Source organism: Vidua chalybeata, chromosome 11 (assembly GCF_026979565.1).
Source record: "Vidua chalybeata isolate OUT-0048 chromosome 11, bVidCha1 merged haplotype, whole genome shotgun sequence".
NCBI lineage: Eukaryota > Metazoa > Chordata > Aves > Passeriformes > Viduidae > Vidua > Vidua chalybeata.
The window spans coordinates 3015668-3303429 of record NC_071540.1 but is presented as its reverse complement, the minus strand read 5'-3'; the positions used below and the strand labels follow the sequence as shown (position 1 = coordinate 3303429).

The following is a 287762-nucleotide window of genomic DNA, read 5'->3' as shown; positions in this document are numbered from 1 at the left end:
CCACTGTCACCTCCATGGTGTCACCAACGCCCAGAACTCCCATGGCCGGAAGGACAGAGAAAGGGCTGCAACACAGACACAGCAGGACTCTTGGGGGAGCTTTGGGGATGTTATCCCTTTTGCAGTCCACTTCACTTCTGCTCACTTGTGCAAGCAAAGAGCAAACCAACCACAGTCAGCACAAGACAGAACACACAGGGTCAGAAACAGCCACTGACTCTAGTGGGAGGAGATCCAGCCCTCACAGGATCCTGTGGGATGAAATGACCTCATCTCCCCCATCCTCTGCATCCAGCTCTCTGCAATGAGGCTCAAGGGTCATTTGCATCTTGCTTCCTTTCATCGAGCATCAGCTCCCCTTACTGACAGAGCTGGGCAAAAGTTATGGCCATGAGGATACCAAGGACCAAGTTCTCCTGCCATAATTTAGAAACAGAGCTGACAAGTGAGCAAAGCTGGCAATTTTGGGACCAAGGCTCTCAAAGCACCGTTCAGCTGCACTTTTGCTAAATGCTGTGTGCAAGGAGGCTGCAATCTACTTCAAGTCCCATGCTACAGTTATCTGCTCTAGCCAGACAGTCTTTTGTCCACTGGTGCCTTAACTGCCATGATTAAATGATTTGATTTTGGGAGAATTGATCTCAATAAAAGCTGCCTCCCACCCCAAGGAAGACAGAAAAATTATGGCGAATTGAGTTGCCTCATCTGCCCGCTAACACCTATTGCAGGAAGAAACCCAAATATCGTCTCATCTTAACATATATTCCTTTTAAGTGATGGTGTTACAGCTGACATCAAACAGCATTAACTATTCTAATAAATCCAGTCTCTTAGGTTAAAGCAGCTCCATCTCTGTGCTGAAAGATACAGTCAGCAGATCACAAGCTCCATCTTTCCCTCTGTCACTGCACCCAGGTTCTATTTCATCTACGTCAATATTTCATTCCTCGAGTTCAGAAACTCTTTCAATCCCTATCAAGCAGGATCCAACATGCTCTGTAGCGCTCAACAGAACAGCTGGCAAGCACATTGTCAAAGGATACCAGACCTTATTGGGTATTTCTTTTGGTGGTGACAAAACAAGCTCTGGAAATCCCAGAGAAAAACTGTGCACGGATTTACAAGTTCCTGCCTACATATTTGCAGAGTCGAAAGCAGCAGCCTGTTTGAACAGCATCCCAGGAGCCTGCTTAAATAGCTTTGGCAGGCTTTGGTGGAACATCCTCTCAGACCCTCATGTTTCACAGCAGAAAAGTCAATTTGCCTTTTGACCTCTGTTTTGCCAGGGGGAAAAAAAAAAAAATCAAAGCCACTTATCTGCCTCAGGTTAGACAGCAGGTCTGTGCTGCATTCCTGACCTCAGCTCCTACAGCAAGACCTCTGGGATCACATAACCCTCAACTCACCACCAGCCTACTGAACTGGTTTCCTTACAGACACGGTGTCAAAAATGCATTGCCCTCTCCAGTTCAGCCACCAGGAGAAACACTGATTGATTGTCTTCTGAGACTGACAGCAACAGCACAGGCTGTCCACAGCACAGCTCACATGAGGCATCTCATGAGAGGACCACTGGAAAGCCACGTGCCTGTGGCCTCCCAGAGAATGGCTCTATTTGGCTGACAGTGCTGAGTAAGCATTTCAGAAGCTGTTTGTGCTCAGGAGGGTGCAAGCCAGCTACTGAGATGTTCCAGCACCCTCCAGGAAATCTGGGACAGAGAAAGCTCAAAGGCTGCATCCTGCTTAAAACATGAGAACCAACAGCAAACCCCACAGGTCCTGCCCATTTCCAGCCAGGGCTGCAGGGCAGCAGCTGCCATGCTCCCCTTCCTTTTGCTGCTCTTTCCCAGCCCTGTTATCATCACCCAAGGGTGATATCCTTTGCCCAAGGATAGATGAGCTGCCTCACCTCTGGGTGCTCAGCTGGTAATGAGCTGCCCGGTTCCCGACATTACGGACCACCAGAGTCTTCTGGCTGCTGTACTTGACCGGACACTTGGAGAAGTCCAGCTGGTCAGGGAAGTCCAGGATGGCTCGGGCACCAATGGCCCGAATTGGCACAATGAACCCTTCCCTTTCAGTGGTGCAGAGGAGCTGGTGGAAGTAATCCTGCAGGAAAAGAAACTCTCTCAGCACAGGGCATTTACCCCATGTTCAGCATGGACAAAGAGTATCTCCCAGTTCTAGATCCCGTGCAACTCCACGGAAACCAGCACAGGTCCTCAAAACCCAGGCCAGATGCCCTGAATCCAGCCTTGCAGGTTCACTTTCCACTGAAGACACCAATCTCTCGGGACCTCCAGACTCACCTTGTTCTGCCAAGGGCTGAAGAGGACGTGGACAGTGGTGGAGAGTCCCGGCGGCACCTTGCGGCACACGTCATTGGGGCCCACCAGCTGGAAATAAGGTGAGCTCTCCAAGGTGACCTTCATCAAGTGAGGAACCTGCAGGAGAGACATGGAATGATGGTTTTGCCACTCGCAGAGACAGGTGGACATGCCCTGGTGCCATCCTTAACCAGCCTTCTCCGCTCTCCTCTTCCACCACAGCGTTAAACCTCCATGTCCCAGCACTTACCTTGTCCCTGTTCCTCAGAACCACGGGCACTTCACAGACCTCACCAGGAGTGTAGTTCTGAAACACCACCTCTGGTGGGCAAGGCTGAAATGAGCTCTTCTCTGGGTCAGCTGCTGACAACTGCAAGGAGAGCCCAGAGAGAGCAGGGAGAGGTTCAGCTGCTGGGAGGAAGATTCTGCTCTGATCCCCAGTCAAGTACAGACTCTGGCTGAGTACATCTGCCCAAGCCACACCGGGCAAACAGTGGCTCTCCCACCTCTGCCCTGGGCTGAGCAAAAGCTCCTGGAGCACACTGAGCAGCCTCAAGCCAAGCTGCTCTTTTGGCATCCTCCTCAATGATCACATCAAACAGCAAGGGCAGGGAAAGGCTACCTTCTGGTGGGAGCTCTCACGCTTGTCTTGAGGCTGGACAATCTGAGGCAGACTCAGCTTCTTAGCTCTGGCCAGCCTCTGCTTGGTGCTGAGAGACATCTCCTCCTGGAAGGCAGAGGGAGTCAGCTGAAAGGCAAAAAAACCAGCAAGAGTCTCAGAAATGCCCTTGTTCATAGAAGCTTTTCTTGTTCACTTACTACCGATGAATAATTTGTGATCACGAGGCACTAGGACAGCTCTGGAAGCCCTGGAAGTTACCTGCTGAAATACTTAGCACCAGTAAATTAATAATACAGAGTGCAATACACATACTCCAACCACATGGCTGTGTCCCATTAGTCTCTCCGTGATTTGATGTGACATGTTTGGGGATTTCTGCTCTTCGGGCATTTGTTTCCTCATTGGATTGAGGCAGTGACCTTTTCAGAGAGTAGGGAGGAGCTCTCAGAACTCCCCTAACTCCGTCCCTGCACAACACTCAAAGCTCACAGCGAGGAGATAGCACTGCTGGGTGAGTCCAAGAGAAGCAAGAAAGCAAAGTTGTACCAAGAGTGAGTTGTACCAGGAACGTAACTCTTTCAGTTTTTGTTCTCTCTGTTCATTAGCATTTGTTTTCTCTCTCTGGGCTCACAGGCCCCTCCACAGAAGAAAACAGAGGGATCTCCTGGAGAGAGCCTCAGCAGTGGGGCATCTTCAGTCAAGTGAGCTCCAGACGGCCAAGGGACCTTTGTGGCCCTGGCTCCAGTGCTGCCTGCAGGGCTGGATCTGCGCCCACACAGGAGATGAGAGAGAACAGCTGGCTGGGAAGCTCTTCCAGCTGGGACCAGCCGTGTCTCTCAAGGCTTTGGGCAGAGTTGGAGCTTCCCCCCCCACGTGCCCGGGTGCCCAAGGGCAGGTTGGTCAGAGCAGCACAGGTGAGTGCCCAGCCTGACAGAAGGAATTGCTGTGGCAAAGGGAAAGGGAAAGAAGCACATGCTCAGGGCTTCAGCTGCACATTGGTTTCACTTGGCTCCGGTGGCACAGCCAGGCAGGATGCTGGACTGTCCCTGAAACATCACACAGCGTTCCCTACTGCACCAGGACAGCCCCCACCGAGGGCCAGGAGCACGGCACAAAGAGGTGGGGAGGGGGTCTGCAGCTTCACAGGCTGCTGACAACAGGGGCGGGGAGAGGAGGGACACGAGGGGAGTTTCCAGCCTTAACACAGCCCCAGTGGCTACTCACAGTCTCAGGCTTCAGTCTTTCCCTGAGCAGAAGACGAGGGCTCGGTGTCTTTTTCGGGAATCCAGAAGCCATTTTGGAAGGAGGATGTCGCAGATGAATGACAATGCCTCAACAAAACTGGAAGGAGCAACAATGGAACTCTGAAAATCCACAACCCAATTCATGGCAGACTCCAAGGATATACTGGTGCTCAAGATTTGATATTATTGAAAAGGAGCAAGAGACAGAGTCCAACTTGCCCTGCCCCAGGGAGGTACCTGGGCAGTCCCACCTTGCCCAAATCTGCATTAATCCCCTGGAGTCTTACATTTGGTGAGACCTTACCACAGAGAAGACCAGAAGAGGATTTCGTGGGTTGGGTGGGATCCATGGAATGGTGATATTTTCTACTAAATCTGTCTCTGTCACTCTTTTTCTTCCCCTCTTCCCAGCCCCCTCCCTCCCCCCTCCTTTTTCTATTTCTTTCTCTCTCTCTCTTCCTCACATTTACTGTTCCATAAAATCCAGACTATCGACTTTGACATAATGGTCTCATTTTGCACCTTAATTCAGGGGCATCTCCCTAATCATTTTAAGAACCAGATCATAGCAACCCACCAAAACTTGAGCAGAACTCGTTCACCTTTAAGCAGCTGAAGTAAATACTATAGGGGGAAATGGATAGACTAGTATATTTAGGAAATGTTGCATTTCTTCAGTGAGAAAAAAGCACCATCAGTAGACTATATCTTGTTCATCCACTCAGCTGGACATGCCACTGAACTGAAGACTGGCATTATCCCATCCTGTATTTCCCTTTGGCATTGAATTTTAGAGCACAGATGTGACAAAACCAGAAAGTACAGCTTGAGTCAGTCTTTACCTTCCACCAGAGTTCAGGAGTCCCTCGCAGAAACCAATGTTCTGCGAATTCAGATGTCCTCGCAGAAGCCAATGTTCTGCCAGTTCAGGAGTCCTTGCAGAAACCAATGTTCTGCGAATTCAGGTGTCCTCGCAGAAACCAATGTTCTGCGAATTCAGGACTCCTTGCAGAAGCCAATGTTCTGCGAATTCAGGTGTTCTTGCAGAAGCCAATGTTCTGCGAATTCAGGACTCCTTGCAGAAGCCAATGTTCTGCGAATTCAGGACTCCTTGCAGAAGCCAATGTTCTGCGAATTCAGGACTCCTTGCAGAAGCCAATGTTCTGCCAGTTCAGGAGTCCTTGCAGAAGCCAATGTTCTGCGAATTCACAGGACTCGCTCGCAGAGGCCAATGCTCCGCGAATTCACAGGACTCGCTCGCAGAGACCAATGCTCCGCGAACAATTCGCGTGGCGAATCTCCGAGTGCGGCCGCCTGAACGCGCCGGGGCTGCGAACAACCAGCCGGGAGCGAGTTCTGGGCAGCTGAGGCCGCAGCGCCGTCACAGACGGCGGCTCGCGGTTACCCGGCAGCCGCGGCACCCGATTGTGAGGCCGGGCCGGGGCCGGGACGCTGCGGCCGGGCGGGGCCGGGGCGGGGGCGCCGGGCGGGCCTCGGTCCCCGCTCCATCCCCCCTCGGTGCCGCCTCGGTCCCTGTTGGAGCCTTCCTCTAGATTGGGGTGACTCTGGGTGGTGGTAAAGTCTCTCTTCTAACCTGTGTTTTTAAAGAAAGACTCAGTAGTCTTCAGTTGTTTGGTCTCAAGGCAGTTTATTGCATGTTATCTCAAGGCACACAGACTCTTTGACGTTGTCTCTGATTTCTTCTCCTTTTGCGTCTTTCTCTGTGTCTTTCTTTGTCTTTTTTTCTGTCTTCGTCTTTGTTCTTGTCTCCCTCTCTTGAGGGGCTGGTGCCATCTTTTATATCACACATTACGTATTAGGTGTTTATAGTTTTTCTCCAATGCTTATTACTTATGTTGAACAGTGACTTTTTACTTTAAACTAATCTGTGAGTGCCAACACTACTAAGAACATGGGGAATAGGAAGAAGAAAGAAGGAGGACAGGGTACGCCCAAATCTCTCTATCTTAGAACCTCTGACCCCTATGTACAAAACTCAGACCCCTCTGTACAAGGCTTAAAACCCCCCTGTACAGCACTCAAAAATCTTACCTTTCACTTTGTGACTACTTCTATTATAATATCTAAACTTTTGTGATTTCTTGTTCTTCCTGCAAGGTTGGTAAATTGTTCCATGGGTTAGACTCAAGACCACAGGGGTTCCTGGCCGCCTGCCAGGGTCTCAGAGGCTTCTACCCTAGGCCCGGAACATCCAAGAGTGTCTGAGGGACACCTTGGGTTCCGACAGGTCCCCGCTCCATCCCCCCTCGGTGCCGCCTCGGTCCCCGCTCCATCCCGCCTCGGTCCCCGCTCCATCCCCCCTCGGTGCCGCCTCGGTGCCCCCTCGAGCCGCCCTCGGTCTGCCCGAGTCCCCGTTCGGTCCCCGCCTGTTCCAGCCCTGGTGCCCCCGCGGTCCCCGGGCACAGCGGCAGCAATTCGCTCCCGGGCCCGGAACGGGACGGCCCCGGCGGCAGCGCTCGATATCGCCGGAGCCTCGGCCCCAGCTCCGGGCTGCTCCACATCGGGAAAAGCCCGGCTCTGAACAGATCCTGTTCAGCGCATCGCCCCATGGCAATCTGCCGGCTGCAGCTCCCGGGCGCTAACATTTAGCTTCTCGTTCTTCTTAGGGACACACAAGTAGCAGAAGTCATTTCCTGGTGTCATGGTTTATCACCTAATCTGCAGCCAGGAATTAGTGCTCCAGAAGACTCACCTTATTACATCCTGTATTTTTCTTTGGCATTCTCTTACACAATACAGATGTGCTAAAAGAAAAAAAAAATACAGTATTTATCAACCTCTATCTTCCAATGAAATGCAAGCCTGATTTTCAGTTGCATTCCCAGCACTCCCTGGCAGGGAGGCTGATTGGGCTCTAACAGGATGGGCTGTGTCAGACTGCCCGTACCAGGGCAGGGGCTCCAAGCTGGGTCTCGTGCAGAGAAGCTCAGAAGAGGCAGAAGAAAAGGCAGCAGCAATCATGTCAGCCTGTCAGAGCCCAGCCTCACACAAAACAACAGGATCCAAGATGGTCAAAGCCGAGTGACCCAAAAAACTCTGCCTGAAATTGTTGTACAGAGCCTGACAGTTATGGACAAGGCCTGCTTTAATGGAATGAAGCCACTACAGAGGGGAGAATGAAATGAAGAGAAACGTACCATGTGAAGAACTTCTATCTGATTCTGACACTTTCTTTTCCCATGTAATTATTAATGTGTTTTTTAAAGTCTATCAAAATTCCATTCAGGTGAACTATAAGAACAGGAATAAGGGTAATGCATTGAAAGATCCTGTGTTGACAATCCGTTTTAGGCAGTAACCTTAATCAAGGTTCACTTTACATTATATGGTATTCTTACTGTATAGTAGAGTATTGGGGCCACTTTCTGCAGTCCTAGGTAGATCTTCAACAGAGTAGTCATCTTATCTTTTGCTCAAGGTGGAGAGGTTTGCAGGTGCTCTGAAAGCGGTTCAAATGACCAGCCCTTTAAAAATAAAGTTGAGCAATGAACCTGCTTCATTTATTAAACTTCCCCAACAGCAGCAGCTCCGTGTGGTAGCAGCCCTCCATTTGAAGAGTCCCTGCCTGCACCTGGCCATGTCTGCACCTTGTGCTCTTACCCCTTCCCTTGGGGCAAACATCGGACTTGGAGGATTCAGAGCTAGGATGTATTATTACAAACAATACATTTCATCTGCTAACAGATAATGCATGCAACGTGACCAGGAGAAAAGCTGGATGGCTGAGGCAGGTGGGCAGGGGATGGCAGTGGCCTGTCCCTCGCGGCTTGCTGGCCCTGCTCTTTGTCTGCCTCGGACGGGACGAGCCCCCCTCGAGCTCCGTAAAGCCAAAGGCAGGTGGCGATGCCCAGTGCTGCGCTCCCGGAGCCTGCGTGCAGCGCTCCAGCAGCCGGGGCTGTGCGGGATGCCGGCGCTGTGGCTCACCGAGAGGATTCGGGGACGGGGCGGGGGTCGAGGACTTCCTGCGCGGTGCTGCCTCCATGCAGCTCCCGCTGCGCGGAGCTCGCCCGGCGCTGCCCTGGGGCTGCTCCGCGCAGCGCCCGAGGCCACCGAGGCTGCGGAGAACCTGGAACCGCCCGCAGCTGCCGGGGGCGTGTTGGCAAAAGCGTTTTTCAAGGATGCCCTCCCTGTCCCCAGGGCGCCCGCCCGCAGCGCTGTCGCACGCAGCCGAGCGGCTGCCCGCGGCCCGTCGGGGCGCTGCCGCATCCAGCCCGCATCCCTCTCCGGGCGGGCATCACCCCGAAGGACGGGGCAGGGAGGAAGAGGGGGGCTCCTCCTCGCCGACGCTCCGGGCACTTCCCAGCCCCGGCGGGCGCGTCTCCGGTGGCCCCGCTCCGGGCCCGCCCCCCCCGCCCCGGCTCCGCCCGGTGCCCACCCCCGCTCGCCCTCCCTCCCTGCCCGCATCCCTCCCTCCCTCCCTCCCTCCCTCCGTCGCTCCCGGCCGGCCGGAGGAGATGCCCCGGCGCGGAGTTGGCGGCCCGGGCGCCCGGCAGGAGCGCGGGGAGCGAGCGGCGCCGCCGGCCCTGGAAAAGTTGCGTGCCTGCCGGGGGGAAGGCGGGCAGCGGAGGGAGGGGGAAAACCACCACCCCAAAGTGCTTCCACCAATTTCCCAGCGCTAGACCTGCCTCCGAGATCAGCCCAATAAGAGCTGTCAGGGGAGGCTCCCGGCTCACTTTTCCACATCGCTTCACAGTTACGTTCGGCAGGCAGGCACGGCAGCGCGCTCAGCCCCGGAATTAGCGGGTTGATTTGGAATATGCCCGCTTTCCTGGAGACGTGCGGCTGCCGCTGGCTCGTGCGAAGGGAGAAATTAATAACTGCACGCCAGCAGGCAGGCACAGAGAGCCGGGAAGCCCAGCAACCAGCGGCTCCGCCAGCATCGGCAGCCTCGGAAAGCACGAGAGGAAAAGCTGGAGCACCCTGCCTGTTCCCAGGCACCGGCTGATGGCTTTTTACCTCACCCTTTCAATCCGCGCGTGAAGTGGCTGCGGGCGAGCGGCTCCCTTGCTCCTTGGAGGAGTGAGTATTCATTTTATTCAGACAATTTGTGGCTGGCTGCCTGGCAGAGGGCTCTCGCTCCGTGGGTTTCTGGCTGACTTGGGCTCTGCGTGCGTGCAAGGCGCGCTGGGCGAGCGCCTTCCTCGTCCGTAGGTGCGGTTAAATTGGACTGAACTGGGGTCCCTCATTAAGTCGGATGTTTCCAAATTGCCGATAATGGAAATGTGGGGTGCTTGTTAGCATTTTTTATTATCATTATTATTCTCTCGGGAGAAGAAGTGGTGGCAATTGTATTTGTCTTCCCGCTTGTTGGTCTTTTTTGGGGGGAGGTTTATTTTCCCTTCCGTTCTACAACCCTCCTTTAAAGAATCAGGAGGACTTTGGATCACAGAGGTTTCTAAGGCTGGCGAACCCGTTTCTTCTCCTTGTTTTCTTATTTAGTACAGTACGTCTCTGGGCTCTTTCACTGTGTTGTGAATAGATGCAGGGCTGCATTCATGCATTGAAATAGATCGCCGTTTTCGTGCTGAGAATAAAAATCACCCACCAGCCAGATATGTCAATGAGGGAGGAGGAGGCTGGAAGAACCTTGAGGGGGGGAAATCCCCCCGATTTATTATCACCTTCCCTCACCACAGAGCTTTGCACCCCCTAAGTAAGTAAGTAAATAAATGGCAATGGCTTCGTAGCTTCCTTTCCTACTTTGAGAGAAATACTGCTCTTGAAAGCTGCGAGGGGAATGAAATCTGTAGCCATAAGTAGCCAGGAGTCATGCCTGTCCCACAAGTTGTTTTCCTTCCCATCCTTTGGCTGACTAAACAGAGGATGCACCCAGCTGAAACTTGGGAGAGGGAGAAAGGCCCTCAGCCCCAGCCGCTGGTTTGCTGCCGAGGCTCCCAGAGCAGAAACGCGGGAGCCTGCAGCCCCCTGAAGCTGCTGTGCCGCTAAACGCTTCGTCTTCTCTTTGAGGAAGGCAGAGGAGGAACACATCCTTCTATTCTGCCTGGCTCCGGTCTCTGCTGGCTGGCAGCATCCCAGCCGGAGCCCCGAGCCGCCAGCCAGCGTCCCTGCTCGGCAGCACCAGCGCCGGGCTTGCCTGGGAGGCGCTGCAAGGCTTCAGCACAGGAGCCTGGGGCAGCTCCTGCCTGGCTGATACACGAGAGTTTCATTCAAATCCTTATTTAGGCTCTGCCTGCCGCCATGAAGGTGACACCACTTAACACAGGCAGGAATTCCTCGGCGGTTCGTTCAGTCGTGTCTTGAATTTCTCTCCATTCAAACAGTTTGCGTTTCGTAGCAGACTAAATCGAGTGGAATCAATCCAAGCTGGCATTTAAGGGCGCTGCACAGACCCGCTGGCGTTGCCAACAGGTATCAAACTGTAGGCCGGCTCTCCTCCCTTTCAGACAGGCACAAACGCTCTCCGTTTCGTGCAGACGGGTCTGGCTCTTCTCTCTGAGCGGGGAAGAAACACTCACACAGCTTTTACAAAGGCTGACACCTGGGAACGGCCAGCTTGAGCGCATCGACGGCTGGCCCGCTGTGGCGCTGGCTATCGCGGACAGGTGTTTTTTGGGAGGTGCTGATGGCAAGAACTCAAATAGCGACAACTGTTTATTGTTTCAAACGTAACGTGTCAGCGCTTAATGGCACGGGAGTTAGCTGCTGCTCACTTCAGCTTCAATTAAAGAACAGAGCTGATAACTACCAAAGCTATAGATCAAGAATCCTCTTCACTTCATTCATCCTCTTTTGGAAATTCTTCAAGAGTTTCTCTGCAACTAGGATAAGGGGAACTATGCAGCGCTCTTGTATGAGTGATATTTCCCCTCTATGTTCAATGCTAGACTGCTGTGAACAAGTAGAGACTTCACAATAGGCTTCTCAGTGCATACAAGTAAATAATAAAAAAATCAGAGGAGTGGAAAGTGACTCTCCTGTACATTTTACCTGTCTTAAACAAGATGATGAATCTTCGGGAAGAAGTTAGTATTTGGCATGCCCGTGAAATGAGCAAATTTCACACCCATAAAATCTGATACCATCAGAACCCAAAAGCTCTCTGTGGTGTCACCTCCCAGTCTGATTGTATGGATGGTTGTGACAGAAGAACCCTAGGAAGGGAAGTGATTATTACATGGTATTTTCATCCTTTAAGCCTTATTGTTCCCCCTCAGTGCTTACAGAAGGAGCACAGCTTTCTGGTAGCTTCCCCCTAAGCTATTTATTAAGTCCCTTCTTTTTCCAAACTTGCATCCTGGCTGTGGAGGACTTTGATTTCCATCCTTAGTTGTAAGCTGAGGGCCTTCAGTGTCCTTGGAGATTGAGGCATTTCATGTAAGTTGGTTCTTAAATTATCCAGGTGAACAATTTGTTAACTGGACAGGCTGCTAGCCAAGAAACTAACTTTGGATATTTTCTTCAATATGAATCAATAACACTCCGTATGTCTGCTTAACAAATGCAGTTGGTTTTAATAAGAAGTATGGCTGTATATGACAGCTACTCCTTTTATGCCTTTCCTTAAAAATAAACCAAGTTCTAACCTCTGCGAGGTGAGGTAGAATCCTCCTTAGATGAAGCCTCTCAGTGCTTTTTGAATGGTATTTAGTCATTCCCATCAGCTCCTGCTACTGGGGTCCAAAAAAGAGTTGTAAAGGGGGAAGTAGTCCCACAATCAGATTTTAATTCACTTTTTTTGCAAAATTTGTTATCTTTTAAATTTTTGTCACTTGTGAGCCAGAGTTGCTGGCCGATTTTGGTACGTTCACCTTAGCTGTAAGGAAGCTTGAGAAAGGAGGTAGTGTCTCTTCCAGAATATTGCATCCTAAGTTTATGATTAAAATTTATACGCTTGGAACAGGTTTGCAAAATGTGTTGCTACTTTTCCACATTTCTTCCTAGGGTGTAGCTGCTACTGAAGGAGGATTTTAAAGGAGGTCTGATGACAACAAAGGCAAACTTTCCTGTGACAGCGGGATCTATAGTTGTCCCTTACGGGCATGTGATTGGAAATGAGAGGTGGAGAGGGTCAGAGCTAGCCCAAAGGCTACAAGGTAAGCACAAACAAATTGGAAGAAGAAAAGCAAGTCAGGCAAAACATGCCCCTCTATTGCCCAGGAAGGTGAAACGGCTGGAATATGCTTTACTCTGGGCCTGACTGGTCCCATGTTTGTGCTATGGACTAGCTTAGCAGGCTGAAACTAAATTGTGATGATCCCTCCAGAAAAGCATGTGATATTTTTGTTCAAGTCCAGCGTTTACTGAGCAGCTCTAGTACTTTTAAATCTGTAGATTGGAACTGCTATTAATTTGCATTACTAAAGACATCACACAGTAGTTCGGATTGCTTGTAATAGATTTACTTCAAGGGAGAAAAGGCTTTTTATAAAGTTCATGATCAAGTCACTAGAATTACTGACACTTTAGGAACGCTCTGTTGTGAAATAATTGTTAGTATATTTTTAACTACTGTATGTTTTCTTCTAACAATCGCACCCTAAGGGAAAGTTAGAGTCATCTTTGAAGATGCCTTGGGACTGGTGGACTTTCATCTTTCAAACAGAACTTGCATTTTACTTATTTCCGAAGCAGATTTGGTTGCAGGGGATGAATTCAAACGAAGATTGGTTAGGTTTAGAAATGTAAGTGCTATATAAAGAGAAAAGTTTTCACTTGATACTTGTTTATTCCATGCTTCTGAAAACATTCTTCTTGTGGTTTTTTACAATTCCATCGGAGATGACCTTTTGGGATAATTTTCACCTGGAAACTATCTGAAAATTCTGCAGCTGTGTGATAATGCTGTATTAAACCTCTGTCCTGTTGCTGCAGCTTATGCTCTTCCTCTGATTTGCTATTAGGCAGCTGATACTTGAAAGAATTTCTCTCTGTTCCATTGCATTAGCTTGTCATTAACAAGGTTTTGCCTAATACCTTTTTCCTTTCAACACAGGCCAGCAGTCTTAGGGGAATTGTAATCGTAGAGAAAACCCCAATCAGTGGTCAGTACTACCTAGGAGTACAAAAACTTGTTGTACTCGAACTTGGAATGGTGTTGCTTCCTGTGGCCAATCAAGGAGAAGCTTCTCAGCTTATTATTCAACTAGTAAGTTTCTGTGTTATATTAAAATATGAGATGTACAGCAAAGCAGGGAGAATACATAGGATCTTAAAGGAGCACAGCATCACTTGCATGGAAGGAATAAATCTTCAGTAGTATAGTTCAGTGGAAAGAAGGCTCATTTGGGAACAAAGCAAAAAGGCTGAAGAATATGATCCTGGATTTTTTAAATGTAATCTTACATTAGGTAATGTATGTAGGTACATGTGAGGTACCACTAGGTAGCATTAAGCAGTTGTCACTGTCAAAATCAGCTTGAGACTTTGCTTTCTCTAAGGCTAGGGAAACTGCTTTTAAATTGTTTCTTGTTACCCTTTCTTTCTCTGACTGCATCCCAAAGATGACAAAAACCATTGTTTTCATTTGTTGTTGCTAGTAAGAAACTGTTCCTAAGTAAGGTTTCGTCGAACTGCATCCGATAAGGGATGGAGGAGGGAGCTTGTATTTCCAGCTTCCTAGCGCTTGCCCTGAGCTGTGCAGAGATGAAGCCGGGGTCAGCCCTGGCCGCGGGGCTCTGGCAGAAGCGCTGGGTGTCGCTGACAGCTCTCTTCGGCTCCAGGTGCGGGAGCAGAGCAGGGATGGCGGCGCCAACCCCTTCCTTGGCAAGCGGCGCGCTCAGCTGGCAGGAGCCGCAGTGCTCCAGGCGGTGCAGCACATCCCCGGCGTTGGCAAAGCAAAAGCTCTGCTCTTACTGCAGCGCTTTGGAAGCGTCCATCGGCTTTGTAACGCGGCCATCCACGGGCTTGAGCAAGCGCTTGGACAAGCAGTAGCACAACAAATTTATACTTTTTTGCATTCCTGACGTGCACGTGCAGTGGTATTTTGCAAAACTTGGGTTTTTTCTTCTGAATGATAAAAGTTTGGTTTTAATATTAAATCAGAAGATGCTGATTTCTGTAATCATGGCTAGCAGCAACTGGACTCTGATGCTTCTTTTTTAACATCTGCTCTGTTCATATAGAGTAAGCTGTGCAAATTGCCTTGGAAAGAAGTCTGTATTTTGCATTAAAAGGCCTGTTTGGTTGGAGCATAAGGTCTCCTAGGCCCATTTATTTCATATTTTAAATTTAAAAAGCCAAGCTTTCCTCAAGGACAAGTGAGTGTGATGATGGGAAGGGAAAGACAATTATTCAGGAGCTAAGAGGGAAAGTATTTCCAGGAAGACTGTCATGGTGGTTTAAGAGAAATGAAGAGCTGGAAGGGTGATTGCTGTGACTCTATTAAAGGTTTGCTGACTTGATCAGCAATTTCAGCACACAGACCAAGTAAATCTCATCTGTATGGAACACTGTGAGGCAGGGCTGTGCAGATCAGGGTCTGGCTGCTGCTGCTTGTGTGTGTAATAGAAGCACTACTCCCAATACACCTAAAGAGTAATTGCTAAGGATAGGCAAGTCCCAAGGAATTTACAACTTATTTTTTTATGTAGCCTTTACAGGGAAACTAGAAATATGTTTACACTCTTTGTAAGGAAGTTTGTGGCAGGCACATTCTTCTCTCTCAGGATTTTTTCATAGAGGAGTACAGAAGAAAGAAAGAGAAAACAATTTCTATTTCTGCTCCTTGTTTTTCCCATGTGGAATGTGCTTGCAGAATTTTCCCTGGGGTGATTGCTTGATTGGATTCAGGTGGGGATTGTTTGAGCCTGATGGCCAATCCAACCCACCTGTGGCTGGACTCTCGCGAGGAGGCCATGAGTTGTGAGTTAGATATGGCAGTTAGAAAAGTAGGATTGTAGTTTTAGTATCTCCTTTAAATAGTATATTAATGTATTTTAGTATAGTTATAAAAAAGAAATCATTCAGCCTTCTGAACTGGAGTCAGACATCAGCATTTCTTCCCACTGGGTTCACCTACATTTACAATAGAAGCTGGTTTTAAACTCTTAGTTGATATTGCGCAATACAGGAACTTCTCTTAAAAGTTTCTTAGATCTCTGTAAGCAACATTAGAGAAACACACAAGAGGTATGGCAACAGTAAATAGCAAAAACCTGTAAATTATGCTTTATCATCCAAGCTGCAGCAGAATTAAAAAGCTACTGCTAAATGGCAACATCTGATTTTTATTCTTAAATAATGGTCATCAAGATATTTACACCTACTACATAAGGAATTAAAAATACATGACAACTTTAAAGTTTACACCAAGATGCAGATTTTTGTGTAAATTTTAAGTATCTATCTACTCTGTAGATGGCAAAGTTAACTAACACTACAGTGTTAGCAATTTTCAGTTAATTTAAGGAAATGGAAGAATCTCAAAGAAATGCTCACCTGTTATTTTTTGTCCCCCTCCTTACTATAGATACAGTTTGCTCATTAAATTTTTCCAAGGGCAGAAGAATTTTTTTTTGCTTGATGTCATAGTAAATAAATATCCTGCCACTTAGCACAAGCACTTTTTTATCATATTTTAAAGCATCACTGCAATTTATGTGCCCCTGAATCAACATATTATGTCCATTTTGAGATCTGTTTCACAGCTATCCATTTTATCAAGACAAGTGAGATACAAGTCTTAAGGTAAGTAGGTTAAATAACATTTGGAATAAAGCTTGTTTTTAACAATTGAATCAGCAGGCATTTAAAATGTTACCTAAATCTGAAAAAGAAGAGAGTAAAAGCCTTTTGGAGTTTAAAAGACCTTTTAGATTTTAAGCTTTGTAATTCTCTTCCAGAATTAAATTGCCTGTTCAGTAGGCTACACCTAAGTACTGTGAGGAAGCACCTCTGCATAAAAACACAACTCTGTGACACTCTTGCTTGGCACAAGACTTGTTTCTCTGGATATTATGATTCCTTCTCACCTGTGGTTTGTTAAGATAATTCTTCAAAGTAGTGTTAAGTCATTTACTGGCTCTAAGAGCAAAATCATTCTTTAATGTCTCCCCTATTATTTTGCATTCAGCATCAAGTTTATAATCAATAACTCCCATCTAGCATAGTTTTGACTATTTTTATGAAAAATCAGTCATAACTGTATTTTGAAACCCAAAAGGAGTCCAGTCCTCATGTAAGCAATTCTATAATCTACATCTTGTTATTGCATACCTCCCAAATGACTTCATTCTAACCTTCAAATACTTCAGTTTTACAGTTTCTGCCAGCTTCTGACCATAAGTGGCTCAATGCACAGCAAATGAAGTCACCAGAATTTGTCTGAGTTTATACGTACGTATGTGAAGACAAAATTGATCAATATTTTTATCTACATTTTAAACAAAAGTCACATTAACAGATACTTCCGAAAGATTCAGTACAATGAACTTTCTGTATTGAAAAGTGTGAAGGGAGAAAGCTTCTTCTTAACCTGAGAACTTCCAGCCACAGCTGAAGGAAGGCAGAGTGTACTTGCAGCTTTCTGTCTGTTCTTAGCTCCCCAACTTAGAAAAGGGAGTTTTAGTGGGGCTTTCTTGGTCTCATCAATTTTATCCTCGTCCATGGCTAAACAGATTAAGGAGTATGTCTTCTGCATTCCCATCGAGTAAGTTGCACTCTTGCTATGCTGTAGGAAAAAGAGAAGCATTTTAAGAATCAGTCATCCAAAATGGGTCAGAATTTTGACAATAACAAAAGGTTACTGTGCAAACGGTTTTCCAGGGCAGACTGCAGCAAGCTTTCTGTGCTAATGGTATCACTGAGCACCAGGCCCTTCAGAGTGCTGTGACCCTGGGATTTTGCACATGTGGACTCAAAGGTATACTCTGCAAAGCATAAAGGAACTTGTCATTTTTTTCTTGGGTTGCTAAACATTTACTGGCTTCTAGAATAACTATTTAATGTACACACTAAGCCCCCTACAAAGCTCAAGTGTGTAATTCCTGCACAGATGTGAAGGGAGTACTTCTGCTGTCTTTGGACAGGTTTTATAATGATCACAACTATAGGAGCTCCTGTGTGACACTCTCCTGGGATACCTGAAAGGCACAGCCTTCTCTGTCTCCTCTTAGCTTTGCCCTGAAGCAATTTGATTATATTCTAGCCTTTTCTTTCCAGTTGCAACTTGAAATGGCAGATGCACAATTCCTTATTTTCAATAAGTAAAACCAATTTTTACAAAACAAGAAAACGTTAACAGCAGCAGGGGCACCTTAATATCTTCTCAGGCAACACTACTTGAGTGTCTAAGCTTGCCAGGGAATGTTAAAAGCATGCAGCAGTGGATTTAGCTGAGCTACAGGCTCTTTCACACAACTAGTAAGTTATTTAGAGCTTAATATTTTTTAATCTTATGATGACTTTCCCTTAGTCTAAAGCTTCTGCAGTAGTTTTGTAACTGACTAGACAGTTAAAAGTTCAGCAAAATAAAAAAAAATGCATACAATAATCCACGATCTAATACAAAAGTCACAGATCATTTAGAATAACAGTGGTTAAAATAAACGTGGTCTTGGATGTTCTATTTCATCCCATTATTGTTTCATTGTGATTTGTCCACTGATGATGAGGGTTAATGCCTTCATCCTCTGGGACAAGTTAGGGGAAATAAACTAGGTCTTCAGATTTTTCATACAATTAATCTAAGTAGCTCCACTACAAAAAAGCCCACCACCCACCCAACCATTCTTATGCAGACAGACTGCTTTAGCTTGCTAGGTCACAATGTTTAAACAGATGGTTTAAAGCTGAACATACATCTGAAGGCTTTATATATTCACAGGCTGAGTGGGATATCTGACTACCTGAAAGTAAACATTAATCAGGAACTGAAGGCAGGCAAGTGAAAAAACTCTAGCATATCAAATCTGCCAAACATATTTGCCTCATTACATACCAAAGATGCTGCTGTATCCTGGCAACTGATAACCTCAATCTCCATGGGCTGCTTTCCCCCACTTTTCAATTTTTCCAGCACTTCACTGACACCAAGCCACTTGCAATCTATGCCACCAACTGAAACAATGTAGTCACCTTCTTTTAGGCCTGCTGACTGTCAAAAAATTCGGCACAGGTTATTATCCAGAATTAAAAAGGCATGTAAAATATTTTTGTCATCACAGAGTATCTGCCCCAAAGGCATTTCCCTCTTAGATGCTACAAACCCATTCTCTAGCCACACATGTGCAACTTTCTCAAGTACACAAACTACCTCTGGAGTTACCATTGATGTGATTCTGCTATACTCAAATGTTGGCTGGTTTTATGTTCTTTTCACTTTTCTCCTTAAGTAAATGAACCCTGGGTTTTGCTATGCTATTGTCCCCAGAAGACATTTTCTGCAGTGTTTAATTCTTTTTCTTCATTATTTTTATTTGTATTTCTGTGGTTACTTCTGCCTTTTCTATAAGTAAACTGCTTTTCACTGCATGCTGCTTTATCCCTTTGGACTTTCCCTGAAAGAACATCATTACAAGCCAATAAAATGTTCTTGCCCTTCTTAGGCAAACACTACACCTTGCATTCCCTTCCTGATCCTTATTCTTGTTGCTACCTTTTAAAGTATTTATCCCTTCTAACTTCCTGAATAAGACAAGAAGTAACCTTTGCTTTTATTATTTGTGACTTTTTAACTATTAAGAATGAACAGAGAAAGAAATGAACTCTAGTTTCATGTGATGTTGGGGATATGGGTACTTTAACAACCTGCAGCATATATAGCACTTCAAATGCATTCAGATTATATGAATTTACTATCCTAATGTATAGAACTCAAGAAATACTCCACCCACTAGTATGAACTAGCTAAAGGTACATTTTAATACTAGAGTCTGCAGAGAAATTGTTCAAATCACACCAATATACTTACTGCTGCAGAACAAACTGGATCAAGACAATAAACCTGTACTGGTGAACCTCCTTTCAGACTGAATCCAAGCTCTCCTGCTTCATGGTGGAGGCAAATGGTACGTGGAGCTGTCCATCTCTGCTTGGCTGAGAACACTGTCAGTGGGCCCTGCAGGGAACACAACAGCAGGCATGTTATGGTTTACTGTCACTTGTAAGTGAGCATTTCTGCTTTTGTAAGGCATAATGCTTTAAGCTCTTCTATTGTAGATGTTCCTCAGGTTAACTCCCAGCTAATTCCCCAGAAATGCAAAGGGATTTTTTGACTGTTCAGTTGATCCTTCAAACAGAGTGGGATAAAGGCAACTGCTAAGTTGTTCCAGGATCTCTGTTAAGGTGTGCAGAATCTTTTGGCTGCATAGGCTGTAAGGTCCTGTATTACTCCATTTCAGAGGAGATAAACTGATTCATGAAACATTGCATATTCTGATCCTAACCAGAACTCCCAGCTCCTTCTGCCCACTGACACATACAGAGCCACCTGAAAGACTGGCTGTGTCACATGTAAGTCACACATTCTGCATGCCTGTCTCCACACACTAGGTATTTCTCCCTCCCCTTAAGCTGTGTGCAATTATCTGCTGAGACTTCATGGGACTTTTATGAAGGTTTTCAAGACTGAATGTTGTGCAAGCCATATAGAAATTGCACTTCTATTCTTTGCTTCTCTCAAAGTTGACTTACACCTCTAAAGCTAGGAGTGATTTCTCCAATAGCTTCTGAAAAAAGCTCAATTACTACAGGATTATCTTTTCAGGTTAAAATACTTGTGTCCCTTCTCTCACTTAAGAGTGAATTTATAGTTGCTATCAAAATGGCAGAGGTTGGTCAGTATCAGTATGTTACATACCAGCTTGTGAAAGAAGTCTTTAACTTTCACCTTGGAAAACTGAGGAGCAATTGTTTCTATTTTATGTTCTGTTTTAGCTGAAATAAAAAGAAAATAAAATTAATTTTCAGTATTAATTAAAAGACTTTTAAGTATTTTTAAGTATAAGTTAAAAGACATCAAAATTTATTTTTCTTGCATTCCAAGCTAGATAGGAATTTGTCCTAAATTCTTACTGGGATGTGGAAAAATTATTCTTTGTGGAAGCTTGTTAGATATCAGAACTACCTTAAAAATATCTTCACAGCTCACAGTATCATTATGGAAAACTAAAAAAAAAAATCCCTTAGAACAAAATTATGCTACTGTCATTTTTATTTTATTTTCCTTTGAGAAGTTTTTAAAACCAGCACTCAGTTTCCTACTGCATCCAAAGAGGAAAGAGGTATATGAGCTGGTCTAAGGTAGGAAAAAAAAAATAGCCATCAAATTGAGTTAACAGCCCAGTCTAGTACAAGAATTGGGCTCAAGAAACAGTTACTGTAGTTTTCCCCCATATGAATTTAACTTTTTCAAGTCTCCCCATTTTTTCTAGTTCACAAGATAGTCACCAAAAAAAGCTGGATTCTAACTAACCACCATTGTTATCTACCCCAAAAACCAGTGTTGCTAGAGACAGAAATACTGTAAAAGAGTTCTAGCAAAATAATATACTGATCAAAATACATTGATCTGTGACTGAGGAAACATGTAAGGAATCGAACTTGTGGAAGAGGTTTTACAGCAACTTCTGTGAGCCAGAGAGAAGTTTGATAAGAGGATCCATGTTTACCCCTGAAAAAATTTCCTACAAAGGTCATTGACATAGAAACCAAGAAAGAAAGACGGATAAATACGAGAAACCTGCAACTGCCTATTCCAATCAGCACTTTGTTTGTCTCTAGTGACCAATGAGTAAACATATGAGTTTTGCAAGAATGTATAAAAAGCATGCATGCTAGAATAAAAACAGTTTGAAGCCTTCTGAAAATGGAGTGTGTTGCTTTGCATTGTAACCATCTCAACTACGACAGGAACTCTACAAATGTGCAGTATATATTTCACATTATTTATGTTCTGTATGGAAGCATATTCTGTATGTATTGATACATATAAATTAAAGGCCTCTCTCCATGAAAGCATATTTGCCTATGGTTAGATATCCTTTATTTCTGGCTGTGTACACTTACGGAGTATATCTGGAGCCTGAATTAGACTTAGGAAGTCATCTTCTGTCTCTTGCTGAGCATATTTGAGGAGTGAACGTTTATGTGCAGCTGTCAGAACCTCCTGAAGAACCTCAATGTTGCGAAGCTTTTTGCAGAGCCCACAGACTCTGAGAGCTTCTTCGTGGTAAACAATGGCTTTGCGTAAATGCGCTTTCCCTGAAAACATTAAAAACCACTGCTTGTCATCCACAGACAATAAATACCAGGGAGTTTTCAAACTGTAGCTAGTAGCTGTGTGGAAGTGGCAGTTACCTAATTGTTTTCTCTGAACTTTGTCCTTTAAAACAGCAAGAACCATCAGCCCTTCAGGCACGTAGTCATAGAGCTGGGACAAGGCTTTCTCCTGCTGATCTTCATCATCACCAGGCTGCACTGTAATGATGGATAAAAACCATTAAGCATACACATCTCTTGGTCCCCTCTTCCTTTAGGGTACTGTGTACTTATTACTACATTCTCTCCTAATGCAGTAAAATACTTACATACGCATATATAAATATATAAATAAGAATTTCAAGTTTTTGGTTTTATCATCTACAATATGCAAGTAATACTTGCATGCCAAAACATATATATAAAATCTGAACTATTTAGTAGCATATAATGGATATATAACTTTTCTTTTGTTTCTGTGAAAGTTAGTTTACTGAATTTTCACATTTTTCTCGAAAGACAAAAAGAGCACGGCCTCATATTTGAGTGGGGAAAATGACCACAATTTAACATCTATTAAAGCACCAAAGTTCTTGGCTCCAAAACTTATTCACAGACCAAATTATAACTGTTGATGTGTGTATTTTTTTTAATACAAACATATAAAGAAATATGATTCTTACATTCATGGTCACACAGAATGGTGGCAGTGAAGTAATGTGCCAGAGCTTTGTAATGGTCTGACTTTATTTGTGCCAGCTTAGACCAGGAATAGGGAATATTCTCTTTCACTGGTTCCTGATTCATTGCAGTGTTAACCAGCATGTAAACCTCTCCCACCTAAAATAAAGCAAATAATTGAAATATTAGAACTCAATATGAGGTATTAGGAACTCAAGTAAGGGGTATCATATTCAGGCTTAAGATAATTTCATATACAATCACAACAAAGAAAGGAAAAACATGCTTAGGATAGGTTGAAATTAAGTTTAGAAAAAAATGGTAATGCCTTCTCTGGTTTTTCCCTCACAAGAAAGGTAAATCAATTTTGTACAAGAACAGATGGACTAAATCAGTCAATCTATATGACTTCATAGTTAAATAAAAACACCATATAATAATCAGGTCTTAATTTACAAATATATCTCATTAACTGAGTTGAAAAAAAAAGTGAAGCATATTCAAACAGTAGGTTTGTGCTACACTTTGAAACTGTGGGGTCATACATAGTCTTAAGTTTGTGTGGTCTAGTTAAAACTGGGATAATATCCTTTATACAGAGGAAATGAAATAGGTTTTCAAGCAGTGAATGCTGCTTTAATGGATCAAACTACTCCAACTGACAGAATCAAAAATCTTTCCCCTGCAGCTGATCAATCCCACAGATATGTCACGGTGGCTTTACAGGGTTGGTATGAAAGGCTTTGCCTTTTTCTTTTATGGAACCACTTTTTTATCTGCTACTCTGAAATAACTGAGAAAGCACAGGAATATCTTCATGGCATACTAATTTTTTGGTACATACCTCAATCAAGTATTAACACTACCTTCTGGGGCAAGCCTATCTCATTTTCTGGCAAGTCCCAAGGCAGCTCTGCAGGGCCCAATTTGACTCTGTTTGTCAAGCTCCCTCCCTCAGTTACAATTTAGCTATTCTTGATTAAGCTTTTTTTGGTTTGCAAACCCTTCAGCAGCTGGGAAACAAGTCAAGTTGTTCAATACTTAACAGGGAACCACACAAACACCCCGTGAGGTTTGTATGTAGTTCTGTGGATGAAATCTGTATGTTTCAAAGACCAACATAAACAGCTTGTTAAAAACCTTCAGCAAGTTCACTGCCTATTTCTGTTAATCTCCATGAACTATGAAAAATTTTAACAACTCTAGAATAATATTTAAATTTTGTTCACATTTTAATCCTCTGAAAAGCTGTGCTTTTAACTGGAGTTTGTGAGCTGCCTGTGTTAATTTTGGTTTCCAGTAATGGTTGTTAACATTTAAATTTAATAAATATTACTATTATATAATATTATATAATGTGTCTATATATTCATATAGGTCATAATAGTATATATAATCAATCATAATAGTATATATTTTTATATATAATAAGATATAATAATATTTAATATTACTAAAAGCTGTAGGTAATAACACAGCACTGTAAGCACTTATTTTAAAGACTAGATTTAAAGTCCCATATTTTACCTTGGCAACTTCCTGTGTCATTTTTACTAGTGTGAAAAACTCATTGCGTATTCCAGAAAGACCAATGTGCTCAAAAACACACTCTCGAGCTTGTGCAAGCATCATTTTCACTAGTACATTCAGCATAGCTGGGCTCATGTCATAACTTGGTGTGTGAGTAAAGGTCTCCTTTAAGTAGCTTAGAACTCCTGCAATTACAAATGGTTTTGTTAGTATTATGAAGATAAACAAGTGAACTTAATTCTAGTATGTACCATAATAATTAGGATTTAAAGGATATTTTCTAGTATTGCACTACAGCAATCTGAAGGAATTCTTGGTGCATAAAAAGTTAGACTGACCTACAGGTTTTGCTTTGCATTGCTATCAACCATCCCCAAGTACAGCTGTCAAAATTACACTTCTGAGCAGCCTTCATATTTGCTTGTAAAAGTTCTTGTGATTCACCATAAGGCTGTGCTGAACTGAATGTGACTTATACGTGGGAATGACAGGCTATGGCTTACAGAGGGGACAAAAAAAGAGAAAAATCTGCACAGCTTTAAGGAGATGACAGTAGTAGATCCTCTGGAGAGAAGGAAAAGACACAAACGTGTAAACTTAATTAAATATTAATCTTCTTTTCAGATGCTGCTAAGAGCATTGTGTGTCCCAATGAAAGCTCCATTCCATGCCTGTAAGCTAGAATTTTTATTTATAGATATATAAATATATTTAATAGGGTAAAAATAAGGTTGTTCTCTAGACATTTGGTTCCACCAAAACATTACTAATTTCTATCACATATCAAATCTAAAACAAACACTAACTGTAGTGCAACACTAAGTAACAGTTTCATGGATGGAAGCAGAACCCTCAGCAGGCATGTCATCAGACTGGTTTAGTGAGTTCAGCTAGTTCGGGAATGCTGACAGCCCTGCAGAAGTGGAACACTAAGGCCTCTGCCTTTTAAGCATTCCAGCTTCTGTAATCTTACTTCTTGCCACCACATTCAGTTCTGGCCACGTTGTGCAGTATTTTGCCACTGAACGGTGTCTGTGATTTTTGATTTTCCATGTTACACTCATATCTCAATTTTTAATATGCCATTAAACAAATTTGAAATGTGGCCATTTCTACTGTTTTGCACTAAAAAAATTAAACCCAAATTTACCAGGACATGCCTGGTAAAGTACTGATAGAGTGCCCTACCAAAAGGAACTGAAAGTACAGGAGGAAAAAAACGTGTTTTTTTGGTGGTTTTTTTTTTTTTTTTTTCCTCAACATATTTCTGCTTATGTTGGGGATAAATTCTGTGCAACATCTTTCATTCAGCACTGGGAAACAGTTCATACAAACTCTGTATCATGCCTCTGCCAACATAATGAAGTGTTACAGCACCATGCACAGGTACAATGAAATGCCTCCTGTTGCTTTGGGGCCCTGCAAAGGTAACTGTGGTAGCAAATAACCCATTTCCAATTTTGCATTAATGCTGTTCTGCAAACATGTTGAAGTGAAAAGCAGTGATTTTTTTTTATTTGCAAAATGGAAGAAGCAGGAGTAACATGGCGAAATTTCCTAACTACTGAAATTTCTTTCAGACAAAATACAAAGGTTGAGAAAGAATTTCCTTTTCTTTCTTTATTTTAAATATACATGAAGAAATACTAGACTTTTTTTTGATAGCTGTGTATTCAAAGGAGGGGATTAATGAAAATTCAACTCTGTGCTCCACAGCTTTTAGTTGATAAAGCTACCCATACAGTGCAAACCAGTAGTCACAGATGTTAGTGCAGAAATAAATCTTACAGTACATATTAATTACAAAGGACATGTCTTTAAATATTACATGTAGCAGAAGATGATACTTACAAAACAAATCAGAAAATCTATTTAAAAGCCCCCAATGAAAACAGAAGACTTTATAACGTGTTAGTTCAAGGGAAAGGATTCCCTTTGTTAGAATTTCTATTTCTCCTTGCTTGGGACAGAGATAGGTTATTTTGAACCTGTTTGCCTTTGGAACTTATGGAAAACAGGCAGTCAACTTCCAATGAATTGCAACTTTCACCAGAGAAAAAGGCAAGATTAATTTTTAAGACCCTCATATGGAAAACTATGCTTGCAGGGTTTTTATCCAACCTGTCAATTGTCTCTTGTACAGGTTTGACACCAAGGTGCCATCATGGAGGTAAAAGTTATGCTGGTGAAACAAGGAATGAAGCAGTTAATGCTACTGCAGTAACTCTGACCTTTGAACTGCACTTCAGTAATCATTAACCACAGTATTCACTATCTTATCTGCATGTTCAGACTGCACTTCCAGGTTTTGATTTAAAGCTTCATCTGAGCTCTTCACTGGGCTTCTTGAATGTCCCTGTTCCTCCTTTTTTGCGTAATCAGGCCAGTAGAAAATGCAGAAATCCATATGACATCAGAATGAGATTGGGAACATTTGCGTGAAGACCTTTCCAGTATTTTAAGATGTGTACCTGCAGCTTTCTGAAAAGCATCAACGGCCTTTTCAAGTCCAGCCTGGGTCTGACGATTGCATCTTGTTCCAATCTGTGTGTAGAGAGCTCCAATGTTGAATAAAACACTGGCTTTTTCAAGCAACAGGTTTTGCTGACACACTGGGACACCTGTGAAGGAATCATACCTTGGGAAACAAATATTAGAAGAGGTGTCAAGATTAGCAGAATCCATTGAAAAAACAAGTACTTTCATTCTGTTTTTCTGAATGAGAAGGGGAATTATTAACTGTTCTGCTGCAGTGAAAATGAAGGTGAACAGAAACCCATGTTCTACAAGGATAATCCACATAATTAACCAAGCCAGGGAGCAGCTTTATTTGAGTTTTCAGCAGGTTTTACAGTAGTGCCTCCATAAGCTCATTACATTTAACTCAGAAGTGCCCATAAAACATCACAGAGGTGGAGAGCATACTTGGGGAAGTATCAGTATGTGCTGCTACACTCTCCTACTTAGGTGTTGCCAAAGATCAACGGGCATGGCCAGATCCTCTACTGCTTGTGTTTAAAGTTTCTATTTGCAGGTCTGACTAGAAAATTAACAGTTCCTCTTGGCTACATGGTAGTCATCTTTTTTCATCATAAAAATTTTGAATTCAGAGTCAAATTTTGCTCACAGATATAGTAAGTACTCCCTTATAAAAAAAATAAGTTGCTTCTTTCTCTCCTCTGGCCCAAGTGGTCTTCTTAACAAATTGAAGGAGGGCAATTAAGGTCTGGCCCCGTTCCTTGTCCTCATTTTGTACACCTAGGTTCAGAATTCAGAAACATCTGTAGCTATCCAAAATGAAGATTATTTTCTCTCTTTCTCCCTTCTGCTAACCTGTAGCCAAATCATAATCTAGCCAATGGTTTCACTCTTAAGCACGTAAAGAGTGTACTGTATTCAGGTTTACTCTTAACTAAAAAAAAAAAAAATTGACAACACACTGCAGGGATTCAAGAGGAGACACACACTGACATACTACAGACTAAAAGACAGTTAATGATTAACCAGTTAATGATTAACCAGGTGAGGGGGGGAAACGGACTGAAGAGAAACATGAACTACACACTTACCATGTAAATAAAACTCCAATGTGCCTGGTGGGTGGGAAAAATCTGTTTTCTACATAACCAAGTTGCAGGAAATAGCTTATCAACATCTCAATGCCAGCTTCATCTCGGCTAGGAGTGCGGCAAGCCTTGAAATACAATAGATTAAAATTAAGTGCATTCTGTTGAGTTACAGGATGAATACTGAAACCCCAAGGATAAAGCTCTGCTTCCTTTGGACTTCTGCATATCATAGAAATGTGTGGAATCTGAGAACAGTAAGCTTAAAGCCATATGGATTCATGCCAAAAGTTTTTCAGCTGCACACAAGTAGCACACAACCTTTAAAAAAGCAAACAGAATCTGTTTGGCAAGTCTCAAAGTTAATTAAATAAAGATTGTAGGTATTTTATGAAAGCTACAGAGAAGGCTTCTGTTTCTATCATAGTACAGGAAACAAACAATAGTCAGAAATACCAACCATTCTACTACAGTATTTTGCTAGGTTAATCCACTCCAACACTCTTCCTGCTAAATTTAAAATACTTTAAAATAAAAAATAGTAGGCAAGACAAGTCTTGGATTAACAAAATTTATGAAGTTACATCACCAGCTCAATCATTTTGCATAACTTTATCTGTTTCTTCGCTTTTTCTTTACTCAGATTGTAAAGCTCTTGGACAATGGACATTCATGCACCATGTCTCAGAAATTAAGTCAACTGGAGTATAGTAAGCTCTAAGTAAAAACGTCGTATTTTGATTCCATATAAATGTTATTTACAACTGTACATTAAGAGACCTCACAATATACCATACTTGAACTTACTTGTCTCAGATCCATGAGATCTGCTATTTCATCTTCATACTCTGAACTGTCTTGACTATAATGTTCCAGAATAAAGTCCTAAAAAGAGAAAAAAAGATAAAAAATTGGAGCATCTAAAATTAGCCAAAACTATTTTTTCTGCAGTTACAAACAGTATGAAATTGATTCAGTTGTGATTTGAACGATGTCTACTCCCTTTCAGTCAACATACAACAATGAGACTACAGTAAGACAGCAGAATTATGATTTGATATCTTAGACAAATTTCACTGTGATGTAAAGGAACCAAACATGTGCTACATTAGCTACAACTGGTTTTAAAACAACAACACTTAGTGGTTTAGAAAGGGACAAACAAACCCCATTATCCAAAATTACAAGGGGATCAAGTGACCATAAAAACTTGTTAACAGAAAGAGACTGCCAACTTCCTGTGAGCTACACTTCAATTAACAAAGCTGCAATGACATCAAGTGGCACCGTGATCTGACCATGGAATTTAACCCACAGAAGTAAAAATAGAGACAAATGCTACAGTGATACAAGATGGTTGACTGTGAGATAAAAATCTACATTGCACAATACACAGAAGTTCAGAAAATAAAGAGGATGGTTCAAGTAGCCAGCAAAGTATATTAGACAACAAACAAGCAGAGTTAATGCTGCAACACTGCTTTCCAACTGAGCTATCCTGGTTAGTGTAAGTTGGTGTATCACTACATTATACTGAGTAAAACCTTCATTACTACTTCCTTTCACACTTACAGCAGTAATCAATACTATTAGAAACAAAACCATAGAAGGATTTTTTATTCTTTGGTTTAACTCTGTCTTCAAAGTGGAATTTCTTTGGAGTCCAAACATTTTTGGACTTCTTGTCCTAACTAGGTAGGAGCAATGACCCAACTCAGCGGTAGTTAATTTTTAACATGTCATGATCTTGATCTTAGGGCAAAACAAAAAATAATTTCTACCTAAATTACTTCTGTTTCTTTAAACAAATCTGAAATGGAAGTTATTACTGTTAACTATTCATTCTGAAATGTGTATGTAAAATTTACCTTGAGGGGGAGTGTAAAGTCTACATCTTTGGTTTCCTTTAGGCCAAGAGGTACCAGGGGAATACTGAAAGTCTCTCTATGGAAAAAAAGCAAAAAGAGTCACAATTTTTTTTCTGCTTCTGTTATAATTACTTTTGTTTTATTTGATGACAGGAATTTCATACATTGATGAGGTAAAGAGAAAAGTATACAGTTCCTTCCTGCACAAGAAAATCTGCCTAATGGCCTGTACTTCTGAAGAAAAGATTGAAGAAAGCTACTTTCCTCCAGGCAAAGCAAAGGAGACCCTCAAAGGCTGCCTTACTGCAATTTAGCTCCACAGCTGCTAGGAGATCTGCCACAGTAAGAGCAGATGGTATGTATTAGCAGTTATATTCAGTATTTTACATGTTAACAATGGTTTTTTATGTCGCAGTTATCTGTGCAACACAGGGAGAAGCAGAGCCAAAGTGTACCAGCTTTCACAGTGAAAGATCTAGGAGTAGAAGTCCAAGAACTACCTAGCTTCCAGGCAATGCTAGGTGTTAACCTCCAGACAAGTCAACCTCTAGAATATCAAAGGGCAATAAGGATGAGAGCTGACTTAAAAAAAGATCACAATAGCTTCCAGATACATAGCTGGTTGTGTAGATTTAACAGATCACTATCAAGCAATTATAAAGTTCATCTAATATTTTCATTTTTCCTGAAAACAACTTTTTGACTGTCTAACCATTGTTTAGAGCATTCCATTATCAACTACAAAATCCCACATTCATTTATGGTCTTGTCAGCAAAACAAACTTTCTTATTGGTGAAAATTCCATCTTGAGAGGGTGGCAGTAGGAACACAGCTTCCTAAGCAGAGCAAGAGTCCTTCATGATCCAGAAAGTGGCTCTGCTAACTTCCAGGAGTTCCAGGATACACAGCCAAAACACCATTTCAAGTGGTGCAAATTATCTGATTTCTGACGACGCTTTTATAAGAAACTTCAATACTTTTACCACAGATTATATCATTGCTTTTTCCTCAAAAGGAAGTGAGGCACATGGAAAAGAAATCCTAACTTACTGATTTAATCCATTCTACTGCCGTGCACATTCCCTGTAGATATCAGCATTAGTCATTCAAAGAAAGTGAATTTAATTTTTTCTCTACAGCTAAGGTGCCACACCCATGGAAGACTGAACAGTTAGGGAGGTGATCCTGGATTTCCAGAACTGAGTAGAAATAGCATCACCCTTCTCAATCAGGCTGACATGTGTGCAAGTACTGGGAGGGCCAACCCTTACATTGTTTTAACACAATCGAGGCTAATCCAGTAAACCATGGGTGTGACCTTATGTTAACAACTGTATACACAATAGTCAGAGAAGAACTATTAATAGCTACTTACTGGTAAAGGCTGGAGCAGTTACAGGGAAATAATTATTTTAGCTGATGAAACATAAAAAGCATTTAGAGCTTAGAATGAAAAGCATTAAGAAAGGCAAAACACCATTCAAATTAGACTGGGAAAGTAGGATCAGGAGAGAATTACAAGCATATTGCTGTCCAGCCTCAAGGCTTCTGCCTGCCTTGCGGCCTGACCTACTGCTCATCCTTCAGTAAGAATCCAAATATTTTTAATATTTAGCTAGAAGAAGAAATAGTACTTGTGGAGCCCTGCTCTCATTTCCACAGCTGTAACTGCTCTCTGTGTTCACATGCATTTATGAAGACCAGAAAAAAACTTGAACAAGAAACCCAAATCTAAAAAAAAAAAAAAAAAAAAAAAAGACCAACCAAAAAACCCCAAAATATTTTTGCATCAAACAGTTGTCAAAGTTTGCCATGGGGGTGGAGGGTAAGAAGTTTAGCACAAGTTGCTGTTTGAGAAAACTACAACATAGATATTTTGCATCAAATCAGTATTCAGTTGGAAGTTACCTCCCTGGAAATGTGCTTCATCCTTTTATATTAAGAATTCCTTGTAATCCACCTGGAAGTTTAACACCTAACTGAGAACAGTGGTAAGAGGGGCACAAAATTATACCCCCATCACATGAAGCATTTCAATTTGTACCTTGAGCTGCTGTTAATCAAATAGTAAATATTTTAGTTTTAGGGGGAACAAGACATATAACTGATACAGAAATCATTTCAGTATGCAGGCAATGAATACTCCTTAACTTTGAAGTTTTATCTTTGAGGAATCCATTGCAATTGAAAAATCAGTGTGCTCTTCAAAGTGAAGAATATCTTGGAAAAAATCCAACTTCATCTACTAAACATTCCTCTGCTTTACCCAAAGAATTTGTGTTTTTCTGTCACTGAAGAGCACACATTGAAGATTACTTAGTCTGCTTTAAACATCAGATCAGCATTGTGTCTCTGCTCTCCAGCTCCAGAGAGGACTGTTATATGCACCACATTTGAGAAGAGATACTACTTTATGGCTAAGTTTGTTCACTCCAGAATGCACTGAGCCAATTAGCCATTCCAGTACTGGAAATTGTGCTAAGTGCCAACTGCTTGCAGTATAGCTCCAAGAGCTTTCAATTCTCACAATACTCCTCTCTTCAAAGGAACTTCACATCCAAGGATTAGTGGCACATACATTTCCCAAGAGAAGGACAAATATGCAGACTAACCCTTAGTCAACAAATCTACCATCAAGTATGTTCTCTTCCTATCAAGCTCTCTGTTCTTTCACATGATTCGTGTCCAATATTCACACTCACCTAGAAACAATTTTGTTTTCAAGGGTAAACAAAAGATCTGTTAAAAATTGAATAACTTAGCTTTATACTTACTCTGCATTTTGATAAACTTCTACTGAGATATTAAGTCCTTCCAATTCTTCCTTTAAGATCTGCAGGTCAGAATTTACAAAACTGAGTTCCAGTAGAACTTGCTCTCGTACTTTGTTATTGGTGGTTGCTCTGCAGAGACATATCATTTTTTTATTGCTCAGGAAAAGGTTTTCTACAAGCTTGGCTGACCCCCTTCAACCTCCAATGCAAGCATTCTCAGCATTTTTAAGATTTCTTTTTATCTCCTTAAGAGATTATACAAGACCTCATGTTTCAGAATTTATTAGTTTTTCTGTCAAGAGAGTGCTTGGGATAGTTTCCAGACAATAATAGCATGCAGCCACAGAAGATTTCCTATATGCCCAATTTTCCGTGTATGATAAAGGGTCAAGCTTATTTTCAGATACATTCATCAACAAAACTAAAGAAGCATCTTAATCAGAAACACTATCCTATTTTCAGATTATGTGATTTTTTTTTTTTAATCAAAGAAGATAGGTTGGTGGAGGTGGGACAAGTCAGGAGACATTCTTCAACAGAGACTTCTCCACCTTATAAACTGAATAAAGATCTTTTGAGACTTCAGATCTTAAGAATAAAAGAAAATTACTTTCCCCCAAAAGTTATTACAGAAAAAAAATATCTTTCAACCAGATCTTTTTAATACAAGACAATTTTCTCTATAATTTGATTTTGTTGGATGCAAATATGATTTTGTTGGCTTGTTTCCTTTGCCATTTATGTATTTAAATGGCAACACTTTGAACTGCAAGCACAATGGATGTCAGCATTTAACGCCCCCAAGCATTTCTTTGTGATTATTTATTTGTGTATTTATGTCACAATTTCTAACCTGAGTCTCCATAATGACAATTTCATTAGAATATTACTCCTTTCAAGATACTTAAATCATCTGTATCTATAAATCCACAGTTATGAGTTTAAGATAAAAGGTATCCATGCTTAAGATACTGTACCCTTATATTAGAGTCTGAATCTGAAGACAGTAACGAACTTAAAAGTTGCAACATTTTGCATTTACCTTTATTTTAAGACAAAATTCACAGCCATAAATATTTATGAACAACCATCTCATAAATCTAGGCTCCACTTGGAGCAGTTCTCCAGTTTTATGGAGCACCTTTATGAAGAAATAATTATTCCAAAACTAAAATTCTATGTTTGTTTTTCGTATTATAAAGGAGTTATCTGTGATTTTTTCTACGCTGTACTTTATTGAATACCTTGGATTGTTTAAATTAAGCAATGTTAACATGTGTTGCCTTGATAAACCAAACTGGATACAAACATATGGTGCAGTGGACCTTACTTGATAAAGGCAGCACCACACAGGTAAATGGGCAAGTTTTGATGCTATAAGCACTTTAATTGTGATGTATTAAGGCTCCATGTTTGGTCTAGCTTACCATCCTCCACAGGAGGGATTCTGGTATCTTTTTCAGAAGCCCCACAGTTCCAGCCAGACTGACTTGTCTATTTGCTCTATGGCTATGAACATCCATGTCAATTTAATTTGATTACCTTTTCGTGTTTTTTACACTGTAGACACACCTTTTAGTAACAACCAGCGGAACACTGCTACAGGGGCAATGTGAAATTGTTGAGATAACTCTACACTGAATTTAATTTTAACTCAACTTCCAGAGCAGAAGGCAATAAAGAAGGAGAGGGTGACTTTTAGAAATTCTAAGAACAGAAGTCTTTGCACTATATGGATCATGTGCTTCAAGCCTAGCTCTTACTTTCAGCCAAAAGTAAAGAAACCTGCATTTCCAGTTTTTTCTCAAATTCTACTCCAGGAGGCTTCTTGTGGACAGCAATTGGTTTGTTTCTTTTAGAACCTGATGAAATTCAAATAGAATCTGCAAACAAAAACCTTGTTTATGTTTTTCCTTAGGAGACTGTAGATATAACTAATCATGTGAACTGTCTAGTGGTCAGGTTATTTTTTAAATTGCTTCTTTCAAAGAACTAGCTAATTTTAATAGTTCAACAGGTGTACATTCATTTTAGATTTCTAAAATCTTAAAAATAAATCTGTTCCTCTACTCTTAAGTAGATTTAGTTCCCACTCCTGTAAATAGCAATTCTAGTATTTCAGCAGTTAATGCTGGCATCAGAAACTGAACTTTAGGATATCTAGGTTAAACGTTACCAGTTTTCTCATCTCTTTAGCCCTCCCAAAACACTCCTGAATCAACAAGCGGAAACATTAACTGAATTAAGTATTCCATTTCAAAAGCAGGTATAATGCAAAACATACAAAAAGCAGTAAAATTCTAAGTCTCACTCCTTAAGTCAATTACCAGTAAACAAAGCAAATTTAAGTCAGTCACAGAGACTAAAATTACCTAAGTTTTCAACCTGTCACATCTCTTGCAAGAGTGGAGATAAAAGCAGGTAACAGACAACATGCAACCCATTGATTAATGGCAAGTTTAAAAAAAATTAATTTATCCAAGCATTTTAACTTCTTTAAGTATATTTACTAGATTTTGTTTTTGAAGACCCATTGTTGTTCCAGTTACAGAGAAACAAGACACTACAGGAAACTACTGCAGATGAGAACTGGGATAGTTTTCAGTTCTTCTGTGTAAGATTGGAAATATACAGGCTGTTTGCCAAACAGTTGATCACAGGATGTAACAGCTTTAAGGCAGGGTCAACATAAGGCTATTCCTATGGGGACAGCCACATATGAAAATATATCCTAACAGAATGTCATAGATGAAGCTACCTCAAACTGTAGGAGAATTTGGTGGCAACTGGTGGTAACCCAGCTCAAATCAGATGTGTGCTACCCTGCTACTCCTGTATCATTATTACAGGGAGTAAAGAAGGCAATGGATGGTCCTTTCTACTATGCAGCACAGAACTAAAGGATCTTGGAAAAAGCCAACAGCATAGTGGCAATACCTTTATTTGATTTGAAGAGTAAAAGGGACTCATTACAATATTCAGCAAGGTTCACTTGCCATTATCACTAGCAATAAAACTGAACACAGAGAGCAACCTAAGAAAGTCTAACATTTAGCTCATTTACTACAACATAATATGAAAGTGCACCTGAATGCAAATAATGACTCTGTAGAGCTATAGCTTGAAAAAATTTCAGGGAGATTCACAAATCATTCTACAGTAAGAGATGCAGCATGTTCGGGGAAAATGAGGAGAAAATAACAATAGCTAAGAGACTTCTACAAAATTAAAAAAATTAAACAACTGTTGCTTGGGCAAGAAAACTAAGAAACCATGACGTGTACCTTAAAAGGTTTTCAGCACCAGCTCTCATTCTCACTGCTCTTAAGATCTGTTGGTTTAGAACAGCTCTTTGATTTTGCAGTTTGCTTCGTCCAGTCTCAGCAAGAGGATTACATCCCTAGAATTAAGAAAACAAGTTTTTTGTTGCTGTTGGAAGAAACTTCAGAGGGACTAACATGGAATTTAAATGAACTTTCAAGGTTTATTTAAATTCAGTGTTAAAGGCATAGGTTCCATATGAATACAAATTAGTTACCTTGACATCAAGGATGATCTGACATCAACAACAGTATTTCTTGTCTCAAACTTGGTCATTAAAATCAAAAGGGACCATGACCATAGTACATTTCAACATCAAAATCCAGACAGAAAATATTTGTTTTAAACCTTAAGTACACGTGAGCCAGTCTCTTCTCCCCTAAAAATATTTTCAAGGTATTTTGCAAACGCAATCAAATTTGACAGAATGTTATTTGTAGGATTTTATGAAAACAGTATCTGGCAAGACATCAACTCTCATCAAAGCTTCTGCCTTGTAAATATCAGAGTTCCATACTGGGATATATGCAGCCTTGAAATACAACTCTGTCCAAAACAGACTGTGGTGCTCAAAGTTTGGGGCCCAAAAACCTGCTTCCAGTTTTAGGATCTCTGATCTTTCCTTCTGGTGGCTCAGACCTTCAGTACAATTCCTCCCCCTCCTTCCCTAGGCTCCTTTCTTTACATCTCAAACTTACCAAAATAGAGCTTAACAGGGTAAAATGATTATACCCTCAGACTCTTATCAAATTAGGCTCTTGTAAAGTGTGAAATCTAGAATTCACAAGAATGCTCCCATGTATGTGCATACCGTACACAAGTACAAGACTCAAAACTCAAACTGCTGAAATGTGTTTGAGCAGGACTGAGCCACTGTATTCTGAGCACTGATAAGCTAAAACTGCTACAGATGAATAGGACTGCATGTTTGTCCTTTTTTGATTAAGGGAAACACAATTTTAACACCTTTTAAAAATACGTTAGAAATTTCTCTTCCAAAATTTATTCTTTGCCCCTGCCACCCCTTTTTTAAAAAGTATCAAATGCCTTTGAATCTTAATACTCAGGAATCTGCCAGCACATCCCTGCAGCCTTAACTAATAATTCTGAAGCAAATAAAATCACTGTTTTAAGGCTTACACTTAAATTAAGAATGTCTTTTTGAGAGGCCTCACTGGGTATGATTACAAAGCTTATCAGTCCTACTGTATTGTCTGCTACACAAGAAGGAGGCTCAGACCTCTCTAAGTCTTCTTTCAACTACTCCAGCCACTAAATTATGCACTATTTTGGACCTCTCCCTCTTAGTTTCGACTAGAAAAAATGTTTTCTGTTATAAGAGCATTTAAAAGTCTATTAACAAGCTCTAATTATGAGTGGCCAAGCAATGACATACCAGCAAAACAAAAGGTAGTATTTAAACAGAACATGACATTCTGATCATGAAGTTCAGTTCTTGTTTTTGTTGTCAAGTGAAAGCAAATTGACTTGACAACAGAGAAATGAGCCGATCAAACCAGATTACTCTAGTTCAACTGAGAAGGCACATAGCCCAATAATATTAATTTTACATACCTAGTTTGAAAAGCTTGTAATAAATAGGTAAAATGGCAGGAAGCTTGTGCAGACATCTCCAGAAGCACCATTTGACATGTAACTTCAAAAAACACACCACATTGAATTACTGCCTTGAAATACCACTCGCAGCATGAGCTCACAGCTCTCTTCATTGACAAAGCTCTCACAGCAAGCATGACACCTTGTGTTGGTTTGGCACCGCCTCGTTTTTGAGCAGCAGGGGAGAGCCACCAAAGTAGCTTCTGTGAGAAGCTGCTAGAAGCTTCCACATGTCCGACACAGCCAATCTCTGATGGCTCGGAAGATGGACACGCTGCTGGCCCAGTCAGAGAGGCTGGCAATGCCTCTGTGATGGCACATTTAAGAAGAAAATCAAAACAGCGCACACAGTTTTTCCCAGGGGTGGGGAGGTGCCGCAGCCCAAGTCAAGCCCTGCCTGCCTGGTCGCCCCTGGCCAGCCGTGCTGAGGGAGGGAGGGCAGGGGCAGTTGTGGTTTCTCCCAGCCGTGCTGAGGGAGGGAGGGCAGGGGCAGTTGTGGTTTCTCCCAGCCGTGCTGAGGGAGGGAGGGCAGGGGCACTGGTGGCGTCTCCCAGCCGTGCTGAGGGAGGGAGGGCAGGGGCACTGGTGGCGTCTCCCAGCCGTGCTGAGGGAGGGAGGGCAGGGGCAGTTGTGGTTTCTCCCAGCCGTGCTGAGGGAGGGAGGGCAGGGGCAGTTGTGGTTTCTCCCTCCTGGCACCCAGCTTGAGGAGAGGTGCTGAATAATGCCAGCGCCATGGGATCTGCCGCTGCCCCTGCAGCGCCGGCAGGGGCGCCTGGCTGGCAGCGGAAACATGGCGAGCAATTCTCTGATATTGAAGCTAGACGAAATCAACCTCTCAGCAGTGTGGGGTCGTGCAAGAGTCTTTGAATTGGTGGAACTTTTTGGTGATGGTACCTACGAGCAGCAGTTTTTCTTCTAGTCAGAGAAGAGAAGGAAGTGAGGGCATGTGAGGGAAAACAACATGGCACCACCAAGGTCAGTGGGAAAGAAAGAGGGGAGGAGGTTTTCAAGCATCTGAGCCAAGATTTCTCTGCCAGCCATGGTGAGGACCATGGTGAAACAACTGTCCCCCTGTAATGCACAGGGGGATGTAAATCCACAGGGGATGCAGAGATCCACTGGTAAAAGCACTCACACCGGAGTGGGTGGGTGCCAGAGGAAGCTGTGATCCTGTGGGAGACCCAAACAGAGAGAGAGGGCGCTGCTGCCAGAGAGAGAGAGAGAGAGAGCCCTTGCTCCCAAACTGGAGCAGCCTATCCTTAGAGAACTGCACCCTGTGGACGAGTGACCCACACCACAGCAGTTCTGGGAAGACTGTCTGCCTGTGGGAGGGACCCCACAGCACAGCAGAGGAAAGACTTCTCTCCCTGAGTGAACAATAGAAGATCTCGGGTGATGAACTGAACAAAACCTCCATGCCTGTCTCCCTGCACTGTTGGTGGGAAGGAGGGAAGGGCTGTGGGGAAAAAAGGTGTTTTAAAGGCTTATTTTACTTTTCATTATGCTCCTCTTACTCTGTTAATAATAAATTTACTTTATACCTTTAAATTTTAATCTGTTTTGCCCTTACAGTGTTTTCTCCCAGTCCTCATCTCAACTCATGAACCCTTTGTTAATTTCTTTTTTTTTTCCCCACTCCTCTGCCCAGCTGAGAACAAGAGAGAATTTCGTGGGTGCCTGGTTGGCCAGTGTCAAACCACGACACACAGAGAAGACGAACTTTTTACTGGAGGGAATACACACATGCAGCAAACTCATTCATCTCGGATTAGAAGCAGTCCTTTAACTATCAAATACTTTATGCTCCTTTACACACAACAAAGACATAAGCAACACACAGTTTAGTGTACAACATGGTCTTGTAGCCACAAGTTTCTGTCTGCTCTTAGTCTGGTTCTTTTTCTGGGATGAAGCTGTTCTTCCGCACTTTGATTTTCCTTCATTTTGTGTTGTATAGTCTTTTTTACTACTGCTATTCGAAGTTTTATCTCCTTCCATTCTATCCATGCCATTTTTCATTTGAACCTCACAAATTATTTGCTCTTGCATTTATTTTGAGTATTTAATTCTCATCTCAGACCTGTTATCTCCATATTTATGCACAGGTACTTCCTTCCAACTTCTTTCTTGACCACTTAGTTCAAGCATCCTTCTAAAATGTATCCTTGCCTTGCCCTTCATTTTTTCTGTAAAGCTGCAGCTTCCTCCCAGAATTCCCTAGTCCTTTTGGTGTGCCAAACATGTTTGATGACATCATTCAAATACTTCTTTACAGCTTCTCTTCAGAAATTTTTCAGGAAGACCAACTGCCTGATTCCTAAGCCCATGAAGCTTGTAGATGTGATGTCTTCATTTGAATGAACTTTTGATCAAGCTCCCACTGAACAATGAGTACAAAACTGCAGTGATCTGAAACTCTCTGCAAAGAGAAAAAGCGTAAGAGATGTTTCCCTCCTTTTCAGGTCCCCAAGCACTATTGTCTATAGGAAGGAAAACCAGCCCTGGGCCCTACCAGGACAGGGCACTGACAGGCCAAGGTATCAGTTTTGATAAGAGGCTTCTTATGGGTAGAGGAGTCTGTTTTCAGGATACACCCACCTGTTCAAGCATATGGCTCCCATTAACTTCACAAAGCCTACAAGGAATTAATATTGTACTTTTTGGGAAATGTTGCTCTTTACATCTCCTGCACAAGGGATGAGGACACTCAGCTAGTTAGTGTTCATTTGCAGGCTTAAACTCTTTATTGTAATCAAGCTGCCATAAAACTGATGGATAGTGTGGGAAATGGATTTATAGAAAATTCTCAAAGCCTGACGAGGCTCACGTAGCGTGTATCTGTATGCAAACTGTGAGATAACAAATGCTGACTTAGAAATGTCATAGAATAGGACAGACGTTGTTGAGAGAGAAATGGAGCTAGAAAAGTTTCAAAAGATAACCTTAAAAATAAGACTAGATACTTTAATGAAATAGAACAATGAAAAATGCATTATAGTAAGACCCATGAGAAGTAATTTTAGATGATTGGCTTTAAAGCATTTACAGCGTAGTGTAGCAAAAACTAATAAGCTAAGAAATGCTTATAATGTATTGTCATTAAGAAATAATTAATTTCTGATTGTGATGTTGTGAATTATAACACCTGCATTGTCTCACCCTTCACATGAGACTAAGAATAGAATTAAAGTTTTTAAAACGCCTCTCAGTTACCACATCTCTAAGTCAAAAAAGAGCTTAATCTGACAAAGGTAGATGTCTGCGTAGAGAACCGTGAAAATAACCAATATCTGAAAAAAAACCTCAAGAAATACACAGTCTGGGAAAGATACCCCTTGTGTAAAGCACAAATTCTGTCTGCTAAAAAGTTTTTTAGCAAACAGGTCCAAGCAAGTGCTTAGTTTTGTCTTCCTCCGTGTACAGGATCGCTTTCCCAAACAGCATTTCTACATGGTTCACATCAAAAGTCCAGTCATGATGAATGCAAAAATCATGACTGTTTGCCAAACAATGAGTAATGGCAGTAAGTATTCCAAATTAACATAAATATGCTTTACAAAGTAGTGGTTTGAACTTTTAAGATGAGCCACACTGTCTGAAGGTGACACAGAGTTGAAACTGGGTGTGCCTCCCTGCTTAAAGGAAAACAGTCCTTTCCAGCCAGTGCAGATTGTCAAGCCCAGCAGTGTACACAAACGGCCATATCCTCCAGGTACTTAAACATGCATGTTTAAATAACAAGTATGTATGGAACTTAAGCACATAACTTCTTTGGTTCTAACAGCAATCATAGAAAACAGCATACTTCACACCAATATTTCTAGAACTGATCCCAAGTCCTGCTAAATTGTCATTTCCTTACCTTCTTGAAGTACTATAATTAATGGGTTTTTGCATGTTACCACTAGTTCAGTTTTGAAAATTTAGCTATATACTGCAGATCTTTCAGAAGCACCAGTTTTATCTGAGTGTTTTGTTGTTGTTGTTGTTTTTTGCTTTAATAAAGAGGTTGGGAAGATCTGATCTTCCAGAGCCTGGTCTACTTGTGCTATGAATGAAGTATTGTATAGTTCTAAGCGCCCAAAGATTAATATAAAGTTAAAGAAGTAATTACTGTATTAGACTCCAAATATGTATTTCCTACATGAACTCCATCTTGTCACAGCACTCACTAAGCAAAATTTAACATTCATATTTCATCACAGACATCTGTCTCTTGACTAACCAAGTTTCAGATGATTCTTAGTTTCACATGAATGCCTACTTTCTGTTTTAGGTTTTATGAATTTGTATATAATGAGTGGACTTTGGATGACAAGGGTTATGAATCATTGCAATGTTGTTTCTGTTCTGCCAGATGAGAGGAAAGAGAACAAATAGCCAAATAAATATTCCTGTGTCGATGCTAATGTTGATGGTTGCCTGGCTACTAATGACTTAAAAAGAGCCCCAGGAGCTAAACCCCAGTGGAATGACAGGTGTGGCAGGTTGGTAAACTGATACATTAACAACAGGTGGGGGGAAGCCCTGCAGAAAAAGCTCAGAAAGAGGGGGAAGGACACAGAGTTAATTAGGGAAGTGCTGATTCATGAGCTTGTTACCATACCTATCATCATCTTCAGTCTGGTACCTCACTTATGGAGCTGCTTGCTTCTGCTTTTAGCCTTCTTCCCTGACACAGGGGACTAATATACAGTCATTCTTTCTGAATCAGCTTGGTCTATATGATAAGCATCTAGCCTCACAGATGAAAGCAAAGCTTTAAGAAAGAGAAAAAAATTATGCACCTTTGTTCAACTGATCAGAATCTAAAGGTTTATTAAGCTAGCTGTCCTACTGCTCTGCCTCTGTGTAGCACAGTGGACTGCTATCCACAAGCTGGGATGTTTCATGTTGAGCCAGCCAATACCTAGAGAGCTGCAGAAATGTTAACCTTGGAAAATTAACTATGCCTTTTTCTTACCATTCATTGCAACTTTCTGACTGGTGAGAGACATTTGAAAATATGGCCAGTGTAAGGTGTTACAATGCAGCAAGCCAAGGTGGGAAAAACAGAGTAGAAAGAACTGGCTAGGTATCTCTTCCTTGCTCTGCTCCTACCCACCAAAAAAACCAAACAAGAAAAACAAAAACCACCCCCAAACAAGCAAACAAAAAATAAGGCAGACATAGCCCTACTAATAGTTCATGACACAAGCACTGGATCCCATGACTGGGTGAGTGCTGTATTATAAATATCCTGAGTTCTGTACGTTGATGTGTCTCAGGGATATTTACTTTGCAAAAGCTTACTGGTTAAGTGGGGTGGTGTGCTATTAAAAAAAAAAAAAAAAAAAAAAAAGTGAGAACAACTTGAAAAAGAAAGCTGTTTCTCTCATAAGCATTCAAAGGTAACTAAAAAAACCCAGGGAGACATTTGAGAGGCCAAGCAAGCCACAGAACCATGGCAGGTGAAAAAAATGAGCATGGTTGGGAAAAGCATCTCATGGAAACAAAGCAGCCATGATAACAGACCTGCTTTAACTACTATTGGTCTGTAGAAAAATTCTTCCTGTCTAAATGCTCTACTTTTAAAACAAATTGTTCTTTCCTCTCATCATTAGTTTTGTCATTATTTTCATAGACAAGGAAGACCAGGGGCAGAATTTGGATGGATGTGTGGGACATGCATTGCTGATTCACTGATTGCTGTCAGTAACAGCGAAAGAATGTGAAACTCCACACAGAATAGGTCAAGACATGAGGCTCATGGTCCAAGAGCACTCACACCACCTAGGAGAACAGGTACAGTGTGCCCTGGCAATGTACACTGAACTAAGCCAAGATAAACACAACAGTAGCAAAACCAGTTCCTGGTACATTATCATGCCAGAAATTAAAAAGTTCCAGGCAGAAGCTCTATCTTCTTTTTGATGGAAAGTAAGGTGCTTCTTCCATTTTGCCATACTCTCTTCAGGACCCCACAAAGGATATTTTTTGTTGTTTTCCATTTTGCTTTTAAAAGTAAAAAACCTTCTCCCAAGTTTGGTTGCAGCTCATCAAACACCTCAAGAGGGTTGTTTCAAAGGACAATATAAGAGGAAGTGAATGGGGCAACAGTGATAGAGTTAAATGTACCCTGTATGGCTGCACAGGTAATTTCCTTAAAATAAGGTGATTAAAAAAAGAAAAAACACCAACAAAAGATACACCAGCATTGAACCAGCTCAAAGCATCTTACAGGTTTAAAGAAAAATTTTGCATATATGAATGACAGGTCTTTGCTATGGGGAAAAAGGAGATAATGGAAAAAGGGTAAGGGAAAAGGTCCATCTGGAGCAGCTCTGACATCACTGCAAGGGAATGGGGAGGGTAGATCTGAGAAAGGCTGCAAGTGAACTTCAGTTCCTGGCACCCACCACATCTCAGACTCACGGCAGAGTCACTTTTTAGTGTGACAACAGAAATCAGAGCAGGAAACACGACTGTGCATCTGTGTCCCTGTTTCTGGCCAGTCATAGTTTTACAGGGCCCCCTCCCTACATAAAAAAAAAAAAAAAGGGCACTAAACAAAAATTAAGTATGTTGCTTTACATACTGCATCTTGGGGATAGTGAGGACTGCTTTCTGGTATGCTGTATTTAAAACTTCAAAAGGCGTAATACATAAAAGAACAAGAGAGACTTTGAGCACATTTCCCATAGTAATCCATTCATCGAAAGAAATCAAAAGTCTAAAACAATTGGATACTGTATGAATTGCCCAATTTTTCTCAATTATAAAATTTCACTGTGCAATAGTCTTAGAAAGTATGAGAGACAACCTCACTGTGTAAGTAGTGCTTGGAAGCCAAGTTTGAGCAGGACTGATGCAAAGCAAGTGTTTTCACCTTACTACACAGCTTACAGAATAAAAATTCAATTAAGTACTTACCTTTTGACCTAAAAACATAAAGACTATCCTTGGAAATTGATGTGATTCTGCACCAACAAAAGTGGTAAACCAACCCTCAAATCTTTTCAGGAAAACAAACAGTGTGATTTAGAAAGGAAGGAGTAAACAATACCAAGGTAACTCAGAGGGGAAGGGGGAGAAGACCCACAGACACCCATCAAAAGCTCTGTCACTAATTTCAGTCACATGAAATCACCAAGTATACCGTTCACAGGGACATGTAGATACCACATTTAAAGTATCTCCTTGGGTTCACAGATTGTACTTGTTAAAGATTCCAGGAGTGGGATTGTTTTGGTCCATTTTTTGGTGTTTTGGTTTTCCTCCCCCTTCACCTAGAACTTCTAAATCAGAATTAAAGCTCTGACTTTTGAGACCATTCAACTAACATATAACAAGGTATACTATTTTTCTTCTTATTTTTGGGGACTAAAGGCTTTGAGCATCTAGCCTAATCTGAAGTTCCTAACTTTAATAAAGACACTTATGAGCTGGCTGAACCTTTCCAAGATCTGGGGGAACAGAGGCAAGAATGTTTTACTGCAGCGTGTGGCTCATTCAGATTTTATCAGATCCCCACTTTTTCATTACTTATGTCTTAAAGCAGTAAGTAATAAGAAAGATGCTCCTGTTGATCTTAGAGTATTTTCATATATGAAAAAAATTTCATTCCTGTCCAATAGGCTTTACACTGATCTAATATGTTTCAGTGACCATAACTGCAACATACAACAACTTCATTTAAAATAAACTCAGTCGTTTAGCAAGTCTGAGTGTAGAAGATCTACTACTCATAGGACCTGAGGCACAATTTGACTACTAAACTTCAGTTAGCCCTTATCAGCAACTTAGTTCATGAAAACTCAACTTTTTTACTAACATGCCTCAAGGCAGCCTATGAGCTTCCGACAGTGTAGAAAACATAGCTATGAAAACGAAGTAATTACAACTTGGCCACATTGTATGACTGGGAAAGACTGCTAAAGACTGGAAGTCCTGCTAAAGACTACTAAGGCAGAAGTGATTTACTCGCCAAATATTACAGTAGGATTACTCAAATGAGGAAGCCAGACAAGATTTGGTCCAAGTTTTGTTTCAGCCTGTCTAGTTATTTACAAGGTGGTAGCGATTCCTTGCAGCATGGCTGGCACAGGTAAAGCTTGGCTCTTTTCAGCTAGAAACAGTTCCTCTGCTAAAGGGCAATGTTGTTTAAGTTCCTGCAGGCTTATAAATTCGATAAATACTGTAGCAAAAAAATCAAACTGCCTGTAAAGAGGGAAACAAAGCAAAACCTATGTACCTCAACACCACGTAATCCAGGTGGTTGATGAAGTGCGTAATGGGGCTATTTTTGGGCAGAGGCGAGCAGCAACAACCTGATGTATGCAGCTTTTTTTTACCCCCTCCATAGACTACACAGTTCATGGTCCTGGATCCAGAATCTACACCAAAACTCCCGTGTACCTACACCCCGACTTGAAACCTATGGACGGGAGTTACAGGTGCTGGGAACTTAAAAACAACAAGGGAAGGCCGAATCAAAGCTCTCTGAAAACGGCACTTACTGCCCTTTACCTCCAGTGAAGTTCACAGAACCCCACAGGGCTGCATTACAGGCAATACTTAACTATAATTACTGTTGTGCAAAAAGAACTCAGGTGCAGGTTACGGCATAAGCCGCCCAGTCAGTCTGAAAAGTAGTTAGGGCAGATGCTCATTAGGAACTTCCTAATGAATCTGTTAACTTCGTGCCTTACTCCAGTAAACTTTCTTACAGGTACATAAGGCAATTTACTAGAAAGCGCGCGGAGACGCGGCGAGTAGCAAACGGGGAAGAGAGCAGGGGGGGAAAATATAAATAAAGACAGCAAAAAGAAGGCCGACCGACAAGTGCAATTAGACTCATTTTGGGAAGCTACGAGGGCTCCTGTCCTTGCGGTGACGCCCAGCTCCGCAGCAGGGGAGCGCCGCCGGGGTCCCCGCGCAGCGCTCCGCCAGCTCAAGGCGGAGTGCGCGCCGGGCGCTCCGCGCTCCCTCAGCGCCAGGTCCCCGTCTCGCCTCCCTGCCCTTGGCCCCCCAAGGCTGCTCCCCACGCCCGTGGGCTGCCACAGGACGGAGCCCACGACGCTCCGCCGGGAGAAAGCAGACCGTGAGGGGACCCCAGCCCTCGGGAGGCGCTGCCCCGGGCACACAGCCCACTGTGCTCGCAAGCCACGCGCCGCGGGCTGGCCACCGAGCCTCCCACCTTCCGAAAGTAGCCGTCCCCCGCCGGCTCCGCCGCCTGCCGGGGCAGCAGGGCGTCTGTCATCTTCGGGCGGGCCGACCGACCGACCAGCCGTCCGTCCGTCCGCCACTGCTACGAGGCGAGCTCTTCTCCGTGAAAGCACGACCCTGCGGAAATGCCACCAGCGCCCCACGGCACCGCCCGGCCCCACCTCCGGCGGTGGCGGGGAGGAGCTGCCCCGCCCCATGGCGCTGCTCCTCCGCCGCCCAGTGGCTCTGTGGAGGTCCTGGCAGCGACCCCCGCGCCTCGGCCCGTAGAAGCCCCGCCGGGATGGCTGAGGCGCCCCTCGTGCGGAGACGGGCGGTGGCTGTGCCTGACTGAGAGCGGAGCCCGGTGCCCCGCTGTGCGGTGGCGGCTCAGCTCGCTCCTCCTCGGCCCTCCGGCCGTTCTCCGCTGAACCGTGCCGGAGTCTGCCCGGCCGCCTCGAAGGCGCGGCTCGCCTCCTGGCGCTTCCCCGCGGCCTCCCGCGCCGCCGAGCCTGGCCACAGCCCCTGGGGGCGGCCACCCGGAGCGGCCGCTCCCGGCCCCGTGGGGCCGCCACCAACTTTCCCTGGGGACCGCCTCGGGGAGGCGAGGTTCCCCGCGGGTGGCTGCCCCTCAGAGCGGGCTCGTTGCTCCGAGAGGGGCGCTCCCAGCCCCGCGGGTGCCGCCCGCAGCGAGGAGGATCACCGCGGTGGGGCCCAGGGCCCTCACGGCCGCTTGGCACTGACCGCGTTGCGGTGGGTATCGACTGCCGGCGCGGTTCGCAGCACCGGTCTCTCCCTGGCCCCTCTGGGGGCCCGGCCCCCGCACCCTGCTCTGGGTAAAGGCTGGAAGAGGTGCCGGAGCCCGGGCCCCTGAAAAGGGCAGCGGTGTCTCAGTGAAGGGCAGGGCTGGCTCTGCTCCGGGAAACTGCTGTGGGACCAGCCTCAACATTGCGGAGGTCTGCAGTTGTTCGTGCTGCAGAGACCACCTGTCTGAAACACTCCGTTGTGTAACTGATTTCACAAATGTTATTGGACACGCAAGTGTCCAATATTTGGACACAAATATTGGAACTTGCCAATATTGGTTCCTATTCCTAGCCATGCCTAACCTACAGAGCTTGCCAGTTCCAAATACTGGAATTTGCCAATATTGGTTCCTATTCCTAGCCGTGCCTTACCTACAGAGCCTCCTGCACATTTAGCATTCAATGATGCAGTACTTCAATCGGTATTACCTAACTTACCTTCCTCCCCACCTCTCCCGGCCTTATTTATCTTTTTTTAGCTTTCTTTGAATTATGGTGGAGTTGTGTCAGGCAAAAAAAATTGAAGAGAGAACATTTTTTTTTGTCAAAGGAAAAAAATATCCTTGGAATTATATTCTTAATGGAAACTGTTCTTTGAAAATATTGAGGTCTCCAAAGGTTTCTACAAGGCAGGCTGGTTAAACTGTGTGTCTACTGCATGTTTTTAAGGAAGAATACTAGAGTCAGCAACTCAGAAATTGGGATCCACAGATTTGCTGTCTTGAAAGCAACTGAATTTTGTTTGTTGTGATTTTGCTCACTCTCACCTCACTATTTTTTTCCCCAATAATTCTAAAGATACTGGATGAATGTATCAAAATATGTATTAAATATGAATAGGTGAAAGTAGGACTCTTGCTTCAATTTCTAATTTGAGTGTGTAAAAATGTTTTAAATTTTATCCTATTAAAAAAGGTAGTTATCTGACAAAAAGGGGTTTAAAATTCAAATCTTGCAAATCAGTATAAAACTCCAAAGCAATACATAGAAACTAGTTTAAGATAAGTGAGTAATTTGCCAGGCAGGCTGTGCTGATACAATGTGCCAATTAAAACAACATTAATGTAACCCTCTTTGGAGTTTGCACTGCTGTCACTAGCTTTATTGAAAACTGACCTCATTGAAAGGTTACAGCTATTATTCCAAGTAAGAGCCTGTAGTCAGGCCAAAGGCTCAGTTAACAAAAATTATGATTATTGTGGTTGTGTGTGTAAAACACAAATTTGCAGATTTCTGCATGATACAACACCAAAGACACTTTCAAATATATGCCGGTGACAAAATGCAGTGTTTCTTCATTGCTGGTGGATTCTTTGAATAAAGCAAAGGCAGCACATCTAGTAAGTTTCTACAGTAAAAGCAGGAGTCCAAGATAGCTGGCCTCCTCCCTGTTGTTAGTGTCTGGGGTGTATCACCCAGCAGCCTCACAACTGCCAGATCAGACCGTGCCTCCCCCTCGCTCGAATAAAGAAGGGTATTTCATCATGACTGCATTAGGACTGATAGAGTGTTTCTTCACTAAGTCACTGTAGGTTTTGTGAGTATATATTGAACGTAGGTTTTTTTGCAAAAGCACATATTGATTGTATGGTCTCAGTAGTGCTCAGCTGTATAATGACTGAGTAGGAGTGCTCTCTGACCCTGGAATGTAAATTGCAGCTTAGAACATTCCAAAACCTGATTTATGCTCAAAAAAAAAAAAAAAAATAACATGTCCCTGCTCTTCTCTCCATCTTGTCTCCAGTAGCTTTTTGGTTGCTGTTAGATTTCCTACATAGAGTTGGGTTCATACCACAAACCTTCTCATGATTACTGCCTGAGTCAGAAGGCTTGGTTGCTGCATTGTAAAGATTGAGAAATATAGGCTAGAAATACAGATTAATGCATTCAGAAAATGGGTTGTATAGATACAGATGTTTGCTCAACATTTACTTTTAATATTTGAAAAGAGTCAGTTCTGTGATCTGGTGAACTGGACATGCACTATCTGTAAGAAAGCATCAAATGCTTGAGAATTTGCATCTAAAGAATATCAATATGCTCTTCGTGTGCTGAGGCTTGAGCAGCAGGCCTAAGCCAGGGCTGACTTACAACCCTGGGCACTGTGTGACCAAACCCATCAGTATTACTTACCTAAAAATAGATGACCAAGACACTTATGCCAGCTGTTTAACACCAAACAGGCTGCTTTAGAAACTTTCCCATAATCTTGTATAGTTATCTGCAAAAAAAAAAAAATAATTTTAAGAAACTTTCCCAGCTGACATTAATAGAGGTTTGTATGATATTTTGTATGTTTGTATGATATTTTAGGGCAAACCCACCCCGCTGAAGCCTGGGCTCTGTCCCAGGGTGCCACCAGATCCAGGTGTTTCTGTGCTAAAAATATAAACAGGTCACTTTGACTGGCTGATTTGGTTCTATCAAAACTGGACTCCCTTTCAGGGCGAATGTGGAAGCCTCACCTATGGGTGGAAGCACCATGTAGAATTTTCCCAATTGACAGGAAGAGTTCTCGAGGTCCTCTCTGCGAAATGGGGCTCACCAGCAATTGCAATTGCAGACTCTGGATGATGGTAAAGTATTTAGGCACTTGGTGATCTATCTTTCTCAATCACTGTTCTCTTTCTTGTATGGTAATGATTAAGCATTACTTGCTTATTTTTGCTTGTTGTTAAAGCTGAGTGGTAAGCTTATTGTTTTATTAAATGTATCATTTTACTTTTGTGTTGCCTTACTATTCATAGGAAAATAAGACCATTCTCTCCATTGGTGTCTGTGTCCTTTAAGTTGCCCTGTCAATTGGCAAAACAGTTCTGCATGAAGTGTTGAATCTGAAAGAATTGGTTCTTATCTCTGCACCACCTCTCTGAGTTCTTTCCAGAAGAACTCATCATCTCCTGGTTCTTAGCAGAACTAGGTGCTAACTGGCTTTGTGCTTTTTCACAGATAAAACAGCCAGGTGATGGAGACAATGACCATGCTGGAAACAGGCACATAATGGCAGACCTTGAGTTGTCCCATGTTTTGTGCCACAATAGTAAAGGTAAGAGGGATGAGAACTGGGACCAGAATCTGAACACCCTTGCCGCAGACACATTTATATGATATATACCTATATATTTCTCATATGTTTGTATCACTCCACTCGTTCTGTCAATCCTCTCCTTCTTCTCCTGCTCCATCTCATGAAAAAAATATGTGAATATAAGAAAGCCCATCAATAGTCTTCTCTTTGGCCGCTAGGAATTAGTTCCAGTTTGGGAAATTAATTTCCTGCTGGGGGACTGGTTATGTATCATTCCATACCCAAGACAGGAATCTGGCTGCTCTCTGGAGAGACAACGTTTCTTATCTCCGATTTTACAGACCTTTTGGCTATATGGTGATAGCATGTCACAGACATCTTTTGTCCCGGAGAGACCCAGAGGCTTACCAGCAAAAGCACCTTAGAGTTATACTGTATGAGGGGAGAAGTATGCATCAACTCCTGCTGCTTCTCAAGGTAGGTTTTTGAATTCTGAACCTGACATAATAGGAAAATTTGTTGGTGGCTTTGAATATTAAAATTAGATTCTGATCAGAAGGAGAAAGATTTTGTCAGTAATCATGAGAGCTCGTAGCTTTTGTCAATAAATTCCACTGCAGTGATTTAGTTGAGTTAGTATCATCCTTTATTTCTGAAGTTTGCAGTTCTTAATGAGCAAATGTCTGCCTACTGTAAGCAAGTACTAGGTGAGGAATGAGGAAACATCATCATAGGTCGATTTTTTTCCCATTCTCTTTCCAAATAGTATTTGTGGGGAGCAAAAAAAAAAAAAAAAAATTGCAAATTGCAAAAATAGGGCATGAGGCACAGTAGCAGCAGTGATGTGAATCTGCTTTGAGATGGAGTAGAAGATTTCCTTACTAAGAAATTTACTGAGGAACAATAAAATGATCTGAAAATGGTACACAAACTCAGTATCAGGACTTTAGATAAGCACGAGATGCTTTGCTATAGGTGCAGTGCTCCACTGCTGCTTCTTCAGCTTAGAGTTATTAAATGCACGTATTAACTGCAGCATTATCTTCACTGAAATCCCATTTACTATTAAATATCTAATATGCTTTGCCTATTCTACTGTGAAACCACATTGGAAACAAGACATTGCAGTTTACGTGGAAACTAAGATCAAACATGGGCAAAATCATCACCATTTTTCCCAGCTAATGCCTTGCCTTTAACCGAGATCGACAGATAAATGTCTGGGTATTTAAGAACAATATGTGTTATCTCTTTTTATTTTCCAGCCCTTTAAAAAAAGAAAAGTAGCACTTTGGAGAAGCTAAGGCAATGCCTCAGGGGCTGACCTTCAGGTGACTGTTTTGTCAACTGATGCAACAGCCCTGAGCTGGCAGGATGAATATTCAGAGAAACATTCCCATTGAATGCAAAATAAGGCAGAGATGAATTTATCTCTTTTTATTGCTTGTAAAAATATGGGAATTTTATACTTCCTGTGCTTATGATTTTGGGTTTTTTTTTTCTTTAATGTGATTTTTTAAAAACTCTTTCGATTAATCAAGATTTTGCTTTTTTTCTTTTATATATCAATTATACCAATTTTAGTCTGAAGCTCCCGTGACTCACATGACTTAAAACTAATCAACAAATCTATTTAAAGAAGTGGTTTTAAATAATACAACAAAAGACATAGCAAGACACTTCTATGCCTGATCTTCCCGATGAACCAATACAGAACCAGATGTTCAAAACTTTGTATTGGAAAACAAAAGCCTGAAGCCTACCCATGGCTTTAGGAATCAATTTCAGCCTTATATCCACTGGCAAATATGTGAACTTTCATTCAAAAATGCTTTTTTTTTTAACCAAATTTCTGTAAAAAACTATTTGAAACCTAAGCTATTAAATCATAGTAATATTTTAGTTTCATTGTGATTTAAAAAGACATTGGAATTATTGTCTTATGTAACAGCTACAAATAGCAATTGTCACCTGGTTTAATAATTGTAAACGAGAAAGTTTACCATGGAAAAGGAAATACCACTGGGATACAAAAGTGATTCTAATCTGAGAAAAGACTTAACGGAAAAAAAGCTTTAGTATTTGATTACCCCAACTCTTTGAACTGATCAGACAAAACACTCAAAAGATTTTCTGTTAGCATTGTGCAAAAAAGGTTTATTTAAGCCGGTGTGTTAATTCAAAGTCACACAGTATCGACTATTCAGGAACAATTCTTTCCTAAACAAAGAGAAACAGCAAGTATGCTAACAACTCGTCTTGGCACTGTGTGTTCTAGCTAAGTGCTTAGTAATGATGAGAAAAGACAACGCACGTAGATAGTGGCTGTGGCTTCTACTATATTGGATTTGAGCGAATTAGAGACCTGAATGAAACAGTACTCCCCATTTGCATGGAACCGTGTCAAGATTTCCTATGGAAACCTGAAGTCACGTGCAACTCCGGCAGTTTCACTTTGAAAAGAAACCAGTTCCATGTAAACAAATGCAGATAAATAGTGGGATGGAGAATACACAGAAGTCGTACCTGTTAAGGGAAGGAATCTCTGAAGACTGTGTTTTGATTTATTTTCAAGGATTTCAAAGAAATTTATGATACTTTAAAAAGTTGTAGACTGATAGCATCTTCAGCACAAATCGAAGCGTTTGGTTTTTGGGTTTTTTTGGGGGGGGAGGGGGGTAACAGTGGAAATCAAATCCAAATGTTGAACACTTGGGTCCTGCTGGTGAATATTGGTCTTTGTACAAAATACATTCAGTAAACGTTTCTTTCTAGATGCAGGACTTCCTAAGGAGGCTCAGAGATTCCTGAAAGCGTTCACAGATGAAGCTCTTTGAGGGAAGATTTGAACGCTCAGACTTCTGCCCCGTTTTCTCTGCAAATTCTTCTTGAACAGCGTGTAAGACAACGTGGTTAGGCAAATTTAGCCATGTATTTGCTTAAGTGTACAGTGAAATCCGCAACACCGTTGATTTTGATTCAGGGAGGAGTTCCCTTTACACCTTGATTTAGATGAAATCTGTTTGTCAGAGCCCTTTTCCTAGCCCTGAGCCTGAGGGGGGCTGATGTGGTGCACTCGATGACTGGAGGGAGTTACCGCATGGCTGCTGGTGACCGGGAGTTTGACACTATGTGCAGTGGGTCATTTTTAAACACACCAGTCAGCGCTTCGGACCCATGATGTGGAGCCGCACACGGCAGCGCCGCAGAGCTCCCGAACCGCTGGGGCTGGGGCTCTTCCAGCCAAACACGGCTGCGCTGGAGGGGCCCGTGCGCCCGGGACAGGCTGCGGGCCCCGCCGTGCCTCCCGCAGGAGCGGGCACCGAGGGGGGCCCGCAGGACCGCGCTCTGCCCGGCGGGCAACCCCAGTGCCGCCATGAGGCCGAGAGGCGCTGAAGGGCTCCGGGGCGCTCGGCGATGCCGCCGCTCCCGGCCCGCCGGCGGGGTCCCGGCGGTGCAGGCTGCCGCTGCCGCTGCCGCTCCCGGCCCGCCGGCGGGGTCCCGGCGGTGCAGGCTGCGGCTGCCGCTGCCGCTCCCGGCCCGCCGGCGGGGTCCCGGCGGTGCAGGGCGCCGCTCCCCCTCAGAGCCGTCCGGGGCCGGGCGGGGCCGGCGGCTCCGCCTCCCTCTTGTGACGCCGCCGTGTCCCGCGCGGCCACCGTCGTGTAAGATGGCGGAGAGCAGCGACAGCGAGGGGGAGGACTTGGTGAGCTATGGAAGCGCGCTGCAGCCTCTGCAGGAGGGTAAGGGACCCCCGGGTGGTTCGTCTGCTCCTCCTCCCTCCCTCTGTCAAAGCGTTGTGGCGAGCGCTGGAGAGCGGCCCGGCGTGAGGCGCTGGGGCCGGGGTATCCCGAAGGGCCTGCGCGGTCCGGTCCGCTCCGGGTCGCGGCTGAACGCCCTGCAGCCCTCACTGTGAGGGACTGTGGCGTGTGGGCCCAGCGCAGACCTGCTGCCCCTTCCTCCTGCTGCCGCGGGGCGCGGGGCCTTTCTCGGCAGCCGTGCTGTGCTGCGAGAGGGTCTGGCCCAGCCGCCTGCGAGCCGAGCGGGCAGAGGCCTGCTCGGCACCAGCGCGGTTCGCGGCTCTGGCTGCCATACCCCGCGGCTTGTGGCGGCTGCTCTGGGTGGAGCTGGGTGCTGGTCTTTGCTTCTGTCCTCCCCACACCCCAAAAAACCCAGTACAGTTCAAGTGTACGCATTTATGCTAATCTGACTGTCCTATGCTTATATTGTTGAGATGGACAAGGCAAGGACTAATGTACAGTTGTGATTCCCAAGTCTGTGCCATTTTATTGAAGAAATATTGTTTGAAAGAAGTAAATGTTTGTGTCAAAGTCTGTGGCTTTTGTGTTTTGTTTCGGTTTATACACTTCTGATGTGTATTTTCTCAAGCAATTACTGAAGTGAAGAAATCCTGCCAGAGGTCTTGCATACTTAAAAATTAAAACTTTCCTTTCACAAGAAAAATCCAATGCTCTCAGAAGTCAGTAGAATTAAGAATTTTGATGTGAACACTTCATGCTTTTCCTTTTTCAGTGCTGTACATGAATAGTTGCAGTGGAGCGGAAATAAATAAAACGTGATGCTTTCCACACCAGGGTGACTAGTGTTTGATCCTGTTCTTACTTGCAAGGAAGAAAGAGCTTCTGGAGGAAGTGGGAAATCATTCCTTCGTGTAAAGTTGTGCCTTACTTTCTGGTTTATTTGATTGCAGGTGAACGAATTAAAAAGCCAGTCCCTCTTCAAGAGCAGACTGTTAAAGATGCAAAGGGACGATACCAGCGTTTCCATGGTGCATTTACTGGTGGCTTTTCTGCCGGCTACTTTAACACTGTTGGTACAAAGGAAGGTACGTTTTTTTCCTGCTATTCCTTACACTGTGAATAGTTGAAATAGTATTGCTGAAGTTAGTTCTCCTGGAGTTTTTGGACTGTAACTTTGTACATATTCCTTTGATGTATCCTTAAGGTGTAAGGTTGAAATGTTTGAAGTGTTTTTGAATACTATGTTGCCTTAAGTACCTTACTTAAATATTTTCCTTCTTTAAAGGATGGACGCCATCAGCTTTTGTATCATCACGGCAAAAGAGAGCAGGTAGAACCGTTCTTGGACCAGAAGACTTCATGGATGAAGAGGTAAATTTAGAAAGGAATAGAAAACTTGTGTAAATAGTTGCCATGACAGCAAAAATTGAAGTAAACTTGAAATTACTTCTTGTATACAGTGTTATTTTACTAGGTTATATAGACTATTTCATAGGTTCACTTAAGAAGCTTCTGTAATGTCAGTATTGAAAAATAAAACCAGAACTCAACCTTTTCACTTTATCAGAAAATGCAAATACTTTTGAAACTGTTTAAGATATTTCCACTAAAGTTATTATGAAAACAACTGCATAAGTGGCTTGAGAAAATTAGCAAATACAAAGGTCATATGCCATTTTCATTACATTACTATTACAGTTAAGTAAGAACTTGAGGGATGTTTAGTCTAAATGTTTTCATTTTGTGTATGTTTCCAGGACCTTAGTGAATTTGGGATAGCACCAAAAGATATTACAACTACAGATGATTTTGCGTCTAAAGCTAAAGACAGAATAAAGGAGAAAGCCAGACAGATTGCAGGAGTGGTTGCTCCCATTCCAGGAACCACTGCATTTGATGATTTAATTGGACCATCTAAGTAAGTAAATTTACCTGAAACTGTTGATTTCACTTAGAGTGTTGTATTGCTTAGAAAAGTAATGTTTGACCACCATAACTGTGAGACTGGAAGATCCTGCAGTGTTACATTTCCTAAGTGGCCTCCACCTGAATTTTTGTTTTGAATGTGCAGACTTATACCAAGTAAACATTTATAAACTGGCAGGTAGCGTGTATGCAAATAGTAACTGATTTTAAAGTGGGATATATAACTAGAAGTTCGAATATTTTATATGTACATTATTTATCAACAAATAAGAAAAGTGTGGTTTGAAGTAATTTTTGGTTTTGTTTCCTTTTGTTTTCTTTTTAGAATAACAGTTGGGGTTGAACTGTTACGAAAAATGGGCTGGAAAGAAGGACAAGGAATTGGACCACGAGTCAAAAGAAAGCCACGGAGACAGAAACCTGGTAAGTTCAGGGAAGTTCCTGAGCTAATTAACTTTCTTGTTAGTAGAAAGTTAACATTCATAGACTGATTAGAAAGTTGATTTTAAACCCTCTTTTTATTAATGTAATATGATGTTATGTTGTCTCTTACAGATCCTACAGTGAAGATATATGGTTGTGCATTACCACCTGGACTGTCTGAGGGTTCTGAGGTATTGTACAGGGAAAGTGCTCTGTTGGCTTATGTAAGAATATGTGATAACAGATGAAAAAAATAAAACTTCTTTAATGGCCTTGAACAGTATTTTAAAATGTAGTTGCAAATCTTTTTAAAAGTGTTTATAAATACTTCCTATGCTTAATGTGAATAAAGGTTTTAATATCTAAATTTCTTCTTTTGCTATGTAAGAAGTTACGGTTCATACACAATTCAGGAAATGCAAACTTGCCTAGGCTCATGCTAACTGAATGTTGTAAAAGCTCAACATACAGAACTTTTAGTCATATTTGCTCTCACAAACCTTTATTTTGTACAAGGATGAAGAGGATGAATACCAGCCAGAGAATGTGACGTTTGCACCGAAAGATGTCATGCCTGTAGACTTGACTCCGAAAGAGAATGTCCATGGACTTGGCTATAAGGGTTTGGACCCCTCACAAGCTTTGTTTGGTGTGTCTGGAAGAGAACACCTGAATCTTTTCACTGGTGGTTCTGAAGAAACAAGCAATTTACTTGGTGATCTGAGACATAGTAAAGGGAGAAAACTAGGTATTACAGGTCAGGTAAGGACATTTTAAATGCATTTTATGATTAGTGCAGTAAAACCCACATACATTTTGTTTTAAGTTAAAAGCTCCTAATCATTGTATTATTGTAAGACATGTCAAGCGTGGTTTGAGAATAGGATTTTTTTAAAACTTATTTTGAAGATGTGGAAAAACCCTTAGAACTCTCAAATGCCTTCACTTATTGAAACTGTAAAAGACAACTATAAAACTACCTGACTCTTGAGAAAAATGTTCTGTGTTATTTTGATTAGGTAAAGTTAATATTCAGTATGTTTTTAGTTTGTTTTTTGTCTATTGTACTTTCAGTAATGCTGTATCTGTCAGCTAGAGAGGTTTTGTGTTGTAGTTCTTACCTAGAAGCACTGCCAGTTTCTGTTTTCTCTGAATTCTACTTGTTTAATTTCCCTGTTAACTGACATATTTTTTACTTTTGAGAATTCAACCTGCTCTTAGTCAGATTGCACATGTTATTTTGGCAGAACTAGTCTGCTGTCCTTGTCTTGTACACACCAAACTTGCTGTTCCTCCCTGCCAAGGGAGTGGAATGTGTTTGCTTTTGTGCTTACTGAGGTGTAAAGTTTTTTTTTCACCTCAGTTTCTGTGGTGAAACTGTACATTTTTCCCATTGTACTGTAGGTTTTATATAGATGAATAGATATCTGTGTAGATGTGTTCTGATATGTGACTTAAATGTTTTTACACTTTTGAGTTCTCATTTAAAATATGTATTTTAGGCTTTTGGTGTAGGAGCTTTAGAGGAAGAAGATGATGATATTTATGCAACTGACACACTGTCAAAATATGATACAGTTCTAAAGGATGAGGAGCCTGGGGATGGCTTGTATGGCTGGACAGCACCGAAACAGTATAAATCCAAAAATAGTAAGAACTGTTATTCTCTTTAAAAAGTGAGTGTAATATGGAGGGGAATAAAAAAAAAAAAAAAGAAATGTAGTCTGTATTTGCCATATATTTTAATTTTCAGCCTTGATATCTGAAAATTCAACTAGTCCTTCTTCTATATTTAAGTGTTCAATTACAGAAATGATTTCCAAAGTCTTCCACTAATCCCAGTGTAGATTAAACCCTCAAGGCATATTTTCAAAAGGACAATATGTGCTGCTTGGTGAGATACAGGGTTCAGTTTCACTGAAGAAAACAAGTGATTATGAATCACAGTTACAAAATATGACCCAGCACTTAAAAAGAGAACTTTTTTTTTTAGCTGAATTTCTGTATTTTTAGATAATTTTTGTAAATTGTATCTTGGTACCACTTGATTTTTACAGCACTGTGTAAGTGCATGAAACACTGTTGTAATTTCTGGAGTACCTGTTCACATTAGTTGTACACATTAATGGCACTGATGGAGTGAACAGTATGGATACTGTTCACTCTAAGCCATGTTCAACCTTCAGCAGTCACTCTGGGAGCAGGTTTTAGTTGTGCAATACTAATCCAGAATCAGAACCCTTAATTTTAAATGAAAGGTGGTGAAGACTAACTACAATTATGACTCATAATAGACAGTGACATATGGAAAATATTCAGAAAAAATTGCCTAACATGCATGCTTTAAGTATTATATCTGTGATCATTTTGCAGGGCCTGAAAGAGAATTTAAATATATAGGCAAAGTCCTGGCTGGTTTTTCCTTGGCATCAAAACCATCCGCTCCAATCAAGGTAAGCAGACAGCGATATTTTATGTATTAAGAGTAACATCATTCATCATGTGAACTGTGCAGACTCTACTGCTTCTTGGTGTTTTTCTGTTCTTAGAAATAAATGCTTTGGTCAGCAGTAAAAATTGCTGAAGGAACAAAATTATAACACTGGGGGCTATTCAACAGAAACCTAAAATTTATCAGACTTCTGAAGATATTTAAGCTTTGCCTGAGTACTGGCTTTGAACAAATGCCTTCCACACTATTCACTGCTATTTGCCATAAAGTTGGAGGAATGGTTTAATTTAACTTAAAAAAGTAAAAAAAAATTACATATTTTGGTTCTAGATCTTCCATATGTAACATTCAGTTTTCTGTAAAAAGCAGGCCTCATGCTTTGTCCACTTTGCTATTTTGGTGACAATTTAATTTCTTAGTCCTGTCTTTAGGTTTACATAATTCAGGCCATATATATTTGCATAAATTAGAATGACAAACAATTGTATGACAGGATCCTCTTTCTAAGGAGGAATATGTGTGTGGTATTTAAAATCCCATCGTATAGGGAGCACAGAGATAACCCTTTAAATAACGGCTTGAATGAAGAATGTGGGGAAAAGCACTTTGAAAGACCTTAAAATATAGTAAGCATGGAAGTATTCAGTAGTCCAATTGATTAAATCATTTGACTTCAGTTTAAAAGAATGGTAAGCAATATTAAAAGGTGTTTTCTCAAATAAAAGCAGTGCATCCTAAGGCTCTTGTTAATTTTTTTGTCACTTAATGTGCATGTTTTCATATTTTTTCATAGTTGTAAATATATTGTCAATATACTTGTTCCCATAGTTTGTATTACAGTGCCACTCACTGACTAGGTCTAAAGGAATTGTTAGCTTGCACTATCTGCTTCTACTGCTGAGATGTATACTGGGAAATTCCTAGGTTGAGCTGACTTTTTCTGAAACACATTTATAAGTCTTGCATACAAAGCTCTCTCTTTCTCTCTCTCTGTCTCAGTGGGTTTTTGTTTTGTTGCCCATTTCCCCCCCAGATTTACCCACCACCTAGCCTGCCACGAAATTACAGACCAGTGCATTACTTTCGACCTGTGATAACAGCTGGGAATGAAAGCTGCCATTTACAGAAGGCATTGGAGGAGTCAACTGGGAAACTGGAGAGTGATCCAACACACCAAAGCAGGCATGCTTTAAATGCAGCTCAGAGGAGGGAACAGCTAGGAGAGACTGAGCTGAAAGGTAGTAAGATACCTGACCATATCTTAGTTTGTGTTTCAAGCATGTTTGTATGTTTATTTATAGAAAGTAAGAATTTGGTCTGGCCATGAGTGTTTATTTTCTAACATAAATATAGCAAATCTAGTTACCATAGCTAGTTACCATTTCACTGTTCAGTTTCATCTCAGCAGTTGAATTGTTTATTTAACTTAAATATTTATATATTTAAATACTTATATATTTAAGAATCTGTATATTCACTTACTTAAATATTTTAAAGACAAAAAGTATGTGTTGGATTGTATTTTGTGTGGGAGGGTTGAGGCCTTTTATGAATATAATAGGCTGTGATAATTTTTTCTGTAAAATGTTTTGCTGAAATACATTCAGACATACTAAGATAATTTGTAACTGTGGCTCACATTTGTATCCGCAATAGTAAACTTTATCAAGTTATATGTAAATAGCATAAAAGATGTAGTAGTGGCCAAATTTTTATTTGCCATGTATGCCATTTTATTGTTAATTTCTGCCTAAGAGCACTTTATATGAATTTATAAACATGTGGTAGGGATTTTTCTTCTACTGAAGCAGAAGAAATAGTCCTAGTAATTTTTCATTTCTCTTTATCTTTTACTGCTTGTTTTCTGCTTTAGGTCCGGCTCCTTCTGTTTTGGAATATCTGTCTGAGAAAGATCGAGAAAGACTCAAAGAAGTGAAGCAAGCATCTGAACAACAAATGAAAGCAAAAACAGTGTCTCAGCAGTCACCAAATAGCAGATTCCAGCTGGCCTCCCCAGAAGAAGCTGCTCACAAATGGCAGATGCTGCTGGGGGGACAGGTAGCAAATGCTGGTTCTAGTGACTTCAAACCATTTGCAAAAAATCCAGAAAAACAAAAGAGATACGAAAATTTTGTGAAAAGTCTTAAGCGAGGAGAAAAAGGTAAAATATTTATTGATTAATTTTTTTCTTCCCCTCCCCCCCACTTTTTTTTAATTCCCAGTGTGTTTTATATTCACTGTGAGTTCTCTTCCTGAATTCCACAGCATTTAGTCTTTTCAGGACCAATGTTAACAGAAATCTTACTGATATTTAGTCATGCTGATTTCAAGAGAACTGCTCAGTTATTCAGTTGTCATCAAGTCTTGATTTTAGGCATTACATTTCATAGTTCTGTGATGCAGCAGAAGTTAAGTTCTGCTTCATTTCCTGGATTTTCCCTATTTCATTTGCCAAGGTACACTTCAGCTTTGGTCAGTGGAACAAGCCTTTTAATTTAGTTTGTTTCTCTTCAAGGAGTTAAATTGACAGATCATATAAAAGCAGAAAGATGGTTAGGTAACAGTAGAATCAAAAGAAAGCCCTTAGCCTCTGCACCAGGGGAAGAAAAGAACCCTGAAGTGAATGAAGTACTCCACACTTATCAAAGCTTCTATTGTATGTCCTTCAGATACTCAAGCTTCTGCTGTCACTTATGTTCTTCTCAGAAAAATTTATGACTGTAAAAACACAGCATCCATTCAGACTCTTACTCAAAACCAAAAAACATCCAACCTGCTTCATCATCTCTTTTCATGCTGTTTCAGTCTCCTTCCATTTTGTTTAGGTTTTTGATATTAAATGATACTGTGGTTTACCTTAGATTAAATTAGGTACTTGAGATACCTTGTGGTGAGTTCTCCAGTACTGTGATTTTTCTGTAAGGCATAAAAAGCTGAAATTGATCTAGGGAGTTCGTCATCAGCCCATGACTTTAAATTGCCTTGAAATAAACTTTAAAAAAAAAAAAAAAGGGTTGGATTTTTTCCAGATTTTGAAGTACACAGGGGCTATTGGGGAAGAAGAAAATGGGCCCCAGGGAAATGACAGAGGAAAGTATATAGTGACAGGTAGAAAACCTGGGTGTGTTGATTTAGTTGTGGTTTGGGGTTTTTTGTTTTGTTGGTTTTTTTAAGTCCTTTTCATTACATAAAATAAGTATTTTCTGGTTGCCACATTGTGACAGACTACTTGAGCTTTGAGTCCATAGTTCCTCTGTTCAGGACTGGGATTTTCCCTGGGTCAAGTTGAGTATTCCCAGTTATGACAGTAAGTCTCTCTCTAACCATAATGATGAAAATGCAGAAATGTAGAAATAACTGGAACAGCTAAAGGTCTGCTTTACTGTAGGTGCATTTGCTTGGCTGGTGTTATTTCCTCTTCCCTTTGGGACAGAAACTGAACCTGTTGCTGTAAACCTGTGTGCAAACTCTGTATTTATCTGTGAGCACGTCGTAGACCAGAAAGCAAGTTACCAAAGCATAGTCAGGCTTAAATTCTTCTGTTCTATGTTTTAGGTATATGATAAAGCTTTGGGTTATACTTTTTGTTTTAATCACCTGTTAAATCCATTAAGTATTTTGAACATTCTTTAAAGGGCAATGAGTAAGGAATCAGTTTTACAAGTAAAATTACTTAAAATATCAATTTTGCATTTGGAAAATGCTGTCATTCATGCTGTCTTGAAAAACGACCTCCATTTATCAGGAATTAACACAGTTGAGATTAATACTACCCTTAAGCTAAATATTCATTAAATACTTGCAAGAACGTTATTTTTGTTTGGAAAGTGTTGACCCAAAGTAAGCTGTCATCTCTGCTAAGCATTTCTCTCCTCATCTTACAGGAGAAAGACTGGAGCGCTTTTTTGACCAGAATATGACGGAGTGGGAGCGAGGCAGAGAACAGGAGGAGTTCTTCCGTGCAGCAATGTTCTACAGATCCTCAAATTCAACACTCTCATCCAGGTTCACCCGGGCCAAATACGAAGATGATGTTGACAAAGTTGAGGTTCCTCGAGACCAAGAGGTATTTGCTGCCTACAGTCTTTTAATACATTGGAGCTGCAGTTGTTGCAGCAGAAAAGCCCTGACTTTTTTCTTTTAAACTCTCATGAAGATATGTCACTATTTTGTTGCCCTTCTGTTAGCAGCTTTTGAAAACACTTGGTGCATACAGAGCAGTGATTCGTTAAACAGCATTTAAATATTGATGGATTTGTCCTGTTGATAAATCTTACAGCAGTTCAGTATGTTTTTTTGAGTGTAAATTCTGCAATTTATTCTGTAAATTAATTCTGTAAATTAAAGAGTGCAAATTCTGCACATTGAAATTGTGTATTAAATACATTATATCTTTTAAAAAATTATTTATCAGCTGTAAATGTTTGACTTTTTCAGAATGATATTGATGATAAGGAAACAGCTGTGAAGATGAAGATGTTTGGCAAACTCACAAGAGACAATTTTGAATGGCATCCTGATAAGCTGCTGTGTAAAAGATTTAATGTTCGTGATCCATATCCTGAGTAAGATAATTGATACTTATATTTTAAAACTTTTTATAAATACGGAGTTTTTAATTTGCTTGTGGAAAATCTGTGGAAAATTTCTTGTGTCATAAGGTAATACAGAACTGCCCAAAGTTTTTATTTGTGTCACAAAATATGGTGACCTCTGATAAAATAGCATGCATTTGAAGGACTAGTCTAGGGGCTTCAACTTGTTGTACCTAATTTGAGGAATTTTCTCTGTTAAAAACAATAATCAGCAAACAATTTTATTTCTCTCTAGTTCTTCTGTAGTGGGTTTGCCAAAAGTGAAGCGAGACAAGTATTCCGTTTTTAATTTCTTAACTGTGCCTGAGCCCACCACATCTGTAACTCAAGCAACAAACGAAAAGATCCAAGAGAGTAACAGTCTCAACAGTAAGTTTGTTACTTTATTAATTTAACTGTACATGAGATAATAGTACAGAAAAGGTATCTTTTTCATTGAGAACCTAGCCACATGATTTTTTATTCATTTAAAAAGCCAAAACAAAGGAATTCATAATAAAAATTCAGTGTCATAAAAACTGAAGTTAGTGGTATAAAGCTAATTTCTTCTACCTAAATGACATTTATAGGTCAAATATTAATTAGAAAGATTTTAAAAATGTCAAACTGAAGAAGCAGAGTAATTTAAAATCAAGTAGGCCATGAAATGCAGAACAATTTGGCATGCAGGTGATTTGAATATTTTGGATGTTTTAGAACCAAAGAAATCTTCAAGGTGGGATGTATCAGATAAAGAGAAGGAGAAGAAAGATTCTATCAGTGAATTCATTAGTCTTGCTAGATCAAAAGCTGACGTTCAGCAGCAGCCCCCAGTGCCAGCAAAAGAAGAATCTGGAACAGGGACAACTGAAACTCCTCTCACTGCGGTGAGTTTACAACAAGGTTTGAACTTAAAGGAAATAGCTGTAAACCTTGACAACCCAGAAACAAGATGGGTTAATACATTAATTGTTCTAACACAGATCAGTTTGCACAAGAACCAGCTCGGATCAGCAAAGGCATGAGATGGCACGTTGAAGAATTTTGAGGTTTTAACTCTGGGATGCAAGATGTTTGCAGCTTACCGCTGATTATACTTGAAGTAGGGCTTAAGAGAAGAGAAAATGAGCTAAATTCAGTCACCACTCTGCTCACAGGCACAGAATGTATTTATTTCTCCTTTCCGTAGAAGAGAGTGCATATTTTGAGGAGAAAGGTGATGTTTTCCCTTTGCTTACATTTAGTATTATAGAATTGAAGTTTGAATTAATGAATTAGAATTTATAATATCTGGGGATCTGTTTTCACAAACTGCACTACTCTTTATAGGACACTGGCTGAGTTCCTCAGCGTTTCAGAGCTAATTACTATTTGGGACTAAGATTGTTTATTTCACAGCTATTGTGCCATCCAAATGTTTTGTAAATACCTGTCAGCATGCTTGAGGTTATTCCTTATCAGAGAGAGATTGTTCATTTCCTTAGTGCTTAAATATAGTTTGCTGTGATGCTATTTTTAGCAGGTAGTTGATGAAGATAAGAATCAGGAGGAAGAAAGCAGACGACCACCCATGGACTTATTTAAGGCCATCTTTGTGAGCTCCTCAGATGAAAAATCATCTTCCTCTGAAGAAGAGAGTGATGAAGAACAGCAACCAACTACTTCAGAAAGACAGTCAGAAACCACCAAGCAAGTTGACACAGCAGACAGTTCTTCCTCTAATTTACAAGGTAGTACTTAATGGATGTTGATTTTTATGCAACATAAAATAAGTACCTTGTAAAAGTTCCGTTTTTGAATCACACATTCTTGGATTGTTAGGACAATGCTAACCAGTGCAGGTAATCTGAGATTGGTAGAGCTGGTCGTGTAGAAAATGCAAATAATACAGCACTGAATAAAGCTTTGCATGTTACAGTGTTACTAGCATTGCCACCTACCTTTTGTACAGCACAAACTGCTGTATGGAATATGCCTGTTACAGAGTGAGGGGAAACAAAGCATCCAGTGTAAGAACATACTTAAAATGAAAATACTTTGTTCACTACTGTCACAGTTGGTTCTATTAACATTTAACTTTTAGTGTTTATTAACCTTATACATCTCATGGAGTTTTTTATTCATTCTGAGTAATGGAAAAGTAGTACTGTTACAAGAGGGAAGCAAACAAATATACTAATAGCAATTAAATTAATAATTTTATAGTTGAAAATAATATAATTTTATAGTTTTCTTGATTAAAAAAAAAAACTACAGTATGTTGACATGTTTCAGAATGTCAGCTACCCAGTTGGCCAAAGAGATAGAGGATGCTGATCAGTTTGCTTTCTTAAAGATTTTTAGAAAGCCTCCTTGAAATTTATTCAACACTTCTTAGAAAAAGTGTTTTCTTATTTTCCTTTCAAATATAGCAACTTTTGTTTTTTTTTTCATAGAGAATGTGACTGCTTCAACTGATTCTGGCATTTCTTCGTTGCCTACTTCAAAGCAGGAACTGGATGCAACAGAGGAATTTGGACCAAAGTTGCCACCAGCTTTTTCTTCTGGTAGGTTTTGTAAGCATCTAGAGTGTAAATTCTGCACATTGAAATTGTATATAAAATAAATGATATCTCTCTTTAAAAAAAGCATTTTGTGAATAGGCCATCTATCTCTTAAATGTGTATGATGTAAACAGGCATCACCAAACGTTTTGTTGCCATGCTATGACCCACCAACAGGAACATCTTTGCCTGTGTATCAGGTTTGTTTTAAGTCTGTAGAGGTAATGATAAAAAATGGATGTGAAAATATAGGACAGCCCTGCAATTTCATTTTTTAATAGATTGCAAAGGCATTTATTTACAATAGGGATGTTGCAGATAGGAGTTTTAGATACATAATTTCCTTTTTGAAGCTGGGGGTTTTATTTGTTTAACTATCATATTATGTTAAAAGTAATACAGAGTGTAATAACCAAATTACCCTATTTTTGTCAGTTTTTTTTTTTTTATTCTGTATGCATTTTGCTTTGTTCTTTAGGCACTACTTGGCAACAACAAACAGAGATGCCAGCAACTTTTCCTGGGCCTAGTAGGAAAGAAAAACATAGGAAAACCAGAGAGAGGCACAAGACTAAGAAAGAACGCAAACGAAAAAAGGAGAAGGTAATAGATTTAAATACTGATTTTTGATTTATTGATTCTTTGCTCTGCCTTTCAAAATGTTTTATTATTTATGCCTGATTTAGAAAAAATATATAGTGAGATTAGAATTTAAGCAATAGAATTTCATTGATGTTTTGAAACCAGAAAATTACCCCGCGATGATGCTGCTTTTTCCATATGCACATATGTGACTACAGGTACAGTACTGTGGGTAGTTTCATGTTCTATGTGGAAGATGCCAAACACGTTCTGGGAATTGCATTCATGGCTTATATACAAATAAATGTAATGAAATGTCTGCTTTATGAAGAGTTGAGTGCTTGGATTAAATGAATTTTGGTTGATATATTTTTTTTTTAATCTTACTCTGAGTAGTGGATAAGAGTCATTGATAGGTGTTCTGTTTCAGTTAAGCTTTGAAAAGCTTACTGAAATGACCTTTTTTCTTTTGTTGACATTCAGAAACCCAAGTCTTTCACAAGGAGATAAAGGATTATTTCTGTTCTTTTTACAGAAAAAGAAGCATAAGAAGCAGAAAAACAAAGGAAAACACAAGAATAAAAAATCAGAAAAAGACAGCAGCTCAGACACTACAGATAGCAGTGACAGCCTTAGTGATATGGATACCACAGGCTTGTCGCCTAAAGAACTTCTAAGAAGGTAAGCAGAAAGGTTACTCAAACACTTGAAAATTTTACAGTGAATAACTAAAACATCAATTTATGAGTTGTCATTCTAGTGAACCTATTTGCAGCAAATGTGAATAGGCCAGTTTCATTATAAAGATAAAATATTGCTCACTTTGGTGAGGAAAGAGTACAAATATTAGACATTTTAATCTAGAGGGTAATTAATTTTAGGACAGAAGCCTCTTAAGGTAAAGACCACTAAACACACAGGCCTAGCAGAGCTAATGGACATTATAATTAAAGATGACTGATATTTTTGGAAGGTATTTTGAATTGGAATGAAAAATTGAACTAGTGCAGGTGGAAATTAATATTTTCATTTATCTACTTCTCTTTACTTGGGAACATTGGAAGAAACATTGTCTGCTAAGATTCCATTCAGATTGATCTGTTGTGTGGCACCAATGCTTAAGCTAGTGTGTGCTTCAGCAAGGCACAGTGAAGCAAGCAGAACAATACTTGAGTCATGTACATGCCTTCTAAATTTAGACACTGCTATTACATTTTTATAAACAAGAGACTTGAAGATAGTGCTAACTAATAAATGTGAAAATCAGGACAGCACATTTCACAATATTTTGCACACACTTGAAGTAAAGTAGAAGAAGCCTAACTGTCTCTAGTGCAGATCATAGTCAGCTTTAGAAATGTCCCATGTGGAACTGCAGTGGCTTCTGTGTAGTGTCTCTGACTAGCTGAAGGAGAAGTCTCCAGGTATTTGTTGGATACCACATCCATCTGCTCTACTGGCAGAGTGACTGGGGTCAAGGTGTGGAGTGGAAGGGGCAGGTACCAACTGGCACTTGAAAGGACTCTGCCTTCCATTCCTTTGGAACTGAGTGTCAGTTATGTATTGGTGTTTTCATACTAAAAAACAAACTACTACTTGGGTTTCTGAATAGCTGAAACATGTTTCTATGCATTTTGCACGAAATAGATTTCTTTGTACAAGCAGTTGTTTTGGAATCTTCACATTTGCATGTCCCTTATAATTGAGAAAATGTTTTTAGCTGATACAACTCAGATCTCTCTCTCTGCCACTAAGGTTTAAGAAACTACTTAAGTAATGAAATATTCCTAATGTGGTGTGTGACTGTTTAGTGACTTTTTCCTTTTTGTCCTCCCTTTCAGATTAAAACAACTTCAGTATTGAAGAGCTCTCTTGTGTTCTTCAGTATTGTGTGACTTGATCTCAAATTTTTGATCTCCTCTGTGATGGTAGATCAGTGGTGTATAATGTGAAGCACTATAGCTACAGTATTCATATTGAATTTCTTTGAAAGTAAATGTACATATGTTTATGATGTTTCGTGAGTTCAAAATGTATGGATGATAGAACATTGAAAAGACCCCTTTAAGGGCATAATAGTCTGAAATACTGCAGGCTCTGTTTATTTAATAAAAAAAGCATTTTAATAAACTTTATTAATACAAGTAAGTTTTGTTTTGTGATAATTTGTTATGCCTAGGACCTCTAAAACGCTGGAGAGTCAGTTTCAGTCTGAGTTAAGTTAGGGAGTTAAAACTAAAGCAATGTAAAATTTTTATTGGGTGCAAGTATTTTATTCAATCTAATGTAGAATTTCACATTGCAGTTTTTGAGTATCTGGCTGTTACTTTTGCCTCTCCAAATTGTATAACATTTACTATAGCAGCTCTAAACCAATAACCTTTGACAGAATCACAGAATATGCTGAGTTGGAAGGGACCTCTCAGGATCATCAAGCCCAAGTCCTGGCCCTGCACAGTTCATTTCACATAAATTATCACAGCTAATCAGCTAAAAAATTATGTATGATTTATAACCTGCCTCATTTTATGTAGTTACAAAGAAAACTGTTCATGCTACTTCTTGTCCGCAGTTGTCATGTTGTAGAATAATTTAAATGTGAGCCATGAAATAATCCTGAGCTGCCTGGAGGTGGTGGGGAGCAGCTCTGGGGCAGCCCGGAGGCCTGGCAGGAGCTCTGGGTTCAGGTGCTCTGGGAAGGGCAAGAGGCCGGGGCGGCTGGGCCCTCTGCCCCCAGCTGGGGGACTGCTGGCAGCCCAGGCATGAAAAGCTCTCTGACACTTTGTGTGTGGTTAATGCAGCTGGTGTTCGGTACTTCTGTTCACACAAACGTGCCTGGCAGTCATGAGCAAACTCCCAAATGAGTGAAGAAATTACTTGTCGAAATATCTTTGCCAAAATCTGTAACAGTCTTGGCTAGAACATGTGGCCTGAGAGCTCGATGTGCTGCGTTTTGATGGGCCAGAATCAAGGAAACAAGTGTTTGAAAGACTTGAGAGACTTCATGAGATTTAAACATTATTTTGAGAGGAAGAAGAGTTTGAAAACAAATATCCAGAAAAATAAAAACACAGTCCTCTATCCATCAGCATTTTTTTATTCAACCAGATTCAGTAAATTTGCTCCAGGGTAGTGTCAAGGATGTGAACTTTGCTGTCAAGTGGAACTTTGGAATTTAGGATACGCTCTCCTGTGGTTCCTGCTTTCCTACTCCCCCTCGTGGACTAAACTGTCAGGTTATGCGAACCGTGAGTGCTGTGCAGGCAAATCTGTGCTAAGCAGATTGCAGGCATTGAGATCTGCATACATTAAGCAATCATGACTTCATCTAAGAATTGGTAATGAGTAGTAGTGCATTAATGTCATATTAATTCAGATGAAATAATTTAACAAAGTATCTAAAATGTCGATTTCCTGCTGTGCAGTGCTAGGTTTCTACCATAACCAGAAGCTTTTCCAGGCATACTGAAAAGGCCCAAGAAGCCCAAAAGCACAAAAAGTCCAGACAAGGTTCAGCTTAGCAGCATTATGTTAGCAAGGAGCTGTGGATGGCTAGCTCAAAGAAACCAGGAAATGTAGAAGGAAAAAGTCACATCTTTTAATGGTGAGTAAATAAACACGTGGCAACTGTAAGCAAATATTGTAGGTTGGAGATATAAAAATAAGTGCCTCAGTGTGTCAGTCACAACATGTACAATTGAGTAACTGTCAGATTGACAGTTCCAAACTTTCCTGCTTTGTCTGAACTCAGAACTGGAATTTTTATTTTTGTCTTCAGCAAAATGCTATTCAGCTCTCTTATGTGTAAGTAAACTGAAACCAACCCAGAACTCTAACCCAGAAAATAAGAAGATCATCCATTAATTTTTTTAAAGTATAATAGATCCTTGAATGTTCTTTTTGCTGAAAAGGCTATAATGTGCCACTTGTCTGAAGTGTCTAACTTCTGTTTAAGAAATTTTACCTCTCCAATTTTTCTCTAAGGAAGTTTTCTTTAACACTTGTTGAGCAATACTTATTTTTCAGAATCTATCTAAAAGTATTCCCCTGAGTGTTGGGAACTTTCTGACGGCAATATATAAGGCAAGATTATGTGAAATATATTAAGTGTAATTTCTTCCCCTGCAGGAACAGCTGAAGCAGTTAGAATTCAGGAGAGTGTGGTGGATTTGGATCATGGGGGACTAGGCTAGCCCTGACAATTTTCACTCTGGCATTCTCTTTTTTTCCCTTTGAAAGAGTAGATAACAAATGCTGGCTGTACTGAGAAAGCATTTGAAGTTGTTCTTGACAACAAACAGTATCTCTGTGAACTGACAGTGCACATATCTTCTGGAAAACAAAGATTAATAGTGCATGCAGCAGACAAAGACTGGGTAAGTCTAGAAGGGCACTTTTGACTGCAAGACTTTTTTGACTCGATAGAACAAGAACACACAGGAGCTTTGATCTTTTTTTTTCTTTGATCTTAGAGACATTCCCAATCATCCTGGTGTCAGTACATTGACACACACTGAGAAAATAAGTGAAAAAGTGAAAAATAAATTTACTTTCAAGTTTTGTCTGTTATCAAGGGCTGCCAAATTAGCAGGATAGCTCCTTCCAGTGAACGTCCTTGTGAGGGAGCAGCTCTAGATCTGACACTTGATGTCAAAAAGGGTAGTTACAGTCAGGTACAAGATTTTATTCTCATATTGAAGACAAATGAAAGAGCATATCAAGAAGGGAGTTTATGTTGCTTACTTTCTGACTGATTCTAAAACCTCTTTGTACTTACACAAACAAAAATCTGATTGTAGAAATTAGGTTAATCATGGAAAAGGTTCCAGTCCCGAGCTGACTGGAAAGGACCCTCAGCATCTACTCGGGTTCCTCAGGGTAAAACCTGGGGCCCTGACCCTCTCCCCTTCCCGAAGGGCGCGTCCCCTGCGTGTGGCCCAGCTGCCGCTGCCCAGCCCCTCTGCTTTCTGCCTCTGGCTCAGGCTTTTCTGCTACCCTCTGACCCAGCCGCGTGTCCAGCCGAGCCCCGCGGCTCCTGCCGAGGCTGTGGAGTTTTCTGCCCAGTTTGGTTGCTCACGTGGCTGTGCCCCTGTGCCGCTGCAGCCGCCCTCGGCGCAGCCCTGCCCAGCCGGGAGCCAGCAGCGCCCCTGCTGGCTGTGCCCGGAACGGCAGCGGGGCAGGTGCTGAAAGAGCCTCGGCTGGGTTCTCTGCTTTGGTGCGCTGTCCTGCCGAGCTTCTGCTTTGTTTGCCTTCTTATACATAAACACAGCACCAACAAACTGTTACTCCTTTTCCCGTGGCTTTGCCTGAAAGCACAGGCGTTTCAAGGTTATAACAATTTAGGGGGAAGGGGGTCATATTTTCCATTCCAAGGGAGGTTCCTGCCTTCCTTGGCAGACACCCATCTTTCAAACCAAGACACTGTGGAGGAGTGTTGCACGTGGATACAAGCACAGGAGCCTGCACTTATGAAGAAAATGATGTTGCAACAACTGGTACAGAAATGGCAGGCCTTGAGAGCCTGAGTTTTAATTATGTGAATGATAATGGAAAGCCATATAATTTATGAAGAAAGACTTGCTGGGATTTAGGTATGGGCATGGATGTGAGAGTCTAAGTAGACCTCTTTTCAAGTAATTTTTGGTTAAAACTGTGAGGGGAAGGAGGTAAATAGAAATCTGTGTGTGATAGGGGAAGACATCTATCTTAGTTGATATTAAAAAGAAAGAATAGGGCACTACAATCTTGTCAATCTCACTCCAGTGCCTGGTAATGTCATGGAAAAAAATTACTGGGAAGTATTGAAAAATACCTGGGGGACAAGACAGTCATCAGTCACAGTCAGCATGGCTCCATGAGAGGAAAGTCCTGATTATCAAACCTGATTTCCTTCTATGACAGAGTAACCCATCTGGTTGATCTAGGAAAGCCACTAGATGTAATAATTTTGGATTTCAGTAAAGTTTTGATACTGTCTCTGCCAGGATCCTTCTGGACAAAATGTCCAGACCACAGCTGGATAAACACATCATGGGACGGGTGAGCAGCTGGCTCACGGCTCGGGCACAGAGGGTGACAGTGGCTGGGTGACATCAGACTGGGGGCCTGTCACCACTGGGGTTCTGCAGGGCTCCATCCTCAGCCCTGTGCTCAACATCTCCATTCAGGAATTGGACCCAGGACTCAAAGGAGCCCTCAGGATTTGCTGATGACACTGAATTAGGAGGAGCTGTTGCCTCCTTTGAGGGCAGAGAGGCCCTGCAGAGAGACCCAGACAAATGGGAGAGAAGGGCAATGCCCAGCCGTGTGAAGTTTGGCTCAGGCAAGGGCTGGGCTCTGCCCCTGGGACGGGGCAGCCCTGGCTCTGTGCTGCACTGGGCAGTGAGAGGCTGGAGAGCAGCTGCAGGAAGGGACCTGGGGCTGCTGCTCCGTGGCCAGCTGGAGCTGAGCCAGCAGTGCCCTGGCAGCCAGGAGGGACATCCCTGTCCTGGGCCATCAGGCCCAGCACTGCCAGGCCAGGGAGGGGATTGCTCTGCTCTGCTCTGGGCTGGGGCGGCCTCGCCCTCAGTGCTGGGGGCACTTTGGGCCATCACAGCATGAGAAGGACATGAAGCCATTGGAGAGGGCCCAAAGGAGGCCGTGAGGATGGGGAAAGGGCTGGAGGGGAAGCCCTCAATGAGGAGCAGCCCAGGGCACTTGGTGTGCTCAGCCTGGAGAAGAGGAGACGCAGGGGAGACCCCACTGAGCTCTTCAACATCTTCCCAAGGGGCAGCACAGGGGCAAGCACCAACCTCTGCTCTGTGCCCAGGGACAGGACCCGAGGAGGCAGCGTGAAGCTGAATCAGGAGAGGTTTCGGTTGGTTGGTAGGAAGAAGTTATTTCCCCAGAAGGTGGTCAGGCACCCAAACAGGTTCCCCAGGGTAGAGGTCACAGCTCCAAGCCTGTTCCAGTTTTGTCTTTGCTCCTCTATGCTCCTACTTTTCCCCATCCTTGCACTTTCATTTATGCTACCCGTACTCTGCTAGCAGACTGTTTACTGCCAGCTTCCTTCATCCACATGAACAACCATAAATCTCACCTTGTTCTCATCTAAAATTTGTAGAGGATCTCTTAAAGCTTTTCTGTTTTGCCTTGAATGGCTATGGCTCTTGAATCCAAAAGTAATATTTTTGTTATTTTAAATGCATGGTGGAATAGTTTGATAGATTATGGCTCCTTTCAGGACAAAGGACTTGTCTAAATCTGCTTCTGAGTTACACAGGGCTGGAAGTGTCATTGTCTTGTGTTCTGAAAGATATATATAAATATACATCATTTGTATAGAGAACAACATTGAATTAGCCAAAGTGCAGGGATTTGTTTGTCAGTGAGATTTATACCTTCAGAGAAGTTCTCCTTCTCTGTTATGCAGCCTTTCCATTAAGCCTGTCTTCTCAATTAAAGAAGAAATGCATCCTGATCCAGTGTCAATCTGTGGACATAATAATTAAAATAACTGCAGCATATATTAATGTTTAAGTAAGTAACATAGTGTCTCCAGTGGTACTATTTCTGGATTTTTTTTCTATCACTAAATAGTACAAGTGCTATGCTGTCTATTGCAATTTTGTATATTTTTTTAAATTGCTGAGCAGAAAGTAAAATACACTGAGTAAAGATCTGTGAAACAATTTTCCCATGAAAAATGCTGCAAGTTCATAAATTTCATGTGGTCCTGTGCTTTATGTATTTCTGTTTAGGAGCAGAGATTGTGTTGGTTGTAGGAATTATACCCATGGAGAAAAAAGATTAGTAATATATTTAGTCATATTTTTAGTTGTTAGAATGTTAATGAATCAAATTCCTCAGATGAAATATATATAAGTGACAGTTTATGCACTTCATAAAAACAAACAGCCAAAATGTTGCTAAAATGCTTCTCAAAGCTAGTGACTTTCAATATAAATATTACTTTAGATATCTGGAAATATTTTAATAAAACTGTGAGATGGGGGGGGCGAATTTTGTCAGCCCATTTAATGGAAACCTGCCACTTTTAGGAAACTTTATTGAATAGCTTTGATGTCTAACACAACTTTGTGCAGAACAGATTTTGTGGTAGAGGCTTACCCAGCAACCTAACCACTGAAAACCCCAAAAAACCTTCTGATGCCAACAGTTCACACTCATTAAAAAAATATTCATAGTGGTTTTATATTTATTCTAATGTTAGAAATAATTAAATGTATTGTAATGATGAAATGAAATGAAATTGACTGCTTGCACTGAAAGTTACATACATGACATTTTTGCCCTTAGTTTCTATCTGAAATATAAATTATCCATTTTTCAACCAAGCCGTGCAATAATTTTTGCTGTAGCCCTTAAGAATCTAGTTTTAATTAGTGGGTGTGAGAAGGTGAAACAATTGTCAGAATTAAATGTTGAAAAACACTTGTATATATCCTTTTAAATGCATCTTGCAGAAGGTACAACTGCAAAATTTCTATTTATTGCTTTGTTATTGATAAATAAGAAAACAAACATTCTTTTTTAGCACAATAAAATATAATTAGGGTAAGTGGGCTTGATTTTAATCCTAGTTTTGGTGCTGCTAATTGCTCGATCTCAGGTAATTCTGAACATGAGCATTTCTTGCTTTTTTCATATACAAATGGGTAAGATAATAATAACCCATCTCAGAAGATCTGTTTAAGGTTGATTAAATTAACATTTTAAGATTTTAACAGGATGTCCTTGTCTAATTCTAAGTTTATTACTAATGAAAAAATAGAAAAATTTACTTTGAAGACTTCAATCAGCTTTTACGAAAGCAAAGTACTGAGGATTTCTTTCCTAATCTGCTTATAGGTTATAGGAAATCTGCCAAAAAACTCCCTCAGACCTTTAAGATTTTTTCTTTTCCCTTTAGTGGACAGTGGAACATGAAGACATTGTAATTTCATGTAATATTTCCTGTGACAGGAAGTATGTCTCTGGTTGAGACAAAGAAAATACCACAGATGTTTTTGATGCAATGCATCCAACAGTAATAGCACATATCCAAGGTAAAACATGACTTATGACTTTTACATCTTGTTAATGCAGCTCTTGATTTAAAAAAAAAATCTTATTAAAAAATTAATTAATTCCATTCAGTTTGAAGATTCTTACTTGAGAAAGGCAAAGAGAGTGATCTGTAAAGACATTAAACCTAGCATTCTTCATAGCATTCTTCAGCATACACTTACAAAAAGGAGATAATGGCCAAAGTTAGACCAACAATGATTATTTTTTGACCAGTAATTTTCCTTTGAAGGTAATTTTTCTACTGAGACCTCAGTTCTGTGAGGCTTCCACTCAGGTCAGTGAGTTTGACATTCCTTAAGAATTGGTTTCAGAATATATAAGCAGCCTTTACATTTACAAATGTAAAGTTAGCTCCAGTGAATCAGAGCCTGATGATAATTCATTTAGATTTAAAAATAAAACATGAAACAAATGGATTGTAACAATTAGAATTCTGTTAGGTGACACTACCAGGAGATCTTTTACCTGTGTCATTTTTCCTCATATGCTTTTGAAGATAGACATTCCCAGTGCCAGAAGCCTTGCTCAGTATGATCTCCTGAGCCTTCACTCAATAAGCTCACTTTGAAGTCAGCAACAGGAAAACCTTTATGTCAATTTCGGGCATTGTTACCATTTTAAGAAGGAAGGATGCAATAACAGAGATGTCAAATCAACTGTTAAAAATATTGATGGCATTAAATAAACTCAACCAATTTAGCTTTGCATTCTTAAAGCAATAATCACAGAGAGTCTGCCACTAGACACTGTAATAAAATTGTCTTTGAGGAATTAGGAATTACTTTGGATGGGAAATTCAATCTGAAACACCGCAAGGTTTCTTTTAAATTGCAGTGACTACAGCACTGTTTCCTGTAAGAGATGCTCATAAGCTTTTCCCCCTCTGTAGATTTCAGGAAGCACTAGAGTTCTGGAACATCCAGGTTTCTTTTCTGACTGCTTTGATTTTTTAATCAAGAATTTTTAAATCTTTTCCCTCTGAATATTTGAGTTGAAATTTATGCATAGAGATAGATGGATGCTTATTTTTAAATGAAAAATGGGTGCGCTTTTTGTTTTTTGTAATGTATTAAAATGCAGGTGGGTTGTACCTGCAGAACAATTTCTTGTTAAACTGCTTTTAACAGAGAAACCACCTGGTCATTTGTTCTTTAATAACTTGGGTTCAGTCCTACAAAATGACCTTTCAATAAGGCTTTAAGCCTGTGCTGGCTGTGAGATTGTAAGCAGCTCCAGAGAGTTCACAGAACTGCTGGTGTGATTAAAATTCAGAATATGCTTCTGCTTTGCTGGATGGAGACAGGGATCCCAAAGTTGCAGGGTGCCCTTTGAGAGATTTGTAATGGTTACAAAAGCTCACCCTTCCTGTGCTCTTCATGTCAGGGGGCAGCAGTGCAATGTCAGATTGCTGCTTTGCTGCTGGTAGTCATTACTTGTGCACAGCAACCTGGGACAGAAGCTTAAAAAGATGGGATATAAAGACAGGAGAATTTTAATGTCATGAACCTGTTTCCTTGAACCAAGCATTTGAGGCTTCTGTCAGTTCCTCTCTTTTTGGCCAAAAAAGAGAGGTATGTCAGTACTAGTGGGTGATGTATCTCAACACCTATCTGTAGGACATCTCAGATACACCAAGAGTGACCACTCTAATCATGTAAGTAATTAATTCATCATTTGCAGGAAAACATGTTTAATTATGAGACATTTATGTCCTTCTAAGTAAGTAAATTGAAGTTGATTGTTTGGGTTCTGTCTTAATGAGGCAACTTGAACATTTGCTTAATTGATATATCCATCAAGTATAATAGGAAGAACATAATGGAGTAAAAGCACAGCAGCATGTTAGAAGATTAACTCAGCACTCACAGATATTGTCCTAATATTAATTAGTTAAAAAAAACCTCCTTCAGTAAATACTGTACTGATCTGTAATAATTAGGAAAATGTGTATGTATTTGTTAGTACCCACAGCCCAGAACACACGTGGCAGTAATAACACACCTGAAAAATGTCATGGATACCCTCAGCTGCTTTGAAGGAGCACAGGAACTACCGTATTTGTAGCAGATGATACTCATGATTTCATAGCAAGACAATGCAGCACCTGTAACTAGATGTCTCTTTGATGCTTGGATGAATAAAGAGAAATAATCAGATTGCCCAGTTTACCCGTGTCTGCGTGGAAGTAGTGGGGAGCTGTTTCTTACTGCCCTAGTTTCATTGCTGGATCACAGACAACTCTTGGTCCCTCCACAACATGAAATAAGCAAACCACTGCTGCTCTGAACAGCTCTTCTCCTCACTGCCAGGGGCTCACGTGAATTTCTACATTGTGATGTAGCTGGCTGTTTTCTTTTGCAACTTCAGATCTGAATGCTGTAATGAAGATGACTCCCGTACTGCTGCCACCAGATTAATCTGGGGTCACACCCTAATGGTGCCAGCTGAGTTGGGCAACTCAAGTAACTAAACGGCAGTCCTATGGGGAAAAAGGTACCTGTGGCTCGGGGACATGGGTTTGTGAGCAGTGAACCTGAAAGCATGCTTTGCAACTGAACTCTCCTTTGTTTTTATTCATAGTTGAACTAACAATTCTGCAACTGCCTGTATTTTAATTTTTGAACAAGATATCACCTTAATTTCCTAAATCAGTAACATTCTTATGTATTTTTTTTCGTTTACTTGTGTGTTGGAGATTAGGATTTTTCCTTTTTTTTATCCCTCAGGGAATTTTCTCCCATTTGTTGCCTAAGAGATGGCAATGATGATACCTGGGAGACAGAAGATGTGGCTGGGAGGAGGAGGAGGCGTGCAGCTGACTGCAGTCTCTTGGCTGGGCTAAGAGAAGCTTTCCCTTGGGAAGTGCAGAGATCCTCGAGGTTTTGGCTGGGGCTCAGGGGCGGGGCTCAGCTCCTCCCTCTCTCAGGTCCGAGTGCACAGGGGTGGTTTTGGTGCCAGCCCTGCTGCCCAGAGGATTCGCTGCCACCGCGGCGTTTTCATCCTGCACTGATTCTACTCACTCCACTTACTCTCGCAAGAGCAGCTGTTGGATCGGGACCTTTTCCAGCACTGACCTCGCTGGGAAGGGGACCCCGACCCCAATCCCTTCGCAAAGGGAGCGTGTCCCGGCCAGCCCTGCTGTTTGTCTGCCGCTGCTTGGGGTTTTTGGCTACATTTTAACGCGACACACGGCAATTTCTGGCACGGCTCCGGAGCCTTTGCTGCCCCTCGTGCTGCCTCTGCCGCTCCGCCGCGCTCCGAGGCCCCGCCGCCATTCCGCCACCCTGAGGCACCGCCGGCCCCTGCGGCTGTGCTGAGGAAGCCCCTTGGCCGCCCCTCCGCCGGCCCGCCCGCCACAGCGCCCCCTGCAGCCGCGGGGGAGCCACGGCCCCGGCCGGGAGCCGCAGCGCCCCTGGCGGCGGTGGCCGGAAGCGCACGGGGGCGGCGCTGCAGCCCGGGCAGGCTGGGCCGGGCCTGCGGCCTTGTGTGGGTGCGGTGCGAGTGCCTTGTTTTGTGTGTGGGAAACTCCGGCACTCTCCTGCGAAAATTAAACAACCTTAATAAAGAACAATAGGCGACAAGGACCATAGGGCAAAGGTTGTTACAGCCGGTGCATCTCAGCACTCAGCCAAGAGCACACTGTTATCTTCGGGGATACCCCTTAAATACCTTTTCTCTTCTATCAGCCTGTTGCATATTCATAGCCCCTCATGCACAGTAAACTTTTCCCCAAACTAGTTTACATGTTCTAAGAATTGTTTAGCCTGGCTCCTCCTTGGGTCTGCCTTTTTAGAGCATGTGGATTCCTTGGCTGTGGTTTCAGTCCTTTTTTATCACCTCCAGTGTGGGCCTTGGTGCACAGTGCCTTCAGAGGGTGAGTGCTGATGGTTGGCAGATGTGTGCAGGTGTCCTCATGCTGTGTTCATTGGGTGTTCTCCCATCCCAGCAGGCATTTTAACACAAGCACACTTCTATCAGCTATTGCACTACTATGTCTAAACTTATTAACAGCAGAAATAAAACCAAAATCTTGATAGCAAAGTTACTTTAACACCACACATATAAAATCCATTTTAATATTTGCTAAAAGCCAATATTATAATATGTATCTACAACACCACGAACCGTGGCCAGCCGAGGCACTGCAGGATGAGGCAGGGCTGGAGCTCTGGAGGCAGTTTCACGTATAAATGTCTGAAAAGCCGACATTTATGCATTTTCCTCCGCTCCCTACGCGTGTGGAGCCAAAGCCGTGGCGGACACGTGTGCGGTTCGCAGTCCCGCACGGGGCCGGGCCGCAGTGCCAGCTCTATTAATGCTGCACTGAGGCGCTGACCAACGCGCGGCGCCGTGGCTTAGTTGGTTAAAGCGCCTGTCTAGTAAACAGGAGATCCTGGGTTCGAATCCCAGCGGTGCCTGCGCCCGAGGGTTGCTTTTTTTGTCCCCGCGCCGTTTCACCGGCCCGGATGGGGCAGAGGCTTCGCTGCGGTGAGGGGGAAACGGCCCCGTGGGTGTGAGGTGTGTGTGTAAATACAACAAACACAAAGGGGTCTGTGTCTGTGAATACAACAAACAGAGTGTGTGTGTGTGTGTAAATACAACAAACACAAAGGGGTCTGTGTGTGTGAATACAACAAACAGAGTGTGTGTGTGTGTAAATACAACAAACAGAGCGTGTGTGTGTGTGTGTGTGTGTGTGTGTGTGTAAATACAACAAACACAGCGGTGTGTGTGTGTAAATACAACAAACACAAAGGGGTCTGTGTGTGTGAATACAACAAACAGAGTGTGTGTGTGTGTGTAAATACAACAAACACAAAGGGGTCTGTGTGTGTGAATACAACAAACAGAGTGTGTGTGTGTGTAAATACAACAAACAGAGCGTGTGTGTGTGTGTGTAAATACAACAAACACAGCGGTGTGTGTGTGTAAATACAACAAACACAAAGGGGTCTGTGTCTGTGAATACAACAAACAGAGTGTGTGTGTGTCTGTAAATACAACAAACAGAGTGGGGTGTGTGTGTGAATACAACAAACACAAAGGGGTCTGTGTGTGTAAATACAACAAACAGAGCGTGTGTGTGTGTAAATACAACAAACAGAGTGGGGGGTGTGTGTGTGAATACAACAAACACAAAGGGGTTTGTGTGTGTGAATACAACAAACAGAGTGTGTGTGTGTGTGTAAATACAACAAACAGAGCGGGGTGTGTGTGTAAATACAACAAACACAAAGGGGTCTGTGTGTGTAAATACAACAAACAGAGCGGGGTGTGTGTGTGAATACAACAAACAGAGTGGGGTGTGTGTGTGTGAATACAACAAACAGAGTGGGGTGTGTGTGAATACAACAAAAACAGAGCGGAGTGTGTGTGTGTAAATACAACAAACAGAGCGGGGTGTCTGTAAATACAACAAACAGAGCGGGGGTGTGTGTGTGTGTCTAAATACAACAAACAGCCCAGTGGGTGTGTGGTTGGTGTGTGTGTAAATACAACAAACAGAGCGGGGGGTGTGTGAATACAACTGCGCACTTGATGTATGTAAATACAACAAACAGCCTGCTGTGTGTGTGTAAATACAACAGCCCTGTGTGTATGTGTGTGTGTAAATATAACAGCCTGGTGTGTGTGTGTAAATGCAACAAACAGCCTGCTGTGTGTGTGGTTGGTGTGTGTGTAAATAAAACAAACAGCTGTGTGTGTGTGTAAATACAACAAACAGCCTGCTGTGTGTGTGGTTGGTGTGTGTGTAAATAAAACAAACAGCCGTGTATGTGTGTATGTGTGTGTGTGTAAATACAGCAAACAGCCCGCTGTGTGTGTGTGTAAACACAACAGCCTGGTGTGTGTGTAAATTCAACACCCGTGGGTGTGCGGTGGGTGTGTGTGTAAATTCAACACCCGTGGGTGTGCAGTGGGTGTGTGTGTGAACACAGACACGCAGAAGCAGCTGGCAGCTGGATATTCAGGCTGTCTCCTGTTTGCTTTATGGGGAAGCTGTTTTCCAGGAGTGTTTATTCACACAGAGTCAGGAAAATGCCTCTCACAATTTTTCCTTCTAATTGCCACATCTTCAGTAGCCCCTAGGGTAAACAAAGCTGTTATTGCCTGGTTTCTTGCCCTTATAGCTGGAGTGCCTGGTGACTCAGTGGTTGCTGCTGAGGCTTTTTGTTGTCCATCAGCACTGAGACCTGCATTTTGCCTCTTACCTGCTACTGTCACATTAAGTCTGGCTTTTCCAAGTGAGAGTTGCAATAAGCACTCTGTGCTACCACGTCATTAGTGACACAGCAGAGGGACAAGGGGGTGTTCCTAGAATTCTTGAAAAATCAAAAGCCAAACCTTGCTCTGTTAGGCTTGGGAATTAGGTTCAGCAAAAATATTCCAAATTTGTGTTACTCTAAAAAAATGCAGAATCCATCCCTAAACCTAAAGATAAAAGGCTTAAAATCCATTAGTACAAGTTCCAGCCTAGCAACCATATCCTTCAGGTGGTTTTTTTGCACTCACACAGCAGTGATGGGAGTAAATGGATTGGCAGCCACATTTGGGGGTTAGAGCTTTTAGGACTCAGATCAGCACCCAAATCACAGTTGTCGGTAGCCTCAAATGTAATGTATAAGGCTTAATGTCTAGGTTTAACATTTTGGTTATAATGTTTACCTGCAGGAATCTTTCTTTGAGTAGCACTTACAGTAAAAATGTAGGCTAGATAGTATTTGATATGTCATAAATATAAGTAAACCATAATTGCAAACTGTGATATATTCTTAAAAAATTAGAAGTAGCTTCAGACTAAGCTCCCATAGATTGATATTATCCAAAAGAAAGCAAGAACTAGACAACTGGAAAGTGCAAATTAAGGACGGTTTGGGAAAAGAAGCTGCAGTGAATGCAGCCAATGAAACAGACTTGTTCTCAGCTCTTGCACAGGAGAGAGATTACTTGGGCTTTGAATATTTCTACCTGCTGTTACTCTGCTCGCTTCCAGCTAGGTTCCAATCTTTGGCTTGTAGATGAGAACCACCAATATGAAGAGTTCTAGGCATTTGTATAAAATGGTTAATGCTCTTTTGAATGCATCAGCAGGAATGGCATGATGAGCCAGCCAAGATGGCACTGGAAGGGGCTTGTCACTTCCTGCTTTAACATGGGCACCCTAAAAAAAGCCTGAAAACTCAAACTTGACTCCTTTGAGGGAAACCTCAACAAATTAGAGAAATTAGAGAGTAATCCCCAGCCGTGTGAAGTTTGGCTCAGGCAAGGGCTGGGCTCTGCCCCTGGGACGGGGCAGCCCTGGCTCTGTGCTGCACTGGGCAGTGAGAGGCTGGAGAGCAGCTGCAGGAAGGGACCTGGGGCTGCTGCTCCGTGGCCAGCTGGAGCTGAGCCAGCAGTGCCCTGGCAGCCAGGAGGGACATCCCTGTCCTGGGCCATCAGGCCCAGCACTGCCAGGCCAGGGAGGGGATTGCTCTGCTCTGCTCTGGGCTGGGGCAGCCTCGCCCTCAGTGCTGGGGGCACTTTGGGCCATCACAGCATGAGAAGGACATGAAGCCATTGGAGAGGGCCCAAAGGAGGCCGTGAGGATGGGGAAGGGGCTGGAGGGGAAGCCCTCAATGAGGAGCAGCCCAGGGCACTTGGTGTGCTCAGCCTGGAGAAGAGGAGATGCAGGGGAGACCCCACTGAGCTCTTCAACATCTTCCCAAGGGGCAGCACAGGGGCAAGCACCAACCTCTGCTCTGTGCCCAGGGACAGGACCCGAGGAGGCAGCGTGAAGCTGAATCAGGAGAGGTTTAGGATGGTTATCAGGAAAAGATTTTTCCCCTGTGTATGGTCAGGCACTGGAGCAGCCTCCCCAGGAAAGTGGTCACAACTCCAAGCCTGTCATAGCTCAAGAAGTGTTTTGACAATCCTCTCTGGCACAGGGAGGGATTGTTGGGGTGTCTGTGCAGGGACACAAGTTGGAGTCAATGATCCTGATGGATCCCTTCCAGTCCAGCATATTCTATGATTCTATGATTCTATGAAAATATTTGAAGAAGAAGGGCAAAATCAGAATCTGAATCAGACCTGATTTGTCTGGATTTTGCAAGACTCTGCTTTTATGCATTAGTCAGAAATATGTAGCTCCAGCTTCCGTAAAGCCCCACCTTCTGAAATCCCCAAATTTCAAGGTTGATCTATATACTTACATGGGAATTAATCCTATAAGACAAATTTAAGTAAATTGATTGAACCAAGGCATATTTTTTTGCCTAGATTGAAGGATATAAAAAAAACATCATACAGTTGCTTGTTTTGGCTCAACCTTGGATGTTTTAAATATGTTTTTATTAAATGCCTTCATCTGAGTACTGAGCTTTTTCTGACTGCCCAGAGTGTGTGGCTGAAGGGCCTGCTGGGCTGAGCAATTTGCTGTATTTCCTATTTAGCAATCAACACTAATAAGAAATGTGACACTCACTTCACTGTGCCTGTTCTGCTGTAACAACATCTCAGTGTGCAGTTATTTCCAAGATTTGTTACCAGTCTTTTCCTTGGAGGGGAGAAGGATCCTTTCAAACTGCAATATGTCAGCCTAAAAAGGTGTAAGTCCATCTGCTTTCTTCATTCATTTTTTCCAATGTTTTACACCACCTTTGTGCATATTGTGAGGAGGAAGGCTAAGTGCTGTCTAACGAATGGCAAAATTCCATTTTCTTCAAAAAGGTTGGGTTTTTTGAGTATCCTGAAATGGGAAATATGGGCAGATTTCAATTTGGAAATAGAAAGGGTGTCTATGCTTCTTGAACTGGGTCTTGATTTTGGCTGAGCACGACATCACTCGTTTTCTTTGCCAAAGTGGGCAACTGGATTATTCAGTCAATCCAGCCAACCTTAGTGAAACTATTCCCTGACAATTTTTTTTCTTTTTCCCCAGGATTAAGGCTTCAGGTGTCTTCCCTCTGTTACAGGTAATATTTAGTTCCTAAGATGAGAGTAGGGGGAGCAACCCAAGGAAAATACTCACCAATGGGGATTGTGTAAAGTGCTTTAATGCATTTGATTAAAAACACCTCTGTTAAAACATCTAAATACCAATCATGCCAAAAAGATTTGGTACTGTTTATCATTTGACTTTCCCCAAAGTTTTTAAAGGTAGTTTAAAACTGCTAAATAAATCACTAACTCTTAAGCTAAATGCATATGTTGAGTGTGTATGGGGATTTTTTTTTCTCTTGCATTTATATGTGGGAATAGACCAGAAGAAGTCTGCTTAACTCTAAAGTAGGATTGTAGTAACAAATTTGTGAATGTTGTTAAAATTGCATTAAAGCTTATACGTGGTGTGCCAGGTAGCAGGCAATAACAGCTCTCTTTGTATAAATATTTGCTTTTTTATTTTTAATGTGAGCTGGATAAGCTTCCTTCTCCCACCCCTCACCCAAGTGCTTTGTCATCACATCACTATCCAGAGAGGTAAAGCAGTTGTACTCTGTATATAATTATATTATCAACTGCTCTAAAATACAGCATGTTGTGCTTATAGGCCCCCTGGCCCTTATGCTACCGGTGTTTCCAAGGTTGTGTTTGAAATCCATCTATACTCAGCTGTGATCTATTTAATTTCCAGCGAGCAAGAGCACCTGGTCAGAGTAGCCCAGTGCATCATGAGCCCTGTCCTCGTCCCTCAGCTGCTCTTTGGCTCTGCACACACTGCTCTTAACTTTTCATCTCTTTTGCCATCTGCAACATTACCATAATACCTACTGCTCCCACAGAGTTGCTGGGAGAGTTAATGAATGTAGTATGAAGCACTCTGAGCTCTCAGATAAAATCGATGTTATTGAAATCATGTTTTTGTTTTTCTCCTCAGTGAGTTCAGGTCATGCTGGGACCAAGCCTTTTCAATAATGCTGGCAGCATTCACAGATGCATTTAGACTGTTTCTGAGAAAAGGGGCCTGACTCACTTCATCTCGTTGATGAGACAGAAAAACAACTTGCAAATAAAATTTTTGAAATTATTAAATAGGGGAGTTCATTGAAAAATTTAGCATGTAGGACTGTTTTAGCCTTCTTGTTGAAGGTGCTTATTAACTGTTAAGATTATTTTATGTTTATCCACAGAAATATATGTAATACATATTTTTACAGGTCTGTATTTTTCTGACAAAATACTTTAATCTCTCAAAATATTGCAACATTTTACATGAAGGTGTGTGATTTATGATATCAATATATGATTGGCATTACCTGAGAAGGGTTAAGTGTAATATGTAGGTTATGAGTATTTAAGAAACACTTTAGAATCTTTCCAGTTGTGACATTTATTGATGCCAAATGTAAACCAAACGGCCGCAGTCCGTAAGAAAGTAGGGTGAATACCCAATTTATGTTCCCATTATGACTGCCTCCTTCAAATGGAAGCTTAAAATGCTCCATTATCTATCAGTCGTGGCTCACCAGGCAGATCCTTGGGGACTGGAGGTGCCAATGTGATGCCAATCCAACAAGAATAGATGGAAGGAGGCTCTGGGAAGCTCCAGACCTGTCAGCCTGACCTTGGTGCCTGGCAAGATTATGGAACAGATCACCCTGAGTGCCATCACACAGAACCTACAGGATGGCCAGGGGATCAGAAATGGCTGGCACTAGTTTAGGAAGGGCAAGTCCTTCCTGACCAATCTGATCTTCTTTTATGACCAGGGGACCTGCCAATAGATGAAAGGCTGTGGATGTGTCTGCCTGGACTTCAGCAAAGCCTTTGATACTGTCTCTCACAGCACACTCCTGGAGAAGCTGGCAGCTCATGAAGCATCTCCACTTGGTTAAAAGCTGGCTGATGGCCTGGCTGATGGACTGCTGGTGGATGGAGTTAAATCCAGTTGGCAGCTGGTCAGTGCTCCAGTCCTCCAGCGCTCAGTATTGGGGGCAGTGCTGTTTAATATCTTTATTGATGATGTGGATGAGGGAATTGAGTGTATCCATGGATGACGCCAAGCTGGGTCAGAGGATGGATCTGCTGGAGGGCAGGAAGGCTGCAGAGGACCGTGGACAGGCTGGATCCTTGGGCTGACACCACTGGCATGAGGTTAAACAGGACCAAGTGCCTGGTTGTACACTTTGGCCACACTAACCCCCTGCAGCTCCCAGCTGTGGAAAGAGTGGCTGATTGAGAGCGGCTGAACCGGAGCCCAGGTGTGCCCAGGTGGGCAAGAGGCCAGTGGCACCTGGTCTGTATCAGCAATAGTGTAGCCATCAGGACCAGGGCAGAGATTGTCCTGTGCTGGGCACTGCTGAGGCCACACCTCGAGTGCTGTGTCCAGGTCTGGCCCCTCAATTCCAGAAGGACATTGAGGTGCTGGAGCAAGTCCAGAGAAGAGAAAGGAAGTTGATTAAGGGTCTAGAGAATAAGTCTGATGGGAAATGTGTGAGAGAACTAAGGGAGCTTGGGAGGGATCAGTCTTGAGCAAAGGAGCTCAAGGGGGAACATTGTCACTTCTACACCACCCTGAGGGAGGTTGTAGTAAGATGAGGATTGGGCTCTTCTCACAGACAACCAGTGACAGGACAAGGGGACACAGGCTTAAGCTATGTCAGGAAGGTTAAGTTGGACATCAGGAGGAATTTCTTCACAGAAAGGGTTCTTAAACATTGGCAGGCACTGCTCTGGGAGGTGGTGGGGGCACCATCTCTGAAGGTGTTCAAGGACCAGCTGGACGTGACACTCAGTGCTCTGGTCTGGTTGACAAGGTGGTGTTTGGTCCAAAGCTTGATGCAATGATCTCAGAGATCTCTTACAACCTAACTGATTCTGGGATTCTTTAAAATTAACACCTGGTAAAGACAGGGAATCTTTTCAAGTATGCTAAACGATAACATTTTGTAAAAGGATTTTACAGGAGCTCACGTATTACCCTGACCAATCAATGTGATAGACACAAATCCCTAGAATTGTTAACTATTCTCTGGTCTTTTTATCCACAAAGCACACAGTGTTCTACACTTTTAGAGCTATAATGAATCTTTGAAATCATATTAAGGTGGAACCAAATAATAATTTAATTGCCAATAGCAAGAATTCTGTTAAATTATTTGAGCAGGAAGAACAAATCCAACTGCCTTTGAAAATTTGTGATGAAGTTAATGGTATAAGTTCTTCAGCAGCAATTGTTTGGGTCATCTCTGTATGTAACACATAGGTAATTGAACCATTATTTTCTTGAATTGTTCCTAAATTGCACTGTGTTTTCTTAATAATTGTACATGTTTTCCTTAATTTTCTAGCTTCTGTGGGCAAGGACAAACTACACAAGATACAAATTCATGAAGAAGTCAGGAGGTTCTGGATTGTTCATGCATAATCTGTGACCAGAGCCTCATGTCCGCCATGCAGTGCAGTCTTAAGCTCAGCAAAAAGATTTTCAGCTTAGAAAAGCACAGTTTATATAATCAACTATGTTACCTTTATGTATTTGGTGACTATTTTTATGATGCCTGCCTTTGACTTAGTTTAAATGCAAGACACTCAAAATACATGGCAAAAGAACTGGTCAGTGAGTCCAGCCTGAAGCAGTGCTCTGGCCAGAGTCTGCTTATTGGTTTTCATGTGACTCTCTCACGTGTTATGAGTTGAAAGTGAAGCCTTGTCTTGAATTAGTCTAATAAAACATTTTCCATCTGGAACAGAAAATACTATAATTCCAATCTTTCATGAAAGCCTTACAAATTAACTTGGGAACAATAAATAAAAGATCTTTTAATGTATGTAATTTGAAGAGAATTTTGTGTTCTAGCAGGTTCTCATAATTTATCCTAATGGTGGCAAATTTATTGAGATGAGAGAGGAGCAAGGAATCTGCCTGCCTCCATGTTTCCTCTTGTTGTCTAACAGCAGCTGCATCATTGGAAAATGTGTTTTAATGAGAATATTTATTTTTTCAATAGGAGACTAAACTGCTTTATAGAGTTCTGAATTGAGCCAAATGACTTTTAAGGTCCAGAAATTAAATTTTGAAATATGTCAACTTAGATTCTAGCTTTGTTTTCAACCTGCTGCTGCTGCAGGTTTTCTCTTTTGGTGTCTAACTGACATACTGTGTGAACACAATAAATAAGTTGCACATTAGATGATGGAAAAATATTATATATTGCCATACTTTCTTTGACTTAATCACAGCCTATGCAGTATCTCTAAGGATCTGTAGGATGTAGGGAATAAATTTAAGTTATCCTGATAGGTATGTTTTTAATAAGCTTTTACCCTAGACAGTTGCCAGAATGTGATCTGTATCTGTTATTGATTAATAGTTGAATTAGAAACATGAAACTAACCTGTTCTTGAGAATCAGCTCCTGGCATTCTATCAGCTGCTATGGAAGAAGAGCATGTGAAATAATATATTAGCAGCTTAGTATTTATATAAAAATATGAAGTTGTGAATAGAAAGCCAGTATCTGGAAATTTAAAGAATTCTTAAAGTGTCAGAATTGCTGCAGAAGATCTTTAACTCCTGTGCTGTTGCGATTAATAATTTTCTTAGGCATTTCATAGCCAGCTTGCTCTGTGAAATTGTATCCAGAACTTACCACAATAATGGTTAAGTATTACTTAACATAAGAAAATATCCAGAATCAAATTGAATCAGACTGACAGTGTATCTGGCCCAGTGTCCTCTCTAATAACCATGGCCAACAGCACATGTCTAGGGCAGAACATAAGCACAGGGCAAACAGGCAGCAATATTTTGCCAGAATACCCTGCCAGCCTCTGGTCATTTCCAGCTCAGGGTTTTGAACTTTCAAACACAGACCTGATCAAATTTAATTTTTCATTCCTCCATGTCTGCGAATAGGGAAAAGTGAAGTGACTCCTGCAGGCAGATTTGCTTATTGGAGATACCTTTTATCAAAGTGGCAGTTGCCTAAAGAAGGGAAGTTAGAGGCTGCCAAATGTTTAGTGGCTGTTTATTGCAACACTGACTACAGGCTTGGGGGAAGATATCTCCAGTTTGCCTGGGAGCTGGCATTGCTGCCTGCACGTTATTCACAAAGATTTGGGTGAAAACATTTGACAAAACATCAACTGAAGCCACTCTGCCTGTTAACCCCAGTTTGTAGGACTGCTTTTTGGTCTTTCATGACGTGCTTTGCTGTGATGTGTCATTCTTCAGTAGGCATGTTCAGCTACATGGTGTCATGGCTGTATAATGTGATGTCTCTGTCGTGGAAGGATTTGCCACAGTGTCAGCTCCGAATTTTGGGGGAGAGGGAGGGGGAGAACTGTTTGGGATACTGCAATCTGTGTATTGGAAAACAAAGACATTTCCCAGTCATTCCTTTGCTGCTTGTAGAAAATATTGATATGGATGGTTTAATTTGTAAGTAATTTGCAGAACTTATACCTGTTGCTTGTAGACTTGTTTTAATGTTTTCATTGTCTGTTCTTTCAAAGTAAGCAATGACATCAGAGTGTCTTACTGAGAAAAAAGTGACTTGCCTCTATCACCCAGCAGAGAAGTCCCTGATGCATTTTGTTATTGATGTTTACAGCCTAGCTGTTTACAGAGATGAAACTGGCCTGTGAACTTGGAGATAGATATGGTAGATATCCCCTAGTGTCACTTAAAAGACAAGAATTACAACAGAGGCCAGGAGGAAAGACAGCAAGAGGACACTGAGCAGTTTAGGTTCTTTAGGACCTTTGCTGCTCCATTCTCCAGGCAGCCTAGCTCCTAAGTACACCAGATTAAAGGAAAGAGTTTTTGAATGCTTGACTGTATTTTGGTTCATAATGACACACAAGTTTGTTCAAGCAGGAAGCGTAGCTAGCTAATAAATTGCAAGTTGTGTGCCTTCCTGCAGCAAAATAGAAAATTTTTCATTCAAAAGGCTGAAATCCATAGCCACAAAACATGAGGCTCTGTGGGACTGATGGGAGAAGTAAGGCTGTTTTGGAGGTGTTCTTTGACCTCTTTGAAAAATGTTTTTTCATTAACTGTGCTTGGTTTACATGCAGAATTTTGTCTTTGTACAGGTGTTTTCACTTACTATGTTTTAAATGTCTCTTTGCCTATCTTGGCAATTTGTGTTTGTATTTTTTTAGACGGTGAAGCCATTATACTTCAGTTTATTTTCAGTAGTCTATAGGATTCAAATAACAAGCAGTCCCCTACAGATCCAGATGAAGTGTACACAACTCATGTAGCATATAGTTTCTGTACTGTGGCACACACTTTCTATAGAGTGCACCACTGCCATATGCCAACTCACCGGCAGTGATGGCGTGGACAGAAGGAGAACCAACAGTAGATAATTTGGTTGCCCACTCTGGCAAGGTGAAGAAAGTTTCTCTTCTCCTATGAGCCTGCCTCTCAGCTGTGAAAACTGTCCAAATATGTCCAGCAATTTAAAGAAGTGTCCCATGCCCTGCCAGTACAGACCAGTCTCTGGTACTGGGAGCAAGCACTCCCCTGCTCCAGAGAGAGGGGTGTCTCAGTTTAGAGACAAATTCTAGGAGAAAACACCCTGGAATGAGCGTTTCCTCTAAAGAGCAGGGCTCCAATAATCCCCTTTTGCCAACAAGAGGAATGAATACCCATGGATGAAAGTGAAAAAAAAGTGAAACCGTTTATTAACAAAGCAAGATACCCACAAAGCACAGGGGGAAAAAAAACCTGAACCTTGCAGCCCATCCCCACCTTGCTGCATGGCCGAGAGGCCAAGATGGCGGCTGCCCCTTGGTGTGAGGGGACGGGAGGAACAGGAGCTCGCAGAGCCGCGAGGGCAGAACTGAGGGAACTTTTCTGGTGTTAGTCTCTGCCTGGCAGCCAGCGAAGCTGACTGCTGGGTTTTACTGTGCTTTCTCCTGCTGGTTCAGCTTCTCTGAGATGGGTTCAGGGCGGCCCTCCACCGGCTCTCCGGACAGGCCGAGAAGAAAAAAAAAGCCCAAAACAAAAAAAATACCAAAACCAGCCAACCAAACAAAAAGCCACTGAGAGGATTCCCGGTACAGCCTCCAGGCTGGAGAAGGAAAGGAGAAAAACTTCTTACTTCAAGCCAGCAAAAACACTAATCCAAAAAAAGGAATGATGTAGTGTCCCAGTCTGCGCCGCCGGAGCACCCGGAGTGAGAGGGTTTGCACAGAGCCTGCCCGGGGTTCTCAGGCTCCAGCCCCGTACCCTGGTTCATCCTAAAGCTACAGCACAGCTCCTCTGGCAGCCCGAGTGCCAGTGCTGGGCTGGATGTTCAGAGGAGAAGTCCCTTCCACACATCCTGGCCCTGATGCCGTGTGGAGTAAGTGATGGCTCTGATCACACAGCAGCCTTGAACAGGAAACCCCAATTGCCCAGGGATCCTGGAAGGTTACCAGGAACTGGCCTGAGGGTGAAAATTTCAGGTTAGCATCATAAGAGGAGGAGAAGGTGACGTGCTGAGGAGGCCCCACCATGTACTCAGCTGCCAGAAAAGGAACAGCAATGCACTCTCTTCACTGCTGTGCCACAGAGATAACTGAGAATGGAAAGCTGCTGCATGCAGTCCTACACCATGAGCCACAAAAGCTCTTGAGGGACGAGGTGGATCCAGTCAGGCTGCAGAGCTCCAGATGGCCTTGGATATCACTGAAAGAGAGAAGTGGCCAACACTACCTCTAGACTGGCTCGTGGGTGGTGGGAAATGGCCCGTGGGGGTGGCTGGACTGGTGGGAAAAGAGCAGTTGGCAGCAGAGAGGGGAAGCCCATGAGGGCTGCTGAACTGTGGCAAAACATCAGCGCCGGGTAGAGAACGTGGCTGCCAAAGCCCTTCCTGTAGGGCTGCTGGAGGACATCACAACAGCAGACAGGTGGATTGGGCTGCCAGGTGAAAGGGTCTCAGGTGGATCTGGACTGGTAAGGCTGAGTTATTTCTGGCTTGGTGGGCCCATGACACCTCAGGTCATCAGGGAAAAGATGCAACATCCAGATGGGTTTGTGATCGAGGGGTGGCTTTAACCACAGACTCCATCTCCCAGGTTATCCATGACTGAAAGGTGCACTGCAGCCAAGCAGGGCCAAAGGGGTAAAGCCTCTGTGGTGTGAGGGACACTGGTGGGAATATAAATAAGGGGAGGCCTGGCAAATTGATGGCATCATGCTCCTGCCAGAGCCACCAAGGCAAGCTCTGCGTGCTGACAATGGTGGAAACACCACTGGATGGCTGGAGATGAATCCTGCGCCTCACACCACTGCCTGAGGCAGAGTCCTTGAAAAACAAGTCCTGTGGTGACATGGCACCCCAGAAAGAGCTGAGTCAGGCAGTGGGACTCATTTCTGAAATGTGGCCAGAGAGCCCAGGACTGGGTGGGTGTTTCATATTCCCTGTCACAGACCTGCCTCTGGCAAAGGGGAATGCTGCAATGGACTGTTCCAAACCACACTGAAGGCAGTGGGTGTGGGACCTTTGCACACTGGGGCCCACATGTAGCAGAGGCTGCCCGGTTAGTTTTCACTAGAGGCTCTGCCAGTGGAGCTGGCCCTGCTCAGTCCTTAGCTCCACGTACCTTAGCAGGGGATAAAGTCCCTGCGATGCTTATGAGAAAGGTGTCAGGGAAGGCAGCGTGGATTTGTCCTGCCTCAGGCAAAGGCAAACCCATGTGTGGGACTGCTTTTGCTCAAGGACCTGGGTGCACTTGGTGGGTGATGAGGAGGGATGGGGAAACATGATATTCACCTTGAGGGGATTTGATTTTTGGGTGAGAACAGTTTGTAATGTTGAATTGTATAATATTGATTGCTGATTGACACTGTCACTGTGTGCCATTACTACCAAGGACAGTGAGCATGGATTGCTCCCAGTTGTGAGCTCCTTGTGCAACTTGCAACCACCAGACAGCACATGTCTCTCTCTCTCTCCCCCTCCCTCTCTCTTCCCCCCCCACATATATATGCATGTAAGTATTTAACTGCACACACACACACACACACACACACAGTTGGAAGGTGTAGCATCTGAGCATGATGTACATGCTGAAGAAAATGTCCTGGTTCCAGCCAGGATGGCTTAACTTTTGCAGCAGCCAGGAGGGGCATGGCCAGGACCTTGGGGTTATCCAATACCACCTCACACCATCTGCAGTGGTGTTGTGTCTCTCTGGTTTTCTGGAGTGTGTGGTTGGGTGGCACAAGGTCCTGCATGGTAAGTGACTGCATGTGAATAGTTCATCTGTTTTGTCTGTGCTCTTATTGGTGTTCTTGTTACTGTTCATTTTCCCATTTCATTGCTCTTTCTAGTAAATAATTCTTATCCCAACACATGATTCTTCTGTGCCTGCAGTTCTCCTCTCTGTTCCACTGCATGGGGAGGGAGAAGTGAGGGAATGGCACATGGTCTGGGGTGTTTCATTGGGAACACTAAATCATTCCTAAACCATGACACAAGGCCTCCTAAATGTAGCATTCTTGTTTGACCAAAGAACCTTTCAATCCACAAATGAGTTTAAATTTAGTATATTTTGAAGGCATTTATTAATGGCTGTGGTCTCTCTGCAGTCTCTGTACAACTCTTTCATTATGATAAAGGTCAAGAGGTGCAGACGGACTTGTGGAACCTGCAGCACAACTCTTGCAGGTTCAGGGCTTTTTTCTAATCCTGGAGGTGTGACATTGCACAGATTGCATGGGCATACATGTGTGAGGGGTTGTGGGAAGCTCTGTTTCACATGCTGGAAGGCATGCATGCATGTTTCCATGCATTCTGCAACTATCGGAAAGCCAGCAGCTTCTCTCTTCTACATCATTTGAAAGATGACACCTGGGGGAGGCATCTGTCTTTTGTGGTTTTGCAACAGGAATTTTCTTTCTTTCAGAAAACTGCAGTTAAGCTATGATTAAGGTTTAAATATACAAAGTTATTTTTAATATTATTTGGAGAGGTAGTCAAGCAGTGACTTGACGTCGATGGCAAAACTCCCACTGACTGTGCCATAGTGAGGTTTTCATTCAATGAAAAGGCAATAAAGAATTTGATTCATAATGAAGGGAGGAAAAAATGAATCCATTCAAGCTGTGTGGGTAGAGCCTTTCCTGTGCTGTTAACTGTGCAATGCCATCAAAACAACAAGGTCTGTCCTTATCTCCTGTAGTATTTATGGTTATTCTTTACTTACAAATGACCAAACATAATTAGCCCCTACAATTAGCTGTTTGTTGTCTATGGAAACTGTTGAGTGATGGCTTTTTCTGAAAAAACTCTTGTTAATACTTCAACATGAGAAATACTTTGAAATTGTCTGAATTATGGCATTTAAAAAATGATGTAAGGGTTGGCCAGGTATTATTTGTAGACCTTTTTTTAAATAAATGTGGTTTTTAGTATGTATACTATATACATCAGAAATATTTCTCTCTTTTTGTCCAGTGATAAAATAATAGTTAAAAATATCATAAGAGTTATAACTATCATAAGAGCAAATAATATGACCATTTATACATATTATTTCATTTGACATATCTTGCTGAATGAAGATGCTAGCGGGTTATAGCTCAGAAGTAATTTATTATAGTGTCCCTAATTACTATGAGTATGGCTTAATATTTGAAACAATTACTGATATAAACTATTCAATTAGCTCTGCATGTTTATTTCTGATTAATTATACTACATATAGTGCTTCTCTATTAAAATAAATACTGTCAGTACCAAAAATTGTCAAATAACATGCTAACTCAGGTCTGTTTAGCCAGCCCTGAGTGGCTATTTTTTTCAGTGCTAGACTTAATTTTTTTTTAAATTAACATTTTAATTTGCATGTCATTTTCAGGCAGAACAGAATCACTCTTTTTTTTTTTTTTTCCTTCTTATGGGTTATGCTCTTTTATTATGTGCTTCTCAAGGTAGTTTGAGTTATCTTTATGTAATAAATATGTATTGATGCACTATCTTAATTGATCAGGGTACCAATATCCTGTTATTTCCCTACCCTTAAAGCAAACCAAACTCAATCCTTATTCCATATTATCTATACTGGCTGAGTTTAAAGTTTGTATATTGAATGAAAAAAACCCTCAAGACTTTTACTTCTCGACTCTAACCAGCTGAAAAGATATGCAGGTCTCTGGGCTGCAGTTCTTTGACTTCTTTGAAAACTAAAGCATTGCGTAAACAGCTGACTTGGGACACCTGGTTAAAATGAATAAACTTGGTTGCCATGGCCAGAACCTGCTGCCCTTCTAAGAGCAGGGTGAACTTCATGTGCTCCTTAATATTGTTTCCCATAATGCCAATTGTGATTTCTTTGGCATTCTCTCTGGCTGTGGTCTGTCGAAACAAAACCAGAAGATTAATGGAGAATTAATGAATTAGTAGTTGCAAACACAAATTTGGAATTATTAGAGCCCAAGGCTGTTATGAGGTGGCACATCTCTCAAAAAAGGTGCTAAAACCTAAGGCATCATTTATCTCCATAACACTGTTGTTTAGATCTTGTGGTCCAAAGTCAGTGTCACATGACTGTAAGTAAGAGAAGGATTTAGTCACTTCTTTTGATGTTGTCTTGTTGAATCTCTGACTCAATAGTTTCCAAATGTTTTCACATAAACTGATTATGCAACTGCTGCTGGTTTCTGTATTTCAGCAGCTCTAAATGTGGGGTCCTTAGGAGAGCATAAAAATAGATTTGGGGCTGCCTTGGCACTATTGGTTTTAGGCCTGCCTGGCAGTGATCACAGCTAAAATGTGGCTGCAGAGCTCTTGGTTGTACTGTACAATCTGAAATTGATCCACATATTTGCTCTGCATCTGCTCTTCCCTGTGAAGAACTTCTGGAATAGTATTAGTAATGACCACGGGAGTGAAAATTGCCCATAAGGAAGAGGAGCGTATGTTACACAGTAAATACAAATATTTCCGAAACAAAGTTACATTGTGGGAATATTAAGATGGTAAATGCTTGCACATCAAGATTTACATATCACTGATGGGTTTTGTGTTAACTTTTTGTGCCCTTGAGAGGCTTTGCAGAAATCTGAGCCCTTCTGTGCTGGGATGCATCAAGTAAATTACCAGCATAAACAGTGAGATTGGTGCCAAGCTAAATGTGGGCACTGCAACAGATATTTGTGTTTCCAGCTGGGATTAATGTACTTTTAGTAGATGTATAGACACAGGATGAAATATTTAAAATTGCTTGACATTAATTGACAGTTAAATATTTGCTAGTGTGGCTTGCTTTTGAGAAGTAGGAAGCCCTTGTGATTTTCCCTTCTGTGTCACTGTAATCAATGGACACTGCTTTGCCATTAAGTTCAGCAAATGTAGGACTGAGAACAAATTAACTCATCACTATATACCAGTTCTTTACAGTAGGGGAGGCAGGAAGAGTTGGATTTGTGATTGCTGCACCTGTGGCCGTGGAAAAGGATCAATGCCATGTTGGCTAATGAAATAATGGCATTAAATATTATCTCTTTGAATCACTGTCTTTGCTCAAGCTAGTACAATGTCATTTTTCTGGACATAACTACTCCTATTTTTTCATAGTTAGATGAGAAGAGCATGGAATAAGTAAGATTAAAAAACAACAAATGTTGTAATTACTGTCATTTCTGAAAGCAGATTACTATAGTAAAGGAATAGTTTAAAAGGAGTATGCTTTCCTAAATTACATGACAATTATATGTGGGCTGCCATATTTTTTGTAGTCAACAAAACAAATGCATACACATAGTTTTGTTCATTTGTTCCAAGAGGGTCTGTGAATAATGATAGATTCATAAAAGCTAATTACAGTTAACTCCCAAAACAACTGGTTGTGTGAGACAATAACTGAAAAATTTATAAACGTCTCAAAAGTCTGTGAGTCTGACAATGTGAATACAAATTTAAGTATAAATGTATACTTGGGTATTTTATTCAAATAAGTTTTAAAACTGGTTTAATCTTTACAGCACCTCCCCTGACATGGACAGAACAATCACTATGCTGCCATGGGAAGAAGTGCCCTAATGAAGGGTATTTGAACGCTGATTGCTGTAGATGTATACACCAATCTGGGGATCATGGGATTTTCTGTGCTATGTATACTGTGTTACCCTGGAGTCCTCTCAAATCTGTACAAGATCAAAGAACTTTTCTGTTAGCTACTTTTAATTTAGGATTTGTGAGCCCAGTAGTTCTATCAGCTTGATTGCTTCCTGTTTAAAAGAATTCATAAATGTGTAATATACAAATATAGAGCAACATGTGCAGCAACGTATGTATAAATTGATTTTATTATTGTTGCCTGCTGTAGGATTCTCCCCTATGCCCTCTGAAATATGATTGGGTCTGAGATTTCCCAGAGTGAGAACTCTGTACAGAAATTATTTATTTAGAAAAGTTGTAGTTACCTTCATGTAATTCTGATTTTAAGTAGGTACCTTTTTGCAACAGTCCTGTTCATCTCCCACTACAGGCACCTGTGGATACTATCCTAAGTGGGTTTACTGCAGTTTTCTTTGATTTTACTTCCTAATTTTTATTAAAATAATATTTTTCATTAATTTAGTTGGCTGCCCTTTCTGGCACCTTTATCTTCAACCGAGGAAGTAGCTGGAATGTTTGACAGCCACATGGATATCCTGGGAGGGGATGCCCTCCTGGGGAGTTCTGGTGCAGCCGTGCCACTGCTGCCCTCAGGGATAAATGAATGAATGTCAGCTCAGGGGAGTCCACTGATCCCGTGTGAGAGCTTGATGAGTATGAAAGGGGATCTCAGATGACTCAACCGTCACAAACATGGAAGTGCACAGGCAGAAATTTTCTCAACATTGTCTTTCAGTTTTTGACAAATATCTCACTGCCTCAGGCATCAGGTTTGCAGATGATGTTGTATCCTAACAATATGTATGGTTAAAGCTTTGTCAAAATAAGTACCAATGTGCTCTTAAAACAGTTTTGATCATCTAAATCACTGATTATCCTCATACTCATTGTCTTTTTTTTTTTCTTTCCTTCTCTCTAGGCATACTTACAGCCTATGTGTGTATGAATCCACAGGGCTGACAGTCTCGTTCACTCATTGTTCAGTTGTTGAAATGATTTTCCCTTCTCGTTCTTCAACCCATTTATCACAGGCTCTCCTTTTATTTTCATGCTTTGGTTGCAACACACAACTAGGATCCACAGCTCTGCTGCACAGACTGTGTCATAGTTAAAGGATATATTGGATTACAGGGTTTTCTTCATGCACAAGAAAATCTGACTTTTCATGGTTTTAAACTCCTTTGAATGTTGAAGTAGCTTTGATTTTTCTACAAATCTCTGACAGTAGTTTTGTTCTATGGTTTATGATTATCCTTTTTTTTTCCTCCTCTCTGTAATGTGGTCTGAATTAGCATGCTGATTTGTGAAAACATTACTGGGTTTTATATTAATCAGATTTCACTTGTATGCTTCAGATAGATATTACTTTTAGAAATTTTACACAGTGTGCAATAATAAGAACAGCCTAGGCAGCATGGTACAGATATGAAAACATTACACCTTCAGGGCAGGTGTAATTTCCTATCTCCAGCTGCAAGCCCACCATCCTTGATGACATGCTACCAGTTTTTTACCACTCTAGCTGTTACTGTCAGTAGCTGGCAGGATCACAGAGGATCCAGAAAGACAGTGCTTGTTGATCCAGTGGACAAACCAAAGAGAGCAGAGCATTTTGTGTCATGGAAATCCATCTCATGACTTAGTAGAGATGGACTTGACTTGTTCTGTGTCCTCTTCCTGGTAGGTGTTGGCTCAGCCTGTGTAAAGATCAGACATCCACACTTTAGCACGGGTTGGCATTTCTTCTTTCCTAGTGCTTTAAACTTATTTTATCTTTTAGTGAAATTAGCTAAACAGATTATTGTCCTTAAATACTAATACATAGTCTTTCCTTTTATTTACTTTTATTTCCTATTTATTTCCTTATATTTCCATTTATATCCTTTTTCACTCTCTCTGTGGAACAACTGAGGCACAGTTCCAAATTTTTGCTATGTTCTCAGTCTACTCATGTTAAGAAGAGCTTTAGGAAATAAGATGTAATTTGCCCTTTTATGAACACAAAAACCACTGTGCTATGAATATGTATTTAGAACATTGAGAAGAAAATTTAACATTGTCAGTAATAATTATTCTAGTTGATTCCAAGGATACTTTCATACTTTAAAATCATTAGGACTTTTAAAACTATGTGGGGTATTGCAGTGAATAAGAAGTGCACATTTCATGCAGAATGGGTGTAAGAGAAAAACACACCATTGGAACTTTAAAAATATAACTAGAGTAGACAAATAAAGGCAACAAAGCCATACATCAGTCTTAGTGACAATCCCTGAGACAGGTGAAACACAAATTGCATTTTCTAGGACCAAATAAAACCTTTAAGGAAGTATCTGGGCCAAATTTTAATGAAGACCAGCCAGAGATGCTAAATTTTAGTTATTGGTAACACAAGTAGTAGGAAATAAAAAAATTAAAATATATTTGTCAATGAAACAGGAGAAACCTGGTTATCCTTACCCTCTACTGTGCTTTTCCTGTTCAACTGGTAATTGGGTGCAAGTAAAATGGCAGTCTATAATAAGTATACTGTGTAGTATAGACTGCAACTATTATTCAGTTTACAGCAGAATTGCTGCAGTGCTTGTAGTCTGGTTCAGAACTGTTCTGTCAGTATTGCTGTGATTTTTAACCCCGCGCTTCTTGGTGAAATGGCAGAGCAGCAGCTCTGAGTTACTTGCTGCACCATTCCTCAGATGGCAGCTTGCTGAACAGCATGCTCTGGCTAACTTGTAAGTTTTTGCACAAGTTTCCCAGTTGTAAGAATGGATGGAAGACAGGTCTAAAAATTATTAGTGTTCCCAGCTAATGGGTAACATTACACCAGAAAGCATTTTCTGGGCTGGTAGGGGGAATGCTACAGGGTGGTGTGACAGGGGAGCTGCTCTGCAGCCTCTGCATCTGCACTGCAGTGGTTTACAACCCTTCTCCACAGTACAAAAACCAGTCACTGAACTGATCTGAAGTGTCTGTTCAGTCCTAATTATATGTTTTGCTTTTCTGTGCATGCTCCATTTTAGATAAGCCTGATTGTATGTAACACTTTAATTAATTTCTATTTTTTTTTCTTTCTTTTTAACAGAATTGGAGGCTGGGAGCACATTGCTGAGGAACCTCAGGTGGCTATTTTCATCTGCTCTGGTAACGATATTTATTCTGAGCAAAGATATTTGTTCTCTCCCTAGGAGATAGCTTTAATGTGCATTCATTGTGTGAGTTAGAGGAGCTTTCATGCTTCTAATTCCAATCTGTTTGATCTCCTACTTAAATTCTAAAATAAGTCTAGTAACTCATGCAGCTAGTGTATGTTGACTAAGAATGTATTGATAGTTTGTTCCATTTCCTTCTATAGAAAAGAAGTAAAGTAATAAAGACAACCTCAGGCCCTGCTGAGCCTGTTATTTCTGTGAATTTTTGCAGGTAAAGGGGAATCTGAAAACACATTAATTCACCTCAAATGTGATTCAGCCTTATTTTGGTACTACTCTTCTATCATTTACAAGCAGAAAGGACTTACTTCTTGAGTTATTAAGCCCTCATTTACCAAACATTTTGTATGTCAAGGAAAATAGTAAATCCTTTAAGACTTCAGCTACCAGAGAGAGTAAGCCCCTAATATAACCAAAGCACAAAAGGAATTATCATAAACTAAACTAAATCATCCAAACTCATGTCATCATATGAAGGAACTGGCAGAAGAGAGAAAACAGTTTAGCATCTTAGTAGATATGGGGTCTCACTATTGTCTTGCAGTGCTTTTCTACTGAGTAGATAATAAAAGCCAGCATCACCGCAGGTTAAATCAATCTAGATCCAGTTATTAAAAGAGAAAGTCACCAGGGAGGTAGGAGTTACGGTGTGATGTTGAAATAGCCTTTCACAAGTGAAATCAAGGTGTAGGAACTCACTGTCCTCGTGAAAATGCAGAATGCCTGTGCTGTGCAGCAGCACTGGGCAAGTGCTCAGAAGATTCCAGGGCACAGATGTGAGTGTGCTGCAGGGAATGAGTGTGTGTGTGTGTTGGCCTCTGATGGATGGCAGCCTCCTGAAACAGCTGACATAATTGCTGACATAAAGCAGCAACTTGAGATTATATTTTAAAAACCGAATCACAGTGAACATATTTAAAGCCACAAAGAAGAGAGAAATAAAACAGTGCTGGTTGTGGCCTGGCTTTTCCTTTCAGGTGTCTGGAATGACTTGTAGTCCAGTGAAGCTTATTGATAAAGTGCAGCTTAAAAAACTTGTCAAGGAACCCTGATAAACTCCCTCCAATTATTTCTGTAAGTATTTGAAACGCAGACAATTCTAATCCTCCTCTGTAATTATGCTGCATGTTTCAAAAATCTGATCTTAGTAACACAATTAAACACAAATAAGACATAATTTACTTAATGGAGAGGTTGTGTGGACTTTCAGTTTTGTTAAGAGAGCTAAGTTACAAGTATAAAAAAACCCTAATATGCAATTAAAGCTGCCTTGATAGTAGTTACAAAGACAACTGAACCCTTTCAAGAGAGAATAATTTTATTTTGTTTTTCAAGCAATTACCCTAATGTAATTGCTGCTCATAATCTGGTCTACTTGATACAAACTCAGGATTTCATAGAATGTTCAGAGTGTCATAGAGGAATATCACAGCTTTGCACTCTCTTTGGAAAAATGCCTATATATTGGTGATGTTCTTACAGTATTTCTTCATCAAACACTATTTATTTGCCTTCCTGTGATACCAAATTGCTCATATTTATTCCCATCACATTTTATAAAATGAATGTGAATTATAACAGGGTTTTTTCAGCTCTACACAGAATTCATGAATAACAAATTCCTAAAGAAGAGGAAGGAAAATAGATCACTGTGAGGTTTAGTAATGATCTATAATGGATCAAGGCAGAAATAGTGTTAAAGTTGGTACAGCAAAGTACCCTTGAGAATTTTCTTCTCTTTCAGGGAGAGTGTAGTTGTCACTAAATGTAAACCTTATTAAATGCAGTTAGATAGTGCTGTGTAGTGATACAATAAAACCAGAGATGAACAGTGTGGGGCTGAGACAAATAATGTCTTACCACACCTAATGTTTTCTACCCAACTTTAATGCCAGCTGTCAAAAGAGAACAGTGGTGATTATATGGGATCACAGTTTTGCTGATCTGCACAAATCTGTACATGCATTAAAACTGATACATGCTGAAAATGAGATAAATGCATATAAATTACTTGTGGAACTGGTAAAATTATAGTCTTAGTTTAAAGAAATCTCAACCAAATTAATCCATAGATAGAAATGCCTGTAAAAGAAGCCTAAGCTTTTATTAATTACAAAAACTAGATACAGGGGGAACTGATGTGAATAAAGTAATAAAATGACATGTAATCAGAAAAAGACAAGTATTACACACATGGACAGGCTAAGGTTCCAAGCTATTTTAATGTTTTTAGTATGGATATTGACAGAATCTATAATCTTTGTTCTATGTCTTTATTTTTTCTACTGCATATTTTAAAAAATTGTAGTATCAGTAAAACTTTATCAAAACTTTATTTTGGTGGTATTACGTGACTTTTTTGTGATCCAGTTCTGTCAAAAGCATTAAAATGAATGACTGTACCTATAGATCCAGCATACATAATGTATAATAACATCTACTCCTAGAGCCATCTCTGTATCATGTTTTGGAATGGGATATGAAGACTTGACACTTGGCTGGAGCAGTGATTCAGTTTGGTGTGACTCTTTTAAAGTGATTTTAGAATAGTCTGCAAATCACCCTGAAGTAGAACACCTAGGATGGGTTCTGCTGGTTGTGTTTTCAAGGTGGACGTTGTGATGTGATAACTAATTCCCCTAGGCCAGCAGATGCTGGAGCATACACATATGTACCTTCATATATAATTTTCTAAAATATATTTATGTGAACACAAAAGTGTGTGACTGAAAATCAGGTGTCAAAATTTTAAATTAGTCCTGTGTGAACATCAAAGTATAACTCTAAACTGAGTGGATTTTATCTTAACAAGTTAGTGGCATGGACACAATCTGTTAAAAGAGTCTGTATCCATAATTTTGCTTTCAATCCTATACAGTCCACTGTTTTGGTGAGAGGCAAGGGTGTTATTTAATGGAAATGAGAGATGCAATTTACTCATAATTATCATAAAAAGGGTTAAATCATAATGCAGAGGTGGCTATGTATGTTTTTTATATTACAGTAATAGACTCACCAAGGAAAAATTCTTTTATGAAACATTCCATTATTGCTTTTATAGACCCATAATTTGAGAATTACTGCTCAAAACCCCAGATGAAATGATTTTACAATCATAGGTCCATTAGAGGTTTAAGAATTATCTAGTTAGATTACAAAGAATTTAGTTGTGAATAATTGTTGTGTGATTTATTATGCTATTTAGAATTAAACAGACACATGTGAAGTAGGCTGTATCTGCAGAATAGGCAGCTCACCGCTGTGCTGAATGTGGGGCCTTCTCATCTACACGTAAACTTTGTACTGATCCACTTACTATTTCTGCATCTTTAGCACAGTAGATTTATTATGACATCCATTTCTCTCATTTCAGGTACACCTGACATGATACTATTGATCCTCAGGCCCATCATCCATTAGGCATTCATTAATGCCAGAGTGATGGGCAAATGGGAATTACAGTTATAATAATTCCAACAAAGGAGTTGATAAGGATAAAGGTAAGGCACAGGTGTGTAGCTCAGCGAGGGTAAGGATCTCAACCCAACGCAGTACTATAGTCACTCTTCATATTGTTGAAATAAAAAGGCCTAAAGCACTGGTACGGGTTCTCAGCGGCAGTATGTGAGCATCTGCAAATGGGAAAACAAGGAAAAGTTCAGCACACGTGAGGTAGAGCTACTTCACTGTAGCTGTTAGGGCAACCTGAGCAGGGGTACCTGTCCACTTGCACTGTTTTGCAATTCTCTTCATGAAGTTTCCAGTTAACTTCTGCCGTCTTGCTGCTTGCTAACACATTAAGCTTTATCCATTTTCCGTGGGAGAGGAGGGATTTAAGTCGTTTATAGTAATCCAAATTGGCTGCCTTGCTGTGGGTACGCTACCTGCTTGATGACCAGATGACTTGTTTCACGGTCGGCAGGGCCCGGGAGGATTCGGGCCTGGCTCCCAGCACTTGGTAGGGGTGAAGCGACTGTGCGAGCTCTAAGGACAGCCGGGCTCCTGGGGAGGCTTTTCTGCACTCGCCCATCACCGATCACAGCGTTCACTCGCGGGAGCTGCAGCGGAGCCAACTCAGCGTAGCTCCGGAGGAAACTGCCGGGAAAAGGCATCCGGGTGACCCGCTGGGCCGAGGCAGCTCCCGGCTGGGGGGCCGGCGGCGGCGCTGGGCGCGGCCTCCCGGCATGGGCCCGCGGCTCCGCGCACCCGCCCGGCACAGGGGCGGCCCCCGCGGGGCGCCGCGCCTGGCCCGGCCCGGCCCGCGGGCTGGCTGCGCCATGGCCGCGGGCGCGGGGGCGCGGCGAGAGCGGGGAGACCCGTGCCTGACAGGAAGCGCGGCGGCCGGCGCTGCGCGGGCGGGCTCGGCCCTCGCCGTCCCTTCCGCCCCCGGCCGCGCTCCGCCCGCGCCGCCCGGCCGTTGGCAGCGGCCCCCCAGGTGTGCGCGGAGCGGAGCGGGGCGGCGCTGCGCTCCCCTCGCTGTCTGGCCCGGCCGCCGCAGCTGCTCGGCGGGCCTGTCACGTGGGGCAGCGGCGGCGGCGCTGCGGTCTGTTCTCTGCCACCTGCCCCGGAGCGGGAGCGCGGGCCGGCCATGGGGCCGCCGCCGCGGCCGGCGCCCGCTCCACTCCCGGCTCCCCGGCGGGCAGGGGCACCGCGGGCCGGCGGCGCCGCCGACTCCTGCGGCTCGGCGTTAGCGGCTCGGCGGGTGCGGAGCCGCCGCGGTTCCCCCGCGCTGAAGGGCAGGCGACAGCGACCCGCCATGGAGAAGGCAGCGGCCGCGGAGCTCCGTCAGGGCGCGCTGGCGCCGCTCACTGCCATCTGCCTGGGTGAGTGCGGCCCGGCCGCTCCCTGGCGGCGGGGCACGTCCGGGCACGGCATCGGCTCTGGGGACTGCTGGGCCCCCTCCTCCCTTACGGGAAGCGACCGCGGGCGGGGGGCGCGGGATGGGACGAGGCTGCATCACACCGAACCGTGCCGGCGGAGCCCCCTCCCGTCACCCCGCTTCTGAACGAAGGGGGGCGAGGGCCGGCGCGGCCACGGCTCGCTCGGGCTCCCGCTCGGGCTGCCATGCCCGGCCGCTGCCCGGCGGTGTTGGGGTCGCGCGGAGCGCTGCCAGATCCAGCGGCACAGATCCATCGCCTTGCCCTTGGCTCTGGAAGCGCTGCCATAACCTCGCACAGCATTGAAAAAAAAAAAAAGTTTGGGAGGCGTCGCAGGTTCTTCCGTGGGCCGTGAGCTTGTGCGGAGTGCGGTGCGGGCAGCGGCGCCGGGGCTCGGCTGGGGACTGCCCGGCGCTTGGCCCCGCTGCGCGCCTGCCCGGCCCTTCTCCTGAGTGGCAGCGGGAAGAAACCTTTTCTCTCCCTCCGTGCCTCTGCCATATTCTGCTCCCTTCCCTCCCTTCTGCTTGAAGCCGTTGCTTTCCGCTCTGCTTCTCAGCAGGTGTTAATTTATGGCAACGTGATGAAGCGTATTACTGGTTTCCAGTCTGTCAGCCCGTTCAGTCAGGGGAGATGGTTTTTGTTAGAAGCGTTGGCGCCTGGCTGTGACTAGAAGGAGCGAACGACAGGCCCCGCGTCTGTTACAGGGGCACGTGAAGTTAGGAGCTGCTGGAGCTGACTGCTCCGTTCCTGCGCCCTGCCAGAGGATTCTGGTGGGGCAGCGTAGTCAGGAGCAGCTGAGCACTGCTGGGGCTGCACTGAACCCTCCAGACACTCACTTGGTAAACTGTCACAGCTCCTTGATCCAGAATGCTTTAACCCACAGCTCTTTGCTAATGAAGTGGATTAGAGTTAATTTTTAATAATCCCAAGTGACAGTTACTATTCGTTATGCAAACGATCAGAAAGGGATATCTTGTGGCCAGACTGGTGGTTCTGTAAAACAGACTGCTTGTTTTTTTAAAAGTGCTTCCTTTAACATCAGTGCTTACCTAGAAAAATCTAGGAAGTTGAACTTTAAAGGTTGCTGTGGTTATTTCAAATGTATCTATTTTAATTAACGTAAGTACAATGTAAAAAGCTAGCTAAACTACAAAACAGTTTGAACATCCAGGTCGTACAACTCTTCTTTTTTAGAGAGTCTTAACGGGATTTCAGAGATGTGCACAGCATGAGGATAATATCTGCTACACTGCTTATTTAAAGTTAGAGAAAGATACATATTTTCCCTGTATCTTTGAATTTCTTATTGTTTCTTGGGGGGTGTTTTGGGTTTTTTAAATTTTGTTTAGGCTTTTTTTTTTGTGGCCCAGTCAGACCTTTGTTAAACCTTTTATTAGTTGACATAAATAGCATGGTTATTGTTAAAATGACTAATGAGGTAATAAAAGGTTATGTAAACTCCAGAGCTGAAGTGAGAACACTTCTTGTGTTTAGGTGTGGGTGATGTCAGGCTGAAAGTTTAGTAGATTTCTGCTTTCTATGACTTCTAGAATTTCACTGTCTGGCTCTTCTTTTCAGCTGGAATGTTTTATTCCTATTCCTTGCACAACTGACAGTAGTGGAAGTTGAGAAACATGAGAGGTGGGAAGCTTGTAAGGTATTTTGCTTCAGTGAACCCATAAGAATATAATGCTGCTACTTAACTATTTTTGTATTTTACTTCCTGCTTGTCTGTCCTTTCCTTTCATCCTTGTTTTTGGTTCTTGCTTCTTGCCATTCTTTCCTTGTTTTCCCATGGCCTGTGTGTGGGTGTTTGGTGTCTGTATCAATGCACTGCCACTGACCATTGCTGTGTGACCTCATCTGTAAACTGCTGCTCCAAAGACTGGAATTGGGTTTGTTTCAACTGTTCTTTTGTGAAGCCATTTTGTTTATCATTCCTGAGAAATTCTGGAGGACATAGAAAGTTATCAAATAAGAAGGACTCAGTAAAGCTGGTGTCTCTCCTTCTGGCTGTGGGGGAAGCCTGGTAGCTGTCATTTGGTTTGGAGGTGCCAAGATGTAAATTTCCCTTTTGATCCAAATAGCCACTTTCTAAGCTGAAAACCTCTCCCTGAGAATTATTTAGCAATCCAGATGAATGGCACAGTAAGTTTCCTACATGGAGTTCAAACCAACTGAACCGCTTTAGGGATTTTTTTCTGGCTTTCCCATAACTGCTCAACAGTTAAGAAAAAGGGCATCTAGGAAACTTCCAAATACTCTTGTCTGTCACCTGTTTTTATTTTGACAAGAGATAAGAAAATCAGCAGGGAATGGCTGTTCTTTCTTATGGGCCTCTGACAGTTTTGAGAGCTAGGTGCTGGTTTAACAGTGCTCTTGTGGTTTGATTTGATGGTCTTGAGTGAGCAAAATGGGTATTGGAAACCGTAAGCTTATTCAGTTGCTTGGGAAAATATCTGCTGTGAGACATAGATTTTATTTTAAAGAACTATTTTTGCTGACTTCTTGGTATAAAAGGGTTTGAAAATGAGAGTGAAGAACTTGCAGCTGCAGCCAGTAAAAGTTTTTTTCAGAAATAAATTAGTATTTTTGGGGGTTCTTTTTTGTAGGTATCTGCCAGGTGTGGTGTGCAAGGCTGCCTATAACTGCATTTGTGGTAGTAAACTAGGGCTCTCTGTTTAAGAGTCCTCAGTAATGTGGCTCTGAGTTGGCTAATTCCACTCTATTATGCCCCTTGTCTTTATCCTACTTATTTCCATTTAAAGGGAATAGGGGCCTCTTACAAGCTGTGTGAGGGAACCTCTGCTTCAGAGCTTGTTTCTCTTAGGGCAGTTGGGAGTGTTCGGGTAGGAAACATAAAGATTACAATGGTAGTACAGACCCAGACTCATCCATACAGTGTATCCTCACAGAGTGCTTTCAGTTGTGCTGATACTAGTCATGCAGAGTATATTCATGTACTTTCTTCGGAGCAAAACCTAGTATTTTACTTCTCATGAATATAAATTTGTGACATAATCATGGATTAATTTCATCTCAGTCTTTAGGACTATATTACTATGGTTACAGATAGTGGCACTTTAATATTGGATGAGGAAATGTTGTGTTGCTGTTACTGCTGTGACCCAGAGTTTGTCACAAACGGATGTGCTGCTTTGCCAGAGTTAACAGGGCTGTGTTGTTTCCTGGTACAGGATAGTATTTTTGCTCCTAGGTACTCTTACTCACCTAACAGAACAAACTAGCACTGTGAAAGGACAAATAATTACGTGGCACATTGTTATTATCATATAAGAAATGTTACTAATGGTAGCTAATTATGTAATAAAATCAGTGCTGTTAGGGTCCTTTGAACATCATAATAATGCTTATTAATACCAATCTACGGCTCAGGTGTGTTTCTCCTCAACCTGTAGCATTACATACAGTGCCATTTAGTTGCCCTCCTGGTTTTGTGTATTCGTAAGAAGTCAGTCCCAAGACTGCCTAGAAGGAGGGGGAAGTCACTGCCCTGAGGTAGAGCCCTGAAGTCTGTGAGGAGTGACCCCAGGAGCAGTTTTCTCTCTGTTTTGCAGGGCCTGGCCTCAGCCTGAGGCCTGTAGCAGTCCTCCCAAAAGGAGAATATTCAAACTGTGGATAGCCAGATACAAGTCATGGAGGGACAGCTGTAGGCACCTGGGCTGCTGCAGTGTGGTGACTGAAAACCATGACTGGGCCTGAGCTGGAAAGCTAAGGGTCTGTTTTTTATTTCCACCCCTTTAGTACTTTTTGTACCTCTTGTGCTGGTTTAAGTTATAACAGAAGGTAGTCAGGGCAAGGGTCATTGTTTTGGGATGTGTTTAGACAGTGTAGAAGACAATGGGGGCCCACACTCTGAGCCATAAATAGTATTAATTGTCAGCTGCTTCCTACGTGACTGTTGGGAACAGGGACGGTTTCTCTTCCTCTCTTCTCCTATTGTTGATTTTTAAATGATGTTTTTAACTAAATTCGTGCCAAGAGATTACCTATTAAAAGATTTAGGATTTAACATATGCAAAATAAAGCCAAAGTGAGTGCTTGGGCTCAGATGTTGTAAATTAAGTTTTTTGTAACATTTTAAACCTTTTAAATTTTTTAAAGCATTTGTCATTCTATTAATAGGCCATCTTTGTAGATTACAGATTACTGTTGAAATGAGAGCAGTCAGTGGGACACTGTAATTTTGAAAGAATATGTGGGGAAACTAATAGGGAACTATGTGTTGATGCTGACTTCTGGAGCAACAATGACACAGGACAAATTTTCTTTGGCAATAACTACTCTTTCCAGATCACTTTAATGGTATACACTGTGAGAGAAGACTTTTGAGAAAGTGAAGAGTCTTTTGGAACTTAATTTGCAAGTCAGATATGTATTGCAAGTACTGCCTCATCCTGTTTTGATTGTATTAGTGGACCTTGTTGAAAACTTCATTGCTTTTGCTTAGTCAAGGCAATCATGTTAGCTTTAGCAGCTGATTTTCAAGGTGACATTTACCTGGGAGGAACAAACTTTGCTTTATTCAGAAAAGTATTTAAGGATAATAATCGCCTTTTAGTGTGATTGTTCTTCTGTGTTCCGCAGTTAAAATTAATTCTATGGAAGATAATTTAAAATAGATTGGCAGTTGTTTCTTTTGGTAGCATGTTTCAGAGATACTAAACTTACATTGTGTATTGACTTGTTTTAGCTACAGTGAAGGATAATAGTTGATTACATGACTTGCCTGTGCAGATAAGCAAAGTTCTTGTTGGGAAGCTGCAATGCATTTTTGCTAACACCCCAGCAAACACCTAGGAATGGTTAACTATTGACTGTACCGCTAGAATTTGCACCACCCTGTACTGCTAGAATTTGTCTGAACATTGTTTTTCTGTCTTTACACAGTGAATCTCTTCCTGACTGGGAAGATAGAAAGTGCTGTTACCTCATTAGGTAAGACATACTTTTCTAACCTGTATTTACTGTTCATTTGAGCTGTTACTGTTTCTTCCCCATACAGAGAGATGTTCTAATGAAAGAGTGACTTTTTAAATGACGTTTGTTTAAGACAGACTAACAATGACATCTTAGGAAGTTCAGTACTTTTAAGTCTTCCTGGGCTTTGTCGTGGTGCCAGCCAAGGCCAGGGATCTCTGCCTTACTGTCCCCGTGCCAGCCAAGGCCAGGGTGGCTGTCCCCAAGGCCAGGGATCACTGTCCCGCTGTCCCCAAGGCCAGGCTGCCTGTCCCCAAGGCCAGGGATCACTGTCCTGCTGTCCCCAAGGCCAGGCTGCCTGTCCCCAAGGCCAGGGATCGCGGTCCCCAAGGCCAGGGTGGCTGTCCCCAAGGTCAGGGATCACTGTCTCGCTGTCCCCAAGGCCAGGCTGCCTGTCCCCAAGGCCAGGGATCACTGTCCCGCTGTCCCCAAGGCCAGGGATCACTGTCCCGCTGTCCCCAAGGCCAGGCTGCCTGTCCCCAAGGCCAGGGATCACTGTCCTGCTGTCCCCAAGGCCAGGGTGGCTGTCCCCAAGGCCAGGGATCACTGTCCTGCTGTCCCCAAGGCCAGGGTGGCTGTCCCCAAGGCCAGGGATCACTGTCCCGCTGTCCCCAAGGCCAGGGATCACTGTCCTGCTGTCCCCAAGGCCAGGGTGGCTGTCCCCAAGGCCAGGGATCATTGTCCTGCTGTCCCCAAGGCCAGGGTGGCTGTCCCCAGGCCCGGGTGGCTGTCCCCAAGGCCCGGGTGGCTGTCCCCAAGGCTAGGGTGGCTGTCCCCAGGCCCGGGTGGCTGTCCCCAAGGCCAGGGTGGCTGTCCCCAAGGCTAGGGTGGCTGTCCCCAGGCCATGGTGGCTGTCCCCGTGCCCGGGCTGTCCCCGTGTGGGCCCGGCAGTTGGGAAAAGGCCAAGGTGGGAGCGGAGGCCGCGCCGCTGTTCTTTTTCTTTGCTTGTTTGGTTTTTTTTGTTGATGTTGTGGTTTTTTGTTGTGTTGTTGTTTTGCTGTTGTTCGGTCACTCCTGGCCCTGTGCCGGGCTCCGAGCGCGCTGGGGCATCGCCCTCTGCCACAGCCGCTGTCACTGGTGGTGCTGCTGTCACTGGTTGTTTTCTTATCCGGTTGCTGTTAAATTGTAAATTGTTCCAGTAACAGTAAATTGTTATCTCAACCCCTAATCTGCATTTCATCTCTCTCACCTGAGGGGGTTGGGGGGTGGGAGTGGCTGTGTGGGGCTTATTTTCATTTGCGCTTAAACCACAACAGGATTATAGAGTGCATCATTGTCATTGTGATAGATAAAATCGTAAGCTTGAGGCTAAGATCGTAGTGCTGGGTATGTTTAGGAGAAAACTCTGTGTTTAGGAAGTGTGCCTGGGAGCACCAAGTCAGGGAGACTGGCTCATTCCTGAAGAAGCTAAAACAAGAGTATGGAAAATGTCTCATGAATGTCAGTGTGGAAACCCAAGCAGAATCACAGCACTTAGTGTAATTTCCTTCTCTCTAGCAGTGCTGTGACTTACTGACATGGGAATATTGCAGTCAGGGTCCTCTTAGTGATAAGGACCCTCTTGTGACTGTCAATCTACCGTCATATGTGTAGATCCCAGAGAGTCTGCAACTTATATTAAAACTGAAAATGGCAAATAAGAGAGATGGGAGGAAAGGATATTGGAAAACAGAAAAATAATTCTAGGACTGTAGATCAAATAATGTTGGAGCTTGAGTGTTCAAGTTAAAATTGGGGGTTCAGAGAAGGTTTAAATCAGGAGAAAGTAGTAATTTTATGATTAGGTAACCTGCTTAAATTAAGCTTAGAGAAAGTGTGGATAAACCATGCAGGAGATGTGTTGTTTGCAGCACAGTATATTCCATTCTTTCATTGGAAAAAGTACAGAGTGTCACTTATGTCTTAGTATGTTCTGCCTGGATGGTTCTTTAGCTTTTGATGGAGTTTGGCATCTGTTTTGTGTATGATGCATGCGTTTACAGAGTGCAAATTAAGTAATTACACAATTACTTAGACTGGTGATACTGCCCCAGCCTAAAATATGTAGAAGTGCTTCCAGTTGGCTCTGCTGCTTTTTAACACTTATTTTTTTCACTAGAAATAGGAAACCTCAAAGTATTGTAGCCTTCATGTTTTCTTGTCTTCATACAGTTTTGAGTTACCTTGTCTTCTGGTGGTGTAACTGGAGCTTGGGATAAAAATGATCAACAAAGGTCATTGCTCACAGAAAGCTAGGTTGGCCTGTTGATCAAGCAGCGTGAGCTCAGATTTTGTCACATCTGTAGGTGGAACCCTTGGACTCTGCCTTCACTGGCTCTGATCAGGGGCAGAAAAAGCCAGCTGGAGACTGAGCAAAGCAAAGGGGAGCCTTGAGTCTTCTTTTTCCACAGGCACAAGGGATCTGCATTAAACCATGTGTGTAAGCCCTCCTTGAGGGAGCATTGTGAGAACTTGGGGAGAGTTTCCTGCCGACTCCGAGAGAGCTACTTGAGGAAATGTGTATTGCCAAGCACTTGGTTTTGAGAGGAAGTTCCTTGTGGCAAGTGCAAAACATCTTTTATCCTGGAGCAGATGGTGGGGATGTGTTCCTTGTGACTGGGACAGGCCCTGGTGCAGAAGAATGTGAAGCTGCAGGATTTATTTTTGTCTGGGATTGTCTGAAAATTGATTCCACCACAGCATAGTACCCTCAGTGCCATCCTTTTGTGAAGCTTAATGTCTGTTTTATTACAGTTGCTCTTGCAAAAATAAGAGTAATATTATTAATGTAAAGTTTTTGGAAACGTCATTGCACGTATTTGTGGCATACTTATCTGGCAGAGGGAATCTCCTGCTGTTTACAATAGAAAAAATCCATTTGATTCTTACAGAAAGCCTCATTAAGATTTATGTGCTCTTGACAGAAAGTCTCTGAACTCAAATCTCTTCTGGCATTTGTTTAAAGTTTGGGGTTTTCCTTCTCTTTGCTTGTTTGGTTTTTTTGTTGTTGTTGTTTAGGGTGTTTTTTTTTTAAACTATGGAAGAAATTTATTATTGTCTGTCTTTATAATTTATCTTTTCTTAAAAGCACCATCTCAGATTTTTGGTGGGTTGGTTGGCCAATCCAGAAATTGGTATTTTTGTTTCTTCAGTAATGCTAAATGTGGGAAATTTAAGCATTTTTAGTTTTTAGTGAATTCAGATTTCACTTTCATCTAGGTTTGTGCAGAAAGGCTGTAGAATTGTTGAAAAAGTGTTATATCACTGCTATTCTTTTGTGTTGTCACTGATGATAAGGTCTTCAGAATCCAGGACTGTACCTTTCTATTTAGGAACTTCCCTTTCCTTTAGATGTTTTGGCAGTTTGAACAGGCTTTTGTTTATTTTCCTTAAGGAATCACAGTGTCACACTGAAGCTGTAAGTACTTACTAACACAGTACCTAGGCATGTGTGTGATTTTGCAGACTTCATGGCCAGGAGCTGAGGAGGGAATTGGGACCCTTTTATTAATATTGAAGCCCCAACAGCATAAAATTCTGCCCTTGTGTGGTTTTACCATTTTGTTTTCAACACTGAAGGCTGTGCTTAGTAAAGGTATTTCTTTCAAAATTTGTGTGTGTGAAAAAAGAGCTGCTGAAACCTGTGCTGGGGTACTTCACCTTTTCTTCCTTGCAGCAGTCAGTGCCCAAGAAGGGGAGGGGCAGGCGACTGCTTTAAGGAGGAGGTCGATTGATGTTCGAGGCGTGTAGTGATGAGCGTTGGTGGGGAAAAAGGCATCAAAAACATGTGGCAATTAAGTGAGGTTCGGGTAAACACTACAGTAGTTTTGGGAGGTGTGTATGTGTGTGTCCCCATGTTGCTCCGACAGGTTTAGGGGACCGTGGGCATATAGTTAAAACACTGTAATTAAGTTTTGGCAATACTGTCTTGGTGTTATTTGTAATGATGGTGTACCCCATAATCATCTGTGCCCAAAAATAATTCCTGTATCTCTGAGGTTCCATGGCTGGGAGTGGTGTGTGTGTCTGTGAGTGGTGTGTGTGTCTGTGAGTGGTGTGTTGTGTGTGAGTCTGTGTGTTGTGTGTCTGAGTGCTGTGTGTGTGTGTCTGTGGGTGCTGTGTGTGCCACTCTGTGTGTCTGTGGGTGCTGTGTGTGTGTCTGTGGGTGCTGTGTGTGCCTGTCTGTGTGTCTGTGGCTGCTGTGTGTGCCACTCTGTGTGTCTGTGGGTGCTGTGTGTGCCTGTCTGTGGGTGCTGTGTGTGCCTGTCTGTGTGTCTGTGGGTGCTGTGTGTGCCACTCTGTGTGTCTGTGGGTGCTGTGTGTGCCTGTCTGTGGGTGCTGTGTGTGCCTGTCTGTGTGTCTGTGGGTGCTGTGTGTGTGTCTGTGGGTGCTGTGTGTGCCTGTCTGTGGGTGCTGTGTGTGCCACTCTGTGTGTCTGTGGGTGCTGTGTGTGTGTCTGTGGGTGCTGTGTGTGCCTGTCTGTGGGTGCTGTGTGTGCCACTCTGTGTGTCTGTGGGTGCTGTGTGTGCCTGTCTGTGGGTGCTGTGTGTGCCACTCTGTGTCTGTGGGTGCTGTCTGTGTGCCTGTCTGTGGGTGCTGTGTGCCACTCTGTGTGTCTGTGGGTGCTGTGTGTGCCACTCTGTGTGTCTGTGGCTGCTGTTTGTGCCTGTCTGTGGGTGCTGTGTGTGCCACTCTGCGTGTCTGTGGGTGCTGTGTGTGCCTGTCTGTGGGTGCTGTGTGCCTGTCTGTGGGTGCTGTGTGTGCCTGTCTGTGTGTCTGTGGCTGCTGTTTGTGCCTGTCTGTGGGTGTTGTGTGTGCTACTCTGTGTGTCTGTGGGTGCTGTGTGTGCCTGTCTGTGGGTGCTGTGTGCCTGTCTGTGTGTCTGTGGGTGCTGTGTGTGCCACTCTGTGTGTCTGTGGGTGCTGTGTGTGTGTCTGTGTGTCTGTGTGTGCCTGTCTGTGGGTGCTGTGTGTGCCACTCTGTGTGTCTGTGGGTGCTGTGTGTGCCTGTCTGTGTGTCTGTGGGTGCTGTGTGTGTGTCTGTGGGTGCTGTGTGTGCCTGTCTGTGGGTGCTGTGTGCCTGTCTGTGGGTGCTGTGTGTGCCTGTCTGTGTGTCTGTGGCTGCTGTTTGTGCCTGTCTGTGGGTGTTGTGTGTGCTACTCTGTGTGTCTGTGGGTGCTGTGTGTGTGTCTGTGGGTGCTGTGTGTGCCACTCTGTGTGTCTGTGGGTGCTGTGTGTGCCTGTCTGTGGGTGCTGTGTGTGCCTGTCTGTGTGTCTGTGGGTGCTGTGTGTGTGTCTGTGGGTGCTGTGTGTGCCTGTCTGTGGGTGCTGTGTGTGAGTTTGCTTTGGCACACGTGTAGTTCAAAAGCCGCCCGAGCAGCCTCTCTGCCCCTCGCGGTGGCGGGCTCGGAGATAACGGAGATAAGGGAAGCTCCAGCGAGGCCGTTTATAGCCCCAGGCTCGGTGTTTCCTCCTCTGGTGTTCGGGAATTCGGAGGTCCCGTGCCGAGAGGGAGCAGCAGCGAGCAGCCCTAGGCTCGGCCTGTCCCCGGTTTCGGGAGCTGCGGACGCCGCGCCGGGAGAGCAGGGTGCCAGCCGCCTGCTCCGGTGCCAGCCGCCGTCTGGCCGCACCCAGCCGCCTCTAGCAAGATAAGTTCCCTCCGTGAGCTTACAGCCCCCTGAATGCAAAGAACTTCAGTCAGGGCTCCAGCCGACAGGAGATAAGCCAAGGGAGAGATAGGAGAACGGAGTGGAGGCGGGCGAGAGAAGACTGACACCACTTCCCCCTTTGTCCTTTGACCACCATGCTTGAAATACAGGACACCACCTTGGGGGTTGTGCCTGGCAACTTTTGTTTGGGGTCTCTTTTTGTTTTGGGGAGTCCAGAGGGTTGAGCAGTTTTGTATTTAGTTGTTTTTTTGCTGTTGGTTTTTTGTCGTCGTGTGATTAGGAACAGTGAGAAGCAACGACATTGACTCTAAGACTCAGGAGGCATGAAGTGAAACTTTACTTGGAACCTCAGATATTTATAGGCAGGATTGTTCACCCAGAACCTGATTGGTTCTCAAACAACACCCCTCACACAATTGGTTTAATTAGGAACAGCACCTTCTTGTCCATAAACATGATGTACAACATTCCACATGTTCACAAACACCAAGTGTACAGGCTTGACATAAGAATTGTTTTAATTCTTTTCCCTGAGATTCCCATAACTTCCCCAGACAATGCCTGGGAAAGTTATCTGTTTTTCTCTCTCCGATTAAACTGTCACATCCACAGTCTCTGATTGTTGCTGTTATGCTTGTTAGTAAAGGGTTATTTTTCCACTTAATCTACTTACATTCATTACTTACTTGGACCGCTGAGGGAGATAGCTAGATCCAGAGGCTTCTCCTTTAAATTGTCTGATACCAAAACAGATATTAATTCAGATTTGTGGTCCATTCAAATCAGGACCCTTTGCAAGAGCTAAGCAATTGTCCTTTTGATTTTGAGTAGGACAAGTCTGAAAAGCTTGATATGTGTCAGAGGGGATAAGGCCATGGTAAAGTACTGGCAATAATAGCCATTGTCAGATGAACTACCAAAAATGACAGTATAGCATCAGTGCAGCCCATTCCTCACTATGTCCTTAGATTTGCAGAGCTACAATTCTTCTGTTGAAAGGAAGAATCTTTTCATTTGCTTGGTTTTTTCTTGCCTCACATTTATATCAGATGTTCAGTGTTAGTAAGAAAAAGCATTTCTTACTGAAGACCTGAAATGTGATGTTACAGCAGATCCTCTACATTAGGAAACTACGTTATTCCAAAAGAAAAATATGTAGTGATAATACTTCAAAAAAGCTGGGATACTTAAGTAACTATTTCTCAGAGTCTTTGTAATTACTTCCTAAAACTGAGAAATAAGTATTTGGAAGAATAATAGCTCCCCTAACTACACTGATGGATGTGTGAATGGAAGTGCTCAGGTGAAGCCATCAGCCTGTCAGTGGGACTTCCTCAGAATGGAAACTAAGTAAGTTTTGTGTAACTTTAACTCTGTTTGATTGCAAGTACTACGAATAAGGAATATTAATCTAGAACATAATATGGTACAAGGGCAGCAGAAATATTTGCACAGGTGTTACTGGAGGCCTCTGGATAGTGCTGTCTTCTGTATTTGTTCTTTCACCTTGTGAATTCTGTTTCCTTCCCATTTTGAAGTGCTATTAACCTGGCAGTTAGGAAACGCAGCCTTTCCAGCTCCTTTATGTGTTTGCTAGCTCTTGGTCCTCTTTTACTACTGTGATATGTTGGTGCAGTAACAAGTATGTGGAGGAGCACAATTCTAGACCTAAAGAAACTGAGAACTGGAGTTGAAAAGTCCTGTGGATCTTATATTTGCTTTTATAATTCTGTAATTGCAACTGCATCTCAGTGTTTCCCAGCATCTGGCATGGCGCCGCTCTGGTTTTAGAACTGTGATAACAAAAATGTTCTTGTTGTTGTAACTTCATTACTGCAAAATACTTGTTTGGAAAAAGATGTTTTCATGTATTTATGTATTCGGTATGTTTTTGTGGCCTTTGAAACTAGTAGGAATTATATACATGTATTTCAGCGGAGTGCTTACCTGGAGAGTAAAAATAATAGCATTTTTATATTTTGCCTCAGGTAAGTTACTCACCTCATGCTTTTTGTATTCCTGTGGCTCTCACTTTAAAAGTGCTTCCTGTGAACAAACAGAATAGTGCCAGGCCTAGGTTTCCAGGAGGGGATGTGCTGCAGCCCAGCCCCAATCAGGAGCTCTGCAGGCAGCCCTGCCCGCCTGACTTGACTGCAGCCAAGTAGCTGTGCTGGTACACCTTCCTTCCATCCCTCCAGTGCAGCTAAATCTGATCCCAACTGGGAGTTGAAAATGGTGTACTTGTGTGGCTGGATTTCAAGCAATACTGTACATCTCTCATTTATAATGCAGTGTGTTTGAATGCGTATGTGTATGAGGTGACAAGGTAAAGGCAACCTTTTTTTTTCCCTTGCTGTATTTTTCAGCTACAAGAATGTAAGCTTCTGTCAAAAACTGAAATGTTCAGCTGCAGTCCACAAGTCATGCTCTAGATAGTAATTTGTTATAAAAATAGTTTAAATAATATTTTTGGAGAATATTCAGAATAGCTGTTGCATTACAGAGAATTTTCCCTCTTGTAGTCTGCTTGGAGTACGTTTTCCTATCAGAACAGCTTTTCAACTTGTCCTTGGAACATTTAATTTTCATTTTTGAATTGCTTAATTACAAATTATAAGTATTTGATGTAGTCTGCTGTTTTCCATAGGAAGAACTAAACGTGCTTTGAAAATGCTGAGCTTTATTTGGCCTTGTTTGCTCCTTTCCCTGTCTTGAAAATTTTTCCCATCTGTGAGGGTTCAGAAGGAATTTAGAGTACTTCAGTAATGTTCAGTGAAAACTGAACTGCAGTTTACTTTTTTGTGGGAGAGGTGGGGGTGTGGTGTGTGGTGGTATTTTTTTAACCCTTACAAACTCTTCATGTGGTTAAGAGAATAAACAACATGTCTAGGAACATGTTCCAACAAAATGAGCTGCTAGTTACTTTACAGTTAATAGGGATCTTCTTCACTTGCTGGGCACCTACCTAGGCTTTGGGAGGCTGGTAGGAAGGATTTCTGTATTACATCCTCTTGGCAGATCCATGCAGTAATATTGATTGTAGGCTGTGGTAGATTCATACAAGGTTATCGATTGGTCCTGCATTGAAATGCAGGTTATGCTTACCTACACTTGGTGTGGGTGTCTTAATTAAAAAACAGGGCAGGGAAGAAAGGAGTAAGAGGATAGAACTGTTGACTCTGATATGTCTGCAGCCTCCAGAAACCGATGAAAGCTCTTGAAGCTAATATGAATTGTTGATTAGGCAAAGCATTAACAGTATTATTTTTCTCCCCTTATTAACAGCTGCTTGCAGTGGAGAACTGGAACAGCACACAGAGAGACGGGGAGTCATCTATAGTCCTTCTTGGCCATCCAACTATCCTCCAGCCATAAACTGCAGCTGGTACATCCAAGGAGATCATGGAGATATGATAACAATTAGGTATGGTTTGATATTTGTGGAGGTAAAGGATTGCTTTGCTGAAACAAAACAAAATGTGCATTTACCCGATAACCAATGTGAGGCTGTCTTCAGAGCCACTGGATGATCAAGGAAAGCTGAAATTGGTTAAACTGGAACATGGTTCCAGCCTGGGCACCTCTCTCTATTTAAAAATGCTTCACTGTGTCTTGTTTCTCTAGGCTACTTCTGACATCTGTGATTACAGAAGTCACTTGTGGTCTTTTAAAGTATTTATCTTCACAGTGCCTGTGTGAGATTTCATATACCCCTGACATTTGAGGGAGTGGGAAACAGCAATATATTTACTCCCATTATATAGTCCCCCTTTCCTTCTTTATATTGCTTATAAATAGGAGTAGGTGAAGGCTATAAAACCTGGAATGGCTTCAGTGGGCATGTAAAATTCTTGGAGAAGAAATGGCATTTTCACTACTGTCTTGAAATGGTGCTATGTTTAATAGAGAGTTGAAGATAATTATTGCTTATTGTTACTTGTTTACCAAAAGACACATGCTTTTCTGTTTAGTATTTATTTCCAACAAATCAAATAATAGTTAGCATTTGTGGCACAATTTCAGCTCTATTCTAGAAAAATGCTATTCAATAAAAACTAAAATGTACTGCAAATGGCTTGTTAAGAATGTTTAGGGTATAATATGAGCATACTGTGAATGTGCCTAATTTCTCTGGGCTAGTGGTAGGATCCTTCATGAACCAAGAATTTCTTACTTAAAAAATAAAACCTAGGAAAAGTTTTTTGGGGGGGTTTTAGTACTGTTACGTTTGACACCATCTGCTCATTCTTTGCTCAGCTGCTTAAAAGGACTGCAAAACCTCTTCAACTGCAGATGCTCAGAAATTGAAAACAAATCTGCCACAGATGGAATAATAGGAAGGCTCCACCATCCATAGTTCAAAATAGGAACTCTCACCAAAAGTAATGAAGTAAATACCTGCCAGCATTTGAAATTCATAAATAGAAACACGCTTTTAAACCCCATTACATTACATTGGACGTGGGGAATTTGTTTCAAAGCAGAGATTGTTGGAAACTGAGAAAGCATACAAATGAGACACAGGACTTGACTCTGGAGAATAATGCTACAGTTTATGCTGTGAAAATGTCTCAGAGCTCCAGTTGGAATTGGGACTCTCTTCTGCAAGTGTGAGTGTAACAGAGGCTAGAGAAACAAAGGAACATGAAGTGTGGCAACTGGTAATAATGTGTGTACAATTTAGATGCATGCACAGCAATATGACTTGAAAGATTTCTTAATGGGTTTGTTTTCTGTCACTGAATGCACAGCCATGTCCTGCCCTCCTCTGCACGTGCAAACAATAGAAACTACGTGTTTACATCCCAGGGACTCCTGTCCTGGTGTTATGTTTGTGACTATAAATGTACTTGGAATGACTCACTCCAGTGTATGAAATGCAAAATGTTACAGCATCTGAGGATTTCTTTACAAGGCTGTTGCCCTTGCAGTGCCAAAGATGTGAAAGAAAGAGCTGACTTGTCTAGGCTAGGAGGTTTCAAATGCAAACATGTTTTCTGCTTTCCAGTTGGATATACTTCTTATTCTAGCAATGTGCTGGCAAGGGCATAAGAGTAGCTTTTTAAATTTTCCTAGGAAAATCAAACACAGTTCTTGTGCTAACATCTGCATTTTGAAAGGTTTCAAAAAAGCCCATCTCCTTTGTGTTGTGTTACAAAGTATGTACTTCCTTTGATCTTGAATTCTTGTTGACAACAAGACAGCAGTGTTATGTAAGAGATATATATAATGAGATACAGCAGGAGTCATTAAGGGATAAAATTGCAATTGAAAATATTTTTTATTTCTAAACTGTTTGCACTTGGTAGTTATTTTTTATAAACCTTTTTTTCAGCAGCTTTCAGTAGAGCAGTGGCCAGATCTACCTGTGTATATAAGATGCTGGCTTCTGTGGCCATCCCTTTTAGAAACTGTGTCTTTATGTCTGTCTTTCGTGTATATATTAATTTTCTTCATATCCTCACATTTCCATGCCCTTTGTTTTGCTTTATAGTTTACTTTCTGTAAATCCTTGAGGGAGCTTTCCCATGAACAGGAAGTATATGTTCCTTGTGCTTATACCACTCTATATATGCATATTTCAGTACTTTCTTTCAGGTTCGTGTGTCTGATGGAATGGTTCCATTGAGACCTGTGAAACAAGTCTGTAGCCACTGTTTTTCAGGACTATGTTATGTCTCTAAATTCAGGTGTTCAGTTGCTAGTTATTGTTTTGGAAACTACTTGACTTTTCCACCCATTTTTTCTATTTTTATGCTTCTTTTCACAGAGGATTACAAAAAACATTTAAGATCATATAAAGATGTCATATGCAGTATTTGCCTTTGTACAGGCTTGATAGATTTATGCTTCCTCATATCTAAGAAAAAGATGAAAGAAATTTTTGTTTAGCAGTTGCTGTTACTTGATGGTTGTAATTAACCCTGGTGTTAATGGATGGAGTGTAAATTTATTATTTTATTACTGGAATTTAGGGGACTGCAAGTAAAATGTTCTCCATATTCAGAATTCAAGATGAGAGTTGAAAAGCTATCTACTTAGTGACCCACTCAAGCTGTCTCTTACTAATTGAGGTGAGGGGATCACCTGCATTGGCTTTCACTTCAGTGATTCATAACACTGGCTTTGAAAAAAGAAATTGTCAGATTTCATTTGAGTTTCAATTTCTGCATTAAATTGAGGTCTGTTCATATACTCGTACTGATCTGTAATTGTGTGAAGAGTTAATGGGACTGCTTTGCAGCCTATTTACCAAACTCAGAGTGTTTCAAAACTTGACAGTAATTGTAAAAAACTTATAGTAGCCATTTACTTGCTTAGCTTCTGAAGAAATAGCCCCTACTAGGCAATGTCTCTTGTCTAAGGTTATGCAGTTAGCTGGTGCTTGGGAGCTGGGAGTAGAAGAGAGCTTTCCTGACTTCAGGTCCTTGTGCTTCAGTGGTTAAGCAGAAGTTTTTAATGAGCCAATTAAGTCATCAGTTGTTCACAGTCTACGCTTTCTGTGAGAAGTTGGCAAATAGAAATAACTTTTCTTGCTTAATTGGTCGGTTGGTTTTATTTTGGGACTGTGCTTTACTGACCTATCCATAATATTTTTTCTCCAGTTTTTAAAATGAGTTTAGAGGGCCAAATTGGACATTTACTTTTTTTATTTATTTACTAATTGCTTTCATTCAGATTTTGCATCCCATGTTTGTCCTTTCCCAGTTACTGAGAAAGCTTTCTTTCTCTTTAATCTGTAGTCCCTCGTGCCTAAATTACTGAAAGGGTTGTAGAGAATTCCCTACATTATTTATAGAAGTACTTTTTTTTTTTCCTAGCTGCTACTGTTCCTTTCAGTGCAGATGGCAAAAAAACCAAGCTCTGCTAAGCATTAGTTTTGCAGGAAGCACATTTTTCTCATATATATAGATTATTAATGTGTGTTTGTGGTAGTCTGGTTTAACGAAGTACTTTCCAGCAATGTAAAAATAGATAATAGGAAGATACCATTGTAGGCTGTTACTTCGTGGGAGCACCTAGGCAAAAACTGATATATATGACTAATACTGTAATTTCCTGTAAACTCCTGGAGGTCTGCTCACTGTTGGAGGTAACCTCTATTTCAGTATGATGCACTGGAAAAAGAATCTGATGAGTTTACTGATTTCTGCAGAATTCAGTAAAAACAAGACTTAGTGCTGCATTTCTCAGTTCACATTGAGTTGGTCTGATCCTCAAATTCTGAATACTTTCAGTGTTTAATTGGCTATTGTTGTACTTCTGTATAAAAATGTGGAAGAGACATTCCAAGAGCGAGACAATAGCATCTTTCAGGAGAAACAAAACCTGCAAATTTTTGTCCCGTGATTTTGATCTTGTACACCAGTCTCCTTCTACATTCCTGTATTGTTTTGGAGGTCCACAGGTAGCAGTGAGAACAGCCTGAGGGCCAGGCCATTTTAAAGGATGTTCTGTGATGGGTGTTGTATTTTTGTTTACATTGTAGTCCTAGTGCTGGAAATACCAATGTTTCACTCCTTTTCCTCTCCCTGCCCTGTTGTGAACTAGGGCTGTGTGCTCTGGTTGTGGAGAGGAAAAAAAAACCTGGAGGAAAGCCAGGTTCTCCTTCCCTTTATCACCATGTGCCAAGATGCCAGAGCAGGGGAGCATTGCTTGGAAGTGCAGCTCTTGGGTGGAGGGGGTGTCTGGAGCAGGGGTTGCAGGGGGGGTAAGGCTGTAGTTGAGGAGTGCAAGGGCTGGAGTTTAACACCCTGTGCCCTGCAGCTTGCATGGTAGGATGGACCCCTGGGCCCCTGCTCCAGTCCTGCAGAACTGTCAGAGGGCTTTGCTAGAGAGGATTAGTGACTGAGCAGAACTGTCTTTTGCTTTTCTTCTCAAATCCTGTGCTTCACTGCCCAAGATACTTAAAAATACTGTGGTACTGGCTGGTGCTGCATGAGATATGGATGACTTACATATTTAACACGTGAGTTATATATGAGTACTCTCTGTTTCACTATGGCTCCTGTTTCTTGCTTTAATCACACAAAATGATGTAGTTTTTTGATACAAAAGGTCTGAGACTTCCCTCAAGATCAGTAACTACAGACTTCAGTACTTTTCCAAAGATTGTACAGTGTCCTACAAGCAGTACAAGCACAAGTCTTTGTCCTGTATTTCCACTGTGTACCAATACTCGTTCAACCCTTTTGATAGAAAAATTTGCATTCCAGTTTGAGAAAGCTCAGCTGAATAAATAAATGTTTTGTGGGTAGCAGCTCTAGATCTAATTAGAGATGATGAAAGAAGTAAAGCAGTAGAGGCTTTGTGCAGCATTCAGGAGTCTTGGCTAAAATAAATCAGTTGGCTACTTAATGTCAGAGTAGAATGGCAGAAACCTCTAACACAAAACCTTGTCACAAATGCATTATGAAGTGAAGCCGGATTTTATATACTTACAAGTGCAAACACATGAATCCATATTGTTTCCATATTTATTTAGAAGGTAGTGTTTTCTGTGGTGAGGGCTTGTTCGAGTGTATCATGCTTTTGGTCTTGTGTAAAATCACCATCAACATACATGAGGAAAAATTTGCTTCTAGTAGGGGCGATATAACTTAAAAGGGTGCTGAAATAGAGTGACAATGTCTTAATCAAAGGAAAGTTTGTTGAAAATACATCTGTTGATTAATTTGCATAAGGGGAACAAAATCGCTTTGACTTTGTGTCTTAGCAGAAGAAATTTTATAACTTCTGTTTTATCTATTACACATAAAATTTCACATTAGAACTAGAACATACACAGAGAAATTGTGTTTGAAACTTCTAGGCACTTGGGATTAAATGTTTGTTTTTATAACAGAGTTTATTCTTGTGAATATTCTGTATTGCCCTTTTTGAATTCCAAGGCATTTTTTTCAGTAGCTTGTGTATCTCTGAGAGGTTTGGTGTTCTTAAGGAATCTGTTAAACACAGTGTTTCTTTGCAAGTCTATTTTGCCTTGTCACCCTTGTACTCGGTGGCTGAAGTTTGGATTTGCTAGTGAAGAAGTGTGGGATTCTGCTCTGAATCTGTCTGAGATCCAGAAGTGACACTGAGGAAAATCAGTTATCCTCTGTATGCCTGGGCTTCTGCATTGGAAGCTGGATCTAAAAGTTATTCCTTTTCCACAAACAAAAAAAGCTGTTTATTAGCAATGTACAATACTAGACTTCCAAGATACAAGTAAAAGATATTAATTGTACATGAATGCAGGCTCTTGAGAGGTATTGATGTCATCTGCAAAGGAGTTTGTCAACAAGGTATATGCATGTAGCTGACTTTTCTGTACTCCTCCTTTGTATAAATCTTGAAAGTATTAAATATTTTTCTTTTTTTTTTTTTTTCTAGAAAGAAGTGCTTTTTAAAGTAAGTTGTAGACAGCTTATTGTATAGGCAAATTCTCCCCTTGGGTTGTGCAGTGTGTGTTGTGTAACCATGCTATGGCTGAGTTATTTACTTGATAGACAAAAGTAGCTCTTTTCAGCAGAGCGAGGAAAGTGAGTGGCTGTGGGACCCAGTTGGAGTGCTGGGAACTGGGTAAGATAGGAGAACAATTTGTTTGCCTCTTTAAGGTTCATCATGGTGCATCTAAAATAGCTACAACAGTGAAGCATCAAAAGATGTAGTAAATGAACTTGTTTCTAACATACAAACAGAAATTTTTTAGTCATTCCCACCCCCCCCTTCCTAGTTTTGAGTTTCTGTTTCTTGATGTAGTGCCTGTTCCCTTTTCTTAAAAACTTCTGTTGTTGAGCAGATGGGTATTTCTAACACTTAGTCAAAAAGTTTTCATTAAAAAATTCCTATGAACAATCCTCCAAGTAGATGATAGAAACCCTACATGATGTGTGGTGCCAAAATGAGTTACAGAGAGCAAAACTGATGCGGTGGCTCAGTAATGCTGTCTCACATCTCATGTAACAAACAAATTTTGAGTACCTATAGCTTCCCTGATGCTTTGGATAATTCCTTTTCATGATGCAGTGGCTGTTTACTTCTTGGTCATTAAGAACATTTTATGTAGAACACCTGTAACAGAAATACTCTGGTTTATCTTTGAATGGCTGAGTACTTAAATCTTTTTATTTTGGCTGCACAGTCATCTAAAACTTCCTTGCTTGATGAGATTGCTTATAGCAAAGAACTAAGTGCTGTAGGAATATTTCTTCACAGCTGGGAAGACACACAGAGGTTGGTGGGAGAAGAAGAGTTAGAAGAGGAAGGACATTTCTGGATGGATTGTCCTTGCACATATGTTTTTTGTCATCTCTTAATTTTCATTTTAACTTACCGCTTTCAGTGTTCTCTTACTTCTCATGCTCTTGCTGATAACATTTTTTGAGAGTTATTAAGGCAGTGTGTTTGGCAGAACCTAGAGGTGTGGGTAGGCTGAGTCTCCTGCCTAAATTAATTAGCTGGTTTACATGGTTGCTGTTCTTTCCCTTTCAGCTTCAAAGGTCAAGATCTGGCAGGCATTGACAGCCTTCTGTAAATACACATTGATATCAGAAAATTATCTTCCCATGTATCTTTTTCAAAGAATTTGTCATTGATATTTGTGAAAAATCCTTTAGGGAAGGAGATCTGTATTTTGCAACAGCTTTTCTGCCTTTCTGAAAATTCTGTCTAGATATTTGCATGGAGTATGCACAAACTTCTACCAAGTTAATTTGGTGTAGCTGAGTTACATAGAAAAGGACCAAAATTCGTTTCTAAGTGTTCTGAACAGTGTGCCCTTTCCTAATGAGTATGCTTTTCTGTGCAGTCTGCAATCTGCTATTGTCACTGCAGATTGCTGAATAGAAATGCAATCTGTTTCATCAGAGAACAAACACCACATATGGTTCTTGAGCCACAGGTTAGGGCATATTATCCAGCTGTGTTCAGTGTTCTGCAAACAGTTAGGGCTCCTCTTTGCACCTGATAAGCTGCTATTGGATAATCACTTGGCTTGTGTCAGCAGAAGGGCTAGAAATTTGACTGTGTTATAGTCTTGTTTGCTCTGCATTTGCACTCCCAGAAAGGGAATATTTTAATCTTTGAATTAAAAGATAATGGTGTTAGATTTTAGGTTCCATTTCCACCCCTGTTCTCTCCTTGCCCATCCATGGCTCAAATAGTGGATTTGTCTCTCATACTTAGCCCTTTAGGGTCCTTTGTACTGCTTCCTATTGTTCTTTTTCCAAGACAGTAGTCAACCCTGTCATCCCTAGTTTCATAGCTTTTACAGTTGGAAATGACTGCTGAAATTAATCTGCTTTCTGTATAATGTGTTCTGGAATTTTGCTTTTCCTCATCTCTGTATTTTAGGAAGCAGTTTTATTTAAGGACTGAGTAAAAGAGGACTCATTCTTTCAGCTTTTGGAGCTGCTTTGGTATGATGTTTATGCTGGTGAGATGGGTGCTTTTCCAAATTAGAGGATGTGCTATGTTTCTATATACTCAGGGTGGTATATAGAAGGTAGATGTTTCATTATCTTTGAATGTGGTACCTTTATGTCAGCACTGCTTGATGCAGAAAGTCAGCCACTAGAATTTGTTCTTTCTCTGATAGGTTTTGTTCCAGATACATGTCTTCTTTGTAACTTGTGCTTTCTTCTGTTCTTAACAGTTTTAAAAATTTTGATTTGGAAGACTCTCAGAAGTGTGCAGTAGACTGGTTGATGATTGGCCCATCTTCCAAGAGGGAGGAGTACAAAGTGTGTGGATCTTCCATACCTCCATCTTTCATCTCTGCAAGGGACCACGTGTGGATATTTTTTCACTCAGATGCATCAAGCTCAGGCCAGGCTCAGGGATTTCGCCTTTCTTATATTAGAGGTAAAATCTTACGGTTCGTTGGCTTCACTTCATACTCCTCTGGCAAAACTTGAAAGACAGTAGTACTATTTTTTTGATAAGCATCTTGGGCTGTTGATGACTGTAAAGTATTGGTGGTAACACTGATACTATTTGCATGTGGCTTTTTAACTGTATTGCTGAAGTGTACTGGCCTGACTAATTAGCTTGTAACATGCATGGTGAAAAGATGTTGAAAAGCGATATCAGATAGTTCCAAAAGTTTTGATACTGATTTTGTTTTCTCCTTATCCTCTTTCACAGGAAAGATAGGTCAGTCTGTGTGCCAGTCAGATGAATTCCACTGTGCAAATGGGAAGTGTATTCCCAGTACCTGGAAGTGTAATTCCATGGATGAGTGTGGTGATAACTCAGATGAGAAGAATTGCACTGTCCCTCCAACAGACCCTCCATCCAGCATCTGTCCCTCAGGAATGTTTCAGTGCAGCGCAGCGCACTCCACCAAATGCTTGATGAACGAGCTGAGATGCAATTCAGTTAAAGACTGTGGTGATGGTTCGGACGAAGATAATTGTCCTGATCTTTCCTGTGGCAAAAGGCTGGGTAATTTTTATGGATCTTTTGCTTCCCCAGACTTATTCCGTGCTGACCACAGCAGGTCAGACCTTCGTTGCACGTGGTATGTGGACACACAGGATAGTCGGCATGTTCTGTTGCAGCTCGATTTGCAGTTAGGCTACAATGACTACGTGAAGGTGTATGATGGCATCGGAGAGAGAGGTGATAAATTAATGCAGACGTTTTCACACCACAACAATAGGCATTCCGTGAGCGTGGAGTCGTCCAAGGGCCAGCTCACTGTCTCATACCATGCCCGCTCCAAGAGCACTGGCCATGGATTCAATGCAACGTATCAGGTGAAAGGCTATTGCCTTCCTTGGGAGCACCCTTGTGGAAGTGATGAGGAGTGTTTCACAGATAAGCAGCATTGTGATGGCTGGTGGCATTGTCCAAATGGCAAGGATGAGGAGAACTGTCCTGCTTGCCAGAAGAATGAATACCCATGTGAAGGAAACAGTGGGCTTTGCTACTCAATACTTGACCGCTGTAATAACCAGAAGAACTGTCCAGATGGCTCAGATGAAAAAAACTGCTTTACTTGCCAGCCAGGAAATTTCCATTGTGGGACAAATCTGTGCATCTTTGAGACTTGGCGCTGTGATGGCCAAGAAGACTGCCAGGATGGGAGTGATGAACGTAACTGCCTGGTGATTGTTCCCAGGAAGGTCATCACAGCTGCTCTGATTGGGAGTCTCGTGTGTGGCTTGCTGCTAGTGATAGCACTGGGTTGTGCATTAAAATTATATTCTCTGAGGACCGGGGAGTACAGGTAAGTGTCTTGCTTTGTTGATGTTTTCATAGCTGTGGTGGTTTTTTCCATTTTGTTAAAAGGAAAAGAAAGTTGATTCTTAACCAGAGAATTTGCAAAATACTGTGAAATCAAATCCAAGGACCTGATGACAGCTAAATAGTAGTCACTGCATTAGGCTTAGAGAAGATTCCTGGGAGTAGTGAGTGGAAATATCAGCTCTTCTGTGGTCTGTGAGAAGTACATGTTTATTGAGCAGTATGGCAGAATCTGTTTCTAACCTAATCTGCCTTTTCCTTCTCATATCCTTGCAACAAACCTCTTGCCCCTGCCAAAAACTGAATGCTGAACTGCTACAGTGAAGGCTTCACTGAATCTGAATTGAGTAACCCTTCACCCTTCCCCAAATACTCCAGTTCTCAGTTCTGCTTAAAGTGATGTCCTGCTATGGTGGGGCCTGTTCTCAGTGGGAGTTGTCCATGGTATGAGCTGTGCCCCTTTCCTGTGGTTCTGTATGCCTCATTTTAGGTGTAGTGTGTGTGTGCCTTTCTTTGCCTATGAGAAGTGGGGTTCTGCCTTGTGGGAGTCATAAGGGACTTTCTGGTTCCCATCTCATCGTGTGCACCGGCTCTGTGCTATGCTGCTGGCACTGTGTTTTAAACAGTGTGCTTTACATTCTCTCCTGGTAAAATCTGCGTGATTAAGGACATGCAAATGAGCTGCTCTGCTAAGGTGGGAACTTCAGTGCCTCTGTTCCAGCAGGACTGGCAAGCCTCTCTGCAACTGCAAGCTGCCCCTGTTGTGTGATTGTTTCCAGTTCTTAATGCCTTTTCCAAAAATAACCTTTGGGCCCTTGCTGAACAAGTTACTGCTTTTACTGGCACAGCAATTACTGGCCAGTTGTAAAAACTTCAGTTGCCACAGCGTCCAACCTGAGTCTGCACTAGAGAGTTTGCTGGTTTGATAGATTTGTGTTTTTACCCTGTACTCTTAGTCCTTTTGTTTGTTTTTGCATCCTGATAAGATTTTCATGGAGCTTATTGGAAGGCTTGTGGTTTTACTCCTAGCATGAGCCCCTTGGCAGTGCTTTTATACATTAGTGTCAGGGGGCAGGACAAACTGTTACTTCTGTTTTCTCTCTGGTTCTGTTCCCAGAGCATTTGAGACTCAGATGACGCGACTGGAGGCAGAGTTTGTGCGGCGGGAAGCTCCACCTTCCTACGGACAGCTGATTGCACAAGGACTTATTCCCCCCGTCGAGGACTTCCCTGTGTACAATGCATCACAAGTATGCAGACACGTGCCAATAAATACTTCAGCAGCCAAACTACTAGAAATTAGATACAGGCAATCTGGAACTGTATTTCAGTGGCTGTGCTAATTATACGGAAATAATATAATAATGTGTATGTGTTACATGGAGTTAAAGAGCCACAGTTCTGCTGTGGTAATTTTGAACACATTTAATGTATTTGCTGGGGAAAAAACAGCAGTGAGATAAGCACTTTTGCTGTACATCAAGACAGAATGAACAGAGACAGAGAGAAAGGTCACAAAGTAAATAGAAGAAAAGGGCTTTTCAAGCTGAAACTGTAAATGCACCTGAAACGATAAGAAAATAAAGTCTCTAGCAGGGTTTTTGGAAAATTCTTAATTTCACAAAATGATTGTTTTTCATTTACAGGTAAATTATGTTGGCAAGCCATTAAGTCATTCTGTTTCATTGCTGAGTACTCAGAAAACTCCTGTACCCTGTCAGAAGTATCCATCTGAGATACAGTTCCTAATGTGATAAAGCACTTGCAGTTTGTTACTCCAGTGAAAAATTAACTTCCTGGGCAGACAAGCAGAGCTGAAACTCATCAAGGAAACAGAACACAAAAGAAGTTGTGGCTGCCCTTCCCTGGCAATGTTCAAGGCCAGGTTGGATGGGGCATTGACCGGCCTGGCCTAGTGGGAGGCGTTCACAGCAGGGAATTTGGAATGAGATGATCTTTAAGGTCCCTTGCAAGCCAAACCATTCTATGAATCTATGAGAGTCTTCTGGTACAGGCAGAGCTGTCTTTGGTGTTCTCAAATAGTTTGTTAGAAAATACACATTTAAGAAGAAAGCACAGGGATCAAGTCTGAGTATTGTGGCAAAGTGGAGATATTCGTGGGGAGAAGAGGGTTTAGAAATCTCTAGAGTATGTGTGAAATGCTGTTTTGCTCCCTGTGTGTTGCAGGCTTCTGTGCTGCAGAACATCCGGACAGCCATGAGGAGGCAGATGAGACGCCACTCGTCCCGGCGCGGCTCCTCGCGGCGCCGCTTGGGCAGGCTCTGGAGCAGACTCTTCCACAGGCCTCGGGTGAGAGGACAGATCCCCCTGCTGACACCTGCCCGCACCTCACAGACTACCCTGGGTGATGGAATCATCAGCAGCGCTGACGGGACCGCTGGGAGTCCCCCCCCTTCCCCAGAAGGACCTAGCTTAGAGGCAAATGGCCAAGCCAGGGGCCCACAAGAAGCTGGATGTAGCAGCTTGCAGCCAGAGACTGAAATGACAGAGCCATCGCCTTCCAGCATCTTCCAGCAGAACACTTGCACAGCAGCACCTGCAGAGCCTGAGGCTGGACACACCAATAAATCTTTAAGTGCTGACTCTGACAGGGAGCATAAGCAGCCCAGTAAAGCAGATACAGGAAAGGCTTTCAGAGATCCTTTATCTGAAAGTGTTACAGAAACGATCCATGGAGGGTCAGTATCCAGGAGGACTGTCCCAGAGGACAGTGGTTTAAGTGGAAGTCATCCACTGAGTGAAGATCCATGTAGATTACCCTTAAAAAAGTGGGAGTCTGGTTATCCAGACAGCCCTATGAATGTTCATATCCAAGCGAATGGACAAAACCAATGTTGCCCTAACTCATACCAGGAGGAGCCTTTGGGTGTTCATGCAGCTTGTTGCCATTCTGTGGAAGTGCCAATGTTACAGTCATCTACTTCCCTCTCTGAAAACAATACCAGTGATGATGAATCTTTACTTGTTTGCTAATAAAATTTTTTGTTTTGTCCATGTAAATTTTGTAGCTTCATTGTTTTTGTGGCAGTGTGCTTCGATGATAGGTGGTATGTCTGTGCTCCCAACTTTCTCTCTAAAGATGAGTGTGCTTTAATGCCACAGTGAGTGCAGTACAAGGCTAAATGGGACAAGTTTATATCACTGTTGCTATTCCTGAAACTGCAGTGGGGCAGAAGTAGGCCAGTATGTGATGTGAGGGGCTAGGAGAACAGGAATGTGTCAGTGCAGTTTGGAGGCATCTCCATCCTCTGGTATTTCTTTTGTACTTCTACTCTGCATTCAGTGTTTCTTTGCCTTTCAGTGGTCTTACTGAACTAGAGAACTCTGTTGGAACCTGGGGCAGACACCAGTCATTGTAACTCTGAGTACTAAGCTACAAATAACATTGTCTTTTTAGGCATAATAATTTAATTAAAATGTAATAATTTTAATTAAACATGCTTAGGAAGAATTAAAATCCCTTATAGCTTCCTCTTTTATAGAAACTGCTCACTTCAGAAATGTTTTGATGGCCATAGGTACCTTAAAGCATCCACTAAATCCAAAGTTTCTGTATAGAATACCCAGAATGAAACCAGGTGTGTCTTAGCTACTAAAGCTCTGTAATGAGTGTAGCAGTGTTCAGTATAAGTGGAGTGCATTGAATCTTAGTTGCAGCAATATTTCTTTTTTGCACTGTCATATGTTGCATTTTCTTCATGGTGATGTTGGGAGTGTTGCAGAATTGTTTCCTCCTTTTCTACCCTGTGTCTGCTCCTCCCTTGTGTTTCCAGGGACTCTCTGAGTATGCTGGTACCACTCTGAGTGTGCCTGAAGGACACTGAGGCTTTACAGCTCCTTGGGGCTGCACTGGGAAGCACTGAACACTTGGTCAGGATCAGATTTCTGGTTTATTTTGAAATAAAATCTGTCTTACACGTTTGCTTGTAAATCTGCTACCTAAGTGCAGATGTATAAGCCAGTGGTTTTATTTATCTTTTATTTTTAGAGAGTGTTTGCTTTTTTATTTTTGTTTTTTTTCTATGAAGAACTGATCAGTGCCATTTTTAAAGCTGACCCTGTGTAGATTGTACACACTTAAATGTAAAGTGGTGCCTTTTTGTTTTTTAGAGTGTAATTAAAAGTAAGCAAGTTATTTACCTGTAAGAAGGTGGCATTGCTTAACGAGGAGTCCCTGCAGAATGACAGAACTCTGCTGTGTGATGGCTTGGTCCTGTTGTGATGGCTGGGGTGGTGGCCAGACTCTCCTGACTCTAACAAGAGCTCTGCTTCACTTCCCCTCTGACCAGTGACACACAAAAATGCTCTATAAAGGAGATAACCAGGAAGTTGATGCTGCTACTCTGTAAACATCCAAGTGCTCCAAAACCCGTTTGTTCTTGCAGGAATTCAAGTTGTCCAGAGTTATTAACTGAACTTCTGAAATTTGGCATCTGTGGGCCTGAGTTCTGCTGCTCACAGGAGTTTCCTGGCTGTACAGGCAAACAGACTTTTGCAGTGAACGGTTTACATCAAAGTGTCAAAGATTTTTTTTCCTTTAAATGGGCTATATTTTGCCCTGGATCTTTGATTAGGACTCTCTTTGGGGGAGTGCCTTGGAAAAAACAAGGAATAGGACTTTGGCTTACTAAAATGTAATACAGAAAGACTAAATAGAAGTGATTTCTTTTTTCCTCTTCTATTGCAAAATGGTTTCATACTGTGCATTCCAGAGTTAGAAGATTCAAACTCTTAGGGGCATTAATAGCAGGAAGGGCTTGTGGCAAAATGCATAACAAGAGTTGTAGTTGCATTAAATAAATATTGCACAGTAATTTTTTTTCCAGGTTCTTCTGTGATCAGAACTCATTTCATCAAAGAAAATGTAGTTTTGAAAGAGATCTTGCTTTCCTAGCATTTGTAAACATTTTGGGTACATTCCAGTTTTGCAAGGCCATATACTGTAGTCATTGCACTGCCAGTTGTTTCCATCAAAGGCTACAGGTTGGTTTTTTTTTTTTTTTTTTTGTCTGAAGATAATTTTAAATCCATAGCCTTTTATGTGTAAGGTAGTTTAGTATAGTTAGGAGAAAAATTAAAGGTTTATATTGTGTAGATATGAAGGACCTTATAAATGTGTATTTATTTCTGTTACAGAAAAATATTTCTATAATGAAATAATGCTCATCATGCCATGCCTTAAACCATCGCCATCATAAGGCTCATAAAATTGAAATATGTACTTCAGAGCACTGCTATATTTTGGGAGCAACCCTGAACAGCTAAGATGTCTAACTTCACATTATTTCTTACGTGTATCTTACATATTTTGTGTATTGATTCATTTGGTAACTCTGTGAAAATTATACTGAGAAGGTTTAACTTCTAAAAACTTAAAAAAAGAGTCCAAGTTAATGAAAGTTTGACGTTGAACCATGCAGAAGAATTCACATCCCTCATTACTGGACTATACAGTTTTGCATTGATGAGAAATACAAGCCTGGTGCTCGTTGTAAGCACTGATTTCTCTATGCTGCAGGGCAGTTTTCTCTCCTAGCTCACCCCCTGGAAGGCAAGAGCCACAAATTCACTGTGAATTTTACAGAAGAAATCTCTGTGTTTGCACTGTGAGCACAAAGAGGTGCACTGCAGTGCCCTGCAGTGTCAATACCTGCATAAATCACAAAGCCTGCCTTGGTGTGTGTCTGCCCTTCTGCCATCTCTCGTGAGTGCTAAACAGGGAATCAACCATCCTCGAAGGCACCTCAGTTCTGGTTCATAGAAACTGCCTTCTTGTCTTCAGAACTTCTTAAAATTAGAAAAAAGTGGGAATACAACACTTTAAAGACTATACAACCTTAAGTTAATCAGCTAGTAAACTTGTTAAAATTCTTGTTAAATGTTTTTCTGCACTCTTTAAAGATTTTTGTAGACTGGAAACAAAGTGTTTTAAGTGTTTGGTTGATGCAAGATAAAAAATTCCCCTGTCCAAGCAAGCCAAAAAAAAAAAAAAAAAACCCAAACAACCCTTCTAAAAAAGCCCCTTCCAAAAAAACCCTCTGAATAGAGAATACCTGCTGGTTTAAAAAGAATGCATAAAGGGGAATAAAGGGGAAGAGTGATTCCCTTAATATTTTCTGTACTGCTGCTAAAGCAGGGAATATTTCTGTTAGAAATTCTGTTACTTTTCAGCTTGTGTATTACCCTGCAACATCCCTTAAGGATACTTGTTCTCTATTTCTGTTCTCTCCTTTTTGGCTTTTTTGTTTGTTTTTAATTTGGGTTGTAGATATTAATTTAGTTACAACATTTTACCATAGTGTGTGTGCAGGCATATGATTCAGGTGTGGCATCGTGTTTGTCAGTGCCTACTGCTGCTTCCTGGACTGAGCAAGATACTGAGCAAGAAAGATGCTGGGCATCATTGTGCTTTGCCTTGCTTTGGATCTCTTAATTTTTAATAAAATTTGGTGTGCCCAGAGCCTGTGGGTTTCTGAGTGTCACTCTTAACACCTAAGCATAAGGATTCCTAAACTCTACTCCCACAATCTTAGTTTGACTCAGATTCTTAGGTGTCAACCCATGACTCCATGTGTGGACATGAATGTGCTGGGGGAGGGTATAGTTTGGCTTGGTTTGGTTTTGTATTTCTGTTTTTTTATCATCTGCTTTTTCTGGTAGCTGGAGCTGGTCGAAGGGATATCACTTTTTAAATAATACATGTGAAATCTTGGTTCTAGGAAATTCACTGTTGTATACAGCTGCCTTTGGTACGTATGTATGCATATATCCCAACTAAAAAAAAAAAGAAGCCCTGAAGTGTATGACTGTTAGGGTGGTTAAAAGAAATGATTTCTGAAGTACGGCCTCTCCCTTTTCTGAGGCCAGTGCTTGTTTTGCTGATGCTTCTCCTTATCTTTGAGCTACTGCTGGCTCTGTCCTGCTTTTTTTCAGAAGGTGAAGGCTGAGTTATTTTGTGTTGACTGTGTTTCGCAGACTTGGAAATATTCATCTGTATTGAAGGGAATTGGACAGACTTCATGATGATCCCAGGTTTAGCGGTAGCCATGAAGGATGGAAGGACCCAGCTTGATGCAGAGGGATCCTACTTTCTAGCCTAGCAGAAAGACTTTGCTTTGGTTTTGTTTTGTATTGCCATGAAATGCTCTTTCAGCTGCAGTGGCAGAAGCATTAATGTTTCAAACCATACCATCATACCCTGATGTGAGGCTGAAATAAGAATAACCCATGAGATGGAAATAGAGTCACAAATGGTACCTGAGTGTTAGCAGGTATTTTGACAGCCTATGCAGTACAGTAGATAGCTCTTAAAAAAACCCAAGGGGCACACTTGAGAAGCCTGAAGGGAATTTGGTACTTTTCAATCAGACCCTTCTCTGAGAGGAAAAACTGCTTTTGCTTATTAAAGATTTTTGGACTTGGCCAGAAGTTGAGTTTTAGTCTCCCAGGCAAGTGCTAGGATTTAAATCCAGTACCAATAGCTGTCTGAACCTGAGCCTTGCAGGCTGCACACCTCGTGTGCTCTCCTTTGTCAGTCTGTCACCCCAGCAAACAGCTCAGTGAGCTCTTCTTCCCTCTTCAGGTGCTGGCTCTTGTGTTCTTGGCTGCAGGGGTTAAATGGTCACTGAGGCTGAGGTTTTCATTTTATTCCCTTTCATTCTACGTCCTCCCTGCTTTATGATGCCCTCTGGATCTCCCTCCCTTCTATCCCTGTGTCTTACTGTAGGACTTTAAGACAAATTTGGTTTTGGCCTCTCAGCATCTTCTTACTCACTTTCTAATCTTCTTGGATTTTCTTTTTCCATTTTCCAAGTGCAGAAGTTTCTCACTGAAGATAGAGCACTGGTGAGAGGTGTCAAGGACCAAGGACAGGAGCTTTAAAAACCAGGGTTTGGTTTGCCTGTGCTCACAGCTGGAAGTGGAGACAGCACACAACTCTCTGAACTCTCAAGCTTTAGGAAAAGACAAATTCTAAGCAAAGTTTACCCTTCATTTTTCTTTCTCATAGAACTCCTCAGCAGGTGAATAACTGTAGCAATTTTGGATTTGGTTCTTGGTACAAAGGGGCTGGAAACCAAATGATTTTTTCCCAAGGTTTAACAGTAAGTGAAACGTAAGAAATACCCTGACAAAGGCCTCCAAATGTGAAGTGTGGGACAGCATGTCTATTGGGGGCTGGTTGGTTGTTCATTTGCTGCCTTTCCTTTGAAGATGAGTTATTTTGTTTAGCTTGAGCTCTTCAGCACGTTCCTCTCACAGCATTAACTTGTTTGGAGCTGGGCTGTGGCAGTGGCTCTGTCCTGGGCTCCCCAGCCCACCACAGCAGCTCACCAGGCAAAGGTGGCCTCCCCTGGGGCCACCAGCCCCTGTCCTGGGGCTGACAGCTGCATCAGGGCTTGTGCTTTCAGAGCTGATGGAGTGTGGCTAATGAACCTTGTCTGCATGGTTTTGGATACGTGTTTTGTAAAGGTGCTCCCAGGTCAGGTGTAGTGTTAAATATGCAGGGACTCATCTGTCCTCCAGCTGGAGGAAGGCTCTGAACTGAAACAGCACAGTGCTGAACCCAAGGTACAATCCCCATGTGGGCCTGTTTCTTCAGAGCTGCATTCCATGTTCCTTGTGGGTCCCTTCCAACTCAGAATATTCTGTGATTCTGTGAGTCTCATCCCTTGATCCTTCTGAGATCAAACTCTTCTGGTTTATGTACTAATGTGAATGGAAGACAATCAATTCCTTTATCAAGTTTTTGAAAACGCTTGACAGTGGCCAAGCCAGCAGAAGTAGCTCTGCCTCATTCTCCCAGTGCTTCCCAGCAGTGCCCACTCAGCTCCTGGAATTTTATCTTCTCCACTTCTGTCTTGCAAAGCACGTAGCACAGTGATGACATATCTGTTGCCACTGTTTTCAATCCTGTGATAAATCAGGTAAGAATAATCCAATCCATTTTTTACTGACTTTGCCTTAGGCTGACTTACAGGTGATACTCCCCAGAGTATTTCCTGCATTACAGCCCCGAGTATTTTATGCTACATAAATATAATAGCACGCAATATATAGGCTTATGTAGTATTGCATTGCTATTCAAGCTTTATTTAAACTCCTTTCTGTTGGAAACAGCTTGCCTTTCTGTATCAAGTATCACAGTGCTCAACATGCTGATAGTGTCAGCTGTTCAAGGCTTTTTGTTCAGTGGGCTTTAAAGTACTAGTAATTATGTCTCCTTTGGGGCTAGCTGCTTTGTCTTTAGGAAATCTCTCTCTTATATGGACTGAGTGTGCTGCTAAATTTCATTTAGCATATGAATTTCTAATTTTGTACATTGATTTCTACGGTTAGAAATTCTACACATTAGGCACTAACCTTTGCAAAGCCTTTAATGTATGTGATGCTGGGAGCAGAGATGAAGCTGTTCCTAAAAATGAAACATCGTGGAAGACTTTTTGGGGATTGGCATGTAATTCAAAGATGATGTCTAGTAAATCATCCTGTTCTAAATTAAGCCTTCTGATTTAAGGCCAAATGTTGTTACTTTTAAAGCATGTCAGTATAACCAGGGAAAACTTGAGCCAAACTCAATTAACAGTTATGAGGAATTTGCTCTTTAATTTTGCTTTTGATTTCCTTATATAACAGCCAAGGAAAGCCTTGGTAGCTGTTGCAGCATTACTACTATTACTATTATTATTACTTTTCTCGTTACCATACAGACTTCTCTCAAGAGCTGCAAAGTTTCCTTGCTGGATGATTTCCATACCTTAATTGTTTAAACAAACAAAAATAAAGCCATGCCCAAACTTAGCAATTCTGAAAGCAATCAGTATTTCTGATGCTGTAATACATTTAGTTTTCTTTCTAGGTAGTAAAGGTATTGAAAGAATTAATCTGTTGGAAATTATACCCCAGAAAGTGGATTTTGAGCTATGGAAAAGGAGACTTAATCATGAGAGCCTCTGACATTAGTCAAAGATTCAGGTGCTGCTTAGCCACAGGGAAGTCTGCTCTGATTTTTTTTTTTTAAAGCAAGCTGAATATTTATAATTTCCATTATCAAATTATATATTCATACTATTATTTAAAATGTGGAATCTTTCTTTATGTGTGTGCATATATACACACAAAACCACACATTTTTTTCTAGCTAAATATGTATTTTAATCTCTTACAGTTTACAGCTTTATACAAAGAGAAGACTGTAAGCTGTGTTTCTTTTTAGTGTCTACCATCTGAAAGATGGAGATTAATAGAATTTTAATATATAGATATTATTATTATACTACAAAAGTATTTCTGAATAATTAACTGAGATAACGAATCCATAATTTTTGTGCCAGGGCCATGGAAAGATACTTTTAAAATGACATTCAGATGGCTGTTACCAAGGCTACTGAATATGATAGGTTTTGTTTTCAAATTCTGCGAAAGAAGAGTAGCTCAGAGCTGTTCTCACATTTTGCATTTTTAGAAGATTCCCTGGTGTGAAAGTGGCCATATTGCTACAGCAGCAAATCTCTATATATTAATTACGTGCATGGACGAGATTTTTTTTCCTAGTGTATGGCACAAATAAAATATGCAAAACACTTTCTAAGGAGCATCTGACGTGTGAGTGAATCAGGCTTGTTACTCGGTTGAGCACAGCTGAAAAGGGGAATGGGTCTCTGGAGCAAGGTGATACCACCTGGCAGCTCAAGAGACAGGAGGAGCATCAGGGTCCTTTCCTGAGCTGCACTCTGAGCCTGCTGCAAACCTCTCCGTGTCTCCATCCTCCCCAGCCAGCACCTGCATCAGGCTGAGCTTCATGCAGGAGTTCCTGGGTGGTGCAGGAACCCCTCCACCTCTGCAACACTGCTTCAAAACTGAGAGGCTTGAGATTTAGATCACTGCAAAGCTGAGACATTTAAGATTTAGATCACTACAAAGCTGAGCTTAACATCACTGCAAAGCTGAGATACTTGAAATTTAGATAACTGCAAAATGGAGATACTTGTGATTTAGATCACTGCAAAGCTGAGATTAGCATCACTACAAAGCTGAGATTTAGATCACTACTTGTGTATCCTTTTCTCTGTGTCACAAATGGGGCTGGAGTGGTTCAGGTGGTTGCTGCTGCTGTGGCTTTCACTCTGCAGCCCGTGCTCGGCGCAGCCCCGGCTGCTCTGTGGAGCTGGGCTGGGGATGCTGTGCTGCTCCAGGTATGGGGAGGGCTGATCCTTTGGGTTGTGCCTTCGTGGGCATTCCCCCCACCCAGGGGCAGCAAGAGGTCTCCTTGCTTTTTCTTGATTTCTGTACTTTGATTTTGTGTTGGGAGCTGCCCTAGTTTTGAAATGCCTAAATCTGTGTGTCTTTGGTGGACCCTCATGGTGACTAAAATCAGTATTCCAGAGCTGTGTCTGTGCTGCTTTCCCCTGCTGAGCAAGGACGCTGCCAGAAAAAAAACCCAACCAGCTCCTTATTTTACATTTTATTTATTTTCTTCTTTTTTCCTTTTTTTTTTTTTTTTCTTAAGGAATAACTAAAAGCTACAGAGACCACAAAGGATGTAGCTCATTTGATGAGCTTCACTATTGGTGCTCTAAACCAAATTTTTTTTTTTTCCAGAAAAACTTTTTTCAAAAATCAGCATGTAAACAAGAAGCCACTTCAGCCTCAAAGGCCACGCTGTTGTTATTTCCTCAGTGCTGTCTCGCTCACCAGTCGCCAGGAGTGGGCTGAGGAGGCCTCCTCCTCAGCACTTCCACACTGAGGGTACACCACAAAAAACAGCTTCTGCCCCCAGCACGTCAGGGACTCTGCAAGGAGCAAATCACCAGGGGTTAGTGGGTGCTTCATGGGGGGCCTGAGCTCTTCTAACAGATGTGTGATGCTGGAGCAGTGCCACGGGGGAGGGAGGCTGCACAGCCCTGCTGCCCCTCTGACTGCCCCCTGCAACCCTTCTCCCTCCAGCTCGCTCAGCAGAGTGCTCCTGAAGCAGGGGCAAATGAAGGTGGGACAGCTTTAGGGACAGCTTTAGGGACAGCTAAAGATGGGACAGCTTTAGGGACAGCTTTCCCCAGCCCCCCACAGAGCTGCCAGTGCTGCCCATGGCAGGCAGATGGGATTGGGATGGGATGGGATGGATGGGATGGGATGGATGGGATGGGATGGGATGGGATGGGATGGGATGGGATGGGATGGCTGCCAGCCCTCCTGGCACTGTGTCAGCCTGGCTGCAGTGACCACTGGCCATGGGGAGCTGCTGGCAGCAGAGCCAAGGGCAGCTGACAGAAACCCTCCAGTGAGAGCAGAGGGCTGCAGAGTGCTTGTTTGGAAGTCCTCACCTTGGAGCAAAGGGATTAAAAATCAAGCACAACCAAAACAAAGACTATTTGCAGTTTCAATTTTTTGTGAGGGGTAATGTAAGTCTTTATAAGAAACATTTGAGTATGAGATAGTTCATCGTGTCACACAGGGCTTGGTGCTCAGTGCTGGTGGGACAGTGGAAGAAGGCAGGGCAAAGGTCACACAAACTCCTCAGTCCATTTGTGATTGCTCATTTAGTCTCCATGTGTGTAAAGTGACACCCCTGTGTATTTGCTGGGACAGGCTGCTGTCAGCAAGCCAAGTGGATGGGCACAGGGGTGTGAGAGGAGGCAAATGTACCCAGGAGTGTGCAAAACATGTGCCCAAAGCAAAGCAGTGCCTGGCCACTCTGTGCCCAGGGGCTGCCCGTGGCTGAGAGTGGTGGCCAGCCTCCCACAGGCAGTTTCCTGGCTGTTTTGGTGCCAGTGTGTCAGAGTTTAAGCAGGGAGGGCAGGGAGGCACATAGTGCTGGCTTACCTATTAGCCTATTTACACACTTTGGTTTATTTCTCCAGTAGACTCCAAGGAAAAACACTGGCACTCCGGTTAAAATGATACTTAGTCCAACCCCACAGACGACTGGCTCAGAGTACAAGCTGAAGATCAGCAGAAATGCCCAAAACGCCAGGTAAGTGATGGGGATGAGGAGGTTCACCTACCAGGAGAGAGCAGAGGGGATGAAGAGGTTCACCTACCAGGAGAGAGCAGAGCAGAGCATGACTGTGCAGAGCAGCAGCAGTGGTGAGTGGCTGTGGTGGGCTCCACGCCCCCCAGTGTCCCCCTTCACTCCACCACTGTCCTCTCTGCCCATTCACAAGAGATCTGCCTGTGTATCCTCCTTTTTCACTAATGGCACTCTGGGACATGGTCTGGGAGGTGCTCCCACCCCACCCTATTGCAGCCAAGAAATTTAGCTTTAACAGTGTCACCTTGATAGGTCTGAAGATTTGGGGTTTCTTCCAGCGTAAAACAATCAGGCCTATAATGGTCACTCCATAGCAGAGGTAGTTAATGAAGGACACGTAGTTGATTAGTGTGTATGTGTCTCCAACGAGTATGATGATGAGGGTGGTCAAACACTGCAAAAAGAGGAGCACAGCCTTCTTCACCATTACTAGAAAAGGCAGCTTAAAAACAACAAAACCAAGCAAAAATCCCATTAACGTATTAGAAATCCCCTTGTTTATGGCACCTGCTGGGCGTGTGCTGCTTCCTGTGGCTCTGTTCCTTATCCCAGAGCTGTGCCACCAGGGCTGGGGCTAAATGGCTATGCAGGGTGATTTGGGGCATGCTGAAGCCAGAGACCAGAGGGTCTGTTTAAAAATACCCTGGGGTGCTGGCCAAGGTGTCTCTGCTGCCCATGACTAGGCAGGCAGGGCTGGGAAGGCTGGCAAAGCTCCCACTCCACCTTTTTCTGTGAAGTACTTTAAAAGCTATTGAACCTTGTGGTGAGGTCTCCAGGTGAAGGGGTTTCTTAGACTCAACATGTTGTGCTTCAGGCACTATGTTGTTGCAGGTGCTCTGTATATTATAAAGAATTAGAGGTTTGCCCTTCCTCCTGCTGGCTCATGTCACAGCTGATCAGCATCATGAATCTTATTACTAATGTTTGGAAACTGGCAGATGGATGGTGGACATTTCCATGCTTTGTTTGCTTTTCTGAACTCCATGTCTGCCTAATACTGATAGGGAATTGATTTTCACCTTTTTTGCTTTTATATTTTCTATATATTTTGTACACATATATTTGTAGTGCTGTAGCCTATTAAAGGATTCATAGCTAGCTTTTTACCAACTCTAATAGACAGAAAGACAAAATAAACTCCCCCATGGCTCCAAGCTGGGGGTCCAAGTTTAGATTATCTGGGAAGGCAAGGTTGAAACTAGCTCTCCAAGACTCATTTTCATTAACAAAGTTTAGTTCCTATCTAATTGCGGAGTGGGGGGATTCAGAAAGGGTTGAAGTGAGGGGGAATTACCTCATCATTTATGCCTCTAATTGGGGATTCTTGTCAGTTATGCTAATTTGCTGAACATAGAGAAGTTGCATGCACTTCATGTTTCGTGTGCATCTTCCATCACTTTCCACCGAGCGAGTTGTGCACCTCAGGATCCTTATAAAGGTAACTCCATCTTAGCACCTGTGTCTGGCTTGTGATTTTAGGACCAGCATAAAGACATCAATGCTGTAGACCCAGGAGAGCTGACTTGGGGCCAGGGCACTGCTCCTCAAGCCCCTCACCCATTCTTTGGTACCACAGGGACTGAGCACTCATCTGCACGAAATACCAGTCCAGTGAACACTGTCTGCTGGAGCCCAGAGCCTGAGGGAAACTAAATATCCAAATCCCTCCAGAGATTGCTCAAGATTTTTGTTTGTGTTGATCCAGGCTCCCTTTGTGCTTCTGTCCCTTTTTTCTTAATTAGCTGTTTTGACAGTAAATTCCTTGCAGGAGGGAAGGTTTCTGCACCTCCAGCACCAGGAATTAAGCACCACCACAGCCAAACACCCCGTTGGTCCCTCTGTTCCCTTATTCAAAGCCTTGCAGGCTTGGCAGGGGGGATTTCAACTCTTTGAACTGTCTCACCACAAAATGGATTTAAAATTGGGCACCATCTCGCCATATAACATATCCATATCCACTCACAGTGCGGGGGCCACCCCCAGTGCCTGGTGGCAGAGGAGGGGGTGCTGCCCTCCAGATGGCCTGGCCACAGCCCCACGGCTGCCAGGGGGGCCAGCCACTCCCCACCTTCTTGCAAAGAAACTGCAGTCCAAATTTTACATTTAGCTTGGCCCCTTGATTTTTAGGAGTAAAAATCAGTAAAAATAAAGGTCTCACTGGTAGTGTTGCAATAGCCATTCTTGATGTACAACCAAACTCCTCTCCTTGCAGAGAGCTAGGTGTGATTCAATGGAAGAGACAAGGAACCTGATGTATTAATTAGGTTTGCCTAAAGTGTGGCCCTGTTTGCTGTTGTAGCTGCCTACACTATACTGCTGGTATCTTTCTATTTGTTAAGAAACAGCTATTTCCTAGCAGCATTTGATGTGCACTGAGCTGCATTAAAACACCTTCAAATGATGATTTAATGTGCCATGCTGGTTCTGTGATTTGCACTGTGATTCAAGGGGGATAGCATGGCATGGATCAGCCAGCTCGACAGGCAGGCTGCTCTTGTTGGGGCTGCTCCACAGAGAAGCAGACTCTGACAATCTCTTGTTTCAGCTGATGGATCTTTAAGGACCAAGGAGTTCTGCCCCTGTAGAATGCAGGATCCCATCCCATGATGGCTGCCCAGGGCAGTTTACCCCAAACCTTCAATGGGCAACACACGAGATGTTTGTGATGGGGCACTAAGCCTCAGGAATGCCATAAAACCTCAACAAAATGCATCTTTTGTCATAAAAGCAGAATGAGCTTTCACGGTGAAAAAAAACTTATTCGGTGAAATTTTGTATGGGTGTATGGTGCCAGAATTGCACCAGCATTAGAGCCAGGAGAAATGTAAACATGCATCTTTCTAGTGCATCTGGGGTCAAACCCTCGAGTTTTGGTATCAGTGGCAAATCTGCAGTTGGCAGCCATTGATGCAGCCAAGATCTCAAGCAAATGCCCTTTGGGGAATTCCTTTCCTTGGGCCCTGCGGCCATGGACAGCAGCAGCACGAATCATTTTCCTCCTTGTCATTTTCCACTGTAAAACCCTTCACACGTTCCAGCTGCACTGTCAATGAAGTCATACAAAGCTCTTTGTTTCAAATAATAACTCCCCTAAGTCATTAGTACTGTGGAAATTTGTGCTGTCTAAAATGTGAGGGGCATCTTTTCCCATGGGAGCACACCAGGAACTGGATCCCCAGCACTCCTAACAGCTGCCCCATCGCAGGTGACCTGCCTGATGTGCCTCAGGGCCACTGTGTAATCATTGTCCCTACTTAAGTTTTTGGCCTGTGGAAAGAAATACCTGTGGCCCTCAGAGAACTGCCTGGCTACTCCTCACAAGGTGTCTTGGTTGTTGAAAGTAATTTTAGGAGCACTTTGTCCTTTCCCTGGGACCTACCATATCTCTGGCTTTGGGGCAGGACCTAAAGCAGCCTTGCTGGAGTGGGATTAGTGACCATGGATGTTTCCAATTGCTCGTGGGAAGCAGGCAGCATTGGTCTAAGGAACTTGTATTTTCTTAAATGAAGTATCTCTGTTTCAAAAGCCAGTCCCTGTCCCTTGCTGCAGGACAAGAGTTAATGACTTACACTGCAACTCAGGTTATGAGGGAAACCCTTCAGGTGCCGAGGGGACTGGGAGGAGGAGGAGGAGGAGTTATTTCCAAAGGCTGAAGGCTGCTTCTCTCTGGGGCAGATTGAACTGCTCAGCTGGCACCTACCAGCTGCCATTCAGGGTGACCCACTGCTCCTCTTCTGGGGTAAAACCACCTCTCAAGGGCTTTTCCAGCTCACCTCTCCGTGGCTTAGTGTTTCTAAAAGCAGGTTACACGGTGACACAGCAGGGGTAGTGACTTACACAGAGGAGAAGGGCAGGGATGGGCGTGCAGTTCTTGACGTGGATCATGGCCAGCAAACTTGGCAAGTGGCCTTCCCGAGCACCAGAGAAACACAACCTGGAAACAAGAAGGGTAATGATGAATCCACTGGGTGTGCAACAGCCTCCCAGTCCCCAGTCATATAAACACCTCTTATCTCAACCACCTGCTCTGGTCTTCTCACAGAAAGGAGCTGTGGCTGCAGCTGCAGAGACAGCTAGAGACTGTGTCCCCTGGGGAAAGGCATTTAAACTAAACCCTGCAGTGTACAAGGCCTTTAACAGCTAATGTCACCTGGGAACAGACCTGCTCTGAGATGCCAAAATACCTCCAAGGGCTATCTGCTGGCCAGCATTGTCTCTTTACCCAGTGAGAGGGATGAATACTCTGAAGGTTGGGTGGGTATTTACAGTGGCAAAAGGGGTTTGGATAACGTTTAACATGCCCTAGCTTTTCACTTTTAAGTGTAAGCCTGCTACATATGCACTCTGTTTTGTTACATTTCATCATACCCATGAAAGGGTTGGGATAAATAATTTTCCCAAGGTACTTCAGATGTTTCCTCAAAAAACTTTGTAGTTTCTTAATTAAATTCAGACAGGTCAGTTATTATAAGCAGACTTTATTGATTACAATCTTACAGACTCTACAGATTCTGGCCCAACTATCAGCAGTAGGCATGCAAAGCATCTTGCTTGAAAGGTGATTTTCCAGCATCAAAATGCCTGTAACTGAGTTCAGCACCAGGCCCTGAAACTCCTCCTTGAGCAAAGCACAGTTTAGCTGTGAGCTACTGGAACTTTATCGATACAAATTATTTTGGTTCCATGCTAAAGCTGTGTTTGGCTCTTACTGTGAATTATTCCACATCTGCAAACACTTTCAATAACTCATGAGGATTAATTTGCAATAAATTTGATGATTCAATATTACATTTGCTGATTTGAAACAGAATAATTCATAACTGATTGTATCCAACACACCCAACAAAAACTCATGCTTTACAACATCCAAAATGTCTAGCCAGCATTTCTGTAGCAAATGCAATTAAAACAGCCCCTCCCCAAATTAGATAATGTTCATAAAATTGTACTCCATCTAACCTTGATGAGGTAAAAAGGTATCCATTTATTCCTCCAAATGTAGATAGGGCCACTGAGACTGGCATAACCCAGGAAAAATAGCTCAGTAACTTTTCACCAAATGTCTAAAGCAACAGAAGGCAGAGAAACTGAAATACACTGCAAAGCACAGCACTGCAATCAAAGTGTGTTTGGTACATGCAGGGAATGCTTTACTTACTACAGCCACAGCGTTGGAGGACAAGAGCTCTTGGGGAGACATGGCAGTGAAATATGCAATGTTGGTGAACGTATACACAAATGTCACCAATGGGATGGATATGAATATGGCACGAGGTAGGTTCCTAATAAAAGAATTAGGAGGGCAGATAAGAAATCACAATCATGCACAGCAAGACCACGACAACTGTGTAGGGCCCGGGGGTGGTCACTCAGCTGGGTGGGTTCCTTGGCTGCTTCTCTGCAGGGAAGCAGAGCTTCCACCAGCTCTCTGACCCACTGCAGGTTAGAGAAGGCTAACATGAAATGTTGTGTCTGCAGGGAGCTCCAGGGGACAAAGATACCACGAGCTCCCTTTGGGCTCTTGATTGGGACTGGGACAGGCTGTTACTGAAAAATGAAACATCCATTTCCCAAAAGCCCTGGGTACAGGCAATGGTGGTGGAATAAAATGTCTTGCTTTGCTTTACCTTCACCTGCTCTGAAAAGGAAGGGGATCCTGTTGTTCAGCTGCTGCCCTGGCCCATTGTGTACCCTAAACCTGGTCTGGTCATACAGTTTACAGTAGTAGAGATGAACCTGATCTCCAACCCAGAGACCTTCCTAGAGGTGGACACCTGAACTGTTCTGTATCTAACATAATGCATTTTTCTCTGTGTGTCAGACTTGGAAAAAAGGTTTTAGAAAACATGTTTAACCTTGTGAATTTGAATAGATTTAGTAAAAATAGGAGGTGGTTTTGGTTATCCAATTTTTTTTAATACTTTAATTTCTCCATTAAGGCTGCAACAATAATTTAAAAAAAAAATAGAAAAAGGCCATTTGCTCCCTTCTCTCTTTATTTCTCAGCTAAGGCCATATTTACCTTATTTAAGTAATAAATCTTTTATTATTGAGGTTTGAAGTCATAGTGGTCCATTAAAATATTGTTATTTAATAAGGAAACACATGACCTCATTTTCTTCATTCCTGCCAAGATCTCTGGACACACACTTTGCCACTCACTGCGTGGGTGTGCAGAGATGCTCATAAGGCTGTAGCTTTAATTCATTCCCATCCAAGCTGTAATGGCTTACATTTCTTCTTGTTTCATTGCTGTGTGCACTGGATGCCCAGAAGTAACCAGTGCTCCAAGAGCTGCTCTTGACATTTGCCATTCCACTTTATTAGCTCAGAAATGTTGAAACATTTGAGCTTTGCTGAACTAGAATTCCCTTTCCCTCCAGCCTTCTCAGCCTGCTTGTGATAAATCCTTTCCAAGCTGTTCCCATAGCCAGGATCAGCAGTGGCCCAGGGAAAGTTGCCTTGGCAGGCTGGTGCCCACAGCTCTGCAGGGGCAGAGTTCCACTGCACAACTGATCATCCCCTTCAGGTGTCTGTGGGAGAGCTTTGGGTGAAAAAGCAAAGCAACTTCCAGGATAATTCAACTATTTGATGACAAAGAAGATTCTTCCTGTAGATACTTGTGTGGTATCTCATCCATGGTTAATTTTCTGCTGTGGAAGGTTGAATAGGATTGAATAGTGGCATAAAGATACTGCCTTGTCTACAGGCCGCTGTGATTCAGCTAATACCTAATTTCTGTGTTTCTGTAATGTGGCAGGCACATTCTTCTCTCTCTTAGGATTTTTTCATAGAAGAGCACAGAGAGAAGAAAGAGAAAACAATTTCTATTTCCACTCTTTGTTTTTCCTGTATGGAATGTGTTTAGAAAATTGTTTACCTAGAGTGATTACTTAATTAGATTCTAGTAAGGATTGTTTGAGCCTGATGGCCAATCAGCTCCACCTGTGTCTGGACTCGCACAGAGGGTCACCGGTTGTGAGTTAGTTAAATATAGTAGTTTAAAAAAAGTATGTAATTTTAGTATCTCATTTAAATAGTATATTAATGTATTATAGTATAGTTATAATAAAAAAATCATTCAGCCTTCTAAACTAGAGTCAGACATCATCATTTCTTCCCACCGAGTTCACCTGCATTTACAATACTGTAACTTGCCTGCTATCTGTTCTAAACAAAACTCTCCTTTAGGAAAACCAGTCCCACAGACATGGAATGGCACGGCAGCTTCTCATGACATGAGTCACTACCAGACAGCTCCAAGGTCTCAGCACTTCAAGGGGAGCATGGTGGAAGTGGATACTTGCCTGCAGGGATCAACCAGCTCCTCTGTTACATAGTTCAAGAAGTTCCAGCCACTGAATGCAAAGGACCCTTGAAGGAAAGCTAATGCTAAATGCCCCACGGATGGAGTCATCCAAAATCTGAATGCATTGCTTGGTGTCAACTCTTTGTAGTTTCCTGCATAGAGAGTGCAAGCCAGATGTTAGGCCATGCCTACCTACCTCACACACTTTAAAATAGATAAGCTTTTGCTTTTTATTCTTTATTAGAACTGAGACTTCATGCTGTTCATGTCACCACGGGCTGACATAGCAACTGCAGTGCTTTGTGCAGGACAGTGTCCTGGTGAGGGCTCCTGCTCTCCAGTCTCCCTTCACCAGAACTCATGAGACCCTGTGTCAACCTGCACTGGCTGAGGGGGGATCCTTGGCAGTGCAAACTCCTACCTGCTCTTAATGCCATTCTCTTTTACAAGCGTTTGGTGTTGTTTAGTAGATATCCTTGAAAATAAAATATCTATGGGCCTGAAAGTTTTGTCAAGACTGTAGGACTAGCACTGTAAAAACAAGTGAGAAAACTGAGAGAACAAGTTTTCTGCTCTCTCTAAATGCTGTATTTCTTCATCCTTTATATGACTCATCATATACATGATAAAATTATTATAAGTCTTTTGTACTTTTGGCCTTCCAATAACTTGGTGAACCAGTGAGACATTTTTCACCTATGTTTAATCTTTTAGGTGACTTTTTGTAGGAAACTGGACGAGTGCCTGAAATGAAGCACACATCTTCCTGCCCTAGGCAAAGCATTATTTATTCATTTTACATCCAGAGCACTTCAAATTCAAGGAATGCACAACAGATTAAAAATTTTAACTAACTATTCTGAAACACTGTGACCTGCTCTCCTTTATTCTATCAAATCCTACCAGGTGGGCTGGAAATGGACTTTTTTTAAGGGGATACAGCTGATTTCTCCCTTGTGTCATATTTCCACAGCTGTGTCAGTATGCAATCCCACAGCTTGGCAAAACCCAGCACACCTTCAGGTCAGATTGTAAGGAGGAAACTTTGCAGTAAGTGGGAAAAATCAAGCCTATTAACAGTACCATAACAGTGTTAGAGCTGTCTCACAGCGTACCTTTAAAGATCTGTATGAGGCCCACAATAATGATAAGGGTCAGGGCTAAGAGTTTTCCTGCTGTAAATATGTCCTGAATGCGCGTTGCCCATCGCACTCTGGAGCTGTTCACCCACGTCAGGAGGACTGGAGAGCAAAAGACTGAATTCAGTGAAATGAAATTATGTTTCTTTAAGAATATACAGTCAAAATATTGCAAACCACACTCATGTTCCTGCAGGGAGCTCTAGCATGGCCAGTAATGAGGAGCACTGCCTTTCCCAAGGAGACTCCCAGCTGCAGGGGCATCCCTGGCAGCCATCAGCCCCCTGGTGCTGCCAGCTGGGGCTCTCCCCAGCTCAAGAACTGTGCCTGAGAAGTGCCCAGTGTGCAGGGATCATTGCCTCCTCACAGAAACAGTGAAAGCCTTCAGTCCTGCAGCTCAGGTTTGTTTCTGCCAGCTCCAGAAGTAGCTAATGCAGAGCTGGTTGCACGCTGCCTTCTGCACGCTCGCGTTTGTGAACGTGAGAGAAGATAGGAAGGGGAAGGGCTCAAATTGTGGTGGTCACCTGTGCCAGGTGCCCATGGTTCTGCAGCACTGCCCCATCCCACATGCTCGCCTGCCACCACTTTCCCTGGACCCACAGGGATTCAGGTGCCTTTGTGCCTCCCTCCAGGCCACTCCACTTGCTGCAGGCAAGTGGAAAGGGACAGAATATCCCACACCAGTCACAGTGCCTCTCCTGGGACCTCCCCACTGGCCTCTGGAGTTGGGGCCCTGACCCCAGCCTGGCTGGAGTGGCCCCTCAAGTGGTCCCTTGTAAAACCAGGGCAATCTCTGTGTGTGTGCAAGAAGCAAATACTTACGTAAACATGCCATGGAGAGGATCCTGGAGGCATTATAGGGGGGAACACAGGTAGGGAAGACAGGCTGCAGGACATAGTTTGAGAAGGTCAGTGCAATGACAGCCAGACTAGTTGGGTACATGATAAGCACTGCGCTCCACAGCAGCAGAAACCTGGAAAGACAAGGAAAAGCACAAGAGAGCAGTGCTGGTGCTGTGCTGGAGGAGGTAACACAGGCTCAGCTGTGCACAACGTCAGGGCTGAGCACCTTCATCCTGGTCACACACGTCAGTGTGACTCTCCTCAGCCCTTCTCCCATGTTCTCAGCACAATCTGTATTTTAATGACACATTGTAAAGCAAAGCATGGTTCAGGAATGTGTGGAAGAGTGAGGACTATGGCCAGCAGGCATGGTTTGATTTAACTCTGTGTCTACACGAAGGGAGCTCTGTTGCTCCTGCACTGACATGTCACCACAGCAGATAGCAGTCCCTACTGGTCACTGGGGGCATTTCTTGTCCCCGCTGGTGCTGGCTCTCTGACCCAGGCCAGGGCAGATGAGTGCTGCAGTGTTTTGTGGTGGATCACACAGCTGGGCTGGCTGCCTGCCTCCAGCTGTGCCTTAAGGTGAGAGCACCCCACGAGGTATTGTGCAAATATAAAGTGTGAGAGGGTTTTCATTGTGTGCAAAGGAAAAAAAAATTTAAAAGGCAGCAGTGGATCAGGTTAGTCTTTAAAATATTTGAAGTATTATTATTTCTATAGTGAGAAGTAGTCATTGCAAGAAAGTGAAGGCTTCTTGCCTTGTATATGCACACACAGACACACACATTCATTCATTCACAGACAGGCACAAATATAATGTGCAGGGATGTGTGACACAAATGAGGATTTGAAATGATATTTCCAAATAAGACAGTATAATTTCTATATTACACAGGTTGCTCTTTAAGGGGCCAAACCCACCCAGTGTGCTCCCTGCTTCCAGCCCTGTAAATCTGGCACAGCTGAGGGAGCTCCTCTCTTGTGCCATTAACCTGGAGGGAGAGCTGCTTGCTGGGTGCTCCTCAGCTGAGGTGGAAAATGTCTCTCAGTCCCATCCTTCACTTTGCCTTCCTGTTCCTGAGAAGTATGGGGCAATTAATTAGCTACCACAGTTAATTTGGTGAACCAGACCAATGTAAGAGCTGGGCACCTTCCCAACTGCCACTGTAGTTTTTACAATAAACTCAGCAGTTTTTTTTCTTTATTTTGTTGTGTGAATCTGTTTTGGGGGTGGTTTCCTCCCTCCCCCCCTCCCCCCCCCCCCCCAATTTCTAATGTTTTTCATTGTAGTTCAGAGCAGTTTTTTCCAGTGATTGCTTTGTGCTATTTGGTGGTGTTGATGATGGACCCAGCTTGGGACAGCTCTGCAGATCCTGTTTGTTGAGTTAACTCACCTGGTCCACACTGAAGAATAAATAGAACCTAAGGACTACAATAACAATTTGCTGAATATGGTTAGGATACTGATGGTGCTGCCTGAGGTCAAGCTGTTTTGTGTGGCTGTTGACTGGCAGGGCCTTTGCAGAAGCCACCAGCAGTTTTTTCCTGTCAAGTTTATCTTCACCCACACAAATTACACAGGCTGAGAACTGGGGGGAGAATTCAGCGGGGAGAAGACTGAAAAGACTATTTCAGGCAAAACTGGCCCTTGTTTCTGTGCTGTAATATGGAGTGTGGTGTAGCTGGTATTGGGTAGAACATGGTTTAATGGGAATGGATTAATGACAGTCATGGAACTGAAATGCAGGATTGGTAACACAAGTTAAAGCAAATGCATAATTTCAGTGGGGGCGGGGGGACAAAGTTGCACTTTCAAATGTGAAGATCAAAAGAGAGATGGCAGCAAAACAAGAAGGAAGTTTGCCTAAGGTGTAGGCCTATTTTTATGGTGTTTCTCCAGGTAAATTTTAATCAAAACCTATTTCTGAGAAAAAGATCTCCACACTGGTCACTGAGATCACATTCCCATCCCTAAACAACCAGCTGTGAGGGGCAGGATGAGGACATGGAGGCCCAACTGGCTGGGAATGGCTGTTCCTGGGGAAAATGGCTTGTGGAGAGATGATGTGGGAGACGACACAGCATGGCACACCTGGAGTTACTTTCTTCTTCAGATGGAAAGTGGCAGAATTATTGCCCTGAGGGCTGAGCTACAGCACATGAGATGGAACTGCACCCTACAGCCTTTCACAGTCACTCAGTAGCTGTGATCACAAAAATAAGAGAAGTTAAATCTTCTCTTGTTGCTGGCTGAGAAGTGATCAGATCCTTATAACAGATTTGAGACAGCTGAATGTAAAGAAAAAGGAAGATATAACTAGTAACCAATTGATGTTGGTTGGTTTTGGTTGCGTTTGGTTGGTTTTGGGTTTTTGGTTGGTATTTTTTTTCCCTGAACATTGGAGTTTGCAAGAGAAATCTGATCTCCTGCACGTGCTGGTGGTGAAGGAGCTGGTAAAATAACCTCTCTGCCTGTATTCTAGCTACTGGCTGGATGGCCTCTGCTGTGTTTGGTTGTTGAGCCTGATCCAAAGCTCACTGAAGTTAATGGCACACAGTCCCATCAGTGTGTATATGAATGAGATAATGTCTACTCAGAGCCCACCCCTCTGTCTTAGAAACAGCCTGGAGTGAGTGGAGCCATCTGCTACTCCTGGAAGGTGTGGCATTCATGTGAAGTGCCAGTCATCCCTGGACTAAAACTGAATTGTTTTGCATACTAATTTCCTCACATGTGGAAAGAAATAAACAACATGGTTTCATCTGGGTCCTAAATAGTCCTAAATAGCCGAGTGGACTTGGAGAAATTGATTCTCAAATATCTGTTTGGGATGTGCCTATACTTCCTCGAGGATCTCAAATTAGATATGTCATGGACTCAAAGCAGCCTGTGAAAATGTAAAATTCCAGTGTACCCTACTTGTGCACCATTAGCAAAAGAAAACAGTTCGAAACAGGTGCTATAGTACAAATCACCTTGGAAGAGTTCAGGAAAAACTGAACTGGTTTAAGCTGGAGCCAGTTTGAACACTATTAATGCCATCCTACATTGCTGAAAGACTTGCTGCCTTTGGAAAATTCAAAACTTCACAATAACAAAAAAGAAACCTAGAAGTATATTTGAAGCATGTTATGCTTGCAGTTTAGAGTGACACTTCTCAAAGCTTTGGCTGAAAACTCTCCCCTGACTGATTTTGATAAGGGTGTATGTCCAGTCAGCAGGCTCTGCTGGTGAAGCAGCTGTGCTAGCTGCAGCATTCCTGTTGAGCATTCAGGAGGAGCTGTATTGATCAGAAACTCACTGGAGGGCTCTCCATGAAGCTGAATTTATTCATTGTCTTCTGCAAGAATATCTATTAAGGCCTTTATTTATCCTTTGGGGTAATGTTCTTTTTATGACTCAGACTTGCAGGCCCACATGTGAGAAGAGCTGTGCTCAGAGGGCTCCTGCAGCATGGCTGTGACACATTCCCTACAGTTTGTGTGTGTGCTCACACACAAATGCTGTTTGAAACCAAAATGATTCCTAAATAGAGAGGAAAGCAGGAGTCTCTGTCTGGTACCAGACCAGAGCCTGGTAATACTGGAACCCTTCCTCACCTCTTCCTTCTCCCTTGGCCAGAGGAGCTGGGGAGTGTCTCTGCTCAGGCTTGTCTCCAGCCAAGGTTTGCCATCACTACCACTTTTCAGTGTTTCATGCTGAGACAGGGCTGCTGCTCTGCAGCCACAGCTCCTACCAGCTCAGGAGATGGCCCTGCCCCTGTTGTTCCATTCACCTCCTTACAGCACACCTAGCAATGTGGCTTTTGTAGTAAAAAGTTATGCATCCAGCTGTCAGTACTGCCAGACACAGGGGCTGGGGCATGTAGTACTCCAATGGCTGTCACAACCAATTAGTATTTCTTTGTGCCTTTCTATGCAGGAAAACATAATAAATGGGAGGATTTTGGGAGACAGGGACAAGACAACAGAAGTGGAGTTGCTTTCAAATTAGTTTATAGAGATAGGGCACTTACCCAGCTAACCCACCAAAAATCTCAGTGACATAGGAATAATCCCCTCCTGACTTGGGGATGGTGACTCCCAGTTCAGCGTAGCACAGCGAGCCCAGGGCAGCCACACCGCCACCAAGCACCCAAATAATGAGAGCCAGTCCCACCGAGCCGGCGTGCTCCAAAACTCCTTTCGGGGAAATAAAGATCCCAGAGCCAATGATATTACCTGCAAAGGACAACACATTAGCAGTCAGGCAAAAGAAAGTGAATAGTTGGCTTTTATTTATTCAAAACAAGGTAACATTGCCCTCACTCAAACAAAAAACTCAGCAGTGCCACCACTGTGCCACTCTTTCAGGTTTTGCATGACTGCACTATGTTTGATTATGCCCTGGCAGAAGTGTTCCCATTTATCAGCAATCAAAGATGGTAAATGTGTGCTCAGCTCTGCTGAAGTCTCAGTTGAGGATCCATGAGTTTTCTGGCATGAACTTCCTCAGCTTGCAAAAGTGTCTGCTCTCACCTGCCACGCCCAAGCATATTATTGAAAGGAGTTAGAAGTGACTTTGTCATAAAGATTTGAGTTGATTCTCAAATATCTGTTTGGGATGTGCCTATACTTCCTCGAGGATCTCAAATTAGATTTAGAATTTTAGAATTTAGATTTTAGAATTCCTCCTCCTAAGAAGAATTTGAACAAATTAAGGCAAATTTTCAGGGAGTTTGAGAGGTCAAAAAAGAAAAGAGTAGCATTGTCTATAACGATGGGCCCAAAAGGTGTGCTTGCCACTAAGGATGGATTTAAGATTGTGCTTGAAAAAGTAATCTCAAAGTCTGAAATACTGAAAATCCATAAGCATTTTGTACTTGCAATACCTGTGCTGCTTAGTGATCAGCCATAAAATTTAAAGTTATAATGTGGCATGGCTAAAATATTGGACAGTAGGAGACAACTGAGAAGATGTGAGTTGAAGCAGTGCTGAGTATAGAAAAGGAGTGCTGGAAACCACCAGGTGCTTTTTTCATGTGGGGCCAGCTTGTGTTACATGACGGGTGAGCAGCTGGCTCACGGCTCGGGCACAGAGGGTGACAGTGGCTGGGTGACATCAGACTGGGGGCCTGTCACCACTGGGGTTCTGCAGGGCTCCATCCTCAGCCCTGTGCTCAACATCTCCATTCAGGAATTGGACCCAGGACTCAAAGGAGCCCTCAGGATTTGCTGATGACGCTGAATTAGGAGGAGCTGTTGCCTCCTTTGAGGGCAGAGAGGCCCTGCAGAGAGACCCAGACAAACGGGAGAGAAGGGCAATGCCCAGCCGTGTGAAGTTTGGCTCAGGCAAGGGCTGGGCTCTGCCCCTGGGACGGGGCAGCCCTGGCTCTGTGCTGCACTGGGCAGTGAGAGGCTGGAGAGCAGCTGCAGGAAGGGACCTGGGGCTGCTGCTCCGTGGCCAGCTGGAGCTGAGCCAGCAGTGCCCTGGCAGCCAGGAGGGACATCCCTGTCCTGGGCCATCAGGCCCAGCACTGCCAGGCCAGGGAGGGGATTGCTCTGCTCTGCTCTGGGCTGGGGCGGCCTCGCCCTCAGTGCTGGGGGCACTTTGGGCCATCACAGCATGAGAAGGACATGAAGCCATTGGAGAGGGCCCAAAGGAGGCCGTGAGGATGGGGAAGGGGCTGGAGGGGAAGCCTTATGAGCCTTTGGTACTACTGTGTGCTGCAGTTTTAACAGTTGTACTCATGCAGATGGAGAAAGACCTTAAGTGATAAAAGCCCCATAAAATTATCTGCTACCTGCCAGCATACCTCCCTGTGCACTTTCACAGATCAACGTACCTGAAAACACTGCACTGTTGGGAGGAGCTGGTGGTAGTCTGGGGAGCATGCTGAAGTTCAGACATCCTGCTTTTTACCAAGATAGACCTGTAGGTTTCCATTGCCTCTTTGGGATGGAATCATATTCCTTTCTGGCCACTCTAGTACTGAACAAATGGCCAAAGACAGAATAACCCCTAAATGGGTCCACTGGCTCCTTTCATGCCATCTCCTCCTGCTCACTACCCTTGCTCACTTTAGCTGAGGTTTGCTGCTATTTTTGGCAGCAAAGAGCAGATGCAAATGCTCACCCTTCAGCAGGCCCTCACTTTCCACCCCTACCCCTTGGGTCACCTTTCCATGTTGTCTGTACATGAAGAAATCGAAACACAGCCTGGCATCCCTCAGACTGGTAATGGACAAGAAACCCAACGTTCCAGCACCTCTGCAGAGCTGTGCTCGGGGTGCTGGCAGGGTGCTTCCCTGAGCCTTTGTGCTAGCCAGGGGCTGAGCTGGGCTTTCTGTGCCCACTCAGCTGCTGTGGGGGATGGACAGACCTGCAGCAGGGTGGGAAGGGTGGGGAATGGAGAGGCAAGCATCAGCAGCACCACGGGAAGCAGTGTGATCTGGCCATGCTGTGATGAGCCCAGGGAAGAGAGCTGGGTCCTGCTGAGGTGTAACTGCAGGGAGAAGGTGGTGGCAAGTGATGTGGCACAGAGCAGGCTAAATCAACAGTCACTGATGTGGTTTTTGAATGCTTGCACTTGGCATTGTCAGAGCTGTCTGTGTTTCATGTTTCTGCCCCCAGGAAGGGGCAAGCTCGCCCCTGGCAGCCTGGGTGGTGGGCAGTGAGGGGCACTGCAGCAGGGCTCCTTCTCAAATCCAAATGGCTGCAGGGAGGAGATGTCTGTGGTTTAGAATGAAGGCCTCCTGTTTTGGTAAGACTGCCAAAGCAGTCCTCCTCGTCTGCAACTCTGTCTGAGCTGGAAACAGCCAGAACTTTCTTTGTTTAAGGAGAATACGTTCTGGGTGCAGCTATCTGAAGGAGCAGGACAAAGACCAGACAGATTTCTGGATGGTTATTTCATACACACATTCTACTATTTTTTTTTTTATGAATAAACAAAATAAGGCAAAATTATCTTCCAAAGCCATGATGTATTTCATATTACTTTGCACTCACAACAGGTGCAAAAGCCGTATCAGTAGAAGTGCTACACCCCTTCTGATAACAAAATGTTCTTATGAAAATCTGCTATGAATGTGGTAAATGTGCCCAAAAAGTACCTTCACTTCGCTTGGTGTAGGACGTTTAAAAATAGGTATGGTGGAGATACTGAAATGCTCCAGAAATTAAGATGTCTAAACTGCCTGATAAGAAGCAGTTTTCAGGAAGTCTTGGTCAGCAGGAACTGGAGGAAATTTGGTGAGCAGCTTTAGGGGTAAGAAAATACAATATGCACTCTTTCCCATAGATGATATTTTGTCATCTCTTGTTTCTTAGTGTTTGTTGTCTTTTTTCCTCCTTTTCACAATAATATGGAATAGTTGGTGTAAAAATACCATGACAACCTCAGCTTTTGTTTAAAAATCATGTTACCAACCCTTATGAGTCAGAAGGCAAGCAAAATATCCTGAAATATATATTTCACTTCTGAGATCTTATCCAGCATCATGATTATTTTTTTTGGGGGGACAATGTTGAGAGCAGTTTCCATATCCTAGAAAAATAGGAAATGGGGGAGGGGAATACAAAAGAAAAAAAAAAGGAAAAAATGTCTCTGTCTTTTTATCTCTCCAGTCAAGTTACACATCCAGCAGTGCTGGTAGTAAAATTAGCAGAATGTTTGCATGGAAGAACGGGACAGAAGGCAGGTCCTTGTCCTGCTCCTGCAGATAGTTGCAGCCAGAAAGTATTCTCCTCAAGCAAAGGAAGTTCTGGCTGTTTCCAGCTCAGACAGAGTTGCAGATGAGGAGCCCAGCCTGCCCTCTGGGAGCTGCATGCTCAGCCCAAGAGGCCAAACCTGTGGGTCCTGGGTCAGGTGAACCCAAACCAGCTGCTAGAACATGGGTGTGAAGTGGGTCCAGCCTCTCCTGTCAGCCATGCTCCATCAGTGGAAGTGGGTCCCAAACCTGGTTTTCTGTGAAGAGAATGCCAAACCCCCCATCCTTTCAAATCTCCAGTTGTTTATCTAAATATGTTTAGGATCTTTTGTGACCTGGCCCTGGAATGGCTTTCCCAGACCAGTCACACACATGCAGCATGTAGTTTTGCTCTGAGGTCAGCAGCTCATGTAGAGCCAAACCATTTGGGAACTGTGGTAATGATGTGAAAATTAGGACATTGGGCTTATTGAAAAATCCAGTGTTTTCATTTTGCCTTTGGCTTTTGAACTATGGGGAGGGAATGTGGGGTCAGGTATGGGGTTTTGATATCTTTTAATATATCTATGAGAGCTGAAACTAATTTCTTAAACAAAAGCTGAATTCTCACCAAAACGCTTCAAGAACTGCACTTTGAAGGAAAACAGTATCCCTGTGCTTGTGAGAAAATAAAGAAGCTTGGTAATACTTGGCATACTCACTTAGTATGCAAAATCCTTAGGGCATTTTTATTTATCTGCAGCACACAATACACACAGACTATAAAAACAGTGGATCTTGCAGCCTGTTGAAAGTATCCATCAGTTCTGTAAGAATGGATTTATTATATGTAGAGACCATATTTGGTCTTGCTTGGATAAAACCAAACAATTTCCTGTATAGCTAGCAAAGAAAAATATCACTCATGCCTTTTTATTGCATGCACATTTCTTTAAAGATCTGTTGTACATCTGAAATTCTGAATGGATCAGTAATTTGTCTAAGCTCTTTCCCCTACAAAGTGAAGTATTAACAACAAAGAAATTCTGTGCCTTTTTATTTCTTTCTGGCCACAGTCAGGTAAATCAGTTTGTGAGTAGTTGTTCAGTGAAGGATTATAGCAGGCTAAAGAACTGTGCATGGTTCGTGAGTGTGCATCCTGCCAGACCCCTGCTTTCAGGGAGCCTGCTGGCTGTCCTCAGGAGATGGCACTCCACACCCAGTGCAGGTGCTGAGGTGGAGAGGAGTGATGCCCAAAGGCAGGCAGGGGCAATGCCTGTGTTAGCTGGGTGTCCTGCTGCCCTCGGCGCTGCTGTGGAGGTGCATCCCATGGTTATTGACCCACAAGAGGAACCAGTAAGACAGCTCAACCACAGTAGTGAGCATCAGCAGAGATGCTATCCCCAGCTGCAGAGTGGGTGTTTTATTGCTGCAGTTGTGACAGGTGGTCTGAGTATGTGTCTGGGGTTATTTACTATGAAGGGCAAGTCTGGCACCCGTTATTCGATGTCAATGTGTGCAAGCTGTAGAAAATGGGATTTTTTTTTTCTCTTAATGTTTGAGACCAACCTGATTTTGGGTACAGCTCTCTCTTGATATATTGGTATATTGTAGCCTCAACAGCAGATACAGACAGTTTTCACTGAGAATATAATAGTAATCAAAAAGTTCTCCCATCCTCTCAGGACTCCCACATCTAAGTAGACATTGCCCAGACCAACAGGATGACAGTCTGTGTCACTGCTTAAAAAAGTTATTTTATAAATAAATGCTGAAGCTTTTCATCCTGCCTAGGAATTATAAATAAATATATCTTTTTTTTCAGTAGAAAATACTGTAATGAACTGAGAATCCTGTTTGGCAACAGCAACAAAGAAGTTTAATCAAAAGGAACTGTGCTTCGCAAACTTTAAATCCAAATTAAATATGAGGTGGATTATGTCAATAATGGTGACGAGGTAACTCATCATGGATATTTATTTATGTATGTATGTAGCAGAAATCTGCTACATGAAGCAGCTTCTGGTGCAGCTAATTGCCAGTTAATTTGCTGCCAGGAGTTAAACACTCCCAGCTGAGGATGTCAGTGACCTGTTTTGACTGCCACTGCCCGTTTGTGAACTGGGGGCATGACACAGCTACAAAGCCAGTCAAGAAGTTACAGCTCATAATTTTGGTGCAAACTGGAAATTTTGTGGCAGCACAGACAGTCCCAATGACTCTGTTTATTCACAGTAAATGAACTTGCTGCTCTCTGCCCTGGCTGAGCTGGAGCTCTGGCTTAGCCACGTGCCAGCAGTGCCGGGAGAGGAGCTGCCTGCACCACACAAGTGCAGTGTCCAATGCAAGGACTGTAAATGTCCCTCCTCCCCTACTGAAATACAAAGACTAAATGAAATTCTGGATCAAGACAACAGTGCTAAAAAATTGCTAGGCTGTAGGGACTCAATGGAATTAAAACTGTCAAACACTTCAAGTGTGTTTCCTTAACCTCTAGTCAAACGTGAATTTAGGCTATGTGGCAGTTAAGGTATTTGATGCAATTTCCTGGAGTTTTTTGCTTTTAAATAGCATTCACAAAACTCTTAATGAAAAACAGATAAAGACTAAAAGGATCTATAAAGCCTGGCATTAAAATAATAACCATTTAACTTCATATGCAAGCAGAAAAATGGAACTTCTGTATCAGTGGAAAATGAATTATGGCTGCTCTGCTAATATGCTTGCAAAAAACCTCCCTCAAAAATGGCTGTAAAAATAACAGTGATAATTTAATGTCTACAGGGATTAGCATTTAACAAAATTAAACAAACTTAAAACCTGACTTCAAATATTTATGTTAAAATTCCTAGCAAGCAAGAACATGACCGGCCATCATAAACTGCTGTTCTAGCATTCCAACTGGATTTTACTGTGTTAAGAATTTATAATCTGATTATACTACACACAACTTTAAAGATTTTAAAAATCAGGCTGCTTCAAATACTGACAGAAGTGTTTCCCTTAACTTCTGATGTATAAAGAAAATAATTTACCTTCTGAGCACTAATACGCAAGTGTAGTGCATGAGGGCCTGAAGAACCAAAATTTGCTAACAATGAAGGTGTGGACAGAACAGAAAACTGAGTTAAGGAAAGTAAATATTTCAGGCATAACTTCACTAATGATATCTGTTGCAGCCTTACAAGGTGTGCAACAGTCTGTTCCAGTGATTAGGGTTAGATTTTGCTGTTGCATGAGGTACTGTGGAAAGCTGTAAATAATTTAAATTTCCATATTAAAAATCATTATCTGCTCAGCAAGGCACAGCTGTGCCCCGCCCAGCTCCATGAATGACAGGGAAAAAGCAGACTTGCCCACCTGGTGGGAAATTGGCTGGAAATATCTGTTATCTGGAGAACCTGAAGAGCTGTGGCAAGGATAGAATATCATTCTTATCCTGAATTTTAGTGACTGTTACTGTGGGTGCCAAATTTTTGGGTTGCTGTTTTCCCTAGTAATCAAGCAGTCTGTAGGATGATGGCATGTATTCTTCCCCAGAGAGAGAACAACCTCTGCCTTCTCATCTGTTATTTTAAGAAAATATAAGACTTATTAAATTGCAAAGACCACTGATAAACAGAACTAGCACTTGGATACAACCTGTGCATGCCAGCTGCATTGTTGTGATTTTGGGAGTGTGTTAGGCAGCTGTGTTGCAATTAGATGAAAAAATCACAATCTAGAGAAGAGCAATCAAGGTAAATTTGTGCTATCCTCAGTCTTCACAGGACCTTTAATATATCTGGAGCCATTTGAATAGTTCTTTAAAAGTAGTAAGCCCTACATTTGACTCTGGCTTAAGGTATATAAACTGCTTAATGATGATGGTTTGTTTGGATTCCCTTTCCACTGGTAGTGGAAGGCAGCCTTAAAGGAATGCAGTACTCTAATCCTGCAAGATGCACTTATGGCACTGCAGTGCTTTGCTATTCAGCTGAAGCCTGCTGCTTGCCACAGGAGACTGACCATGCTCAGGCCATTAGCAATCCAACCTCTGCCAAATACCCAACAGCTTAAACCCACAAAAATGTGGTGATTTAAAATTTCTACCTTTTTGTAAAATTAGTGATAATTTGTCAATTACTTTTCTTCAACAGGAGCAGTTAAACAAGAGAAACTTAATCAAGCAAACTTTTCAGCCTCTCTTTTGGTAACATGGTATTCACAAAATACAAAAGCATTCAAAGGAGGTTCCTCTGGCATGTGTTCACTACTTGTAGGAAGGGCACATCTGTACCATAAGGACCTCACTAAAAGAGATATGATGTGGGGATATTCTCATTATAGTACTTGAGTCAAATGTGGATGTTCCAAAAACCAAAACCAGCACTGGAACCTCTGATCCAGTTCTCTGGCTTGCAAGCATCATGCTCTCCTGAGTATGTATGTGGGCATACACTAGGTTTGATAGAAGAATTTACAAATCCTTTTGTCCTTTGGTCCACAATTGCATGGCCTACAGCTGAGAAGGAAACCTGGTTGTCCCTATCAGTCAGTGCCAGTCCTGACCCACTGGAGACCAAACATTCAGGTGATGTGTGCAGAGCACAGATCTGCACTAAGGCAGATAAATGGCCAGGAGGTGCTGGGGATCAGGCCTCTTAGGAGCACGTGAAATAATAAAGATGGCAGATGTCTGCTAGTACATGGTTTTATTCTGTTTTATTTGAGTAACACTGTTACAGTGTGTTTATTTCAAAGAAGAAGTTAAAGCCTGTATGATAGGATTTTGTTGTTGCTCTAAACTGAAACTCCTTTTATTCTGCTAATCCTTTCACAGGCTGCAGGCTCTGTCTCCTCTTTTCAGGCACACAGTCCACTGCTTTATTTCCTGCTCCTCTGTTCTGACTCTTGTACTTGGTCTGACTTCTCTACTTCCTTAACTTCTGACTTGCTCTCCTCTCCGCTTGCCAGCGTTGGGGTATGTGGGCTGCATTTCATTACCATGAGGAGGAAACCTCAGCCTCCCTTGCCCTTCTCTGTACGGTGCGACGATAACGCAGAAACATCAGGAAAAGCCTCCTCCTGGGGACTGGGTGACTTTTTCAGTGGGATATTCCCACTGTGAGCTCCCACATGCTGCTGCAGCCAGAGCAGCCCGTGCAGCAGTACAGCTGTGCCAGAGGGGATTACAACCTGCCACTTTTGCTGAGCTCCATATTGCACCTTCCTCTTTTGCCTTATTCCTTGACATCAGGGACCTTAGCAGGGTTCACTGCAGGGCAGTGCTGCCAGGTAAGGATGAGGGAAGCCCACAGACAGCTGCAGAGCAGTCCTTTCTGGTGGTTCCCACTGCATCCCCACTGGCAGTGGTACCTGGGTCTATGGGGAACAGAGGCTCAAATTTCCTCCCTGACTGTGGGACTTCAGCACATAAAGGAGATACTGTGACCCTTGAAGCAAAGGAGAGAAGGCTTCAACCCTCCTACTAATTGCCAAAGAGAAACTGAATGCCAAACCTACCTTGGTGTTGTGAGAGGGATATGGAGGATCCCTGTGATAATGCCTGGATTGTCCTGGTATGAAAGCGCAGCACTGCACACTGACTGCTCTCTATAAACACTGCAGCTTTATGTTCTTTTGGCTCTTGTTACCTGTCCAACATCTGGTTTCTCTGCTCTCTGGATCTCAATATACTAACTTGCAATTTTACCTGCAAATGGCAGAAATGTGTTGTTAAATCCCCTGATGTAGAAATGGGCAGTGTGTAAAGCTCTGCCCTGCAAGCATGCTGGAGGACATGGGGTCTTCTCTAAGACACTGTCTGACTGATAAATTCTGATTTTAAGGAAAGCAACTGATAGTGGAGATCAGTCCTTCTGTGGTGGCTTAAGGGGCAGATGTCAGCTCATTCAGCTGATTTAATGTTTGTCCCTCAGCTGAGAAATCCCGCAAGTGACAGCTACATCTGTGGGAGCGCTCTGACAGGGCCCTCTACACCTGCAATCATTTTTGGTATTTACCAAGAAGAAAAGCAGTTCCAAAATGCTGCTGTAAAGCTCACCAAGTCAGCTGTAAAAACAGCTAAAGAGTTCAGTTGTGTCAGGGGATGCTGTGTTTCAGACAAGGACAATATGACCGACACAGCTTTTTAGAAGGTTGCTCTTCAGCCCTACTCACGCCAATGGTAAAGACCCTGCACCATCTTTGAAGCATAATTCGTTTTATGGAAAATGCTGGATTTTTTTCCTTTTTTCTCCCCCTAACTCTATTCTTTTTGCTCATTGTGATTGATCATGGTGAACAGATTATTCAGTCTGGAAAATTCAGCAGCAGCTTTCCAGTGGGAAAGCCTCTTGCTGTACATTCCTGAAAGATGTCAGTCCTCATGGATGTGTCATTGCCCAAATCAGAAAGATTAAATAAAACATGAGTATACAATTTGGAGAGTTACACAGCACACAGAAGGACTTTTTGTTAGACAAGTCTAGGCTCTAGAGGCAGAAACCAGCCTGGAAGTTGGCATATCTCTCTGACCCCCATATTGCTCCACACTCCCTGCCCACCTCTGCAGCTTTCTGCTGTGAAAAATGCTCCTCCTTGCAAATGAAAAACTTTGTTTGCATGTATTGGTGTCCTTGGAACCCTCAGCTACGGCTGCCAAAAACCCATGTGTGCTCTGCACCACCAAGGGACAGTGTGGGGATTTATGGGGCAGCATTACAGGAATGAGCAGGTCTGGAGAAAAAAACACAGCTTGAACTTGATTCTCAACTGCAAATAAAGCAAAACCTAATTCCCACTCCCGCCTCTGATTTTCTCTCAGATTACTGGGTTTTATGCCTTCTGCTCTGATCCCACAAAGGTGAGCCCTGCAAAAGTGACCTCAGACTCAGGCTAGTTGGTGGATTTTTGACTGTGCTTACACAGCTTCTGCAAACTTGGGATCCATTAAGAGCATCTCTAAACCAGGCATGATTTCTGAAGGGGTATAATGGGAACTTCAGAATGCTAAACTTTTAAGGTAAAGCTTATTCTTCAATATTACCCTGAATAGTAAAAGGCTAACATGTTCACAGTGCCTTCCTGAATTGAAATTCCAGGCAATAGATATTTAAAACAAATCTATATGAAAATGGCATTAACAAATCATCCAAATACATCAACTGTTGTGTTGTAGCTCATGTTATGTTATTGAGAAGAAAGGCTGATTTAGAACTGCCACTGCCTAGGATCTTACACAACCTTATTTTGGATGCAGATGTAAACAAGACATGAACTTCTGAGCAAAGCTTGGGGTTGTTGCAGATTTCACACCTCCTTAAACAGAAATCATTCAAGCTCTCAAGTTTACATTCTTCTGGCTGTAAGTCTGTGCTAGCATATTCTGTGTACTTAGTTTTACCTCTTAGCATGGTAATCTCAGCATTTACATCTCTAAGTGGCTTTATCTCTGTTCTATCAAGGAATGCAAAGATAGGCTATGGTCAATAATGAACTGAGGTGGAATTTAAAAGCAAAAAAAAAAAAAAAGGTATTTATGCTTCCTGAAGTGTGCACAGCTATTGCACAATGATACCTGACTTAAAGCTTGCACTTAACTCAAAATGCACTTTGGTAAACAGTTCAACCCGAGTTTAAATGAGATTTACAAACATGTATCAGCCCAGGATACACTTTGACAGACACCACTTATGATGCTGTGTTGCTGTCCTCATGTATAGACCCAGTGCTGACTTGTATCTTGACTTTATTTTTAAATATATAATTTATTTTAAAGAACATGTTTAGACAATTTTACAGCAGGGAACTAAAAATTCCTGGATTTCCAAAAGAAATGGCAGCTTTTCTTGCAGTTCTTAAATATTTTTGATCTGGGAATTTAAGGACCTGTTGTAATATGATCAGGAGTTAGCAACATTGCTATATAATATTCTTGTGCATGTATGAATCTTGTATTTGCAAATATCACAACTATCTTTTGAAATGAAGTATCTTCAGAATTATGAGGTTACATGTTGCTCACTGATGTTTTTATGTAACAGGTTTATCTAAGCAGTTGACCACCTGTATAAAAAATTCATCAAAAGAATGCCACTCCTGCCCATTGAACAGAAAAACTTGTTCACTGAATAGTTTGAGTACACAGAAACATAGAATTAAATTAGCTAATGCTGCAAAACAGATGTTAACACAGACTTGAACACCCTTGCCATCCCAGTGTAAGGGACCCAGGTTACAATCCACACCTTCTGTTCTAGTTTGGCAAGACATTGGAGATCTGCCTTGTTTTCTCCTTCCCTAGTTTCCTAAAGTATCAGACTTATGGCTGAAGCATGTTCTTTATAAATGTCACTTCACAGAGGTTTTCTCCTTGGTTTTTGGTTTTTCAGTTCTAGTGCTTCAGAGCAGCTAAATCTCAGCCAAGAGCTCCTCAGACTATTTTGGAAGGCCTCAAAGGGAAACAAAGGGATTTCAGTAGATGCTATATTCACAGACCTCTCTTCAGGGAGGGTCTGTGAGTTGGTGGCTAGAAGTGAATTTGCTCCTTTTGCCCTTTGTGTGCCCCTTTCCCTGTCTGAAATACAGAGGATGATCCCCACCTGCTGTGAAGGGCAGCCAGGATGCTGCTCCTGTCCCCTGGTCAATGACAAGTGTGTTCATTTTTGGATTTGTGGTAAAATGAGTGGATGGGACTGGCCCTGTAAATTCAATTAATGAGAACAGATGACACTTGTTGGCATTGCTTTCTGCTGTGCAAGCTGAACACAGTAAGTTTCATTCTCAACTGACTGCCAACCTCACTCAGGTATGTGGGCAATAAAGGATTAATGTGTTCTGCATCTAGCTGCTTTAATTTAATTTAAAGCCTATGAGGCAATGAAGTCCTCCACTCCTGTTGCCTTCAGTAGGATTTGAGGGACTTGGGAACCAGTTAAGAAAAGGGTCTTTAATTTTCTGTCAGGAGCACAAACATGTGAAGGAGAGCTATTCCTTCTGTATGCACTTGTAATATGTACAGGATTGGGCACCTTTTGTAAAGTCTCCTTAAATCTTGCTGTGTTGCTAGGGAACTGGCCCTGTCCACAACCAAAAAACATGGAGACATTGTGTCCTACTGGTTTCTGGCAGAGTTTACCATAAGAAATGGCTTAATTGCAACAAGATCTACTAGCAGGAGTACAAAAAATGTGATTTGTCAGCTTTTTTGTCAGCTTTTTTTTTTTTAATTACAAATATTTTAATTCTATCACACACATGGAAATCCCTTTCAAGCTGAAGGCTAGGAATGTGAGGACAGCACCAGAATCAAACACTTCTTTCCTTTATTCTTTAAAATACTGATTCAGCTATTTTTAAATTTACTTGAGTCAAAGTACAGTGTTTGCAAGCTTAACAAGCTTGGATACTCTCTGCTCTTTTGTACTAAGGCTATTACTATTTAAAAAACTCTTATAAAAAGACTTGATTATGTATGTTTCCAAAATGTATGGTTTTTCAAGTTTTCAGACTGCATTTAGAAGTATCAGAAAAAAGAAACCTGTATTTATGGAGACCTAGAATGACATTTCTGATACAGTTTCTTATCCCTTTCAGGACATCAGAACTATCTGAGTTGTTTTAAATTAGTGATAAAACAAGGTTTGAAACCCCAGATACCAAAGAATAAGTCTGCTATCAAAACAGGACAAAATCTGGGCAGAGAAAAACATAAGCCATGGGGAAATCTAAATGAAATATAGTCAGAGGTGACCTCCCTTAAAACAAACAAGTAAATCCTGTCCTATTAAACTCTCAGGAGAGCTGCTAAAGAATTTTGAAATAATCCAGACAAGGAACTCAACCCCCCATTTTCATTCTTGTCAATTCTTTTCTTGTAACTCCCTAAGAAAAAATGATCCCCTGTGTGTTTTGTACATCAGGATGAATTTTTATGATATAAAAGCACACACTTGAAAGCTGTAAGTCCTCATTCCTTGGCAGTCATTATCTTCAGGTTTATGGAGAAACACATATTGATCCTTTCCAAGGCATAGGTGGGCAGGGAGGCAAGAAACACTCTTCTAAATTTATCAGCCTTCTACATGGGGCCTACCAGGAGCAATCTCACAGCCCAATACCATTAAAAACCTGTAATATATGGCACCTGTTAATTGCTTTTTCTCCTTCTCTCAGGATAGTTACAAAATTTAACAGCAAAAACAAGGAAGACACTGAGGAACTGGGAGACTAGCCAAGTAAGGATGCTTTTTCTTGTCACACCTGTAGCTTATAATGTCATATATGTGTACACAAGTGCAATGGCCTTTCACAAAACTCCTTGTGTCACAGAGAAGGCGTTTCAATATTCAGACCTCAGCTTTTGTCTTCCACTGTCTGGATGCATCTCTGTAAAAGAGCAACTTTTTATACTGACTGCTCATCCCTGTGTGGTTTTCTAACTCAAAGTTAATGTACAATAATTAATGTGCCAGTGCTACATGTGAATTAGAAATTTTGTGATGGGCAGCCTTGTGGCATTCATTGCCACAGATCACATTAATATTGTGGATTTTAGCTCTCTGACCCAGTGTATTCAACAGAATGAGATTCTTCCTTAACTTGATTTCTCCTGGTATTTGTGGATGTAAATAAGGCCCTTACATTGTTCAAACATAAATTTTTGTGGTATACTATTTTAAGATGTTTGGCCTGATCCAGATTAAGCAGCTTCATATAACTGATGAAAGAGCTATTGTTTTTCACAGCAGAAAAACTGCCACTCATCCAGATCACTGACCAATTTCTTGGAGTTAGAAGTAACCTTTCTAAAGTTTTACTGATTTTAAATTGTATGTTTTACACTATTGATATTTTGATCCCACATCTGAAGTGTGATTATGCCATTATTTAAGGATCAGATAAAAAAGAATTCAACTCGATTTTCAGATGCAAAAAGATTTTAGTTTTCTGTAAGTTTTGGTACTATTCTAAAGAAAGTGTTAAATGAATCAGAGCAATTCAGCTTCAGGGATTATTCCATTACTCAATTATATAGAAATTCCTCAGATTTAAACATCACCAGTATAGCCCTCACCACTTTCCTTGCTCTGAGATCCAGTGGAATTTGCCTCTATTGCCTGCAAGAGATGATGAACCATGTCTAGAAGCAGGAATTTAAACAGCTCACCCTAACACTACACTGGTTTATCCATTACCCTGCAATCAGAAAAACAGCATCTGCAAGTTCCTGAAGATGGGAACAGTTTGTAGACAATCACTCTTCAAATCTTGCTTTTCACTCCTGACTTGCAAAGGCCAGAAGAAAACATTAGGAGAATAAACTAATACTGCATAAAGAGATTTTGTGGAGGCTGATGTGAATAAATGTGAATCCTAGATTTCTTTCCTCTGCAGGACAACAGGGCTTGCATATTCTCTATGCTTTCTCACTATACAGAGAAGGATACAAGCATTTTTAAAGGAATTAGGGTGTTGAGATGCTCAGTCAATGTTGGATTGCTGGCTCCCTGCTCTTTGCCATGGAACATCTGCTAAAGAACTCTTTGGGAGAGTTCTGGGTTTTTAAGGACCAGCAGAATACAACACTGTGAGGATGTTTTATATTTGGGGCGCTTCAGTACTGACAAATGCCTTCTCATTTTATCATGCTGCAATCGAGATGACAAAAAAGTGTGGCAGCTAGTAGAGACTCCCCCCACGGTACAACAAAAAACAGGGTCTCAAAAGGAAAAGTTTGGCACATGAAAAGCTGCAAACAAAAAAAAAGCTAAACCTCCACCAAACCATTTCTACTTGTTGTGAGCCTGCCAAAGCAGAGCAGACTTTCTCAACAGAAAAGGCTACATTATGCTAGAAGGAAATGAGCTGCAAGGCACAGGAAAAGGGAACACGAGTGGAGATTTATGGCACTGCTGAAAGCAGGCACTGTACTGCCAGATCAGGAGTGAGACACTTACCAAAGGATGCTACCTTTGTTATTTCATCTGTCAAGGAAGGAGTTTCTGTTGTAGGGTATCTGAACTTCTGGCACTCACTGCACAGAACTCATTGCTTCAGCCTTGTGATCAGTCACTGTGTCTCAATCAGAATTTTCTACTTTTTTTAGAAGGTAGGAAGGTAAAAACCCCCAAAAATTAGTAAAACTCATCCAAACTAAACCCACTCAAACCAAAACCATCAGTCAGTGAATACTTGATAGCTCATGACTTGGAAACAGAATTGTGTGGCAATTGTTGCAGAAAAGTACAAATTTAGCTTTTTTTTTTTCTCTTCATATTGTACATGTGGAACTTCACATGCTGCAGCAGAAAGGCACATCTGTGGAAAATAAAACCCTTTTCTTTCTCCAGAAATATTCAGTAAAGAAAAATATAAAGTTAAGGCTTTTAGGGCTCTTTTTCCCCCTCCTCCTCTGCCAGGAATTTCTAATTACAGCTCCTTTTTAGACTTCCTCCATTAAGTCAGTTTAGTCTCAGAGGTAAGCTGCTAGCCCAGAGAAGCTGCAGGATCTCTGAATTTTTACCAACCTTAATTTTAACTTTGCCATGATTTTTACTTTCAAGTGAAACTGCAGCTCGTTTTCAGCTCCCTAAACTCAAGTGAAAGGCTATCCCAAACAATTCTGATGGAGAACTGTATGTTGGAACAGTCTTGAAGAACGTGGGAATATGGTATCACCCTTAAAATATCATGCTATAAATGTAACTTGCATTTTGGATGGGCAACTGCTGGGCCAAGGGAAATACAGGTTGGATATTAGGACAAAGTTTTTCACAGAAAAGGTGATAAAGTTCTGGAATGGCCTGCCCAGGGTGGTGGTGGAGTCACCATCCCTGGATGTGTTTAACAAAGACTGGATGTGGCACTGGGTGCCAGGGTTTAGTTGAGGTGTTGGGGTTGGGTTGAACTTGATCTGGAAGGTCTCTTCCAACCTGGTGATTCTGTGAATTCTGTGATCTCCAGCTTTCTTTTTTTCCAAATGCAGGATCGGATCTTTCTCAGTAGTATGAACCGTTTTTTCCTATTGGGTACCATACTAAATTATGGATATTTATCAGCTTAAATGTGCATATGGAACGTGGACATGTAATTTTCAGTAGTTTTGAATCTGAGCCTAAGCCTCTGGGCTACATGGAGAAAACATTCTCGAGTCCCTCAGAAGTGTCTTCGTGGTTTCTCGCTAATAAGCAATATGTGCCATTTATCTCAAAGATCGACTGCTGACTTTACTAAACTATAATTTGTATTTAAGAGAGGACAAGGTACTGAATTACAGTTCTCTACAATCCAGACCTCGATCCTGAACTATTGCCCTAAAAAAAAAAACAGTTGTGCATTTGTAAATACTTGTGTATTACATCAGAACTAAATGCTCAAAATATTAGTTAGCAAGGTGTGCAACAGATATGGAAGGCTGACTCCATTCTAAGGTGTTTAAAAACAATATTTTTTTCGAGAGAGAAGCACTGAAGTGTAATCTGTATTAGTCTCACAAGTCACCAAACAAAAGTGTGTCCTGAAACTTCAGTTAGCTATAAAAGTGAAATGCTCTTGCACGGATTCAGAGAGGGAGAAAATTCTTGCTGCAACAACACTGTTTTCTGTGACTCCAGGCAGGATCACAGAAATCAGGAAAAATCATCCAGTAATGTAGGTGGTGGTTCTCTGCTTTTTTTGCATACATCTTTCTTTCTGCTGCAGTCCTGTAACTTGGGTACTACTCCAGTGAAATCCATTGGGTCTGATTAGTAATGATCTCCTCATGATTTGAAATGTTACTTGATTAACAGATGGATCTGATTCAATGACCAAAACCCAGTCCACTTAAGCAATGGTGGCACATGAAACATGACCAGAGAGGATACAGCGAGCACCGTGTATTAACACCTATCCATTTCCACTTGAAAAAGAGGAATATAAAGGCTATTCCCAGTCCCACATGTTCTCTCTCCCCTGTGTTAAGCTAGCAGCTTGCTGAATCCTAGCTTTCTGCCAACAAAGACTATCTGGGATTTTAAGGAGTGTCAGAATGGCAGGAGGCACAGCAGTGAGGAGACAGCTAATTGACTCACAGGAAAGCTGGCAAATTGTTTTTTGTTACTGACAAGGAGGAAAAATCACATTGGAGTGCTGCACTTGGAAGTGATATTTATGCAAATAAAAGCTTCCATGTACATGCATGTGCAATTATTTGTATGTAAGTATGATGACAGGCAGATATAATGACAACCAAGGCAACTCAGTTGTCCTCTTGATGGATTACCATGGTGTGGGCAGGAAATTACACTCCACACTAGGACAACTCTGACTAAGGAAGCATCTCTGATGGAAGGAGGCTTTTCAGCTTGTAGGCATTCTGCTGAGACCATCCACTGGGTGGCTGACTGACATCAGCTAGGATGGAAGTAAGCTTGTGCTGTTCTCTGGGCACTGTGGACAGATAAATTCCAGAAAGTTACTTCCAGAACCAGCAAAAACTGAACATACTGCTCACTGGTCAGCTGAATGTCGTTTTGTTACTGAATCAGGAACCAGTTTATAAGGGATCTTACATCAAATTTGTGTGTGAGTGGAGTAAGTACCACAAGTATATTTTAAGCAATGCCAAGTCAGCTGATGCAGATAACTTGACTGCCTGTGCTCAGCAAAATAAGGAGATGTATTTAGTTTTAGCTGACATATTTCATTGTGGTTGAATTTGTAAGTCTTCTAGTAGGTCTCATATAACCTGATATTAAATCATTCATGAGTGTACAACAGATTTCATCATAATGCTAGTATGACCCTATGTCTACTTTCATGCAGTTTTACAACCACACAAATAAAGGTTTTAAGAGATGTTTAACTGTTTGTTTTGTAAAATGTTACTTGATCTGTATTAAACAGTCAAACAACCCTTTTAACATGTGTTATATATACAATTTGTGTATATAGTTAAATAAACATTTCTAATGTAAGAATGGTGAATTTTGTTGTTCAGACCCAAGAACCAGACTGGTATAAGACATTCATCAGCCTGCACTTTCTAGTTCTTGTATTTTCTAAAGAACAGTGGAATGTGGTAGAAATGTGTGTACATCAAGTCATGGAACTTGTTACGTAGCTTTTTATCCACACAGGCAAGACTCCAAGGAAGGCACTGTATAGCTAAGAAGCCTGTGCTCTAAGAAAATACAGGGAGGGGTTCCTGCTCTTCCTTGGGAAGCAGCAACAGTCTAGAAAAGGTTGCCAATCAACTGCTGCCCTCTGCCCCAGAAGAGCTGTCCATCAATGCTTGGTACTCTCCCCAGTTCCAGAAAGTTCAGTTATTCTGTTACCCCCATTGGCTCCTGTTAGAATACCACTCCTCCTCTGTACCCCGATTGGTTCTCTGTATGTCACCCCACTCTGTCTCCCCCCTTTACCCGTTGCCCGTTGGTTGTTCTGTACCCTAACCACTCCCACTCCCTTGCCCTTAATACCAGCCCCGCCTGCCCTCGGGGCTCTCGGAGTTCGCTCCCTTCTGGAGAGTTCGTGCCCCCCGTTTTTCCCTCCTGTTCCTGCGACGCTCCTGAAATAAAGCCTCTAGGAATACAGCAGCTCCGGAGCCCTCTCGTCCTTACGGTGGAGCTATCCGGGTCCCACCACCTCCTCCCCGCGGACCGGCCGCCCGAGGGTTTTCCCCTGGACCAGCTGGGCACCAGAGGACTTGTAATTTAATACAAATACACGTGCAATAATCTTAATTACATACACAGTTCTACAAATGTAAAGCCAGCTATGTGCATGTGCATGAAATAACTGTTCAATTAAATACAGCATTGATTTCTGTGTCTGCTAAATAAAATCTAGTGTGGATTTCAAACAATGATATACTATCTTTAAGTCATTACCTAGGAGATAGTAACACATGTATGTCACTACTTTTTAAGCTGTATCACTTCATCTAAGTATTGGCAAGCTTGATTTGCAGTGCATGTGAGTGCATTAGATTATTAATGTCTGGAGCCCATGAGAGATTTGTTTTCACTGTACGTAACCACGTCTGAGACAGAGCAGTTTGGGTGCTTCTACAGCATTCTCAGGCACTTTCCAAAAGTGCTCTTTCTGTGACAGAGATGAATTGCTAGAAAGATTTGCTACTACTACTAAACACTCTTCAGTTTTACAGTCATTAGCTACCAGTCTCTATTTAAAGGGTTTTGTATTTAGTACCTGTATTCACATCAGGATACTCAGAAGAGCTGTCTTCTGCCTCAGTGTGAAATAAACTTTGGAAACAGCCTTCTTTTCTAGTCAGGCTTGTTTGTAAACAAGTTAAAAATATAAATGAAGTAGTGAAAGATAGACTTCTGTTGTACAAAAGCTAGGCTGCTGGAAGAAATCGGGAGACTGTTCTGTGGGGTGGATATAGGAAAGACATATTCCTAATTTGTTGTCGTTTGTTATGGGTTTTTTTCTGCATAGTTTTTTGTTAGATGAATGGTATTTCTTATGGCAAAACCTTTCAAACCTCTATAAGAGGAGGATAAAAATTTGAAAGGATGAGTTTTGTGAGTGTATTAAGACAGCATAGCAATTTATTGTTTTGATGAATACCTCTGTTGCAAAAGTAGTAAGAAAATGGCCCTACAATTCAAAATACATCAAGAAGATTGAAAAGGAAGACCTGTTTTCCAGGGAATTAGCACAGGGTATGGGAGGTTCAGGACAACTGGCAGGATACAGGCTGTCTGTGCCCTCCCTGCTCCCTGAACCAGGATGTGCGCCATATCCACAGGGCAGGCTGAGCCCCTCCTTAGCTCTGACATGGCACGTTTAGCCTGGATGATGTGATGTACCCAGAGAGGTTGTTTTTATTCTCTTGGTTGCAACTCTGATGGAGTACTAAGAGACTGCAAATTCTACAGACTACATCCTGCCATCAGTGGAACACTCTCAAATACAGTGCAAGGGTGACAAAGGTGCTCCCAGCCCCAAGCCTTCTCTTTCACTCCTTGTCGTTGCTTTCTGAGTGCTCCCCAGCACAATCTGACTCCCCAGCTCTGCAATTCATATAATACCTTAATTTAAAGAAGCAGAGTTAGTGTATAGAAGGCAACCACAAACTTATTAATCACGCATTTATAAACTCATATTTTACAGTATTTTTCAAATACTGCCTCATGTTTCCTCTTCTTAATTACTATAAGATTATAATTCTCTATATCCATCCTGCAGCTGATTAGAATTGTAGAACAGTCAGCTAAACCAGAACACTTTGTGTAATGCTGGCAGATCACAGCATCAAATATGCTCATACATTTTCTGTACCTGCAAGAACATTTAAAGAAAAATAATAAAGAGTAATCCTTATGTCCACACAGAGCAAGAAGAGGTTTTTTCAAACGTGATTTCTGGTTTTCCTGGTGTTCTCAAGTATGTTCTCAGTATGACTGCGCCGTGGGATGCATCAGAACTGATGTCTAAACCCTTGAAATGGGTTTCCCTCCTCCACTCAAAACCAGGAAATCCAATATAATGGCTGACATAAAAGTCCTGGTCTGTCCTTTGGTCTGTTCCACAGGCTCTGACACACTGACTGCATCTACTTTTTCCATGCTACTGAATCACTTGGAAATAAATTTTTCGCCTATGTTAAAATCTATCAAACAGAAAATTTGTGAGTTAACTGGTTGCCTAATATCAACTTGGATCAACTACTTTATTTTTTTTTATAAAGGAATCTTAAATAAGATTTCATTTAGTTAACTCCAGCAATGGCTTGCAAGCCAGTCTGATGTAATTTCTGGTGTCCTCTGATTTGAGGCTGTCGTGTTTTATGCAGTGACACCTACAAAGCTAGACTATATTCCTACTTTTTCCTATTTTTCCTATTTTCCTACCACTTTGTTACAGAAGACTTTGATATGTGACATAATTTCATGCATCTGCACACAAACGAATCAAACTAAAAATAGGATCCTATGGTTGTGTTTCAAATGTCTTCTATGAAAATATGGGGAAATTTGCAGAAGAAATTGTAGGCTTTATGTGGCAAAGCAGATAACCTTCTCTAACACTTAGACCACTTGAGAGTACTACACTTTATCATAAATGTCAGTGCTTTTCCCTGCTCAAATGTCCCTGATTAGATGAGAGGCTATTTCACAAGATTTATTTTGGACAGGCATGACATATATGAATTCTGCTTGCAGGATATTGCAAATAAGGTTGATGAAAGGTTGACTGGGAGAGAAAGGTATCAGTCTCAAGGTACCATTCTGTAATACCTAACAAATGATAGAGATGCCATAAATCTTCCCTATGGCCAACAGCAACTCAGGGAATACCTAACCCTGGAAGTGCCTTTCCCACAGCAATGTGCAGCACTCAATTCTTCACTCTAACACGAGGTCATCTGTGCTCCACTGAGATCCAGAACCGAGATTTTCCCCTTAAATATGCTGAGGGATTCAAAATAAAGGTACCTTTGGATATGAAGAACACATCTCCCCAAAAACTGCAGGTACAGGTTTTAGTGTTTCACTATGGGAACAGACTGAAATGTTTTCCTTTCATCTAACAGCCTTGCTCACAATGATCCTGTCCAATGGCATTGAATTCTTTAATTTTTTTTGCAAGACCACACTGGACATAAAGGCATACATAACGAAGAGCATAAAATTGCAGTAGGGCATTATGATCACCTATAGGAAGCACGCAGTTTACTCCTCTTCCTCAAGCTTGGTGACATCAATCACAGAGACACATCGGGGTGTCCCAGCCAATTCTGCTACTGAACAGTGTATTCCCATGGATGTGGCAGATCCTGCTGTGCTGCCACGGACCTTGACACTACTGTCACTTCGAGTCTTGTCCCCAGGTCTTGGTGACAGGAACGGCTGGGTCTTCCTACGGGGTTTTGAGGCTGACTGGGTTAGTACAGGCTGCTCTTATTCACCGGGGCAAATCTCCCTTCCCCACGCTTGCCCCCACATCTCCAGCGCCAAGGCCGCCGTGACGGAGCACACCGAGGGACAGTGCTGAGCACACCGTGCCCCAGTTTCCCAGTTTGACTCTGAGGGGAGCAGCAGGCTCGGCCCCGCTGGTGACCGCTGTGCCAGCCATGGCTGCTGCGGGACAGCACCGCTGCCAGCTGGCGCTGCAGCCACTGCGGCCCCCGGGACACCCCGCGAGTGCACTCCGAAAGCCACGCTGCCACCCGCACTCCGGAGAGCCCCGATCCCAGACAAACGAATCAATCTGCTCTAGCCTGATAAGTGAGCGCCGCAGGAGCCTCAGCACCTCACCGGGCATCGGGAAAAGACTTTAGGAAACCTCACGATCTGGCGTTCAGCTGAACGACTGGGCAGAGGGGGCTTACTCCAACTGGCACCTCAGCACAGACCGCGTGTCACAGCCCCTCGCCGCCCAGCTCGCCGCGGGCCGAGCCGCACCGCGCAGCAGCGCGCTGTCCTCGCGCCGGTGCCGCACACCTGCCCGCGGAGCCGCGCATCGCCAGACCGCCGCCTGTCCCCTCGCCGGCCGGTCCCGAGCCCCCGCCCCGAGCGTCAGGGCTGCCAGCGGCGCGCTTACCGATGATGATGGCACAGGCGCTCACCAGCCCGATCTCCTTCTTCAGCGCCACCCGCTCGGGGCCGCCGGGTGCGCGCTGCTCCCGGCCGGCCATCGCTGCCCGCGCGCTGCTCTGCCCCGCGCGCATGCGCCGCCCCGCGGGACCCCTGAGGGGCGGCGGTGCTCAAGGGCCGCGCGTCACGCGGGGCGCGGCCGCGCTCGGCACCTGCGGGCGGGTCCCCAGGGAGCCGCGGGGACGGCCGAGCCCAGCGCCGTGCTCTGGCTCCGCGTGGGCTCAGCGCCGGGCGCTGCGCTCGGACATGCGGCGTGTCGGGCACCGGGACCTGCCCGGCGCCACGAGCCAGCCTGGCGCCGTGCCCGGGCCCCCTGACAGAGCCGGCCCCGCGCGGGCTCCGAGGCGACCGCCTCCCCTTGGGCTCTGTTAGCTGAGGTGGTGCGATAACGTAAAGAACAAGCATTTTATTGCTTGTCATCCGTAGTGCCAGAGTTAAAACCAAGATGCCCAAGATTGGCTGTTTTTCCGTACTTTTCACGTTAGTTTCTCCGCTCTCTCTTCCCACGTTGTTTGACACTTGTGAAAAGATCCTGCACCGGCTCCTTTGCACCCGCGGGGCTGAGGGGCTGTGTGCCCCACCGCCCGCGGGGCTGAGGGCTGAGGGGCTGTGTGCCCCACCGCCCGCGGGGCTGAGGGGCTGTGTGCCCCACCGCCCGCGGGGCTGGGGGCTGAGGGGCTCTGTGCCCCACCGCCCGCGGGGCTGAGGGCTGAGGGACTGTGTGCCCCACCGCCCGCGGGGCTGAGGGGCTCTGTGCCCCACCGCCCGCGGGGCTGAGGGCTGGGGGGCTCTGTGCCCCACCGCCCGCGGGGCTGAGGGGCTGTGTGCCCCACCGCCCGCGGGGCTGGGGGCTGAGGGCTGGGGGGCTGTGTGCCCCACCGCCCGCGGGGCTGAGGGCTGAGGGCTGAGGGGCTGTGTGCCCCACCGCCCGCGGGGCTGAGGGCTGAGGGGCTGTGTGCCCCACCGCCCGCGGGGCTGAGGGACTGTGTGCCCCACCGCCCGCGGGGCTCGCCCGGCCGGCAGCGGCTGCTGACGAGCTACAGCTGGGGGTATCTGCCGGGGAGCTCAAGGAAATAAATGTTTTCTTTCCTCACACGGGGGATGGAGCTTAAACGTTGGGATGTGCGTTCGGCAAATCTTTTGCTCTGTGAACAAACAAACTGCCATCACAAGAATGTCAATGAATGAAGTCTGCTCTCATATGATATCAAAAAGCTAAATCAGAGCTTGGGATCCGGGGCTCCTCTCTCAAGTTGTTACAGCCAAGGGTTTATTGATGGAAATGCCTAGTTCGTCACTTGTTTGTAAGATGAACACCTTCCTGAGACCATTTCTATGTTCAGAGAAGACCCCCGTGCAGGTGACCTATTCTGAAAGTGCACAGGTTAGAAAAAGTTCCTAAGAAGATGATGTGGTAACTGACAACGTAGATCAGTGGTGCAGACAGCGAGGCAGTGGAAATTGGTTGTGGCGGGGTGGAACAGGGAATGTCTGGTTTTTCACCTCAGCGAAGGAAGTTGGGAGGTTTCTGTGGTGACATCAATCTGATTTTCTTTGTCTTTACAATGAAAAGTATGACCTGACAACTGGTAAGCCTTTTGAGAAAATCCGTGGATTATTCAGAGAAAGCTGATAATTGTAAGTGATTTTACTTTATACTGCTGCTTTATTATGCTGCTTTTATAGAAAGGCTTACTGATTTTCAGAGGCTGAGCCTTCTTTCCTAAGTTGATCTACTGCTCTGTTTCTGAACTAACTGCCTCACTAACCACTTCTAAGTTGTCCTTTTGTTGAATGACTGTGATTTTTATAAGAAAGTTTACAAGAAGAGCTAGTTTTTGGACTATCTAAACAGTACTACTGTTCTCCTTTTAAAGACTACGAAATATATGCAAAGACAGGAAACAAAGTTTCAGGTATTCAAAAGTAACCTGATGTATTAGGTGTTTCTTCTAGGTGCCCTAATTGATTGCCTCAGAGCTTTGTTTCTTAGCAATTCATGTATATTCTACTAGGTACCTCTGAAACTCTCTACATGTTAGCCTTATACAGACATTAGAATATATTTTGGGAAAGTTTTCGATGATAGTCTATTTCTTTTGTAAAAGCTAAGAAAATTAATTTGAACGTCATTAAAAAAGTACAAAAGTCAAGAAATATGTGAATGAATGGTGTTTCTAACTCTACTGAGTTTCAAGAACCTAATGAAATTTAGGCTTAATTAACCTTTACAGAAAAACCACACAATCTGTTAAATGAATGACACTTAGAAGGATAACACTATGCTTGTTTTCTTTGGCTGTGGTAAAAATGTTGGTTTGCTCTGAAATATGTGTATTATCGTTGTGGTATTGTAAGGAAGATAGAAATCCCAGTCAGCCCTCTTCTACTGATGAGTGAGCAACAGAGCATGCTGGCCATGGATGATGAAAATAAATGCTAGAATTCCATTAACTCCAATAATCTTCAAATCAACTGATCAGTAGCTGCAAGATTTATTAAAAAAAAATATTCTGGCCAGTTTAGAGGGCTTTGCCAGGGAAAGTGCTGGATATTTGTACCTGTGTGTACTCTGCCTGCTGATAGGAATATTTTGTTCTTCCTTACTGAAAGCCAAGAGGAAAAACTAAGTGACTATATAGATTTAACAGGTAATAAGAAGGAAAAACCTAACAGAAAGGCACCAGACATCTCTCCTTAGGAGAGGTAGTCAAGAAACAATTAAAGTTGTGAAAAGCAGAGGAACCTTAAAGCATTTTGTCTTGCTATCCAGTTTCACCTTGTGTGCATTTTGAACAAGACTAAAAGAGCTGGCACTGGAGAACCATGGGGTGAAATCTCAGCTTCATCCCAGTGAAACCTTTTGCAGCAAAAACTTTAATGAACTGCCACATCTCACTGTGGCTTAGAATGGCAGGATATTGTCTATTACACCTTCCAGTTTCAGCACCAGCTCCTGGTTTGTGAGTTTGATCCTTGAGGGCAGCATTGTGCCCTTGCCTTTGTGTGGGGCTGCTCCCAGGAGGAATAGGCAGCCTTTGTGGCTGGGCAGGGTGTGCTGCCTGGGCAGCTGTGCTTCCAGGGGCTTCTGACACAGCAGACCCCAACGCTCAGCTGCCTGCCCAAGCAGGGACCTTAAAAATGTCCATTGGATGGGACCTTGCCCTGAGAGCTGAAATTAAAGCTATACACTTGCCTTTTTCTCAAGATGCTTAGCATTAATTTCATAGGTGCTTCTTTGTGGCATCTCTGCCAGAATGTACTTCCTAATGCAGGTCAGAGCCCTGTGGGCAGTTTAGCCTGGTTACTTGGTGGGCACGTGGGGTTTTGGGTAGCTGTGTTGGTGAGGAAGGAGGATGGTGGCTGTGCAGCAGCAGCACAGTCCCTTCCTGCCACACGAGACTGACTTCATGCCCTATGGATTAAAGGTTTAGGGCAAGGGGGTGAAGCCAAGAAATCTGTGCTAGTATCTTAATTTAGAATTGTAGTCCTGGACCACTGTACAGAACTTAATTTTCCTCACTTGTCCCAGGACAAATTCTTTCCCTAAATCCATATGAAGAACACTGATTTACCGATTCTTTTCCCAGGGTGTGCATAATAATTTACTTTCCTTTTCAAAGTTTTAAGTGTTTTACTACTGGTGAAGGATTAAGCAGGTGTCTGTTTACAACACAAGTTTTCAATATGCCCACATCCATAGCAGAACACTGGAGTGTAAAGCAGCAGTGAGCCAGAAACCTGTTGGAAAAGACAGCAGTGACAAAGGTTGCCCACATTAAGTGCCAAAAAACGCTCTTTTCTTATTTTCTTCCTATTTTTTTTCAGGCTGAGTGCCTGCCTGCTACACTGGTTTTTTTTTTTTTTTTTGCATGACGGTGAAGAGAGGACTTTTCTCTATTTGTGGTAGTGTTGGCTTATTTAGGTTGTGTATTTTGTCCTATTGTTAATATAGTTTCAAAATGAGCAAGTCAGAGGCCATGTAGGTTCTAATTAGTAGTTATCTGAGGCAACTCTTGGAGCAGAAAACTCATTTAAATTGTTTTGGATTTGAACATACTGTATCTACTTGAGTGACAAAACATTAGAAAGCAAAAAAGCCAAAGTTCTTTGTCGGAAGGCAATTGCTGCATAGCAACTGCATAGAGAGGATGCAGTGAAGCCTGCATGTATTCTCTTTTGTTTCTATTTTTGTCCTTATTTTCTTCATGTTCTGAAATATACAGAAATTCTTGAAGTTGTTGGAATGAGTTACTTCATTCATTGCTACGTATGCTCTAAAAAAAAAAAAAGAAGAAGCAAATAATGGCAATTTGAGTTTTGTGTTTTGGGAAGAAAAAATGAAATTTAATATGCTATTTGTGAAGGGATGCTGTGACTGAATTTTCAAATGAATGTGATCTTTGATATATGGAAAGGAAGCAAGGTTAAAGAAATATAAAGATTCTCCTTCATAGCAGATATTTTTCCCAGTCTCCCTCCATTTTTGTATCCATCTACACAAATTTCTGTTTTCCTAAAATATAACCAACCTTACAAAACCAAAACTTACAATAGTTCTTAAAACATAATTCAACTTTGAACTTAATGGGGTCCATGAACAGCAGCTGGGAAATAGTTACTTGGCAGAATAACCTGTTTGTTGTATATTGTTAAATAAACAGTGGGCTGGCTGGTTTAGCAAAAGGAAATTTGGAGAGTAATGGGATTGTAAAGCATTTCTTAATTGCTGATAAACTTGTGAATAAGGTTTTCCATGTTGTGTCTGTGGAAAGCTCATACAAAATGTAGGAGACTGATCGTAACTGTCCTTTGGGTGTGCCCTGCGCAAGTGCACCTTAGAGGGGTTTGGCCACCCCTGCAGCTGACGGCTGATTCGGGCCGTCGGGGTCCCACTGCAGTGGGATCGCTGCTACTCTGTGTTTCATCACACTTCTGTAGCAGCTCAGAAATTTGTAGAGAATTAAGATTAAGCAAGAACACAAACAGGAGAAGGCCATCCATTAGTGGGAAGTGACATCCATGTGGGGGACTCATAGGAAGCCTTTCCACTTTAATGTGGATGAGTCCCAATGGGTAACTCTAAATCAAGCCCAGATGCAGGTGGATGAGTTACTTGTTGAAAGCATCCTACTCTCCATCGCCTTTCTCTATTGTGTTCAGTCTCTAAGACAAAGGTGGGAAACGATGTCCTTTGTATTTCTAATGCTATTTTCTATTGTACATCTGTTTTCAGGAAGCTGTAGTAGAAGAAGACGCATGAGTATGTGACTCCTGAGTGACTCCCCAGTACCTACACAAGAAAATGGGGGACGTACGTTTGAAAAGGAAAGGCAGAATCTTTTTCTCTAATTCAGTCAAGAAGGAAAATTTTATTGTTGGTAGTTACTCTTCTCTGTAATAAGGGCAACAGAAGAGAGGTTCCCTCAACTGTGGAACTGTTCTGGCATTAAGTTAAAGAGGCTCATGGAATCATAGACTGTGCTGAGTTGGAGGGGACTCCAAAGGATCATTGAAACCCAACTCCTGGCCTTGCACAGAACACCTCCAAGAATCACACCATGTGCCTGAGAGCATTGTCCAAATGCTTGGACGCTGGCAGGGAATGGTGTATACCTTCTGAATTCTATGTACTGCATTTGGGAATTGGGAAGGGGCACAGGTAATGTTGACTGTGCTGACTGGTGCAGTGGTTCCATGACTCTCTGCAGGGTCTGGGAACATGAATTCTGTAATTTAGGCATCTCAGGAGATTCTATAGGCAGTGTCACTGTGCTTTGTGCTCCTCTAGAAGGAGTGTTGGTCTTATACACAGCAGGGCCTTGCCTAGTGTTGATAACTCCGTAGCTTCTATAAAGGACAGTATTTTGACAATGTACAGAAAATTCAGGGCCAGCTGCTTCACATCCTTTGAACAGCACACTCTTATCTTTAGATTCTGGTGACTGGAGTGTTTGCTGTCTTTTAAGTAGATAATTCATCAGGTATGAACTGCTGGATACTTAGATACCATTAGACACATAGATATCTGTGCGAAAGCTCTATTTCTAAATTTCCATCTACACGAAATGGATCATTTAGTGTTCAAATTCTATCCTCCCTTCAAAGACATTTTATGCAAACTCATAAGTAGATGAGTGTAAGTAAATTATGTGTAGAGTTATTTGTGGGTTGTTGATGAATGAGGTTTCTGGAGGCAGAGGTATTGAAAGAACTTAGTTTGAATTAAGCATTGGTTCATTTGGTGTGTTAGGAGAGTACCTTGAAATGCAGGGTGAAAGGGAATGAAAGGATGATCAATTTCAAAATAAGCACTTATTTTATGCATATTTTTAAAGCTCTCTGACAACACTGTAGTATTTCAACATTTCACCACTATAAAAAGGAAAAAGATTGTCTTAAATCACCAATCTAAATCGTGCCTATTGACTCAGGCATTTACCTTGAGGTTCACTGGAACTTTTCATATCTTTTACAGAAGGAAGAGAACCACCAGGTCCTTTTCCTCTTCATTACTACCTACCCTGTCCTTCCCTGTTCTGCATATGTATGCTAGATCCTTTCTTTCTTCTTGCACCCCTTTTTCAGCTAAACATCAGCATCCTAACTTTAGACCATTTCACCACTTAGCTGAGATTGTCCTGAATTTTATCCCTCACTTCTGCATTTGGTGAACCCATGAATTTTTAGTCTCTGTTTTGTCACTCAAAGTGAATTATATTGGTCCCTGGATAGATTCCAGGTGAATCCCTCAGAAATTTCTTTCTGGCTTGCCAGTGCATTTTGAATAATTAAATCAAAAGGGGAAGGGGTTTTTATTATTACTTTTTAAAAAGTAATTACACAAGTAACATAACAATTAAAACTTGGCTATTAGTTTGTATCTTCTTGCTTATGAACATAACACATTTGGCAGAGTTAAAAGCTCTAGTTTAAAGGAAGCTAGTTAATCTCTACCACTTCCTGTATATCTGCTGAAAGAAGTTCCCTATCAGACATGAAAACCACGACTCACATAATGCCCTCTCTGCGAACTCTTGTCACAGAAGCGCACTAGATGGCACTCTGGATCTGTATTTTACACTAAATGTGATCTCAACTGCCTCCTCTGATAATTATTGTAAGTACTTACTTTTTGAAGTTTGGCATCTAAGTTTAAGATTAGAATTACTGTAGCAGGAAAAGTCTTGTGCAAGTGGGTTTGGGTTCATGTTGTCATTAACTTCTCCCCCCAAGTAATCCTTCAGCATATATTCCTAAAGCATAATTTTATGTATGCCACTGAGGGAGTAATCCAGCTCTGTGAGGGCAGCTGGGACATGTTCCAGTGTTGGCTATGCACTTGTGTATCCATGTTTGATGCATGAAGAAGCAAAATAGGAGGAGCAGAGGATGGGGATCATTCTGCCATGTGTTCTCCCAGTCTGAGTATGGCTCAAATATAATTTGAATGAAGGCATGATGAGACCAGCCATTATTACCATGATCCATAGGTCTATAGAAAAGGTAGAGTCTGTATTAAAGACTTTAAGTAGCACTAGTTTTGCTAATGGCATTAGCTCTGGAATTGTGTTTCTGATTGTATTTAAGTTGCCTGAAACCATACCTACTGCTTCATTTTGATAGCACCACGTGACCACAGCTTGGATCTATTGACTCTGCTCATGCTGGGTGCTCTGTAGGCTCCTGCAATGGTTTGGGAAGTGGAGTCTGGACCCTGCTTTCTCTGGGGCCCAAAGCACGGCTCTGCTGTGGGCCTGTAATCAAGATGCTGGGCCAGGGCAGCTTTCTGCATGTAGGGGGCAACTCAGCTGCCAGAGGAAATCTCCAGACTGCTGCTTCAATGATTTACCACTGAGACATGATGGGGTACACTGCTGTCTCCTGCCTTTTTGAATACTGTCTCCTGATAGTTGATTTTGTTAAGGCAAAGTCAGTGGTGCTTAACTTACCCTGTCTTGGCTTTGCGTTCAAAGGGCAATGCTTAGGATGCCAAGTTAACTTCATTCATCTAGGATTTTAGATGAACTCTTCCTGACCTGTGAACACTCCTGAGTCTTCCAGGACAAAATAAAACAAGTTAGCTGAGCCACCTGACAGTGGTTTGAATGAACTTGTTTAATTTTGCCCTAGAACTGACTAGAAGTGCTTACACAGCCAGTTACTGGGGCTCAGCTGTAAGATGTTAACAGCAGGGAAACAGAAAGGAAAAGCTTTTTTTAAAAGGCCTGTGAACTGTGTGCCCTGGGTGAGAAGCTTTATATTAGCCTGTTCATTTTCCCTGGGAGAGATAAGGTGTGCTTCTATGGCCTGTTCCACCAGAGGAGTTCAATAAAAAACTGTCATGTCTCAGCTGTACCTTTCCTGCAAAGGTGTGTTCCTTACCTGTGCAGCACAGATGACATTCCTGTACCCAAGGTGTGCAGTGGAGCCACACAATGTGCTTTAACAGGGCTGCTTGTGGTGGAGGCTCCACTGTAGAGCCTTATTTTGCTGTGTACTTCAGAGAATGGGGAAGGCAGTTTGGCACACTAGGTTTTCTAACAGTCTCTGAAATACAAAAATGCTTTTTGTTCCCACTTCTGTTAATATGCTGGTGCATCTATTGGATCATTGAATGGTAAGGAAATTATAACACTTTTTATCTGTACAACATTGTAATTTTTGAGAAGAATAACAATGTTAGAACATGCATCATGCTCTTCATTTAATATGAATATTGGTGAATATGTGCACAGAGGACCAAAAATAAAGTAGATTTCCCTGTTGTCCAGGAGCAGATCAGTCTGCAAAATGAAGAGCCTTACTGACAGAAATCTATATTTGGTTTAAGTGATGTAAGAGCCTAATAATAAGAGAAAGGCTCCAAAAAGTGCTTCATCATTATGATTGCTCAACACCTAAAATGCTTCCAAAAATTCTTGGTCATTATGTCTGCTTATCATAACCACTTTTGAACACCTGAAAACTGTATGTGGTATGGACTGTGGCCTTGAGGCCCATGAAAAGGAAGGTGAAACTGGTGCAAAATGTGGAAAGGAAAGCGAGGGGCAGAACCCCTGACCTTTGCCTTCCCACCGCTCCCCATTGCCTGCTGCGAGACACCCTGAGACCTCCGGGAGCCGAGGCCACCCGCCGGAGGAGACACCCCCGGTCCTGCAGCCCTGGGCCGAAGTCACGAATGAGCTGTGGAACCCCGACCCTGCTCCTGTGTCCTGCGGGGAGAGCGCCCCGAGGTTGGGCTGCAGCGATCGGGCACCGCTCCTGCATCTCGGAGGACGGGCCGCTGCATTCCGGCCAAACGGCTCCAGAGATCGGAGACGGCAGATAAGACACTTCAAACCGCAGGAAAAAAAAATAAATAAAATAAAAAAGAGAAAAACTGCTCCGCTCCCCCACCCCGTCTCAGCAGCACCGAAGGTAGTACAGTGTGGTGGTGACCTATCCTGTGCTTTTTAAAGTAACCTTAGCTTTTTCTAAACTTTTCTCTACTTTTTGTTTCTTTTCGCTTCCCTTACTATTAGATAAAAACATATTAATTTGTTGGCATCAACGTTTAATGTCGTTTGGTTTTAATCTAGTTTTTTTGGGAATATTTTGAACCTTCAAAGTTCTTTTTAGTTTATACATAGAGACTTAGGTTTCTTTGTTCCTCTGGGTTTAAATCAGATCATAACAAGTGCATTGTACTTAGAGTTCACACATGTCCCCTCCAGTACTTACTTATTAAATGAGTTCACAGAAACTACGCTGTAAACCTGCTGGAATAATTTTTATGAAATAATTTTCTCTGGTAAGAGGGAAAACAGAGCTGCAAGGAAGTTAAAACCTGGGCTTGGCTTCCCCACTAATGACAAACTCAGGCCCCAAAATTTGCTGAGACAGAGATGACAGGCTCTCGCAAGTACATTGGGTCATCCACCTCCCCCTCCTTTCTGGTTGCTGCAGGGTATGGGTGCACTCAGACAAAAAGGACTGGGGCTGCTTTTGAGCTTTTTTGTTGCTTTTTTTTTTTTTGCTAACACACAAAGCAGAGCAGGAGCGAGATGTAGATAACGCGATACACCTGTCCCGTTCAAGTGCACTAGACCAGCAGCACCAGACCTTTTCTCCCTCACAGTGCTTGAAGAATATGGACTGCAAGAGTGCTGCAGCACTATTGGTTTTCTGTCAGTTCTGGGTGGCCATTTTTAAATGTCAGTCTTGAGTGTGAGTGCTTCCCAGTAAGAACGATTTGGGTTTAAGGAAAAGCTGCATGGGAGCAGGGATGCTGTGGGTAGGTAGGATTGCCTGTGAGCCCACTCACTCACATCTGCTATGTGCATCAGCCCAGAAAACAGTGAACGAAGCTCAGATACTTGTGCATAATGTGATGTACTTTCTTACCTCTCCGGACTTGGTTGCCTACCTCTAAACCAGATGTTTCCTTCCTGTTGTGGTCTGCCTGAAGAGTTGTATGTATTACATTATCCTTTGGTATTATCAGTGGTGGGCCTTTTCAAGACCAGGAGGCACAGGACGCCTTTTCTTTGTGTTAGCCTTTGACAACATCATTGCAGGGATAGGAGATTTGCTGTGGAGTGCATCATCACAAACATTTTTGATGATAGTGTCAGATTTTTCTCCTTCTTGCTCTTTTCCTTTGAAAGAGGTTAGGCTCTTTGGGTGTTGCCTGATGAAATTCAGGAGGTGGGTGGGTACAATGAGATTTTTTTGGCTGCACCTCTCTCTAGAGTTACTGAGAGAGCAGAGGGCCCTCAGTCCAAATAGGGAGCAGCCTGAACAAATGCAAGTAGAATCAGAAGATTCTCCAAGGCTGTCCATTTGAGAGAGCCTCTCTCTCAATGAAGAATCTCCAAGATTCTCCATTTCTTCTTTCTGGAGCAACTTGGCAATAGAGAAGAAGATTATGTTGGAAACAGCTGGGCTATTCTGTGTGTGTGTGCGTGCACTTGGCTAATGATCCTTCATGTGATCACATCAGCCTCATGGAAATATGCAGTTTCAGCTGCGTGTTGGTATTCACATGGTGTTGGTACATCAGAGTAAGGAAATGGAAGGGGAGGTTTTAAACTATGAAAGGTTGTGTCCCTAATAGAGAGGAGGACCAGAATCTAGAGATCTTCCTTTACTGGTAATCTCACTGATCTGTCTTCCAGTATTCTGTATGTTAACAGAGCAAAGACTGCTGCTTTTTCACCATAATTTCAGTGTCTTCTTTCTGCCTTTCTTCAGTATTCTGCCTTTAGTACTCCTTTCTTGATACCCTGCATATGTGCTTACATGCCTCCTGACCATCTTAATACTCCTTTCAAACTTGAAAGATGTAGACAGACAGGCATACACATAGCATGGCTGCAAATTCTCATTCTCTTGGGAAATCTTGCTCAAAAGTATTCAAGACCAGCTAGTCCTAAAGTACTGAGGTGCAGGAATCTGGCACTACATGATGCATAGTGTTGAAAATATTGATAATTTAGTCCTTGTATTACCTGTGGAACTATAGGATAACAGACTGTTCAGCAAGTGCTGTTAATTAAATGTGCCTAAGTGCTTTGTTGAACTGGAACCATGGTCCATACTGTGGCACATGGAACCTTTTGAGCTGGAAAGTCTCAAATTGTTGAGTCAAGTCCTGTAGTGTTTTAGGAATAGCTCAGGAAGCTGCTGACAACCCAGACAAAATGGGTGTTTTTCTACCTGAGCTGTTGGCCATTCAAACTGAGCTCACACCAGATCTTTGGGGCTTTGGGGAAGTCAGTGACAAGTCAAAGAATCTTGTTTAAATTGGTTGTAGCTGAATGCTGCTGCACTTGCTTCTGAGTCTTGATATATTCCTTTAATTCACAAACAACATCTGCTTCTTTCCACAGACAATTCCTAAGATGACATCTTGAAGGAAAGGGAGCAAGCATAATTTTCTGCTGTGCTGGTGATTCTCAATGGAGCAGTCTCAGGTGTGTGCAGAAGGCCAGAGCCAAGATGAACACCTGCATGCTTTACCTACTTCTCTTTGGTTACGCAGCAGTGATAGCTGATGGCACCACGTGGTGCAGGATTGCAGGCTGCTCAGCTCCTAAAATCTAACGGGCATGGTTAAACACTTTGCCAGGTCTAAGAACCAAGGTGCATCTAGGTGTTCTTTCTGGTATCTGGTGTTATGTGCTACCAGTACTTTACAACATCTAAAGGCTAGTGCTTTTATTTTTTCTAGTTTCTAGTCACACTATTTTCTGTCTTCATATACATATCTCCTGTCTGTTCCTCCCAGTATACCCACCATGCCTTCTGTGCATTTTATCTTACATGGACAAAGTATAAGTGGACCTGGGTAGTAGTTTTGTTTGACTAGAGGCTTCTTGTAAATGGCAACCAGAGGGCCTAGCCCACCCCTGTGGCACAAGCTTTTAAAGTCCCATTATTGCTCTGAATCACACCTTCATCTCCACACCCTGAGTCATATATTAAAATAAAACTGTGGGAAATAATAAAACCCAGTTATATGAATGCATTTTTTATTATAAGAGTTCTTTTTTTTTTTTTATTACTGCTTTGAGGCTAACTCATCATCTTTTGTTATGTTCATTACAAAAGGGTTTGCTCTAGTCCCTATTAACTTGAAGGGAAAGGAACAGAGTGCACAGACAGAACAGTTCCTTGCTGGCATCCATTCCCTTGTCCTCAGTATTCCTCAGTCTTTACCACAGCTGCTGTACAGGAGCCTTCTGGGGCAGGCTGGGTTACAGGGAGGATTGACAAGGCAAGTTTGCAGAAGACAACTCAGAAGAGGGGGGCAGATCAAGTTCTCTTTGAGACCCATATCTAGCTTCTGGTCTGTTTTTCCAGGTACTCCTGATAAAGCTACTGTCCCTTTTCAAGCAAATAAACAGTTTTCAGCTTTGTCCCAGCAAAGTGAGAAGTTTTACTCAGTCACAAAGAGGTAGATGATGAAACTGGAGGAGGGGAAAGAAAAAGACAGTAAAAGGCAGAAGACTTGTTTATATTTACTAATTAGAAAAGTAGGTTGTTTCAATTTAAAAAGGAATATTCTACAAGACCATATTTTTGTTAAGTATTTGGGCTCTGTAGATTGGGGAAATGGGTGGAGCCCTTTTCTTTCTTGGGCTTTCTAAATTAAAGTATTTGTATATTGACTGAAGCTTGAGAAATTCCTTTTCGTCTTCAATTTTAGATCGTACTTGTTGATCACACCAGTACCAGGACTCCTTGCTCAAAATACAGCACATAATCTGTGCCATTTTCTCTCAGCCTAAGATGGAGCTGAATGTACAGAAACTGAGTCCTGACCCAATACTCCACTGGAGCCTGGCATCATACTAAAAGAATTCCTTTGTGCACCTCTGGCTACAGTTTCCAACTCCCCCTCTGCCCTCCCAACCCCTGCCTCCTTTTCTTATCATGTGTCTCTGCTTTCTCTGATAATAGCACAAGCCTTAGCCTAGTGCCCTAGGAATAGTCTGATATTCAAGCTCTGCCTCTGTTGCAGGACTTTCTGCCATTCCTGTCACACGTTTATCCAGGTCATCTTAATTTCTTTTGGCCTTTCAAAGAACAGGTGCTTCAGAGACTACAGCCTGAAGGTCTGATGCAGCAGGTGAGTCAGAAGGTGGCTTCCTTCCTATTTGCTCTATGGGGAGAGGATGCTAAAATCTTCATTACAGATTTGCTGTAGCTTTTTTCCTGAATTTTCTCATAGAGGCACTACTCAAAAAGATATTTTTATGACGTGGGCTTCTGTTACTCCAAAATTCTGCTGCCACCAAACTTTCCATTCATAGAACACCCAAGAATTTTATGGTGGTGAGGACTTGTGGTGGTGGATGACTTCCCAGCAGATTTTTTATATACCTACTTTTGTCTGTTTTTGAACATGGATTAAATAATGCTCCATCATCAGAAATGCATTAAATGTTCCCTGACGGACCATCCACAAATCATTTAAATAACATTTTCTGTTTTACTGGATGTCTTTCTAGACATATATTATTCTCTGCTTAATAAACCACACAGGATCATAAGTGGCAAGTCTACTTGATCTCCAAGGATTGCATGTATTTTTAAATTATTTTACCCATAGACTCATTAAATCATAAGATATCTTCTGCTTCACAGCTAAGAAATAAATAGAAGTTCTTGTCAGGTAATTAAAAAACTCAACAGACCAAGGAACTGGCTCTTGAAAGACACATTGGATCAACAGGATACCCCCATGTGGACCAAATGCGTGAAACTGAGAGTCATCTGAAAATAATGTACATGATGGTTTAAATCTCTGAAATCGCTGCAGGTATTTTATTCCCTGTTTCTCAGTAATTCGGGTGACTTTTCTATGGCTAATGTCTGGAGAGCTCCCACAGAAACAAAACCTAATGATAGAAATAGAGCTGAGGGAAACAAGTTACAAAGACTTCATAAAAACTCCTAATCCATGAGATCTAGCATATTCCATGGAGGATATTGAATAATGGATTTGCTCACTGTAAACATAAGGCTTCTTACAGGCCCCTTTCACTTACTGGCCTTCTGAAACTGTTCATCCAAGTTCCAATGCCCACCTCGATTGGTACTGAGTTATTGTAGGATATATTATGAAATTAAATACTGGCTGCTTCATTCTTTCTGTTTCTGTGGTTTGTCAGAGCTTCTGCCTTTCTAAGAAGAAGTGAATTAAGGGAAGTATATGATAGCTTTGAATGTGGGTGTTTGTCCACAGGGAAACTGTTCGTGGTCCTTTTCTTCTTGTGAGTAATTGGTCTGGTCCTGGGCACTCATTATCTGACATTTTGCATACAGTGAATAGGTGAATGACTTAGATCCATGACAGTGGGGCCTGTGGGAAGATAGAATAACTGGGAAATTCAGTTCTTATAAATCTATAAAAATAGCTAAGAGGTGTAATGTACTGTGATACTGCCACATTAACACACAGCAGGCTGTCTTTTTATTGTTTTGATATGCAGCAACAGCTTTATAGCTGTTGCAAAAGGTGTTATAAAGCTTTGTTTCAATGTGGAGGATGTTCCAAATCCAAATTTTATTTCATTTTTATGTGGTTTCAGAAAACTAATATTAACTAGAATACATTTGCATTTACCCTGCTTGTCACAATTACAAGGCAGGTGCAGAAATAATGGAAGTTAGTTTCATTTAATAGCAAAGATTCAGCAGTGTTTGTGCTATCCAACTGTCTATTTTTTCCCTTGTAAGTGAATTGAGAACCAGAGCTTGTGATGCACTGTCTTCAGTTGCCTGCTCTTTCTGTGCCTCTCTTTCCCCATGTCTCCACAAAGTATCTCAGGAGATCCCTGGTGTGTAGGGCAACTAACACTGAGAATCAAACATGCAAAGAGTGTCAGGGCCCAAAGCAGATGGAAGCAAGGCAGCCAAACGTGTGCTGCAAGGTGGCAAACACCAGTGCTGCTTTATTCCTGAGACAGCACCTGCAAGAGGCATTTGATGGTCAGTGGGAGCTGTGCTCTGACTCTCCCCATTTAGTTAACCCTTCTTCCCCTGCAAACAAGCTCTGGACGGCTCCTTACACCCCCAGGCTGTTCTTCCTCCTCCTCCATCCCTTTCAGTGGAAAAGACTCTCTTGCTGTCTTTGTGACTTACATTCGTCATTCTCTTCATAATTTCTGTCCTCTTCCTGCCAAGGAAGGAAGGAGGAGGTGGTGAAACCCAGAGGCAACTAACACCATGATAAATCAGGTTGCATGTGAAGAAATACATAGTGTTTTCCCTCCTGAAGTCCACAGTAGGACAACTGTCAGGGTCTTCCTTTTGTTACTCCACTATCCTGTCGCAGAGCAACAAGCATTTTTTTGCAACAGTTCCCAGGGAAGAGGTAGCACAGAGCACAGCAGAGAAGCTCTGTGGTGTGAATGACTCTTATTTGTACCTGTTGCTCATCTGCAGGATGCCTAGACTAGGGGGAAAAGCAGTCCTAAAAGGAGGCCAAGAGCAGAACAATTTTCACCCTAATAATGACTTATTTTACTGTTTGCTCTCTGAAAAGTGAAAAGCTTGGAGTGGTAAAACTTCCCTCACTGTGTTCCCCTGAGAAAACACCCTGACCTCTCCTCCTGTGGATTTTTTTTTTGTAGCCTATGTATTCTGCTGTGTTCATAACTATGAATTTCTGTTCTTTGACCCAGGGAGTCTGACCAGAGCAGTGTCCCATGCCGACCTGTAAGTTTTGGTGATTTTTTGCTACCTACATGTGAAGTGGCTCGGCTTAAGCTGACTTTTTGCCTACCTCCATGCTAGCACCTTCTGCCGTCCTCAGTGTATCACCAGTGATATCAGTTAAAGGGCTGGGACTTCAATCCTTTCCTGATTTTTCAGTTGCTTGGTTCACATCAACAAAGAGGGGATTTGGTTTATTTTAGTCTAGTGTAACTTTAACTTATTTTAGTGTAACTGATGATGGTCATGCTTATGCTCTTTATGAAGCTGTCAAGGGAGGACAGCTAGAACAAATGTTTCCACTTGGAATTATTGCTATGCATTCTGGAAATACCCTGTACATATCATTCCTTAGTGGTTTAGGCCTGTGTGTGTCCAGCTGATTCTGGCTAATCCTGTCCTGGGGCTCAGACTGCAGAGCAGTGGACAGTCATGTTATTGTGGAGAACTTGAACTCCCTAACACAGAGGTTAAGAAAATAAAGATTTCAGCAGACAGTTGACTTAACATTATGCATGTATTTCCTTCTTCAAGTACTCTGTTTAGTGTCAAATAGACTTCTGGTGTTTAAAATAATGGTTATTTCAGGTAAGAAATGCATTCTGAGGGTAAAGTTTTCTTATGGCTGGTGTTGTATGAGAACAAAATAAATTCAGTGTCCAAAGCAAATCATGCTTAATGTTTTAGTTCCAAAAAGGGCAAACATTTAGCCTGTACTTCACATTATTGGAGAAATAGAGCTGAGGAGGTTTGGATCTACGTTTGGTCATTAAAAGGAATTGTTTTAATGGTAGTAATGTAGTCCAGGAACTTTGCCCAGTTTTTGTTTATTCTCTTTCTGGTCACTGGAAATATCAGGTCTCTTTCTCAGCATTAAAATGGGGATCATATGTCATTATTTTTTGTGTAAAATTTGATATCCATATCAAGGTGATTCTAGAAAGATTGCTAAAAAATAAGCAAACCACCTTAGAAAGGATGGCCTGCAGGTGATGCAGGCTGCTATGATGTCCATAAGGGCTATTTTGTGCAACTTTTCTGTAGAGCTTGTTACATTAGAAATATCAAGATACTTCTGAGATTGACTGAGAAAACAATATAATCTCGGATCTTTTAACTGACTCTGCTTTATGTTGGTACAGTGTATATATGGCTGATCATTTTTCTTTTACATTATACCAACAGACAGTAACTCTAGCTGAAAAGTATCATCAAAACAGTATTGATGAGTAGAAGAAGGATGAGTACTGAACACAGATTTTAAGTGTTGAGTGTTAGAAATTAGTCCTAAATCCTTTTACAGTATAGGAAGTCCTAGTTAATATCCACATTTCAATTTTAGTGGTAATAACAATTAGATCACCCTGATTATCTTGTGTGATAATGCACAAATAGTTCTGGCATATTTTGCCAGAACTCTGGAACTGTTATGACAGGAACCATAAAAGATGGGGTGAATTTAGGTCTGTATGCTGGGTTCTGATCCTTGGGATGTGTCTCTGCATCTCTTCCTGTGCTGGTAAGAGAAGGGCTGGCCTGTTCCTCTCTTCTGACATGAGAGACATTGCCCACATTCTTTTCCCTCTGCTCAGAAGTGAGCTAGGGTCAGTACTTTGCTATGTGAGACAGCTTGCATTCTTTTCCTGCACTCTTCCATGGTTGTCTTGCAAACAAACAAAAAACCCAACCAACCTGAAACAAAAACCCAACCCTTCCCCCTACAAAACCCCACATTTGCCTAAAGCAGGCCTATTTCTGGTTTTGTGGTGTATGAAACAGTGATTTCACTGTTGATAAGGCAGCTGAATAAAGTCTACCTGCTTTCCATTAGTGTAATACAGTATTTGTTTCTTCATGGTAAACCCAGAACTGTAGTGGGATTTCATCAGCTTTTGCACCACTCATTACCAGAATCAGCCTTTCTCCTGTATTTTCCATGGAGAGGGGATAATAGGGGGAAAGCCCATTTGAGGTTAGTAATTTCTATCCCTTTTTTTTTTTCTTCAATCATTGTGTTTACTCTGATTCCCATACAGGAGCCCACAGTAGTCAGAAAATCTGTTTTACTTTACTGCAAATGCAGATAAATCTTGCTTATAGGGGAGCTATTTTAACTTTTTAGTACTGGCTCTATTGTAGGATTTGCAGAGGAGAATATAGACCTCTAGTGCCTTAATTTTTCAAAGTTCTAGAGTTAGAAGAGTTGCAAAAGTTCTTGTCACAGCTTGCTTGGATTCACTTTCACTTTTGGGATTCCTCAGTTATTATGGATCACATGTACTAAATGAAGGGGCTTGGGTTTGTTCTTTCCTTGTCAACAGCCCCTCTGAGGGAAAGTTCAGCACTTAAAATGTTTTAAATTTCAAGGAAGAGGTGAAAGATGAATGTAAACATGAATGTGAGTAATCTGAAGTATAACACCCCTGATGTGATTTCTGATATGAAACTGTTTTGAGACTAATGAATGCCACTGAAGGATCTGGTTGGGTAAATGGAGAGTAATGCCATGAGATGCTGGCAAACCAGCTGTTAAACTCAGTAAGATGTGTTTGGAGGATTGGGGCCCCAAATGTGATTCTCTGGTTTCGTCTTGAGCTGTGGGTGAGTAGGTGTGTGCTGTATGACAGCAAGGTTGCTGTAGTAATTATTCATTAGCTTTAAATAACAGGGTAATTATGAAGTTAAAATTCATATACCCCAACACACCCATTTTTCCTAGCCTTTCAATTTCTGAAGAATGCCTACAGCCGTCTCCTTTGTGTTGTAAAACAGGGCACTAGCCCTAGCTGTACATGGCTGTTTCTTTGATTTTTGCATGCTCCTTGCAACAAGAATGTTAACTGGGGTGAAAAGGTAACATGAATCAGGGAGGCCAGCACCAGAAAAAAATAAAAACTCATTTTCTCCTATGCCTCCAAGGATAAAGATCCCTCTGGCACTCATAAACGCATGTATACTCCACATAGGACTGGTTTCTCCGTGAAATTCTCAAATTATCTGGTTCTGTTTAAATTTCTGTTCATTTCTATTCTAGGGCAAAAAAACAACCAGCAGAACAGAGATGAAAAAGACAAGTAACAATATTTTGGAATGACAAGATCCATTCTGGTATTCTGTATGCTAGATACTTAACCATCAGCTGCTTTTTGGTGACAAGGCATGACCAGTGAACTTAGGTTACATAGGCAGAACAGACAGAGTTGGAATGCTTCTGAATAAAAGTTCAGATCTGGGAGCTGGTTTATCTCACATAGACTGAACCTAATTCAGTGTTTTCAGAATCTGGGAATGAAGTCTGCAAAAATGACTCTGTTTTTATATGTGTAACTGGGGACCGTTGGCTGTGTTACGCTGTGGCTGTGCTCCACAGGCTCTGCATGGCAGCTCTGATTCCCTGCACTCAGCAAACCAGGGCTGCTGCAGCACGTGGGGCAGGGTGCCTGGCCTGTGATGTGGTGTGATGTGATGTGCAACCTGGACTGACAGCAGGGGAAAGGCCCTCTGCACACCTGTGGTCCTGTGCATAACCATAAAGAGAGCCCCTCCTGCAGTGCCTGTGCTGCAACCCCCAAACCTGCCTTACACATCGGGGCCCCCGCCCTGGGAAAGGGGTGAGTGATTCGGGAAGGGCAGTGTGCTCAGCAGTGCTCTCCTGGCTTGCCAAGGACACGTCGTCACTGTCACTGCTGGTTTCTTTCACTGAAGTCATTCAGTTTGCTGTTCTTGACAATTTAATGCAGCAACCACTGGCTAAGGGTTCATTCTGTTTCTTGTACACCATGTTGTGAGTGTGATATTGTGACTGTCCAGTGGAATGTAACGGAGCTTATGCCCTTAAAGGTCAGATCTAGCTCAGGCCCTCACACAGGCTGGGGTACATGTGACATGTCTTACTGCAGATAGATTTTCACTGAATTGATGGGATAGAAAGAGTCAGCAACAGTACCATATTTGTTTGTTTTCAGATGTGTCTTCTTCAAGGTCCAGTTTGATAAGTCTGCTCAAGGATCTGACAATGAGCCTTCTGAATGGGATCAACAAGATGGTTCTCAGTTTGTAATCCCAGGCATATCTTAAATGTGAAACTAAACTGAATGGCTAGTCCTGTTGCAATTTTTTTCTTGCCACCTGATAATATTTGCAACTTGGTATCAGTAAAGTGCTAATAAGTGAGTCATCTGATGAGTTAGGCAGGAACTTAGGATCTTGTGTGGAAATTGCATTTAGCATTTTTTATGTTCTAGTGGAGAGGATGTGAGCAAAGATGGGATTCTAAAATGACCTGTGTGGACCATGATGTGCTCTGAACTCCAGAGCTGAAATAGTTCTAGTCTGGTGCATTTTCTAAGGTGAAACACTGACAAGAGTGGAGACTTGTGATAAGGGAAGAAATAAATTGAAACTTGAATTTTCTGAAGAAAACTATGTTTTTATGCTGGGAAGTATGGAGAGCAGACCTGTGAGACTCACAATTTGAAAACAAAATAGTAATATTAGTTAGCTAGTTCTTGGAATCTAGTGGAGGCTTTTCAACAGTGAGTGCTTTGTTGCTGCAGTGTCTGAGTGCTCTAGCCCTGCACTACGGTTTGTGCAATTTATTCAAAGATATCCTATTAAGTTGCAAAATCTGGTTTTAAGAAAAGCTGAAAAAGAAACAAGCTGTTGAATATCTTAATGGGCAACAAATGGTTTTCATGTTAAAAAACCTCCAAACCAAATCTACTTCTGCTAATTCAACTCCGGCAAAAAGTCTTTTTGCGTTGTCACTGAATTAAAAAAAATGACTGTAAGAGTCTAGGCCTGTAAAGAATGAGATGCATCCCATCCAAGCAGCCTGGACAGGGCAATTCTTTTTTCAGATCCTGAGCATTTTGTTAGTGGAGCTTTATCTTTGCCTGCTTCTGTTCATCCTCTTGCTTTTTGTCCTCAAAGCAGGACTATTATTTTTAAACACCTTGGTGGCTTGGAAAAAGAAGTCTTGTTAGGCTTTCAGTAGCTATCTCTATCCACCTGCTCCACAGTGCCCTCCAGCAGAAATGAGACACTCTTGGCCACGCAGCGTGTAGGTGTGAGGAGGGCTGAGCAATAACTCCGTGTTTGATACTACAAGAGTGTTTGAGACCTCATTGAACTGAGGTTAGTGTAGCTGTAAGAAATACACTAAATAAACAGTGTTTTACACAATAGGAAAGTGGAAACTGGTACAGAAGCAATTGGTAACAGATGATCTGTGGTTGTCTGCAAAATGCTAAGAGTTAAAATAGAAGGTGGTTGTTGTGGTTTAACCCCAGCCAGCAACCAAGCCCCATGCAGCCACTCGCTCACTCTCCTACCAGTGGGATCTGAGAGAGTATTGGAACTGCACAAGGTGGAAAACTTGTGGGTTGAGGTAAAGACAGTGTAATAGGGTAGCAAGAACTGCACACAAAAGCAAAGCAAAACAAGGAATTAATTGACTGCTTCCCATGGGCAGGCAGATGTTCAGCCATCTCCAGGTGAGCAGGGCCACATCCTGCATAATGGTGACTTGGGAAGACAAATTCCATCACTCCAAACATCCTCCTTTCCTCCTTCTTCCCCCCACTTTACACACTGGGCATGATGTCAGATGGTCTGGAATATCCCTTTGGTCAGTTTGGGTCATCTGTCCCAGCTGTGTCTCCTCCCAGCCTCCCATGCACCCCCAATGTCCTTCCCAGTGTGGCAGTACAAAAATCAGAAAAGGCTTTGGCTCTGTGTAAGCCCTGCTCAGCAATAACAAAAACGTCTCTATATTGTCAACACTGTGTTCAGCACACACCTAAAACATAGCCCCATACCATTGTGGGGAAAATTAACTCTACCCCAGCCCAAACCAGCACGAAGATCAAAACATCCTAGATGTTTTCTTGCACAATATTATAATTTGCACACATGTGATTATATAAATATATACCTTGCTCTCTTATGTGTATTCCTTGGGCCTCATGCTGCATTGTTTCATAAATAGAATCTGTAAATGCCTATTGTAGTGAGCCTTTGGCTATTTTTATTTCATAACATGATCTATTTTTTGTTTTGTTTTTGTTTGTTTGTTTGTTTTTCATTTGAAAGCATCTGAGAGCCAAGCAGGTGTTTATAGGAAGCATGTTTCCTATATTGCTGGATTACTTAGCCAGTGGCCCCTGATCCTATCACACATTTTGCACCCTGGCATCACAGTGACATTAAATCAACCTGAGAGTCATGTAAATATTTCAAGCACACATTTTGAGTCCTAAAGACTGAGGCCTTTATATTTGCAAAGTAAATCTTGAAAATTTGAATGCCTGGCTTTGGATGGTGATGACCATGATGGACAATCAGGAGCACAGTCTTCTTCACAGGAGCTACTGGTGCTTAGTAGCTCTGAGGGTTTAGATGCCTTGGGCAGGATACCATGAAGGAACACTTCTGTGGATCTTATCCTCACCCTGATGAAATATACCCAGGATTCTTACAGGCTGTTGATGTACCAGACATGAACAGGAACTTTTCTCTTTGCCTTTCAGTGCTCTGTGCTAACCATAGAGTCATTCTTCTTGTGTTGCTTCAATTAAATGATTGACATGCCAATCCATTACTTCAGAGGTTAATGGCTACTTGGAAAGTAATAAAGTAGGCCCTTGTGGCAAAACAGAAGCTTATCACACAATTTCCTTTCTGATCCCCTGAGTTTTGACACTAAAAAGAAAAAAAAAAAACTTTTGTATCTTGATTTCTCTCAGAAACATTGGTGAGTGAAACTAGGATTTTTCAAATGGAATTAATTCCATTTTTGTGCTTCCTTTTCCTTGTCTCTCAAAAAAACTCAAACTAAACCAAACTCAAACTAAACCAAACCAAAAGCCAGAGTGTGGAAGTTTCAATTATTTTGTATATGGAAGTGAATAAAAATTGGATTACAGACTCTGAGAAACTGAGGATTGTAAAAGCAGAACTCTCATAAAATGAGTGTCTGCTTATTAAATAGGATTAGCTCTGTCATGCAAGTTTTCAGGTACAGCAAGCACAAGCAGCAAACAAGCAATTTTCTCACCTTTGTAGAATGGTATCCTATCCTACACATTATGGTGTCCTGTACCATCATACACTAGGATTTCAGTTAAAAACTCTACACTTAAAAAAATAAATACATCCCCACCCCCCTCCCTCTTGATGTAAAGACTCGGCAAAATTGCAAAATGTATTTTAAACAGGAAATGTTGCTGGTAGAGTAAAAGAAAGAGGAAGGTTTTATTGCTAAATTAGGAAGTAGAAGTTCATCTGAGAGACGTTTTCCTCAGGAAAAGATTGGTAGATGTGAGGCAAGGTGATCTGCTACTGCAATGTAGCGGCTTTCATCTCTCACCTCCCCCATCCCAGCACAGAGCTCTCCCAGGATCACAGCTGTGCTGTGTACCTTATGCACCTGGAACCCAAACAGTAGCAGCAAAGAATGAAGTCCTGTATGATGGTCTGGGTAGCAACTGAGGGTTCTGTAGCAGCAAGGTATTTGATATTAGTGACCACTTCTTGGTGCAGTACTTAGATTTTTGTGTATTAGTTTACTTGCTCATTCCAGAATGCATGCTAAGGTTTTTCTGTTGGTGATTCCAACTATTCAGTGTAATTGATTACAGTTTGCTCATAAGCCATGTGAAATACCCAGACTTCAACTCAAAAAAAAAAAAAAAAAAACCAAAAAAACAAAAAAAAAAAACAAAAAAACCCCCAAAAAACCAAAAACAAACCACACACAAAAAAAGCCAAAAAAACCCCCCAAAAAACCCAAAACCAAACAAAACAAAACAAAACAAAAAAAACCCAAAACAAACCAAAAACCCCACAAATATCCTTACTCTTGTGGGTTATAGGACAAGATGCAGGAGTTCAGATACCAAACACTAGTCATGTCATTGTGAAAAAGGAGACTCAGTAAGGAATTGTTAAATACCTCTTTCTACTCAGGGGGGTACAACAAAGCACAAGGTCAATGGTCACATATTATAACAACAGATGTTTCAACCAGATATGAGAATTTTTTTTCACTAGGGTGGTGGTCCAGCACTAGAAAAGGCTACCCAAAGAGATGGTAGTCACTGCTCTTGTGCTGTTCAAAAGCTGAGCCGTGACCAACCTGCTGTAGCTAGATTTGTGCTGAGCAAGGGCATTGGACCAGGGGCCTCCAGAAGTGCCTCCTATCATCTGTTCTGTGATCTGTGTCTCATTCTGTATATCTTAGTTCCAGAAATGACTTATTATAGACCAGATATTTAAATACTGAGACACAAAAATAATTGGTTTTCAACTCGTCAGAAGACGTCATTTTTCTATGAAAAGAAGGCAAATTCAGCAGACATACTTTTAAATAGATTTAAGACTGTTATGTATTTTAGTAATTTTAAGCATAATGATTTGTCCTGTCTATTGTCATTTCCTTGATCTTGTCCTTTTATGGGTGGTTCCAATCAGATTTGTAATATTCTGTCCTGCTTTCCTTCATGTAGAAAGGACCAGTAGTGTTAAACTGCATGTGAATTCTGTCAGCTTCAATTGTTTAGCCAGTGGGAATTATGTAGGATATAGGACCGTGAAAATTGAATTTTCTTTGGAGGTTAGTAATAGTTTTCTCCCCATTTCCCAAATGTCCACATTATGTATGATATTCTTAATGAAAATCAATGACATTTTGAATTACATTGGTGAAACTAAGCATCCAGAATAGTTGGTTCTTGCAGATGAAATATCTTCCTTGATGACCTTCAAATAATTGCTGTAATTATTAAGTTTGCTGATATTTTTCAAATAGATTTGAGGGATATTTAACAAGATTCACTAGTTGAAAAAAGCACTTTCTTCTACCTTTAGTTTAAATAACTATAAGCTAAGGAAAAAAAGACCAAAAAATCTTCTCTTCCACAGATGTTACATCTCTGGTACCATGAAATGTTATTCTTATGCTTTAGAAAGTGTTTATCTTCAGTCTAAGCAATTATCTCATTGGCACCTTATTTCTTTTTCATCTCCCACTATCTTTTCTCTTGTCTGGATTCTTAAGTTTCTCTCTTTCTTTCTTGAGACCTGAATAATTATTAAAATAAAAAATCTGATTAAAATACAGTTAGTTAAATATGTATGTTTTAACAAGTGTTTCTAATGGAAAGCACTACTTGTGATGGCTGCTGCTATTATGTGTATTTTGAAATTTTTCTAGATTTGGAAAATGCATCTTGTGTGGACAGACAAAACCTCTTTCCCTTCCAGAGGTAATTTCTGTCCTTATAGTGCTTGATTCAACATGCTTAGACTATGTATGAGATTAAAACCCAGGGAATGGAGAAGCATATATAGAGCCTGAAGAAAATAGTCAGTTATTAAAACAATTTAGCTCGTCATTAAATCTCAAATTTTGGAATATAAATAGGTTGCTCTTCCCTTTGCCTCATCTGTCATTTTACTCTAGCAGAAAATCTGGTGCTGGACAGAAGAGGAAAGGTGGCTTAGCAGTTAAAATAGAACTTGAAGATCAAGGATCTTGATTTTTGTTCTGACTCCACCAATGACAAAGTGTATCATCCTGTGCAACTTACCAAACCTCTGAGTCTCACCTACCACTCTGTAAATGTCATACAGACTACACAGGATGCTGCGAGGTTTAATTAGAATTAATTTTAGTCTTTCAAGTACCTTGTGTTTCTCAGATGAAACGTGCTATTCAAGTGTGAAGGATAATTATTATGTTGCGTCTGTGTTTTTCTGATACATTATTACTATTTTATTAACCATGTTTTGGAAAAGAAAAACCCCAAAACCACTGTACTTACTGCTTTTCAGTTTGGTTTGTATGGTATACAGTTAGTCCCTGTGAGCACAGTAAATAATTAAACTAATATTGGCATAGAGATATGAGGTTGTTTTATTTGAGAATGTTAATGACTATTAGCATATTGTCATAAAATGTTTGGCTGGATACTTTGAGCATCTTAAGTCATTCACTTAGATGTAAGGTGGTCATATTGCTTCTAAATGTAGTGAATTAGCCCAGCAGTGGCAGCCTGGAAGGTCTCAGTTGATGGCTTCCTTGCAGCTGGTCAGGCTTGACCCAGACAGCATTGTGGAGCAATCGTTCAGAAAATTGGTCTGGCAACTGGTGCCTGCTGCCACCTTAACGTTTGCCAGTCTTGTGGGGAGCTGGGCACACCTTATGCAACAGGCCACTCCTGTTTTGTTTATCTTTTTTTTTTTTTTTTTTTTTCCCCTCAATTGTAGCGCTGAAGTCCAGGGAAAGCTGAGATACCAGAGGATGATAGGAAGCACGTGGAAGCTCGCTGTCTTGGTGACTATAACTGTGTTGTTTCCCGATGGAATCACGGCTACATGAGAAATAAAAATACTGATTGAAGCAGCAACTCCACATCCCAAGGACATAATAATTCAGAAAGTGTTGAGTTATTAACTGTTCTTGTAGTTTAACATGGATTTGGGCATGTGATTGGGCTTTTCTTGTAGCTGGGAGTTCAGGAGCCTGAAGTAGAAAGGCAGCATTAACAAACAAGGTCAGATCGTTTGGGGATAATGAACTTCTTTCAATAAGGTTATTGTTTTATTGGCAGGTCACATTCTTTTTGTCCTCACTTGCCATGTTCTATAAAGTATGACTTTAACACACAGGACTTCTGTGCTAATTGCAATTAGATAAATGTGTGTGGAGAGACAGTCTCTGGCAGTCAAGGTCACTGATGTAACCAACTTACCTTGCCCATAGACACACTTACTGGAAAACTGCTTGAGCTGCTTTGGTGCCATCCTATTCTAAAGTAGGTTAGAGCAAAAAACCAAAAGGAAATGAATGGGTTTATGCTATTCTTACACTTTCTAAATCTAGCAGGCAGATGCATACCACAATACTACCTAAGCAAAATGCAGATCTAACTCATCCACTGAGGCTGCATTTTTATTCTGCTTTAATAAAGCCACTATGAAGCAAAGCCCTTCAGAGTGGCAGTCTTACTGGTGTCATTGTCTCCACTGTCCAAAGTATAAAGTAGCATTTGATAATCCTGACAGACGTAGAGACAAATGTGAGCTTTGTCAACTTTATGCAAGAGTACTTTGCCAGCATAGACCAGATAGTAACTTCAAGATTCCAAACTTACACAAAATGTGTATTTTGAATGCTAATCTAGCCCTGATTAAGGTACATTAAATTGGGAACTCCAGGCTGACAGCTAAAAGCCACATCTAGTTGGTTTTTCTTTCGCAAGTAGGCATCTTGTCTTTGGTTTATCTGGCAACCTGTGTAGATGTAGGATAGGATGCTAAATGAAAAGCACATGTGTTTTGTAGGGCTTTTTAGATAAAAAACCAAAAAAGTCATTTGACATACTTTGCTATTATCAGGAGTGTTGTGGTGCTGGAACATTCTCAGAGTGGGGATTAGGCACAGGTACATTTGAGGACTCCAGCACTTCCTTGTTTTTCCCTTCCTGTGTGTGTCAGCCTGTGATGCCCACGTTAACACATGGGGTTGGAGACCTGAAGTCATGTAGCAAACGAAGTGCTGATTGTGCTCTAGTGCCTGATGACCACTTGGATAGCTGGGATCTGATGGGTCTGGCATCACACTGGGCAGTCAGCAGTTCGCTGTCTGGCACATCTCTGTTGCCTTTAGAGGAATAACTGATCAGGGACATGAACCTAGCTGAGCCCTAAACAAAGAGACTACCAGGTCTGTGAGGACACTGACAGACTGAAAGGAAATGCAGATGGGTAATATGTGTTTCCAAATGTTTATTATTTAAAGTCAGTTACTGGGAAATATATAGAATGAAAGGGTCAGAGTAAGATGTTGTGCCTTGTTGGCTTTGTCTTTTAGATTTTACGAGATCAAAAAGAGAAAAGGAGGAATATGTCATATTGCAGGTAATTAAGGATTCATCAGGAAATAAGGAACACTTGGTCCTTCTCATAGCTTTGAGGACAAAAGGTGAAGGGTAGCTGGTATAATATCTTCCATATGTAGCATGCTAATTGGAAGAATAGAAATGAGGTATTTGGAAAGCTGAATCTAAGCTCTTATAAATGGAAATTGCTTTTGCTTAATGAGTTTGCTGGTAGGCTCAGTGCTTTACACTTGGAAAATAAGAAAATATTTTTGATTATATGTTTGTAAATTAGGATTAGCCTACTTGTTGAGTTAGTCCTAAGGATTTAATAACTCATAAGTGAAAAATTATGTTTTTTCTTCCCTATAAGTACTTGAGATTTAATGATGATTCCCAAGCACTGCAGTATCTTCTTACCAATGCCTTAGTCTAGACTTTGGGTATTTTAGTCTAAGTCTTTCCAGAGTTTTGAAAACCTCACATTGGGAATGGCATACAGGAAGAGCTTGTTTCTCAGACCTCAGAAAATTGTGAGGCTTATTTGGATTAGGTATAGCTTTGTCTTTGAGGACAAAAGGGCATCACCACTGCTTTGTTTTGATAGACACCCCCTGGCCCAGAAAAAATAGGTCTCTGTCCGGGTGTGTCGAGCCAGTGGAAACACCTTCTGGGGAGTTATGTCCTGCCAATACACAAGTTCTTCTGGGATGGGAAGGGCAGGACCTCTCTGTGAAAGGCTGTAACGTGAGGAAAGTCGAAAGCCGGAGTTGCACATGATTCCCGCTAGATGGCAATTGAACCCCATTGGATAGAACGGGAGGTAACGCCAACGCTCTCGAGTCTTGCAGCTCACTTCCAAGTGCTGAAAGCTGGACTTCGGAGCAAGGTTTTGGGATATCTGTATTTTCCTTGGACTAGAACATGCAATAATTTCCATATGGCAAAGGAAATACTGTTACAGACGAACAGCATTTTGGATTGCACATTTGGATTCATGCATGCTTTTGTTTGGTAAAGGCTGTATTTGGTTTCTGTGTTGTGGAATCCCCCACCTCCTTGGGGGGTAGAGTCGTAGAGTCAGCAGCAAGTAGGAGAGCTCTTGGCAGGGTGGCCAATTGGAAATTCGCTGCCAGGAAGCCAGAAGAGCCCTAATTAGGCGGGCAAGTAGAGCCTGATCCAAAGCCTGCTGAAGTTAATGGGAGTATCTTGGGTTAGTGCATTTTTTCCTATTTCCAGGTAAACCACCCAAATGAGTCTCTCCTCTTAGCAGTCTGCTTTATATACATTACATCATCTACTGCAATTGTTAGTATACTAGGAATAAATGCATGTCTGTACTATTTGTAATGAAGATACAGCATTCGTGTGCTCTGTATGAGTAACTTACAGGAATAGTTGTGCGGTAATTGAATTGTTTTTCTATTTTTTTTCCTAATTAGAATTTGCAACAATATAACTTTCTCCTTAACAGCTGTGTTGGATAGTATAATTTCTTTTGAATGAAGGAGAAGGAGACCTTTTATCCTGACTATTGTCTCAATGTATTTCAGCTACAGTTCTAATTAAATGTAGAATATCAAAAGTTGTGCTGCCCTAACATGTACCCAGGGACCTTAATAACAGCTGGTTCTGGACTTCAAAAATGTCATAGTTAGCAAAATTCAGGCAAAAGCTACTACAGTCTTGCTTCTCTGTTTAAAGTTGCTCCAGTACTGGCAGTACTCATCTCAGAGATAACTAATATAAAACACTGGAAATTACTCTGTACTCTATAATCAGGAAAAAAATCCCTATAGATTCAGTGGGAATACTGCCTGGGTAAACCCACAGGTATTGTGTGCATTGTGAGATTGTGTGCAAAGAAAGGTCATCCCTATAAACTAACTTTATGGCCTATTTAAAAAAAATCTAAATAAAGATTAATGGAAATAGCTTCTCTGATTACACCACTGCTTTATGCTTATTTGAGCAACTTTAAATAGATAAGAAAATATGAGTTTCAATCTGTGCCTGGTGCCCCAGAGTAATTGAAACTCCCCTTTGTTGCAGAAGTGCTGGCTACAACTACTGTAAAACTGGAAAATGTCTGCCAGTTATTCTTGCAGAATTCTGGCTTTCTCTGTCAAAAGTTTTTTCACCCTATTCACACAATTTCAGTGTAAATTTTATGTTTATTTTAAAATAGTAATCTTTCCATTACAGAAGCATAGCATAGAAAAAGTAAAAGATAGCAGTGTCAGGTTTTCAGATGGTCACTCAGAGTTGGATTCAGGTAGCTTTGTGCTAGGTTTAGTACAGAGTTGATCTGTGATTGCAAAAGGACGCTGGTTTCCTAACAGCTGACAATGACTGCTACACATCACACACACAGGAAGGTTTTCATGTTCTTTAGTCTCGTTGAGCAGATGTTGCATCCCTGAAATGCTCAGGTTTCTTCTAAAAGATGCTGCACTCCAGCTCTGAAAAGTAACGAAGTTCCCTGTTTGTATGGATGGGTGATGAAGCTGTCTTTGACCTTAAAGACAGATGACTTTGTCTGTCCCCATGTCCTCTCAGCCAACTCTAGATACTCTTCAGGTAGACACTTTCTTTTTCTAGGCTTGATCCTTTCAGTTTTTCCATGTACTCATTGAAATTCAGCCATGCCATCTTTTTCAGCATAGTGGACAGAATGGAGGAATTGATCAGTTTGCAAAGGATCATGGCTAGATCAATTTGGAAGGGAAATGCAGGGTTTGGTGTTCATGTGGCTGCTTAGTGAGATTGGTGTCCTTTGTCTAGAGCTTTTAGACTTGGAGGGTAGATGCAGGAAGGAGTGTGGTTCCTAGGCAGTGATAGCTCAATGCCATGTGTGGAGCAGTGCAGGGCTGTACCGTGGTACCAAGGCTGCACAAGCTGGTTTGGACATGGAAAACAGTGTAATAACCTTCAGGAAGAGTGCAGGGCACTGAATCTTTAGCTGGGGATATGTAGGTAAGTGGTTCTCCGGGCCTATATAAGGCAGGAGTTGTGGATTCATTGTTTAAACAACCTTCCCAAGGATACATGCTTTCTGTCTAAAGATGCAATTCTTTCTAAAGGTGCAACCCTTTCTGAAAATTAAGTTGAAATAATATGGTTTTAAGAGTTATTTTAGCCACTTTTGTATATAATAATCCAGCAGTTTAATGAGGAAGCCAATATTCAGGGCCTCCTCAGGTAGGAGAGTCTTCAGCCATCATTCTCCTGGGAGAGCTGTGTCGACTGCCTCTAAGGAATACAACTTAGTGTGAGAGAGTGAGTGCAAGGAAGGGAATGAATAGTCAGTTAGTGACTAAAGAATTCACCAGAAGTCAGAGTTTCGTCCCAGTTCCAAACAGTTCCCAGGTGATCTCTTTGGCCACCTGGCTAGGGAGGTAGGCTCCTGGGGGCTTCTCTTTCTTTTCTGCTCCAGTGAATTCTGGATTCCCTCTTGCACATGAGCACTTCAACAGAGGATGCTCTCTAACTGCATTTTGAAAGAATGGCATCTTCTGATTGCTGTCATGCATGAGAACATCTGCCAAGTCAAGAGACTTTGATGGGCAGGCACGGAATTCTTGTATCCTGATTCATGTTAGCAGTTGTGTACATGCTGAGCAGAACTCAAGGAACAAGACAATATTGTAAAAAGTAAGGGTTCCTCTGGAATGAGGACATATCACAGAATTACAGAATATGCTGAGTTGTAAGGGGCCTACAAGGATCACCAAGTGCAATTCCTGTCCCTGCAGAGGACCATCCCCATCAGTCACACCAGGTGCCCAAGAGTATTGTCTAAATGCTCCTTGAGCTCTGTCAGGCTTGGTGCTGTGACCACTGACCTGTTCCAGAGCCCAGCCAGCTACTGGGGGAAGAATGTTTATCTAATATCCAACCTGACACTCCCCTGACTCAACTCCAGGCTCTTCCCTTGGGTCCTGTCACTGGTCACCAGAGAGAAGAGATCTGTGTCTACACCTCCTCTTCCCCTCAGGAGCAAGTTGTAGGTTGCAATGAGGTCTCCCCTCAGTCTCCTCCTCTCCAGGCTGAACACACCAAGTGCTGCCAGCCGCTCCTCGTACAGCTCCCCCTCAAGGCCCTTCTCCATCTTTTGATGCTCTCTAATAGTTTGACCTTTTTTTATATTGCAGTGTCCAAAACTACACACAGTGTTCAAGGTGAGGCTGCCCAAGCCTCATGCAAGTTAATCCCCTTAGATCCCTACATATTTTTGCAAACTGAAGTGGCGTCTTATTTGGAATGATAGTGTCTACTGCTTTAATTCGCTTCAGCTCCTTTAGAATATACACATGTCACAAAATACATTATACTTAGTTATTGCAAAGCCTTGAGTGACAGGTTTTTGGTAGAGTTGCACCATGACAAAAAGGATGTATGAAAAAATACAAGATGGTATGACAGCATGGTCCCTGAACATTGACTGTCAGAAATTGAGAGAAGCGTGTGTTCAATTACTGTACCTGCCAGCATATTAATATTGTTCCACTGGTGCTTAAGGATAAGTTTTATAGGGTTTCTTGTAGTGTCTGAACTAATTTGAGCCTGTACAGGACTGAAATATGCAGTATAAGTTAGTGCGAGACTTCTTTGCCCTGAATGAGGTGCTATGACAGATCCTACAAATAAAACATGGAAGCTTTCATTTTGTTGGCAAAGGAAAATATGAGCAGAGCAAAGGCCTTACAGAATAGTGTGATAACCATTGGAGGATCCTTGGTCAGAGAGACCGATGTGCTGATTCATGCTCTGACACTCGGCATGATTGTGCTCCTTGTTGGGAATCACTTCATTGTATCAGTAGAACTGAGGTGGAAAAAGGCTAGGAATTCATTCTGGCTCTTCATTAGACTTCATGACTCCTGGCTGTATTCTGCATTTCAGTATCTTCCTGCTGCCAGAGAAGATTTGAAACAACCATGTGGCAATGCTCCCTGCCAGCAGCGAGCCTGATCCCAGATTGCTCGTGGGCCTCTAGCCCATCTCCTCAAAGCTACAGGTGACCTTCAGCTTCCCTTTCTTTAGTAATTCCAGGCAAATTAATAGTTGCTACTGGAGGTTATTGAAAAGGTGCAGAGATGCCCAGAGAAGGGAAGGAATATATTCACAGTGGGTAAGTCATGGAACAGGAAATGTGTGAAGACCTGGGTTTCAGTACAAGCACTTCTGCAGAGTCGGTACTCATTTGCTGTCTTTTCCCTTGTCTGTGAAATAAAGCTAGAAGTTTTGCCCCTGCTTTGAGGCAAAACATTTGTGGATGAAAAGCTAAGCACATCTTATAGATTGCTGTTCATACTGTGGGACCATCTCACTTCAGATATAAGCTTTGAACATACATCCAAAAAAATCTTCACTGTTTAGGTGAATTCATTTCAAATGCAGTGAAGTTCTAACAATATTATAGTGCTGTAGTGTTTCAGTTTCTTCATCATTGTATGAAGAGAGGCCTTAATTTTGAAAATTGCCAGAGGTTGCCAGACAGCAGAAACAAATGAAAACATTATTACAAATAATGGAGGTAACATTATTAAAAGTAATGGGCAATATGATTGTACAACTAGTACTTATGCATTTATCCTAAGCTGTGTTGCTTTTTTGCTGAGGGATGGTAAGGGAAGGTGTAATGGCTCAGCAGGCAGTTCGAATGGTGCTTTCCTGAGAATTTTGTCTGATAGTGGAAGCAAAGGCCACATGTAACACTCAGTGTGTGAGAGGATGAGTTCCAAGCTGATCTTCTGTACTGCTGTGTTCCAGCAGCAGTTTCAATGGCTATCTGCTATGGTTCTGCTAGGAAAGGCTTCCAGGTGTTCAAATTATATATATAGCATGAAGATATGTTTTAGTAAGTACATCTTCTGTATATTATCCTCAATGATATGCATTACTTGTGCTTGACAGTCAGCTGTTAGCTCTCTTTGCTGACATGGGTTATCCCATTTGAGATGTTTGGGTTTTTTCATGGTATAGTTTGTTAGATTTAAAGTCTTTTATTCTCAAGTTACCTTAAGGAAAGCCTTAAGGCAGCAAGTAAATACATCCCACATTATATGAATTCTGTGATGTATGCTCCAATTCCCCACTGGGAATATGTGAGGAGGAAAGAGATCAGCTGTGTTTGTATACGAGCATTCAAACTTAGAAACTCGTGTCTCCTTCCTGTCAACTTTGTTGTCTTGCAGTTACAAGTTTTCTGGTTGGTATCCTGGAGCAGATAAGGGGCTAAGTATGACAAAGAGAGCAGGTAAGTATGACAAAGAGAGCAGTTCTTTCTCAGCAGCTTGTGTCACATCAGTCCTGTGACTGCCAAGGAGGTTCCATCTGAGTGCTTTTTATCTTCCTCTGTCCATGCTGATTTTCCATAACTTCCAACAGGGCATGGAGCTATTGAAGTTCCAGTTGAGGACCAGTGTGAGACAAAGGTCCTTTGAGAACCACACTACTGTAGATCTCAATCTGTACTGCTGATTTTCCTTTGATGCAGTGAAAGGAATCCACACCAACTCAGTCTGACTTGTCTTCAACTAAGTTTCCTAGGGCAGCTGCAATTGAGTATCACTTTTTGGCATTCCACCTTCAACTTGAAAAGAGTGTCAGTGTTTAGATTTTTTTTCTTTATTTTTAAGCTTTTAATTCTTGCCTAGATTGAAAGGTGATAATAACTAAGTGTCATGAAGGCAATTTCCACAGTTTTAAATAGTCATTTTCCTTTCATGGCAAAACTCTGGAAGTTCAGTTTAACAATAGAGTGAAGAAACACATTAAAAATTCAGAAGTTTAGTAGTAGCTGCAATAAATAAATTAAAGCAGACATACCTCTGAATTTCTTGTGCAAACATTGTGTGATAGAATTGGGTACAGAATATGTGTTTGTATACTTGTCTATGCAAGTACCTTTATGGTACCCGTCCCTGCAGGTAATCTTATCCATATGTGGTATTTGCATATGCCAATTTGTTCTTTGCACAGAAAGCATTCTTCACTGTCTGGAAGATTTGTACATTATGCTCTTATTTTTAATGTTTTCATTGGAGATTGTAGAAGAGGAAAAGGTAAAGAATTGCTCCAGGAATTAATACTCAGAAAATGCATTAAGGTACAGACAAAACTTGAATTTCTGTGATGTGTTAGGAGAAAAGAAAATCTCAGCAGAGAAATCCTAAAGTCAAGAAGTACGTGTATTCAGGAGGATAATGCTGGTCTGCCGTGGAAGACACATGTAGCCAGCTGGAGAATGAAACTGCAGCCAGTGCCAGCAGTGTGAGGACAGGGGACAAATCTCAGCTAGCTGAGCTGTTCTGTTCCAACATGTTCAGCATGTCTGCACCTCCTGCAGTAACACAGCACTTGCCTTTGCTGGCTTCCTTCTCAGTTTGTACGATACCCTCCAGGCCAGTCCCTGACAGACGTACAGCCAGACTGAGCAGGACTGTCAGCTGCAGAAAGAGTCAATCAGAAGGGTTTGATCCTGCAGAGCAGACAACAGCAGTTGTTCTGTTGCAGAAGATGGCCCAAATCTGTTTCATGACTTCTGTGCTCATGAGATTTATCTTCTGTAGTGCTAAAATCCCAAAAGGGAGGGTGACAAAAATGGAATGACTAGTGTGCTTGCAGAGGTGATGTGTAGATCTGCTCGTTTAGCACATGTATTGATTATGCCAGCATGAAGACTGATTTCAGTGAGATGTGCAATGGTTAATGGTCACCCTTTGGCAATGGTGATTCTGAACTCCCACATGAGGTCCATTTAGAGAGTTTCAGTGAGACTTTAGCAGTGTGTGAGATCTGCCAAGAGTTTTTGTGCTGGAGGAGTTCGGGTTGACAGGATCAGCCCTAACACGTTAAGTGCTGTTTATGGTATTATTATTGCTTTGTGAATTCATTTCCCATAGAGACAGACTGGAGATGAAATGTTCAGATTGAAACTTCCTCTCTGCTCTGGGGTGTCGGCTCCATGGCTTAGATTTGCACCCATGTCATTCTAGTTATTAACAGCAATAGTCAGTATTATGATTATGGACTATAAACTGTATGAGGAATGCAAACAATTTTCATGAAAAGGCTAGGAAGATAGTATTTTCAAGAATAAAAGGAACATAATCACCCTTCATAGGTAAGATATGTTATTTACACTATGGGGATTCATGTCAGTACATTTTAAGTAAGTTGCTTGGCTGAACTTGTTATCTAGCTGCCAAGAACGGAAGTGAGAGAGAAGAGCCAGATAGAATTATTGGACTCTACACTCCAAACTTACATCATAGAAACATTTATTACAAGACTTTTATTTTCAGCATTGACCATTCTGGTGGGGGTCTCTTTGTTGCTTTATTGCTTGCAGGCTACTTTTGAAGGCACCTTTTGGCTTATTTGTGATGATGCAGCTAGCCAACAGACCTGGACCTACATGGTATTTGCAACATGTACAATGAACACTTCTAGTCATCCTTTTCTCTCTCCAGATTCCCAGCCACAGCCAGCTGCCTGGGTTTAAGCACTTCCTTATGCCCCTGCTGTTAATGCTCACTTCCAGTGATCAATGGTCCCACCCTGCTTTCTCAGCATATTGTGGTGAAATCAATAATCATGCACGAGAGAGAGAGAGAAAGAGGCTGACGTTTCCATTTCTCCTTATTCCACAGTTACAAAAAATAAAAGATACAAATTTGAAATATGTTATTTTCCATTGAAGAATAGTAACAGATAACAGTTTGCAGTATACCTGGCAACATTTACCTTGGCACAGTCCAGCCTTCCTGCTGGTACTGTAGTGCTTTTCTTTTTCATAGTATCAAATTATGTACTTCCCAAATCACTACAGTTCATGTTAAGAATGAAATGCATAATTCAACAAATTACCTGTTTCTTTGAGCTGACTCTTTTCTGTAAAACAGCACAGAGCAGAGCAGTGGGGAAGAGGAGAATAATTCAGGTTTTTTTCCTTCGGCAGATTTCAGATTTCTGATGATGCTACAAGTATCTGACCCAGTGCAATTATGTGGGTAAACTCCATAAGTTTTTCTTAGCATTTTATTGCAGTTCATCAGTTTGTACTATTTAGGCTGTAACCACAGCTCAGTTTATACAGGAGTTTTGTTTGTTGTTGTTGTTTTCAGAGCCCCTTAATGCTCCTTGCTGACCCTTTTATAAGCTATAACTTTTGCTCACACTCCATAAGTCAGGGAGTCTTTAGTAAAAGAGCCTATCAAGAGAAGAAATCTGGGATGCTTTCCAGGGAAACGTATGTATAATAGAAAATTCTGGCAGTTTTTCATCTGGCGCTAATTTATTACTTCAAGCTGGCTTGCTCTTTAGACTATAATAAACATTATTTTACATCTAACAAATCACTTTTAATATCCCTGACCTTGACAATGGGTATCTAGTATGGGTTTAAAAGAAAAAAATTGTTACCAGAAAAGCAGTGTGTCACAAACTGATGTAATCATGGTTCTTTGTTAAGTTTCAGGGTTTCTGGTGAAATGAAAGATGTATGGAAGAATAGGTGGTTTTAATAGAAACATCTACTATCTCCAGCTATGCCACATATGCTAAATTTTGGAGAGTAGAGTCTTTATGTTTAGTCTAAAAGAATCTGAATTATGTAGTCATGGAAAAAACCATGGAATTCAATGAAGTAAGGCAGCATTCTGCTGAAGTCAGGAGGCTGCTGTTTGTGTACCCTTAAGAAGTCAAAGAAATACTGTACCAACACACTCAAATGTGTTTAGATGGAAGTTGCATTCATTAATAATTTTCTTAATATCTCAAAGCTAAAAGTATTACTCTTACTTTTATTAAAATTCACGTGTGAACTCCCAAAAGAGAATGGTGTCAAAAGGTCTCCTGTACCCCTGGGACCTGCCATCCTTCTCTTTTAAGACAAGTCATAGCTAGGGAATTGCTTCTCAGGTCCCTGGATGCGAGAAATAATGAGAAGTTTAAATATATCTCAATTAAAGTGCAGCAGAAGCATGCTTGCTTCATGATCCCAGCAACAGTTTGATTCTTCAACTCTTTCCTCTTTCTTTGTAGTAAGTGTACCCCTTGAATGCCTCAGATGTATTGAAACATGATACTGGTCATTAGGCAAAGGGTCTTCATCTTTTTCCAGTTTACATCATCTTCCTTTTCTAGTTCTAGTATTAGGGAATAGACCTAGTTCTAGACCAATTAGGGAAACACAGGTAGATGCTATGCATAATTCAAAAGCATTTGCTACACATGTATAGACACACATACAGTCATACACAAAGTGTGTCAGTTTACGTTGCTGTTGGGATTGTCTTAATCACTTAATTGATAAAATAAAGCTGTAAGCCCTAGATTATTATGACCATTCAAAATGTAAAGAAATTACTTCTTATTTGTGTAATACTATTAGTAAACCTGCTCCCAGAAATGCTAACCCACTGTTTTTCTTAATAGCTTGCAACTGGCTTCAAGGCTCACTGAAATTAACTTTATTAGTTCTACTCATGTTGTTACTCTGCAGACACCTGTTCAATGATAGCTCTTGTACTTTTCTCTCTCACACCCTTTTTTGCCCCCCTTTTCTTTCTTCCTTCCCTTCTTCACCCTTAAAGGTGAAACTTGGCTCTGCTGTGCACACTTTTCATTTCAAAAGTAAGGACTGCTGGTTGTCTTTCTGTCCTGCACTGCTAGTATTTTTCCAGGGCATGAAGATGGACAGTGGTTCCCAAGATAAGTGGTAAATGTTTAAAGGCAGAACAGTAGGGAGCCCTTTCTGTGACGTTAATGTGTTAGTGATTAGATTAGTTTGGTATTGCTTCTCCTTAGCATGTCCTTCCACCAAGCTAAATATGTGCATGTGTATTTAAAATATCTTTGCAAAGATGTTTTTGATTCAAAACCTGAATGACATAAAGTGTCCTTCCTTTATTATTTTAGAGGTTAAATAGAGCTTTCCAGTGTAAATTTAAGGTTTTCTGGATATGCCATTGTGAAATTTTAGGACCAGAAAAAAGAAGTTGTGACAGTTGGTAAAAGCTTTCCAGCTATTAATTGTTTTCTGCTTAACCTGTGTAACAGAGGGAAACTAGCTGGCTTTTTCAAACTCTTATCAGAGGGGCCCAAAAGTTCTGGAGCCCAAATTCAGCACCCCTGTGATCAGGATGTGTGCAACAGTATGAGCACACTCAAAGAATTTAAAGAGCAATCTATTATGATTTTTAAAAGGGGATGTTGGATAAATCCTGTGTATCTCATTCAAGCACACATCCCTCTGAAGCCAGAAGATTGATTGTATGAGCATAAAATGGTTGCGCGTATACAAAATGTCATGTAAAGTTACAATGCTAAATAGAGGAATTAGAATAACTCCAAAATATGCAGACCTCCAGTCATTTTGAGCAGCCCGAGTCTAGACATTGCAGCAAAGAAATTAGCTTTCATCTCAGCTGTTGAGGTAAAGTTAGTCAAATGCTTGTAGTAAGTGAATGCACTGAAAAAAACCCCAAAAAACTACAGCTTTTTAAAGAAACACTTTAGCTAAAAATGTGCCAGATGTTCAGACTAAAATACCAGTTATCCAATTTTCTTGTGAAAAGTTAATCTCCTCTTACATTTAAACCATGCTGTGTTATGTGAGGTTATACTGGAGTAAAACATGAAGGAGTGGAGAATGCCATATTGTCAGCAATACAATGGAATAGCTTATATTTGAATGGAGAAACACATCTTCAGATGGGTGCCAGGAAGATTTGCACATTTTACGTTTCATTGGGAAAGTCGACCAGATTTCACAAGCTGTGCTATTTGAAGAACGAATTAACATTGACTGGGGCCAGTGCCACAATATTATTCCTCAAAGTACAGCTTATGTATTAATTAACATTTGTAAGGCACTTTGAGGTGCTGGATGAAAGGCACATAGAGTACAAAGTTGTTGCTATGATTAATTAGTTATCACACTGGACATGTGAAGGGCTACGTTAAAGTGTTGCAAACCATTATTTATTAATTGTTGCATTTGCCAGTGGCCATCTTTGTTCTGTCCTTTCAGAACTGTGCTACTGCCCTTATTATGCACATTCTTTGGGCTGAGAGGGAATGCTCTGACCTGTATGGCAAAGGCCAAGACTTTCATCAAGCAATACCTGCAGGAAAGCAGTATCCTCTAGTTACCTGCTAAGATATCTGACCTTGATGTTAAGACTTTAATACCACATCCTTAATGACTTGGTTAATCACTAAGCACTATAAAAAATGCATGGCATGGATTTTACCTCCCTGAAACATAAGCTGTCTTAGCATCCTATTACTTGTTTGTCTGTAGTGTTTGCTGTAATATCCAGTGCAAATAGAGGAACCAAATTTCCAATTTTTCAAGTGGATCCTCTGGATCCCCACCAGTGTGAATGCAACTGGGTCATCAAGAACATAATAATCTACTTTGTGCACAGAGTCTGGATCTCATTGTTGCCAGGGTGCATCTTCAATAAGGTACAGCCCATTCCTATGACCTTTGATTTCCACACTAGAAAACATCTCAGTAACTCAGTTCAGCACATTTTCTTAGTTTTTCAGGAAACTAGATTACAGAAGGAAAAGCCCAGCCCATGGTCCCACTAGGCTGATACGTTTTATATTTATGCAAAGAACTTTGGGAGAAACCAAATCCAGACTGTGGCTTGGTGTTTTCAGGACTATGAAGCAAATATTGCTACTTGTTTTATCCAGCATTGTTGGAAACTGAGAGTGGGCCTTTGCTTTTCTTTCTCTCTTTTTCTGCACTTTGAATAATGAGAGTAGAAAACCCGTGTGCACTAAGATCATTACTACATGGGGGAAAAAGCAAAGGAAAGGCAAGGACCTTTTGTTTCTCTTTCTTCTCCTTTTGGACAGAGAGGTCTGTAAATTGTCCCAGAGGAGCTCCAGTGCCTGCAGGTCACTCCATTCCACTCCTACTCAGCACTGGAGATCATTTTCTAATAGTGAGCTGCAAAATTTGCTTGATGCTTTTCCAAGCAGGAATCTTTTATGTACCTCAAAATTCCTTACCTTGTACTTGATTTTCTGTTATTTGGAGACAGCTTTAGTTTTTTCATTTTATCTGCACAAATCACAGTTTCTAGGCCCCCGAGTGTTGTGGTTGTTGAATTCCCACCTTGCTCCACATCTGAGCAGAGAGCTGCAGCACAGAGTACCAGTAGCCCTGGCGGGGGTGGGTGGAGGGGGAAGTCTCTTTTCTTTGCATAATGTTCCTTCTGGCTTCTCAAACTGATGATTGCTCACTTTACAACAGCAGACCACTGTTCAGATTCTCCTTCAGCCTGTCACTTGCCAGGCTTTCTCATCTATGTCTGTCATTGTTACATATCAACCATCTTGTCCTTCTGGAGTTCATGACAATAGCAAAATTAAGATACTGTGTAACAATAAGTCTCTCCTTTGAGTAACATCTTAATTTTCTCATGTTTTCATCCAACAGAAACCCAGATAGAAAAAAATTTTCTCGTGGTATTGAGTACCTAACAGACTGTAGTAGCAACAGGTGAAAAAAATTACATAGCATTGTTTTTGTTTTAAGCAACTTATTATTAATGTATTGTGTCATTTGACTTCTACATTTATTTAGACTTAAAGCAACTTTAACAATATTATTTTTATTAAAAGGGGATCCATAAACTAAATTTCTGTAAGAATGGCCATCTCATTGCCTTTGACTGCACCAGTTGATGATGGTTAACAGAGAAGGTAGGGTTTTCATTTTCTTCCATTGATAAATTAGACTGGAGTTTTTTTACATGGCATTAATATTTCCTAACAGCTGAAAGAACCTTTTCTGATCAATTTTGGCTGTACAGTTGTCTCTTTAATTTTAGCATTGTGTTATTGCTCCATAATAATTCCACGTGCTGGGTCCTAATCTTTGTTGTTGCAATTGATGAACTCCTAGCTCAGACAAACTCCTAATTTATTGCAGTTCTTTGGTTATTAACCTGGTACCACATGGCTGGGCCTCTTATGGGTTCCAGACACACGACTTTTGGAGTACCTATTCTGTGACTTAAGAAAGTAAAATGAAAAAATATACCAGTTCTCAAAGAAGACTCATCTGAGACATGAATACTATGTCACTTATTATGCTCCCTGTTTCTAGAAATGACCAGAATACATTTTGTTGTCTCACATGCGCCAGGCAATAAAGACATTACACTGAATTTTAAAAAAATGTTTATTTAAAAGTAATTTGTCTTGTTGTTTGCAATTTCCTGTGACCTCTTTTGAACAGATTTATCTTCATAGCTAAAAGCTACTTACCTAACCTATAAACCTTAGACAAGCAGTGTGCCTTGTGTGTATAGATCAGTATGGAAGAAGCACATAGAATACAGAATAATGATAGGGAGTGTCATTAGGGAGACCATGAGAGAGAGAGAGAGGGGAGTCCTACAAAGATTTTTACTGGCATCTATTTGAGTCATAGTATCTGGTAATTACCATGTGTACACCAGATATTATAAAGAAGAGAAAAGAGAAGAGAAGAGAAGAGAAGAGAAGAGAAGAGAAGAGAAGAGAAGAGAAGAGAAGAGAAGAGAAGAGAAGAGAAGAGCAATGTTAAAAGATTAAACAGTGGTATAACTCATTAATTGCATTTGAAGAATTTGATCATGCCTACAAACACCTTTAATTACAAACACCTTTAAACACCTCTATCTTAAAAGTTGTTACACAGACAGATGGAAAAGCTCAACCTGTGGAAATGGAGAAAATTCTTGGATTGCCTCACCCTTGCATATATCTTCAAAAGCTATTTCTAATCTTGCACAGGCTGTTAATGTGGAGATAGTAGCAGTTATGAAACCTGGGCTGGATTCCAGATATGTAGTATCCAAGTGTAGAATGAAAAGGAAATCAATAGTCACTCTTCAAGGAAAGTTATGCCAGAGTTGTCTGGTATGGTCTATATTAATCAAAGCCATAACAGCTTTTTTTCATTAGTAGAGCATTAACAAGTAAACAACACTCCTGTTTTGTTATTTAGTTACACTAACCTTTTTCAACAGCTAGGCCTAGTGATAAGTTTGGATTTTCTCTGTTTATAGAAAATTGGTACATCAGCAGATTGAGTACAACTCAATATTTATGGAGTGCTGGCTTTCTGGAAATGGAGGAAACTGTTATTACTAGAAGAGTTCATTAAAATGTAAACAAGAGTGAGGAGACAGCAATGACAATAATTATTTATATATTTATGTATATATATTTTTTTTTGCTATTGTCTGATTATACTACAATGTCATGGCTATGACATGAAAGTGGGAAAGTTGTTTTGGGCAGTTTTCTGCTGACTCCCTCACAGGAGGTGAATGCCAGCAGAGTGTAACTAACATCTCTGATTCACTGATACATCAGTATACAGATGTGCTTGAGCAGGACCTGTCTTCTGATTATGATATGTCCCTGTATTAAAATTAGAACCATTCTACTATTGTGGTGTCTATTGTGATATTTTAAAGAAGTTATTACAATGGAGAGGCTGAAGAATATATTTTGTAAATGACTGGGCGAGTTCCTAGCAAGTTGAGCACTTTAAAGTTGCTTTGATTTAATTGACTAATAGCTGATGTTTTCTGAATACCAAATAGATATGTATATTTTAGCTGTTACACAAGCCTAAAAATACATTTATTAGAAGATGACAAACTACTTGACCCATTACAGAAATAAAAAGAAAAAAGGAACAAAACTTGTTTTACAATTTGTCATCTGGGGAAGTGGGAGAGAACTTATTCATAAGTAGTGAGCCACATACATTTTACTTATTGTTTTTAGTGTTGCTTAAGCCTTTGTGAGGAAGGATTTGAATGAGCAAAAGAAGGCAGAATGGTAAGAGAGACCAGGAAAATAAAACTGTTCTTAGCATAAAGGGGGCAATGTGGAAGTGACATGGCAAAGACTGGGAAAGGTGTGCAACTAATTTAGTTAAAAGTTTCTGTGTTCTTAAACCAAACTGAGGCATGAAATGAGATTTCTGTCATTCTGTATGAAAAATATTTGTAGGATATCTCAATATTGCATTCTTCCAAGACAAGTGCAGAAGTTTCAGCTTTCTCGGTGTTAAAGTAGAGCTCCTGTCTGCTTCTCTAAGAATTCCAGTTGTCCTGTGGTTCTTTCCCTCTGTGGCAGGGCTTGTCTTGGTGTAAGTGGCCAAGGGCTTTTATCCTGATCTGCAGAATGATTCCTGTGACAGGGAGCTCTTGCCTCAGGATTCTAGAGCTTTCACTGAATTTCTTTGTATACAGCTTTCAAGGTGCTTATGGATGAAAAGCACCATGCAAGTGCAAAAGATTAATAATTAATATTGTGTTATTGTGTAGTGATTGTGCATAATGCTGTGTACCACAGGAATCCCTCCCTCTTTTCAGCTGACTCATCTATCTATCTATCTATCTAGCTATCATCTATCTAATCTATCATCTATCTAATCTATCATCTATCTAATCTATCTCTATCTATCTAATCTATCTACCTACCTTTTCAAGTTACATAGGTTAGTTATGCAATTCATAAGCAAAACTGTGCAATTATCACAGCAATCCTATTAACATGCACAATTAACTGAATTTTGTTTTAATTTAAATTTAAGGAATCATAATACTTTTGGCTTATTTAAGCTATCCTGAAAACTCAACACAAATGTCATGTTTCCTAAGTGGTCACCATGAAAGGAACATGAATATAGGGGTACTGCAAAGGGCTCAAAGCAATCCTCAGCTGTGTGCTTGTTACTGATCACACCAACAATGTGCTGTTAAACCACTCTGGGACATGTTTCAAGAGAGGACATTAGAATATATTAAGGATAAATAACTAGAAAAATACCCATTTTCTGCTGGTGGTGTAAAAGAAGCAAGCGATTATTTAAAGCAATAGGTAATATTGTCTGTGTTTGTTATATTCAGAAATAGAGCTGGTTTTAAGTCCTGAAGATATTTTACATTGCACACAGAAGCTTCACAGTATTAAAGATGTAAAGATCCACACTCCCACACAACTGGACCTCTTGAACTACCTGGGCTGCTCATGTGCACAGGGCTGAATGGGGCTGGTTCCTCAGAATGTTCATCTGTCCCTTAGCTGAAGTGTTCTTGATTATTAGATAGAGAACCTTACTTTGACACTGAGAGTCATGACTGGCTCAAAGGAATTTGAGTACAGTTCAGGTAAACTAAAGTGTATTAAAAAGTTACTCAGCAGAGCTCCTGTAAATCAGTGCAGCTCAAGACTGAACTGTGTTTAGGAATATTGATGGTGTCTTAACCACATTAGAAACTGAAAAATGTAAAGATCCTAAAGTTAAAAACTGAAGTATTTTCTGAGTGATATTTCACCGCAAAGCCTCTGAATGGTTTTACTATTAGAGTTTCTTAGACTGAATGATTTTGAATCATGGATGAAGACTGAGATGAATGAATGAAATCATGATTGCATCTGCCTAGTTAGTTTGGTTTTATTTTGTAAGAGAAATTGAGGGAATAACTGAGCAGTGCTGAAGAACCTGCTTAACCTAAGGGCATGCTCACAGCTTGAACAGTCCTTGTGCTGATATCTTCAGGTCTGGTTAGGGATCAAAGCAAACCCTGGTAACCCCAGCACATTCAGAGTGAAATGAGGGAAGGACAAGAGAATGTTGCCAAAAGAGAAAATCTGAATTCTGGCAATTCTGAATCTTAAATGTAGGTGGAAGATGGTAGATAAGAAACAGGTGTGGTAGAAATCAAGTGAATCCTCCTACTCCCACAACAGAGTGGAGGAAATCACATGCCATGGACTCTGTATGCCTGTGGTGCCAGAAAGAAGAGGGTGGGGTTAGTTCTTCCTCTTTGTATCTAGCTTTTCCTTTTTTATTTTTCATCTTTCTTGCCTTTGATTTTGGCTGCTCTTTGCTGATAACCAAATTCTCCAGAAACTTCCAGTATCTCACAGCTGAGCTGAAAGACCATGTTTCTGTTCCTGTCTTGTTTTTGGATCTGTACAATAAATCAATTTTTGGTTTGTTCACCAAGCTAGACAATAAAAATTATAATGATGGTAATAATAACAAAAATTCCTGGACATCATTAAGTTACAGGTTTTTCTTTGCCAACATGAATTGTTGCCACCTCTCAGGTGATATTCTCCTTTTGTTCCAAACATTTCAAACCATTTTTCTGTAAGCATTTTTAATCCAGTGATCCCGTAGTTAAGTTGCTCTGGATTAGAGAAGTTTCTTTCCCATTCTGCCTAAAGGGAAACAGCATCTTCTAAGAGAGCATGCAGCTGCCCTCCCTGGGATGGAGTCTGGGCTCCTTTGATTGTCCTTAGTCTATCCTTTTGTTGCTCTGTCACTTTGCAGAAATTCTTAAGTACCTACTGTTCAGCAACTTCAACATCCCTCTTGTCAGCGACCAGGTAATGGAGCAATTTTCTCTTTACTCCCTCATCTTTCACACATGCTGAATGAATGTATTTCTTACAGAGTGAAATAGCACTATGTGAGAGACTCCCTCCCTCCCTCCCTGCCTCCCTCCCTGCTTGGTACACCCCCGAATGCTCTAGGGCAAGGCACTTCCAGAAATGTTGGTTCAGATATCATCAGCCAGAAAAGGCATCTGATCCCACACAACCAGAGCGAATATGCTGACAGCCAAACTTTTGGTGATAGGGAATTGACACTACCACTTCCTCAGGCAGTTTTGTGAATCTGCTCCCCCTGTGCCCCTGCTAATTCTCTCCAGATGAAACCAGCTGACCACTTAGCAGTTTCAGAATGACTGAAGCAGCATTTCTCATCCACCCTCCTCCACGCTACTGCCGAGCTCGCTCCTTGGTGCATCTTGTTTCTTTATCATGTCTCTCAATTCTTTCTTCCTCCTCTCTGTATTCCCTTTCCCTGCCTACATTCTTCCCCATTTATGTGGTCTTTTGAGTTGCTTTACACCCCTTCTTTCCAATGTGCCTCTACCCTTTTCTTTGAAGTTCCCATTTTCATGGCCCAAGTGACTAAGGCACACAGCTCTTTGTGGTTGTGGCATTATACCTGAGACATCACCAAATGAATGACTTTAGTGATAGGAAACATGCTCTGTAGGCCACTTAGTTAAATCCAGCTGGGAAGAGCATTTTCCTGTCAAGACTGCACTGTTGTGCATTTGGCTAAGATCATGTCTGCCTGGGTCTGTAATGATAGTGTAGTAATTGTGCACTCAGTGGCTTTTTGGTGTTCTACTTAGACATGGAATCTGTGGGGAAAACGCAGTTTGACATATAATTCCTTCCCTTGTCTTCTCTAGAGTGGTTCTTGGGGAATGCAGTCACACAATTTCAGTGTACTGGTAAGAACAAGTCAGAGGTACCACAGGGTTATCCCATTAAACTCTAGGTGTTCAGAATGCCCAGATATCTCTGCTTCAGGTGCTTTACAGTATTGTTTGAACTCAAGCTGTCTCAAGCTGCATCAAGGGAAATATAGGTTGGATATAAGAAAAAATTTTTTTACAGAAAGAGTGAGAAAGTTCTGGAATGGCTGCCTGGGGAGGTGGTGGAGTCACCATCCCTGGAGGTGTTTAACAAAGCCTGGATGTGGCACTGGGTGCCAGGGTTTAGTTGAGGGGTTGGGGCTGGGTTGGACTCGATGATCTTGAAGGTTCTTCCAACCCAGTCATTCTGTGAATTCTGTGAATTTACACAGTGTGTGCAGGGCATCTTATGACATTGCAGTGGGTGAAAGATGTGCACGTGGGACCTAAGTAGCTTCAAAAGAAACATTCTCTCTCCTATCTGCTCGTTCCCTACACACACACTGAGAAACACACAACTCAGCAGTGCTCAGGCGCTGCACTCCTGAACCAGTTGGCAGTACAAAGTTGGCATCAAAATGATACGAGACTTTCCAATAATTCTCTGAATTGTCTTTAAAATGTCGCTTTAAAATTGGTTCTAAATTTGGGCTTAGGAGATCAAGGGTAAAGCATCTATTTAGAGCTCACAGTTACTATGTGGTTTTGGAAAACAAAACAAAGGATCTATTTGAAAATATTCTCCTTTAATCTGTGTCAGCAGTAAGGGATGAATACCAAGTTGTACAAAGCAAGAAGAACCATTGTCTTGCTCTAGATGTATAAACTACAGTGATACCCTCCCATCTACAGCTCATATGGAGGATGTTAAAGGTGAGCAAGCAGAGCTCAAGTCTGCTTTCATTAATTAGCTCCTGTAGGCTGAGATTATTTTTCTTTTGTATTTGAACATAACCAAAACTATAGGGTATATGTTATAATATGTGCTATCATAATGAATGAATCAAATTAAAAATTTGTTTCACTTTCTTTGCTTTCTAGGTACCCTAACCACCAATCTATTTTAAATGAGATTACCAAGCTTGAGGTGAGAATTTTACTGAATAATACAGACTTCCTTTATTCCCTTGGTGGTAAGTGTCCAGGGCTTCTCAGTCTTACATATTTGAAAGTTTTAGTTTTACTGGCTAGCAGAATACAATTTGATTTCACAGGTTTTACACAACCTCACTTCTATATGGCAATGAATCTTAAAACAAATTCATAAATGAGCACCATTTCTATAGGAAGCAGATTTGGGATGCACTTTTTTTTTTCTGGCAAAAGTGTGCCTGTCCACTTTTCACATACCTCATGTATAAACTGTGGATTTGCCTTAAATGGGTTTTAAAAAAGATAGATCTTTAAGTACAAGAACAAAACTCTCAGAAGGAACTTTAGACTTCATTTGGTATTTCCCTTATTTGTTGCACAACTAAAATAATGACATGAAATTATTTAGCAGTCTGTGATTACTGCAAACAATGGAAGGAGATTGTTTATCTGCTTTGTTTCCCAATGAAATGTGAATTCTATGCAGTTGACTACTCCGATGTTAATAGCCATGAAATCACTTCTCCCTTAGTTTATTCAAGAGAAAATTTTCTGCTTTAAAATTTCAGCTTTTCCCCCCCATTTTAAAGGTAATATATATATTTGATACATTTATAGTCAGTTAACAGTTTTTAATTCAACAGGAACAAAGTCAACAGAAGTAATTTGCATGATAGTGATTGCTGCTGTGTCTGAAGATTCTGCCTCGGTTTCTTTCCTCATCTCCCTCTTCCCTGTGCCCTGTCTCTGTCAAAGGCCAGAAGCAGATGCTGGGGGAAGAGAGAAAATGCAGATGAGCACAGGTGCTACCCCACAGACCCCCTCCTGCCCCCACTCTTTGCTGTTTCCACCATTCTCCCCTTTGGGACCTCCCCTGCAGAATTAATGCTGCACACTGTAATCTCTGTCCTTCTCCTTCCTATGAATTCTCTTCTATAACTGGACAATTTTAGTGACCCCAAATGAGACAACTGTAATTTTATGAGCTTGATCTGGTTAGCACTCATGACTTTACTGCTGGGCCATTTCTAGTATCCTGGTACAATCTGATGACCATTAGGAGGAGCATTTGTTGCTTGGGCTGGCTTGCCAGGCATAGTAGAGACACAAATCCTAGCTAGATGATCTGAATGCTCATCTCTCTTTTGTTTAAAGTATTTAGCCAACTCAATTCTACTACTGAAGAAAGTTGAAAATGCACCAATTCCCTGTCATCAAATGAAGATGAATGCATTTGCTTGTCATAAGGCAAAAAAACTTCAAGCAGGGTGTTACTGTAAGCTGGTGCTGGTAGCAGACCACATGAGAGACTTCTTCCTCTATAATTTTTATCTCTTTCTCTATGTTAGTTCCACTTATCAGTGAAAGAAAATGGAGGGAGTGCTGGTGGTGGTGGGCATTTCAATAGGTGCACCACAGGCCTTGCTGCAGTAACCAATATTGTGATCCTTCAGGGTGGGAGTTGCATCAGGGTGAGCAGAGCTCCTTGTGAGTCTCTGTTACATTCAGGCTTAGAGCTCCTGCTCTGTGTCTGACTGTCAGTGTATATAGATCTGAGGCACACCTGAGGCCCAGAATCTGCACAGAGACCTGTACCTTGCAGATATGATCTCCAGTTCACTGCAATGGAATTTGCAAGGCGAGTAGCAAAGGGTGGCGTAGTCTCATCTTGTACTAAGGATGTACTGCCAAGGGAGGAATGGAGGACAAGCCTTGCTCTTTAAGCCAAGAGATTATGTCCTGGCTAACTGCATTTAATCAAAGTTCAGCATTGCTTAAAATGGAAAAAGCCCCTTTGTGCCAGGGAGATGGTATCGTATCTCCTGGTACATACCTAATCCTACTGCTAGGTCCCTTGGTTTTTGTTTCAAATTGCTAATGAAATCAAAGCATATGCTGGGCCTATCCAGGGAGTGGCTTATTTTGTGTAGCTGAAGAACAATCACAAGACAATTTTCTAAAAACAATAGGAGATGAAAGAGGAAGTTTAAACCACTTGCCAGTTGAGAAAACACAATTGTGCTGATTCACATTTGTACAGAATGATAGGGTTTTTTTTTTTTCCAGTTGTTTTCAGATTGCCAAGATTGTATTAATATGAGAGTGCAATAGGACACTCCCAGATGTAAGCCCAGTAATAAAACACAAATTCTTTAACTATAATTATCTCTTCAAATTTCATCTTAGGTTTCAGTTTTTTACTTCCCTTCCTGCCATTCCACAAATACTCTGGTGTTATTCAATGGTGCTTGGGCAGAAATACCACATTTGCTGGCACACCACAAATTCTGAAAGGATATATCAACAATAGTGTAGATACCATTCATAGTTCAGAAATTCACCCTGTGCAGGATGTGAATGTTCTACTGAAACCACCTGTTAGCTAGGTAAATCAAAAACTGCAGCTGGGAACAAAGAGGGGGACGTTTTGGCCTAAGTTAGCTCTTGAGTCCTTTGCAAAAGCAACTGCTGGCCAACCCTTGCCCTTTTAACCTAAGGAAATATGTCACAAAAAGAGAGTTCAAAATGTAATAAAAGCAGCACTTTCTGTATGAGATATACCCTCCATAAAAGAGGAACTTCAGACATTTTTCCCATCCAGTTTCATAATACTGAATTAAGAGGAAAAAAGATTTCAAATACATGACTTATATAAAGTAACTGAGACAATGAATAAGCTTTTAAGAAACAATAATTGGCTGCTTAGGATTCAATGTGTTTGGAAGGGAAAGCAGTCACCTACATTGTGATTTGCCTTTGTTGAAATAAAAAGTGAAACTTCTGTTCACTCTACTCTTTAGTTTGATTGGAGCACTTGCTCAGCTCCTGCTATTACTGAGAATTCTCAGTTCAGCACTGAGAAATAATAAAGAGCAAGAATGCAAGGTGTGTCCTGTTTGCCAGAAATGGCAAGGCTGACAGCAGTCCTGAGGAGCAGCTGAGTTACTTCAGCAATGGTGATTGTCTCCATGCAGGACAAAATACCTCTTGAGCATCCTCTGAGTCAGTAAGGGAGTCTCTGCTTGTACAGACACTCCCTTGGTCAGCTCCCGTGTCTTGCACATTCATTTCAGCCCCTTCCCTAGGGACAGAACAGAACCTTATAATAATGGCTGTTACTTTGCACAGCTCTCAGAGTCAGGGTTGAGACCATAGTGCAGTTTACTGAGTCACTGGATAGTTCTTTGGCTTTTCACCAACCATTTTGGGATGTAAGAATGGGCACAGACCTTAATCCCGTCCCTAAGCGAGTTCTCTCTGGCTGTTCTCTCTGCACCTTTCACAGTGGGACAGGTGCATTTGGCTTTCTCTCTTTCTGGGAATGTGGGAGGAAGAGTGACAGAACATACTCTAGTGTGCAGGACAACATTAAAGGAATCTGCTCCCAGTCAAAGAGTCCAGAAAAAATAGGTTCACATCCAAACAGGGACAATGTGTAAAGCTTCAAAGTGATTACTGGCTGTCATTGATACTCTAACTTTAGCTTGGTGGTTCCTTATTTTTCACTGAACTTTCAGGACTATTTTCACAGACAGATCATGGCAGTAATCATTTGTAAAAAAACAAAACCAAACCAGCTCTTAGACTTCTCATTCCTTACTGGGAACTCAAGTTCTTAAAACACATAATTTGGGGGGGAGTGGGGAGGGGGGGGTGTGTGTGTTCTGATTTTATTCAAATTATCAAGAAAATTAGAACAAATCTGAAGTATTTGTTCATCTCTTTCTGAAAAATCAGGTTTTATAGCTTACTACTCCACTCTTTCTACAGCTGTGAGTTTTTAAAGCAGCCTGACATGCTGTGTGCTTGACTTGCACCTCATTGCATGTGCTAGCAATCTGCTTGGATGCTAATTAAAAGAAATACAGACTGTGACCTATCAATTTAGACCTTTGTTTGCATTTGTATATATATGCCTCTAATGTGGTTTTTTTTTTAAGATAGATGTTAATTATTTTTAATTGGTTAAAAATTAAAATGTCTTCATTTGAAAATCAGGCTTTAAAAATGTGAACTTTCTCATCTCTCATTGTTTTCTTTTCGTGTTATACCATGAGTGCAGAGATGTGGAAGCAAAAGGGGGTAGGAGAGCTCAAAAATGAAACAACAAAAGTCAATAATACAAAAATAATTGACTTTAAATATTTAAATTATAAATAATTCTATTGTAACTTTATGTAAAATATTCAATTTAAATTTCAAATTAAATAATAATTTCTTGACACTTTTTGACATGTTCTTAATAATGTGCATATAGAATTTAAAATTTCAATTGTATCACTGAACATCAGAACATCTCAGAAACTAGTGAAAATCTACAGAGACTGGAAGATGGGACTGAAATAGTCCTTTCTAAGCCATTGTGTTGGTTTCCATGGGGATTAGCAACAAAAATACTGGCAGTGAAGCTACTGGGGAGTTTATGGCAAACATCTTCTAAAATGTTTTTTAAAAATTTATTTTAGCGTAATTTCAAAAGCCAAGCATAAAAACACACATTTCATCAGTGCACAAATAAAAGAAACACTCTGCATTTATTTTAAGCTCCCTAAAAAGGGTTTAACAGTCACTGCAGGAAATTGAATTTGTAAAGCTGCTACTTTTTTTTTGTAGACATTTGAGGGTAAACATGAATCAGATTATACAGCACAGAATAAAAGTCTTCAGTAACTTGCAATATTTCAATCAGAAAATATTTCTTTGTTCATATCAGTAGGAATTACAGAAAATCTACAAGGTGTGTAAAATTATAACCCTGCAGTATTATGCAGGCTTGTATATTATTACACCAAATACTCAGAATGAAAGAGCAGTTGTATTGTTAGTTACTCCTGTTCACTCAGCACACACTCTTTGTGTTTAAATGCTGCCAGTTTGTACAATCTTGTGGCATTAATAGGGCCAAATTTAAGATACAGCTTTAGCAAAATGAAGATTTGGGAATATTTCATTTTTTCCAGGACTTCTGTACAATTTGGAGGATCCAGAATATCTTCTGGCAACTTAGATTCATCCTGATATAGAAATGATGTCATTGGCTGGAGTCCTCAGAGAGGTTCAGTACTCCCAGCTCTGCTACTCCTGAGATTCCTTTACAGATCCCAGCTGTGCAGAGAGCTGGGAAAACAGTCTAGGACAACTTGAGTCCCTCCTCTGCCTGGAAATTCATATCTCTTTGGGAAGATACATACATGTCAGGGATATTAATCAAGATTTGTAAAGCAAAAAGTTATTTGCAGGACCCTTTGAATGTTTCCAGTGTGTGTTTTTCTGTATCTCTGTGCTTCAGCATGTGGGCAATCTTCTTTCTTGACTTACTGAATTCCTTCCAAGCTAACAAGTCCTGTACAATTTGAGTTGAAAGTTGGGAAGTGTTCTTGTCAGTCACTTGCTCTCTGGCCACAGACAAACTTCATCTAGACCCCAGGAGTGAAAATCAACAGTTACTGATGCTTTCAGGAGTCAGATAACTCTGCACCTTCTCCTGGGTAAAATGGCTGTACTGTTGTGCTATTTCAAAGAGAATAGGTATTTGCAATCTCATCAAATTCTAGTATTGGCCAACCAGCCCTAATCTATGTGGTATTAGGGTAGAATGGTGTCCTGAAAAAAATTGCTGAAATATATAATTAGTAAAATTTTATGGGTTTGTGTGTTGTGTGCTTATTGTAGAATAAGCTTTTTTTATTTTTCTTTTCTTTTTTTTTCTTTTTTTTTTTTAATTAAATAGATATCATTTTGCCAGTGAAATGATGTCCTGGTTTAAAATAGGATTTTTAATTGCCATTATTAAATCTGCTTGCATACATTTTGACTCTTATGAAGGTAGTCCAAACAGGTCTGTAGAGCAGGGCAATGGAGGCATTGTCCATGGCACTACCCATCCTATTTGTACCTCACCCATGCTGGGAAAGGCTCAGTCAGCAAGGGACTCACAAACACTGAAACCTCAGAGTAATGGAGTTTATTCAAACTGGCCCCAAAATTTGCAACTGAATAGTAGCTTTATGAGAGAGATGCTCAGGAGGCTCCAACTCAGCAACAGAGAGGATTGCAATATTTTAGGGAGTTCATCCTATTCAAGCAATAGAACTGGAGTAACCCAAGCTCACTCAGTGTTTGCACAGGACCAACACCCCTGCAGACAGCTCGGTGTGTATCTGTGATCAGGCACTTATAATAGTAGTATCAAGTCCAAACCTTTTGATTTTGGATAACAAGATTGTTTTTCTTACCCAGCTAGTGAGATAGAGTAGTGATTAACCTCTCCTATCATGGCATAGATCCCCATGCTTGCTCCACAACTCCTTGACAATATTGCTCTAAAAAGCCTCCAACCACCCCGCTGGAGTGTCTGGGCTGGAAGGCAGCTGACTCCTCAGGAGAAAGAGCAAGCCTCTTTCACGAGGTGATTCCAACTTCCAGGAGGTTGAATTGCCCATGGGCATCTCTCTCTTGTCACTGCTTTTGTAGAAGTCTCCCTTTTAGAATTACTCTTTGTGTAGTAAAAGCAAAGATAGAGCAATTGAACAGTCTGGGCTTTGATCATAATGGTTTTCTGTTTGGGCAAATCAGTTGTCACGTGCATTTCATGTTACTTTTTTGGTTTTCTGCCTTGTTTTCTTATTTATGAGTAGTGCATGATGATCTCGGAAGGGTAGTGTTCAAAATCTGAAGAAATTTCTGTTTCTTGGATGAAAGATCCTATATAATCATAAAGGATTGTATTTAGCAGTTAAAGTCTACACTTAGGCAGGAAAATATTTATTTAAGCTTTTGTTTGTGCAGTTTCATATAGCTATTGTAAACCCTACCTTTAAAGGGAGATTCTTTGCCATTGATTTGATCTGAATTTGATCAAATCCCAAGTGGTGAGCAAGCTATGAACACCTATGTTTTCATTCTTTTCCTAGTTGCATCTTAGCTTTCCAAACTTTGGTGATATGAAAACTGAAGATGTAATTCTCTAAGTAAAAGGACTTTGAGTTCCTGTGTGGTCTGGAAACTGTGGAAACTGTGCAATATTTCAGCCTATTTGCAAGGCACTTAGAAAAATATTCAAAACTTCAATAAAGTTTTTTTTATGATCTGCTCTCTGTCTTCACCTCAGCCTTAATTTTCAAATTCTCAGCTCATGCAGTAAGTCCTGCTGTCCTTGGTTCACTCTGTCAGAATTGGCCAAACTGCTACTCACAGCAATGGTTCTGCTTGCAGCAGGGCTGAGGGACAGTGTCAAAGCCATAAGAGAGGTCTGGTTTGCAATGACATTTCTATGGGCTGTGGCACTTTATGACAATAAGTCGCATTGCTTGGGCTCACCAGATGGGTGCAGATGTGTATTCTGCATTCTTGCATATATTTTTATGGCAAATTGACTGGGTTTGCAGTAAATTTGGCACTGAGGTTGTTGCCATTGTTGCTTAGGTGATATGCTGTATCTCTCAGCAAACCCCAGAACTTCAGGAAGCATAGATTTCCCTTGACTGAGGTTCTAGGACTAGGGAAAAAAAAGAGCAACAATGCTGAGAAATGCCCGAGTACTGGTTTAGATCAGTGCAATGTACTTTAATTTTCTGGTCTAATCCAGGAGAGGGAGCTAACTTTCTAGCCATCAAATCTGGCACACTGTGCTGGAGCAGCTTTTTTCACAGCTGATATCCCATGTCTAAATGATTATTCACATATGCTGTCCCTGAAGGACAGTCATCTTGGGAGTGCAAAACCACCCTCTCAAAACATTGGTTAGCTCTGTTCAGTGCAGTAAATATAATTGCATGACATATTCTTGACAGGGGAGTATTTATTGTTAATGTATTTTACTATAATTTAAACACTGTTGCACATTGTTTGCTCTCTTCGCCCACTCTTCTGCCTTTCGCCTATTAAGGAATATGAAGAGGATCTCATTTCAGTTTCTCCACTGCAGCAAATGTTGCTCCCTGTGGCAGTGTGGGAAAGCAGGGCAGCAGACACTCCCCAGCACTGCATGCAGGTGTGTTTGCAAGCTCCTGTGCTGCCAGCCTTGGTTGGTGTCCCAGGCCCAGAGTGAGTTGTGCATGGAGCAAGGAGCAGTCTCACCAATCCCTTCCAGAGGAGGAAGCTGGCAAGCAGCTCAGGGAGCCCAGCTCAAGGAGCGTGTCCATGCCACTGGCCCCCTCCCTGCCCCTCACCAACCCCTGCCTGCAAAGCTGCTTCTTGCTCAGCTCTAACTGCAGCACACAGCCTGGGCTGACACGGGACAGAACAATTCCTATTTGTTGGAACAAGTTAATGAGTTAGAGAGGAGCACAAAAGAAAGAAGGGAGACAGGCCTGGGTGTTTTATGGGTCCACAGAGGGAAAATGTGCAGGCAATTGTGCAGAACATCTGCCTATGGGCTGTCCTGGGGAATCACCGGCCCCAGGCATGAGCCAGGCGCCTCCCACAGCCACATGTCCCCAAACCATGGGAGGCAGGAGGCTGACCTTGCTGTCTGGGTGTGTGGGGCACTCTGCTGGGTGCTGGCCCAGGCACTTATCTCTGCCCTTGGCACCCCAGCTCCGTCCTGGGCAAGGAATACCTGCTGAGGCAGCAATCCCATGGCTGTCTTTCCCTCTCTTCTCTTTCTCCCTTATTGCTCTCTTTTTTCTTCCCCTCTTTCCTGTCTCTCACACACAAGCTGTAATTGTTAAAAAGACAACTTTGAAAATCCACTATTTCTTTAATAGAAAATTTCAGACACTAGAAAGAAAATGGAAAGAAAACTAAAGCACTGCGGTGGGTTTTCTTTTTTTCCTTTTTTTTTTCTCTGTGTCTGGATTACTTGTTGAGTTTTATAACTTTGTGATTTTGGGTGCTTAAGGCTGGAGAAATTTTAACTGAGCAGAGTAGCCCTGAAACATTCTGCTCTCTGCACAGAGCCCAACATCTCTGAAGGCATAAGCAACTGAGTGCAGAGCAGATGGAACCATTTTTCTGTGTTAGTTATTTTAATACAAAGGAACATGGGGAAATTAATATGGGAAAAAAATCAATTTGCCACATATTTAAATTGAACAGAACATGACAGTTCCAGGGAAAGAACAACTTAAGCCTTTGAACAGTTTTCATTTTTGTTTCACAACAGGCTGATATTAGTAAACAAGTAAAACCAAAGACAACATAAATTCTCCATGTCATGTTATCTAGCAACAAATTTTGATCCAGTTAATAAGGAATAAGTAAACAGTAAGTAGGTAAAAGTAAGCAAGTTTCTCAACTGGGGACTTAAATATAGCAGTGTAGTAGTATATTGGCACAAATGTGTGCATAAATTACATTAATTATGTAAACTAGAGCTATCTACAGTGGGAAAATAAAAAGGAGAGCCATCAGTGCTGTCCACATTTTGATGTGATCCATCTTGTGACAGCAGTCAGTTTGAAAACACATCCCATGTCACTGGGAAACACTCAGTAATGCTGTAATAGTCCTTTTGAAAAGCGTAGCCATGAAGATTGGCCCTTTAAAACCTAGTGGATGTAATTGCAGCAAAGAGTTTATTGAGCTAAGTAGACCACTTTTTCTACTATCCATAAAGCTTGAACATTTTTTTGAATTATTTATTTGGAATTAATGAATAAGATGTGCAAGTGTGTTTCAACCTTGAGAACTACCTGCCATGGTTATTACTTCAGAATTCACTGTCCATACTCTGTAATTAGCTAAATAACTCATGTGGGTTTGTTTAGCTGCAGTTGGATGTCTTCCATATTTATGGTTTTCAAGAAAGCTGGACATTAGTGAAGTAAATTTTGTCTGAGTGACCATGCAAATTTCAGAGTGCCACATATTTAAATTACAAGAGCAGAATAAAGACACCAGCCCCTCATGTTTAGTGCTGTGCCTTTTCGTGTACAGCTATAGATAGGGGATGTTTGCTGACCACCAGTGCAGGTGTCCTTTGTGGTACAAACCAGAACAATTCCTCCTCCAGTGAAAATGTTGCAATTTGCAAATATTTTATCACTTACATCTGTCTTGTGAAGCCAACATTATTACCCAGTTATTGTGTCATGTTATGCTGGAGTTTGTGATGGACATCCTTTGCTGTGGAGCTTTTTCTCCAAGTGATGAATAACGAACTTTTGAGTAACAAAACCTGTTTATTGTTGGAGTGCAACTGTCAGACCTGTAGAATATTGGACATGCACGGCCACCAGTGCCATTGCATGTCACAGTGAGTGGTCTGAGCGAGGCAGAACAGCCTGGCCCAGGTTTGTGTGTGTCACTGCCTTGGTATTCTGCCCGCTGCAGCTCAGCTATGAGGCTGATGGATATTGAAAATGGATATTTTCTCAACTATTCGCAGTCACATAACTGGCCCTTTAAATTAGGCAACAGGATTCCAGACACCAGTTATGGCAAAAATGCACAATGTTCATCTCCATTATCTCTGTTATTTAAGGCTTTCAGAAAACCACTAACCTTCACTCCTACACTCAAACAAGCACACACTAGCACACACAGTTAAGCCAACTTCTTAACTCCCAGTCATTAAGGATGTCAAAACATTCTGATATATGATGTAAACTTATTATGACTGGATTTTGTTTTTATTAATGTAAGGGCTAGGTTGTGAAGAACAGAAGATTTTTTAAGCCTCTTACTCCTTAGAGACAATGTGATTTGGTGGTTTAACATTGTAACATTTTTAAAGGGCTTGTTAAGCCCTAATCGGAGCACATTAAGCACTAGCGTTTTTAAAGTGCATAATAAGACCTAAACATTTTAATAGCATATAAACCTGTAACATAAACCCAAAACAGTCACAGTGTTGTCTTTTTACTTGTGTTTTTCCTATAACAAGTTCTAACGAGTAACTGATACTTTTAACAAAAAAGCTGAGGGTTCCTTGGTGTTCTTCCTGTTGAAAAAATTGAAAAAAAAAAAGTCAGAAAATTTCTGTATAAGAAAAATTATATTTGGAGTGTAATTTTAAAATTAATGCAAGGAAAAATTTGCTGTGAGAGATGCCATAGCTAAATGTTGACAAATAAAGTATACTGCTAGAGAAAATATTTGGTTTCAGTAAAACAATGTTTTGTGCTGGGAAAATGTTTTTGCTTGAGAAGTTTTACTCAGATCTGATAATTTTAGAGGTTTTGTCAACAAGGACTGTGGAATGAGCTCTTGCCAGTGGAAAAAGTTCACTGAAGATCTGTGGGGAGATTTTAAAAATTTGTTTAGTTAGTTAGTTTTCAGTTTTAGTTAGTATAATCTTCTGCCAGGATTCCAGAAGAGTTAGGAGTTCATTGATACTGGGGCCCAGCAATTTCCTTTAAGAAAATTTTTAAAAAAGGAAAACACAATGTAGCCTGTGCGCGTCTCTTCTTAATTGGTTTGGAACCTCTTGATGAGTGATAGCAGGCTCACCTTCCCTCCAGGGAGCTGAGCACACCACTTCTGCACTTCCCAACCCCTCCCAGGTTATGGTAAGGCATTCTGAGCCACCTTTTGGACATTCCATCTTTGCCGAGGTGTTTGGGGAAGTTGTGGCTCAGTCATTTCATCTTAGGTTTGATCGCAGCTGCTCCTGCTTTCCTATGGTGGCTGTGACCTCAGCACCTTCCACAGCGGTGGCAGGAAGAATGCCTTTGGAAAAGAGTTTATAAAATGTCTTTGGAGACAGCCGGGTGAGGCTGAGTCAGAGCTGTCCATGCAGAACCTAACTGAGAGTGAGCCACGGCTCCCCTGGTGTGGGCAGTCACAATAAGGTGGTGACACTTGGAGATTTAGTCCATAAGCTGCTGTATCCGTGCAATTCCTCTGCCTGGCAGACCTGTCACCATGAGAGGCACCTCAGTTCTGCAGTGAGCACCTCGTGGAAGCTGCAGCTGCTGCGCTGCTGCTGCCTCTCCACGGTGCTGGGGTGGTGCTCAGTGAGCAGGCTGTGGGCATCGCCCCCACGCTGGGTCTGCACAGACCAAGAGTCCCGCAGCAGCTCGAGCTGGAGAGCTGGCAGATGTTTGCTCTTTATAGAAAATCCTTCCTCTCTAAGAGGACAGCTTCTGCAGTAAAGGTTTTTGATGTGAGGAAGGCTGCCAAGGGGACCTTCAAAGCAAGCACAGGGTCCCACGGTACGTGCACAGCAGGGCCTTGACCCCCACGTGGGTTTTTCTCCAGCAGCTGGGGAAAAGCTGTGTGATGCAAGAGCAGCAAGGGGCTTGTCTGCAAGCAAACCATGTTCTGATCAAATTAATTGGGAATAGAAACAAAGGGAGCATTGTGGATTTTGCCTTGTATCTGGGCACTGTGATCTGTTACTCTGATACAAAAATGACTCTTCGTTTGCTTGTCTGTTTGTTTATTTATCTCATGCAGTAGTTGGAAGTAGTTAAAATAAAACATAAAAGCCCGTGATTATTCCAGAATAAGAGTGATTACAAGGAGGAAGAAGTAATTCTAATATAACTACAGAAGTTTAACTACAGCACTGCAATTGTACCTTGTAGCTAGGAGAGCATTTCTGTGGAGACAAGCTCCAGCCACAGAAACACAATCTTAAAACATTGTTGATCTCATCCATAGAAATAACTCTGTGTAGTCTCAGGCCAATGATTCTTTACTTTTAGTAAATAACTTGAGTCAATAAAAAGGCAAGGTTTTGTATTTGCATGAATGTATTCTGGCAGCAGCATGACTGATGTCCTGCAAAGCATGGGACCTCTGAGGTGGATGAAGCAGGGCTGAGCATGGGTTGCTACACTGATGCTGCTGTATCCATGATTTGGGGAATGATGCACAGGATGTTCTTCAGGCCTTTAGCTCTATGACAAGTGGAAGAACAGAGGGGGAAAACAGTACAAAACACCTGCCCAGAGAGTTACACCTGAGGCTATGTCTAAGGAGGTCGGGCTCTCCATTCTGTTTCTCCCCAAAACTTGTTGGTTTTAATCTGTATTTAAAAACCAAACCAAAACAGAAACAAAGAAGCAAACAAACAACCCCCCAACAGATCTTAGTCTTCCTTTGCCTATGGGTTCCTTGTGGGATTCAAATATTGCCATTTAGAATAATCTGGCTGGGATCTCCCAGCCTCATGCTCCCTACAAGGGAAGGTGCAAGGTAGGGCTTTGGTGGCACAGATTAATCTATGTATCTGTATCTGCTCATGCTGTTCTGCCAGGGGAGAAGGAAGATGAGTTGGTGTGTCATAAGAGACCCTCTTCTCCACTGAGTCTTGTTTGGCAGAGGGTCACCTATGTTAGTGGCATCTCAAGAAAATGCCAGACAGGCAACTTGACTCAGCAAGGATCAGCACTGACTGATGGCTAAAGGAAACTGATGAGGAACTGGCATGATGACTTCCTAAGTGCCACTTCTAAAATGTGAAAAATCTGCACTGCAGATTCCCCCTCTGTCCTTCTAATTTGTTAATTTTTGCTTTGAAGTGTGCAGCAGTGGGTGTTATCTTCATGTCTCTGGAAAGGAGCCATGTCATTCCGGAATCACAGAATGGTTGCAGCAGAAAGGGAACTGTGAAGGTCATCTTGTACAAACACTCTGCTCAAGCAGGGTCACCTAGAAGAGGTATATGTCCAGACATCTTTTAAATATCTCCAAGGATGGAGATTCCACAACCTCACTGGGCAGCCTGTTACATTTTCTGAAGAATATCCGAGCCTACCCTGTCTTCTGACAGCAGCCTGGTGCACAGTTTGTTTTTACAGCAGCAGCCACAGTTCATCTGATTGCTGTGCCCTGCTGGCCAGAAGGATGGCATTCTTCATATGGCATTGACCACTGGCAGCACTGCTACCTGCTGCAGCATTACACTGCTACTCTGCTTTCCTCATGTCAGCATGCTTTTTAAAGCACGTGTGTTTTCCCCAATTACTTTCTATTGTTAGGGAAAATATCTGACCTATTCTAGGATGACATTTGTAGACTCATTCTGGAGGTCATCAAATACTTGTAGAACATATTTGTCTGTTGGTAGGACTGCTTTGGTGACTTACAATGTAGCCAAAACCTCAAAGGATGAAGCATTCAGATTCTAGATTCTCTGGCATTGTAATTTAGTGTGTTGTACATGTGAACACCAAGCAATTTACCTTACTTTGTGGGTCCTGAGAAATTGCATTTTTGGTGTAGAAAGACATCAAAAATGCAAAGATAATAATCTATAGAGTATGTGAAGCGTATTTATTTTGATGGTGGGCGATGAAATTGCCTTACACAGGGGAGAATCAGATGTGAAAAAGTGTTTGGGAGGTTCAGGGGGAAAAGCTAAAAAAGGTAGGATATAAAATATTGAGAGAACCTGTTGAAAATCCCAGCTGCTTTCTGTATGGTGTGTGCCACACTGAGATCATAAAATTTCTAAGCTGCGAAGTTGAGTGGAGTACCTGGAGCTCCTTCAAAGTCCATAAAACCCATGTAAGGAAATGCTGCAAGTGAACTCTGCAGGGGCTGTGAAATAGCATTACCCATGGTGTGTGTTACCTGGATTAACTGTACTCTTGAAGATAAACCAATCTCACCTTCTCATAGCCCTTCTTATTTCAATAGGAGTATTTATTTGTGGATGCTGAATGTTCAGTCTGTTTTGACAGGTATTGCTCTCTCTCATTGCAGAGTTGCCTGCAGGTTACAGCTGCTGTTTTTATAGAATGCAATGGATATGTCTAGCAGAGAAAAAAGCTCACTTGCTTCTCTGCTTGTGCACTGAACTGACTGCAAGTGAGTACAAACACAGCAGCACACCTGCCTCATTTGCAAGATTTAGCATCTCAGATTCATGACTGTGGTGAAGTGGCTTCTGAAGTTCAGGTAATGTCTGGCTAGCAAGGACAACCAGCAGAAAATTCTCATGCATGTTGATCTATAAAGACATCTGCTGTGGATACAACACATCAGGAGATTGGAGTAGTGTTACAGAGACAATATTTGGAGGCTTTGGCTTTTTTGTTTAAACATAATTATCTCTTTATAATATGAGAATGTGTTTTAGGGTATTTAATCAACTTGACCGCAAGAATTGATGAAAAGGGAAGACATAATTAGATAAGTTTTGCCAGATGTTTGTGAATTCTAAATTTTGAAAGTACATGTATGATTGTCTGACAGAAATATCTTCAGGAATCCAGTAGTTTTACTTAGCTTGGCACAGGCTTGAAAACTTGCAGTGGTGGAAATAAAATTGAGATATGATTGCTTTTTAACAGCATGTATATTTGCAAATTATTAGTATAAATAAAAAACACCCTTGGGTAGTTCTTAAATTTGGCAAATGAATCAAACCTTTACAGGCATCATTTACAGAAATGAAAGCATGTGGTCCAGGATAAAAAGCAAGGAGAGTGTGGCATGATATTAAATGCTGAAACTTACACAGTGACTTAGAAGCATATTTCACTAGGTTAAAGGGCAGGTTTGAGTCTTTTTCTGTAGGCTAAAATATATAAAGCCCTTCAAAAGAAAGAGTTGATGGGTAGAAATGGAAGCTCCTAATTTATGTCAATGCACATTTTATAAAACGTGAAAAGTTTAGGTGAAGTATGCTCCTTTTTGGGCAGCATATAGAATTATAACAGCTTTTAAATAGAGTGCAAGTTCTCTTTTTTCTTGGAAAAAAACCCCATTGTTGTGAAATTGAAAACTCCTTTTAGATGCCTGCTTGGCTGGCAGGGTGTCAAATTGTTTGGCTTGACTGTCTCTCTCTTTCACTCCCTTCACATTGTTTACAGACAACATCCTCAGCTCCAACTGACTGTATGTAAACACCAGCTAATTATGAGCCAGAGGATTTGGAAAAGGGAAACCAAGGGAAAAGGGAAATTTGGGGAAAAAAAATCATACTAAAGAGTCTCCATGTCTTAGGTCAGGAATATACCTTGCTGCAGGCAAATCACAAAGTGCTGTCCTAAGCAAAGGGTGTGGGATGAGAGAAAGGAGGTAGAAAGAAACCAAAAATGTTTTCAGAAAAGTGCTTTCTGGCATCTGATTGTAACTGGGAAAGTGGGTGACTCCCAGCTTTGCCTCAGGTTGTATACACTGGTTTGAAAAGTCTTCTAGACAGAGCATATTTGCCAAACTCGGGAGGAGGGGGCATTTCCCACAAGGCACTTTTAGTCAGAGTACATCAAAGCTGCACTGCCAACATGGATCTTACTTGGATTCATACCTTTGGTATCCCTGTGAGAGTTTCTTGATTTACGTATCAGAGTGGTTTAAACCAAATTTTGCTGAAGTGTGTGCCTGTGTTGGCCCAGCTTTGCCTGTAATGTGTGCTGGAACTTGAGTACCAAATCACTGAAGTCCATCAGTCCTGCAGTGCCTTTGCCATGGCGCTCTTGGGAGACAGGCAAGTTCTCCTGCAGCTGGAGCAGCTGTCTGGAAAGGAGTCCTAAAGCCTCCCAGCCCAGCATTCTGTGAGATAGGGCACAGGTGACTGTGAAATCCAAAGTGTATTCCTATGGTTTTGGAGGGGAGGGGCTCACATCCGTGCTGAAGAGTGTGATGGAGCATGGAAGCTCATGGGAGGTTATTGGCCACTTACACATTAGGAGTTATTGGGTCAAATTTGGGGGTTGGACACGACGATCTCCAGAGGTCCCTTCCAACTGTAACCATTCTGTGAAATTTGATAATACAGCCACCACAGAGGAGGCTAACCCAGGTGGAGGCTTTGTTTTGGTGTTAGCCAAAGAGTTCTTGATATTGCTGAATTTTAAAATATATAATGCTATCTCTTATAGCCTATATAGCCTATATATAGCCTACCTTTTGTTTTGGTTATATATCCTTTCTTGTCAAATGTAGTTGAAGTAAATAATGTGATATAGAAGGTAACTGAGAGTCTGTCAGGCTTTTATCCTCTGTTATCTGTGTGATGTGGAGTTTTGCTTATACAAAGGTCATTAGTGACCAAGTGACCAAGTGACATGGATTTTAATGCCTTATCCAATAAATTCACTCAGCTTTGCACAGATTCATATGAGATTCTCTATTTTTCAGGAGGGAAAAAAAAAGAACTCAGCACATTAAAAATTTATGTCCAGTAGTTCATCTGCTTAAACAAATTACATGGAGGGAAAATAGAAAAGCTGGATTCTGTTCTGACTAAGGGAATTTTCTTTGGGAGCCTTATCTACCAGTTGTGCTTATCTGTTCTCAGGAATTACAATGTGGTTAGTTTACAGTCTATTATGCAAAGTTGCATGCAATGTGTTAATGATATTGGTAATTTAGTAACTATGTTCTGTTCTAATTAGTAGAACTGAATAGCATATTGCTCATCCTGGATCACTTTCAATGCTGCTGCATATTTTTTCAGTGTTTTAGCTCTTCTCATTAAAGCATGTATGTACAAGTCAACATCCCTTGTGAACTTTGGAAAGAAACTCAAAGCCCCCAGCATTTTATTGTGTCTGTCATATTAAGCAAGAAAATGATCTGGTGGTTTGATAAAGAGATTATTGTGGCAGGACATCTTCTGTGGATTAGGGAATAGAACTTACTAGAATCCTTTTCTATCACCTGTCTTAAATGTAGGGTAAAGGACAATGCTCTGTATTGGGAATGTAGCTGAGAGAGGTTTTGGCATGGTGAATCTAGTTATACCCTCACATTTAAATGTTTTGGGTACAGGTAGGTAAAATTGAAGGTTACACACTGTAAAATCCCTGTCATGTTTATTCCCAGTGTTATAATTTGCAACATTTTTTTAAAAATTAAGCATACTTGTCTTCTGTGAAGCCAATGAACAGGAAAGGTTTAGTACCACAGTAAGAAAAAGCAGCTATTTGGAAATGGTCTTAACTAAATATTAGATATGCAAATGTGTGTCAAATATGTATTGTGCTGTTCTCTCGAAACCACTGTGAAATGCAGATGTGTTAGCACTTAAGCATCTTTTGGGAAATGGATGGATGCTTCACTTAAAGACCTAAGAAGAGACCTGTTGTGTGTTCCCACAGCTTGAATATTAATTTAGACTCCCCAGACTTTTACAAAGTACACAGGACAATCTAATGTAAGGATTGAACAGCCCTCTGGGAGGAACTCCAGAAGCTGAGAGAAGACTTGAATTGATGTTGGAGATTAACAAGCCCCACTGGATCACACAGAGACCTTGAAATACTTAAAATATCTGATGCCAGATCTTCATGTGGTACATTCTGTACTCCAGTACACGTGCAGAGCCTTTGTGACCTCAGTGCGTAGTGATGTACATGGGAAACCCACATCATCTTGGTTGGTTCTGAGCTAGTTATCAGCACTCAGGTGGAGATTTCGAGGTGATATCCACTAATTCTGTAATAGTTCTGCCTTCAGAGTTCAGGAGCACTTAAAAATTTTAAATGTAACATTCAAATTTAGTGCAGAGTAATAGAGGGAAAAAAAAAAATCTGTGGAACAGCTAAGAGACCCATCAGGAAAAGGAAATAATGAGCAGAGTATGGCAACAGAGAAGCTGTGTCACTGAGCCCTAAGCAAGGCTGTTCAGTGGGAACTTCACTGAGGGAAGGCTGGGATAGTTGCTACTGAAATCTGTGGCAGTTTTTCAGACAGCTCAGTAATTCCTTTCCCCCCAGTACTGGTATAACTCAGTCATGTTTCACACTTGCTGAAGAGAAAAGCAAGCAGCTTTGTTGGAACTGATGCTGTTTTCACAGCAATATTCTCATTGAGCTTTCATGGCACAAAAAATAGGAGTGGGACCATATGCAGCAGGCTCAACCTCTGCCCTGAAAATAATAGGATTTACCTGTTGCCTGGGGCATGAGAGTTTGGGTTAATTCACCAACTGAAATGCTTGGCATCCTCATCTGAAAAGCCCTCAGGCCACCCTGCAGTGCCCAGCTGGTACTACCCTCAGAGATACAGTTTACCCTTCGTCCTGCTCTGTGTGACCCAGGGATGGTCAAGGCAGCCTCCATACACTTCTTCTTGGTCCTACAGTGTCTTCTCCATGACTGGAACAGTGCTGGGAGGATCTATATTCTGTAGAAACCTTTGGCATCATCTCTTAGTCCTCCTGCACTGGCTGCTACTCATTAAGTCCTGCAGAGCACTTTAAAATTTGTAATGGATATTTTTCCCTCTTTCACCTACCCTACTGCAGAATAGGGCTGCCTTGTATTTTCTAATGGGTTTCTTCAAAGTGGATAAGCATCATGCTTTTACCCATTTTCAAAGTGAGTGAATAAACCCAGATTCTGGCAGATTCTAAAAATCCAGAAGTGATTTTCCCATATGATAGTTGTTCCTGAATTTTGGGCTTCTTCTTCTGGTTGTTTGTTTGTTTGGTTGGTTGTTTTTTGTGTGTTTGGTTGGTTTTTTGTGGGGTTTTTTTTTGGTTTTTTTTTTCTTTTTCTTTCTTTTTTTTTTTTTTTCCTCTTCATACAAATATATCTGTTCCTGTAAAAGTGTCATCAGATCCAGGGTGGGGTAAAGCAAGAGGAAGAGCTCCACCCAAGCTTAGTGGTTAGGACACTCATCTGAGATGTGGGAGATCCAGATTCAAGTCAGTGTTTTCCTGGTTCAAAGCAGGGACTTGAACCTGCTGACTATGGAGCTGAGGATTCAGGGCTTTGTCTCCCAGCATATTTGAGAGGTTTTAGTTTTATTTTGCGTTGTGTTGAAGACAAATTTCAAACACTGAAATTGTTTTGCTGGAAATGGAGTATCTCTTTTCAGGCTAGCCCTAATTCCTTACATGACAAACTTAACCAGGGCTCTGAGAAGCAGAATTTGCCACAGATTTGGACATGAACATTTGGAGGCAGAGCCACAACTGAGTGCCCTCTGGGCCCTGTGGATGGGTGTGCAGCAGTTTGCTGTATGTCTGCTACACGTGGGCATCCACCAAATGCCAAACCTTCAAGGACCAGAGGTTGCCACCAGAGCACTTCACATGTGCATAAATACAGAAGAACTAGGGCACTTCTGCACTGCAAATAATCTTAAGATACTATTTCTTGTGTCTTCCTGCTTGTCATCTTTCACTGCCTTCACAGAATTCACAGAATCACAGAATGACTGGGTTGGAAAAGATCTTCAAGATCATCGAGTCCAACCCAGCCCCAACACCTCAGCTAAACCCTGGCACCCAGTGCCACATCCAGGCTTTGTTAAACACACCCAGGGATGGTGACTGCACCATCTCCCCAGGCAGCCACTCCAACCATTGCATTGGTTCCATTCATAGGAATTTAGATTATCTGCAGCATGTTGGGCCACACTTTAAAAAGCTACAGATTTAAGTAGCTTTGCTTGAAGCTTTCAGTCCAGCCAACAAATAAAGGAAGGAGCTGATTGAGAGGTTATCTGAACACAGAAAGTAAAAGTGAGCTCATTGAACAAATACTACCACTTCTGTGAAAATCTCATTAAGTGTTTAATGTCTGACAATGTGGTTTGTTCTTTAAAAAAATTAATTGTGTTTCATCCTGATGTATCCCCACATTTTGGTATAATCAGCTGACCTATCATCACTTCAGACAAGCTTTCTCACAACAAGTGACTACTGATTTTTTTCTCAATGAAGGAAAATTCTACTTTGCCTTTACTGAAAAACAAACTAGCATGAGTTTGTAATTACACCTGGAGTATTTTCTAAGGAAAAACTTTCTGGTTTGGAACTAAGTTAGATCTTGTTGAAATAACACTCCACAGTTTAATGCATGATTTTTGCTACTTGGCTAGTATTTAGTAAGAGAAACTGTTTTGGTTTCTGAAAAACTATAAGGGATTCCAGGTAAAGAGAAATTATAACGTGATGAGAGACATTGAGAAAGAACATTTAACTTTATGTTTATAAAGCTGAGCTATAGAAATGGAGTGACTACTTACGTAATAGATCAGACTCAGCTGGGGAATGGTAATTTGTGCTTATTTATCTTGAAGATCTATCACTTTTAATGAAGGATAATAGCACTCACAACAGCCACATACATGCCTGGAAAAAGCCTATGTGTGTAGGTGCAAAAATTTGCCTTGCCTCGGGCACGTACACTTGAAAAATTGAATGCTGTGGTTATAGGTTGGTTTTGGCAGAATCAAGAAGAAAAAAAACCACACCACACAATACTAGTATCTCGTCAATTGTAACGCTGTATCTCTTTAACCCTTTGATTTGTTTTTTCCTAAATCTTCATTGTGCACACCACAGTAATTTTGGAGTTACATGTTGGATTTACCACAAATTTGAGCAAGCAAAACCATCTCCTGGTACTAGTTTGGTTTTGTGCTGCTAAAATTGAGTCTATGCTTGTGCCAGAAACTGTTTATCATTTACACTATTGGAGGTAGCACCTGAAACTGCACTGTGCTGGGGGCTGGGCAGAGGCTGTGCAAAATGTTTGTGCAGGATGTGAGTGTGGCTGGAGAGCTGCTCTGTCCTTCTTGCTAAGCCTCATGGTGGCTGCAGCTGACAGCCTTGAGAAAAGAAAAGGAGAGACAGACATGTGTCAGCAGCAACCAACCTAGGGAGTCTCTGGTGAGAGACACCTCACACTGTGGTTCGGATGTCTCAGGTTTAACTTTTACATTTTTCAGATCCTGTGCTGCTCTAGTGTGTGAGTCTGGGCTTCATATTAGGGGATGGTGAGCTCTCTCCACAAAGTAGGCAGACAAAACAAATCCTTCTCTAGCTGGGGACCAAGGACAACCGATCCAGATCTCAGGCCAAGAGCATAAACAACGTGGACTGAAGAGAGAAAAACAAGAAGGGTGGGACTTCATGGGCTAAAGCTGGAATTGGACAATTAACTCCAATATGCAAATGGACCAGAACGTATAAAAGTGTGAGACCCTGTCACCAGTCATCCATTTCTGTGACCATCATGGGTTGTGCTGCCCAAAGTGGATCCATTGAGGCCTTTTAGTAAATCCCTACTTTATTCTTTAGCTCTATCTAGTCTCTGTTCTAGGTCAGCCTTCATAAGGCATCAGTTCCACACCACCACCGTAGCATTGCATGGTCACTGCACCTCTGGGCACGTGTGTGGCTGTTCAGCCCCTCCATCAGAAGCAGAGTGCACAGGAGTGCACCCTCCTGATGAGGTGCTAAGATATTAATAGAGAGACAAGGCTTGTGGGGAGCATGAGGTTATGACTTTCCTGCAAATGTCCAGCAGACTGATTGTTGAAACCTCCACCAGCGAGGTTTTACAAAGGGATACAGCTGGGTAACTTTCTTCATCACACCTTTTTGTGGAAAGGAGACAGGGAGAGCTGGCTGCTCTGTACATGTAAACTCTCTAGCCCTGGTCTTGCAAAGAGATTCTTTCTTTTACTGGCTTCAATGGCAGTCAAGTCATTGCAGATCTCCTTGTAGGACTGGGGTCACTGTTGATCCTGATGAGCAGCTATCCAAAATAGCTGTTGTTACTGACTGTGGGTTTTTAGCAAGATGGTGTTCTAGCACAGCATCACCAGGGATCACACTCTTAGTTGCTGCCAGTTTTGCTGCTGATTTTAACTGAAATATCTCCCATCTCAGTTTTCTACATTGACTGTCTGTTACTGATAAATTCCTAATTCAGAGCAGAGAGGCCTCTCCCGTGGTGTGCCAGGTGCTGAGGGTGTCCATCCTGCAGCAGCCCTGCCCCTCACTCACTGCAGTGACCCCATGTGCAGGACACAGCACGTGGCTCTGCAGATCAGTGACTGGCTGCTCCTGACCTCCAAGGTGACAGCAGTAAGCGTGGCCACGGCACTGTGCTGGGCTGCTGCTGGCACCCCAGAGGGTGGGCACTTGTAAGATTCTGTCCTGTCCTACTTCAGTCTGCACAGTCACATCACGGACCACACAAGCTGTGGGCCAAAAGGTGTTTAGGTGCTTAAGGTTTGTTTGCCTTGTGTGTGCCAGTTGTCTTTCACAGAGATTTCCTCTGGCTGTAGCTACACTGATGCATTAATATCCACAAAAAACTTTTCTTCTTTCACAAAACTTTTTTCTTTTTTTCACAGCTATCTTCTATACCTACCTACCACAATAAAAGCAAGTGTCTTTTGTGCCTCCTAAACCCAAAAGACTTCTAAAACTCCATATCAAGACTGGGTGTTTTAACAGCAGGCATTGAGGAGGAGGCTCTTGTGAGCACATCTGTGGCAAGAGCACAATGTCCCCAGCTGGGCTATTTCACATCTGATGCCCTGCAGTGAGGGTTTCCTGTGACCAAATCTTCATCCATGCACAGAGGAGAGACAGAGGTACTTGATGGGAGATGTAGCCTACCCAGGACATTTGCCTGCATTTGAGACATGATTAAGCAGTTTCTGGATTTCCAGATTAACTTTTTTATTTTCAGTTGAACTTATCTTGCTGTTCAACCTTTTTGCGTTTGTCCCAGATACTGTACTTTTCTGTGGAAAGACCAAATAGAGACATCATGCTTAATGTACCCTTTTCAGGACAAAAACCCCAGCCACTTTATGAGCTTTGCATCTCTGAAAACATCTGTATTTTCCAGTTAGTAAGAACAGCTCATCTGATAGTCAGTCCACAATATTGCCTCTGACAATGAGAGGTAAAGAATTGCTGTATTCTTGCTTTTCTTTATTTTAATTTTTTTTTCTTAATCTCTGTTTAGGACAGCTAATAATTTTTGCTAAACAATCTGTGAAGAAAACACATTCGTTAGTATTTGGTTTTAGAGGGAAGAATTTCTTTTGTGTATGCTGCTTCCACAAGCCAGAGCAGTAGAAAGCTTTTCTACTCAAGAGCCTCTGTAAGTACATTCATTGTATTTAAGGTGTTGGTTTTGTAAGATGGTTAATTATTTTTATTTTAAAATACATAAACAGTTTAGCTGAGTTATTTAAAATCCATTTGGTTTCATTATAGCAGATATTTAGTTGCTTGCCATTTACAGTATATTTCTCAAAATAGTTTTCTCCTTTCTGTCATTGCTAGCTGCTTTTCTTTCTGTCAAAATATGCAACATTTTAAAATTACATTTAAATGGTTTAAAATTAGACTATATGAGTATAATTTGGAAAATATGTTAGACTTAGTCTAATGAGTCAGGCCTACTTTCTAGATACATTTGATATATTTTAATATTGTATCTGAGTGTTAATAACTCAGTGAAGTAAGTAAAGGAAGAATGAAAACAAAAAAAATGCTCTGGTGAAGTAGGAAAAAAATAAGAAGATTGTAAGTATAGGAATGAATAGGAGCTGGTTCTGAGTTATTTTCCCCCCTAAATTCCCTTTTATTTTGCAAAGATTTTTCTAGACAAAGCTTTACCTAGGTAACATTCCCCTTTCAAGTTAAAGAAACATAAATTTATTCAATAAGCCTTCAACTCAGAGTGGAGATTTCCATTCCTTAACACACACCAAGGAGCTGTGCTCATGCATTCAGTACTGTTTACAAAAATGGACTAATAAGAGAAAATAGCTTTATCATTGTGGTTTTCCTTGTGGTCAGCATCAGCACAGGAGAAGGAAGGGTATGGAGGAAGGATAGTCACGTTTCAACAAAAGACAGCAGAGCAAATCTTGCTGTTAGGTGGGTGTAAGGCCAGAGCTAACTGCCAGCTGTAAATGAGAGGATGCAGAATCGCTCTGCTGCATCCAGAAAAGAGGATCTGGTGCTGTATCAATAGAATTATTCTAGGGAAGTAGGAAAAAAGTCCAATGTAATGTTTCTGCTTGCATGTTTAATTTGCTCTTGCAATGTTTGTCTTGCAAGAGACATCCTTGGGGATAAATTTTCCCAAGCAAGTCTCTTTAAGCCCACTGAAGTAAGATTTACACCTCTGTAGTTGATCCAAGGTTTGTGTTCCAACTGCCAAGCCCTGAGCAACCTCCTCATTATTTTCTACCATGGATTTATGGACCAGTTTGCCATTACTTGAGCTAAATACCTAAGTTTCCTCTGGTAATCTAAATCACAATATATATATGGATAGCAATTACCTAGAATCACACAACTGTTTCTTTGGTCCCTCCTCACAGAATCCGTGGGTATAAAAATGAGGAATTAAATATAAGAGTTGGGAATGAGACAATTCTGTGGCCCTTGGCATATGAACTTTACAGGGTCCCATGTATTTCTAGCAAAGGGGAGCACAGAAACTCTGTCTGAAACACAGTCCTGCACAGAGCTGAAGTCACCCCTGCCAGCCAAAAAGTCTGGTGGTTCCAGTGATGCTTGCATGACAGGCACTGGGGGGAACTGGGTCCCTTTGCAGGCTCCTGTTTGGATGAGTTTGTGCAGGAGTGATAGACTTCTACCATCAGTATAGGAGTATTGATACATGTGAAATGCCTGCTGTTGCAAAACATTAAATTGCATTAAATTGCATTATGCTAGATCTTTTGGATGAATAATTTGCAATATTCTTTTACCCAAAGGGCCCTGTCTTGAGGTCTTTTACCTAGCTTAGATTCCCAGTGACACTGAAATAAGAGTTGAGGCAACTGTGTTTGGAAACTTTACAAAGAAAACATATGTATCCACTTTGCTCAACATGGGTGTCTGAAGAAATGTTAAAAGGTGTCCAAGATGCAAATGTTTGTTTATGAAATATTCGAGAGAATTTCACAATGGCACATAAGAGCAACCTAATTTTCCATTTGAACCCTTGTACATCAGATATGAGCCATATGGATTTCCACTCAGCACCTTCCTTCATTCCCACTGACTGGGGTTTCATGAGGTTAGCGTGACAGCAGAGTTTCTTAGCCTGCAGCATCATGACTGCCTTGTGCTAACCCAGGTGTGTGTTCCTCCTGACAAAGGTGTCTAACTGGCTCTGCTGCCCCAGCTGTGCTGATGGAGCGTGTGGAGGGCACAGGGTAGCTGATACATTGGGTTATTTTTGTGGGAGTGGGTTCCCAGATCCAGCTCCCCGTGCTGTCACACAGGGATTAGGACTTGCACAAGGTAAGAGATAACATGATCAGACCCACCCCTCGCAGCAGCAACCCTCACTTAGCGCACCTTGAAGCTCCATGGTGTTGTTTTGTGTTTTTTTCTGAGAACTTTCTGAGAACTTTTTTTCTGAGAACTTTCTGAGTTGAAAGGGACCACAAGGATCATCAAGTCCAACTCTTAAGCGAATGAACCATTCAGGGATGGAGCCCACAAACCTTGGCATTATTAACACCATGTCCTGCGAATCAATCTCAGGGTCAATGCTGGCTCAGTGTTAGTGCAGGTGACCCTTCAGTACAACGTGTGAACCTAGGTCCTTGCACTGTGAATGTATGCAGGCTTCCCAAAGTACCACGAGGTGGATTTAACACTAATGACAAGATCTTCACCAGAGTGACTTACTACAAAGTGTCCAAAGATGCCTTTCTCACTCCACCCTCTTTCCCCTGCTGCTACAGCTCAGGATAATAACCAAAGGCTGGGAAGCAGCTGTCTGAAAACTTCATAGAAATTCTCCTAATTCTTTGGCATATTTTAGGAGATCTTCTTCTTGGTTTCTGTCAGTTCTTTTTTAGAATGTGAATCACATTGCAAAACTATGATACAGCACTTCAGCATGTATTGCAGAGTTTCCGGGATCGTGTGTAGCTGCAAACTTTCACTTCATGCCAATGTGCTGCACGCTGATGGGTGAACTTTCTAAACTCAATGTTCTGAAAGTGTGGAGGTATTTTGAAATAAACCCAAAGTGGATAAAAATAATCATCTAGTATTTTACTCCCAGTTAACCTTTTGATGAGAAAAAGTATAGAGTCTGGCAGTATAACTGAAAGGCCAGTTGGTCTCAGTGGTGCTATCCATGGAATAGCCCCTCTTCTGTTCCAATGAATCAGAATCTGCAGCTGATTAAATAGCCTCTAAACTAACATCCATTAACAGGGAATATGCAGAAAGGAGCCATAATTACCACACAGTCATAGACCAGGGTAAGTGGACATTTTTTGGTAGTGCACTTCATAATTATTGAACCTTAGCTAAAGTCCTAAAGTTGTGGATGCAGCTGAGACAGGAGTTGATATAGTCTGTAGGTCACCTCACCTTTTTAGCATTTTTAGCTTTAGTCTGAGAAATAGTCTCTTTCCCTGTACCTTCCCCTCTTTCTGGCTCAGTTACTCTGTAATGATTCAATGCAAATCTGAACAGTGGCTCTTAAAAACGCTGAGAAAGCCTTTCCTCCAGTATCAGTGGGGTAGAGGTATGTCCCTCAGTTACAGAAGGGAATTCAACTTGCTTCCCTTCCACACTGTCCTTCTGGGTGACTTTTTGCCTCTGGGCTGTTATTGAAGTGGGGGGGCTGAAGCCAATGGTCTTATAAGAAGATGCCCATGTTCTGTGAGGAGACTCTGCAGGAAGCACTGAGGTTCCTTATTTGCTTGAATAGTGTAAGGAAGATGGGGCAGTTCCTATGAGTCTGCTGCATAGCTCTAGGGCTGACCTGAGCCCTCATCAGCCACACTAGTGTGGGGAATTCAGACCAAAAGCAGCTGGGACTTCGACAGTTAGGGTCTCCAGGCAGTGAGTTCTGTCAAAGATATTGTTGGAGTAAGTTTTGTTGAATCAGACAGAGAATTTCCTGATCGTATTAAAATTAACACAATAAAAACATTAAATTCAGTCCTGATGTGACTCCTAATTTAATAGATTCACCAGGAACTTACTGTGCTATTATATGTCTCAGCTAGTGGCAAAAACTGTGTGGACATCTCACAAAAACTGTGAGACATTGGTACAAATAATGAAATTTGAGTTCTAGATCTCATGGTAGGCAGAAGGCTAAGCTCTCTCCTTTTTGACCTGCTTGATGTTTGCCCATGACAATTTAGACTCTTGGTGGTGTTTCAGTATCATTTGAAAATTCATTTGTATTTTTAAAGCTCTTACATGAGATGTCAAAGATTCCATTCTCAGCACATTGTGCTGTGTTGCTGACTTGAGCAGGAGTTTAACCATTTTGAAGGAGCAGATCCTGAACTGGCGTGTTGAGTGCAGGTGGATGTTGGATCCTGGTGTTCCATTACACTTACCAATGCTTATCTTGGTGACATCCAGTAACCTGGGAGCTGGGGTGGGACCCCCCTAAGAGTGGGTTTTCTTGGTTCTTTTGGATTCCAGTAGTCTGAAAATGTTGGAAGCTGAGCTGATCCACTTGTTCTGGGACAACTCAAGGGCTTGGGTTTTTTTGATAAACTGGTAGTAGGAGGTAAAGATGAAAAAATAATTACAAGGAAGATGGTGAGAAATCAGTTCTGTAAAGGTGGCTGAGTCCTATTTTTCTCCATCAGTTTGCTGCCCTAGCTATTTGTATAATTCATTGCAAAATCTTTCTGACAAGTCTTTTGTTTGGTGGAGAGGACAGAATTATGAAAGTGCTTTGTTGAGCTCCTAATTCCCCTAGCTGTCCTGGTGTTGACACCTAATGTACCAGAGCAGCATGACAGTTAAGATCAGCATTCACCAGCAGATAATATCAGTAAAGATTTTATTTCCTATGCTAATCAAATGTGGTATCACTGATATCTGATGACAATTTCTGTCTTTTAAATAATTTTCCCTCTGTGGAAAGCCTTGAATACTCAGCTATAGTTGCATTCCTGGAATCGTTTATTCACTGCACAGAGATGCAATAAGATGTTGGCTCCAGTTACGCCAAGACTGAATTGTGCCTCAAGGACTCAGCCAGCCAGCTGCTGAATCTTTATCAAACTGACACAGAAAACCCTCATCCCTGACAGGGAGAGTGAATACCCCTCACCGGAACATGATCTTCATTCAGCCTTTTAAGCATCACAGTGTAAAGTGGAGCACACATTGACTTGCTGGCTGGGCACAGAGGGAGAGATGCCTGCAGCCCATCACCTCTGCCCCCACCAGCTGTGGCAGACACTGTGCTGCAGGTTCCAGGGAGCATGGGGATGGATTTGGACAGCTGCAGAACATGAATAAGGGGAAGAAAAAGGGCTGTCTCTGGGCAAACATGTCCTGATTTATAATAGAACTATATTTATGTTAGTCGTAACCACATTATTCAATATAATTGGGGTCAAGAATTGAATGAGTCTAAAAGAATGCAAAAAATAGTTTCAAAATTCCTATTATAAATAAAGACCTGGTTTAGAGGTTATGTGAGAACTCCAGAAGCTGAAAGGGTAGTAAACCCCCAGTGTTTTCCAAAAGACAATGCCAGAAAAACCACATGAAAATTCCTCTCAGTGGAGACTGACTGCTTTTTTTTTTTTTTTTTTTTTTTTTTTTTTTTGGTGCTGGTTGGTCTCTCATGCTGCCCTCACTGTCAATTTATTTTCACACTATTTCTGTGCAAGCTGACCAATTCATCACTGGTAATTCTAATACCAGACAAGAGCAGGGACTTGCTGTGTGTAGCTGCCAGGAGGCAGTTTCCATCCCCTCAGCGTGCACCAAGGTATCAGCAGCTGTCAGCCAAACAAAGCCATGGCCGTTCCCTCCAGACTTATTTGAGTTTGTTAGATTTCCAACTGGGAAATGTATGTATTTTCCCCGGCTGCATTTTGGATGGCTGACCACTGAGCTGAGGCCAGTTTATATTTTTGTGCTACCCTAGAGCAACATTTGTTTGACGATCTCCTAAGTATTTGCCTAATGTTTTTGCATCTTGCTTCTTTGCTTATGCTCTGCCTGGTAGGATGATACCAAGCCCATGGTGGGAGCTGTGCCTGAGAACTCTTTTAAAACATGAATTTTACCATGTTTAGCTCTGTCTTAAGGGATGCTACTTCCATCAATGAGAACTTCCCTGACTATTGCTTCTCTTAATAATTTTCAAGCAAATGTGACGCTTCCCCCCTTACCCAGAGCTTCTCTCTCTACCTACTCCTGCCTTCTTCTTCCATGATACTTTGGAGAAACACTGACAAATAGTTCTCTGCAATCAACTTTTTATGGCTGTGCTGCCATAACTAAAGAAATTGTCTTCATTTTGACCAAAAAACCCCACCAGAATGTGACTTGTAAGCTATAGTAATGCAGCTAACATTTTACAGTTAACCTTTGCTCTTCAGTTAAAGCTGTTATCTCATGCCTAAGCCAAGGGTCATAGATAAAACCTCCCTGGTTTTTTCCACCTCTTAAGCTGAGTTGCATCAGTGAACCATTAACTTAGTAGATTATTTACTGTTACCTTCATGGAAGAAATGCACACTGTACTGTTTCTGCATCACATGGGTTTGATTTATGTATGGCCCCAGTTCTATAGGTTCCTCACTGAGGCAGGGCCTTCATACCATAGAAAAGCAAACAGGCAACCAAAATTCACCTGAACAGTAGTCAGAACAGAGAAATTCACATACTTTTGTCCTCATATCTTTTCTATTTAACATGCACCACTAACGGTCCTGATTTGCACTGGCAAAAAAACTAATTAGAGCAACTTTAGACTCAGATAAGTGCTAGCCTCAAGTCAAACTGCAAAGGCTGGGATCTGAGTTGTGCCTGGATCCTACAGGGAGCTGCAGCCAATTAATTATAGCTCCCTGATCTGAGAACAGGTTACAAGTTGGCCCCAGCACTGATTAGAGCAATATTAGAGAAGAGATTACAAGGCCTCGGGGGCTGCTCTGGCCATGACCAGGTGCCAGTGGCCATTGTGGCCTGTCAAAACACGGCTCGTGTTGGGCTACCCCTCTGTGCCCTTGCAGGGGGCTGCAGGAACCTTGCACCAACTCTGTGGCAGGGTAAAATATCCAGGCTGAAAATGAGTGAGATCTTCAGAGGGGGCAGTGAAAGTGAAAAAAATGAAAGTCTCCAAAAACCTCCATGAAAGTGGAGAGGCCATGGGCTGACTAAATCATCCTCCCATTGGGCAGCTCAACAGGAAGAGATAACACAACAGGAGACATCTGCCAGCAGTGAGCAGCTTTTGTGCTCCTTCACTAGCAAATAGAGCCTTCCTGGCATGACGATTTTCCACTTCCTCCCACTTTCACCAGCCTATCTTTGAGTGTCAGATTTTACAGCAATTTCTGGGGGGTGGACTTCCCTATTTCTTCTCCTGCACACTTCTCTTTGCTGTTGCCAAATGTCATCTCCCCTCTCAACATGCTGGTGCTCCCCAAAGCAAAGGGAGTGGAGTGTGAGGGAACAAAGGGATTTGTCTGCTTCAAGTTTCATTTGGTCTTTCAATCAATTGAGAAATAAATGTGATGTCCCCCTCCACTCCCTATTGACTGGGCCTGTGCATGTAGGTCAGGCATCTGGAACTGGATTTTCCAATGGTTGGGAAAGAGCTTAATCCTTAAGAGGAGATTTGCAAGGAGGTGTGGAATAAAAGGGATAGGTTCCAAAGCCCTTACAATGGGAGCCAGGGAGAGGTGATTCACTCACCTCTGCTAGCTGCCTTTTACAGATGCCCTTTAGAGGAGGCCAGAGCTCCTAGAGAAATGTGGTACAAGCCAGCTTTGGCTGGTTTTTATGGGTTTACATTGACTTCAGCTCATTTCTTGACAAAGCAGGGCTTACTACTGCTTGTTCTCTGTACTGTGGGGAGGGGTAATTTTAATTTCTTTTGACAAGCAGGTTTAGTTCTGCACAGCATTGCTGCTTTTCTAATGGGGATAGCTGGGTCTGACAGTGGTGTGAGGGGAACAGAGCAGGAGTTTGACCCACCTGCTCTGTAGAACATGGTTTGGTGATGCCACAGAGGTTCTGCATGCTCTGAGCAACCCCCAAAGGGCTTTGGACTGCTTTTAGAAGCAAATTCCCTGTGGCAGCATGCAAGACTGGGGACAACACTGCAGGCTGCTATCTTGATAAATCCAATGTGCCAAAAATGGGAGCAAAGTGGAAAAGGAGGAGAAACAGAGAAAAAGTTGGGATCTCACAATTTCCTCACACACACAGCTGCCTTAAGCACATTGCTGCTGTGCACCGTGCAGCACTGTTCAGCTTGAGCCTAGGTTATCCAGCTGTGTCAGGGAGAGACACTGATCTGCCTTTAAGCACCAGATTAAACCACAGAGCCAGGGGCTGGTGGCAAACTAAATCTGGTCTGCTTTCCTTCCAAAGCCCAAGAGTACACCACCCTCTTGGATACAGGTCCAAGATTTCACATCTCTCAGGTGTGATGTCTTCTTGCCCTCTGCTCTGATGCTGCTCAGACCACTCAGCAGCTGAGGAGTTCATGCCCTTATACCCTCCATTGAAGGCTCAGGACACACAGCACCCACCATGCAGAGCCCAGCTCCCTCACCCTGCACTCTCAGGACGTAGGCAAGCACAGGTAGGATACCCCTTTCCATGTCCTGCAACTTGTGTCAGCATCTCCAGGTCCCCTGCCAACAGCCCCCATCACCCCCACATCCTCTGCCAGACCCCATCTCACACTTTTGGCCCTGTCCAAATGCAGTGCAGCCCTCAATGCTCTTTCCAGACAGTTTAAGAAAGTTGAATGAGGGGTTATAATCTGAGGCTAATGCAGAGCACGGTGTAAATTTCCTTTCCCCACCTGCTCCAAAGGAGATGTATCTGCACCTGGCTGTATGGGACAAGATCTTGTGCTCCCAAATCAGAGTCCCCCTTTGCCCACCCTGAGCTGTGCACAGAGATGTTGTAGTAGGAGAGTCAAGGGAAGCAGGCTGAGAAGGGAAACAAACCTCTCTGGGTGCATGACACCCATTCAAATCAATCTCAAAAGTCCTATTTGCTGCATGGATCTAACACTCTTCTCTTTTCTCTTTCCCAGCCTAGATACCCTTCACACAAAACAGCCCATGTCAGTAACCTGGATCTACTTGGCTGCCACAGTAAATTATGTTGGGTGAATTTTAAGTAACTTTAAGTGCACTCACTGAATCAGCTTTGAACTCATTTTAATAAGACCAGTGTGTCTTTGTGAGTGGTTGATGCTTTTTGTTTCCAACTAGAACATGGTTCTGTGCTTCAGCCCTTGCTCTAGCCATGCTTATTTGCCCCTTTTTAAAGAGTCCTCTAGATGTAGGACCTTGTAGATTATGACTGTGTGGCTTACAGTAAGGTTGTAGAGAAAACTGTTCAGTCCTATCCTTAGTGTTCATGGTGCTGCTCATAATCAGTGTCAAGATAACAATCTGCTAGTGTTTTTCCAAAGGAATGAAGCTATAATTTTCCTCTGCATGACTTTAGCTCTGAAGAGGAGTTTGTTTTGCCCCTTATTACAATGGACGATTTCAGAGTTGAGCAAGATAATGAAAATGTTGAGGTTAAGTAAGGTCAGGAAGAGAAAGCCCATGTAGCCTTAAGTGTCCTTAACAGGTGGATTTTAAGTACCTTTTTCCTTCTCAGGAAGACACAAATAATTCAATTCTGATTTTCCCATGGCTTGAAACCTCAATTATTACTGTTTCATATTTTCTTCTATTCTGTGCCTCAGCGCATGTGTTCTTTTTAGCTGCCTGTTGCTCTCTCCTATAAATGCAAAATATCATGAAAAAACCTTCAGCTGCAGAGCAGGACTGAGAGATGTAGTAAAAGTAACACCTGTGTTGCTAGCTCTGTTCATGGTGGTACTGTCTGATAGCTCAGTTCTCTGGGGTCCATTTGTAAGAAGTCCTACTCAGGGTATCTCTTGAGAAGAAGGCAAACTTCTCTTTGGGCCATTCTTCCTCTGCAGGATTTGTGGCATGGCCTAGATTTTTCCCCCAGGACTTTTCTTCCAGAATTTTATAAAGGGATATCATTGTTTTCAGGAAATTAGATATTTCGTGTTGACCCTTCCCTCCCACAAAGGCTTTGGCTGATGATATTAATTGCTCAAATTCTGCAAGAAGGAAACTTCAGCTATGTGGAAGGAAAAAGCAAACTCATGCTCTTTCAAGCTCCTTCTTACTATGTTCATTGGCACCCAAAAGAGTAAGAATATAAATCTGTATTGAAAATGCAGGTACTAAAATTCTGAACACAGTATTTTGCTTCTCTGTGTTTAGATCTACCCTTCTTCATTGTGCAGCAGTTCCAATGAAGTCAGTAGATTTTTCCCTACAGGAAAAAATGCACAGAGATTCAGGGTTTGCACAGAATTCAGTCCTCTGTAGTTTTTGCTTGAGGGACCACAGTGATCTCCTTGTCAAAGCTGGGAGCAGTGCCCATCACCCCTCTAATTCCTACTCCCCTAAAACAAATGTTGTTCTGCCTCCTGAAGGCAGGGGGTACCAGTGCATTCCCCCTCCACTGCAGTTTCTGTAGGACTTCCCCTGAGAAAACTTTATCATTTCTAAGTTCACTGTTTCTCTCAGTTCACTGTTTCTCCTCAGACAAGACTTGTCTGTCTTTAAAACCAGTTTTCATTTATGTATTGCTTAATCAGTGCTGTTCTTATGTTCTTTTATTTTTGGATTTAGAATTTTAGACCTGTAAGGTGGCTCTGAGTAAGCCATTGCTAAGATCCAGTGAGCTCCTGGGTCCTTGGTAGTGGAGAAAAACTGGGATGGCTCCTCTTCTGTCTGCTCTACCTGCCAGACCTTGCCATGAGCAAGCTCACCTGTGCCCAAAAAGCAGGCTTAGGTCAGGTGTTAAAAGCTGAGCACCAACACTGGAGCCATGCCAAATCACCAGAAAATGCTGGCCTGGATTTGTCAGTGTGTAGGTAGGTTTTGCTATTAGCTCTCATTTTAACACTGGGAGTGGAGATATGGCAGAGACAGAAATTGAGCCTAACCAGGGTGGTGGGAAGCCTCAGAGTGGCTGTGTGCAAGCAGCCACTGCTCTGAGCCTGCTGAGGGAGGCTGTGCCTGCAGGGCGAGGGCTTGCACGAGTGCAGCAGTCCTTGTGCAGTGTGATGTCTGGTCAGGGCACAGCGTGGCATGAATGAAGGCATGCACTTGTATGCATGTCTGCTGCTGCTCTCGCTCCCAGGGCTTGTGCCATTTACATTTTGAAATGGCTAATGATGTTTTCTATTTTATTTTGGTATGAGTAAGGAAGTGCAGTGCACAGCCATCTTTACAGTCAGCCATTTTCAGTTCTCCTTTTCTTCTTGTCCTCTCTCAGGCACGAGAACTCCTGTGAGTGCATGTAGCTCAGAGGCAATCCATGATCACTTCAGAAATCATAGGGGTCCTTTAGCTGACCAGATTTTACTGGAAGACTTTGTTCTGATTTCAGTAACAGAAGTATGCCAATAATGGAAATCAGTAAGAACAGGATCCACTTTTTCACATAACACTTTCAAGGAACTCTTTGCAGTTCCTTAATTTTCACATTTTACTGCAAATTTACTGTTGCTATAGCTTGATATTACATTTGAAATCAGCATCTTAGACATTGGTAGGATTACATCAGTTATAGAAGGGAAAAATCATGACTGTAGATGCAGTCATGAAGGGTAGAGTAGGAAATAGTGCTGAAAGATAAGCTGGAACCACAGCTTGTGCAGCAAGAAAGCTGCTCAATTACAGAATAGCTGGAAATAGTGGTTAGGAAAGATGTTTTCAGTGATTGAAGCCTCCTCACTCGTGTGATTTTAGAGCTAAATAGGCCCCCATACGTGGAATGGTTTTCCACAGGACAGGTTGTGTCCTGTTCTAGTGAGATCCACGTAGCAGGTGCTTATCCTAGACTTCTGATATTGAAGAGCAAGCTGCCTTTAGGACACAGGTCAAGGGTCCAGGTGGGAGAAGAGGATGGGTGGTGATGAAGAATGACTGATGCTTGACTTGAGTTCCAGTGAATTCAGCTGAATTAGCATAATGGTCCTTTGAGGGAACGTACATAACATCTTTGCAGTACATTCAATTTTCCAGCATCATTCAGGTTGATGTTTCAACCTGAATCAGGTTCAGATGAGGTTGTTCTCCTGCTTACCTCCTCACAGCATTACTGTATTGCTAACAGAATTGATCCTCTGGTTCATTTACTAGAGGACCAGATTTTTAAAGCCAAAAATTAGGGATCAAAACCATGTGAATAAACCCTTTGGCCTTTCTTTAGGAGACCTCATGAATAATCAATTATTTACATCAGCAGTATAAAGATTCCTTATTATCACGACCAAGTGGTTTTATAATATCTTTATCAGCTCTCAGAATTATATTAATCATTCTTCCCATGCACAGTGAGGGTACATGCCTACAGGGGCTGTCTCAGTGTTGTGACTATTGAACACCCCATTGACATTTTCTTGTTGAAGTATGGGTGTGGTAGTGTTGTGATGGCTCTCAGTGTCTGGTATTTCTGGGCTAACTTCACTAGAGTGAACTAAATTGAGTCCTGGCCCTTTTCCTCTCTGTATGTGTTGTAATAATCTCTTCCTCCCCCACCTGTCCTCTCTCCTTGCAGCGTGTGGCTGCTCTGGAGCCCGTTTGTCTCTGTTCTGCAGCTCCCTGACTGGCTGGGTGCAGACTGAGGAAACAGCAAAACTGAGAAGAGAGAAACCAGGTTTATTTGATGAGTTTCCAACGTTAATGTAATTTAGATCAAATACTGTTAACAGAACCCAAGCTATTGGCAGGACAGATCTTGCAGAAGATAGTTTTGTCACCAAAATAATTTGCCAGGTTCTGGCCATTTTTGGTGATCAAACTGGACCTGCCAGCTTCTGACTAAACTGGCAATAATGAACAAATAACCCAAGGCCTGAGGGTGGCTACAAAGTTGTCTTCCACAAGGATGTAAAATATAGTTTTTCCTAAAAGTATTTTATTCTGTTTTTTGACATCTTACACTCATATTCTTCATCAATCCAGGTTCAAAATTTTCTCTTAAGATGTCTGAATTAATGCTGCACCTGAAAAAGGCACTTATTAACTTTTACAGGCTCTTAGTAATATTCTCAAAGGAGTAACCACTATAAACAGGAGCTGCACAAGTGAATTATAGACCAGTGTTTAAAGCTGCACTGATGGTTTGCATTGATTATGCAACCCATTCAAATCTACAGATCTGTGTTCATTAGCAATTTCTGACTGAAGTCAAACAACCACAGTAGACCAAATTTCAGATGCCAAAAGTCAAACCACAGTCAGATTTGTGAACAGTAAATACAATACACAGAGAAGGATTTTGAAATGTTTTAGCCAACTTTTCATAGTAGTGGAAGAGATGTTACCATTTAAAGAATTCGAGGTACAGTAGGTCAGTTGCTGAAATGCTTACAAATAAGCCACAGCACCCTCATTTTCACAGACTGGGAAATCAAAGGGCAGAAAAGTGAGGTGACTTGGCTGGGGAGGCACAGTGGCCTCTAGCAGGTCAGACTCAGACTGTGTCCCAGTTCTCCAAGGGCCAGTGTCAGTGTTAATCAGTAAGGCCTGTGCTTTCTGTGCAGCATTAGATCTTGTATAATAATTGCAATCTGAAGTCATTTTTCTGTGCTTTCTCAGCTGGGAGGGCTCTAAGAACTAGCTCTTTTTGCTCCCTAGGTGACAGTTTTCCTTACTTCTCACTAGGAGAGATGATTTACCAGAAGTGCCCTACAGAGAGAACAGTACTTGTTGCTGGGAAGTTTCATGTTCAAGTGTCCAAGCCCAAAACCACAATGTACTATTTGCTTTAGACAGTCATGAGATAACATGTTTTTTCTGTTGTAAGCTGTTAAAAATAAAGCAAGGATGCAGAAAATAAATGTTAGAACAGAAGGAATACCCTAACTTTCCACACAATTAAAACAGCAGAATGGCAGCCATTGGAGCTGAACAGATGTATAATTCAGGGATTGATTTATTTTTGCCCAGATTTAAAAAAATCATGGCACAATTTCCGTACATTCCTAAACTACATTTTTAAATCAGCCCTGTTCTGAGCACCATGTTGTGTGCTGACAGTGACTAGGAAGCAGCAATACAAATACTACAATACAAAACTCTATCTACTTGGTTCATGTCTCCTGTTTGCACCTAACTTTTGGTTGAAAGCTGATCTTACAGCAGGCCTCAAGTTCCTCAAGGCAGGGGGTACTGAGTTCATTGCAGTTCAAGTAAAGTCAGAGGCAGCTGAGTGTGAGCCATGTCTTCAGCTCTGTTATGGCACTTTGTATGTGGCAGTTGCCATCCTGGGCAGTGATATACTAAAAGAACTGATTTCTTCAGCTAAAATTTGGTGATGAAGCAGAATACTGAGAAAGACTTATGTCATTTTTGTGCTAGAAATAGGGAAGGAGAGCTGAGCATAAAAGACACATTTCTCTCAGGACTAAACCAGCTCCTCTTTGAGTGTTGTAAATAAAACATGCCTAGTGCTTGTTCCCAATCAAGAACATAATACAGTAAAAGGTTGTCTGTAATTTGAATTAGGAGTGATTGTCACTAATTAGCTCCTGGTCCCGACCTAAAACATTTGTCCTCAGAACAACAGCTATAAGCTGTAGATGCTGTTTCTTTTGCATGTTAGAAATTCACTTCCAGAGACAGACAGGTTTATATGACTTGACTGAAAAACATGTAGCTCCAAAGCAAGTTTTTGAGGGTTTTAATGCTGTTTGAGCAGATGGAAACCACCACAGCTACCACTGCTGCTCTGTGAAATGAGTGTGTTGATCTGTACAGGGACAGAAATGATTGTTTCCTATCACTATAACTTAAATGTGAGTGAGAGGGCAGATGGTGCAGCCCAGCAGGTGCAGAAGATTTCAGGATGTGTTATCTCTGGCTATGGACTGTCCTGTTTCCAGGAACTCTTCTGATGGAGGTGATAAGAGCCTGCCAGTAACTTCTCTTTATATAAAGGACTTATCGACAGTGTCTCACCAAAACAGCTTTGTAATTGCATTCATTTCTAAGAAGTACAGGAGGAAATACGGATACAGCTTCATGTCTTTTACATATTCTTGTTAGGTGACTGCATCAATTGTATCATATTTGCTGCATGGATGATAAATGTAATGTGCTATGAAAGGGTACTCAAACAAATCAAGCTTACAAATGCATATGAGCGAATCTGCTGAATCCAGTAACTCACTAGCAGGTGTGAAGATGGTTAGTTTTTCTCAGGGCTGAAAGGATCATCTTCCAACATTTCAACTTGTGCATCTTTTGAATCTTTTTTTAGATGGATGGGTGAAGGTACCTTGCAGAATATAGCATGCATTAAGAGTTCCCCATAACTCAGTTCAAATCAGCACAAATTTGCAGAAATATCTGTTTATGCATTGCTCTTTAAAATAATTGGAAATAAAATTTTTCAAAATTTCTGTCCTGAATTTCAAGCCCCTCTTTTGTTATTAACTCTTGATCTCTGACATCTTTAGAGGCTTGGGCTGAATGAGCATTTGGGTTTTGCAAGCAATCAGGTGTGGAAACTAAGGGATAAAGGCCATTCTTTCCAGTTGGCCTTGAACATTTCCATCAGGTGAAAGTAATTAAGGCCATTATTCCACCCTGCAATGTCCAGGCAACACTGAGGTCTCACAGCACAGAACTGCATTGAGCTTTTCACAACAGCAGCTCCTGTCCTGTGTCAGTCCCCTGGCAAACACCTTCAGTCCTTTTGTCATTATCTGTAGACTTCTTCTGGGAACTTTTGGTGCAGGCAGGAATAAAAGGAGAAAAAAAGAAGAAAAAAAGAAGAAACATGATTCATGAGTTGACGTCCAAAAGTGAAGGGAAGGTCATTGTTTCTAGAGCACTCTCCTTCTGGCAGACTCTGTTTGGGGTTTCTGGGATTCTGTGGTGGAGAAGGCAGGTAATGTGCTGGTGTGTGAGGACAGGTAGGCTTTCAGAAAAATTCTAACAGGGGATTAGCGTTGTGAATCGGTGTTCAGGCTGCCTCAACCCTATTCTTCATTATCACTCCTTATCACTCTTTTCCTCTTTCAGATTTGACCGCTGGTATTCCTGCTGGAGCACATCTCCTCGAGTCAGTCTGTCCATCACTTTGGCCCCAGGTTGGAGTGGGAGTTTGTTGACCCTTACACCTGGAGTTGGGCTGTGTGCTGCTTCTGCTTGAAGTTCATCCTGAGTCTGGAAGTACTGCACTCTTGGGCCAGCTCCTGCAGAGGGTTCTTGTTGTCATGTGGAGTCATAGGAAGGCTTGGAGAAGTAACCAGGGGCCTGAAATTCACAGCTGTTAGACTTGCCAAAATGCCTGGCTGCTGTGGAGGGGCAGGCTGGTTCAGCTTCCAATGGCTGACAGATCCCAAGTGTCCAGACCAGACATTCCCCCCATCCCAGAGCTGCTGGAGGAGACCCCAGAGTTATTACAGCTTGAAAATCAGCTGGTTCTGAGGAGGACAGCCACAACCCCCAGATCCTGCTCAGGCCACATACAAAAGCCCTGTGTGTTGCAAGAGAGCTCCAGACCACCCTTGGGAAGCGCTGATGGACAGCTTCCCGGCCTCCTGGCCCCACAGCATCACCCTGAACTCATCGTTGCTGGGCCAGAGCCCTTCCATGAATTAGCCTGAAACATGAATGCTGGTTTTCCTCTTGCACTGAATAAGAAACTGACAATATCTAATTGTCAATACCCCTCCCCTGAGAGACATGCAACAGCATTGCTCCTCAGGGCATATTCCCCACTGCTGTATTTAGAACAGCTGGAAAAGACCAAATTTAAAAAAAAATAATCTTTCCAAAAGCTCCCCACCCACCAGTACTCCCCTGCCAAAATGCAGTTTGAAAAAAAGGAAAAAGGACAAATTTATACACTCTGATGAATGGGAGTTCAAGAGGGAACCTGAACATCATAATTCTTGCAAATGTTCAGGGATAATGGAAAGCCATGGTGATGATGACGGCATCATGCCCAGAGAGGTCCTTTGTTGTAGATGCTTGTGGTGTTGCTTCTTTTTGCAGTTTATATTAAAGGTGAAAATGTTGGTTTTCTTCAGTGTTAAAGAGTATTTTTCTTTCAGCTTATCGTGGATACTTTAAATAAAGCTACACATCAGTAAGGGTGCAACACTAGCTGCTAATCCCTTGCACAGTGAGTTTAGCTGTGTTTCTGTTCATGATACTTTCACTTTCTGCAGATGTTATTTCTTAGTTATTTGTAAACATTTACTACAAAAGACCGAATTGTCACTTGCTGCTTCCATTTAGTATTTGTAAAGGGTGGGTCACTTACATAAATGGCATCAGCTCTGATCCCAGATTTCACAGACAGTGTTTGCTCTGTGCATGTATACTATAACTAAAGCAAATGACAATACCAAGTAATTGTAATTGACTTATGAACACTTGCTTTAGAAAATCAAAGGAGGCTGAAATTTCATTATTGGATGTTTCCTTAAAATTTACATGAAGAGAATTCCTTTGTGCAAGTTGTGTCAAATACTCTATAAGGGTCTTGAAACTGGGTGGAATAAGAGTGATGTTGAATTTGTAAGTACAGGGGTGGATGCTGCGTTGCCCAGTGCTTGCACTGATCAAATCTAGTGATTTGAATTTTGCAGCTTGGAAATAGTTGTATTTGTGTGAATTGCACTTGCACTCCCATGGCTTGTGAAGTGCTACTGTAGTACTTATTCAACTTAGGCCCAAGCAGTCATTTCTAAAGTTGTAGAGTCACTATTTGAGTCACTATGATTTGACACTGTTTTACCTAATCTCATGGCTAAACCATAATTGTAATGAATTCTGACATCACTGAATCCTCTGCATCACCAGAGATATCTTTGTAATTAAAGGCAGAATTTAATCTTGAAATTTTATAAGGCTGTAACAATTACCTTTTACCCATGCACATGAAATACTGCATCAAGCAAATCTATAATTAGTCAAAACTAAAACAAAGTGCATTTCTATTATTAACAATATTGCATAAAAGTCTCAGTGCCACAGCTAAAAAATCAAAGCCAAGTAACAGTTCGAGACAGTTGCTGCTATAAAACTTTTGACCTTAGTTACCAAATGTACATGCAAACAAATAAACTAACCAGACAGAGATAGTCCCCTAGGAGCAATCATTATTTGCAAAATTTTGGGGGCTTTAAGCCAATCTGTAAAGTTAATGAAATAAAAAGTTTGCTTTTTTATGCCAGCTTATTAATCAGTGCCCTTTTTCCCTATCTGAAAGGCTGTTTCACAGGTACAGTTCTACACAAGATATCTGGTTTTGCATTTTTACAATAGATATTGCTGACTTAAAGGCTGCAGGAGTCAGGAAGTGTTTTGCTGAAGCATCACGGGCAGCACGGTGTATTTTGCAGTGAGTCCATAAGTCCCATGCTGCCAGATGTATTCTTTAGATATAGCTCTCCTCTTGGTTAGCTGTTGCTTCATGTTGGCTTGAAATAGCACTGTGCTATATTGTCTGCTCTGGGATCCCTTGGCTAACTGCTTCATAGGAATTCTCTTCAGTATTGTCAGAGGTCTTTGATGGTAAGCACTGCTTGTTCAGTGGGTTTCAGGTATGCCAGGTTAGTTCTTCATATTCCTGTGCTGATTTTTCTGCTTACTGTTAACCTCTGGCTTTTGCATGTCTCTCCCACATAGGCACACAGTTTGTAGTGATTGGGATGGGGTGTGTTGTAGGCACACAGTTTGTGGTTATTGGGATGGGCTGTGTTGTAGGGACTCAGTTTGTGGTGATTGGGATGGGCTGTGTTGTAGGCACACAGTTTGTGGTGATTGGGATGGGCTGTGTTGTAGGCACACAGTTTGTAGTGATTGGGATGGGGTGTGTTGTAGGCACTCAGTTTGTGGTGATTGGGATGGGGTGTGTTGTAGGCACACAGTTTGTAGTGATTGGGATGGGGTGTGTTGTAGGCACTCAGTTTGTGGTGATTGGGATGGGGTGTGTTGTAGGCACACAGTTTGTAGTGATTGGGATGGGGTGTGTTGTAGGCACTCAGTTTGTGGTGATTGGGATGGGGTGTGTTGTAGGCACACAGTTTGTGGTGATTGGGATGGGGTGTGTTGTAGGCACACAGTTTGTGGTGATTGGCTGTGGCCCAGCCTCATCCCCAGTGGGCACAGCTGTGAGGAGCAGGTGAGCAGCACTGACAGCAGTGAGCCGTGGAGTGCCCAGGTGCACTGAGCAATCCCAAAGGGAACAGAGGGCACACAGGTGCCCTGCATGAACATGAGGGGATAAAAGGTTGGGCTGAAGAAGCAGAAGGGCAGCTGCTTGCAGCCTTCTGGAGTGCCTTGGTGTTGCTCTATATGGGCAGATGCTTGAAGCCTTCTGATGAGGTAAGGTGTTCCTGTGAATGCTTAAAGCCTTCTGGAATTGTGTGGGGATGCTCTGTGGATTGTGGCAGTCTCAACTGTGCCATGTGCTGAGACACTCCCAGAGTACTGAGGATTACCTCGTTGAGGGTTTGTGTTGGTGTCCATCGTTCAAGTCCTGTAATCAACTGGAGTCATGCTCCACTGATCAGCACGAGTGGTCATTATTGAGCCTCACATGTGTTTTTCATCTTCAGCATGAATTTTGCTTTGACAAGGTACTTATCTATCCTGGTTTGAAAGACAAGTGTTTACCAAGGAAGGCAGGAACTTCCCAGTGTCCCCCTGGATGGTGAAATGGGATGTAGCAGGAACCTTGGAGCAGCAGGCTGAAAGGGCAGAGGCAGGCAGACCCCAGAGTGGTAAGCAAAATGTAAAAGAGAACTGTAGCAGGAGCCACAGGGTGACCTGGTGGGAAGGGGGTGCTGAGTTACAGTGTAAAGAAAAACTCAGAGCAGTGGCAGAAGAAAAAAAAAAAAAAACAGTGGGGATGGGCAGGGGCAGCCTGGCTCCAAACCCAGTTGGGAGAGGCTCCCTTGGAGGGGCTGGGGTCCTGGGTGTCCCCTGAGGCACCTGAGTAGATGCTGAGGGTCCCTTTCCAGGGAGGTTGGGTGTTAATAAGGCCCAGTGGCTGCTCTTGGGAGCAAAGGCTCACCCATGGCAGGGAAGCAGCAGTGGGCTGGACTCCACCATGGCAGCAAACCCTCCTGCAGCAGCTCAGCCTTCCCCCTCTGATCCCAGGAGGGAAAGGAGCCCAGCCCCTCACCCCTGGCCAAAACCTCGAGGTATCTCTGCCCTTCCAAGAGGAGACCCCTCAGCTAGGAGAACGCAGCCAGCTGCACTCCTCCCCCTCCTTCTTGGCTGCATCTTTTGTCTCTCTTATGCTCTGGTTGTTATTGTCTCAGTAGCAACAAATAGGACAAAATTCCATGAAAGAAAAAAAAAATCCTAACTACCACCATCATCCCCAAATCTCATTGACTACCCTTTGAAACACATATTAGAGGCTTAAATTTATTCTCCTCCTAAAGGATTATATGCTGGAATATGTAGTGATACATAATGGGGACAGTTCAGGATAGAGCTTTCTAAAGTGACAATTTCTGCCTCCTGTCTGTGAGGACAGATAGGATGTGTTAAGTTTGTTTTCCAGAGCTTTACTCCCTGATGGCATTGCCTACCAACTCTAAAACAGGGCTCTCTAGCTTTTAGCCCAAGCCCCAAAGCTGAGGGAGAATCATAAATCTGAGCCTCAGTTACCTGCCATGCAGCACTTACATAGTGCAGCCAAAACCAGAGCTGTGGTTCTTCAGATGTCCCTCCTCAGGAAGTCTGTCAGAGCATGTGTTTGAATATCTGTGTAACGTGCTGATCTTATCCATTTCAGTGCACACCTATTCAGAGACTATTGTGATTGGCTTACTGAAGAAGTAGACAACACTTTGCCATTTAAAACTCATCCACGTTGTTAAACATGAAGTGAATGATTCCTTTACACAGGTTTTGGTTCAGATGCTGTGTCATGGTAAGGCACAGGCAATAAGATTGACAAGTAAATGTTAGAAAATCAGCTCAGCAAAAACATATTTTAAAGTTCACAGAAGGTTTTTCCATGTTAAGGTGCATGGAGAATGGTGTGAGGATGAACAGTGTGAGGCTGCTTTTGGTTGTAGCCTTTAATCACTGAGAGTGAAAGGAAGGAAAAATAGTAAGAAGTGGCAATGACTGTGGATACGTGCTGTGGGTCACAGGAAAGCACTGGGATGTAGCTGTAATCCTAAATGAGGTACCAGCAGCAGAGAATTAACAACAGGAGAAAGCACATTGCAACTTTTTGTTTCCTTTTTGTTTTAATTTTTCTGTTTTTAAGGACAAGGGCACTATTTCTCTGTTTTCTGGGGCAAATCCTGTTGTTTCATTTGCCCAACCTTTGGGACTGCTCCTGGGAGAATAAAGGGATAAGAAAGCTTGGGAAAGTAGTCCCATGTGCTTGCAGATAGTTAAGCCCTGTGGGCAAAGCTGGATAAGCAGTCTTTGTTCTGGAGCAAAGGGCCATCTTCTACCCTTAGCCCAACGATGTTCATTTCCTGAGGTGATCAGATGTAAACCTTTCACAAGCTATTTTTGAAGGCAATCACCCCACCAAACTTGGATTATCCTATGAACTGGGCTCTGAAACAGCAGATTGCTGTAACAAATGGCTGAAGCAAAAAGGACTCTTTGCGTTCAGAAGAAAGCTCCAGAAAGCACTCTACATTTTGTCCTCCTGGTAAGATACACATGGAGTTTACATCAATAAGCCTTTAATTGTGTGTGTCTTCACTAACTGTACTGCAACTTCTTTGGGTTGTCTAAACTCTTCAGAGCCCTGTCCTTGTGTATTTGTGTTAAATGTCTTGCACACCTAAGGAGAGGTACATAAAATATAAATCCTAATCCTTATCAATAATCAAAGAAGCTGCTGCAGGCTGCACTTTGGCTGACCCAGGCCCAAGTCAGCTAAAGAGGAGGAAATCAAACCCCTGTGGAGCAGTAGACAAGTGTCTCAGCTCCTCTCTTAAATGCTCTGTGTACTCACAGCACTACAAAACCACGGAGGATTTTTCAGCCTGCCAGTAACGGGGTGCTGCACCTCGTTCTGCAGGTCCTTGTGGCTCCCATGGCTTGTGAAGGGCTGTGGGCAGCTGGCCAAGGCCAGGGGACAGGCACTGGGACTGCCTCTGGCCCAGGAGGGGAAGCAGTGAGCCTGGAGTGCGCCTGCCACAGCTCCAAGGCTGTCACTTCTTTCATACAGGCATGATTTTGTTGAAGCCAAAGTTCCCATCCAGCTGTTTCCATAGGCAGCTCTGTGTGATGCTGAAGTTCTTGGGATGACACAAGGTGTGAATTTGCTCTGCTTTGTCTTCACTGCATGCCAATCTTCATTTGTTTTCGGTCTCTGTAGGGATGGTGGATATGCACAACTTCACATGTTCCACCACAGCTGAATTTTCCATACAAATCCCCACTTTACAGCTCTCCTGTGCTCTCACAAATGAAAAATTATATTCTGGCTAGTTTAACCCATGTAAAAACTTCATCATAATCTGAGTTTGGGAGGGAATTAATAAATCCCAATGCAGGTTTCCTGGGAAGGAGCTCTGGTCTCTTTTCAAGGCAATGCTGCAATCTCACTGATGGAGTGAGAATAACTTTTCCTTTAGTCCACACCTTGGACTGCACATTAGCCATATAGAACAAGTGAAATATTTCTAATACCAACAGAAGGGCAGTAATTTTCTTTTCTCTCCTTTTCCCCACCATTCTTAAATTTCCCTGTTCTCCCTTTCAGCTTTAAAAACAGCATGTGCTGCTTAATTTTAAGACTTAGACCCTTCCATCAGATCTCTTCTTCTGGCCTGTCTTCTTTCTGCCTGCTGCACTAAAAATAATGCTGTGGGATCATGGAAGCAACAGTTGAGAGGATCAGCTTGCAGGACTGGCTGAATTAGCAGTAAATCAGCATTGTTACATTGCTACCTAAGAAGTGATGGAAGCATCTGGCTCTTTGGTTTTAAAAACTTTGCTTTGTCCAAACAAGTGTGCAGTCAACATCTGTCCTGCTGCATGGCTTTTCTAGCAAGGAGTGTTACACTTTTAGAGAGTACCCAGGTTTTTTTTCTTTATCTTTGCCATATCCTTTCCAGCACCCATGTTTTGGTTTTTTTTCCCCTGGATAAGGGGGCATTTCTACAATAGTCTCCTAAGGTTGCGTTCAAAAGGCCACGAATCTTTCAGAGTACATGGACAATCCATTTCCAGACAAAATTACTTTATTTATTTAAAATGTAAATACTTGATTCTGGAACTGCTTCTCCAAGGCTTATGGCAGTGGTTATATGAGAAAGTAGGTAACTTGTAGTCAGTTTGATTTGGGGAGCAGTTCACCAGGAGTGTTTCACACTATCTGTGGGGTTTTCTTGTTTGAACATTCTTGGTAAACTGATGTCATTCACTATTAAAGCTAGCAATCTATTTTCTAAGTACATAAACTCTACATGGCATTTCTTCCTGTGTGCTGTTATTAGTGCCTTTGTTGAATGACTTTGCTCTCTTTACTGTTTCTTAATCTGACCTGTGCACTGGCTCTGACTTTAGGGAAAGAAGTCATGGTTGAAACTGATTTGGAAATGAAATGTAATTTTATTGTGGATTTGTGTAAATGCTGCCTGAAGGATTTTTTGAAGCAGTCTTCTGGGATTAGCCAGATTTTAAAAGCCTAATCAGATGGCACCTTAGCTAAAGCACAAATTCTACTTTTAAATTGAATTTTTCACTGCTTTAATTGACCTGCTGCAGGTCTGTGTGTCGATTGCTACAAAGTAAAAGTGCAAGACAGGATGTCTACTACTGCTATATGCATGCTATCATTGATAATTTGGATTGCATGAGGATAGATTTTTAAAAGGATGTCTGGTTTTTACTTTCAATCCTCTTATGCATTACTTTTTCCCTTTACATGCCCATCCAAGCTAATTTAAGAGAAAATAAAGGCCTTTGTGTGAAGTAACAAAGCTGGACCATCAGTGTGCCTTGAAGATGCCACTGGGTTGCACCCCACAGCTCATTAGAGTTCAAATAATAAGAAATTAATTGAAATGGGAAATACACTCCAAAATGCTGAGATGGAAGTAGTACTTCAGACTGAATTATGGGGACAACTTTATCTGGTGGGTGAATGCTACCAAGAAAAATGCTCCCAGCATATAGTTCTACTGGGATGAAATTCATGTTGTTGTTTGTGCCTTTTCTGTCATTGCACTGTGTGTTTAGGCCAATGAAAAAGTGTATTTTCATGGCATTAGAGCTCACAAAAACCACAAGTCAATGTTTGGTCATTTGCTAGAAATAGGTTTCAAACTGAATAAAATGAAAATTAGGGTGACAATGGGACTTTTGAATCTCACATTGTGTGTCTCACTTTGGATAGGTCCCTGGGAATGTTTATTGCAAAATGCACCAGTGACTGATGAGCACTAAATACTCAGATTAATTTGCCCAACCTCTAAAAGCTGAAACCTGCAAATCTAATTTCCTGTTAAAGTTTCACTATTGTTTACAGCTGTACTTTAAAACACATATGGATGTACAACAAGAGAGTAATCTGGCTTTAAATGCAGTTTATTGTTTGGCTCAAGAGTGTAATAAAACTGTCAGCCAAACTCTGCCATTGAACACCAAGTTATCTCTACTTATGACAGGAGCTTGTCAGTGATTTCCAAGAGGAATTCCTGTAGGGCTAATAATTATAAAAATACTGAAAGAAAATTTTCACTCTCATTAGCAGTCAGAAATGGGTTGTGTATTAGTGGACTGGAGTCAAGCTACACGTGCTTGAAGTGCTCAGAGCTGTCCCTTTGCTGTGCACGCTGCTTGCCTTGCTTTGCCATCACACCCCACAGGAGTTTTGGCCAGGAGGGTGTGTTGGGAGCTTTAAGTGTCCTTACTTGAGCCAGCAGAGGTGAGAGCTGTAGGGAGTCTCCAGCATTTCTGCGTTACCTGGCACGGGCAGGCTGCTGCTTCTGAAGCCTGCAGCCGAAAGGGGAGGAGGGGGCTCCTGTGCTGGCTCTGGCTGCAGCTCCTCACCCACGCTCAGGACAGTCAGCTCTGCACTCACAGCTGCCTGAGAAGGGGGTGATAGTGCACCCACAAGGACAACTCCCTTCAGGCAGAGGAAGGAAGAGACTCCAGCCTCCCACGTCTCAGACAGGTCCTGTAACCACGGAGCTCCTCAAGGGAAGAACAGATGCTGCCCCTGCCAGGTTTGGGAGAAAGGGCTGGTGCTGCTAGAGTATCCTGCAGATTTTGCTGTTGCAGTCCACAGGAAAACATGCACATAGTTAGAGGCAAAGATACAGCTCTCTTGGCATTTACTAAAGACTATTTTACATCATTGATTTTTCTACACTTGTCCTTTCTTGGAGTCTTTTACAGCAAGTTGTATTCAGGGTTACAGGTTCTCCTGTATGGCTGAGCTCTTAAAAGTCAGCATTATAATGGCCTTTGGTGGATCTAATCTTTGGAAGTGTGAGTTTTGTGTCCAAAGTTGATTAAATGATCAAGTGCCTAAGAGTACCTCAAACCACCAAAAGAAATACTTCTTGCCCTGAGCCCCTAGGAGTACCTATAGGAAATTTTCATCAGGAGGCATAAAAGCTTAGTCCCAGCAAAGGAGATAACAGGCACTCAAGATATCAGACAAAGGAATCTGAATTTATTTTATTTGTATTTATTATCATTTTTTATACGTCTGACTGCAACTCAAAAATTTAAAGGCATCACTTAGATGTCAGTGGTAGAAGTACCAGTATAGAAATAGTTATTGCTGTTTTTACATTTTTCTCAATGAATCCTCAAAATCTCTTCATACTGTTCACTCAACCTCTGAAAACAAGATTTTAAACTTGACCAAAGAGCTTACGAAGGAAGCAAATGCCTTCAAAAGAGGCTGAGTCCCGGAAGTGTCATCTGTGATTCATTACTGCTGTAAAGACACATAATCGAGCTGATGAGGACAGAGAAAGTTTCCATAACAGCAACAGTACTAAAATGAGGCTGGAAGAGTTGTCATCATTGTTTGCAATGATGCGTGTTTGAAACAGACACACTCTCTAAAGCTGATCACTATTATTTTCTGGTCTCATTGCAGCACTCGAAGCATTGTGCGACTCACAAAGCCCCTCAGCCATCTCTTTCCCTTCAATTTTTCCATCACTGTGGAATTTAAATAGCTTGTCCTTCTCAGACAATAGATTTGTCTTTCTTCCACCAGTACTGTACTTATTATAAATGCCAATTCTGCTTAAACAGAAGGGTTTCATTTCAAAAAGGGCATCCATCAAGTTTTCTATAGCAGATGTTGTTGTTAAGGAATGGCACTCCTCAATTTAGTGCTCCCAATGAGACTCGAAACCACTCTGCTGCTTGCTTGCTCCTCCCCTTTGCCCCTCTCCCATGTGGTGGGACAGAGATGAGTATTGGAGGCACAAAAAGTAAAGATGACAGGTTGAGATAAGAACAATTTACTGGAAACAGCGATGAGATAACAAACAGAAACAATATCATTGACAGAGGGTACAAGAAAAGAAACATTTCTGTCTCTGGAAATCCCTGGTAACACACCTTAGCCTTGCTGCTCCCTCTGCCTTGGGACCAGAGTTATCCCACCCACCCTGTCAGCCTTGGGGTCAGTGTTACCCTCTGCTCTGCCATGCTTACTCTACATGCAAGGAGCTCCTGCTTCCTGGAAGAGGCTCCCTCCCCCATCCCTGGCAATGATGTGAGGTGGTGTAGAATAACTTCCGAGTCCTGGACATGCCCCCTCCCAGCTACTGCAAAAATGAACACAAAAACTTAACCTGTCCAGGGCACCAGACAAAGTAGAATTTCTGTTAAAGAATCAAACTAAGTTTTGTATATTTGCATAACAGCCAGACTTGCATTCAGAGAAAATTCAGTAATTTCAGTAACAAAGGTGTTTAAGTTTATTTACTGTTCATCTATCAAATCTATCTAATCTATCTATAAATTACGAAGGATTTTCTAAGCACAGCAGGATGGCCACAGCATTTAAGGCTAGCTTTGGCTGCAGGAACAAAGCACTAAGTTCAGTAGCAGGCTCATAGAGACCATACTTCTCAGTCTGGAAGCGTTAATCTTACTTGAGATACACTGGTGAGGTGGCTGGGAGGTACTTAATGTTTTTTTTAAGTGCTAATTGCATATATTCTCTTGATGTTGTTTCCAGTAAGGAAACCGTTGGAAACCTTTTGTTGAGTTGGGCATTGTTTTGAATTAGTCAAGCTAGTGTTTCAATACCTCTGTGTTGTCTGATGCAAAGGCATGGAGAAGTAGCAGTGTTCTTTACAGCCAGCAGCCTGTGGTTTATGCCCCATAAACTGTAGATCACCCACATTTCTTTCTGAGGCAAGCCTCAGCAAATTCAGGCTTGCAGGATTTCTTTGTATGGTTGGCAGCTCCAACATGCTGAGTCCTGTTTGTGTGTTCAGGCTCATGTGAACTAGGAAGTGTCCAACTGATGTCAAAACAAGACACAACCAATTCATATGGAATCTGATCCAAAGTTTACTGAAGCCAATGCTAGTGTGATGAGAGTGTGCTCATGACCTCAGCCTTTTGATCAGTTGTGTCTTCTGTAGTGTGACCAATGATGTTCACCTCCTTTGTGTCCTTGTCTGAATGCATTTCTGTCACCTAAGATGAGCAGGAACATCTTCCCAAGGCAGTCTCCTGAGCTGCAAAGGACTGCAGTTGATTTTGCTTTTTCTGTTAATTTTGTGGTGACCAGCATACTCAAGGAACGTGCCAGAAGCAATCTGTTAAAACAGGCTGAGGGCACCTGAGCACAGTGCTAGCTGGAAAAGCACATTGAGAGCATGACCCTGAAGTCTTCAGGGCTGGTAAAAAAATGCTACCTAGACACAGGACAAACACAACAGGAACAGACACTTTCACTGACAAGTGTGAAGGTGCTTGCTCCAGGTTTTCTTCATGAACTGGAGCAATAGATGTGTGTGACAATGTGGAGTAGTGTTTGAAGAGGGACTGGTGGCTGGTGTGAAAGTTTAGGTACTTGTGACTAATCCCTCATTTCTTAAATCTTTTACTTGTAAGCGTGCTGGTGACTGCTCTGAATTGGCTTTGGAGAGGTTGATATCTGTCCCACACCCCTGCAGAAGCAGCTCTGCACCAGCACATTGCAGGCCTGTGGTTAAGTTCTGCAATCTGGTCCTGTATGAAATACTCTGCACTTCAGGTTTGTGGTACAGTAACTTGAGCAATCCCAGCTATGTGCAACTTGTCATATGGCACTACAAAGTAGGAACATACTTTCCTACAGTTATTAACTTTCTGCTGCAGCATACAAAATGTGCTGGATCTGCCACTGGATTTCAGTGTTTGCAGGCTCACTGATGCTGAGGGGCAATTCTTGAGGGGCAAATGTATTAGATGAGGAAAAGCTTTTTGTCTCCAACAGCACCTCAAAGACATTTTTCATGTTTTTATGTACTGCCAGGATACACGGGAACACCTGTTACAGATATCAAAAGGAGGAGTATTCTCCCAAAATGGGGTATTTCTCTACTGCCTTCCTTAGTTTGTCTCTAAACAAAAGCATTCTTTTTGTACCAGCATATCTACTTTTGAAAGATTGATCATATTGCATTGGAGAAGAGTGAAACTGTATATTGATTTGCTCCTTGCTGTTTAAAATTACAGATTAATTCAACCAAATATAATTAGAAGAGAGGAATTAGTATTTCTGTATAATCTTTGTCAGTTGATTGTGAAGCATTAATGTTTGTTGCTCTGATCTGCAAAGAGAAGGTTAGGAAATATCTTTGGTCTCATCTTTCCTGTTATGATAAATAACTGATCTGTGGTCAGAGCTGTAAAGTTCACAACCTACCCAGAAAAAACTTAGGAACAAACCACTGCTGCTGCAACATTATGTAAAGTGGAAAACCTATTTTCCTGGGGAGAGGTGCTGCTTAAAGATGATTTCACAAAAGAGGAAGTCCTTGCTGTTTATCCTGCTTGATCCAAATGTGCAACATTTCCTGTGGCCAGATCTGCAGTAAAATCAAAGGGGGTAGCCATTTTCTGTGGTCTATTGCTTCCTATAGCATACCCTTATGAGAAAGGAAGAAAATTACCATTTGTTATAAAACTACCCCTAACCTTCCTTTCCTGATTAATCCATTCAAAAAAAATTATGCATTGGTAGTAACCCCACAGGGTCCAGTTGATAATCTGTTTTTAACATCTCTCTGGCAGAACCACTGTCCATTTTAAGGTGACAAAAAGCAGTTTATATATTTTGAAAGATGGAATTTATCCCTAAGACTTTGGAAACACAGAAAGTAGACAGCTGATAATATCTGTCAATAATGACAAGAGGTCATTATTTAGGTTACAAGGTCAAACACAAAGCAGATAGCAAATGCCATAATTAGGATTACCTGCACAATTTTAAGTCCCCAGTGTACCTGAATAGAATTACAGTCTTTAATTGCACCCTGTGCAGTTTTTCTGTGATGGCTCCTACCTGGGCAGTATTTGGCAAGTCTGGAAAAATGCAGATTTATTGAAAACATCTAAGTGGATTTATTGAAGTATCTCTACAGAGTTTTCTAAGGAAACTAGCCATGCTCAGTGCAGCAGAGAGCTGCCTTTCTCCTTTGTTTAGGACTGAGGTTGTCATCTGATGGGAAGCTTCTTGAAAAAGTCTGTGTGTGCACCCACAGCCATGCTCAGGGAATGCAGTTCTTCCTGTTTTCATAAGCACTGAGGTAACCATTCCTCCTGGAACCTCAGTCTGGTGACTGGCACCCCTAAACACTGAAATGATTGATGGAATCAGTTGCCAGCTGGAGTTCTGGGTGGGTAAGGCAGGAGATAGAAGGAGCATCCCTGGATTCCACTTGTGTCTGACTCAGTGTGTGATCTCCAACAGCAAATGCAAGTCAAATCAGGGCATGCCCTGATCTGTCATGGAAGGCAGTTTGGGATTAATGAGTGTTTGTCAAATCTAGTTTGCAAAACACAGGCACCAGTAACCATTGGGTGTTGGGTCCCATTTCACCAGGAGCAGGCTGACAGCATTAAGGAGGATGCTGCACGGCGAGGCAATGCTGCTGGAAGTCTACTGAGAGCATTTGTTCCTTCTCAGTGCAGGGCTTATGATAATTTTTGCCCTCCCTTTCACTTAATTGGCCATTGCTACCCGTAATTGCCAGAAATGATTTGTTGAACTCACATACCATTTCAGCTGCATCCTTCAGAGTTCAGCTGTTCTTGCACTGGGTCTGTATCCCTGCTCCACATCTCACACAGCAGAGGATGGACCCAACTAATCTTAGGACAGAAATATATGCATATAGTGCTTCTTTGCACTAGTTGAAATTTTTTTGGGATGGGTCAGATTTACCTTTGATGCTCTGAAGAGCTTATAGGACTTGAACAGCATCTCTACCATTTCCTGGGGCATCAGACTGCCTGCCACTGTGAGGAACAATGGGATCATCAGTGTGGGCACAGTGGGGCTCTCTAATTTGCTTGGAAGAGTTTCTACTGTGTGCAGTTGATCTGATTCCCTCAGAGAGCAGCAGCCATGCAGAGCAGCCCAGCACAGGGAGCTGCCTCAGAGCTCCTCCATCAATGGGTCTGCAGCATTTTTTGTCCTTGGATACTCAACAATTCCAAGGAAAAACAGAAGAAAATGCTCTTTATTGGATACTGGTACTGGGAAGACTCTGAAAGGCAGAATTCAGTAATGAGCATGCAGACCACCCCATAGTTGGCTTGTGTGCATCATTGGTTCCTAAAATTCAGGTGCCAGCTTCCTGCCTAGAAACCAATATTCTCTTTCTGAAAATACCAAAATGCTGAAAGCAAGCTTCCCAAATATGAGACAACCTTAAAGTGGTTATGTTTTGCAAATTATCTAAGAACAAAGCGTTTGAGTGGCATTTAGACACTGACTCTTTATATTTTTAAACATTCTTTTCCCCCCTTGGTAAAATGTCTTCAAATAAAACCAATAACGTTTAATTCCCAAAATGTTAATGTGGAAGTTTTGAAACATTAAGTCTTTGAAATATGTTAGAAGTCATCAAAAATTATGAAAAGTATTCCTGTAGTTAAAATTAGTCCATAACTTAGCCTGGTATTCCTTGTGAATCACAGCAAAACTGAGGTGTTTCTATATACTCTGTTTCTCTGCCTTTCTCCCTCCTGTTTTTGTTGAAAAGTTGTTCATCATGATATTTTGTTACCTGTTTTACAGCAGCTTACTCATCAGTTGGAAGTTAGTCAGAGATTAGGAAACATCGTGAAGTTATCAAAAAACTAGCATGTTAGAAGGAAATCAGTTAATCTTTAGCCTCACAGGATAGAAAGAGGAAATGTAATTGCAAAACTGAACTGTGTTTTACAGTCATTTTCACTTAGAAAGCCCTTCAGATAATTCTATAATTAGCATGGGACATGTAACAGAGGGAAAAAATACCTGACACGAGAGGAACTTGGTGAATGTTTTCATTCATAAGTGGGATTTAGCTGCCAGGGCAGAGCAATCTCCTGAAACAAGAAGTCCTTTGAGTAACAAGCCACAGTTTACAATATCTTAGAGCAGCAGCACCTGGGCCTTGGCTGAGTGGCGTGGCTCAGCAGCTGCTTGTGCTCCATCAGGTTGGTCAGGAGCAGACTCTGGTCACCAAAGGGTGAGCAAGACTCATTCCAGCCAGGCAATTGACTGCATTTGCCTGATTCCCAAAACACCCTTCAGCACAATGACTTCTTCAGTCAGATCAGTGCAATCAAACCAGCTGGGTTTATCACACATGTTGGTGTTTATATAGTACCTGTCATCACTCACTTAAATGGATAAGAATATGGATAGAGATTAATTCCTGCTCTGTAATTTGTCTGGAGACATAAACAGTATTTTTAACTACTAAATCCTGAAGTGTGACACTCTGTAAAAGATCTACCTAAATCTTGATAATCGTTACTGGTGCTTAGTTCAGGACTGATTTTCTCCAGCATTGTTTATATAATGAACAGTGTTTCAGTGATTTCATCTCTGCTGAGGAAATTCAATTAAGATTTCAAGTGTTCAAAATCTGTGTTTTAATGCTGAATTGTGTAAAGAAAGGATCATAAAATAAAATATTAGGCTATATGCTTTAGCAAGGTAAGAAAACCACACTGGATTTCTTCTGTCAGTGAAGAACAGTTATACAAAAATTGTCTATGGTTTTTGAGTAGAAATCTGCTGTTCAGTTGAAGTGTTGGGGGATAATTTCTGTTTTTGTAGAAAATGTATTTTTTATTGGGGTGAAGAGAGGAAGACAATATCTATAAATGGAAAGTAATGATTTTGTTCTGAAGGATGATAAAAATAATTTTCAGTGTTACTATTCATAACACGAACTTGGGCTAAAGGATGTGCCTTTATGAGTTGGACTAAGCAGCTCTGGGAAGGAGATATTTAGTAGTACCCCCATGAGCAATAGAGGATACACAAAGTTGTGTCCCAGCAATGCAGGGACCCATATTTCCATATCCTGATGCCTTAATAAGAGCTTCTTATGCCTAGGCTACAAAGAATGTGAATAAATGCCCAGTTCAGGCTCCAGATTGTCACCCTAAAGTCACAGATCTGGGATTCAGAGCTGCAGTTGTAATCAGGCAGCCAGAGAACTAGAGCCGTCCTTTTGAGCCACATCTGGAAAATGCCTCTGTTTTCCATCTCCTGGAGGAGACAGAAAAATGTCAGTGGGAAAAGTTTTCAAGTCTAGTTTTCAGCTTCTGCAGTCAGCTGTGTCTTCTAATACTACCCAAAAATGAGATGATTTTTTTCTTTCCTGTTTCCTAATTACAGTCTAGTTCTGTCTCTCATCCTCTCATGACCAGAACTTTCCTTTGATTTCTAATCCAAATACATTAATGGATATTTTATACCTGTTTTTCTTTAGCTCTCTCTTAGTTTCAACAGCTCTTGTAGTGTCTCCCCTCAGAGTACCTACAGGGAGCTGTACCTTTGATTTAGGTAGGGAAGGAAAAAAAAAAAGACCCAAATTATGCTGGGAAAAGAGAGTGTCATACAAAACCAGGCAGTTTTTCTCCTCCTTACCACTGAGCTTCAGCCATTTTGCAAAGTGCCATCAGCTCTGCCAGCTGCACCATCCCCTGTTCTCCATCCAGCAGCTGTGGGATCCAGGCTGGCTGAGGATGTGCTATTTCCTGCTTGTGAAACATTCCAGTGTTAGGATGGGGCACTCTCAAATAGATCCTCTTTAATGGGTTGTATCAATAAATCCCAATCAGCAAAGGCCATCTGCACACCACTGTGACCACGCTGGCTGCTGCCAGAATGCCAGAGCTATCAGGGGGAAGGCAGTGCTGTCCACTGCTGCATCAGCCTGCTCACCAGCATCTCCTCTCATTCAAACTCTGATGAGGCGTGCTTCAAACATAACAGAATCCAGATGCTGTGTATTCATTGTAAAATTGCACAGCTGAAAAGAGGTTATGAAGTGTCCAGATAGCAACAAGCAGCAACTGTGGGCAAGTATTCTGTCCTGTCTCTGCAGACCAGGCTGGAAGCACTCAGTGCCATGGATTTAGACCCTTGGGAGAGGTTAGCCCTCATTTTGCACTCTCTGCAGCTCCCTGACAGGTGGTTGCAGTCAGGTGGGGTTGGTCTCTTTCTCCTGGCAGCACTGACAGAACCAGAGGACACAGTCTCAAGCTGCACCAAGGGAAATATAGGTTGGATATTAGGAAAAAGTTTTTCACAGAAAGAGTGATAAAGTACTGGAATGACCTGCCCAGGGAGGTGGTGGAGTCACCATCCCTGGATGTGTTTAAAAAGAGACTGGGTGCCAGGGTTTAGCTGAGGTGTTGGGGCTGGGTTGGACTCGATGATCTTGAAGGTCTCTTCCAACCCAGTCATTCTGTGAATTCTGTGAATTTTGACTCACCTGTAAATCTCTTGAGTGATCTGTAGCATTTGCCCCTCTGAGACATGACCTGCCCAGGCTGGCTGCAGAACCCCAGTCTGCTCCTGCCCTGAGCACGGGGTGTGACGGCACACGAGCATCCGAGCTGTGCTGAGCACACACTGCATGGCACGTGGACATGCCACACAAATAATTCTGGGTTTTCTGGTCACATCTAACCTCTGTGTTTGTTTTCAATTCATACATTCATGTGTGTGTTCAGTGGGCCGAATTTTGCAAACAAAAGGTTGCAGAGCTTGTATCACATCTTCATTTGGATGTGTGTGACTGTGCAGCCAAAATAATACTTTGTCACCATCAGCAGCAATGGTGATACTGCTGGCAGTATCATTACTAATCTAATGTTACTGAGTAAAGTGAATTTTTGATTGCAAGGTTTTCATTCTCCCAAAGATTAGAATTTCAAGAACAGAAATAGTTATTCAGCATTTGATATTCAGCCAGACCAGTTGAATTTCCACTAAAGAAATAAATCCAGCTAATACTAAACAGGGGTACTTTGTGAACATAGATAATTCAAACCTTTACCAGTGCTAAAGTGCAGATAATTTATGATTTGACATCTCCTTCTATCACCACAGGACCCAGGGAAGTAGGTCAGGGGATAAAACATATTTTTTGTTTGAAGCAGTATAAAATAATTCTCTCTGCTAATGATGTTCTGATGTTTGTTACCCATCCAGATAATTGCAGTAAATCTTTGCTTGAACTTGTTGACGAAGTTGCTTCAATATCTTCCTGACTGGACGATGTCAGGGCTTTTGCCAGTGTATGGTCTTTGTTCACTGCTAGTAGATAACTGTTTAATTCTTTAGGTTTCACACCCTCAAGGTATACACTCAGTGCAACTGCTAAATTTAAAGGTTAGAATTGCCAGAAATATCAGGGAAGGGTCAGCAGATTGATTTCCTTTAAATTTATCTTGGTAGGAGAGACTGGCAACTAATAACATTATGATTGTTCCAAAAACAATTACATATTGAACATGCTGCCAGTTGCTATAAATCCTGGAAGTTTTCAAGAGATGGCTCCCTTTACCAGCACTGTTTTTGTGGAAAAACAAGAACCACAACATTGGCCTTAGGAAAACCCTGGACACTGATAAAAGCCAGCTTTTGTTTGGAGGCAGAGTATCGTTTTGGTTCTCACCTCCTGAAACTGAAAGGGACCCTGCGTGGTTTTACCCAGAGGAAGCTCAAGCCCAGCCTTGTTTATTAAATATTTGAGCTACAATGTTATCTCTTCTGAAGAATCAGGTTCCACGCTGGCATGATTCACCAGAGATGGAGCCAAAGGGCTTGCTGCTGGGCGTAGCTCGGGTGTTGATGACATAGGTAGGGAGTGAATCTGCCTGTCCTCCAGAGTTTCACATCCATAGGGATATAACATGTGTACATATGTCCTGATTGCAGTGCAGTCTCAGCTGCCAGCAGCAGCCCTGGAAGCAGACCTGAATTTCCAGGGTGCCCCATGGGCACAAGGAGCAGGGCACGAGCAAAGGGCAGAGCAGCTCTGGGTCTTGCAGGTCACTCCCTGCCTCACTTCTCTGCTGTCCAAAAGCCCCTGTTCCTGCCTGTGGTAGCTGCAGAAATGCTTTCTAGAAAGATATTTGGAGGGACATTCAATAATAGCAATTAGAGAAAAACCAATTATGCCCCAAGACCACTTGAACTGCATTTCCAGTCCCTGAGCATGCCTGTAATATTATCTTGGAAGTTGATAAGCTGTGAAAAGTCTCTGCATTTTCCCATTGCATCACAAATGTACAGTATTGATTTGGATCACGTCCTCCCACAGGCAAAAACATTTACTTTCATGTGTGTAAGAATGCTTAGAATATAGCAAAATTAAAACCAATTTATATTCTAACCAGTCTGTTGAAAATGTCAGGGAAAAACATCTAAAATAGCAGAATAGTTATTCTATAAAATTCTCGGCATCTCTGGGATAACCTTATGCTTTGTGTGCTGGAAGGGCCTATGTCACCCACTTTTGGTTGTGCCTCTCAGGGTAATGTGGTTTTCTCATAAATCACCTCCAGATTAGAGAAAAATCCTGACTTCACTGAAGTGGATGGGAATTTTGGTAAACACAGAATCTTATCCCCAAATTTTCAAACATTAAGAGATGAAAATTTGGCTCTTAACTCTCCCTTGGGATTCTGGAATTAGTGGTTGAATTTCCAAAAGCTCTGACACCCACTGATTTCAATAGGATCTGCTGGAGATCTGTGGAAAAAAGGTTGTTGAGTTCCAACACTAAATATGGCTGGTGAAATCTTAAAATTAGTCTCCCATTTTTGGAAATCTTGGCCCAAACCTTTATTAATACCACACTACCATGTGTCCTGTATCTATTAGAAAAGATAACTTTATTCAGATCTGCTGTATTCTGTAAACTTGGGAAACAAAAATGGTCTTTTAATCAGATTTAGATGAAAAAATGTCTCTGATATAATAATTGACAGTTAGGGCTCGTGCATAACTGTGTATCACCTAACTGACCAAATAATTTGCCATTAGTTAATATATAACTAATTTATAACTAATATATAACTAAATTATAACTAATTTGCCATTAGTTAATATATTCCCAAACTGCACATGGGACAAGTGGTATGTGTATATAGTGTTCCCAAACAGCTCTGGTAATTTGAGTAATTTCAGCAATTTCCAATTTTAGAGGAAGTAACTAATCCCAGGTTACCAATTGTCATTCTTACTGACAGTATTGTAATATTGAAAATATTGAAATATTTTCTGCTATGCCAATATCACAGACTAGCTGTGCAATTACAAATGTATCTGTCACTTCTGTATTTATATTATTAATACTGGTAGTTCTTAAAAGTATATTATTTAGGGCAGTCTCTGCCTCCATCAAAAAAATAAAAAAAAATTAAAGAGGTTTATTAAAATCAGTATGGTATTACTATTTCTGTAGGTGCCTTGAGTCAATAGATT

General features: G+C 42.0%; 7 protein-coding genes, 1 long non-coding RNA gene and 1 other non-coding gene across 18 annotated transcripts in view; 5 read left to right on the top strand and 4 right to left on the bottom strand.

Annotated features, from left to right (window-relative positions):
• LOC128793614 (hydrocephalus-inducing protein homolog) overlaps positions 1 to 5120 on the bottom strand; it is a 27526-nt gene extending 22406 nt beyond the window's left edge. The window contains exons 1-7 of the mRNA XM_053952944.1: positions 5036 to 5120; positions 4174 to 4290; positions 2950 to 3075; positions 2578 to 2697; positions 2310 to 2444; positions 1910 to 2109; positions 1 to 65 (exon numbers count right to left, since the gene is read on the bottom strand). The exon at positions 1 to 65 is cut by the window's left edge and continues 60 nt beyond it. Coding sequence (XP_053808919.1) covers positions 1 to 65; positions 1910 to 2109; positions 2310 to 2444; positions 2578 to 2697; positions 2950 to 3075; positions 4174 to 4245 — 718 coding nt within the window. The 5' untranslated portion in view covers positions 4246 to 4290; positions 5036 to 5120. The remainder of the gene's footprint in view (positions 66 to 1909; positions 2110 to 2309; positions 2445 to 2577; positions 2698 to 2949; positions 3076 to 4173; positions 4291 to 5035) is intronic.
• LOC128793625 (Fanconi anemia core complex-associated protein 24-like) overlaps positions 1 to 14374 on the top strand; it is a 43981-nt gene extending 29607 nt beyond the window's left edge. Inside the window, exons 1-5 of one of the 6 annotated variants that reach the window (XM_053952970.1) lie at positions 8634 to 9233; positions 12117 to 12268; positions 12717 to 12856; positions 13168 to 13320; positions 13895 to 14374. In XM_053952970.1, coding sequence (XP_053808945.1) covers positions 12157 to 12268; positions 12717 to 12856; positions 13168 to 13320; positions 13895 to 14137 — 648 coding nt within the window. In that variant the 5' untranslated portion in view covers positions 8634 to 9233; positions 12117 to 12156 and the 3' untranslated portion in view covers positions 14138 to 14374. The other 5 variants (XM_053952974.1, XM_053952972.1, XM_053952973.1 and 2 more) reach the window with 5 other exon arrangements.
• On the top strand, positions 5072 to 7565 carry LOC128793622 (uncharacterized). Its single transcript, XM_053952956.1, has 2 exons — positions 5072 to 5689; positions 6442 to 7565. Exons 1-2 carry the CDS (start codon positions 5072 to 5074, stop codon positions 6733 to 6735), a joined length of 912 nt encoding a protein of 303 aa, XP_053808931.1. The 3' UTR covers positions 6736 to 7565.
• Positions 14375 to 15380: 1006 nt separating the features above from the next.
• On the bottom strand, positions 15381 to 46071 carry RHPN2 (rhophilin Rho GTPase binding protein 2). The gene is made up of 15 exons (XM_053952953.1): positions 45908 to 46071; positions 35076 to 35191; positions 31792 to 31920; positions 29017 to 29092; positions 27956 to 28033; positions 27152 to 27276; positions 26054 to 26220; positions 23580 to 23767; positions 22055 to 22211; positions 21471 to 21590; positions 21180 to 21374; positions 19972 to 20048; positions 19084 to 19230; positions 18112 to 18267; positions 15381 to 16842 (listed from the first exon to the last, which is right to left on the bottom strand). The coding sequence occupies exons 1-15, from the start codon at positions 45968 to 45970 to the stop codon at positions 16591 to 16593; spliced, it is 2046 nt and encodes a 681-aa protein (XP_053808928.1). The 5' UTR covers positions 45971 to 46071; the 3' UTR covers positions 15381 to 16590.
• Positions 46072 to 53388: 7317 nt separating this feature from the next.
• On the top strand, positions 53389 to 68152 carry GPATCH1 (G-patch domain containing 1). Its single transcript, XM_053952946.1, has 20 exons — positions 53389 to 53486; positions 54455 to 54589; positions 54790 to 54875; positions 55262 to 55422; positions 55756 to 55853; positions 55986 to 56044; positions 56370 to 56615; positions 57356 to 57503; positions 58227 to 58306; positions 59339 to 59543; positions 60179 to 60466; positions 62190 to 62371; positions 62743 to 62870; positions 63136 to 63269; positions 63597 to 63766; positions 64402 to 64609; positions 65315 to 65425; positions 65901 to 66025; positions 66540 to 66685; positions 67846 to 68152. Exons 1-20 carry the CDS (start codon positions 53414 to 53416, stop codon positions 67865 to 67867), a joined length of 2805 nt encoding a protein of 934 aa, XP_053808921.1. The 5' UTR covers positions 53389 to 53413; the 3' UTR covers positions 67868 to 68152.
• A 944-nt stretch (positions 68153 to 69096) lies between these two features.
• On the bottom strand, positions 69097 to 78345 carry LOC128793786 (uncharacterized). Its single transcript, XR_008432883.1, has 4 exons — positions 77845 to 78345; positions 73384 to 73475; positions 73083 to 73291; positions 69097 to 71310 (listed from the first exon to the last, which is right to left on the bottom strand). It is a non-coding gene; the product is annotated as an uncharacterized LOC128793786 (long non-coding RNA).
• Positions 78346 to 79417: 1072 nt separating this feature from the next.
• Positions 79418 to 79491, top strand: TRNAT-AGU (transfer RNA threonine (anticodon AGU)). The gene has a single exon. It is a non-coding gene; the product is annotated as a tRNA-Thr (tRNA).
• A 25240-nt stretch (positions 79492 to 104731) lies between these two features.
• Positions 104732 to 132097, top strand: LRP3 (LDL receptor related protein 3). Of its 3 annotated transcripts, none has more exons than XM_053952638.1 (7): positions 104757 to 105144; positions 110110 to 110157; positions 119132 to 119270; positions 127482 to 127690; positions 127973 to 129059; positions 130194 to 130326; positions 131264 to 132097. In XM_053952638.1, the coding sequence occupies exons 1-7, from the start codon at positions 104910 to 104912 to the stop codon at positions 132068 to 132070; spliced, it is 2658 nt and encodes an 885-aa protein (XP_053808613.1). In that variant the 5' UTR covers positions 104757 to 104909; the 3' UTR covers positions 132071 to 132097. The 3 variants fall into 3 exon arrangements, with proteins under 3 accessions (XP_053808614.1, XP_053808613.1, XP_053808615.1); XM_053952640.1 differs by lacking the exon at positions 104757 to 105144 and adding an exon at positions 106777 to 106839; XM_053952639.1 differs by lacking the exon at positions 110110 to 110157 and having other exon boundaries at positions 104732 to 105144.
• Positions 132098 to 140591: 8494 nt separating this feature from the next.
• On the bottom strand, positions 140592 to 178738 carry SLC7A10 (solute carrier family 7 member 10). 3 transcript variants are annotated; one of them, XM_053952641.1, is made up of 11 exons: positions 178625 to 178738; positions 155432 to 155636; positions 151392 to 151543; positions 150546 to 150671; positions 149429 to 149582; positions 147280 to 147403; positions 147081 to 147184; positions 145959 to 146055; positions 142366 to 142515; positions 141914 to 142091; positions 140592 to 140886 (listed from the first exon to the last, which is right to left on the bottom strand). In XM_053952641.1, exons 1-11 carry the CDS (start codon positions 178716 to 178718, stop codon positions 140762 to 140764), a joined length of 1509 nt encoding a protein of 502 aa, XP_053808616.1. In that variant the 5' UTR covers positions 178719 to 178738; the 3' UTR covers positions 140592 to 140761. The 3 variants fall into 3 exon arrangements, with proteins under 3 accessions (XP_053808616.1, XP_053808618.1, XP_053808617.1); XM_053952643.1 differs by lacking the exon at positions 178625 to 178738 and adding an exon at positions 164588 to 164701; XM_053952642.1 differs by lacking the exons at positions 147081 to 147184; positions 147280 to 147403.
• Positions 178739 to 287762: the final 109024 nt, after the last annotated feature.

What these genes read in the sequence shown, in the direction of transcription:
- SLC7A10 (XM_053952641.1), bottom strand. Translation starts at nt 178,718, where the DNA reads ATGGCCGGCCGGGAGCAGCGCGCACCCGGCGGCCCCGAGCGGGTGGCG. An exon ending in TCCCTGCCCTTCTCCTCTGT is followed by an intron (nt 142,516 to 145,958) that starts GTAAGTCACTAC and finishes CTCTTTTTGCAG; the next exon opens with TGTTTGACCACCCTCATCAT. An exon ending in AAATCTTCAGACCTATCAAG is followed by an intron (nt 142,092 to 142,365) that starts GTGACACTGTTA and finishes CTCTCCTGGTAG; the next exon opens with GTGAACCTCCTCATCCCCAT.
- LOC128793622 (XM_053952956.1), top strand. Translation starts at nt 5,072, where the DNA reads ATGTTCTGCGAATTCAGATGTCCTCGCAGAAGCCAATGTTCTGCCAGT. An exon ending in GGGGCGCCGGGCGGGCCTCG is followed by an intron (nt 5,690 to 6,441) that starts GTCCCCGCTCCA and finishes GGGTTCCGACAG; the next exon opens with GTCCCCGCTCCATCCCCCCT.
- RHPN2 (XM_053952953.1), bottom strand. Translation starts at nt 45,970, where the DNA reads ATGACAGACGCCCTGCTGCCCCGGCAGGCGGCGGAGCCGGCGGGGGAC. An exon ending in GGGACGGCTACTTTCGGAAG is followed by an intron (nt 35,192 to 45,907) that starts GTGGGAGGCTCG and finishes TCTTAATTCTAG; the next exon opens with GGATGTAATCCTCTTGCTGA. An exon ending in ATCTCATGGATCTGAGACAA is followed by an intron (nt 27,277 to 27,955) that starts GTAAGTTCAAGT and finishes TTGTATTTCAAG; the next exon opens with GCTTGCCGCACTCCTAGCCG.
- GPATCH1 (XM_053952946.1), top strand. Translation starts at nt 53,414, where the DNA reads ATGGCGGAGAGCAGCGACAGCGAGGGGGAGGACTTGGTGAGCTATGGA. An exon ending in AACCATCCGCTCCAATCAAG is followed by an intron (nt 58,307 to 59,338) that starts GTAAGCAGACAG and finishes TTTCCCCCCCAG; the next exon opens with ATTTACCCACCACCTAGCCT. An exon ending in CTGAAACTCCTCTCACTGCG is followed by an intron (nt 63,767 to 64,401) that starts GTGAGTTTACAA and finishes TATTTTTAGCAG; the next exon opens with GTAGTTGATGAAGATAAGAA.
- LRP3 (XM_053952638.1), top strand. Translation starts at nt 104,910, where the DNA reads ATGGGGCCGCCGCCGCGGCCGGCGCCCGCTCCACTCCCGGCTCCCCGG. An exon ending in TCGCCTTTCTTATATTAGAG is followed by an intron (nt 127,691 to 127,972) that starts GTAAAATCTTAC and finishes CCTCTTTCACAG; the next exon opens with GAAAGATAGGTCAGTCTGTG. An exon ending in CTGAGGACCGGGGAGTACAG is followed by an intron (nt 129,060 to 130,193) that starts GTAAGTGTCTTG and finishes TTCTGTTCCCAG; the next exon opens with AGCATTTGAGACTCAGATGA.